Source organism: Rhinolophus ferrumequinum, chromosome 14, assembly GCF_004115265.2.
Source record: "Rhinolophus ferrumequinum isolate MPI-CBG mRhiFer1 chromosome 14, mRhiFer1_v1.p, whole genome shotgun sequence".
In the NCBI taxonomy this organism is placed as follows: domain Eukaryota; kingdom Metazoa; phylum Chordata; class Mammalia; order Chiroptera; family Rhinolophidae; genus Rhinolophus; species Rhinolophus ferrumequinum.
The window spans coordinates 4,540,865-4,829,222 of NC_046297.1; the positions used below are offsets into that span (position 1 = coordinate 4,540,865).

Genomic DNA, 288,358 nt, shown 5'->3' on the forward strand with positions numbered 1-288,358 from the left:
GTAGAAGCTGATTTCCTGTGGTCTCATCTCTGTATTCAAGGAGGACCAGTCCAACTGCCAAAAGCCATTTAGAAGGATTAGAATCCTCATTGTCATCTCCTCCAAGGTTCTCATTAAGAGACCCCTAGCCCCACCGCCTCCCCACCCACAGGTCCTCTCACTGCACAGAGGGTGTGGGGACAGAGCCCCAAAAAGCAGTTTCTAGGCTCTCGGCCTCACATAGAAAGGTGCTGGCTCAGGTAGTAAATGGCCATCCACTGTGATCAAATGGCCAGCAGCTGTGGCTAGTTGGCCGTCAGCTGTAACCAGTGAGCCATTGGGCACTAATATAACTGCCGTGGCTACGCTAGCAGAGAATGGGGGCTAGCAAGAAAATGGGGGCTGGGCTGGCAAGCGGCGCAGTGAGGGTTGAGAATTGTGTGGCTCCTGGTTCCTGTGTCTCCAACCCAGCCGCCAGCGAGAGTATAGTGGTATGACTCCCCTACCTATGGCTCCGTGGGTGTTCCTTTTTGGCCTCACCATGTCCTGCATTCTTATGTGGGGAGCAGGACCGGAGACCCCACAGGCTGCTCTGCATGACAGAGGGTCTCACAGGAAAGTCCACACTTCCCTCCCAGCCCGGTGTTGGGCTCCCCTCCCCCACTGTCTGCCCCGTCCTCACCGTGTGCCTTGTCATTGCCAAGTTCAGCCATGTGCCCAGCCCCCTCCCTTCCTATGTCCCCAGCCGACCCTCCTCCCTCCACCAAAGTTGCCTCATAAACTGTCCAGAAGCCCAGCTGGATTGTCACTTAGTAGGGGAAGGGGAAGAAAGGAAATGGGTGACTGGGTGAGGGCCTGGGAGGCAGGAAACTGGAAACGGACACCCACAAGCAACTGAACCCACCACACTGGCAAGACGGAAGCACAGCTTTCCAAGGCAGCTGGTCCCACACTTTCCCCAGACTCTCCAGCACTTGGCCAGGCCTCCTGAACCCTGGCCTGCTGCAAGTGGGACTTTTATTCCCCTCTTAAGGGATGTCTGCCAGGAAGGCGCCTGGAAATGGGGCACGAAGAGAAATAGCTGTGAGTCAGGAGTGGCTCAGACCTCATTCCCCGCCTTCTCCTGTCTGTCTGTGTGCGACCCTAAGAATCACAGCTGCTTCCCGTATGCGATGCATGTAGGTCACTCCTGGCCTAATGTGCCCTGGACATTGGGGGCTGCAAGAGGGTTGAGGGGCTGTGCAAGTGAGACGCAGACATCTTTCCGTTAAAGGGCCCACAGAGCCCCTTTGGGGTGCAATCCTTTACCCCTAGAGGTGCACTCTCTCAGAAGGTGCTCACAGAGAATACTCTAGAATGTCCTCCATAAGAGGCAGGATCGAACATCACAGTGTTGTCATTGGGCTGCCTGACAAGTGTGTGCAGCCTCACCAAAGTGCCACCGGCTGTTCTTCCTTGTTACACGTGTGTTCAAAAATGAGGCCCTTTGATGTGGACGGTCTCTCAAAGCCTGAAATTCGGTCACTTCAGCAGTAGGGCTTCTGAAGCTCTGCACGTGGCACCGAGTTCACTGACTGTCCTCTCACTCTGTGTCCACAAGCCCAGTGCTTAGAATTATGGGAAAAGGTTGCCATACCTGCCTCCCATTTAAGGTTCACCTGTGTGCACACCTCTCGCACCCACACCACCTTGTCCGAGTCCGCTACACAGTCTCCGCACAACTCCATCTCCTGTGCCCTCACCACCCCGGCTGTCACTTACGTCTTCCCTACCCGCCTTTTCCATCCTGAGTTCTCTGACGCCCTTTCTAGCTTGTCCCGTCTTTTCTCCCTGCCAATACCATCACGGACCTCGGTCATTGGGTGCTTACCAGGTAGCTGAAGACTTAAAACAATCCTGTGAGGTATGTGTCACCATGATCTCTTCTTTTTTATTGTGGCAAAATAAACATAAAATTTTCCGTCTTAATCCTGTTAAATTACATGATTCAGAGGCACTTAGCACACTCAGAGTTTTGTGCATCTATTGCCAATGTCTGTTTTCAGGACGTTTACACACCCCAAGAAGAAACCCTGCACCCCTGAAGCACCTTCACAAAAAGATCAATGGACTCAAAACCTTGCCCCAATACTACAAAACGACAATTTATTTACTTTGAATAGAAAGCCAAATTAGCACACATTGGGAAGGCATTGGCTGTTTAGGTTGCGACTCTGATTGCTGAGGAAAAAAGCTTTAAACTGCTTTGGCAGGGTGTGGGGGGCGGGGAGGATCTAATTTGAAAGAAACAAATGGATTACATTTTCCTCATTGAGCAGTCAGTTAACTGTGACTCATCGTCCTATCCGAGCTCATGTGACCGGGATGGGAAACACAATATTGACAAGAAAATCCAGCGCTCAAGTCGGCAGAGGCCAGCCTGCCTCAGACTGAAGCTTCAGTGCGAATGGGCTTGTTTCCTGTTTTCTTTCCATAACCAAATGGCCGGCCGACCACGCCAGCGTTGACCACAGCACCGTCTAGAATGGAGGGAAAGATACATTTGTCCCCTACAGTTGTTGAAACTAAATGATAATACAGTCATTCCCCCCTTATCCATGGGGGATACGACCCAACACCCCCCAGGAGATGCCTGAAACCATGGAGAGTTAGTGACTCCTAAATATACTATGTTTTTCCCCAAACGTCTGGCCGTAACTGGCAATTTGAGGTGCGTCGGTCAAACTAGCATGAATTTTTTTTTTCCTTCTTCATATTTCACCGATTGAAGTTTCTTTTTTCTGTAGGTCTCTGCAACCTCAGCATACAATTTTGTTTCTTTCTGTATAGAGCTGATAATGTGCACCTTTTCGGTTCCTCTTTGGCAGGTCTGAATTGCCAGCATCCCTGCGCTTGCTCTTCAGGGCCATGACATGTAAAATGAGGCAACTAGAACACCAGCTCTGTCATGTTGAGGCAGCTGACGATCTGTTAGGTAAATACTGAGGAGACAGCAGCTATTACCGGCAAAGACATGGACCCACGCAAAGAAAAACCAGCCCTCTCCATGCAGGGTGACACACAGGGGCGTTTGTTTACTCCAGGGGTAAATGTGGGCCCACTCGCTCACTGTGCTTTGAACCAAAGCACCTGAAGGGAGCTGATGCTGCATTTGGCCAGTCTTCATTTAGTATTCCCCAAGGCTGAGGACTGCTCCATCAGTATTATATTGGGTAGACGCCCACGTGAGATGTAAGGAAGGAGAGCCTGATGTGGGGGAAAGGAATCCCAGTGCAACGAACAGTGTGGAAATGCACAGTGTGCAAAGAGACCGACTGTGTATCTGGGATGCCCCTAAGTGCCTGCTCTTTACCACTGCTTACAAAACATTGTAAAACCTCCAGAGATGTATGTATGGGGGAAAAGAAAAACTGAAATAGTAAAAGAAAGCACCTTAAAAATAGCAAATTACCAAACCCAACTGCTTGCATATTTTCAAGCTTTTAAGTAACGAAAGAGGGAGACATTTAGAATCAGACAATTGAAAGAAGAGGGGGAAAAAAAAAGTTCCAGACGATGGTACAATTACCAAACATATAACAAATTCAAAAGGGAGAACACACAAAAAAACGTGTCATTTAGGAATACTTGAGGGTCTGTTGTCTTGAACATCTTTGAGATCAGCGAAGCAGTGATTCAAAGAGACAGCGGGGCTCAAAATCAACTCATCTCTGCGAGCAGACTGATATTCAAAGAAGGAGCAGAAGTCTGCTAATCACAGTAAAGAATTTGCTGTATTCAAATGAAATAACAGCAACGTGGACGGATGCCAGGGCAATACCAGTTTTCCAAGGAGGAATAAAGAGAAAGCTAGGAAATTATAGCGCCTTCATCTCAATGTCTGTAATTTGCAAAATAATAGAAACAATCGTAGGGTAAGTTTGCCAAAAGCATTTACAAATGAGTATCACTCCCATTCATCAAGCTGGAGAAAACCAGCAAGGCTGGGGAGAGGACTGGGGTTTAGGAATCTTTTTTTTTTTTTTTTGACGGGGGACGGGGCTATGACACACTTAATAATTACATATGACTTATTTTCCTTTAATGTCCAGATTATTTTTACATAGTAGCTCCTCATACTGGGCCCATGATAGAAGAGAGTAAAATAAAAAGTAAAATGAAGAAAACTAAGGACTCTGTGCTGTGTCCATTATTGGGGATGTGCTTCTCCAGATTCTCTCACTTAAGATCAAACGGTGACATGGAGCTAGCAGGGAAAGTCAGAAATCCGAATAAACCATCCTCCGAGGATTGAATCAAAACCGCCTGAGATAGATTTATTCCTGAGGGTCACCAAAGCGGGTTCTTCTGCGTCCTCTGCCAGACCCTCCTCTTTCTTGAAACATCCTGCTTTGTGGACATTTGCTGCAATTTAAGTCCATTTTCTATTGTCTAGTCTTCAGTGCAGACCGAATGGCTGGACACTATTCTCCTAATGTTGAAAATCTGCATTCGGTCACCGATTCAGTGACTTTGATCACCCTCTTTTTGCATTGGTTTTATATTAATTCCTGCTGATCTTCTGTCTAGTTGTTCTAAGCATTATTGAAAGTGGGACATTGAAGTCTCCTACTTACTGTCAAATTGTCTATTTCTTCCTTCAGTTCTGTTTTTGTTTCAGTGTTTTGAGCTCTGTCGTTAGGTGTATGTCTGTTCATAATTGTTAGAGCTCCTTGAGGGATTGACCTCAAGGTCAATCATTATTATAAGATATCTTTTGTCACTAATAACCATTAAAATCTATTTTGTCTGATATGAATACAGCCACCCCAGCTCTCTTTTAGGTACCATTTGCCTGAAATATCTTTTCCCATCCTTTACTTTCAACCTATTCATAATCTTTGAATCTAAAATGCATCTCTTTTATACCACCTCACCCCAGTCAAAATGGCTATCATCAATAAATCAACAAACAACAAGTGCTGGCGCGGATGTGGAGAAAAGGGAACACTTGTGCACTGTTGGTGGGATTGCAGATTGGTGCAGCCACTATGGAAAACAGTATGGAGGTATCTCAAAAATCTGAAAATGGAACTACCCTATGATCCAGTAATTCCACTCCTAGGTATCTATCCGGAGAAATCCAAAACTCCAATTCAAAAATCTCTATGCACTCCTATGTTTATTGCAGCACTATACACAATAGCTAAGACAAGGAAACAACCGAAATGCCCATCGGTAGATGACTGGATTAAGAAACTGTGGTACATTTATACAATGGAGTATTACTCAGCCATAAAGAAGAAAGAAATCTTACCATTTGCAACAACATGGATGGACCTAGAGAACATTATGTTAAGTGAAATAAGTCAGACAGAGAAAGATAAGTACCATATGATCTCACTTATATGCGGAATCTAAAGAAAAGAATAAGTGAATGAACTAATCAGAAACAGTTTTGGAGACAAAGAGGAAAAACTGAGGGTTGCTAGATGGGCAGGGGGGTGGTGGTGAGGGGATTAGAAAACAATCGGTAACCACAAGATGGCCATGGGGTTTTGAAAATTAATCTGGGGAACGTAATTTAGTGGTTACCAGAGGGTAAGGGGGTAGCGGGGTGGGAGATGAGGGTAAGGGGGATCAAATATATGGTGATGGAAGGAGAACTGACTCTGGGTGGTGAACACACAATGTAATTTATACATGATGTGATACAGAATTGTGCACCTGAAATCTATGTAATTTTACTAACAATTGTCACCCCAATAAATTAAAAAATAAATAAATAAATAAATAAATAAAATGCATCTCTTTTAGACAACATACAGTTCGATCATTTTAAATACACGTTTCCAGTTTCTGCTTTTTAATTGGAGAGTTTAATTCTTTTGCATTTTAATGTAACTACTGATAAGGAAGGAGACTGCCTGCTGTTTTGCTCTTTGTTTTCTATATGTCTTATATCTTTCCTACCCTTCAGTTCGTCCATTACTGCCTTCTTTTATGTTAGTTATTTCCTAGGGTCCCATTTTAATTCCTTTGTCATTTCTTTTACTACATATTGAGATCATCCAGTCTGCGGAACAAAAGAAAAAAAGAATGAAGCAAAAAATGAATACAGTGTTGGAAACTTATGGGGCACTATCATATGCATAATGCCAGCCCTAGAAGGAGAAGAAAAGAGGAAGGAACAGAAAAAAATATTTGAAAAAAATAATGGCAGAAAACAAAAATTTGAAGAAAAACATTATCTACACATCCAAAAATCTCTATAAACTCCAAGTAGGATAAGGTCAAAAAGAGCCACACTGAGACACATCATATCTAACCATCAAAAGACAAAGACTCTTGAGTATAAGAGACAAATGACTCATCCCCTGAATAAGATTGACAGCTGATTTTTCATCAGAAAACATGGAGGCCAGAAAGCTATGGGCCGATGACTGCTCAAATCTAGTAAACTCTTCTAGTGAATTTTTTATTTCAGTTACTGTACTTTTCAGCTCTAGAATTTCTATTTTGTTCTTTTAAAAATATAATTTCTCTCTTTTTATTGATATTCTTGATATGGTAACACTTCATTCTGATGTTTTCCTTTAGTTCTTTATATATGGTTTCTTTTAGCTTTTTGAACATATTTTAAATCGTTCATTTAAAGTCTTTTTCTGGTGAATCCAATATCTGGATCTCTTCAGGGACAGCGCCTACTAATTTCTATTTTTCCTGCATGTAGGACATGTAATCTTTTTTTTTTTTCCTTTCATGCTTTATAATTTTGGTTGAATATTGGACATTTTGAATATTGTAATGTGGCAACTCTGGAAATCAGATTCTCTCCTCTCTCCAAGGTTTGTTCTTTGTTGATCATTTTACTTGCTGGTGTTTATTTGTTCAATGACTTTAATGACCTAACTCTGTAAAGTCTGTATTGTTTGTCAAGTGCGGCCACTGAAGTCACTGTTCTGTTAGATTATTAGTCAGCAAATGATTAGACACATATTCCCCTAAATGCCGGGGACCAAAACTATTTCAAACTTTTTGCCAAGGGGCTGTGTGTGTGTGTGTGTGTGTGTGTGTGTGTGTTGAGGCATGCTTTCAACACTCAGCCCAGAAGTGTACAAATGTGTCTTAGCGTTCATTTTCTCACTTTCTCCTTGTGCAGAGGCTCAAGGTCAGCCAGAGGTCAGATCCTAGGACGTTCTCGAGCATACATGGCATTCTAGATTCCTAGGAATAGGTGTGAGCTTTTTAAAGCCTTTATGGACATCTCATTTTCCAGCCTTTCCTCCCAAGCTTTTTAGTTTATGCCAACCGCTACTGGTATCGATAGCCTCAGGTAGCAGCAACTCAACCATTTGCCTGTAAAAAGCTCCAGAAAAATGTCCCCCTCCCTCCTAATAGCTTTTGAACTGGGCCAGTTCCAAATCTGGGCAGATAAAGACAAGTCTTTCCAGTTGGTCTTCCATGGAGCCACCAGATAAAAAGAAAATAATTACGATTCTTTGCAAATGAGGTCCAGTCTGTCCCTCTGGCACTAGGAACGCAGGCTGTTCTTTTCAAGGCGACCTCTGAGCTGGGGTGTGGTGGACGGGCCTGGAGAAAGTTGAAATTCCACAGAGCTCACTGTTCTTCCTGAGATTCATCATTTTCCCCGAAGAAGTACTCCCCGGTGGCTGCAAGCCTGTAGTTCATTTCCAGAGTTCAGAGAAAGTTGATTCTGACCATTTTTGCCAGTTTTTTGGGTTTTTTTTTCCTTTGCTGTGATAGAGGGGCAGAATATTGGAATTCCTCTCTCTACCTTTTTCACTGACATTGCTCCTCTCTGTATACCCTTTTGTTATTTCTTCATAGGACAACAATTGTGTAATATAATTTTCCATTGAAAAAGTTGACAGATAATCCAGTCTTTCCTTTAGCATAGTTAACTAAACTTAAAAAAAAAAAAATGGATGGTGTAGAAAGATTTCTTGCAGCCTGTGAGCCGTGCCACATTTCTAACTTCCTCCAGCTTCCTGCTCAGGCAGGTCTTCTTGCTGGAGCAAGCCTTCAGAGAATGCCAGCTGTCTGATCACAGTTGGAGTGGCTCCTACACCTAATCCCCTGGCAGGGAGATACAGCTTGGTGTGTTCTTGGGCCCTTCCTCTCCCCTCTGCTCCTGTCCACATCGGGCAGGCCCTGGGGTTGAGGGGAAAACCTGGAAGCCTGGACCTTCGTGTACCCTGCACAGGGCGCAGCGCAGCCTGAGTCTCACACCCCTGTCTAGGGATCACAAACAGGGTCCCAATGTTCTCTGACAACCGCCAGAGGCAAGTCGTCACAGGAGGCCAGGTAGATGTGAAGGTTGTGCTGACATTCTCCCGACACCTCTCATACCTTAGGACCACCAGCAGGGCATATACAAAATAAGTACAAAACTAACTATACAGACAACCCAAATACCCGCCATTTGATGGCTGAATAAACAGCGTGTGGTCTAGCCCTACCAGGAACTATTTATTATTCAGCTATAAAAAGAAATGATACAGGCTGCAACATGGGTAGACCGTGAAAACATTGTTAAATGAAAGAAGCCAGTCACACACGAGCACATGTTATATGATTCCACTTATAGGTACCATCCAGAATGGGCAAATCTGTAGAGACAGTGAGTAGCTTAGTGGTTGCCTGGATTTCGAGGGTTGGGGGTGGGAAACAGGAGGGTGTGGTGATGGGTTCAGGGTTTCTTCCTGGGGTGATGAAAATACACTAAACTTAGAGCATGGTGATGGCTGCACGACTCTGTGACTATACTAAAATCCACCGACTTGTACAGTTTAAAGGTATCGTTTGGTGTTTTGTGTGCTATATCGCAATAAAGTTGTTAAGAATTATGAGTACACAGGGGGACCCCACGGCCAGGGCAGCCCGCCTCGGGCACTTGCTAAGCTGCTGCCCCTCTTCCGTCTCCCTGGGGGTGAGCTCTGAGCTGAGGCAGGGGCCCTGCCAGGCAGGAGCCCTGAGGCTGCCGCTGCTCTAGCTCTTGGAAACCTGCCTTTGATATACACCAGACAGTTTTCTCTTTCCTTTCAGTGTTCCGCTCCTTTCCTCTCCTTTTTTTAATTCTCTTTTTCTTTTCTTTCCTTTCCTTCCTTCTTCCCTTCCTTCCTGACTCATTTCTTGGGAACAAGCTCACGGGTTCAGGTGATGGGAGGTGGGATGAAAGGAGGCGGGGACATTTCAAACAATGTATCGATACATGAGCAATAGCTCCTGGAAGTAACAACAATGTTACAACCATGTAACAACAGAAGTAGCAACCCAATCTTTTCTGCCCTTGATCTGTGGGCCCCAGTCCTGACGCTGCACCTGGAGGCAGCAGCCAGAAAATCAGAGTTGGCCTCAGAAGCAGTACTAGGTTTCACAGGCACCTTCAGAATCCTACCTGAGGGACACCTCCGCTCATGGTTCCACCCCACACCCCACTCTGTGGTTCAGAAGTCCCCTGTGAACACACACAGACGTCGGATTCCTTCACAGTCATTTCTAGAACTGTGCCCATGCCGTTCTTTCGACAACTTTGATTTGGTTAGCTTTGCGCTGACTCACGGACATCTACAGAACTAGAACATTCTGACCCCGGGAAACCCATCATGAGTGAATTCCTATCTTGAGTTGGGCGCATAGTCAGGGCGGGTGGGTATGTGAGTCTTCCAACGCTTTTGAAACTTGAAGATCCTTTCTGAAATGGGAACCCTCTCCCGTCCTCTACCGGGCTTATGATTCAGGTTTTCGGGTGTGAGTGCTCTCCGAGCCCGGACCAGCGTGGATCTGCGCGTGTTCTAACTTCGCAGCAACCAAACGAAGCTGTGCCTGTGTGTTTATAACCAGAGCCCACAAATGGCGTGAACCGCCTTAGGAGGTGTAATGCCTAGCGATTCTTCCTGGACTAAATGAATCCTTGAACTTGTTTCAGCCAGAAGGACAGCCTGTGGGTCGCAGAGGGCGAGCAGGACCGCTCTGCCCGAGGAGGCAGAAAGCGCCGCCGGCCACCGCGGGGTTCCCGACAAGGTGTGTTGCCACCTGAGCCCACAAGGTGCGCTCCCACCAGGCTCCTGGTGCCTGAGAGTCACCTCCGCGGCTGCGAGCAGGGTGGGCGCTGGCACAAACGTAACTGGCCACATTGTCTCCCTGTGATTATTTGGAAGCAGAGGGAGCTGTCTCTGATGACGGGCCACATTCACCAGGAGGGCTCCTTGATGCGGGCCTCGCGGGGCTGCGCGCTGGCAGTTTTTGTTGTGGAACAAAAGCCTGACTCCCAGCTGTGGCGCCAAAATCTGGCTCACACTGTACGAGTAACTGACAGCTGGGGAGCCTGGCGCAGGGGCGGCCGGCGGGGCTCCTCCAATAGCGGTCGCCCCTGTCTGCAGCCCCGCGTGTTTACAGCAAGGCAGCGACGGGGAAAACCAGGACCTGGAGTGCTCGGAGTGGGCGAGCGCCCCGGGAGGAAAGGGACAGTGCGCGCGCGGCCCGCGGCCGGGAGGAAGCCGCGCGGGGGCCCGGGGCCTGCCTGCCGCTCCACGCTGTGAGTGTATTTGGGTGACACCTGCAAGAAATTTCCCCGGCGCCGCGTTCCTTCTGACTTCCTGTGTACAGTCCCAGGGCGATAAAGCAACCGAGAATGTGTCCCCATCACTGATAGATAACCGCTGAAGTCCTCAGTCCCCTACCAGGTACTCTGAAGTGACACAGAGGTGAGAGAAGCTGAAGGAGTGATGGCTCATCTGTTAGAGATTTGCAAACCTTCAAGCAAAATGTCACAGCCATGTCCTTAATGAGGACTTCTTAAACACGGACTTGCGCGTGCTGCCTCTTGTGCAGCGAACCATGTAAGGACAGAGAACATGTTCCCCCCCCCTTGAGTAGTGAATATGTTAACATAGCAGAGGCAGGTCTCAGAGTGTGACTTGCAAAATGAATTTGCAAGATCTGGATTTGTTACATGCCCGGCCAAAAAGAAACACATCCACGTGGACACTGGGAGATGGGAAGAGCATCCAGCTCTGGGGGGTGTGGAAGTGAAATGATTTCCAGTTTGTAGTGTCTGGGTTGGAGGCAGTCGAGCTCGGAGGTCGAAGGGCAGCTCAGGAGTCGGCCCACCTAAGGGCCCCACTGCTTCTGCACCTGTTGGTTGTGTGATTTTGGACAAGACTTTTCTGGGTCTCCATTTTCTCATCAATAAAGTGGAGGTAAAACATCCAGATTTGCTGTGAAGATTTAAGGGGATAATTTGTGTAACATGGCTAGCACTTAGAAAGCACACAATTAGCAAATGTGGTTATTTGTTGCCAACACATGATGGAGAACTTTCCAGAACTAATGGTGTGATCATAGCTACATTCTTCCTCATGAAGAGAAAAGCATTTAGGACTATACACCTGGCACATTTGAGCACCCCATTAGTGTCAGTGATACTGCTGCTGAAATCAGACAAATCTTGGCTCTGCCAGTTACCAGTCATGTTTCTTCGTCTCTCTTTGCCTTAGTTTCCACATCTGTAAAATGGGTATAATAAGAGTACCTACCTCATAGGACTAGGGAGAGGATCAAATGAGATGACGCGGGTAGAGAAGCTGGCACCTGGCAACACTCAGTAAGTGCCAGCTATTGTTATCACCTGATAAAGCATGTTATGGATGATCATTCCAGAAACTATGTCCTGGTGATGGACTTTATTTTTTTTATTTTTTTAATTTTTTTGCAGTATAACTTAAGGACATGAGGAGAACGATGTTTTCCTTAGGAACATGCCCTGTCTGTGCTTCTCGTCCCTTGAGAGCTGGGTCCTCTCCCTCTCTCGAGGCTCCTCATGTTCTTCAGCTGCCCTAGCTGCCCAGGGCTCTGCATTCGGACGTCCACCCGACCTGTCCTCTCTGTCGCGCTTTTTGTTACAATTGTTATTTTGAGATCATTGTAGATTTGCATGCTGTTGTAGGAAGGAATACAGACAGACCCTGTGTGCCCTTCACCCCATTTCCCCCAGGGGTAACCTCCAGTCCAAAAGCACAATGTCACAACCAGGAAAACCGACACTTATACAATAATCTACCTCATTCAGATTTCACCAGTTTTACAGGCAGCCCTGTGTGTGGGTATATTTAGTTCTATGCAATTCTATCACCTGTGCAGATTTGTGGGATCACGGCCACATCAAGACACAGAGCAGCCTGTCACACGGGTCCCTTGCCTGTCACTCTTTTTTGCCCCAGACCTTCCCTGATCCCCACCATTTTCCCACAAAGCTTTTCTCTGCTGAGTTCAAAGACCTGCTAAGATTTCTGGCTCGGGTACTAGTGGACAATGACGGTTGAGTGGGTCATACCCACAAGACAGTTGTATTCTCCGAGAACAGTTGAATGATTTCACTCTGGGGACTGAGCAATGGGAGGACATCAGGGAGCAAGCAGAAAGAAAATGTGGCTCAGAATTATCACTCAACTCCAAGGCACATGAGAAAAATTTGGGGGTGACATGGGGAAGAAACGAGGAGGACTCTTATGGGACCGAAACTCCACCAGGCTGAACCATCCAGGTGAAAGTTAAAACACACACACACACACACACACTCACACACACACTCACACACACACAGGCTACACTCACACATACACACTGTCTTAGTCTGTTCATGCGTCTATAACAAAGCACCGTATTGACTGGGTGGCCTGTAAAGGACCGACATTTGGTTTCATGGCCCCGGCACATTCAGCGTCTGTTAGGGCCACACGTCCTCACAGACAGCGGGCTTCTCATTGCGTCCTCACAGGGTGGAAGGGTGAGAGAGCTCTCGTGGTCTCCTGTACGAGGGCCCTAATCCTATTCATGGGGACTCTGCCCTCATGACCCAATCACCTCCCAGAGGGCCCACCTCCTAATGCCATCACCTGGGGGTGAGCTTTCACCATATAAACTTTGGGGAAAGATGCATTCAGACAACACCTACGTGTGGTCTTTAAATCTTTCAGACAAAGCCCCCACCTATGACCCACCGGAATCGGTGTAGATTTCTTTGCCTGCTCTGAGGTTCAAAACCAAGTGTTAGAGTGAGCACCCTTGTCAAAAGAGAGATGCTGTAAGCCCCAAATATAAGCCGTTGGCCTCTTTCTGGGATGATTTCGGGAGATAAGGTATCACATATTTCAGCATCGATGCGTAAAAGCCAAAGCACACTGAGGCAGAATACACCTAGGCGAAACAGAAGAAAACCTTTGATATGTGGATTATTATACGGGGGGGGGGGGGGGGAGAAAAAGCATCCACATTTTAAGGAAGGAAAACACTGTATTAGTTGTACTACTCAATATATACTGATAACCAAAGATGGATACAAGTCATGTCTATGCATTTTTTTGGCACCCCCGGTATATAACGTAGGAAGTTACCAAAGACCCAAGACGCTCATATTTTCTTGCTGCTCACCCTTCTTGTCTCTTTCTCTTTCTTCTCTTTCCTTTTCTGTTCCTCTTCATTTCTCTTCTCTTCCCTCCTCTTAACTTCTGGAAAGGAGCAAGCCACAACAGTATTTACCCCAGGTTTTGACTGGAATTTCTGTTTAAGCCAAGGGCCTGGGAAGGCAGCTTTACCTGCCATGTGGCAAGAGGAAGCAAGACATCGGTGGTGATGGTGGTGGTGATGGTGGTGGTGGTGGTGGTGATGGTGGCAGTGGCTGTGACTGGGTAAACAGAGGGGTCATCATTGGAGGCATGGGGACAGTGGAGTTGGTATGCAGGAGGTGGTGGGACAAGCAGTTCCCCCTTCGCTTTTGCAGAGACGAGAGGAAACAACGGCCAGGAATCGCTGCATCCACAGCGAGAAAAATGGAAGATGGTCAGGCTTGCTGCTCCCTGCTCTGCCCTCCTTCACCCATGCACGCTGTGGGCCGCACAGACAGTGTTTACATCTGCAGTGGTTTAGGGAAAATTCTTGACTCTAGTAAGCATGGTGAGCACTGAGAATTTTTACACTCCTTACAAAATGCAGCTTCTGGTTTCTTTTTCATATTAACAGGCATAACAATAACAACAACAGAAAGAAATTTACAACTAGCTTTTAAGGAACCCTAGGGGCATTTCTATGGGCATGTGCTGAGGTCTCATTATATGGGAGGGCTTCCCAGACTCTTCTAATAGGCTGCTGGGGTTAATTCAGGTACTTCTCCCCTCTGGGATAGCCTGACAATAAAATAAACATGGGAACTAAAATGGGGTAGTTCCTGGAGGTGCAGGGGATGGATGAGAAGCTTCTAAGGTCTTACCACCAGGGCGAGTGGCTACCTCGCTGGACAGAGCAGCGACCTTTCCATCATCACAGAATGAATGCACCAGCAGATGAACCATTCATATGCTCATATTTGTACTCCTGTTAAGTGTGTCAGAGGGCGTCGGTTTAGTGTTGTGAAAACCATTGCTTATTAGAGATATTATCATAATGCTGCTGATGATTTAAACTCAGAAATATTTCTCTTCGCATGAAAGGATTAACCAAGGGTTGTTAACTAAAATACACACAGGAAAGCATGTAATCAGTAACTAAGTAAAGGAGAATCAAATCGGAACACCGAATTTTAAGAATTCATCCCAGCAATCACACATCTCATACTATAAGGAAATTATTATGTTAGATAAACATATAAACAAAATAATGGAGGCTGAAAGGAAGCCTTGATGGAAAAAAACATTTTTTTTTATGGAAAACAAGAACTGAAGGAAAGTGATAAGGGACGAAGTCCAGCAGAAGCTGTCAGTACAAACGTTGTCCAGGGAGAAGGAGTGATAAGAACTTGTAAATAAAATCTGCAAAGAAAGGAAAAGAAAGAGCTACAGGTAAGTCTATAGCTTTGGGAGGAAAACGGGAAAAAATGTGAAAACAACAAAGTACTTACAAAAAATATGACGGTCGGATTTTTACTGTCGAGAACACGTACAAGTGGAAAGGAAAACCCAGACTCACAGGCATGTGGATAAAGGATAAGAAGAAAATTCACACAAAGTGAAATGAAACTTGAACACATGGGGAAAGACTTTTCTTTCTTAATGATCAAAAAAAAAAATTAAAACAAAATGAGATTTTATGGAACATTTATCAAAGTAGCAAAGAGGGAAAGACGGAAAGAGTGAGATATGATGAAAGCAAAGCAGAGAACAGGAAACCGGCCACTTTACCATGGTTGTCAGAATGTAAACTGAGGCAACGCCCCCAGAAGCCTAGTAAAATGTACCCTTTGACCACTGATTCCACTTCTGGCACCGAAACTAAGGAAAGAATCCAAAAAATGTATAATGCTTTCTGTACAAAATAGCAAGGCATAGTGAAATCATGGCACCACGGCTTGACAGAATAGTCTCTAGTAAAAATTGTGCTATGAAAAATTTTTTAAATGCGCTAGGCAGCATTTGAATACATTCTAGTTTAAAAGCCCCAAAATGCAGAAAGTAGGAGACTCTCTCTGCCTCTTGCCTCAATCCCATTATGTCTCCCGAGGTTGGAAGGTATCTTTCAGACACTGCACCATCTCTCTATCCATCTTTCCATCTGAAATCCTACTATGTGCAAGGATAAAGCACATTTGTGGGGTTTCGTTCTAAACACAAATGAGATCACGTTTGAATATTACTTTATCACTTGCCCTTTTCACTTAAAAATTAGAACTCTTTATAGTGACTTCCTCTTTCGAGCGACTGCATAGTAGCTCACACATTGTCAGAGACATGTTTGTTTTTTTAAAACCATTCTCCTTTTGATGAATATTCATGCTGTTTTCAATATTTTGCTGTAAAATCCTGTGCTGCATCAAATACCCTGTCTGTGTGTCTTTGTGCTCATGTACCATATTTTTCTAGGCTAGCGAGCTCGAGGTGGAATTGCTGGGTCAGATGGCAGATGCATTTTGGACTTATAATAGTATTGCCATAGTATACATAAGTACCTATTTCTCCATACTCTCAGTAACACTGAATATTATCAAAGCTTTAAAATGTCTACCAGTCTGATCGGTGAACAGTATACTTAATTGTTTTAATAATACTGAATTGGATGTATTTTGCTGTATATGAATCCTTGGTTTTATGTGGAAAAATGTCTTCTAATTGTCTTTCACCTATTTTAAAACTTCTCAATGGTGTCTTTGTCATAAAGTTTAAAGGTTTTTTGGGGTCCAATTTGTCAACCTTTTGCTATCGCTCTGACTTCATGTGCTGTTGAAAACGGCTGTCATTCCCCAGAGATGATAAAAAATATTCATGTACATTGGCTTGTAATCGTTTCATGATTTATTTTTTTCCTACTAGCTCAAAAATCCATCTACAAGTTATATTGCCACGTGTGAAAGAAAAGCTTACATTATAAAACCAGGTGGAAACATAATACATAACAAAAAAAGAAATGATGCGTAGAAAAGAAATAAAAATAAATATACCAAACAATCACAGTGGTTGTCTTTGGGTAGAGAGATTAGATGTGATTTTTTTTTGCCTTCGAATCGTTTGTATGTTTCAGATTTCAGATAGTATTGGTTATATGTATAACACCTTTTACGTTCTTCTGTCTCTTACAGTACCTGTCCTTTACCCCTTGACCACGTAGTTTGAAAGGTGGCCAATCACAGTATTCCAAAAAGCAAAGCATACCACAGTATTCCAGTGGTGCGGGCTCATGATCCAGACTGGACCAGCCAGGGTCCTTCTCTGAGATTTCTTTAACTGCTACAGGAGGTCAAGGACCCCCTGTCCCTGGTCACAAGGGTGACAGACAGGTGTGTGGCCAGGGCTGTCTCTAGCCCTGGCTCTAACTGACCACATAATGAAACAACTGACACACACACACTCAGAGACAGAAGGCCACACATCACGTGAGCCCTGGATCTAATTTTCCCCGAGCTCAGGCCCATCTGTGTCTGAGTTACCGAAGCTGATAAATCCCTTCCCTTCCTTTTTCTTTAGGGTGAGTAGGATTTCAGGTACTTGTACCAGAGCTATAGGAAAAGGGATATGAGAGAAAAGCTTCAGAGATATGAAACTGCCATTAGAAGGACGTAAATATATACATTTTAGACTAAGGCAATCCTCATTTTAAGGGACATTAACACATACAATAAAAAACAGCAACTATTTGCTTCCTAGCCATGAGAAAATCTTATTACCAAAGAGATAACTAGCAAAATAAGATAGCAGCAAGCATATGCATAATTTCATAATTTTTGCACTCCCAGCAAAGCAGGGAAGGCCAACGAAATTAAAGGTGATGCTATAGGAGCAGAATGGCAGTGCTAAGATATGGCACCTTAGATTGCCTTAGAAGAGATATCTATAAATAAATATATGTACATACATTTGCAGGCATACATATTAGACTCCATCTGTGGATTTTAATAATGGGCATTTGGCTTAATTTTAAAACATACTTTTGGGTAATACCTTATATCATGGAGCTCAAGAGTTGAAAGACCTTAAAGAGTGCAACTCATTCATTTTAGAGTTGTGAACCCTGCAGAGATTTGGGCACTTAACTAGTGTCACATGGCTAGTAATCCCCAGAGCAGGATTTGAACCCAGCTCTCTGGGATCCAGTCCAGTGGTCTTCCTACTGCTTTTCAAGTGCCAAGACGAGATGACTTAAAGTGACCAGGAAACAACAAAGGCAAAATCTCTTTCTCTATACACACACACACACACACACACACACACACACACACACACACCCCAAAACAGCAAATATGTGTTACCTAAAAAAGGAAGTAATTCTATCATTTTTATACTCGTTACCAAAAGCAAAAAAAATCTAAGTCTGGGAGGAATTTTAAAGAACTGTGTTGAAAGTACACTGTCTTGTTAAAGAAGGTTGAAGTTAATTGCTCATGGAAGAAACATTTCTCTGGGTGGAGGTTTATGCTTGACTCACACAGGCTTTCAGCCTAAAGTTTGTTATAGTTGAGTGATTTCTTAACCTTAATCTATTTTTCATGCAGTGGGATGACAGTCTTCAGCTGAAGCCATTTCTAAGTTTCCCAGAAGTGTGGAAAAACTAAGCTAGTCATGCTTGTATAACCTATTTAAAGGGCAGAATTCTACCTTCAGTTTTAAAATAATTTTTAAGAGGACCCGCCCCTCGCAAGGTCATTGAAGAGCTACGACTATTGCTGGTGGGTTGGTTTGTTGTCTTTTCCTGGTGATGGTCATTCACACCTCACGATTTGGGGAGCGTGATTATTATATTTCTGAACTCTTGAATTTAAAAACAATTGAACCAAAGGTCAAATGGAGCCTGGTTTTCTCCGTTCATACAATTTCTCAGTTCATACCAAAAAAAAAAAAAAAAATGCTTGGGGTATCTTTGGGGTTCAGAACTGAAAGGCTTAAGAATCATTTAGAGTCAGAAGAAACCCAGCTGAGGCAGCCCGCTGCTCTGTGGGTGTGGAATGGTACTTACTCCAAAGTCCAGTCTTGGTTCTCAACACTTCCCAAACCAGGCGGCCAAAGCACACAGGATACAAAGAAGAACGGATCCTACAAGGGAGGAAGATGGAGTCCATTACTCTGCCTGAAATTGCCACTGCTGCAAGTTTTCATTCAAATTTCACAGTACACTCCATACTCTTCTCCTGTTTGTTTTAATATATTTACAGTGTTAATTATAAATAGACAGCATAGAACAATAAATGCATGGCATTAGAAATAAGTAAAATTGTAAATAATTGTAAGTAAAATATAATTACAATAATAAATAATTGAATATACTAAATACCAATATTCATTTCTTTACAGTACACCTCCAGCGCTCTCTAACCCCTCTCCTCCACCTCCCGCGTTATTTTCTCTGTAGTGTGTATTGCATCTACGGAATCATAACATTTGCTTATTTTTTCTGGTTATTGTCCCCTTCTCCTCCCTGATGAGAGTTATTTTGTTCCCTGCTGCACACCAGTGCTAAGAACGAGGCCTGGCACATAGCAGGCGTAATAAATGCATGTTGCATGAATGATGGAATGTTTTACATGCCGATGTGTTAAATCGGACTGTCTGGAAGATGCATTGGCTTACAGGCACGCCTCCTTCTCGGTGGCAAGTGTGCCCCGTTTGGAAGTACAAATGTGTTACGTTTCAGCAACGATTGCTACCGACTTGCTTGGCATCATGAGAAATTTCTTGACTTCTGAGCCCATAGCATGAGTGCAACGCGTCACGAGCCTGTAGCTTCCGCCATTTCTTGATTCCTGATGAATTAGGTCATTTGATTTCGCTTCCCAGTAAATGTCTTCTATTTCATGAGGCTGGTCTTCCGTGGCCTGCATGTGCCTGGATAATGCTGCTTTCAGTGCCCATCTCGACCCTTCTCACCCCTCACAGTGCAGCCTGGCCAAACCGCTTCTGGGACCTTAGGCTTCACTTCGTGGTCCCAATACCAAGGCCAGTCTTTCTAGGGCCAGAAAATAGATGTGTGTGGGCTCTGGCCTGAGAGAAAAAACAAGCTGACTTCAAAGTGTAGACAGGAATTCTGAAAGAAAGTACAATGGTGTGAATTAGTGCGGCTTCTGCTAAACCATGAATACCAGCCATGGACTCACTTAAATCCGTCTTTCTTCTCAGTTCTCAGGAAAACATGTACTTTCTTTCATCTGTGGCAACTTCAGACATGAAAAGCTTTATCCTTGGCCTGACCACAGCCCCTTGATGAGATGCAGTCGGGCTTTAAAAGCATGTTTTTGCTAGTTATTGACAGTTCTGAGCTTACTTACAAGTGAGCCAACTTGTTATTCTTAGAGAGTATCCCAAGCTACCTTGTTTGTACCAACACATTTACTATAACAGGCCCTCACCCAGACCTTCCCTTTGCCTTGCCAGGTACCCCTCCAAGCCGATTACACATATTAACTCCTTATTCTACAAAACAACTCTACTATTACATAGATACTACCATGATCTCTATTTAACAGATGGGGAAACTGAGGCACCAAGAGAGGATAAGTAAGGACATGTAGCTGCTCGGTTCCAGAGCCGGGATTGGGACCCAGGCCTGGCTCCTGAGACCCTGGGCTTCACTCCTAACCCCCCTGTCTCACAGCTGTGTCCTCCTCGACCACAGCACCTGTCAGCTGACCCCTGCACCGATCTTTATTCTCCTGGTCAGAGAAAGACCCCACTGCCTCTCTCTCAAATCATCTCCCAGTCCTACCACGGTAAAGGAATTGCAATCGGGCTGAAACCACTTCAGTCAGTGACCCTTCTCCCTTCTTTCATCCAACAAACCCATCTCTTCAAAGGCCCCAGTCGTTTTCACTCTCTGAATTTTTTAAACGAGATATTTACGAATGAAAAATTCAACCGCTACATGCCATGATCTGAAGGGAGTCTGGGGAAGATGGAGCCAGTGCTGCTCTCTGGAGGGGTCGGGGGTAGGAGTGCCATGGAGAAACTGGGTGTGGAGAGGTCACTTTTGTAGCTGTGACCTGCTGTAGGAGCTTTGGGGATGGAAGGCGAGGAGAGGATGCCAGAGACGTTTCAGGCAGAACAGTGGATTTGACTGCTGGGCAACTGCCTCCAGGGATTCGGGAGAGAAGGGAGTTAATAGGGTCCCGCTATTTTTGGGCCTGAGTGATTCTAATGAGTGTGTCATTATCTGAAATAGGTCTATCAGGAAGCTAATCGGATTCAGGGAGAACAAAAAGTTCCTTTTAGAATCTTTGTCATCATCCCCGTGGAAATGTTCAACAGTTGGAAGACACCATAAGTGCGCATTTAATGAGAGCCCTGCAAGTGTCTCCCAGGGCACATGTTAAATCTTCACCAGTAATTACAGTGAAAGGGCGCTGAGCTGCGAGGCCTTCTTCGCCGAGGCGCCTGCCAGAGCGCCTGGTGAGTGAGAACGGCCACCAGAGGAAGACCGGGCCATGTGACCTGAATGTAAAGAGCCTACTAGCTAGCCTCCCCCCAAACAATGGCAAGTGACTTTTCTTTGTCACACCTCAGAACTCTCAGAAAGTGACATCGTCATTAGTGATGCGGCAAACTGGTTAAGTGCTTGGTTTCCAGACTTGTTCTTACCTACTAATATTTTTTAAAAAAATACCAACTCGAGCAGTCTTGAACCCCCAATCCTGTGTGTTTCTCGAAGGCCGCGGCAGAGCGGGCAGCCCGCGCACACACCGAATGGAGAGAGCAGAAAGCTTCCTGGACTGCAGCCGTGGTAAGGAGGCGCTCCAGATGGAAATGCAGAAATGACAGCCGAGAGAGGGGACTTCACACAGGACGCGGGTCCCCCTCGGGCAGGACCCCGAGGGGCGCGCTCAGAGGCGGACAGGTTGGCAGGCCGTGCCATGGAAGTGTCTCCGGAGTCCCGCCGTCCTGGGTGACTCCTGGTGACTCACCCAGCCACTGCCCCCGGTCTGGGATTGGTGCACCTTCCCCGCTTTCTCAGAGGCTCGAGCGCGGGCGCCACGCACGGCACAGACCATTTAAACGACTTGCGGCAAATCGCTGCCTTCGCAGTCCGACCCGGCCCGCCAAAGTCTGCGGTGCCCGGTCCAGACGGAACCACCGGCGCCGGGTGGGGAGCGGCGCCCCGCGGCCCGCCGACCGCTTGGCAAGCCCCGGATTTCGAGGCCGTGGGCCGGGGAGCAGATCCAGTCCGGGTTTTGCCGGCGCGGGGGGTCGGGGCTGCGGGGACCGGCTGGCGGGGAGGGGCGGCGGCGGCGGCGGCGGCGGCGGCAGCGGCTCGCGCGCCCGGGGCGGCCCTGTAGGCCCAAGAGGCGCGGGCCCGGCCGCCGGCCGCATGGGGCGCAGCGCGGCCCGCGGCTCCGGGGCGGCCGAGGCGGCAGCGCGCCGCTCGCTCCCTCGCAGCCCCGCCCGCGCCCGCCGCGCCGCCCCGCCGTAGCCCCGGAGCCCGCGCCCGGCCCCAGCGCGAGCAGCCGCAGCCCCGCAGCCCCGCAGCCCCGCAGCCGGCGCCCGGCCCGGGGGAAGCGGCCGGCGCAGCAGCAGGAGCCGGAGCCCCGGCAGCAGGGACGCGCTCGGCGGCCCCCGCGCCAGGCATGCAGGCGCGGCGCCTGGCCAAGCGCCCCAGCCTGGGCGGCCGCCGCGGGGGCCCCACGCCCGCCGCCCCCGGCCCGGCCCCCGACAACGGGAGGCCGCCGCTGCCGCGCGGCGCGGCCACCGGCCCCGCTCGGGCCGCGGGGGCCGCCGCGTCGCCGGCGCTGCTGCTGCTCGGCGAGGAGGACGAGGACGAAGAGGGCGGGAGCCGGCGGCGGCGGGCGCTCGGGCGGGTGCCGGAGAAGCCCCGAGGGGGCGCGGAGGAGGAGGATGACGACGACGAGGACGACGACGAGGAGGTGGTCGTTGAGGTGGTGGACGGCGACGACGACGACGACGATGGCGAGGAGCGCTTCGTGCCGCTCGGCCCTGGCCGCGCGGTCCCCAGGGGCCCGGCCCGGGGCGCGCTGAAGGTGCGTGCGGGGCGCGGGACCCGCCGGCCCGGGAAGGGACGCGCCCGAGAGACGACGGCCCGGGGAGGGGACCGGCGGCCGGGAGGGGTGTGTCAGGCGCGGGCAGCGCGGGGGGCCGGCTTCGCCCAGCCTCGGGCCCCCGCACCTTCCGCGCGGCCGCTGCCCCTCGCTCCAAGGCCGGCTCAGTTTTGCTATCTCGTGCGGCTGCAGGAAAAGGCCACTTGTCCCTGTGAGGTCGGGAACTTGGAGGTGGGACGAGGTAGGCGCCGGTTTGCGCCAGGTGGGGACGTGCGAGGTAGGAGGGGTGAGATATCATTTTTCCCCAGGAAGCAGGACTGTCCCCTTTTCCTGCTTTTGAGGGCGAGTCAGGCTCATTGCAACTAGCAAGCAGCTTCTCCTGTCAATCTCTCAGCCTGTCTTCATCCAAGAACAATTGTTGATGAGTTTTCCATCGCAGGCACAGAGAGGGAACCGGTAAGCCCAGTGCAGCGAAAGCCAAGCCCCGGTTTCTGCATGCATTTTGCTGGCAGCTTTTCGCGGTGCCTCCTGCCCTCCCTGTTTAAACTCGACATTGTGTAGCGTTTTGGCTTTTTTCCCTCCTCAAAATTGCAATGAGCAAACAGGCGGAAATGGGGGAAGATTGGGAAGGGGGGGTGGATTTAGCATTGAAAATGGATGTGAGTTTCTGCGGAGGATTCTAGCGAAGTCTCTGTGCGCTGAAACACCGAGAGACGGTTGCATTTGTGTATCTTCAGGACATAAGGGGTTTATTATTACACAACTGACTGGCTGGGCTTCCAGGCATTCGATTGGACAAGGCAAACCACTCCGAGGTTCATGCACAGTGTGTGTTGCTAAGAAGTTTTGAGGGCAGCAAGTGGTAAGGATGGAGTGAGTGATTTTTCTTAAGAGTGGTTCTTAAAGTCAACTGTGTAACTGCTTCCCGGAGTTTTCACAAGATATTGGCATATCAGGAAGAAAAAATGCGTAAACAAGTGAGCTTACTAGAGGCTTTTTTCCCCTTAACTTTGTGAGGGCTTGCATAACAGTCAGCTCCCCAAAGCATGAAATTGTACTTCCGAAGAAACATTTAAAGCATCAGCATTTAGAACAGCCCCAGAGTAGGCATGATCACAGATTTCATTCCTGGACCACCCTGGAAGTATCTGCTCTGGGAGTGGGAAATTTTCAGCGAGTAGTCGTTTGGGATGATAGTTTTTGACAGTTGCTTCTTGGAATCCAAACCATGACCACCATCATTACCACGGCCTATTTAAAAGCGTGCGTTGTATGGCTACAGGACATAGCTAGCTGGGTTTGGAATTAAGTCATATGGCATCGATGACATGGAGTCACAAGAGTAAGTGACTCCTTAGCATTTTCGCCCAGAGATATTGGAAATATGTCTTGTGGTTTGAACAGTGGTTGCACAGTTTGTGATAGAAAAATTAATTGTAATTTCTGCTCCGTGATCCAACAACCCCAATGTGGGGCGGGGGGAAATCAACTCTCTAAAAACATAAAACTAGGGCGTGATCATTCACATTGTCAAAAAACTTTTCACATCTCCTCACAAATTTCTGTTGAATTCTCTCAAAATGGGCTTTATTTCATGTTTTGCTTTTCCGGCAACTTTTTAAGAATGTATATATTGAGTAGTTTGAGGCATAATTTGTATAGTTTTTACTGCTTTCACGCCATCTTGACACTGCATCTGAAGAGATTTTCTGATGGGATAGAACAGGATCAGTTTATTCTAATGCATACAAAAATGTCAACATCTTATGCTTATGCATTCATTTATTCAAATATTTATTGAGCACCTACTGTGTGCCAGGTGCTACTCTAGAACACAGCAGTACACACCTTCCAGATGCTTACATCTGGTGTGAGGAGTCCGAGCAACTACCAACTAACCAAACAAATAAGCACGGGGCTTTGAGATTGTACGCTATGAGGGAAATAGTGGTATCTCCGAGTCTCGGAGGAAGAGGAGAAAGCTGTTATGGGGAAGACCGCCCTAGGAGGGGCCATGTGACCTTAGATCTGAGACATGCAGCTTGAGAAGAAGATCTTCCCAGGAAGAGGGAATAATAACTGCAAAAGTCTTGATGTGGGAAGCAGGAAAAGGTGAGTGTGGCTGGAACTTGGTAGGTAGGAGGCAGGTCAGGGAGGCAGCTGGGGGCCAGCAGCATAGAGTCTGGTGGGCCTTGAGAAGGTAGAGTGTGAAGACTCTGGACGTTTTAAGCAGAAAAGGCATACAAGGTAGTTTGTGTTTTTAAGAAGGCCATGCCACATGGAGTATAGAGGGCAGCAGGGAGAAGCAGGGATGTCCAGGAGGTGGCTGTTTCTGTAGTTCAAGTGAGAGGTGAGGGCAGTTTGCCCTAGGCTGACTGGTGCCGGATCAGCGAGGAGCGGACAAATTCAGGATCTGTTGTGAAGAGGGATGGGGGTGAAGGAAAGAGAGAATCCAGAGCCAGGCCCTGATGTAAAGGTTGGTCTGATGTAAAGGTTGGTTAGGTGAGCCATTTGCTAAAATCGGGAACACCAGGAGAACAAAAGACTGGCGTTTCGTTTCGGACATGTTAAGTCTGAGATGACAGTTAGACATCCAAGTGCAAACTGCAATTAGGCAGATGACTGTAGGATGTGGAATGGAGGGGAGAGGTCGGCGCTAGAGAGAAAAATCGGGGCATCACCAGCACGTTGCTGTCATTTAAAGCTGGGACTAGAGAGGGAGTGCAGTAGGCCAGGGCGGGAGAGCCTTGGGCCAGACCCTGGGACACAGCAGTGTCTCGGTAGGAAGTGTGAGTGAAGGAGGAGAAGGCAGAAAGGTGAATGATGGAAAACTAGAAAATGTGAAGTCCGGTCAGCCAAGAGAAGAAATAGTTCTAAAAGTGAGGCCTGCTGAGTGGTGTGGAATCCTACGGAGATACTGAATAAGATGAGGATAGAGAGGTGTTCACTTGGATTCGATGACGTGGAACTACCTGGGGTCCTTGACAAAGGAACGCGAAGTCAGTGATGGGACCAGAGTGCGCTGAGCACTGAATGGGAGGAGAGGCTGCAGCGAGACAGATGGAAAACTCTTTTAACACATGTTGTTGGAAAAGAGAGCGGAGAGCGGGGAACATGTGGAGCACGTATGGTCTAGGTTCTCTTAAGACAGGATACAGTAGACTCTCCGTGCAGTGATTGCAGTGTGATGGGAATTACTTGGTAGAAAGCGAGCATGTTCGTTTTCTATTGCAATATGACAAATTACACAAAGCTTTCAGCTTGCAACAGGTCTCACAGTGGCTGTGGGTTAGGAGTCCAGGCTCAGTTTCCCTGGGTCTGTGCTAAGTGTCACAGGCTGCAGCCGAGGTGTTGGGTGGGCTGTGTTCTCATAAGGAGGTTGGACTGGGGAAGAGCTCACGTCTGAGCTCACGCAGGTCGGTAGCAGAATTCAGTGCCTTGCGTCTGTGGGTCTGAGGGTCCCAGCTTCCTGCTGGCTGCCACCTGGAGGCTACCTTCAGCTCCTAGGGACCCTTTCCCCACCCCACCTCCACTTCACACAGTGCTTTGTCACGTGGGCTTCTTCAGCAGCGTGGCCTCTTACTTCATCAAGCCGGCAAGAAGGATCTTAGCACCTGTCTGCTAGTGAGCTAGAGTCTCACATAATGCCCTGTAATCACAGCAGCAGTAATAGTCTTTGCCACTTTCTGTTGGTTAGAGGTGAGTCCTGGGTTCCACCCATACTTAAGGGGAGGCGATATACAAGGAGTGGAGGATCCCTGGGTGTCACCTTAGGGAGGAACCAAAGGTGCAGCCAGAGTAGAGATGAGTGCAGGCGGACAGCCCTTGGAAAATCCATAGGGGAGGGACCTGGACCCCAAGGACAGGGGTTGGCCTTTGATAGAAGCAAGAGCCCTTCTCCCCATTGAATTACAGAGAAGGTGGAGACAGTGAGCCCAGAGCTGGGTGGTTGTATATAGGCGCTGGTCAGATGACAGCTTCCGTTTTCCCCTTGTGGCAGGAGGGAAGCTCGTCCGCTGAGGGTGAAGGAGGTTTGAAGTAAGAGCTGAAGGCATGACGCAGCGCTGTGGGACAGCAGGAGAGCAGACATTCTAGGGAGATCAGAGCGAATGCCGGGCAGATCAGGGACCCCTCTGGTGTTGGTGGTTCCGGGCATGCGATTCCCCAGCTTTATTCCATTGGCTCATGCACAGAGCAGTCATAATGATGAGAAGAACCCAAGCTAACACTGATCGGGCGCCTAGTGTGGTCAGCACGGGGGTAAGTGTACAGGCTCATTTAAACGTCACTACTGTGCGCCAGTCACTCAGGCCTCATCGTGCTCTCCTCATGCTCCAGAAGTGACGAGCCGACTACTTAACTAAAGACACACAGGTGTTCAGTGGCAGAGGCGGGGCTTACGCCCTGGGCAGGCGAAGTCCAGCGCTAACGCCCGTACGCCTTACCCTACACTGTCCCTTACAGACAAAGGAGGCCGCTGGATGGAGCAGGGCTGCGCTTCAGCCGGGAGGGTGAACAGTGGGAAGAAAGGGAAGAACGTATTACTGAGGGAGGTGGCACGGTTGTGACTGTAACGATGGACAGGGGACCCAGGAAAGGGCGAGTGGTGAAACAGCCGTGGCTCAGTAGATGGGAGAACACAAAGGGTGAACTAGGAAAATCAGCGCAAGAGTGGGAGTGAAATGCAGGACAATTTGGGTTCCCAACTAACGTTATCACGCATGAATGTTTGCTGACCGTTTGCTGAGCCAGGGACTGTACTAAAGGGTTTCTCTGAGGGAGGATCTCATGAGACAGTGTGACTTGGGAATCACTGTGTCCCCTGGTCCAACTGAGGACACTGGTTTAGAAGTGAACCAGCACACACAGCAGTGTGGACACAGGTGGGGGCATGGCTGACACCCACGGCCTGTGCTTTTAATCCCTGGACCAGAATTCTTGGGCTCTCCCTGTATTGATTTGGGATTAGTATGCCCTTCTATTTATTTCCAGGAGGATTTGGGATTGCTCAGGGGGTAAAGGAATACCTGCTACTAAGTATCTGATTCCTTTAACCAATACCCATTTAGGCTTTAAATGAGACAACAAGAGAAACTTTGTATTGTATCATTTTCAATTTCTGATCCAAGGGAGCTGACACATTTACCTTCCGTGGTGAGATTCCACACCCCCTTCCCTCCAAAAATACAAATAAAACAACTAACCTCCTGGCAGAGTAAACAGTCTCCTCAACCAGAGTTTAATCAAGCAAGGTCCAAGGACACTGTGAAACGGAGGAAGGATTCTAGAATCTGTTTGTTCCTCAGCGGAGGGCCCGCAGCGGCGGTGCAGATAATAAGGCCCACGGCTGTGCATTGTGAGGCTGTGGATTTGCTCAGGGCCCAGAGCATCAGGGCATCTGAAGGCGTCGATAATTCCTGGTGTAGTAAGTAGGAGATGGCTGGACACGAGAGCCTGCGAGGAGTTCTAGCCGGATTTCAGCTAGTGGCAAACTGCGGAGAAAGGCTTTTAAATGAGGGACTGTGTGTCCGAGTTCCCACTTGCGGTGCTCACTGGATACTCGTCGGATGGAAGCCGCTTCCCGTGTGCCAGCTCTTCGGGGACGGCTGACACAGCTCTGAGTCTATCTCTTGAATATCTGATGACGGTAAGAAGCCTTTGGCAGAGACTGTGTAGCAAACACTGAATTCCAATTTGCGAACAAGCATGTGTCTTGCAAATGGTCTTGGTGTTGGCTGCAGCGAAAGGCATGTGCTTAAGATACCACACAAAGTTGTCATTCACTGCTGAAGTTGGAAGGGAAACAGAGATTATCTAGTAACCCGACACCCTCATTTGACCAGGGACACCAAGGCTACAAAGGTGAAATGTCTGTCCAGCTGGGGCTGGGGGTGGAGCAGGTGGGCCCAGGATTAGGGCCCTGGTCTGCCAACCCAAGTTCCCGCCCTCCTTTCCGGGTTAGTTCTCTGAGCCTGGAATGATCCCTCAAAGTTGCAGAGAGAAAAATCACAATTTTCTCGAGTGGTCGACCACTCACTGCTTGTCTTCTGTTTGGGGAAAGTTCTTGCTTCGTAAAGTACCTCAGGTAGAAGGGCTCGCTGTGGCTTTGGTAGGATGGGTAGGACCCTCTGTGAATCCTGCTGGGCCGGGTCCCCTTCCCCAAGCACTTCCCACGGGATGTGTGCCCTCACTCAGAGGAGGACCACCACAAGAGATGGGCTCCATCCTGTTGTGAACGGCTGGCCTGGAACCCCTGGTGTGGTGCTTCTGGTGACCAGGGCCTCTCCTCCGTCACCAAGACGTGGCTGCTCGTGGACCATGGATTGTCCCATAACACAAGCATTGGAAAAAAGGGGAGAGAGAGCTTTAGTCTAGCCCTCCCCTGAATCTGTAGCCCCGCCTCTTGGTGAGATGGATCCAGAGACAGCTACATTCATGTGTGTGCACTTGACCTCTTAAAATGCAGGGACCCTATTCTTTGTTAAACCTGTAGCCGTCAGAGTATTGTATCCTCCACCCCGGGAGGATCGGGGACGGGGGGAGGAAAGGGGGTCTTTCTCGCCCCATAGCATTGTGCAGTATCAGAACTTCTGGTCTGCATGGAACGACCGGTATTGTCACAGAGACTTGAAATAATGCCTGCTCAAGTCAGGAAAACTTGACCGTTTACTTGCCCCCTACCATGTCATATTAAGGTCAATGCATGATTTCCTTTAGACATTCTGACACGTCGGTGATGCTTGGAGACCCTCATCACCACCCTTCTGGCCGGCCACGTCTGGGTCATTGAAACAAGGATGAGTTTCTTTGGTTTTGCTGTGTATGTTCCCATCCACTGTTCTGTCACTAGATGTGTAAGGTGGGCCCCTGGTGCCATGACCCTGTGGGAAGTAACAGTGACAGGGCTTCCTTCCACTTTCAGGGAGGCCACCGCCTCACAAATCCCTGCCAAGTTATCTAGATGGAGGTTCGGGGGCCCCTTTCCTCTTAATCCTCTTGGCAAGATTAGCTCTGTTGAGAGATCTTACCTGGCTGCCACACTTTGGGGTGTAATTTTGATACGTACCCTAAAACATTTGCAGCCGGTCTGTATGGAGAAGAGTCTGTGGTTTGGCCAGAAAGTAATTCCGGAGTGGTTAGTCCAGGGTGAGTTTAGGTCCCTGAATTTGGCAAATAACCTTAGTTGCTGTCATTTGCTGGATGGAATGGAACAGAACACAACCTGGGACTCCTGGAGCAGAATCACAGTGACTGAGTCTTTACACTTGGTTGAAGATACTGCTTTAGAGAATCCAGTGTTACGATGAAATGTACGCAGGGCAAACAGGCTGGACGCTAGGGTTTTGAAGGAGAGCCTGTGGTTGTAGGGGAAGGACCTTGCAGAAGACCACGGAGCCTCGAGGTGCCAAGGGCTGAAGGGGCGGGTGTCCCAGCACGCGGTCCCAGCAGTCACCGTGACACACATGCTCTCCTTCCATTCTCGTCGTAATGGAAGTTTCGGTGAATGTGAAACCTCCCCGATTTCAGACTCATCGGGCATGCCTCGTCAGAATTAGTAAGTATCCGAAGTTCTGTGGCATTTTAAATTAAATCTAATTTTCTGAAAGGCTACGTGCCTTGAAACACCACGTGATGAAACCCACAGACAGGATAACTTTATTTCATTAACATGACCTTCATGGTGGGCTTGTTAGTGAGATGGAGAGAACAGGCTTGAGTCAAAGCAGGTGACCCCACTGGCCGCCCCAGCCCACGGTCCCCTCAGTGTAGCTCAAGCAGCAATCAAATAACACAGGCTCTGGGTTCAAATGCTGGCTTCTCCACTTGCTAGTCGCGTGGCCTTATCAAGTTACTTCCTATCTCTGTGCCAATTCAGTGCTATGACATAAAATTGGGATAATCTTGTTCTGGCATCATCTATTGTTACTGAATGTAGCCCAGAGACCTCCTGGAATTAGATATGGATGACTGTTTATTTCCTTTACGGTTTCAGAAAGGGATCTTTTCTCACACTTTGAGGGTCCAAAATGCCACAGTCATTTTAACGGTCACCACCTCCTCCTCCGTGTCCCATGCTACCAAGGCGTTTCCGAGAGCTGCTTCCTGCAGTGGCTCTGCTCATCTGAACGCTGTGGTGTCCCTTCGTGTGTGGTGACCTTGCATCTTCCCTCTGCAGCTCAGGAAGCTGTGAGCCACTTATCTACTGATGCAAAGGGGACAGGGACCTTCTATCTCTGGGGTTCATCAGTCCATTCAGACCTACAGCACTTATATTGGGGAAAAGCTGGCTGCCACCCAAGCGGGCGGGAAAAGGCTTACCACACACGTTGCTGAAAGCTGTAGTGCAAACACAGTGACGTCACCATCCACCCTGGACGCTGCGTGTGGCTGAGACCGTCTGAGCGGGTTGGTCCTTCCCTCATCCTCGGCCTTGGTGCAAGAGCCTGCTGTGCTCTTGTTGGTGAAGAAGGCATTCTTTAGTCTTTGCATAGGTGGGGATAGGTCCGCAAAGTTACCTCTAAACTCTTGTACCTACATGCTTCTACTACTGGGGAGACATCAGAAAGGGCAGGTGAGGACTCTGGTGAAGAACTTGGAGGGATTCCGGTTAAGAACAGAGATACAGACTTTTTTTTTTAAAGTTATAAAATATTTTAAATATAGAGGAAATTGGAAGAGTAGTACAAAAATCCATGTACCTAAAAAGAAGTTATTGATCACGTATGGCCAGAGCCTTTCGAATTTCTAAGGAGGTGAGTATAGATTATAGCATTTACATATTTATTAGACTATAGAGACATTTTTTTTTTCCTAGAGCATCTTTCCCTTGGGATACATTTTGGGAAATACTGATTTATAATTACTTTTCTAAATGAGAAATCCATGGATAAGTGGCTTATCCTTGGGATAAATAATGAAAACTGCATTATTAAAGAACTATATTGTCACACGCTCAGAAAACGGTTAAAGTGTTGTTTGTTAGTGGGTCATGCAAGCTTTGAAATATTTTTCCTCATAAGCTGATAACTTCTTCCGTATCAAATTTCTTTAAAAGAAGAAGTATTTCACGTGGTAAATTTTCACTTGTATATCTGTGAATACCATTCTCATGTGTGAAATTTGAAAACTGGTGGAGGACACAACTTTTCTTGGTAGATCAGGCTCCATGAGGGGTCTGGTGGGGAAAAAGGGAGGTGTGAGAAGTGGATCATAACAGAATTGAACAGTGCTCCAGGGGCAGAACAATCACAGGGGTTTATACCCAGGAAAGTGTATTCAACAGTAGGTTTTCCACATTCTAAAAGGAAAAAGATTGAAACTATCAGAAGAGTCTAAATGAAACGAGCATATAAATGCACTAAGGTATTGGGACTGTCACATTTTCTGTCAACAACCGTGCAGGTATTGCAAATAAAGGGGTTCAGCATTTGTGAACGCTGAATGCCTTGTGTAAGGACTCTTTATTGGCTATTGTTCCGTGTGCATTTCAGTGTTATCCAACATGGAATGCATCAGAATTTTGAGAGTGCCCTCATAGCTAACTTCACTTGTTCCTCTTGGTAATCTTGGGTGGTGGGTATTATTATCTCCATTTTACAGACGGGGAAAATAAGTCCTAGATAAGAATGGGGCAGTTTCTGTCAAAACTGTGCCTACTGTGTACCAGCCACTTAGCTGGATGCTGAGAGTATGCTATCGAACAAGTAGTCCTTATGGGACAATCAATTTCGTGGGAGAAATAGTCAAACAGATAAACAATTACAATATGAAATGACAGTGAAGGATAGTGAAGGTACAGGACTTGTTATAGTTTTCATTCGAGAACCTGGCAGCGGTTGATAATTTGCTAAGTTGCAAAGCCAGTCTAAGCACATATTTGCTGGCTCCTGTTCTGCGCCACCACCCCCCAAATCCTTTTTTTCCCCCTTCCTTCTGTTGTTCTAAGCATAGGGAGTGGCATTTTAAACTGAAGCTTAGTGGCTAGGATCAAGGCGTAAATGATATTCGAGCTTTTAGGTTACTACGAAGAGAGGTGGAAATCCCATTTTAAAGTTGCTGTCTTTATAAAAAGCCTTGTTTGAAAGTCAGTTTTTCAGACTATGCTGTCAACATCAGGTTTAGAGAAACTATAAGCGAGTTTCTCTCATTATATTCTCTTGCCGTGTAGTGCTGAGTGAGTTGGAAAGGAGGGCTCTGCTTACGCAGTCCCTCTAAGCTTTGCTTTGCTGAGTATTTTAGGTGTATCCTTTTTTAAAAAGTTGGCACAATTGACAGGAAGGTGCTTGGGAGTAGAAATAGAGGAAAATATAGGACTTGGAGCATATCAGTGGGGAGAGAAGACTTTTATGTAACGGGTAATGAATGCTTTTGTCCTTCTTTTTTTACCCTTGGATTTGTGACAGCAACACATTGATTGGGTCTTGTGTCCCTGGAGTTACAGACCCATCTCTTGTATTTCTTATAACATCCTTACCAGTCATTATAATTTCAATTTCATTATGAGGGAGCCATGACCAGAGGCTACAGGACTGTTTGAAGATGTCTTGATAAATGACTTTGAATCCTTTCTTTCTGATTCCCCCCACCTGCCGTGTATTTGTAGATTTTCACGTCGATAGCTTCCATTCTGACTCATTCTTGCTTCAGTCTTCGTTTACCCGGGTCAAACTAGTGACACAAGCTCGCTTCACAGTGACTTTCCGGCCATCATCATTGTCTTTCCTTCCTGCCCCTGCAAAAAAACAAACAAAAACAAAAACACCCATTTATTCTCATTTTCTGCAATATTGATGATATTAGTACCCAACAAAAATACTTGGGTAGCAGTGGGTGACCAACAAATGTTTAAATGAATAGAACATGAAAGACTAAGCATGTCATTGTACAAACACTCCCTCGTTTCCTTCTATCACCTTTCTTCTCTGTGTCTCACCTGTTTCCAAGTCTGATTTATTTTTTTCCCCGTCGTGTGTTTTTCTTCCCCAGTAGTTACTCTCCTCATTCCCATAGTATCCTCACCGCTTACTTCTTGCCTCCAGTTTCTCCTCATTTAAGTTTGTTTTTCACAGAGCTGCTAAAATTATCGTAGGTCTTACATCACTTTTTCCTATTAAAGGAGGAATACTTGTAGCATATTTGAAAGTCCTGATAAGAAGAAAGAAGGAACGAATACTCCCGTAGAATGCCACTCACCCTTCATAGATAACCGCCAGCCATTCACCCCCCTACGTCCATCCTTCCAGACCACACAGGTAGCATCCATCACTCATAGGGAGGTCACCTGCCTGGCAAACTCCTTTTCTTGGTGACCCACCTTAAAACATAAAAGTAAGTCAACAGTGCTTCAGTAGCCGGACTGGATGTAAAATGACAGCTCACACTTGCAAATCTGAAAACATTTCCTTAATGTTCCAGTCGGCAAAGCACTAGGCTAGGTACTTTGGGGGCTCAAAGATAGCAGTGGTTGTTTCTTCCTAGGCATTGCCAGCGCTCAAAGGCATTGCCGTATTCACTCTTACTTGACACTCAGTCCCAACAAATGTGGTTATGTGGTTTCTTGACCAAGACATGAAAAGTTAGGAGTGAGCAGGAAGAGAGTACGTCTCTCTACTTAGAGCCAATGTTGTAAGACCAGCAGGCATGAAACTGGTGTTGATGGAGGCGTTGGGATCTGTGTTTAAAATGCTGTACACGTGAGTGTGCAAAATAATATATGTTAATTTAACATGGTGGCAAGGAGCTCCGGAGGGCATATCACTCTATGTTACAGTTTAATAATAGTCCCAGGACCTTATACCATTAAGAGAGGTTTGTTGTGCTTAATAGAGAGGCAAGAATATAATGCATTTTAGAGACATTAGCAACAAAACAGTGATTAAAGTTTACCCGTCAAAGGGGTAGCAACTTCTTTATTAAAAACTGATTTATGTGGCATATGTGCACCAACAGTGATGGGATTACTATTTTTACCGTAAGTACAACCACGTGGAAGTCCATCCCCAAATCATTTCATTCATTCCCAACAGCTGTCTAAGGGTTCTTGTCAGTGAAGCCCCGTATTGCTTTCCGGCCCTTCCTTTCCGGGTGCAGATCTTAATGTGCCAAGAGATATTCAGCCTTACTGTCTAAAATACTTTGGGCATTAACATACCGCGTGTTTTTCAGGGGGTCCCTAGTGACCAAGGGCCCTGGATTCCTTTCTCAGCTATCGCTCTCTCGAAGTGGGATTGCCCTCTAGTGGGATTCACCTGCAGGAAAAGGGAGCCCCACCTGCACGTGGCTATAACACGCAGGATCCTGGACGCACGAGGATTTTCTCTCTTAGCCCTAGTGCTCTAAATGGGAGTCCTAAGAGGGGCTGCCAGGGTCCGCTGGGGAAAACAAAACCCGTCCCAGCCTGTACAGTTGTCTCAAGCGTTCTCCCTACATCGTGGAAATTACCCCGCCCCTGTTTTCCAAAGCCGAAACAATAGCGCACGCAGTCCAGCATGCTGGTGGCTGGGGACCATCAGGAAGCAAGCCTGCTCCTCGCCAGGCCCTTTCCCATGGTCCCCGCCTGAGGTGTTCCTGTCAAGTAAGGGGTGGCAGATATTTACAGCCGCGCCTTCGAGCTCTGTTGGTAATGAGCTCACGAGTGCTGGGAACCTGGGAGAGGGAAAGTTAACGACACAGGGGAGTCCACGAAGGCTTTGGAGTAAATGTTCTGAGCTCTAAGTCTAACGGCTGCGAGAGAGACTGTAAAGTGGAGAATAAAGTGAATGTCTCTCTAGACCATTCGTCTTATTGCCACAAGAGCCCACGGGAGCCAGAGGCCAGGGGAGGCTTGTGGGAGCACGGTGATGGCGGTGGTGGGGGCAGGCCCCGGGCCAGCTTGCTGACAGCCACGGACACGCACGCCACACTACCTCATCACATGCATTTTCGTTGCATAGGGAAGGTTTTCTTGGAGAGAGGGGTTCAAGACTTTTTATCCCATGCATGTGTCATGTATGACTTTTAAGTGGTAGTTGTATAAATACAGAAATAACAAGCTGTGCAAAGATCATGATAGCCTGCCCATTCTGGAAGAAAAGAAAAAGAAAACACAATATGCTAAGAGCTAAATTTCTATGTTAGAGAATGCTAACAGCAAACGGGAGACAAGGGAGTTTACTCCCGTACCACGCAGGTGAGATAAAGCAGGCAGTGGAGCTGTAATGAAAAGCTAGCGCCCACATTTGCCCCAGTTAAGAAGGAAGTTCTACCTAGGACCTGATTAAGAAGCAAATATAAATAAAAGCTACAAAATCAGCAAAATCGCACTAAATTTGAGGAACATCCTAAAAAGTTAGCATTACTTACGAATGCAAAAACGACACGTATTTCAGGAAAAACTGACATGAAACACAACAAAAGCTAAATTGGAGCCCCGGTGTTACACTCATAGGGCAATAAAAGCAACGACGTTTTATTGGGAGCAAGAAAAATTGAAGTCTAAAAAGAAACATGTCAGTGAGCATTTCAGCGATATAGCAAGCTCCAGAATGTACAAAACTATCATGAAAGTTTCCATCTTCATGCTCAGACCTTAACAATCCATCATCTTCAGAGCCAGGCAAACTGCCCGAAAAACCACCGTCCTGGCCAGAACCTCACGACGGTCTCTGTTGCTGGAACTCACTGCTGAGCTCATCCACGTAACCCCGGACGGAGAATACCTGTCCAGTCCTTTACGTGTTTGGTTGCGAAGCTTCTGTTCAGCTGGAACTAAGCATTAGAGCAATGCTCTCGTTACCTTTGAGACACAGATTACAACAGTAGTCAATTGAAATCTAGAGGGGAAAAAACGAATTCCACCCGCAATTTGTTTGTTGTGTGCGGCTTCTTTTTGTGAGAAAAGGACCTGTGTGTCCCCGGGATGTTTTTTGTGGCTGCGCTTGCCCCTGGGGAGGCTGGAGGGAGGGAAGTGGTGTAGGGTCTGGGAAACCATTAGCCACACATTTCCTGTGGCCGCCCCCCTTCCACGTGTAATGTGGTACCCTAAGCGTTGCACTTACTGGGGGTGTCTCTGCATCCGGGTACGAAGCTCCTTTCTTATGGGTTATTCTATATAAATGAGGTTATTTGCCTTGGATTTGTTCAGATTTGCAGTAGAACTGTGGGACAAACATAACTCTGTACCTTTTTTTCCCTAAGTTCATATTATATTTAAGTTAGACTATATAATTCTCAAACTTTGTGCTCACCTAATCCCTTAATGTTTTTCCACACGCATCCTCAACTAGATTTTTAGCTGCTTGAAGGTGTCTTTATCATGTTAATCCCCCAGTGTGGACTGGAACAGTAGTAAGTGACTGCTTATTGTATTATTTGTGTTAAGGATTATGGCATGGTGGAAAATTCAGAGGCCTGAGTCTTATTTTTGATCTAGCGCTTAACTAATAGTGCAATCTTGAGTGAAGTCCTTTACTGCTTCTTCCTTTATTCTCCTATAAAATGCTGGTAGACTATGTCTCTATATCTTTTTTACCTTTTCTTTTCTTAGCTTTGAAAAGCATCTTTAACAGATCATCCTAAGTTCACCTGCAGCTGTAAGAAAAATACACAGAACCATCCCGCGTATCGTTGCCCTTGGTACCTTGTTGCATAACTATAGTCCAATAGCACACCCAGGAAACTGACGCCGACAGCCCGCTGGCCTTATTCAGACTTCACCAGTTCTGGATGCACCTGTGTGCGTGTAGTATTGTCACATGTGACCAATGGCACAGTGAAGATACGGCGATCCCATCGCAAGGATCCCTCATGCTGCCCTTTTACAGCCAAAGCAGCCTCTTTCTCATCCCTGTCTCCCTAAGCCCAGCCACCACTAATCTCTTGATTCCTTTCAAAATGTACTGATAACGGAATCCTCGAAGCAGAATTAAGACTTGAGTGTGTGTGCAGTAAAGTTTCTGTACTGGAAAAGCAGGGTTACTCAAGCCCTTTAGTTCATATCCTCCCAGATACAATATCAGTTACGTTTTAAAGTGTCTGCTTAGGAAATGCATAGTTGCTGCTGGAAACTACCTGCGAGTTTCTCTCAAGGGCAACGAATAAAAAACACCAGTGGAGGGTGTGCAAGTCATTCGTCCATGCCTTGAATGCGGCCGTGACATGGGCATGGCCCGGGGTTAGCTTGGTCGGGATGACAGTCTCAGCGAAACCAAAGGCCGGTTTGTTCCCACGTGATTGATTCATGAGCAGCTTCCCTGATAAGACTGTGGGAGCTTCATGGTCCGTCCTTCAAAATCTTGAACATTCAACACAACACCCAGTAGTAAAGAAGACAAAAATGTAGCTTTGCTGTGTTTATTATTATTATTACTAGAAATGAAGAGTGCCGTATAGCTTTTGGTATAGCAGAGGGCTTACCCATTTGACTTAACAATTTTTACGAAGCACACCTTTCCCTACCTCCTGAGAATAAAAATGACAACTCAGATGTGTCGGATCCTGGGGGTTTTGACATGGAAACTCATGTCATTCAGGGCCATTAACACCCAAGTAAGATGGACCCAGACTGGAATAATTTTGCAGATCTTTTGTGTTCTTCCTGTTTCGGGGTGTTCGCGTGTGCCGCTCCTGTTCGAAATCTGGCTTTATAAGCAAGTCTAAATTCATGGTTCTGAAGGCAGTTCCTTAGCACAGCTGACAGCGAAGCCCACAGTCTTTCAAACATATAATAGCTCCTTCCTCAGGCTGGAGGACCTTCCAAATTCCCAGCAGTGTTTGCAGAAGTTTGTATCTGATATGTGGAGCATCTCTGTCCTTTAAAGAGGAACACAGAGCATGGGAGCATGCCAGCTCTTTTGTGTTCTGGTATCAGCCCGGCAGTTAGTGGGAGAACGGCGAGTAGCACAAGTCAGGCCAACGCCACTTTTAATCAAATGCTTGACCGTCTTCAGTGTGGCCAAGACTCTTCTTATCAGCAGGGTCAGCTTCCGCCGTGAGGAAACTGAAATGCAAATGCAGGAGATGGTCTGCAGTAGGGTTGGCACTGAGCAGCGCCCACTGATGGCTGTGTGTGCGGGGAGCCGCGGTGCCACAGTCGCCCCAAGAGTGAGGATGGGTCTGGCAGAGGTGCCGTAGGGCAGTGTGTTTCTAAATATGTGTTGTTCTCTGCATATTAGGTTTTGGTGGTTGTGAGATGGTAAACATTTATGGAGCAGAGCATAACGGTATAGGAATGGAATGGAATGGAATGGAATGGAATGGAATGGAATGGAATGGAATGGAATGGAATGGAATGGAATGGAATGGAATGGAATGGAATGGAATGGAATGGAATGGAATGGAATGGAATGAATGGAATGGAATGGAATGGAATGGAATGGAATGGAATGGAATGGAATGGAATGGAATGGAATGGAATGGAATGGAATGGAATGGAATGGAATGGAATGGAATGGAATGGAATGGAATGGAATGGAATGGAATGGAATGGAATGGAATGGAATGGAATGGAATGGAATGGAATGGAATGGAATGGAATTCATAACTTCCATTCCACTGTCTTCATGGTAAGCACCTCAAGGTGTCCAGGCCTTTGTGAAATCAAAGTTATGAAATAGTCCACATTCAGAAACATTTTTAAAACCTAGAGTTTTGATTGTCTCCACATAAAATTTTAATAGCAGACTTGGTTTGGAGGTAGATTTTTAAAGTTTAAAAACTCCAAGATGAAGTAAATGAGAAAAACAGCATTTGTTTCCTGCCTGCACGTTTGTGAGCACCTGTCAGCTTGCTGACTCCTGAAGTGGGGTGCTGAAGACCGCCCTGCTGGGTCTGGTGGTTGTGGCCGCGACGGGGAGCACACAGATGCCACTTGCAGGCTCCCTCTCCTTCCCCGCCCGCCGATCGAACCTGGCGTCCATGCCTGGGGTGTTATGTCCCTTCTGGCCTTGTTTCTGCCACCACCACGCAGGCGACGCTCCACGAGTTCTGGCTTGGAGCTGATCACCTGTGTATCAGGTTCCTATTGCCGCTGTCACACGCACTACAAATTCAGTGACTGAAAACAACACAAATTCATTCTCTTACTGGTTTGCAGGTCAGAGTCCAAAACGGTTCCCTCTGGACTAACGTGGAGGTGTTGGTGGGGGGCTCCGTCTGCAGGCTCCAGGGGTGAATCATTTCCTTGCTGCTTCCACCCTCTGGAGGCTACCTGTATGTGCGCTGTGCAGGCCCTTCCCCGTCTTCCAGGCTCGTCATTCTGCTCTGCTCCCATCGTTACATACCCTCCTCCTCCACTGTGCAGATGGCCTCTGCCTCCCTCTTCTAGGGACACTTGTGACTAGACACAGGGCCCACCTGGAGAATTCAGGACACCCTCTGTCTCTCGGGGTCCTTAACTTAATCACGTCCGCCGTTACTTTTGCCATCTAAGGTGACAGTCATAGGTCCCAGGGATTAGGCTGTGGATGTCTTTGGGGGCCATTATTCAGCCCACCACAGGCTGTCTGCAGTTCTGCTTGACATTGCAGCCAGAGCAAGTGGCACGTCTGATCTGTGACCCTCCTCCTCCCCCGGTTGAAACCCCACCGATGGATTCCAGGATCTCAGGACCACGGCCACATTCCCGCTGTGGCGCTACCACAACAGAATACCTTAGCCTCTGTTGTTTAAGCAACAGAAATTTATATTCTCACATGGCTCTGGAGGCTTGAAGTCCACGGTCAAGGTGCTGGCAGGTGTGGTTTCTTCTGAGGTCTCTCTCCTTGGCTTGAAGATGCCCACCTTCTCGCTGTGTCCTGACTCCCGTGGTCATCCCTTGGTCTGGCTGTCACCTGTGTGTGAATCTCCTCTTCTCAGAAGGACACCAGTCGGATTGGATCAGGGCCCACCCTAAGGGCCTCAGTTTACCTTAATCACCTCTTTAAAGGCCCTGTCCCCAAACACAGTTACATTTTGAGGTATGGGGGGCGGTGAGGATTTCAACATGTGAATGTCTAGGAAGATACAAGTCTGCCCGTAACAGGCGGTCCGACCCCCTCGTCGCTTTGGTGTCCTCTCAGGCCTCATACCACCCTTTTCTCTGGTCTCCAGTCTTGGTGACTTTCTTTCAAGTCTTAAATTGTGCCATGACTTCCTGCCACACCACACTTCACCTAGACAGTTCCATCTCTCATCAGACCTCAATCCAACCATCACTTCTTGCTGTGGACTGATTAGGTCCCCCTCGCCCCCAAAATTCATATGTTAAAGCCTAATCCTCTGTGTGGTGGTATTTGGAGGTAACCAGATTTGGATGAGGTCACGGGGGTGGGGCAGCCCCCATGAGGGAACTGCATCCAGAGCTCACTCTCTCTGCCAGGCGAGGACACAGCTGTCTGAGCCAGGAAGCCAGTCCTCACCAGACACCAAATGTGCCGGTGCCGTGGTCTTGGGCTTCTCGGCCTTTAGACCTGTGAGAAACAGATGTCTGTTGTTTCAGCCCCCCTGGTCTGTGGTATTTTTGTTATAGCAGCTCAAACCAGCGAAGATGCGTTCTCAGAGTTGCCTTCCCAGACCTCTCTGATTTTCCCTGTCTCGTGTGCTCCTAGCTCTTCCATGTACCTCTCTCTCCGAGCATTTGTTGTCGTTGCACCATTATTCATCTTGGTGGGTTCGTGGATTTATGCCCCTCTTCCCCACCGAACTGCAAGCTCCATGGGTGTAGAAACCTTTATACCTTTTTAATACACACACATGCACACACACACACACACACACGTATGTAAGTGAATCTCACTATTACCCCTTGTGCCTACAATACCTAGTAAAAATATTTGTTGAATGAATGATTACTTTTCAAGGAAACACTCTTTTCAAAGGTCTACTAAAATATCTGTATTTCTTATTATCATGGAGAGAATGGAGAGGGGTGTATGTGTGGGTTGGAATAACTATTCAAGCTTTAGAATTTTTATCTTCTTTGAAACCTTTCTTACAACCTCTTTTATAAAGTGTTCCATGAAAATGATCTTTAAATAAGAAAATTAAGAGGTGTTATAGTGGGGAATTAAAGTATTGCCATATACTTAAAAATGGTGTGTTATACAGAGGCACAGAAGGTGTTTATATAGTGTCTACCACTCGTCTGCTGTTTTCCTGGAAGAAGGTACACGTTTTTGGCTGTAAACAACTTATTCGCCTTTTGAAACTAGAGAACAAATAGTGGCTTATTCGTATGTTACCCTCTTGTTGTACAGTGTCCTTAATTCCGCGAGCACACGCCCAACAGATTTCAACTATAAAAACACGGGGGGTGTGACTTTTGACATTCATACACACGTATTCATCATTTACTCTGGCAGGGCAAATGTGTGGCCACCAGCCAAGGGTCGTTTCTTACACTGGGGACGTCAGGTCCCTTTGGTTGGGCTCAGGAGGCGTGGGTTAGTATATGAAGCCCATGAAAGTCTTTACAAAGTCTCACCTCCTACAAATTCTGCCTCTGAAAGTACCAAATTAAACGGCACCATTCTAAAATACACAAACTAATGCAAAGTTCCTTCTTTTCTGAAGTGGTAAAGATTATACTAATACAAAGTTCCTGTTTTTTTTTTTTTTGTTTTTTTTTAAAGAAACAACTACACGTTGCATTAGTCCATAGGCCGAATATATAAGAAATACCGGCGGGAAAGAATTTCTTCCATATGATTTGCAATGGTAAGCAGCCACACGTACATAACAGCCAAGGCAGAGGTGTCTTTTGGCTCATTGCTTGAGTTGAAGGTGAAAGCAGGTGTGGGCAGGTGAGAAGCTGAGTGTCAGTCTGGCATGTTCTCTCTCTTGGAGACTTGCCGTCTGCCTCTGTTATGGAGATTTGTGTAGCATCTCATCGATCTGAGAGATTGCCATTGCTGTTGAACAAGCTCCGAGACGTGGCATAAAGCAAGGGCTGATGTGCCATCGCTGGGGACTTCCTCTTCCTGCCACGGCCACCTCTTCCACGGTGGTTCCTATTTCCTGTCCTTTCCTGAGTGAGGTGAGAGCTCAGGACATGGGCTGACGTGGACAGTGGCCAGAGACATGGGTGGCACCCCACTGGGCTCCCTTCAGGCCAGAGCTTTCAAGAGAGTTCCATGTGTTTCATGATTGCTTCCTGTTTTTATTGCTATTTCTATTTTTCTTATGGCCCACTTCCCACTCAAGGCTCCTGGCAGACTTCCCTGCCGCTGGCTCCCCAGGTGGCCCGTGCTGTTCTCTCTGAACACTGTCCCCCACCGGAGCCCCCCGTCCGGTGTCCTTTTTACACACGAGGCCTGTGTCAGATCGCTACAGCATTTGTCTTTCCCTAACCAGCATTCCGATAGTAATCACACACTGGTGGTCAGGAAGGTGTGGCCAGAGAGAAAGGGGCTGGTTACCAGGTACCAGTCACTTTACCGGATATTTCTATGTGACCCTTTCTCCCAACCTGCGTTCCCTGTGTGATAGATGAGGACCAGACCTTGAAGCTCAGAGCTGAGAAAACGTCCCCAGATCAGTCACCTAGCACGTGGCCAAGCTCGGACTTGATTTCAGTTCAACTCGATTTCACAGCAAACAGACTCCTTTTCTTGGGATATTTCTGGTTTGACCAGGAAAGCTGGGTTAATAATATAAGTATGATTTAACCTTATTACACAATTCCTGGCATCCTTCCCAGCTGTTGGAAATACATCTCTACTAGGGCCTTTCTGGCACCTTCCGGTCATGGCACATAGGTAGCTGCCTACTTAAATGCTGTTTTTAAAAGTTGAACGGTTATAACTAAAGACAGTCGTTTATTGCCAATTATCTCTTTACGTGGTATATTGAAGTTACAAAATATTCTTCTTCCTTGAGCCTCTCAATACCATATGGATGCTTGGAGTTACGGGTCAATTAGACCAGAACTTACTGTAGTATTCCAAGTGGAAAACCGTGGTGGCAATAGAAATAGAGAGAGGAACATATAGATTAGACATCTGTGTTGTGGTAGCAGAGAGAGGAGGTTGCAAAGAAGAACCGCATAGGTATCCCGGAAGGTGTGCTGTGCTGCTGTCCAGACACTGTCGATTGGCTCATGCAACACCTCCGCCTTTCCGTGCTACAGCAGTGCCCTACGCTGCTGTGGCCGGGATTTCCCGGCATAACTTGCAGCTGGCTCTCTGTGTGTGACGTCGGCTCTGCCAAGGCATTGCAGCCACATGAGGCGTGTGCCAACAGGCATGAGTAAGGCAGTGAAGGGTAGGTATGTGCTGAAGAGACCTTCTGGCAAACACAGTCCTAGGTTCCTGGTGCTGCCGGGGCATCCGTGGTGGGAGTTTGAGCTCTCCGGACCTGTTTTCATGCATGGGACCTGAGTGCTGAGTGCTTTCCTTGTTCAGACAGGAGGTGGCTGGACTCATCTCCTGGCTCTGTGTCCTGTTGAGCATACCCGCGGACTCTCCAGGCTTCTGGGAGGTTCAGGACTTACCGATACCTTATTTCTGCTTGAACTAGCTAGAGAATTCTGTGGGTTTTCTCCTGCAAAGAAGACTAGAACCAGCCCTGCTTTTAAAGCCAGGAAAAGATGGTGCTTTGGGCAGGCTAATTGTGTTTAGTACTGTCGAGAAGGGAAATTGAAAAGAGTGCGTTTATTAAATTTAGTGATATATACTTCACTGTGAGTATAGCAAAAGCATGATTTTTGTTGTCGTCATTTGGGGGAAAGTAGAAATGAATTATTAATATAATAAGTTGAAGAGTAAATAGGTAGGAAGTGGAGACACCTCTGTGGATAACTGGACGGTCACAGTGATGATAATTGATCAGGATCAGAGATCAAAAGAAGGTGTGTTTTTTAAAAGATAAGTGACATTGGGCCATGTCCGATTGCGGAGAGGAAGGCAGCTGAAAGGGAGACCCAGAGAGCGGGTGAAGGAAAGATCCGTGAGTTGGTTATGTAACTCCTTATAAAGGGTAAGACGATCGTCCTCTTGGATTTGGGGGGGATTGGAGTGAACTAATGTGTATGAAGAAATTTTAACGCAGGATCTTGTGCTTTATAAGGGTTCGATAAATACAGCTATTATTATTGCGACCACTGCTATTACTGTGATTGTTTGTGTATACTTTAGAGTACTGTGAATGTGGACGAACGGTCCCTCCTGGTGTCACAGATCTTCCTTTCAGCTCTTACAGGCTGGCCCCATCACCCTGTTATCATCACTTAATTACATTAACTAAGTAAACCTGTAACAAGCACCCGGTATGTGCCAAGTATGCATATATCAGGGGTCTGGGATACACAACTGAGCAAAACGTGTTCTCTGCTTGCCCGTCGCTTCTGGACCACTAGAGGTGAGAGATGCGTAAAGAATATCTACTTCATACCAGGTTTTATATTGTATCAGTCAGGGTTCGAGCAGGAGCAGAACCACTAGGAGATGTGTGTGGGGAGAGGGGGTTGTGGGGACAGAGCCCCAAAAAGCAGTTTCCAGGCTCTCGGCCTCACATAGAAAGGTGCTGGCTCAGGTAGTAAACGGCCATCGACTGTGATCAAATGGCCATCAGCTGTGGCTAGTTGGCCGTCAGCTGTAACCAGTGAGCCATTGGCCACTAATATAACTGCCGAGGCTAGGCTAGCAGTGAATGGGGGCTAGCAAGAAGACGGTGGCTGGGCTTGCAAGCGGCACAGTTAGGGTTGAGAATTGTGTGGCTCTTGGTTCCTGTGTCTCCAACCCAGCCGCCAGCGAGAGTATAGAGATATGACTCCCCTACCTATGGCTCCGTGGGTGTTCCTTTTTGGCCTAGCCATATCCTGCGTTCTTGTGTGGGGAGCGGGAGCAGAGACCCCGCGTGACACCCTGCATGACAGGGGTATTTATTTATTCATTTATGTATCCATCGAGTGTGTGCACATACACACGTCTATTTATTAAGCCTGAATCCATAGGCAGCAAGGCATGAAGGAAGGGCCGTGAACGGGCTGAAACCCCACGGGCACCTTTCTGTCTTAAGGTCTTCCCACGCTCATCTGTCATGGGTTAGCCCAGTTCTTCTGCTGAGCCGTCTACCTCCTTACAAAAGACTGTGTTGAAGTGGGAGGTATTTCTCCCTCATAGTCCCGTCTACGCGCTGATACACCAATTGGACCTTTATTTTAAAGCATCAAATTTACAATAAGCAGATGTACAAATGTATGCTAGTATGCACTGCTTAATTTCTTGAATACACTGTAGCTGCATTTATTAACAGATTTTATTTAGTCATCTGTGCAGCTAGTAAAAGTAATTGGCTCTCTGTGAGTGAAGAGTGCGACCCAAGCTCATATGCAAATTCATTGGTTTTCAGCTTTAGTTTTTAATTTCACCTACTGTTTACTGCTCAAAGGAATGATAAGTTGTATTTTAAATTAAATGCATACTTGAGGACGAACCCTTAGCAACCAATACTCTTTTTCACTTAAAATCTGCTGCTTAAGCTGCTCTGAACATTAAAGAAGTGTGTTAGACTGTGGCAATCGCTGATGAATCTGAAAAGCTATATTTATAGTTCTTCTTGCCAAAGGAATGCAAGGTATTGAGTTAGTTAGTCCGGTGCTTTGTGTTGCAAGAAGTTGAAACCAGCTCAGGTGTTACAAAAGGGGTGAAGTGGGTGGGGTGGGGGTTGCAATTATAAGGATGGACAAGGGGGGGTTGGCTCAGAAACAGCCGTGCTCTCAGGGCTAGGTGAGGACGGCCGTGTGTGGGTGCGACAGCTGAGGGCCCCAGGTCTGTCTGAGGACCCCCCCATTCCTGTTTCTCTCCAGGGTCTGCTCTACCATCTCTCTCCTTACTCTCTCCTGGTTTCCTCCACCTTCTCAGGGGCACGTGGCCTGGCCTGGTCACCCGTGCTGTCATTTCCAGCCACCATCACCAATTGGCAACAGTTTCTGGGCCTCGGATCAGATTCCTGAAAGAAAGGGTCCCCTGGACCCTGTCTGTGCCCAGAGAATTTGTGCACTATTCTGTTGGACAACCAATTCGCCCTTTCATTTAGACGTATCAAAACTACCTTCTCCAGCTTACCCAAAAGTTCTCTTCTGACCCCTTTGGGGAAATGTGTGGTTTGTCAGAGCCACGATGAGTCGGGGTTGATTCCCAGGCCAGTGGCAAAGAGCTATGTAACTCCTGAAGAAAATGAACTCTAACACAGCCGGCCAGGTGGGGGAGAGGTCAGGGTGGAGAAGGGATGTAGGAGAGGGAGAAAGACGGGGAGAGGGGGCCCTGACCAAATGGGGCCTTGGAAGTCACTGCAAGGACTCTGGCTTTTATTCTGAGTGCAGTGGGGGGCCACGGCGCTCCGGAGCCGAGGCAGGGCATGATTCGAGTCTGCTCTTAAGTGGGAAAGCTGGCTGCTGTTACTGAGAAGGAACTGGAAGGGCGGAGGATGGAAACGGGAGCCAGGGAGGAGACTGCTGTACAAATCCAGGCAAGAGATGATGCAGCTTGGCCAAGGAGGCAGCTGTGGAAGGAGGTGGTGAGAAGTGGCTGGATCCTGGGTATATTCTGGAAAATAAAGTCCACAGGATTTCCCCATGGTTTGGGTGTGATTGGCTGAGTTGAACTCCGATTTATAGCCAACACATGTAATACCTGACTAATGGGACAAGTTCAAAATTCTGTATGCTGAAGGTAAAACCCAATAACACCGGCTCATACTGCTGCTGAGTCCCCCTCTGTCCTTACATGTGGCTGGAAAAAAGATGCAGACACTTTGCTGAGCTTGAATTGGATATTGGACTTCACAGAAACGAATATTCCCATTGAAGGCTTTTCGGAGAGGACTCTTAAAAACACCCAAGTTGTGTGTTCTCACTTGCATAATGTTAATAGAAGGCTTGCAACGCCAGCCAAGTGGCCTTCCACCAAAGCGCTTTGCAGTCACTCTCCATCCTAAACGTGCAGCTGACTAATCAGCCATCAGTCAAAGCCAAGTCCTGCTTTGCGGAGTATGAAACTGTCAAGATACTACGTTAAAACTTGCATTAACACCGCTCCTTGCTAAGCTGGTTTCGTTGTTTGGTTGGCGGGCATGGTGCCAAATCTAACAGGGTTTCGACTCTGCTGCCCCAACGTCACACCACCAAACCAGTCCGAGGGTCATTGGCTGATTTCTCCATCTTTGTGTAGAGAGATAATATACTTCAGAATAAAGCAGGCGAAAACCACTTCACTGGTTTCACAGAGCTGAGGGAATGATCTCATCTAGGGGCTAGCAATTGGAAGCAGTGTTTTTTAAAGTGTTGCTACTACAGCTATTCATCATGACTGGATAGGTTTGCCATCCAACTTATTTTTCTGTGTACCTAGCATGAAATTTGAAGAATTTAATCTGAAGCGAGGAGTGGAGTTCTGTTGACTATTTTTAGACATAGTTTTTATCAATTGACACGAGAATCTGATCTTTCTTTGAGCACGACCCGTAGTGGTGATGTTTTAAATTAATTTAAAAAACAATTGTTCCTATTATTACTATAACCTTTGCTTCTTTTGTAACATGTTTGAAAATCTGTGGGTCTCATTACACGTTCCACACTGTACTTAATACGTCATTGTCAGCAGTCACTTAAACATGTAATGTATGTGTTTTGAAAGCAGGTTTTTAAAATAAATCCTGAGGTAGGGTAACACGATCTGAAACAGGAAAACTTCTCTTGTGAAGTTGGTTGGACGTGACTGTGGTTTCCTGGAGCGTGGAAGAGTCCTGACGAGTAGCTCAGCCAAGGGGACCGACGGTTCACTTGCCTCCCAGGCCTTGCTCTCCAATGGTGGTTTTTGCTATGCATGAAAAGCTGCACTTCATTCTCTTTTCCAGAATTTCTATTCGGCTTTCTTCCTAGACAGAAAGCCTCAAAAGGCCAATGGGTTGGCTTCCGTCAGATTATTCCTGGAAATTCAGTTAATCTCCAGGGCCAACTCCTCAGGTCTCATTGGGGTGAGGTGAGTAAGTGAGGACCGTTTCCAAGAGTGAGCGATGACACGTGCTTTTTGGCATCTTATGACCGTCAATCCATAGGGAGGGTGTTAGGATGCAGGTGACCTGGAATGCACTTGAGTAGAGACGGAAAGGGATTGATCAAATAAGTGGGTGATGTTAGAAGCCGTCCTCGTATCTGGTGTGCCGTTAGGCTCCGCCTATGGAAATCCGATGTTTTTGTATCGAGAAAAGCTGATGAGCCGTCTTAGAAAGTGGCATCCAATTTACGGAGGACACCACTGAGATTTAAATGGATCCTGTTAACTTCTTATTTAAAGAATGGCAAATTTCCCAAGCATATCATATTCCTAGATACGCTGTTTATCTTCTTCTAGGAAAACAAAAGCTGTTCGTTGGAGTAAAAATTTTGAGTTTTATTTGTCAGTTAACTCAGTAATTGGTCGTATTCTCATATAATTGAGCACTGAAGCTTTGTTTCCTTGCAAGAGACGACACTGGATAAGGCGTGTGTGTGTGATGTGCTGGATGAAGGGCGCGGTGCATGGTGGGAAGGAGGGATTTGCTGAGAGTTACTGGCACACCATGTGACTGAGAGGTGCTGATCACCCATGACAGGATGAGTGTAGGGGATCCATCAGCTTAAGTAATTCATCTGCCCCCTCTGTTCTACGCACATATACGAATAACTGAAAGCTGGTAGAGGAAAGACTGTTTGCCAGGTTCTTGAGAAACTTTATTATATAAAAATGATGTGTACTTTTATAATAGAATAACTTCATAGGTTTTAAAACACTAAACTATGTGCAAACATTGTAAAAATTACAAACAAGATAGAAAGCAAAATTGACCTATATATCTGCTCCCAAGGGAAACTATTCTTAACATTTTGGAATGTCCTTTCAGAATCGCTCTCTCTCTTTCTCTGTCTCTCTCTCTCTCTCTCTCTGTATACACACACACACACACACACACACACACACTCACACACACATCCCTCCTCCCTGAGGTTGTATGACATATACTCATTGGGACTTCCTTTTTTTCAACTATGTATTAAATGTCTTTCCATTTCAATAAATATAGAAATATGCCTTTGTTTTTAGCCATCCATTTTACTTCTGCATTTTTAACCCCAAATTTATTGATGGATGTTTAGGGAATGGTCACTTTTTTAATATCATAAGAAGCTAAGTGATAAATATCCTCGTGTGCTTTTCTATATTTTCCCCCTTAGATGTAGAATTGCCAAAAACAAAAGGGGTGCAATTAAATCGGCTCCCTTTTCCCGAAAGTCGGCCTCCTACGACCTGTGGGTGAGAGTGTCAGCTCCCTCAGATGTTGACCAGTACAGAGCATTACTCCTCATAATTTTTGTGAATCTAATTAAAAGATCATCTCTCTATGTTAATATTTTTTAATTTGAAAAGCTTAAAATGTAAAAATCTCCCATAATCTTACCACTTAAAAATTGTGTGTGTATCTGTCCATGTGTCCGTGTGTATTTATTATAAGGAAAGAAATGAAAAGGACCCCATTCCATCTTCTGTTTCTTAAGGCATGTAGCTCTTTGGCAAACTACTTTGTTTTGCAAATGCCTACCATATTAGTCTACAATTTGCCTGTTTCTCTGAATAAATCATTAACAACTGTGCTCCTCTTAATAGAGCATGGCTGTATTTTGATGTCCTTCTTTTAGTGACGTTATGGTGTGTCCGCCATGGGTGTTCCATCCCGTGAAGACAATTCTGGTTGTTTGATTCGGCAATTTCACACTCCAGGAATTTTTCACAAATGTTTGCACGAGTGCATAAAGGGCGAAGCCTGTGTCCACAAGCATGTTCACTGTGGCAATATTTTTAATGATGAAAACTGGAAAAGTACCTCCATGTCTGTCAAGAAGAGATTGGTTTAAAAACATGATCTCGTGAAATGTTATCGTACTCAAAATTTTAAAGGGAGTAGATCTGCTACGAGCGTGAAGATGTCCATGACTTACTAACGCAAGTTGCAAAATAATGCGTGTAGTATAATCGCTTTCACGTTTAAACACTCCAAACAGCATGTATGCACCGACAGACGCTTAATGTCTTGTAAGTAATTTGAACTTTGACAGCAAATTAATAAAGAAGCATTTTGAAAAATGCGAATACATCGAAACTCTACAAAACCTAGAGAAAAATTAACTATTTAAGGGAGACTGGGAAGTCGCGGAAAGTCCACCAGCTGGACAGTTTACGAGTCTGTGAAAACAGTTAGGTAGAAAGTTGTATTTTTTTTTATCAGTACAAAATGTTTCATTCACCATGTGGAGGAAAAGTGAGAAGATAAAAAGAGGAAGAGAGAGTCAGCCATACGGTCAAAAGAGATTAGCCGGAAGCAGAAGAGGACACCCTTGACTCTGATCCTGGAAGAACACAGAAGAACTCAAATGCCTCTTCTTCAGGACAGCGTTGTACATATGTAAGAGCAGCTCTGTGGGCTAAAACCTTCTGTTTTCTAGACAAAGCAGTCCCAGTTCCTCCTAATAAGGTCCTGTGCCTTCCCTCCATTTCCTTGGTTCCAGTTTTTTTGCCGCCCATCTTGAAATGGGACAACCAGCAGCAATACCGTTGCCTTCCAACTTCTCGTCTCATCCCTGTGAGACAGATTAATCCTTCCTTGTGCCGGAGATACTTTCTAGAAAACCCAGACTAAAGTTATTCTTACACATCCACCTTGTGTATTCTCCTGAAAATTACTCGTCAGCAGACTCCCTGTTTTTATTCATTATTTGTCACTCAGGGCTTCTGGCCTGAGACTTTCATCTGGACGTTTTCCTTCTGCCCCCTCGAATTTTAGGGTAAAGCCATTATTTCCAGGTTAGTAAATCTCCTGACAAGGAAATTCGTCTTGATTTCACAAGATTCTCATCGTCTTGCCAGGAGTCCATCCTTCTGGCATAGAGAATCCAATCATTATCTTGGATGATTTGTGTAGCCAGTTATTAGCTTGCAGTATCTTCCTTTGCCTCCTAAAGCTTTGAGGGCTAAAGCAAAAACAAAAGCCCTGCACGTCTAGTATTTTTTTGTTTGTTTTGTTTGTTTGTTTTCTGGACTATTTACCCATTGTTAGCTGACGGTGGTAGTGAACCAGGCGATTTGGACATGACCTCTGCCCCGTGAAGACCAGCACGCTTTTGAAGCCACAGCAGTCCCCCTCTTCCCCCTTGGTGTTGCTCATGGGGACAGTGTCCTTTTCATACCCATGTCCGATTGCCCACAGCTACGGGAAGCCATTTCTTCTTGCGCCGCGCTCCGTTTGCCACTAGAGCTGAGCGTCATTCAGCTCTGTGCATGCCCTCTTTCTTCTTCCTTTTGCACGTACCCACTCTGATGCTGCACTTGAGTTCTGTCCATCCAATCGGACGTTTGCCGTTCTTTCTGGCTGTCTTCTGTTTTTGAACCCTTTGCCTCCTTATAAGCGGCGACTTTCTCAGATTCCCTCAACTTTTCCATTAACAGAAATGTCAGCTCATATTTAGGAGTTGCATCATTCCCCGATATCAGCTTCAAGGAAGAAAGAAGCTACATTGGCCCAGGCCCTCTAGATCACCAGAACACTTTCCCGTGGTTGCCAGGCATTGTGCAAACTGGGGGAGAATAAATAAATAAGAGCGCCCTCTTTGAGCAGATGAAGTACAAAATTTCTCCTTAGGCGGAGGAATTAGAGAAATGTCCCTCTCCCATGGCCAAAGAAGCCTGTAGACCTGGCTTGAGTGGGGACTGGATTTTAGCCCCATCTTACGAGTGAGCAGGACGTCAGCACACACCGGCTTGGAGCAGCCTGGTATGAAACACATACCCACTGTATTTGGAAAAAACAAAACAGAACCCATAGACTATGGAGTTGCCTCTTTGCAGCAGTTTCCCAATTTCTGGTCTCAGGGTTCTTGGGGATACACCTTACACATCAGTTACTCCTGGTTTGGTTCTGTCTTCTTTTTTTAAAAAACAATTAACAGGCATAATTTGTATACCATAATATTCATCCCATTGTAAGAATATAGTTCGATGATTTTTAATTCATGTACAGCATTGCACAGATATCCCTGTGATCTCGTTCTAGAGCGTTTCCATCACCCCAGAAAGTTCTCTGGTGCCCATTTGCAATAATCAGTTCCTACGCCCACCCCCAGCCCCAGCCAATCACTCATCTGCTTTCTGTCTTTATAGTTTTGTGTTTTCTGGAAATCTCCTGTCAGTGGAATCCTATCTTCCTTTAGCTGCTTTCTTCTTCTGCTAATCTAATAGGGGTTCGAATTTAACTGAGGTCCGTATCTTTTGCTGAAATTTGTCTGCTAATCTACCAGCAGTACAAACCCTTCCCTGTTCCTTTCTTTCCGTTCTGCCTCAGCATTCACACATGTTTTGTTCCCTCCCATCCTGGAACATTCTCCCCTGTCCATCATCCTCTTTGGCCACCACCCTATTTATTTCTCTAGCCATTTCTGAGCCCAACTTCTCAAGGCTTCTCTTCTCTCCTATGAACTTTCCTTTAAAAAAAAAAATCTTTCTAGGGGCGGCCAGGTGGCTCAGGTGGTTAGAGCTCCATGCTCCTAACTCCGAAGGCTGCCGGTTCGATTCCCACATGGGCCAGTGGGCTCTCAACCACAAGGTTGCCGGTTCAATTCCTCGAGTCCCGCAAGGGATGGTGGGCAGCGCCCCCTGCAACTAGCAACGGCAACTGGACCTGGAGCGGAGCTGCACCCTCCACAACTAAGACTGAAAGGACAACAACTTGACTTGGAAAAAGGGCCTGGAAGTACACAGTGTACCCCAATAAAGTCCTGTTCCCCTTCCCCAATTAAAAAAAAAATCTTTCTAAATAGAAATGTCTGCTATGAATAAAAGAACATTGCAAAGAACATGTAATATATACGTGTGAACTTTAAAGCATAGTGATGCGATGAACTCCACACCCAGCACCTACTTCTTCCACCAGCCTTACAAGCAGTGGCACCCAGGACTCAGAGTATCTAAAATTGCTTCTTCATCTCTACGTTGTTTTGTCCTCTGCTCACTTCTAACTCGTTTTAATTCCACTTTTAAATAAGGAGTCTGGGCTAAATAGTCTTCGAAATCCATTACATTGCTAAAACTCCATGATGACCCCTGAGATGTGAATTTGGTTGTTTGTTTAGTGTATTATAGAAGATTTATAGCCTACATTGTTGAATAATATTATAATTTATTTTATTATGACGTTTTGGCTAAGAGCAGGACATCCAATTATAGCGTCATTTCTATCAGAAGTTTATTCTACTTTGTATTAATTGGCTTTAGATGCTTGGCTTTTCCCCCTAAACTTTTAAAGATAAAAGCTGGGCTTCCTGTAATGTTCTCCCCCTCCTCTCTTTAGATCGAATTCATTTAACCAGTCCAGTTGGCCCCAAAGGAGGTATGGACATCGATTATGGCTACAACTTCATATTAATTGACTGCTTAAATATTTAATGAATGTAATACTTGACACTTAGGGAGAAACTATTTATAATCACCAAAACCAGGCCTTTGTTTTCATCTTTTATGCCTGGTGTTTACCATATTCCTGTTGTACCATCAGGTGGGAATGAGCTGCCATAGAAGAGAAAAACCACTCCCATCAGACTCCCACCTCCAGACAGAAAAAGTTGCATAGAAAATGACCAGAGATGGATATTTAAAACATTTGCACTTATATTTACCAATCTGCCAAACTACATTTTTATTGACCATTCATTGCATTTTTGGAAGTTTGAAATATTTTCTTATTCCTTCCTATGGTGTATTGATGTCATTAAAACAGCTCTTAAAAGCATTTATTCCCCCCGCCCCTTGGACTCATTTCATTAACATTTCTCTGCATCCTAAGAAATGTGGTCACTTGTTAAGACGTTACAAGTAGACCACACGTGGCTGACTGTGTTTGTACGGAGCTAGGCTCGGTCTGCCAGGAGTAGAAATACATGGGAAGGTCTTCTCCCTGACAAGTTCAGGCCCACGAGACAGGGGAGCCCAGTTCATGTGACAGACACATCCCAGCCAAGTGGGTTCCAGGCACAGGCCGTTCCTGGGCTCTGGCAGCTCTCACGTGTGGGCAGGTGTTATGACTCCAACTCACGTCCACCTCAGCGTTTCCCTTTCTGAAAATAGACTGGTGGCTTTAGCCTCTATAATTCTAAATCTATTTGATCACATTCTTTGTGCTTTTCCTCCTACCTAAAATTAAAAAGGAGCAAATAAACGTATCTTCTATTCAAGATGGCTGAAGATTTACTGACTCCACAAACTCTGCTCTAGAGGGATGGGCTGTCGTGTGGACCTGTGACATTTCTCAGAGGCTTATTGTGAAATACACCCTCCCCGTTAGCAGCCAGTCTAACTCTTCTTTGTACCCTTACAACCTGAACAAGTTTGCCCCAAACCTCATTTACAACACCCCTCACCTTACGAAAAACCTTTCTTAACATCAATCTCCTTTGTCAGTCTTCGCAAATTTTGAAATAACCAGATTCGGTTCCCTGAGACTAAATGTTATATTTGTCTTAAACCTTAAGTATCACTGCATTTTGTCAGCAATGGGAAGACAATTAATATGATTTTTTTAATCGTAATTAAGGTCTTAACTGCTGTAGATAAAGCGTAAAAACCAATTCTTCATGAACTAAAGAGTATGGTTGAGACCAGTATTCATTGTCAAGACAAGGCATGGTTTTCTATTTAGAGTTCTCTTCTATTAAACATAATCAGCATGAAACAGTTAAGAATTTATTTACTTGAGTTTTCTCAGTTGTAGAAAACAATGATGTTTCAAATTTTTGGTTTTTATTTTTTTGGGGTGTTTTTTGGAAGTCTTATGGTTTCAAGCCTTCAAAGTTTTGTTCTCCTGAAAGTCTTCTCTGTATTGCAGTGTAGTTACTTTATTTCTATGTTGCATTTTCCCCCATGTAAACTGTAAAATCTTCAATGTGAACAGGGAGGGCAAGGTGTGCGGCCACCTGCACGCTGTCGTGCAAAGCTGAGGTTTGTGCGAGTGAGAATTTGTGTGTTTCATTTCACAGGTAGGGAGCATTAAGCGGGAAATGACCTTCACATTTCAACCAGAGGACCTAAAACGTGACTCTAGTAAGAAAATGTCTCATCCGCACTTGTTCCCTTTGGCCATGGAGGAAGATGTGAAAACAGCGGACGCCAAAACAGCCACCCGAGCCCTTGATCATGAAAAAGAGAACACCCGCTCCATCTGTCTCCTTGAGCAAAAGCGAAAAGTCGTTTCCTCCAACATCGATGTCCCTCCGGCAAGGTAAGGGACCGTCAGACCTTTCTGTGCCCTGGGTGTCCGTGGAGAGTGTCACAGGCGCCATCACTGCTCTCCCGAGTGTGGGGACGTAGGAAGGGTTCTCTGCCAAGAAGTTCTTTCTGTTGCTTGTGTGAAATGGAGCTTTTCAGAACCGACTCTCAGGCTGTGGTCGTTGGAAATATTGCAGCTGTAGAAAAGCACATGTCATTAGCTTTTGACAAACGGGTAATAAAGCGCAAATGAATAAATGTAAAAAAAAATAATAAACATGAAACGTAGGACTGAGTATAGCCTCTTAGCCGCAAGGTCACTCAGCCTGTGGTCAGGCTAGACTCAGCCCTGGCCTCTTCATGTGTGGCCTGCAAGATTACATGTTAAAAGGGTTAAAAAAAAAATGAAGGTCATAGGTGACCTGTAAAGCCTAAAATATTTGTGACTCATTGCAGGAAGTTTGGTGTTCCCTGGTTTATATCATAGTAATCCTTTTAAGACAGATCTCCCTATGAACTGGGCCAAGAGGGTTTAACTGAAAAATCAAAAGGCTTTTATCATAGTATAATTTTAGTTAAACCACATCCGGTAGCATTGAACCAAAGGACAATAGTATGGCAGAATGACAATGGAACAGTAGTGGAACATACACATTAGATCTTTTACTTAGTTTCTTGCTTATCATTTATCTCACCTAGATTTGGGGGGCATCCAGAAAATTGACAGACGTCTATCATAGTAAGGTATGATAATTCCCATTTTACAGATGAGTAAACAGACTCAGAAACATTAAATGATCACTCAGGAGCACACATTTGACAAATGATAGACCTAACACTACGGTAGGTTTCTGACCCCAAGTGAATTTTTTTCCATATTACCATCATTACTGTTTATGGAATTAGTGTTTATTCAATTTACAACTGTGTTGCCTTAAAATGCATTGATATTTCTAGTATCACTTGCTATCCAGCCTCTGAAAGCAGCTCAACAGTTGGACAAACATTGTTAGGTAACCTGGATCATTAGAGCATGGCATTTGTTATTCTCTTTTTGCCATTGTTTTTTTGTAAGTCCTGATGCTTAAATTGGTTGGATTGCACCCAAACAGCAATTACAATTTGATTATGCAAAGTAGTAACTGTCTTCTAATTATAACTCTAAAGCTAAAGAAATCTATTAGCAAACCAGTTGTAACAGGAATAAAGAAAATTTGGCCAAAAAATATTCCTAGACCTAACAGCAGCTTGTTAGAATACACCAGATTGTTATTTTGCTGTTGGAAAAAAAAAATGAACCGTACGGTACTGTTTGTTTTGCAGGGTATTAAAATATAGTGCTGTCATATTTTTCACTTGCTGGATACGATGGAATCATTTTCTCCTTCTGGGATGCATTCTGGGTATTGTCTGTTTTGAAAGAATGTCAGAAACTTGTTAACATTGAGTTCAAAGTTAAGAAATGACCTGAGCCACAAGCAATATCCTATGCGTACAATGGAAAATTTTGAACTTCATTTGGCTACCACTTCCCATGGCATTTTCTACATTTTCTCCTTTGTCTTTTATGTAGTATATACCCTTTATAGAAAAGTCTCCTATGTGAAATTTGGAATTCAGTGAAAGAGAAGGCAAGATGGGTATGATGGTTTCTGAATCTCCAGAAGCCTAGCAGTGGCTGGAATAAATGTTTAATGTTTAAACGCATTAAAAACTTTTCAGGTCACAAACTCTGTCACCAATATGGAACTACCGGGAAAAAGGGGGGAAAGCAAAAAAGCTCACTTTAGGATGATCTTATTAAACATTTAACATATATATGGAAGGGAATAGAGGCATCCCCACTCATAGTGAAGAAATACTAACACTGTGTCACCTACCTGTGGATTCCCGTTAGGAACTGGAGCAATCCCCATAAGGAGCTGTACAGACCATCTTTTCCAGGAAACCTTTATCCGCTTCCAACCCTTTTCATTGTTTTAGGAATTCAGGTCAGCGAGTAACTGTTGTTCCTGCCTTCTTGCTCCAGTGCGTCTGTTGGTTACACAGCAGCAAAACTTGGAAACGCATTCTTTTGAATTTGACGTATCAATTTTTAAAAAGACTCCTTGGTACTGTCTTCCACTGTTACTGATTCTTCTTTTAAATATTAACTTCCGTTTTCTCACCTCCTGTAAGTTGAGTTCTGGGTGGGGAAGAGTTGAGAGATAAGGCTTAACTTGGAATTCTTTTGGAATTTGCTTTTTATCGGTTTGGTCATGGAGAGCTCTTCAAGTGGTTCCTTAGATTGACATTTCAAATCACTTTGGAAAGAATATAATTTTAAACAATAGGAGAGTTCTTGAAGAGTATGTTTTTATATTGGAGATAAAATGGCTTAGAAAATAGAACTGGTAGCTACGAGGGAGGAGTTGGGGGGTTCTGCTGCCCACGGGTCTCCAGGAAGTCCTGTGGCCTTGCCCCTGTGTCCAGGGGTCAGGCCTCCCCATGTGCCTCTCCTTAGGCTCCTTGCCTCCGGGCTGCACCCCAGCTTCTCTCCGGCCAGTGGAGTTTCTTTGCTCCTAACACTGTTGTCAAAGCCAGAGGAGTAGCCTGTTCCTCCCACAGCTATGATCAGGCTGGATGGAGAAACCAGAAGGTTGGGGTCTTTAGCACCTCCTTCCAAACTGCGAAGACCTAACAACCTGCCGAGGTTAGACAGACGTCAAAGCCCAGTGTTGTGGTTTTGAAATATTCAGCTTTTGTTTTTAAAGTGTTACTTGGCTTATTACAATGTTAAATTAAGTTATCAATATGTTTGGTGACCACAGTAATGGCTATAAAAAGATAGGTTCTCTTATCAGTGTATGAGACAGTGGCTACTATACATATACATTTGTGCTTTTTAGATTTCAACTATTTTTCTATGCAAACCAATGAAAAATACCGTAAGCAGAGCCAATACAGTCATAAGCTATGCTAGCTCACGTATTGCCCACGTTTTCCATTGTAAAATGTTGGTTCATTGTCTGTGGGATAACATTTTGGGGGTTTTCTTAGTCAATTATTGGATAACTCCGTGGAAATTTATTGAATGTCCACTTAGAAGGAACAGTTGTGATCTGCTGCCCCAAGGCCTATTCTACGCGTAGACAGAACTCAGTAAGCTTTCTTTCTCATCATTTAAAACCCACACTTTCTTCTCTGGCTAGGTGTTTTGTCGAATCTGCCGAAGGGACATCTTACCTCTTCCCTGTGGCCATGAGGGCATCCTGCCTCATTTCCTTAAATGGTGGCAGGGTCCCCTTAGCAGCCACTGGACCCACCTACACGTGACACCCAGAGACAGGTTAGCGCCACCCTCCGGACAAGCAGGAGGCCAGGCTGCATGCCTGGTAAGGGGCGGGTTTCCACAGCACTTCATGGATGTATTGATGTTTCCAGGCTCAGGATTTTCTACACTGAGTCACTCCTTCTATTGCCACCCGGGTGGCCGAGAGACTCCATCACGTTGGAATTACGCTGCGTGCATTTCCTTTGGAATCAGGCCCCGCGGAGCTGAGTGTGATGGCGGCTTCCTTTATCTCATGTGAAACCACACTGGTTTGCAAGTTTGCTCCAGCTCTCCTATCAGAGCCGTGGGGCTTCTGCCTCAGTCATTCCTTCTGTGTGTGGTAAACTGTGGGGAGAAGAAGCAAACTGTTTCTTGGTGTCTAGGGGGTAGGATAACAGGGCCTTGCATGGCAGTTGTCACATCAGAAGTGACTCAGGGGCAGAGACTTTTGCCATGAAGGGTGCTCGCTGCTTGGTTTGGTGTCAGTTGTATTCTTAGTCAAAGCCGAGCAGAATTCCCTGCTCTGGCAAGGACATGGGGACAGTGCCCCTCTCCGTTATGGTCTTTTGTCTCCACATGACTGAAATTCCGTGTGTCCATGTGGCGTCAGAGGAACCAGCCTTCAGAGGGAAAAGAACCTGTTTCCAAGAATAAACATGAAAAAGCACTGAGTTTTTCTGAGCCTATCGCTGACGCTTCCAAGTCCAAATATGTTTGTTGCTCCCTCTTTGTTTCCCAGACTCCGAGTAATCTAATTTTATAAATTTTAATTATCCACATAAAGAAAAAAATCACACGCCCTTTCTTCTGCCTACCGGCTAGAAGTGAAATAGAGGGTATTTTGTCCGCATGATACCCATAAACCACAGCAGACGTCTTCATGCTGAGCGTGGTGGCCAGAAGCAGGTTTTGTATCTCACAGAGCCGCAAGAACTATGAGCGTCTTGAAAAATCATCTGGTCCACCCACATTATTTGAGAGATGGGAAAAATCTTTCTGTAAAAAAAAAAAAAAAAAAAAGCTAAGAGTTTAGGTTTGAATAATGGATAGAAACACTTTCGCAAAGCTGCTTTTTCGGATTTTGCCACATTTTCATTTGTGAGGCAGCACTTAAAATTCATCGCGCGTGACTTTATTTGCTGACGTGCTAATAGTCTTCCTTCTTGTTTGAGAGGCAGGCAGGCGACTTTCTGCTTCATCCCATGAAACACACCACCTGCTTCCCCAGGCTGGAGTGTGGCGTCTTTCCACCGAGGGATCTGCGTGTTCTGTGCAGTTAGAACTCGGCAGTGCTGTTTGAAGCCAACACCGAAGGTGGCCAGGGATTAGAGGTAGCAGCTGAGGGCACGATCGGTGTCGCCAGGGTGACGCATTCCTGTGTGCGAATCACAGGCGCCCCGGGAGCGTCCTCCAGTACGGGAGAGACATGAAAAATCGAAGACGGGCGGTGGTTTCATGTAAATCATTCTAGGGGGAGAAAAGGCTACTGTTGACTACAGTCAGAATTATGATCCATCTTTCCGGAAGTCGTATGTTTAATTCAATGGCTAGAACACCTTATCCTTGTTTTCTTATACCTGTGCTTTTGGACGCTAAAAACAAATGAACACATTTTTTAAAAATTTAGTGAGATGAAAAAGAATTATCCCTGCAGTGAGAAAGAGAGTATCTAGTGTTAATGTTTGTGCCTGAGACTCAGGGGCGTTATTTCTCTGAGTTGACTGAAATGACTCCCACGTACCGTTTCCCACGTGACCTCACAGGAGATGTCAGATCAAGGCAGGGTCCCCCGTGAGTTCCCCTAAGACCCTGCGATCGAGGTGGTGTTGCTTCTGACTGTGGGCTCCGGGAGGCAGGGCCGTGTCTTATCAGGGAAGGGGGGCTCCCCACTTCAGTTTGTTCTCCAGAGCCACAGTGTCACAGAGCCAGAAGTGCTGGGGAGAGGCACGGGACCACAGCTGAAAAGGCAGTGATAATTCTGTTAAATGACAAGCTGGGTCCCCAAGCTTGAAACTTCCACAGCTAGCAACTGGCCTGTTGGTGAAGGGTGGGGTTTCATAGTCCCTCGTCTTTGCCCGCTTCAGTGGAAAGATACTTAGTTTGCACAGTTTGATCCTGTTATTTACGGTGACATCTCAATAGCATTTGAAAAGGAAGAATCATAAACCATAGGAGTCACTGGCTGAATGCCTACAACGGTGATGAGAAATAAGGAACGAGTGAAAGAATTAAGTGGGTCTAGGGCAGCCTCCATGCTCTGGTCCCAAGGAAGTTTTCAGCCTAAGGGACAGTCAGTCTTTTGTGGAGTTGGTACATTTTGGGTGTTAGAATGGCTTTTCTTTTATGAAATCCTGGTGACAGATGATAGGTTGTTTTTCATATTTAAATTGTGGGCAACTCAACTTTTTAATATCGTGGGATCTTCAAATCCCAACATTTGTAAAGTAGAGGAAAGGACTGTCCCCTAAAACCAAGAGACTTGAATTCTTCCACTCCACTGATTGCATCCCCTTGGCACACAAAAACCTCCACTCTGTCATCTGTTTTTACAGATGTTTTAGTCACTTGGACCAGTTGAACTCTTAAAAATCCCTTCCAGCGTGGACAGCCAAGACACATTACTATTTATTATTAAATATTGCCTGGTCTCGGAAGACGTCACCGTGTGCCCTAGGGTTCCGGTCTCCACATTAAATAATCAATCCAATTCAACTCTAAAACAGTGTACGATTTAATTTAACACTTCAGTACAATGCATTATCATAATTACTCCTTGCACCTTTTTGTATGTCTTATTAGATGTTAATAGTGTCGCCAGGCTTTATTTGGTGTCTGACTAAGGGTCCGTTCTTCAAAGAAGCAAATGGTTCTGCCATGTCAGGGACACCAAGGGTACAGCAGTCAAACTCAGTTGTTTTCAGTGGGTGATGCATGTCACCACCAGCAAGCCCTGTGTTACTCACAGAGGAAATGTCTCGGGGGCGATTCTCGTTGTGCACAGTCGTCCTGCAGGTGAATACGTCTCCTGCCCCCAATGCTAGTCCACCCTCCCCAAGAGCCACGGGTGGGTTTCGTATCTATGATGAAATGGTGGAATAACAGCTGAACGTAATTTGATTATGACATTAACTGCACAAATATTATTTATCAATATCGTTATGAAATACTGCAGATAAACGGTGGGTTACCTCACACGGGCCTTTCTGTGTATCAGAACCCTGTCCAGATGCACTCTTTTGAGGCTTTTTGTTTCACTTTTTTTCAGCTTAACATAAATTAAACATGTATTTCCCATGTTCCAGTCAGTCCTGGATATATTTGGCTGATAGTTGGAAGAAATAAAATTTCTGCAGCCTTCGGTTATTAAAATAGAACCAACCACCCACTCATTTTATTACATTTTGTGGCATATTTTTGAATGACAGTCTAAGTATTTTAATTGGTCTCCTGCTGATTTATAACCCCTTGTTTTATGTTTCACATTTTATATCTCAAAATTACAAGTTACAGTACCATTTTTATAGCGTGCCATTTAAACAGAGCAAACAGCATTAAAAAAAAAAAGGAAAAAGGCAAGTTCCTTTCAGACACCCAAGGGTCGTTCACTTGCTTTGTCTACATTTTGGGGTGCTGGGTGGTTCTTGTCTGTCTCCGCTGAATATCTCTGCCAGGTTCACGTCACTTCTCGGTGTGATGGGGTCCAGAGAAGACGGTCTCCCCACAGCAGCTTCTCTCTGCATCCCGGACGTATGAGGTCTGACAGTTAAGTTCGCGAATTCATCCTAGAAAAAGTGCTACACACCTCATTGCTGAATATCACTACAGTCATCTTCAAAGTACTCCCTTTGGGAAGCTATGCACTGACACCGGTGCCTAGTCCTCCCTTCAAAGCAATTTGGGAACTCTTTCTGGAATGGCCATCAGAGCTGTCGTCATATTACCCTTGATGTCCTGAATATCACCAAAATGTCTTTCTTTCAATATTTTCTTTATCTTTGGGTAAAGAAAGAAGTCACTGGGGGCCAGATCAGGTGAGTAGGGAGGGTGTTCCAACACAGTTATTTGTTTCCTAGCTAAAAACTCCCTCACAGACAGTGCCGTGTGAGCTGGTACATTGCCATGTAAGCTGATGCAAGAGCCATGAATTGTTGGTGAAAAGTTCAGGTCGTCTAACTTTTTCATGCACTCTTTTCAGCACTTCCAAATAGTAAACTTGGTTAACTGTTTGTCTAGGTGTTGCAAATTCATAATGAATAATCCATCTGGTATCAAAAAAGGTTAGCAACATCGGTGCAACAAATTCGCGAATTTAATTGTCAGACTTCGTAAGATACGTCACTCATGTCACTCGTCCCCTGCTTCAAACGCAGCCTTGCTCTGCACTTCCACCCCTGTTGCAATGCTTCACGTGCCGTACGTACATTTATGCTGCGGCTCTTCACTTCTGTTTGCATAAACATTCATGAAAAGATTCCTTGGAATTCTATTCACAGAGACCAGATGGGGAAAATAATCCTCAAGTTTTCCCTCCAATCCTAAGCTTCCAGTTTCATTGCAGTTTCATCACATTACCTGTTCATCCTCAATGGTTCACTTACCACACCGTGTTCACATGCCCTTGTGGGTTTGTACCCAGACACAGCTTTGTGTGTGTGCAAACAGAAACGGAATCTGTAATTCACTGTACATTTGTTTGCAAAGACCTTAGCGGTTTCACTGTTTGACCTCTTTCATCTATCTAGGAGCTTTAGTTTCACTTGCTTAGCCTTCTTTCTGGGAAAAAGTGAGACATGTTGGGAAATTCAAATAACGTTTTCGTTTTGTTCGGTGTGATATCTTGCTGCCCCAAAGAGCTGATAACATCTTCTGAAGAGTATTTTTATATGGGGTGGTTGTCTGTTACAGGGGCTGTTTCCTGGAAAGATTTTTGATATGTTGAGCTACATAATGAACATCAATTTTCTTTGATAGTCAACCTGATCTAAAATGTGTCTTAGGTAATTATCATAGACTGAGACTCTGAATGATTGCTCTATGGGTGTTTCTTCACAAGACCAGCAGAACTGAAGAAACTCAAGCGTCTGCCCTAAAATTACTTGCATTCTAGAGAAACAAATAAGCCAGGCAAAAAAAGTCAAAACTTACCAGAACAGTATTACGATTTCCTTAGCAACAGTCCATTTCTCTTCTTCTGTGATGTGTCTGTTCTTTCCCTGCCTAGACCCTCTCATTGTGTGACCTCTCAGTTTTGTCCAATCGATGTCAATTTTCTTATTATTTACACCAGTTTCCGATGTTGCCTACATAATGATTCCTCCCCATTTGCTCTGATTATGTCTTTGCAACATTATTTGAAATTCTTTCATTTCTTTGTTTATGTCATTTACTGTCTAAGTAAATGATGCGTAGGTGACACTGCATTGTCTTAGGTAACCAGTGGTTTTTTTCCTGCCGTATCACATCAAATAACTTTTCAGTTTTCATCCTGGCACATAGAAGGCATTGAAAAAACAATGAGTGAAACCTCCTTAATTTATTGTGGTATGCTGTATTGTTGATGATCCCTTTTTTGTTTATTGTTCTCTTCCTCTGACTTGTGCGTATAATTGTGTTTTATTAGAACGCAGTGCACAATCATTTTAAACAATTTGTAAGTACAGGTAAGCAGAAGAAATAAAACAACAAACACCCATAAAGCAGTCATTTGGTGATTAACTACTATAAGACCTTGCTGTGTATTATTCTACTCAGATCTTTATATTTGCATATATATATATATGTACACACACACACATATATGCGTATTGTTTATTCCAAATAATGGTTTGATATGACACAGAATGTTTTAAGCTTTAAAAAAATATATCATAGCTAGTACACTGCAGACATATTTTTATAAATATCTATATTCACCTAGAGCATAATTTTAATGGACGAATTATATCACGTCATATGTGTGTACTAGTTTTACTCAACCAATACCCTACAGGACGTGCTGGTTGTTTCCACTTACTTATTATTACAAATAACTGAGTTAGTTATCTATTCCTGCCTAAGCAAATATCTCCAACCCTACTGGTTTAAAAGAACACACCTCAGCTTCTGTGGCTCAGGAGTCTGGGTATGCCTCTGCTGAGTGCTCTGCGTCAGGATGTCTTACAAACCTGCAGTTAAGGTGTGAGCCCAGGCTGGGTGTCACGTGGACTCTGAGCCAGGAGCAAGTCCACGTCCCAGCTCGTGTGCACGTTGCAGGGTTCACTTCCTCCGTGGCTGTTGGCCAGAGGGCCTTGGTTCCTGCTCGCTGGCTGTTGGCTGGCAGTGGTCGTCAGTTCCTTGCATGGGGGCCGCTTCAGCAAAGCCAATGGCAGCCAGGGGAACCCTTCTTTACCTCTGTGTTAAAAGGGTATCATGCATTTACTGGGCCAGGGAGAGAGTCTGCCAGCAAGACAGAAGTCACTGTCGCCTGGACCTAATCAGAGAAGTGACAGCCCATCCCTTTGCCACATTCCGTGTGTTAGAAGCAAGTCAGCGGACCTGGCCACACGCAAGGGGAGAGGACTACAGCAGGACGTGAATACCAGGAGTCACCTTAGAGTACGCCATCCACGTTAGTGACCTTACAGCTGAGCCTGGTGTACCTTCTTACATGTTTCCAAGTGGTAAACCTGAGAAAAAGTGGTCCTGCTTAGAGGCTATGCAGAGTTTCTGAGGGATTTTCTTTTTATTAAAATATTTTGGGGTGACAATGGTTAGTAAAGTTACCTAGGTTTCAGGTGTACAGTTCTGTAGTATAGCATCTACATATCACATTGTGTGCTCACCACCCAGAGTCAGTTCTCCTTCCATCACCATATATTTGATCCCCTTTACCCTCATCTCCCACCCCCCACCCTCCTTACTCTCTGGTCACCACTAAACTGCTGTCTGTGCCTATGGGTTTTTGTTTCTTCATTTGTTTGTCTTGTGGGGCTTTGATGTCTGTTGCCAAATTGCTTTACGGTTCTTCAAGCTTGTGTTCCCACCAGCAGTGGTACTCCCTGAAACCTGAGCCCGTCTCCGCGTGACACCGTGTCGCGCTTTGATGGGCGTGATCCCCAAACAATGACAACGCTCATTTTAAACAACTCTTAAGGAAAGGTTCGTTACCTCAGCACCACATGCGTCTGCAAACTCAGCCACAGCTGTGTTCCGAGTCCCCGTCCTTCCTTCGAAAGTCTGCTTTAAGGATAGTTAAAAATGGTAGTGGTTGGTATACTAGCTGTTTGTAAGTAGGTATTTTAAAATCACTTAAGGATGCACAACATTATTTTTATCAGTTAAAACCAGTTTGGCAACAAGTAGTAGAAACCTCACTAAGAGTGGCTTAAACAAATCAGTTTGATTTGGTTTGTTTTTTGTTTTCTGTTTTCCCTCTTCATGTAATAAGAAGTCCTAAAGAAGCCACTTGCCAGTTTACACCGTAGGTCGGGATGTCACAGGAGGCCCCTGGTCCATCTTCCTTCACGGGTGGCTGTCACCCTCCTAGACTAATACCCTTTCTGTACTCCCAACATTACACTTTTTCCCACACGTTTTCTCAGGCAGAGATAAGTTGATGGGCCCCGAGCCCAGGGGAAAGGGTGGGGCTTGCCCTTTTACAGAGCATACCCTGAGCTTCCCTTCCCTGAGGACCACCCCATGTCTTCCAGTGACATCTCAATGGACAGAATTGTCACTTGGCCACTTGGACAGCCTGGGAAATGTAATTTTATAGCTGGGAACATTGCCATCTGAAATCAACCAGACATTCTGTAGTAAGAAAGAAGGGGAGACCAGTCATAGAATTGGCAGCTGTAGCGGTTGCCGTTCCATTTCACTGATGATTTTACTTTTTCTTCAGGATTTGTTCTTAAAAGTTGTGAATTGTGTGGTCTTAAAAGAATTATTAGCGCAAGGCTGTCATTTGCTAGATTTTTAATGAACCATAAACGAGTTTGGTACAACTGATTCAAGTTTTACCCTGGTGGTTTTCCTTTTTTGTGTTTATAGAAGTATTCAACTTACTTTAGTTGTTCCGACACTTTTTAAAAACCACGTCACTCCTTTGTACAAAATTCTAATAGTTGTCGTGCATGGAATTTTATTAAGGAAAATCAAATGTGTCATCAATTCATGCTGCCTGGTGTTTTGATTTTGAAATTTGAAAATATACTTGGAATCCTGCTAATATGGGGAAACAGGAACCTGACAGATCAATATGGCTACGAGCTGGCAAAGAAACAGTTTCCCATGCTCATCCAAGTGGGCATTTTTAGATGGAAAATGTATTGTACTTAAGGTCTGATACCAGAGAATTTTTTCTAAAGAAATAAGTTCCTTTATATATATTTTTTTCTTCTCTCTTCACAATGTACTGGTGGTCCTCGTTGGTCATTTTGCTCACTGGCTCCTTTGTGAACTGTAGGCCGCAGAGAACGGTGGGAGGGAGAGGGGGATTTGGCTGTGATTGATGTCCCCAGAAAATATACTGGGGAGGGGTGAACATGAGGCGATGAAAATTTGCCTTGCTGTCAAAAAAGAAAATAAAAGAAAACTAGATGAATCAGCCATTCTCACTGACCCAGTTGGAATACATTTTTTTTCCATTTAAATTTCTGATGATTTCATTCCACATAGTTTATAAGAATATAGATGTATGTTTAAATGCAGTTCCCTGCACAGGCCACGCCTGTGTTCATTGAAAGCTCAGCTTAGGGAGCTTCTTCGTCTGCTAACTGTCGTGGGCTCTGGGTTATTCTTTCTCTGAGGAGGAACCTCTGGGTTGCTGGTGACGGGTTGGTGATGTGATCAAGCCTTTATCAGTTATTTAAGGAGAGTGAGCGGGTATCTGTGCGCCTACACATGTGCAAACGTGCACGGGCTCCTATGTGCGTAATTTTGTAAGGGAAAGGAGAGGTAAAGAGAAAAAGATCTGGCAGTGTTTCTGAAAAAGGTGTTCAGAGTCGCTGATTTCCTTGGATGCTGTCCCAGAAGCTTCTCGTCAGATGAAGGAGCACTCCGTGTACAGAAAGATGTAGGATCGTGCCCGGAATCTTTCCTCTGCCTGAGGTTATCGCGGTGGTTCAAATATTGGCCGTAATCTTAGCGATTCAAGTGTATATTACCCACCTCTGTTCAGTCACACTCATCCAATAAAAGCAAGCCTCTTCTGTTCTTTACTATATTTTACTCCCACATTTAAAAATGAAAGGGGACAATGTGTTTCGTATATGACTTTTCAAGACCAGCCCATTTCTTTTTTAAATGGAAGCTCTGATGTTTACATATTTTTTTCTTCATGTTCTCTTCAAATTGTCTCTCATCTGACTTACATGGTAGGCTCTGGCCGGGCCCAATGGAGCAACAACCTAAATTATCTGTCTTCTATGTGACAGTTCCTCAAACACTTGAATGCAACTCTTCTATCCTTTCTACATCTTTTCTTCCCCAGACTGGAAATCCCCTTGGATGTTGGAAGCAAGGCAGGAATAGCGCATGGAGGGTGGCAGGCCACTTTTCAGGTAAAGGCTGGTAGGCTTCGGGCAGACACAGAAGCCAGATCTTTTCAGAGTTGACTGGACAGCTGAGAGCAGCTCAGCACAGAGGCAGCTCACATGAGAAGGGGTGTACATGATAACACTTCCAGATGTGTGTATGTACGCCAGTTGGTATACACACATGTATTTCCTTCCTCCGTTGGCTGAGATGGCCTAGAAGCTTCAATACTCCAATAACAAGAAGCACACGTAGCACCCAGATCTGCTTTTCAACACTGTTCTCCAGGAAAAGCACCCAAGGCTTGGCAAAATGGCTGTTTCTAAGACCGAGGCAGGAAAGTTTTTAGATGAGCCTGAGAACGTTGTCATGCTAGAAAGGAAGGAAAAAAGGAAGGAAGGAAGAAAGGAAGGAAGGAAAGAAGGAAGGAAGGAAGGAAAACACCCACATTGCTGGGTGCATGTCCAAGAGTACAGGACCAGAAGGGCTTCTGATGTCCAAGCTGAGATGATTTAAACAACACAACAAAATTGTACTGGATGACAATCCAAAGGAGACAGTAAATACCCAGGAGTCCATAAAGCTATAAATAAACAGTTTCATAAATAAATGAGAGGGGAGAAAGTAGGCAAACCTCTTGTGCAGAAGAATTCCAAATAATTTATAAAAATGCTGCCACCTCAAGGAAATAAAGCGGAAGCCCCACTCCTTCAGGGTCAGCCGCTCGGAGTGAGGTCCTTCCAAAGAGGGCAATGTAGAAAGGAGTCACTGCACAGGGCAGAAGCCTAGCAGATACTCCTGGGACGGACCGGTTGTCGGGTTCTCGTCAACAGTGTTCATTCATGGTTCTACGAAGGACCCGTGATATAATGTGATAGCGATGGCATTTGACTTCTGTGGTTTTCATCCCCAAAACCAATGCCCCAGAACGATCATGCTGAAAGCTTCATACAAATCCCAGTTGAGGGATTTCTATAAACTACTTGACCTGCTCTCCTCAAAGCTGCAAGCTCACCAAAACAACAAGGAACGCCTGAGCAACTGTCACAGCCAAGAGGAGCCTCAGGGGACAGAAGGACTAAACCCAGTGTTGGGATCCTGGAGAGGACACCAGAATGGAGAAAGGACAATAGGCAGACGAAGGGAATCTGAATAAAGGATGTACCTTAGTCACTAAAAATGTGTTAATACTACTCTACTAATTGTGAGAAATGCTCCATACTAATATAAGTGATTAGTAATAGGGGCCTTCAGGGAATGCTGCACAGTCTTTTCAATTTTTTTTTGTAAATCTTGAAGTGTTCTAAAAAATAAAGTTTATTTGCAATCTTTTAAAAAGATGTCTATGCGAAAACCTGGGAGACCTTGGGTAGGGTGAAGGCGTTTTAGACACAACACCACAGACACAGTACACAAAAGAAACAATTGATAAGCTAGAGCTCCGTAAAATTAAATACTTCTGCTCTGTGAAAGACAATGTCAAGAGAATGAGAAGACAAGCCACAGACCAGAAGAAAACATTTGCAAAACACACGTCTGATAAAGGACTGTTATCCAAAACATACAAAGAACTCTTAAAACTCAACTCTTAAAACTCAATAAGAAAACAAACAACCCAATTAAGAAATGGACCAACGACCTTAACAGACACCTACTAAAGCAGAAAAACAGATGGCAGAGAAGCACATGAAAAGATGCTCCCTGTCATATATCATCAGGGAAATGCAAATGGAAACATCAGTGAGACACCACCTCACATCCATTACAGTGGCTAGAATCTGGAACACAGACAACACCAAATGCAAATGGTGCAGCCACTTCTGAAGACAGTTCAGCAGTTTCTTACATAACTAAATATACTCTTACCGTGCGATCCAGGTATCACACTTCTTGGTATTTACTCAAATGAGTTGAAAGCTTATGTTTGCACACAAACCTGCACACAGAAGTTAATAGCGGCTTTATTCGTAACTGCCAAATCATGGAAGCAAGCAAGATGTCCTTCAGTGGGTGATGGATACACTGTGGTCTATCTGGACAATGGAATATTAGTCGCTAAAAAGAAATGAGTGACAAGTCGTGAAACAACATGGAGGAACCTCAGAGGCACATGACTAAGTGAGAGAAGGCAATCTGAAAAGGCTACATCCTATATAATTCCAGTTGTATGACATTCTGCAAAAGGCACAACTATGGAGACAGTAAAAAGAGCAGTGGTTCCCAGGGGTTGGGGGGAGAGAGGGGTGAACTGGCAGAGCACAGAGGATGTTTAGGGCAGTGAAACTGCTCTGTGGGACTCTTCAGTGGTGGGCACATGTCATCACACAGCTGTCAAAACCCATGGGAGGTGCAGCACCAAGGGTGACCCCCGATGTCAACTGTGGTCTTCGGGTGATGATTATGTGCCATCGGGTTCACCGATGCCAACAAATGTCCACACTGGTACAGGATGTCGGTAGAGGGGGTTTGTGTGGGGGTGGGGGCAGGGAGTATACTCGACTCTCTACTTTCCACTCAATTTTGCTGTGAACCTAAAACTATTCTAAAGTTTATTAAATTTTTTTTTAAATGTCAATAAGAAATATCTTACATCCTCTCCCTTTAGGCAAGCTGAATGGAAGTCAGATTGTCTAAAGGGGAAGCGGGTTACTAACACCTGGAGTCAGAACCAGAAGAGACTTGAGCTGTATGGTTTCAATGGGTGGTGGCTTCAAACGGCCGTAGTAGGACGCTCTCCTCTTTCTGCGATGGACAGGCCTTCCCTCCCTGCTCAGGGCAGAACAGACGTTTGCTTCTGTGACCCTGACTTCGGTCCCTGCGTCCCGGGGGACACCCACCCCTCTGCTGAAGCACAACTGATGTCCTACCTGGTTGCCTTCAGGTCTGCTCTGCAGGGGTCCAAACGGGCACCCTTTGTACATCCATGGCTCTGGCCCGTCATGCTTTGGTTGTGTCATTCGTTTAGCTTTCAAAATGTGACATTTCGTTCATTTCCAAATATTTTCAAGGACTTCCTCAAAAGCGCTGCGGACAACTCCAGGCCCTGCAAATATTTTCAATACAATAGATGTTTTCGTGTCTCTCTTACCCTGATCCTCCTCCTCTCATTACACTCGATTACTAAAGACTTGTCCTATTATTCTGTTTTAATGTTCCTTTTAAAACCAACTGCCCAGAACTGCCAAGGACGCTCCAGGTCATCTGATTATTTCAGAGGACAGTGGACACTTGCCTTCATCTGGACATTGTAATTGCATGAATGCAACCAAAAATTACATTAAGTACTTTACCAGCCCCACCTCCCCAGCCTTGTAGAGACGAGTTAAAAGCATCCCACAGGCCTTTATCATGGGGACCAGCCACTCATAACGCCTGTCCTCTGCCTTCTGCTTTTATAACCAAATCTCTTTAAAAGTAAATAAAGACAGTTGCGTCTGTCCTCGCTAAATTTCATCTTGCTTTTTGAGCCCAGAGTTCCAGCTTGCTGAGATCTTACTGAATCTTGGTTGTGCTGTGGATTTCTGTGTCGTGCACTTGGCTTGCATGTGTGACCCAGGTCGAAGAAGCTTGTCAACAAATGTTTCTCAGCCGGGCCGACTCAGAGCCAGAGGAACAGACAGGAGACAGTAGTAGCGATTGTCCAGCAGGAGAAGGCAACCTGCCTTCTGTAACACAGTAGCAGTTCTCTGATATTTTGGGGGGTAGGTCACAATGCAACATTGTGAAATACATTGAAAGTCATTTGTTACCCATTGCGTTTAACAAATGGAAGTTTCTGAAGGACTTAGAAGTCAGAGTGAATCTGAGACTACCGCATCGCCCCCGCCCACTCTCTCGCATGCTCTGACGTTGTTCAACAGGAGAAACGGGGACAGAATTCAACCGGTGGAAACCAGGCTTTCTTGTGGAGGCTGCACTGGGGCTGCTCACCACGGCTCCAGCACAGTGGTCCTCGGGCTGTTTTTCAGTCCCTGGCATGACTGACGACAGGTCCCACTCCCATGAGTGGCGTCCTTTCAGAAGTGTCGGTGACCCACTGTGGGCCGCTGCCGTAGCAGTAGCTGCCAGCACGCTCGGATTACCCTGGTACCTCCCATGTGCCCCGACACCTCTCTCTCCCACAGCTTCATGGCGTTCCCCTGGCCTGAACCATCTCAGCTCTAGCATTTAAAGCAGCAATCTGCAAACTGCCGCGTGTGAAAGCTGGGGTTGGCACACAACACGGCCCATGGACCAAATCTGCCTCACCACCTGTTTTCGTGCATTGTTCAATGGTTGAGGGGGGAAAAAAAATTTTTTTTTTAAAGAATAGTATTTCATGACACATGAAAATTATATGAAATTCAAATTTCAGTATGCATAATAAAATTTTACTGGAACACAGCCACTCTCCTTTGTGTATCTGTTGTCAGTGGCTGCTTTTTTGTTCTACCATAGAAGATTCAGTGCTTGCAACAGAGACTTGCGGCCCACACAGCCTAAAATACTTCCTCTTTATAGGAAAAATTTGCAGACCCCTGTGTGAAAGGGGTGACCCAGAGTCTCCGGCATGCGTTTGAAACTGGATTCTCGAGCCCACAGGAACCGGAATCTGGACATGGGGTCCAAGTATGTGTGTTTCACTCATACTTAACAAACACTAAGACAAAACTAATGATAATGAGCTCAGGATATGGGAAAGGAAGAGAGCCTGCCCTGCATTTTCTGACCAACTTACTGTCCTGGTAGCCTAAATGCCGTGATTATTTCTACACGCTGTATGAACAACACCGATCGGTTTCTAAGCACCTCTCCCGTTCAGCTCTCTTCCACACGTTTCTGTCTTATGGTGAGACTATGTTTATTTCCTAGAGCTGCCGTGCTACAGCACAGATCGGGCCTGGCGGGATCTTTGGTCCTCTCCAAAATGTCCCTTGAGACATTTGGTCCAAAATTCATCATGAATGACAATAAAAATAACGTAAATAAAATTTTAAGGAAGTCCAGTGTTCTACTTAATGAATGATGGAGCAAATATCTCCATGGACATTCTGGAGGGAACCAAATACGACCAAATATCAAGAACTTTTTGACATGGAACAAACACCTCTACGGGTGTTTTGGACAGGACCAGACATTTGCTAATCCAAATTAGGTGACTTAAAAAAACAGAAATTCGGAGGCCGTGCGTGCAGAGTGCAGCAGGGCTCCCTCTGAGGTGCAGGGGCGCGAAGCAGGCACTCAGGGGAGCGTCCCTTCTTTGCCTCCCAGTGTCTGGTGGCTGGTGGCATTTCTGGATTTGTGGCTCATCACTCCAGCCTCTGCCTTCCTGGTCACGTTACCTCCTTTGACTTGTCTTCTGTGTGTGTCAGATCTCCCTCTGCCTTTCTCTTATAAGGATACTTGTCATTGCAGTTGGGGCCCAGTCAGATAATCCAAGGTGATCTCATCTCAAGATCCTTAACTGACTTGCATCTGTGAAGACCTTTTTCCAAATAAGGTCACGTTTGTAATTTCCAGGGATTAGGACGTGGACGGATGTTTTGGGAGGCCGCCCTCTAACCCAGCACAGACGCCGTTGTTCTCCTCTTGTCCCAGCATCTGTTCAGTTTCCAGCTCGTGAAGACTTTGTCCCTCCTCCCCAATCCTACCGGTACCGTTCGGATTTCTAAGTAAGGGATTCTGTTCACAGGAATCCCTTACTTAGAAATTTATGAGGGTGCCCTACTCTTTGAAAAATTTAGAAGACATTTCTGAACCTGGAATTCGAGACTTGCTGCCGTACTATGGCCAGTGATATTTCCACTCCCTTCTCTTCTTTCCTGCGTGTCCCTTGCCTTCCAGTCACACTGCACTGTTGGCCCCCTCCCCGACCCCCGCACGGTCCGTTCCTTCTGGAAGACTGGCTCTTCCTCCATCCTCATCACGACTAACCCTGCCCTAGCATCACCTAAGACCCCGACAGCTCGCAAAGCCCACTGGAGGTCCTACCTCCCCATGATCCACTGGAGGGAAATCTGTGAGCCTTCTGCACCATTAGCGGTGTCCCCTTCTCCTACCTCATGTCTGTCTTACTGTCCTGATGTGTCCTAATCACAGCTCTAGAAGTAAACGTCGTCATGTCAGGGACTGGGAGAGACGGGCTCACACGGTGGTTCAGAACCAGGGCTCTGAGGCACCCCGCCCAGACAGCTCCAGTCGTGCACCAGCCGTGTCTCCTTGGGCAGATTCTGATCTCCTCCCCTGTGTTCCCACCAGAAGTGGCTACAATAGTGATAACAATCCTTCTCCTTCCTGGGGTTGTTGGGAGGCTCAGATGAGACATTGCATGTGAAGTACCTGGCTGTTATTATTGTTTTCTCTCTGTTTCCTGACGGCTAATACAAGGACTCCTATAAGTAGGTACTAAATAAACACTTGCAGGGTTTTAAATCATCACATTCAAGCCTGAGACCGGAATCAGGTGGTCTGAGTTTCTCTGTTTGGACCCCCCTGTGTATCAATTCTGGGTATGACGTATCTTTAGTCAGAACCAACATAAATAAACCAACTTTCAGTGTTTTGTGGGATGGGAGTATTGCTAGAAATTCTCATGTAATAAATATCTAACATTTTATTATTGTAAAGAATTCATTAAAATTAATTTTTAAAATTCCCCAAATCCCAGGAGATGAGTGGCAAAGGTCAACCACGGACAATTCGCACAAGAAATAAAACTAGTGAGCAACCACTCAGTAAATCATTGCAAATTAAGCAATTGATATTATAACTCTACAAGCACTTGAGGAAAAAAAGAACAGAGACTTGCTGGAGGAGAGGGTGCAGGCAGGAGCCTGTCTCACACATTGCTGGTGGCATTATAAAGCTGTAGAGTTGTGTTACGGGAGTAAGTTAGCCGTTCCTAGTATGAGTCATAAAAATCATCATACCATCGATTTAGTAATTTCACGGGCTCTGGCTTACGTAAATAATCCAAAATAGTGGGTAGGGTGAAAACTATGTGCAAAAACATATTATTATTTATAAAAGGGAAGCATAGCGAAGTAAGTTAAATGTTTAGCCAATAATAGACTATTCAGTGAATTATGATATCGTGCCCAATGGAATATTGTGCAGTTATTAAAAATAAGGATTATGCAGATTGCATGAAAAACAGTTGTTTTGAAAGGTGAAGTTTAAAAATGTTGAAAAATTACACACATAATACAAATGATATTTTTTTAAGCCAGCTTTATGAGTTCCTCTTGATCATTAAGGTAAACATTCACCCTTTTACCAAAGTTTTTACCCTCTGTATCTTTTTTCCCTTTCGAGGGAGAAAAATAACTCTGTGAAGTCTCCTGTGTAAGTGAGGCAGCATTTATCGATGTGTTAGAGCAAATTTCCATCACTTTCATTTCACTCTAGAATGGTCCAGAAAGATAAATATTCAAACAGCTGTATCTTACTGTGGTTCATGCTGTATAGTTTTCTCATTTTTCCCTCCCTATCATTTTTACCCCACTCCGAGTAAATCAAGAAGCTGACTGAGGGAATACAATGTCAGAGAACAATGTATTTGGATAGTTGAGTAAGTGATGGTTGTTATTCATACATGTTATCTACTGTAGATTTGGCCCCATCTGTGTACAGACTGCAGGTCTACCTATCCCACTGAGTACTGTCTGTCCCCATCTACTCTACAGACACTAAAAATAACTTGTTGAAAATGATTTTATAATTTATTTTACCTTCAAGCAATTAGCTCTCCAGGAAAAAAAAAAAAAAAAAAGGAAGCCCTGATTTGTATGATTTGCTGATTTCGCTGCTGTAAATACTGCTACTTGGCTGATGTCAACCAATGTGACATCTCTGGACATAGAGCTGGATAGATGTCACCAGTCGTTCCAGGGGCCAGTGTGAGCGCACCTGTGCCTGGCTGGGTGGAAACACGTTAGACAGCGTGTGATACTAAGGGCTCTTATTTTCCAATCTCAGCCTTGTCCCATCCAGTTAAAATTACAAAGAAAACTGGACCTGGGGTTATTGCCTCATCCCTTCCACGTGTATTGTAAAAGATGTGATATTGCTCTAAGAGATCTGGTGAGAATCAGTAAGTAGTTGGCTCAAAGCAAACCCATGACTTCCACCTAGAAAAGAAAAAGAAAAAAGAACGTGGCTTATTGTTGGAGAATAGGGACCTTTTTGTGATGGATAAGACATCCATGGGGGAGCTGGAAAAGGTGTGAGGTACAGGGTCTGCTGGTGTCCTGGAGGAAGCAGGCTGATTTTTCCTGCTTAGCCTGTGATTTCCTCCCGGGGGGTGGTTACTTACAGGAGATGTACTTAAAAGGATGTGCCGTAGAAAGCGGGATTTTTGTAAGGCGTCGGAAAGGGGAAATCTCCAGTCGGCTGTGTGATGGGCTTGTTTCTCAGTGTTAGGGCCTCATTCCTCACGGCTGAGTGAATCACACTTCCCTCTACTTGTTTTCAATCCTGTTACATGTTTCTGAAAACTGTCTCCAGGATAATATTTTCTCCTCACTCTATCCTGCAGCTGCTACATAATCTACACTCAAAGCTTGTGTTGCAACACAGTTGCCCTGGGGCCACAACCTCTGCTTGCTTCGGTGCGGTTTATTTATTCCAAGGATATCTGTGCACTGGGGTTGCTATAGAGATTTCAAGTGAGCTAGCTCTCCAAGAAAACCTCAGGAAAGCCAGGTTGGTACCTTCTGAAGCTCAAGGTGATTAGTAGAGCCAGGTATTTTTTTTCCCCATTACAGTTAACATACAATATTATATTAGTTTCAGGTGTACAGCATAGTGATTAGACATTTATATACCTTACGGAGTGATCACCCTGATAAATTTAGAACCCATCTGACACAATACATAGTTATTATAATATTGACTGTATTCCCTATGCTGTACTTAATTCTTAAAATTTGTGCTGTAAGCAAAGGAACCCCTAGGAAAAGTGGTTTGATGCCTCTGCTTGAGAAGTAATTTTGAAAGCAGCAAAAAAGCTGAGTAGAGACGTGGGAGGATTTCTTTGTAAACATGGTTATAAAAGAACACTGTGCAAACAATAAAATGGTAAAGTCCACTAACCTTTTACGAACGTTGTTCAATGAAATTAATATTTACTGTTTTTCGTATACGCGGTAACTGTACTAATGACCTCTTGCTGAGTAAATTGGTCCTATTTCACCTATTCCACTAATACTGTGCTAGCTTTGACCTGGCCCTTAGTGGGTGCTCAGTAAATGGTAGCTGGTTTGTTTTGTTTTGTTTTATGATCTAACCAAGGAGATGAAAATCACCATCGGAATTTTTGGTCTCAACTATGCAAGAACATCGTAAAGGTTCACGACACAAAGCAATGTACCTTTTCACCCATTGTTTTAATTATCTACTTCATAACACATTGCCATACGTTTATATTAGAATAACACACATTTAGTTATCTCCTCGTTTCTGTGGGTCAGGAATCTGGGCTGATGTGAGGGGTCTCTCTCCGGGGGCCTCATTTCAGGGGCCGGCTGGGCTGACATCTCACCTGGACCTCAGTTCAGGAGGGACCCTCTCTCGGGCTCGCTTGTGTGGTGCTTGGCAGGATTTCCTTTGGTCATTGGACTGAGGGCGTCAGTTCCCAGCTGGCTGCTGTCCAGAGGGAGCCATCCACTTTCCTGGCCTGTGAGCCTCCCCACATGGCAACTTGTTTCATCAAAGGCAGCAAGACGGAGAGTCTGCTAGCAAGAGGGAAGTCACGAAGGCGTAGGCTCGTCACAAAGGTGACAGCCCATCCCTTTTGCCACATTGTGTCGTCACAGGTCCTTCCCACACACATGGGGAGGGTGTTACACGGGGGCGTGAAGAGGAGGTGGGGAAGACCACTGAGGCCATCTTGGAGTCTGTCTGTTCACCAAAACGTTGACTTAAATAGTCCTCACTCAGTGTAAGGCTGGTGTGTAGGAGTGAGGTATTTTGCTAGTGGAAAAACAGCTCTGAGTGAGAAACACACAAAATGGCCCTGAAATGAAAGCCCCCCGGCTTAGATCTGGTATCACTCTAGAGTCCGTCAAAAGTGTATGAAGCTGAATATTCTAGTTAACTGCTCAGATCCCCTCAGTCCTTAATTAGTCATATGAAAGTCTGTCACGCTCGTCTTTGTACCCTCACCCAACATTCCTGACTTGGGGGTAACTCATAAGAGGTACTACGTGCTGAATGAATGCTTGTTTTTTAAAAAACAGTATTTCCATGTGGAGGAGGCAGTATAGTTACCAGAGTGTGAAATTTGGCTCCAGAAAACACTGGGATCACATTCTTGCTCTGCCATCTACTTGCTACGTGACCTTGGGCACGTTCCTCAAGTTCTCCAAGCCTCAGTTTCTCCATCTGTGAAATGGGGACGATAATATATTTTATTGCATCCGGGGGCACCCTGGGTTTTAGAATACAGTATTTTATGTGTAACTCATAAAGAAAAATTGCTTCCAATTAAACTATGATGTAACCTGATTGACTCTAGGATGTACCCTGATTTCACATATATTAGACTTGGAACAAAAACGTGTGCTTTAGGATTGAGGTATTGTGCCACTGCCTGCCTGCTTTATATGGTTTTTGTAAAGTTTCAATGCGACAATATGCATACCTTTCATATACTGAGAGCCTAATAAATATTAGCTATTTGGTTATCATTAGCAATTATGGTCATCTTGCAAATCCTAAAACAAGTCGTTGTGTTTTGCTTTCTCTTTTAATATCCGAAATCGACTTGCAGAACAGATCCACAAAGCCTGCATTGATTTTTGCAAATAAGGAGCGGGATGTTAGCGAAACGGTTGTCTCAGACCCGTGACTCTGTGCAAAAAGCTTAAGAAGTGTGACACTGGACAAAGACCTTCTGGGGGGAAGCGTGCTTCCCGCATTTCATCTCTTACACGAAGGGAGATGAAGGGCCCAGATTAAGCTCAGTCACTCCACAGGTGGAGAGCCAGCTTTGAAAGCAGCTCCGCTGTGCTCGCTGCTCCTGTGCTAACTGGTAATTTGGAGGCTCGCTGGGCGGCTGCCCCACCGTGAGTGAAGGGAGGCCTCTGTGTACGAGGCGGCCATTCTGCAGATGACAGCGGAGATCAGGGGAAGCAACGGGTGTCGATGCCAGGTGCTCTACAGGCACACGCAGCTCGGAGCCGGCCTCAGGGAAGGACGGTGTGGACAGAGAGGGTGTCTCTTCAATGGGCTGCAAAGCGCAGTGGACTTCAAGGACGTGGAAGGGCAGCTGGCCATTCTTTGTCTCCTCGGACACCCTGAAAGCCTTCCGAACTCTTGTCCCATCACGCCCCTTGGCCCACGATTCTTGTTTTTAATTGGCTGTGTGCCTCTCTGGGCTCTAAGCTCTGGAGGGGCAGTGACTGTGTCTGTCCCGCTCCCCGTGACGTCTGCAGGGACTAGTACTCAGAAGGTTGTAGGATCTCCACTGGCTGATTGACTGAATACTGTCTCACCTTAGGCAGAGAAGTGAAATGTGTACAACGATACCAAACTTGATGAAAATTTAAATAATATAAAACACATTTGAATTTGAATAGAAATGATTCTTCAGTACGTGTTTGTCAAAATTATGCTTTATGGTCTGCCATTATTAATAACGCATGTTCTTTAGCTTAAGCCAGGTACCTGGTTCATAGGTATTGTGACAAGTAGAGGAGCAGCAGAGAAAATGTCATACACCACGTCTCCCGCAGTTTGACTTCAGACTACGGGGCAGTACGTGAACCTGTTTACTCTTCAGGGCTGTTCATAGCCAGGTGACAGGGGGCGGTCACTACACTTGTGGTCTCAGTGGCCTCATCTGTGAAATGGACAGATAGCCATACCTCCAATGGGCTGATGTGAGGATAAGAGAAAGCTGTGTCTGTAAAATACCTGACAGGGTGTCTGGTGCCCAGTAAGCCGTGCGTGAATGGCAAATGTGTCAGCGTCATCGGGAAAACCTGGGTGCTCATATATCTGGGTGCAAAGAGACTTTGGTTGTTCTCAGGGAGGGAGACTGTAAGGGGCCGTGAGTATTTCTCTCCTGACACCCAAAAGACTTGGGTTTCTGATGCAGAAACACGTTCTTTGAGGGGCCCCAGTTGATAATTCAGCTCCATGTTCTCTGCTGACAGACTCCCTAGGTCTCCGTGTCCGTCAGGCCCAGCTGACTTTCCGCCCTGGCCCTGACCTGAGCTTCCCGGACCTGGGGTGTGCCGTCCTGGGGGGCAGCGAACCGACTCCCCGACTCTGGGCGGGCACGTACTGGTGGCATCAGAGCCGGCACTTCTGGTCCCTCCCACGACGGAATGCTGAGGGTGGGAGTGGTCTATAGACCATGAATTGGGAATGTGTCCTGCTGGACCAGGGGGACGCACCCCCCTCCCCCGCGCCTGAGGACACCCACTTTCTGGCACAAGCACATGCTACTCGGCACTGTTGTTGGTGCATCTCTTCCTTTCCTGTGACACTTAATGTCCAGGACTGAGGAGAGGCCGGTCACGTGAAGCCGTGGTTCCCAGGGCTGGCTGCACACGGAACCACGGAGGGGACAGGGCAGCGGTGCAGATGCCTGGGTCCCCCAGAACCAAGGAGACCTGAATCTTTGCGGTTGGAACGGGATGGGCACTTGGTGCTGAGAACCAACGGGATGGGTTCAGGGGGCTCTGGAATCACTTTGCCTCTGAGCAGCCGTGTCTGTTTTTCTGAGCTGGACCCATCCCGTTTTGTTTTTCCTTAAGCGTTTTATTTGCCTCGGGTTTCAGTATAGCTGTTAGGGGATAGCGTGGAAGTTGACCGGATATGAATCTTGAACTGTGGTGGGATGAGGGCGTCATGTAGGGACGGACCTGGGTGCCCTCTTGGTACCAGGACCTGTGAGGGATTTTTACACAGTCATCTCCTGCTGTTATTAGTAACTGTTTACTGAAATGCTTAGATCAGGCTCAGTTTGCAGTGGTAACAAGCAAACCCTAAATCTCACTGGATTCAAAATTTACAGGACAAAGGTTTATGTCTGCCTTATGCTTTCTGGCCAATTCTAGGACATTGACCTAAAAGAAATGTTGACATTATCTTAGTAAATGTGACTGTAAAGATACAGTACTGGAAGAAACGAGTCAGGAAGGGCCCGTTAGGTGTGGGAGCAGATGGGAGAGACCCCGTCTGTTCCTTGCTGACACACATGGCACCCCAGTGTTTGGAACTAGCGTGAGTGACACTTGCAGCTGCTGGCTCAAGGAGACCACATGAGGGTCCCTGCCCTCGTCACTTCTCTTCCTGGTGAAGAACCTGATATTCCCAAATGCCAGCCGTCCTTGTGGCAGAAGAGCCCAGTGCCAGGGAGTGTGTCTCACTGGGTCCACGTCGGACGATGGAGAGGCCTGGAGACTCGGCATCACATGTGCTTTTCCCATCCACGCTGCAGCGAGCTTCGGGATGTGACTTTTCCCAGGGGCACCCCCTGTGGGGGGGCCCACAGCCCCAGTATACATGGCATCACCTTTAAACTTGCAGAATATTCTGGCCTTCCTGTAGCAATTTGCTTCCCTGCTTCCTTTTCTGCACAGGAGGAAGAAAAGCGTTCTCCAGAGCTGCCTCCGGTGCTGATGCTTTTGAAAAAGGAGTGATGTTTGACACAGAAATGCATCAGCGGAGTAGGACACATTTCATGTTTGTTGTTTGGGTTCAGCACTGGAACCCAACCCATTTTTCTTGTCCCCACCCTCCCTCCGCCTTTTTTTTTTTTTTTTTTTTGGTCTGAGTGGCAGAAATCCCAGAAATAGAAGCTTGCATGCCAAGAGAGGGCTCTGAATATAGTGCCGGGTGGGTAGGAAGGTTGTTTGCTCATGAATGTAACTGGTGTGTGTGAGCGTTCCTTGCCACCCTCCAGTGGGAAGGGCTGGCTTGGTTCTGTCCGTCTCAGCCGCAGGCTCTCCCAGCTGGAAGAGACAGAAACAGGAGGCGGGCAAGTTTGCTTCGCGCTCAGGTCTCCAGCCAAGAGATGTAGATCAAACAGTCACTACCTGGCTGGCTGTTTTCACTCTTCAGGAGGTAGGAATGCAAGGAAACACATAACAATGGCCCGCCTAGAGACTGGGAAGAAAGCCTGTGCTGCTTTGTTTAACCACAGACGGTTTATAAGAGGCAGAAAAAAAAACACTGTTTTGCCTCTTGCTTGGAAATACAGGAGCATTTGCTGGCTACAGTCTACCTGCCGGCTTTGGAAGCTGACTCCTTTTCCCCTGTTCACCAGGGCAGCCTTTCATCTTTCCTACCTGCTTTCTCTTGATACAATTGAAAGGAAAAAAGGTAGCGGGATTAGTAGACCAGCTTGAAAATGCTAACTTTAAAAGATTGTTTTTCTGTTTTCCCCCCAAACACAGAGCAAGCCAGCACCTGAAATGCTGAGCTCAGAAACGCCTACCAATCTCTTGCCCTCAGAGTTAAATAAGATATACTCTGAAACCTCAGCTTACAAACAAATCAGATTGCCCCAGGGAGATGGAGAGAACTGGTTTGGATCCAGTTGTTTGATATATGTTTACTTTGTCTCACTTTGGTGTTCTGTTCTTTTTTCCTTTTCTTTTTTGCTTGGCAGTGGACAGAAAATGACAGCCTTGCAGATAAATGTCGGTTTGGGTTTTTATGGTAAAAGCCTAAGGAAATACTGTAAAGTAGCGTGTGCCTGTTGATAATGAAATCTTCTATGTTAAATGTATTCACATTGGACAATTAATGTCAGCATGCGCTTTGTTGTGAAACGCAGGGCCGCTTCACCAGAGACCATTAATTCAATAACAAAAAGGCAGTGGGAGGATCTCAGGTCAGTGGGTAGCTCAGGTCAGGAGCTAACGACTAGAAGGAGAATAAAGCAGGGGTCTCACCTGTGACCCACTCGGTCACCCGGGATTGTGATGCCAGCGGGACTACACGCTAGCAGCCAGCAACCTCACAAATCCTTGCATGCACTTTCAGATTCCATTGACTGGGAAAACCCAAGGGAGAGAGAACTACGAGTCACTCACTCATGTTTTCGCATGAATGTTTATTTTACTCAGTACAATATCTTCCCTGTGTCTTTGGAAATAGTACAATATGTGGGAGACAGATTGCGGCCCCTGAAATGGCACTTGCCTCGTCATTAGCTGCGAATAGTGTTTCCACTGAAAATCGAACGTTTCATAGATGGGCGATTGTTGGTGTCCATGCAGACTAGCCAAAACCTTCGGGACCCACCGGTAGGAAACCCAGATGCAGCCTATTTCTGGGCGTCTCTGTCGGTCTCTTGTCTTGCGGCGGTACACAGACCAGGATAGAAGCTGCTGGCTGTCCCCGGAGGCATCCTGGGGTCAGAGCAGAATGCCCCAGCCTTGAGACGCATCTGGCTGCCCACTTCACTTTGCAATGACATTATTCATGTCATTGCCAGCTGAAAGTTTAAAAAGCGCACTCCACTTGGCCGCTCGCGAATGGGTCCAGGTGTTAAGGTTTTAGGGGCTAAAAAAGGAGCAACACTTTTCTTGTTAACGTTCTTCTGTTACGACAAAGTTAGTGATCGGTGTTGCAAGAAGAAACATTTTTCCCATGCAGAAGTTACAAGAGCTGTTAGTTCGTCACGGTTTTTTAATTTTTCCTAAGTTGATTTTCAGGCAAAATGATCTGTCTTGGACTGGCCACTCCAAGACGTCCTCAGACACTTACTCACCTGAGAGCCGTGCTGTCCAGTGCAGCCGCCAGCAGCGCGTCTGGCTGCCGGGCATTTCAGATGAGGCTGGTCGGCCCTGGACACTTCTCAAAGTTTAAAGTCCACAGTGGTGTTTGAAGCCTTTGTATGGAGAAAAGGATGGAAAATGTCTCACGGATACTGTTTATGTCATTTACATATTGAAATGATGATCTTTTTCTCCTGTGTGGTAAACAAAATGGATTATTAAAATTAATTTTTTTTCCTTTTTTTTAAAAAAAAATGTGGCTACCAGCATGACGCATTGGCCTGCACTGTACTTCCCTTGGACAGTGCTGCCTTAGAATATGAGGGGATCCCATGCCTCGGAGTCACTGAGAGTGACCGTTAACACCCGGCCCCCAGGCCCACACCAGTTGGCGCCCATTGCCTTTCCTAGGACTAGATTGGACTGACCTGCGTGGCCCTGAGGGGTCACTGCCGGTGCCAACCCTGAGCAACGTTGCAAGTGCCAGAGAGGTTGTACGAAGGGACATGAGGCCGCACCTTGGGCTGAGTGGGAAACAGGGTCCCAAAACCCCAGCCTGGACTCGCTTGCCCACCCAGGAGTTCTTGTTAGGCATATAGGACAGCGGAGTGGATGCTTCCAGGGCACGGGACTAAATTCAAGCCAACGTTCAGGTGGTGGTGTTGTCACAGTGCAGGTGAGAGAGCACTGAAGGCCAAATTCAGCTGCAGAATCGCCCCTGGTACAGAGAGAAGGGGTGAGGGTGGAGGCCCATCCCTGCACCAGTTACTGACGCCACAGGGTAGGGTTATCGGTGCCCCCGTGTGCCACTCTCCCTGGGGACCGCTTTCCTTGGAAGATGCTTACTGAATGCCGAGTACATGTTTATTAAATGCTCACTGTGAGCCAGGCAGCTACAGTTTTTCTGTGCGTTAAAAGGTCAAATAAGAAATTAAGGTACAGTGCCTGACCTCACAGAGATTGTAGGGGGGAAAGCCTGTCGTTTGCAGATAGTTAAAGTCACATACGTCTGAGGACGGATGTGGGGACTTTCCTTTGCAGGCACCAGGGCTGCACACAACGCTCACTCGCTGGGAGGTGGCCCTGGTGGGCAGCGGCTTCCCTCCTTCCCACAGTATCTGAGTTTTGTAAGAGCAGGGATTTTGGTTCTGCTTGTTCACTGCAGAGTCCCCAGAACCAAAAGCAACGACGGGGACAGTTAGGTACTGAGTAAATATTTGTAAAGTGAACCGTGGTTTGGATGAATACCCCCTTCCTCTCCAGAACGTGGGCCAACGTGGCTCCTGGAGGCCTAGACGTTGGAGAAGACGTCTTCAGGCTGGTTCTCTCCCTCCCTTCTTTTCTGTCCATAACTTCCTTCCTCAGGTTCGTGTCTTTTCTGCCTCCAGCCACGTCCCCCCCAGTCAGTCTCTTTCCAAAACTTCCCCCGACTCTTTCCTCGCCCCACCCAAAACCGAGTTGTTTTTTCTCCTGCTATTTCCTGTAGTCATCGCCCATTCATTCTTCTACCATTTCCACTCATCTGAGACGGGGGATTCGTGCCTACATAGTGCTTTCAAAAAGGGAAGGATGTCGCCGAGCCTTGGTTTGGGCCGAAGGCTGTGAGGGGATCTGGTGAGACCCGCAGGGCAGAGTCCAGACTCTAAGGTCAGAGGCCCGGTTGTGGACCAGTATCTGGTACTGAGGGCAGAGCCAGTGGGACTGGACGGGCTTGACCCAGCTGCCCTTGGCACCTTCTGTCGTTGGCCGGCTTGTCCTTTCCAAGGAGTAGAAAGAAATCTCAGTTCCTTCTTATTTCATCATCTGCATTTTCCCTGTTTCACATGAGGGGGCTTTTGCATGCCCCTCCCCCACCTGTCTACCCCGCTCCCCTCCCTCTGTCCTTGGTTGGGGAGAGGACGCCGCTAGACTTTGCATTACGCTCGCTTTGTTGGCTCCACCACTGAGTTCGTTTCTGGGCATAGACTTGCCATTGCTTTTGGAAGGGGCATCTCTGTGTCACAACTTCCCTTCTCTGGCAATCTGGAAAACATCTGTCACATTGACTCTTAACACAGACGTTTCTCAAGGCAGATTGTAACATTCGCATGAATCCTCGCGCTTCGTGGGACTGTCCCTCTGTTTAACAACACAGCCACCTCCCCAGAGGAGAGAATGAAGCACTTGAAACACTGTTTTTCACCATTGACTTACATGGTTCAAGGTTCACGTGTGGGGATGGATTGCCTCACAATTGCGGATGCAATCACAGAGGCCACGTTCCGCCTCCGTGCACCCCATGGGGAGAGGGTGTGCTGAACAGCCCGTGCTTTTCTAGTGCCCTCCTTCATTCACGTCCACTGCAATGCCACGGTATCTGAAAAGACCAATTTCCTAAGCCCTTGTCCCCAGTCCTGCTTCCATTTTGTGCAGAGGTTTGTGTAGCATATAAAACAAAGCAGCAAGTGCAGAAAGTTTTCCAGCAGAGTGAGTGTGTTTTGTACCGCTGTGTAGTTCTGGTCATTTATGGTATAAACCGTATTTAAGTCCCTGTAAACAGAGCCTTTCAATTAAACTGAAAGAATTATTAAGGGCTCACTGGTTTCCAGAACAGCTAGACTCGGGTTGTTCCGAAAGCCTGTCTCATGCGTGGAGGCCAGAGAACACCACCACAGAATGCAAACGGAGCAAATCCCAGAAACTGGACTGGAAGTCCCAATTGGCCCCAGGTGGCTAAGAACAATTTCTTCAGTGACCCAGTTCCTTCAGGCAGAAAGGTAGAAGTGCTGGAGACCTAGGAGAGAGAGGTGGAAAGCCCAGATTAAGCATGTGTGTTTGTCAGGGAGGGTAAACTGGATTCAGGTCTACCCACCAACTTTCCATTTTAATATTGTTACCCTTAAAATGTCAGTAGGACTGCTTTATGTGATAAAGGAGTTAATGGACTGATTAATGCTTTCATGACTATATTCTCATCTCATCTTATTAATATGGGGAATTTGTGAGCACGGTTTGCCTGCTTTACTCTGCAGATTGCATTGAATGCTCTTCCTCCAGGAAGCCTTCCCTGATGCACTCCTGCCACCAGTCTCCTTGCCACCCATCCCTGGGCTCAGAACCCCCACAGCACTGAGTCCCCCACCCGTCTCCAGCATCTACCACTCTCCACTGCATTTGCCTTCACTGGGCATGTGAAGAACTTGAAAGCACGGCTTCTATCTAGTTGGTTCTCGTGTTCCTCAACGCCATACAATACCCCACATGTCAGAGGTGCTGAACTGAATGACTGAGGTGGAAAAGTGAGGTTCAGGAAGCTGAAACGTCTTGCCCAAGTCATGAGATTATCAGCGCCATGAGAGTAAAGGCTTGGACTATCCTATTCCAGCTGATACCCCCAACACCTAGAAGAGTGCCTGGCACAGAGTAGGTGCTTAAAAAGTTTGAATGAATTCGTCTAATAGGTGGGTAGTGGAGCCAGGGCGCAATAAACCCAAGTCTGCTCTGTGCAAACCCTGTACTCTTTATATTACATCCAAAACCTTGAAAGGAGGTCGAAAATATTATTCAGCAGGCTCCTACGATGTGCTGGCTCTCTGTACAAGACACTGTCGCATACACACTCTCATTAATCTCCATGACAGTCCTGGGAACATTCTTGTAGCTTACGTTTCTCTTGGGTAAATACCAAGAAGTGTAGGGTAGATATTTGTTTAATTTTATAAGAAACTGTCAAACAGTTCTCCAAAGAGATTGTACGGTTTTTGCCGTCCTCACCACAGTCCTGAGAAAGTCTGAGTTGTACTCGGAAATTAAATCTCCTTTCCCTTGACAGAAATATATTTAATCAGCTAAGAGTGCTTGAGACGATTTTGATGTTTTCCTTATCTTTGCAAAGGGCCTCCGTTTTCCTGTTGTGTACACTCTGTCTGTCTTTACCAGACTCAGCGTGGCTCTGAGCGCCTTGTTCTACTTCATTTTGAAGTGCAGTGTTTTTCCAGCCGTAACTTGATGTGGGGAATCTGGCCCTGCTTGTGTCCGTGCACGGGTATTCTAGGCTGGGAAGGCACTACCAAAAGTATAGCAAGAGGAATTGCAGAGGAATTTTATACTGAGTAAATTTGGCAAGCAACATCGTATAACCTTAAGGTGTACTTTGATGCAAGTGTGTATCGAAGTTAAGTGTCTCAGGTTTAAGCGTGTTACTTTGATACATTTATATGTCATGATTTGCTTAGGTAGCACTATTTATCACCTGACATCATTATAACACCATATTACTGTCTCTATTCATTGTACTGTGCTTTAGATCTTCATGGCTTATTTGTTATTTGTTCCAAGTTTGTTCCCCGCAAAGTAATTTTTTTAATGGACACACTCATGTATAGGAGTCCTTCCTGCTTGATATACATGCTTTCTAGCAAAAGAGATGGTAAACTTTATACAGTATTCTATTTATTATATGTTTAAGGCACCTCCCTTATTTACCACTTGGGTTGAGGTGGGTGGCTGATGACTTCAGATACTGGACATGGTATCACTTCTGGAAAATATCATTCCCACCCGTTGTTAAATTTTCCTTTGGAGCATTTTTCCTGGAACTTAGCTGCCAACTTGGCACGGCCCAATCAACCAAAATGAAGACATTTTCCTCTCTGGTGACGGGATTCCTTAAACTGAAATCTCCCTTTTTATCATGACTACCTTTAAAGCTTAATGCAGTATTGCAAAAGTAAGGGCTGCCACCAAAAATATACAGAAACACTGCTTTCAAATCCCACGGGGGCTCAAAAAGAAGTGAAATTATTTCGTTCCTCAATCATGAATTTGGGAACTTCGAATATGTTATGTCAGGTATATTGCGATGATACAGATGCTTACTCTACATTATAGCACAATTAAGGAGAAAACAGATGGAATGCTGCGTGCTGTGGTGGGGATGGAAGGGACGGCCCGCCTGTGTCACTGTTTGTCCTCTTGTTTAAATCATGTGATTAGCTATTTGAACATTTCATATTGGTTAGTTCACAAGTGTCTTCCCATTACCTCTGGCCACCCCACCGGTAAAAGGGGCGGTCCATTAGTTCAGCACACGATTTTAAGCAAAGTTCACCCTTCCCCGGGCTCTGTGCATCACGAAGTGTATTTGTGCCAGTTAGTGTATTTGTGGGTTGTGATAAAAACGTCATGCACTAAATTGCAGGCAGATTAGATCATGACAAACGAAGCGGGGCTGACAAGATTTCTGAATGGATGTTTGAAATGTTCCGTGATCCAAAAGTCCCTGAGCTCTTTACTCTCAGAAGTGATTATGCACGGCAGCAGGGGGGTGGGGGTGGGGTGTAGTTAATGATGTGATCAGCAGTTTGTGACACATTTGGCTTGTGTTCCCTTATGACTGCGTTACTTTCACAAAGTTACCTTGGGGAGATGCATGAACTCTTTCATGGCCCCAGAATGTAATTCCATGACGTGCTGCTGCACTGTTCTAAAATAGAGCAGTGCACAAAAATGGATTGCGAGACACATACGCATTTTAAGTTTTCTAGGAGCCACACTTTAAAAAGTGAATGGAAGCAGGTGACGTTTCCCAGAACAATAAGTTTTCTCCAACCCACATCCGAAATGTTATCATCTCAACATGTAATCAGTATTTTATAATCAATGTTATTAGCATGTGGAAGGAAGAGCTCGTCCTTCCTTTGTGCTGCTTCCATTTCTCCATCTACAAAGCAAATAAGACATGGTCAGGAAGGATGGGGAGAAAGGGTTAGAGGTCTTTCTCTGCATAGGTTTGGTGCTTCTGTATCTCAAGGAGGCAGAGCGTTTCAGTTAAACCAGAGTGTAGACATCCACCTGAGCCATCTGGATACCTGCCATATAAGGAAGGGTTGCTTTATGCATTGGGGAACATCTGTTGCAAAAAAAAAAAAAAGAAGAAGATTCAAAAACTAGTCACTGAAATAGTATATGGTTACATAGCCTTCTTTGAGAGGAACGAAGCAATCTTTAACTAAAGGAATTTATCAACTAGGCAGAGAAACCACAGGATAATTCTATTGACCTCATGGCAGCAAAACAGGCTATTTCTGGACTGTATTCCAAAGGACAGTTAATGTTTTCTTTGGTCAATGTACTGAGCTGGATTCTTTCTTTCCTGTTTATATTTTCTTTCTCTGTGTCAAGCAGAAGTATTAAAGCAACATTTGCAGCAGGGGAGTCTAAGAGAATTATCTGCTTAAGGCATCTAGGAAAAAATGAATTACCAATTTGTTTGAATATCCTTTATATTTAACCAAAAACAAAACAAAACAAAACAAAACAAAGGTCTGCATATTTTATACTGAAAATATAGAGCCATGAAACAGAGAACCTATAATTAACGTCGAAGAGTTTGTCATTTCACCCCCTTGCATAACCCAAGAAGGAAATCATTCACCGGGAGCCAGGTCTCTACCAAAATGGATTTTGACCTTTTTTAAATTTTTTAATTAATTTAATTTTTTTTACTGACGTTTCTATTTTGTCATGTGGGCAGCTCTCTGGCAAAAGAGTGAAGCAACTGGCAGATCCTGGGCTGTGCAGGCTCATCATGGTCCAGGGAAACTGTTACTTAGATTTGCACACGAGGTTGGATGTGTTTAAAAGGCATTTGTTGAGCGTCGAGTTTGTGAGTGTCTGTTTAGAAGATTATGAAGATTCTGCCCCTGTTACGACACCACCGGTAAAATGAAAGCTAGTGTGGAATGCACTGCAAACTTGTGCGTTGTAAGCCATGCTCTCCAGGCAGGAGTCTCCCAGCATCTCGAGGTGTTCAGGAACCTGGAAGCTCTCGGAACCCCACACTTGGGGGATTTTTATGGAGGCTTCACACGTGGGTACGATCAACTATCAACTCCATTTTCAACCCCTCTGCCCTCTCTGTAGACTGGGGGTGGGGCTGGAAATCCCAAGCTTCTAATCCCTGATGGGTCTTTCTGGGGACCAGACCCCAGCCAGGAGCCATCCAGAGCCCCCCTCCCCCCCCCAGAGTCATGTCATCAGAGCGAAAGATGCTTCTATCACACAGGAAATCCCAAGGGATCTAGGAGGTCTGTGTGAGTAACCAAGATCAGAGACCAAATATTAGACCAAAAGGTACCCCTAGTGCTTGAGTCACTTGGGAAACGACAGCTGTAGGAGCTCTGTGCCAGGAAGCAGGGGCAGAGACCAGTCTGTATCTTTTCTCGTATTTCACAGTAGGGTCTTCATAAATACTACTCCCCGGCCTTTCCCCTTACAAGAGGGAGGTCTAATGAGGTCCGAGACCCAGGCATGGCAGGTAACCCCGCTTTGGTCATCTGTGCTCTCTTGGCGGAAAGAGTCCTCCCTTCTGGGTCCTACTGCGTAGTCATCGACCTGCACGGTGGCAGAGCTGGGCCACGGCCTGCAGGGTAACACCTTGACAAACGCACAGTGCAGGCTTCGGACCAGAGTCCAGCTGGCTCTGCCACCTGCTGCTACCTGACCCGGCCAAACTACCTTCCTCTCTGGGCCTCAGGTTCTTCATCTGAAAACTGTGTGTGTGTGTGTGTGTGTGTGTGTGTGTGTGTGTGTGGTGTGCGGGGTGGGGAGGGAGGTTATGCCTACTTTGCAAGGTTGAAATAGGGATTAAATTAGAGAATATAGGCAAAGCACTTAGCATAGTTCCTAGCATACAGCAAGAGCTAAATAAATGATAATAAGTATTCCTATGATGTAATATTATTGGCATGGTGGGTTTTTTTTAATATATTCGTGGGCTAAACAACTTTGAAGAAATACAAAGTGTCTCTTGCCATTATAATTGGCCCCTGTATTTGAAGAATGCTGGTTGCCTTCATAGTCTGATAAGGGCCGTAATCAGTGACTTATGCGCGATAAGTTCTGTGTTCCTTTCACGGGAGTGGGAGAGGGAGCTGACAGAATTCAGCAGTGTGCTCTGTTTCCCAGGACACCTTTGAATAAAATGCCATTTCCTCAGGAACAGCTAGAAATACTGATGCTAATTTTTCCTGTGCCCAGGAAAAGCAGGCTGGCTCCCGCTGCAGGCTGGAAGGAGGGACCATGATGTCATCCTGATTTGACTGCCAGGGGATGAGCTCATGGGGCGGGGCTCGGCTGCAGCTGTGCCAGTCCTCATTTGTAGCTGTGTGTCCAAGCTCCCCTCTCTCTGCCACCCCCTATCACCCCGGGCTGCTGCGACAAACAACAGGCGCTGCCTGATGAATGATTTAAAACCGAGGCAACGTCCTGCGAAATGTAACCAGGCGTCGGAAGGCACAAAAAAAGGCAAACTGTGCATTTTAGTTATTTTTGTATTAAGCAATAAATAGGCAGTTGCAGGACTGCTGTTGTGGGTGAGAACAGCCTTCTGCTCATTCTCTCTGCTTCTCGTCCTTTGTCTGAAAGCAGCATCTTTCCTCTTTTCTGCTTCAAACAACAGCATGTTCTGTGCCTGCCCCATGTGGACCTGAGCCCATCACAGGTCTGGCCCTGAGCCACGTGGCTGGGACAGGGGAGAAACGTGAGAGCGGTTTCCCACGTTCTTTTCATTAGAACCTGTATTGTGAGCATATTTGTACTCCTGCTGCTCTACCTGGCAGTGTAGTTAAGGGCTAAACACATGACCTTAGGGTCAGGCAGCCTGAGGCTGGGTCCCAACTCGGGCAGTGTGCTATCTCTATGACGGTGAGAATTGCGGCACCTCTCTGAGCCTCACTTTGTCCATCTGTAAAATGGGGATGATAAGCAAGCCTAGCTCAAACAATGGTGGTCCATGGAGTGTGCTCAGTGAATGTGTGTGGTCCTTAATTCAATACATGGGCTCAAACCAGTCACAGCAGGAAGGTCTACATACTATATAGATGTAAATATGTATTTTTAACATGTGAATTAGAAGGAGGATGTGACTGTATTATATAATATACTTTCAAGGAAATTATTCACTCATGGAAAAGGCCTGTTTTGTGTTTTACCTTTTATTATGGGCATTTTCAAACATACATTAAAATAGAATCCTGCAATGAACCTCCCAGGTACCCCTCACCCCACTTCAATAAGCATCAGTATTTTGGCAGCTTTGTTTCGTCTACTCCCCACCTTTTTTTCTTCAGGTAGAGTATTTTAAGGGCAAATCCCAGACATTGTATTATTGGACCCGTTACACTTGAGTATGTACCTAAAACAGAAAAGGAGTTTATTTTTAATTTAACCATAGTTATTATATAATCCTATGACATTAAAATAATTCTTTATTATCATCTAATATCAAGTCCATATTCAAATTTCCCCAATTGCTCAAAAATGTCTTTTTCCATCTTTTTTCAAAAAAATCACAGGAAATAGTTTCCAATACTTAGTTTTTTTAAAAAAGAGATTTCTAGATACTTCATATGAATTTTTGCCTTTTCAGAGCTAAATTTTAAACATTAAAAGACACAAATATTAATATTTATGCAATAGGGAAAAACAGATTGCTAATTTGTTTTTTTCCGTTGCTATTCTGAATGACTTATTTTTAAAGCAAGAGGTTCTGTACTGGTTAGGGTCACAAATAAGTAACAAATGTGTTCATTTTTTTAATCACTAATTTCATATCTGTGATTCAGATGGCCAATATTTTGATGTGCTCATTATCTAAACATGTGATTTAACAATCTTACTTAACCCAGCACTTAGCCGTACTTGGTTAAATGTAAGCATTTAATTTAACTTTCAGGAAAAACATCTCTTCCCAGTTGAGGGCAAGCTGTGTATGGCTCCCAGTGTGTTTAGAATTCACAAAATCAGCGTTAACAGTAAGTCCCCAGGGATGGCCTGAGTGATGACCATAAAGATGTACGTGGACATTAAGTGCTTTGTGAAAATGCATGTACTTCATACATATGTTTCAGTGCTGAACATACGTTACCGGGATGACGTCATTCTTTGACAAATCAAGGTCATTCCGAGCCTCTATGATGGGGCCCCATTACTTCCCTTGCAGTAGCCCCCCCACTTCCTCTTTCTCCTGTCCCCTCCCCCACCCGCACACACCTGACACTGCAGTGTCACGTGTCTGGCCATTCTCTTCGTGCTTCTCCATCCCTGCTTTTCTTGTTCTCCGGCTCCTCCATGTACCCAAGGCAGACCCGCCAACTTAGTATGTAAAGATGCAGGAGGCCCAGTTAAATTTTAACTTCAGATGAACAATCAATATATTTTTTTAGTGTAAGTATATCCCAAATCTTGCATGGGACATGCTCACCCAAAAATTTTATTCATCGTTCATATGAAATTCAAATTTAACTGGGAGTTCTGGGTTCTGTCTGGCAATGCTAACCTAGGAAAACCCTTCAAGGGTTAGCTTTTCTTCTGGGAAGCCTTCCTGGCTTTCTTCCTTCCCCTCTGCTACCACCACATTTTGCTGGCAGATTTCATTAAATCTGTAAGCACACCACCATTTTTAATTAGTCATATTTAGATGTGTCTCCCTACTGTCTAGTCACACAAGCACCACATGTATTCCTAGACTCCTGGGGTGAAGCTTTCACACTTCTCTCCCCCTTTCCGCTCCAGGGAAGTGGGTTAGTCAATAATACTAACCCATCATCGTATTGTTCCCAATGAATGGTTTTGGGGGTATTTTGTCTGTTTTCTTCACGTAAATCTGTCTGGCCTATACCCACCTTTATTGTTTGCTCACAGAGTACCAGGCACTGTCATATGCTGTGGAGGTAAAGAGGCAAATTAGACAAGTTTCTGACCATCAGGAACTCATGGCTCATGGTCTCCAGGTAGAAACATAACTAGCTTGGTATTTTGGGGGAGGGGGCGCCTGATTTATTTGATATTAAAAGCCCATCATGTGCCAGGCACTGTTCTAGGCACGCAGCATGCCCAGGGAAAGCCCGTGCTTCCTGGGACTAATTTCCTAAAGAAGGAATACCCTGCTGCAGGTGCCAGTGAGAGGTCCAGGTCACCTGCCAAGATTTCTAAGGAACAGGTTGAGTCCTAAAGGACAGTAGGCGTTTGCTAGACAGACGAGGGGTGGGGAGTGGGTGCTCCAGGAAGAAAACTGGACGAGTGCAAAGGGATGGACTGTGCACAGGCCCAGAAGGTACCTCTGTCGGGGCAGGGACGGGCCCCTGGCTGCTGCTGCTGGAAACCCCGTGCACTGATGATTCGTGCCGGGCTCAGAGGGAACAGCTGAGGAACAGCTGAATGAGGGAATGGGAGCAAGGATGGTGCACTCGGAGAAAGGCAGACAGAGGGCAGAGCATGAAGGGCTTTAGAAACCACACTTAGAATCATGAACTTAAGTTATGACCACCGGAGAGCCACTGGAAAAATTTCAGACCTGGGCAGCAGAAGGGGCAGGGAGAGCGATGAGTGGCTATTGTTTTGGGAGGAGGGACTCAGCAGGGAGGAAACGGGGGCCTGTGTTAGGCGGTGGGGGGAAAAATCAGAATGGGAGAAGGAGTTTAGGGTTATTTCTGAAATAAAACCAGTAGAACTTTGGATCAATTGTGTATCGGGTCCAGAAAGGGGATCGAGGCCTGGAGAACGGCCAGGTTTCTAGTTTCTGTGGCTGTTTGGACAAAGGTTCCAACTGACCACAGGAACACAGAAGATCACACAGCAGAGAGATCTGGGGGGGCTCCTCAGTGCGTAGTGAGAGTTAAAGCCGTGATGATGGATGAAGCCCACCAGGGAGTGTGTATAAAATTACATTAGAAGGGGGGCTGGGAAATGCCACTGTGCAGATATGTATCTGTGTGTGTCATTTTGCAGGCATGTGTTTCTCATGTATACATACATGGGTAAAAGTATCGGCATGTAGTTGAATGAACCCAAGCCCAGCATCAGCTTGGAAAAGAAATGGTGAGTCTGATGACTATGGCCTTGCTACTCCACATCCAGGATGCTTTTCTACATAGGAAGGGGCACTGGTTTTACTGGACGTATTATTGACACCATCTTTGACTCCCGAGAGAAATACCACCTAACCCCTTTCTGACTGCCTCCTCCGCGTTTCATCCGGCTTTCTTCAAGACCAGTCGAATACAGTCGATAAAGTACTTTGAATTGCGAGGAAGAGGGGAAAAATGAAAATTCCAAGATGGCCAGATAATTACTGGCAATGATAAAATGTTATAAAAAAGAAGTCATCCCTTCTAAGAACCTGCATAGCAGCCCCCTTTTATGTACATGAATGAATATAACACAGTTCCACCCAAAGGCTCGTAAATGGTTTGGGGAGTGTAAAACCTGGTAAGAATCAGTGTATGAGTCACCACCAAATAGCACGTCCCTCACTGGTGACTAAGCAAGATGACCAAGGTCTTTGGACTTTAAAACAGTGGAAACTATTTTTAAACTTTAAAACTATTAACCGACTCCCTGGGTTAACCAGTGTTTTTCCTCCCGAGGCTTCAGACTCAAGGCTGACAAGCTGCTCCCATCTGAGGGTCCTCAAACCTTTTTGTTCATAAAGTCTACACAAGAATTTTGAAAACTGTGCACCCCCTCACATATTTTAAAGTAGACATCTTATATTTTACATGATAGGTGTAAATAGTAATGTCATTTAAATAACAATATCAATATTTTAATTTTAAAACAACATAGCATCATTTTTAAAAAATCCAATGGAATCTAAATGCCATTGAAATTTGATACCCACCATCATTCATTGTTTTAAAATACAAAAATAATTTATTTTAACTGGCAGAAATTTAACTTTTTCGTTTTCTTTTTAACTCAGTTTTCATTCTTTCGCCACAGAACTTTATCCTAATGTAATATATTTATGCCTTAAAAGTTTTTATTGCTCACCCAATCATACTTTTCTACAACAAAAATATATTTATAAATTTAAATTAAAATATTTTCCGTTTCCTGTGACCATGTAATTCTGAGTGCTTCACATTTTTTTCTGGTCTGAGTTATACTTGAAATTACTAGTAGTGAATGTTTGGCAACACAACATATATCCAGTAAAAATTTGACAAGCAAGTGAATATAAAAATAAAATTACATTAAAGCCATATCTCTTAAAGAGATAGAGGTTTTTTTAAAAAAAATTCACTTGTCTATGGATGAATATTACATATTACTAGAAAGAGACACTATTCAGCATCGGTCTCTTCCTATTTTTCTTTTTTAGTGTGAGCACCAAAAAAGATTTGTATATAGACAGGTAGATGGGAAAGGAAGGCGTTTCGTGATATCAGTGTCACTCAGTTATTTGAACAGCTTGTAAGAGAGACAAATGCCAAATATTACGTAGCACTGTATCATCAAAAACTATCTTTAATGATCTAACCTGATTAGGTTCTCCTTCAGTCTTGTTGAAACCAAAGAATTGGAAACCACTTGAATTGCAAAAGAATGTTTTTGATCCAATCCTCAGGGTCACTTATGTTTTATGATGCCAATATTAGCTGACTCCTCAGTTGTCACCCTGGCAGCCTGACCACACCGGAGCAATTTATAGGAAGACAGATGAAAGGTGGCCTTTTTTCATAAAGTGGGAGAGGGGAGTAGTTTGGGGATGTGGACAGAGAGCACCCTTTCTTCCCAGTACCAGATGAATTCTCAGCTCACTTGTAGGAGACAGGACACTGTAGAAAGTGGACAGAGAAGCTGAAGTGTGTAACAGTGAACTATTTCTATAAAAATGAAGTTGATTGCCTTAAAATAGACAAGTTACTTTAAACTTTGATGACACACTAGGTGCTACAGAATATTATAAAAGACTGGAAACGTCTTTAAAGTATGTACTTCTCTTCCTTGGTAAATGTCTTTAAATTCTAGTTTCACTTTAAATCACACCTGAGTATTTTATACAATACCTGACTTAGGCAACAGTAACGAACACTTACTAAGAGGTTAGTTACCATGTGCCAGGATGGTCCTAATGAACCTGTTTGTATTTGTTACTTAATCCTCCCAGCAGCCCAGCGTACCTTCTCACTCCCATTTTACAGGTGAGGACACTGAGACAGATGGAAAGTCACTGGGTGGAGGTCACACAGCTGCTAAGTGACACCACCAGGCAGTCTTACTCCAGAGTCTGAGTTCTTAATAAGTGAGGCTCTAAGATCTTGATTCCTGTGGATGAAAGAACATCCAAACCTCCAGAAAAATTCTGTAAGAGTTTATTTGGAAAAAAAAAAAAAAAAAAAAAACTTCAGGACATGCCCAGAAACAAGGTCTCAACAGGCCGAGAAAATGCTCCAGAGAATGGCAGTTTTGCAGCTCATTTTTTTGTTTTAATTAAAGTTTTCGGGTGACAGTGGTTAGCAAAGTTACATATGTTTCAGGTGCAGCTCATTTTATACATTTCGAATCAAAGAGAAAACATAAGCAAGGTACGGGAAATCCATTGGTGGTAGATTCAGGAGGCAGGAGAAAGTGGAATGGGGAATCTGTGGGATTGGATAAGGAGTGACGTGGAGACACATAGTTCTTTCACACTGGTGGGTACAGGACAGCTAGCATGTGACATTTACAGCACGTCGAGATGGTACGCAGGGGACGAGATAACAATGAGGAGTTTCGTGCCGGAGGTCGTGACTCCAAAGGGTCTGGAAAAAAAAATGACTCTGCCATTTCAAAGGCATGTTATCCTAGATGTGTAAGAACACTGGGCAGAGCTCGCTTAGGGTAAAGAGTGACCTTCGCGAAGGAAGCTGTAAGCCTGGGACGTGACAACCTGCCATGACCTGTCCGGTTAGGAATTTACCGTCTGACCATCCCGTGTGGTTGCTTTTGGTCACTGAGCTTGTCAGGCCTGCCGTGGGGCCCCCTTTGTGTTCACATGTTGAATTACAAATAAATCATGTAAGACACCTATGTACATACAGCACTTCTATGGTTTTCCTCTTTAACAAACTATTTTGATTAACTGACCAAGCAAATGCATTAAAAAGTCTTCCACTGAACAATAAATGTTAGATAATAATAGTTTTAGAAACTGTAAGTCAGGAATGATGCAGGTGCTTTTAGTATCCAGAAACTGCTTAGTCAGTGTGGTTACAAAAACATAATAAATCATCGTGTGATGGTAAAAATGGATATTAAAAAGTTTCCAACAACTCTGAATGAATGCTAATTTTTAACCAAATATATTATGTATTCCTCTCATTTTAGTAAAATCTCAGAATACCTTCAGACACACAATGTAAAGATGAATATATTTTAATTAGACAATTAAACCCCGGTGCAACTTCTAAACAAACATCTGTGCCCGCTTATATCTCTACCCTCCCTCCCCACGTTTCCCTACGCCCTCTCATTAGTGTGTCTCAGACACTCCGACTGGGACATGTGCACATTGCCTTTTTTTCTGTAAAGGAACCTCCAGCGTCCTCCTCTTTCTATTTTCTTAAAGTGACATCATTCCAAAGTAAATTTAGTTTTATCAAGACTCAACATTTCATTTGTGGCATCTCTGTTCCAGCATTACCTCCAGGCTCTGTTAGGCTCTGGGGATAGAGCAGTGAGCAAAGAAGAAAGAGCTTCCCAGAAGCGGGTGTGCACATTGGGCCACCGTCACGATGTAGCGTGATAAGTAACAGAGCGTGTGGTGGTGCCCCGGGACGGTGCCCTGGGAGGGCCTCAGTGTGAGCCATTGAAAGTCAGCCTTTGTCGTAGCTGTGTGACCTCTGCGTGGCCCGGGAGCAGCTGACCACCTGGCTGGCTGACCAGTGACCTCACGAACTCCCTTGCTGACTGGCTGGGTGACTGAGATGGATGAGACTAACGAAAAGATCGTTGCTCGTTAACCTCCTGAATGGCTAGCACCAGGGCTGTGTTCCCATTTCCCAGTTGTCCCTTATAGATAGAAAGTGGGGCCCCTGGAAACAATCCTTCCCAGTGAACTTTACCCGTCAGGGGAATGAGAACAGCTTTCTGCTGGCTGTCCCCCACCCCATGGCTTTGGCAGCTCTTACTGCGTCTGCTGTGGTTAAAGGAAAAGACCACGGGCAGCGGGAGGAAAAGACTCCTTTCCTTACCCAGATACTTAGCCCTCTCCATGCTGAGTTACTGAAATGGAACATTCCGACTGACCCAGGAAGACGTTCATGAGGGAACTTCCAGTGCCTACAACACAGAGACAGCTCCATAAACCCATCTTGAAAATTCACCTCATCCTTTAGCATTTCCTATGTACAAACACTCATGAAAAGATAGCTCAGAAGTTCCCTCATAACCTGCATGACCGTGACTTGGAAACTTTGAGGACATGCAGGAAAAAGGGAGGACAGCAGAGGTGGCTTTTCTGCTGGGGCTGACTCCCAGCAGAGATGGGACACAGAAATACAGATCTCCTTTATATTTACCTAGAAGTCTACCAGGGACAGGTCAACCTCAGACTCCCCCTGGGCCGAGGATGGTATTCAGATCTGAGTGATGGGGAAAACGGCAGGAATCACCAGTGTGGCATGGTATCCTTCGGAATGCATGGATTTTAGAGGCAGATAGACAGACATGAATGCAAACCCTGGCTTTGCCATTGAATAGCCGTGTGACCGTGGACAAATCAGTATCTTTAAAGCTCCTCACTTTTTCCCGTGTTGTTACTGTGAGGATGAAATGAGAAAATGTGTATAGGATGCTAACCCAACGTGTACTCCATCACTCATCCCTTCCTTGTCAGGTAAGCCAGGTGACTTCTGAGGTCACACATTGGTTATGTGGAAGCCAGCCTGGGGCTGGAAGGCAGACCCGGTTCTCAGCCTGTTCATGTCTCCTGGACTCTGGACCTGCTTCTGCCGGTTGTGGCAGTCAACCACTTCTCCCAGCTCTCAGCTCCTAACACATGTCCTAAAAACAGTGATAAACAAACCTCTCTACGTTAAACCTCCAGGAGCTAGCCCCAATCCTTGGCGAAAAGGAAGAAAATGCCCCAAAAGAAGAGACGTGGAAGTGAAAAGCCCTTCTGAGTGTGTGCCAGAGACCCCCAGATCTGCTGTTTACAAGACAAGTGGTCGCTCCTTTGCCCCAGCTCCTTAAAGCTTTGTGGCAATTGCCCTCTGTCACATTTTGAAAAGGGTAGCCCTGCCCTTATTGGCCTGGCAGCTAATAGTCATTGCTGTCGTAATCAGCGGTTATTGTTACTTTGATCTTTCATGCTTGTCAGATTGCTTTTGTACCAACACACAGTGCACGCGAGATAATCTTTGATGATAATCCAGGTATCACTAATGGCTCCCTCTGTTGGTTGTAAACCTTAGTAAATTGTTTGTTAGCCAATCGAAACCAACAAAAATGTAGAGAGTGCCCACTCTGAAAGAAATGGGCTAAGTCACTAAAGAGGTGAGTGTGGCTCCTGCCTACCAGGAGGAATAGACTTGTGTGCACGGAAAACTGAACTACGAAACTACACAAAAAATGTATCTGGTAGCTATTGGCACAATGATGCTGAGTAGCAAACCAGCCCGACATCAGTGGCTTAAAACAACGGTTATCTATCCCCGCTCATTCGTCTGCAGGTTGGCTGGGGCGGGGGTGGAGGGGTCAGCTGGTCTGGACTAGTAACGGTGGCAGGGCGGGGCTTCACACTGTGGTTGGGTTCAGCTGGTGGCACAGGACTTGCGTCCTCCTTGGAGGGGCAAGCCAGCCGGAGCACGCTGTCCTCATAGCGATGGCAGAAGTGCAGATGGGTCAGCAGAAAGCTACGATGGCCCGCGAAGCCCAGACCCAGAGCTGGCACACCACCACAGCCCCCATCCCACTGGCCAGAGCAAGTCCACGGCACAGCCAGCAACAGTGGGTTGAGGAGAACACGCGTCCTCTACAGGAAGGAACTCCAGTGTCAAGTCGTACAGTGAAGGGTCTGCCTCGGTCTGCATGGGAAGAAAGATGCAAACTACCGGAGTCGTAGAAGAAAAGTTCAAAGAGTTGGGGGGCGTAATATAGAGAGTAACTCGTCCTAACTGGGGAATTGCTATCGCTAGGTGGAATTAAAGAGTGGGTAGAATTTAAGTAAGCCAAGCTGGGGTGTTGGGCCTTCCATGAAGAGCGAACTCCATAAAGAAAATCACAGACATCACTGACTTTAGAGAGGGGACAAAAATCGTCTGGGGTCCCTGAGGCCCTGGAATGGGGGTGATCGGAAGGTAGAGACAGTCAGGCACCGCTGGGCAGTTCTTACACATTTTGGGTTCATTTGAGAACTCACTGAACGCTCTGAAGCTTGATCCTGGAGCACCAACATTCACATGCAAGGTCAGCCCTGGAAATTCACGCAAGAGAGGAGACACTTCTGGACTGGAATTAGCTCATGAATGCCTTGACTGTCGTCACGCTCGGGAGTTGGCCTTCATTCAGCAGGTCACGTGGCGTCTTCAGAGATTTTTGATTCGAAGAAAGGGAAAGTCATGATCAGAGTTCAGCAAGATCACTGAAGAGGCCGTTTGAAGAATGGATTCAAGACAGTGGCCAGAAAGGGAGGAGAGAAAAACTAGAGGTGGACAGGCCGACCAGCTGGCCAGCTGGTCATAATTCCCATAAGAGGACAGGAGCTCAGAAAGAGACTATAAAAAGAAGTGAATGGGTTGGAAAGAACTTGCAGAAATAGAATCAAAGGAAACTGGAGTCCAGGCTGACAGTGAGGAAGAGGGGAAGGCAGAGGTTTTGTGCGCGTTATCTCGCAAATCTCACAGCGCCCTAAGAAGCAGGTCTTAACTCGTTCCATTTATACTGGAGGAGACTGAGTGACAGCGTAAGCAGCAGCACGAACGCTTTCACCCAGTTTTGTGGGCCGTGGAGTCCCTGTCCCATTTCATCCCCCAGCTAATGATGAAGCATCAGGAGTTCAACTCTGCTTTTCCATTGTGTCCTCAGTGCTGGGCACAGACTTGCACATAGTAGGAGGCAATGAGTACTTTCCCCAGAAGTGAGGGAGGGAGGGAGTGAAGTTTTGTGCGCGAATGGTGTTGTGACAGAGCAATGGGTGTCCCCGTGTCTTCTCACAGTGATGAGAAATAGCCCTGCTGTTCCCGCACGGATTAGGGCGTGATGGGCAGACCACAGTTGGACTTAAGACATTGCACACATATTTTTTCTACTTAAACTTTTCCCCGACATGGAGGCTTTTACACTAAAAGCATTGGGAGAGGCTTTACCTACCGGAGTATTTAAAGAGGGTAGAACGCCTTTGCGACTTAGAAATGGAAGTGTGATCAAGTTTTAGCGGTGTTTTAATTGGTCTTTCTTCGTCTTCCCTGAGGCGGATAAACCAAACCAGCAGAGGAAGCTGACAGGGAATAAGAGGGAGTAACAAGTCTCGCTGATCTGGTACCGAGATAGCATTCCTGACAGCACAGGCCATCCATGGAGAATTTAATAGAAAGTTCTTTCAGCAGATATGACTGATGAATTGTGATCCCAGTTTGAATGGACTCCCAGTTCTTATTTTCAGATTTTAGGAATAGACATGCAGTCTTAAGGATACAGAACAGAGACCAGTGCCAAAAATGTAACTCTTTTGCTTGAAACTGAAACTGCTAAATTATGAACAAAAACCATTTAAATGACCCAAAAAGGATTCGTTGAAGTTTTCTGGACGTGCAGTTAGATATCTGTCCAAAAACTCCTGCCAGTCAGGTCCTGATATAATACGTTTCCTGTGAGCAGCCGGGGTCAGTTATGCGAAGAATGGTGTCTTCTGGAATATTCTGGCTCTGGGTGCTGGGAGGCTGGGTGACCCAAGGAGAGAGGGTCATGGGTGAACTACGATTCCATCTGTGAGCTGTTGATTTCTTTTGGGGTGATCTGATTTCCTTTGATATTATCCAGGGAAAGAAGTATTTTAGAAGACAGACAGGACTCAAGGATACAGATCCTGTTAAGTGTTGGAAAGAATCCTACATTCTCTTAACCCCAAGGCCTTTGAAGTCAAATGCCTAGAACGCCAATATGTCACGTGACTGGGCTTAACGCTCCTATCTCTAGTGTTTATAATGAGAGGATGAAATAAATGAAATGCTATCAAGAGAGTCCCTCTGAAGGAGCTGGTAGAAGGCCCCAGTCTCTTGTCATGAGGGACTCCTTACCTGTTACCCTCTGATTGAGACTCACTCGGTCGGAACCCCCCTGGTTCAGTACAGTCTCCTGGGAAGTTTTAAAAATATTGATACCCCACACCACCCCAGAGATTCTGATTTAATCCATCTGGGGTGGAGCTGGGCGTCTGTATTATTTTTCAAAGTCCTCCAAGGGAGTGTCACGTGCTGGAAGGTTTGCGGAATGCAGGGTTAGACCAACCCTTCAAGTCTCTGAAAGGTGGGTGTGGAGCAACCTCCGGCCTCACGCCGTCCCTGAGGCCTTGAGCTCCCCAATAGCCCACATCCTCCAAACAGCACAGAGGACCTGAGAGCAAAATCATGGCCGTAAATGAGCTGTTGTCGGGACATTGTCCCAAAGTGCTGTGCCTTCTGGAACCTGTTCTGAGCGTGTCCTGAGACAAAGAATGAAATGCTCGCTTCGGGGAGAGTAAAAACGTGCATCTCAGATGGTCTTACTGAAAACAAAAGACAAGGACCATTTAATTCACACCTTGTGTGGGCTTACTAAATTACCAGTGACCCTAGAAATGCGTCCTGTGTTTCTCCCCATAAGAACCGGGGAGTAAATTGTCCCATCTGATCGACGTCAGGACCTGAATGCAGAGTGTATTTGGATGGCCTGTATTTTAATGAGTAACTTAATTTGATGAGTCAGATTTTTTATTTTTGCAGCCAAGAAATATGATCAGCATGCATCCATAATTCTTTTTCATCTTAGAAATCACTGTTTCCACGGGATCGGCTGAATTGATGAATATTACACCCGACTTCTTATGCCCATGGAGGCAAAATGGCAGAAAAAGCAAGATCCGCAGCGGAGAGAGATGTTGTGCTAAATACAGTATTTCCACTGAAATATCACAGCCCTGGCCCTGTCGCCTCCTGCCACCACCCCCTCTGTATGACCTATAATGGGAACTGTATGTTACTCACAGTTGTACTTACGAGATGACTTATCAATCAAATGGAAACCAGCGGTTGCTAAGAGAAACTCAACTGGGGAGTCCTTTTCTCTCGAAGAAAACTGCTGATGTAAATATATGAAGGCAGGAAGGAAAAGATCAAAGGTCCACAGAGGAGGCTGGCCAGAGGAAAGTATTAGCATTGCCCAGTTATCTCATGGAGTGAGATTGTCTAGCAGTTCCAAAAGCTTCCAGGTCGTCAGAAATACCTCTTTACACCTTTCGGAATGATCAGTGGTTCATTGACCAAGAAGGAATTAAAAACAACACATTGAACAAAAAAAAGAGGAAAAAAAAAACACACAGAAAATGTGATACTCAGGTGAGTTTTACAAGTCTCAGGGACAAGAGAATCTTCAGAAGAGGCCAAAGTTTTGAATAGTGCAGAATTTCTCCTTGATTCACTCATTCGTTCAACAAATATTGCTTGGACGAGTCAGGCACTATTTTCGGCTCTGGGGATAAGGCTGCTTTCCATCCGTACTGATAGACTTTCATCTCGGAGGTGATAGAGGTTCCGGAAAAGGTGTTCCCCCTGATAGATTGCATTTTCATCACCTGCAGTAGGACTTTCTCCTCTTATTATCCTCCTCTGACCCTACAAACTTCCCGCAAGATGGTATTTCTCACAGAGAAGAAGAACATGCTTATACATTGTGCTGTGGCTGCTGGGGAGAGAGTGTGGACCACACTCCAGACGGCTGTGTGATTTATCCAGGAAAAAGTGTCAGCAGGACGCTCATGCCCTCTCTAACATAACAAGTTGGAGGAGTCATCTTAGGATTGCAGCATGTTCTTCTAGATCCCAAAGCAAGACTGTTGGGTGAGGCTCGTGGCCTCGACATCCCTGTGGTGTGACCCTCCAGGTGGGACCAAAAGGGTGTCTTCCTGAAGGTCAGTACCAGATACGAAGAGGACACTTCTCAAAGTACACCACTCATTGAAATGACTCTTAAGCAGTGACATTTAGACAGGACTAGCTTCTGAGATGATAGTGAGGACATAATTGCTACTGAAAAGCAATTATAGATTAAAGGGATTTCCCCTAAATGATTTCTTCCTGAAGAAGTTCACTCTTTGAAATTATCTTGTTTATTCATTGACTTCTGAATTATCTGTCTTCTCTCTGCCTCCTCCGTAAGGCCAGGTACCGTGTCTACTTCACCAATACCTGGACCAGTTGCCTGATGTGAAGCTTATTAAATGTTCCATGATTGATCTGAGTATCTGATGTCCCCAACCTGGGAGGGACATGGGACTCCACATCCCAAAGCTCGCCACTTAATGGAATGACCAACTGAACTGAAAAGGTGACATTTGAATATAAGAAAGATGAAGTCTATTATCTGGGCCCCAATTTCCATCCTCACAAGGGCAGGATGGAGTGATTTGGCTTAATAACAACACCTACGAAATACTTAGAGTGTTTAGTGGACAATAAACTTAGTATGAGTCAACAGGAGGAAAAGCAAATGTGTACTGTCATTACTAGAAGTGAGTCCCCTGTGGTAGTCGATTGATTTTCAATGAGGGCAGCCAAGACAACTCAAGAGTTATCTTTTTAACAAATAATGTTGAGACCATTGGAATATTGACATGCAAAAGAATAAAGTTAGACCCCTACCTCAGCCATATAAAAAGATAAACTCAAAATGGACCTAAGTTTAAGAAGTAAAACTAAAAAGAAAAAAAAAGAGGTAAAACTAGAAAACTCTTAGAAGAAAACATAGGAGCAAAGTTCATGACCTTGAGGTAGGCAGTGGCTTCTTAGAAGATAGAACATCAAAAGCACAAGTGACAAAAGGAAAAATAACTAAATCGGGCTTCATCAAGATTTAAAACTTCAGTGCTGCAAAAGACACTAACAAAAAGGGAAAAGACAGCCCACAGAATGGGAGAAAGTATTTGCAAATCATGTATCTGCTATTGGTCTAGTATCCAAACTATACACACACTCTTACAACTCAATAAGAAAAAAAGACAAACAAGTCAATTAAAAAGGGCAACGGACTTGAATAGACGTTTTTCCAAAGAAGGTGTACAACTAGAAAACACGTACGGGTAAAGATGTTCAAAATCATTAGTCATCAGGGCAATCAAATCAAAGTGATTTCATACCCAGCACAATGGCTAGGTATTTTTATTTCAAACAAGGAGTTCCTCAGAACACAGTCCCCCTTTGTAGAACACTGGTCATATCCTGCCTGGCGTAGGAATTCAGACCTGGGCATGGGACAGAAGCCAATTTGAGCCTGCCTCACAGTGGACAAACAGCTGGATAATTAGGTCATGGAGACAGTTCGGAGCAAAACATTGAAGACAGGCAGGCTGTTTCATCTGTTAAAGAAAAAATAAGTAAATAAATAAAAGACTTACAGGGAACATTCTAGTCCTTCAAATGTGAGTGTCATTTATATGAAGAAGGATCAGAATTGCCCTGTGTCATCCTGGAACAGTGAACTTGCATGAGGAGAAGGCTGTTATTGCCTCAACACAAAGGAAAACTTTCTAAACACTGAATTGTCTGAAAAGAGACAGGGGGTCCCTCTGGGGATGATGAGTTCCCGCCATGACAGTGAAGGGTCAGCGTGGGAAGGATGCGATGGAAGGGGCGGTGGCTTCAGGTGACAGCATGCACTGGCTGACCCCAAGATAGTTTTCCTAGTAGCGGAGTCTATCATTTAATCCCAGGAAACTCTTCTGGGTTGTAACCGATCACTCAGCTCTCATATGCCTGGAAGTTTGTGATACTTTTCTTCGTAATGCATCTGTTACCTTGTACTTCCTCACATACTATGTAGCAATCTTTTTACCTGTTTAATATACTCTTAACATAGCTTCTGGAATCCAACCTTATCAACCAGAAGTCGGATCATCAGCAAATCCAAACGTGTCTCTGTGCCCTCGTCCGGGTCATTTCTAAAATGGTCCAATGCAGCGGCTTCATGGAACTGGGTTGTTGTCATGTCTCATCCAGAGATGCGCCCTTTCATTTCCACCATGTTTTTTCTTTTTCTTTCTGTCTGTAAACCGGTTCTCTGTTCAGACAAGGCTCCCTCGATCCCATAATAACTCCAGTTTTTAAAAATAGTCCATAAGATGGAACTGTATGAAAGGTGTTTTAAAGACTAAAGGGATGGCCGTGGGTGCACCTTCTGCCACTTTGAGTTGGTTGGGAGCTGTGCATGGTCCAGCCTGCTGGGACCACAGCTCCGTGTCCACAGGGAGGATGGAGCGCTGGATGCAGTTACCTTCACTGTGTCCCCTTTACCCACACACACGTTCACGTCCTCAGCGCATTCTAATGGATGGATCAGGCATAACTTGCTTTTCCAGAAGTCATGTTATTTATTTGTGTAGTGTGCTATGGCCCCACCCTTTCACTTCCACCAGCATAAAAGGGAAGCCATCTGGGCCGCAGCAGTGGGTGGGAACCCTTCTTATCAAACAATCATGCTGGCATTTAAAGACGGGTTATGTAGTTTGAGCTCACAGGTTCTCCCGGACGTTTCTTTAAAATCATGAGTGTTTAAGCTGGAGGCTATGGAGCAGTTTCGAGGAATCCATCCACCCACCGAAATCATATACAAAACCCGTGTGCACGGGTCTATGCATTTCCTTTTCCTGGCTCAGAGTTTCAGCGGAATGCCGTTCACAGTGGGCTTCTCTGTGCGTGTGGTCTGTGACCAAAACTCCATCGTCCCAGGATCTGTGACACTGTTGCAGTTCTGATACCGCTGGATGCTGTTAGCAGAGCTGCGTCAGCCCAGGCCTGGGTTTCTGGGTGCCTGCCTTGCAGGGCCTTGGAACAGCCCCAGCTCACCACGGGGAGCCTGTCCCTCCCTCCTGCCTAGCCAGCCCAGCTTGCACAGGAGGTGTGTCCCTTGGTCTCCAGCTTGCGGAAAACTGCACTAAATGCCTGGCACCCACTTGCCTAACTTTCACCAACCTCTGGGGTATGGCATGCTGGGTAAAACACTGTCTTGTCAGCTCGGGCTGCCATAACAAAGCGCCATAGACTGAGTGGCTCAAACAGCAGACATGTATTTCTCACACTTCTGGAGGCTGGAAGTTCAAGATCAGGACGCCTACTGGTTGGGTTCTCTTCCTGGCTTGCAGATGGCCGCCTTCTCTTCTGGGGTGTCTTCCTCTTCTTATAAGGGTGCTGATCCCGTCATGGGGGCTCTACCCCCATGCCCTCAACACCTCCCAAAGTACTCACCTCCTCACACCATCACATTGGGGGTTAGGCCATCAACATATAGATTTTGGGGGGGACACAAACATTCAATCCAAAACAAACACATCACAGTGTGGCGTCCAACTGCCTGGGGGGGAATCCTGGCTCCATACTTACTTGCTTTTCCTCTCTGTGCCTTGGTTTCCTCATCCCCAGAATAGGTATAACCACAGTATTAACCTCACAGACTTATTATGAGGATTAAGTGAGCTCGTGGAAGTACAGGCTGGAGCAGTGGCTGGCGTATCCTAAATGCTAGCTATTATGATTTCTCTCAGGAGGTAGGCTATCCCCTGGGTTCGACCCTGTAGGACCGTAACCCAAACGAGTTATAATCAAGGTAAATCGTGGACAAACACTGGAGTAGTCCTCAAACAGTTCTGGACATGGCAGCCCTCCCCTCTGAGGACGCAGTTCCGCAGGGCTAGTGGCAGTGGGCCACCCTGCCTGACCTGGGCTCCTCTGATGGGCAGACTGCTCAGGACACCCCATGAACTTGAGCTGAGACTCTCAGGACTGAGCCTTTCTATCCGGTGCTTGCTTTCCTCACTCCTTCCTCACAGGTGTCAGACCTGCCTGGGGTCTGCCTCCAGACGCCCCCTGCCTGCTCATGCCCCCACCCCTCGGTCCTCCACAGATGTCATGTCCCATAAGTCACTTACAGACCTGATCTTTTCCTGATTGGCTGCTTGTTGAAGGACTCACAGTGACAGAGCAGCTATTACTACCTCTCTCAACTTCGAACAGGTTTAGCTGCCTACAAATGAAAGTGGGCGCTTATTTCTGTCTATGCTGGATGAACCTTTGTGGAAATAGCATCCCAAGCAAGCAAAGTAATGCTAATGGAGTTGCTGACGTGTCACACTGAAAAGGTGTTTTTCTCCATGTTTTTATAATCCTTTTAAAGTGGCTCATTTTCTCATCAGATTTAAATCAGATGCTATAGTCTGTATGCTTCTTAATTCCTTCTCATAAGCGCATGGGTTCATTTCAAGTATGTAGAAAGGCAAATTTATCAACCTTCCTAATGAAAACAAAAAAGATAGGTAACCCTTGAGCTGGGCTTGACCAACAGAAGCCTACTTGCTTTGGAAATACTTAGAACTTCATAACAGCACAGGATTGAAACATATATTGAATGGCTAACGGCGCCCTAGTTTAATCAATGTGCTGTTATCGTAAAGGTACCTGTACACTGCTGCCCCACGATGACCAACCCAATTGAGTGAAAACTGACCAGCGGAGGTGGAAATTATTATTTCTACCTGATAGCTATCCAATCCTTTTCAGTGATACTTTTTACATTAAATATTAATTCCAGCACCCAAGGCTTCTCTGCCATTTATATTGTTTCCAGAAGAAATGTGAAACAGTAGCCACAATGCTTTGCTTCCGCTGGACTGGAGACTTCCCTTGGCTCTAGCCTAAGCCCCGTCTGGCATTACTAACCTGTATTCATCCACGCCTTATTACAGGAAACAGGATACGCCCTGGCCGGTAGCCACCCAGCCGTGTCACTCATCTGCTGTCCTGTATGCCCAGGAGTAACCTTTGCCTTGTGTTCCCGTCTGTATCAGTTTCCCGGGCCGATTCCTGTGGGGAAGTCCTGTTGCTTGTGGATAGAGTAGCTCTGTGCGCACTTGTTCCGCCTTTGGGTGTTCAATAAACAGCTTTGATTTCCTCGTGCTCAGATGGTACCACTGTGCACGGACTTAAGAATGATGGCGTGAGATTTTCTACAGATAGGACACCTAATGGATGGTTTCCATGGATCTGTGATAGCTGTAGGAATTGATGGAAACATGTATCAGGACATGGTGAAAATATAAATGGGAGAACACAGGCCACAGAGCCAGTAATGTGTGTCTAAGGCTCCTCCTGAGGGCAGCATAGATTCTTCCACTCATTGCCCAGAATGGGGCTCTCCAGGGCCTCCCGTAGAACAAGCAGTTCTGCCCAAAGCAGGGCTTTGCACGTAGTGGACGCTGAATTGATGCTGGCTTGGGTTGTGTTAACAGGACAGGACCTTCAATAAAAGCCAGCTCCAGAAATAAAATTACCCACGGGACACACCTTAGGAAAGAAAACCATGGTTGGGCTCATTGATCACAAACAATCGATTTAGAATGGGGGTAAACTGGTTCACTTCTAGCCCGTGAAACTGAAGATAAATGTATATCAACAGCAAATATCATCTGAACCATATGAAACTGCCGCTTTCATAGACTAAAAAATAGTGAGTGCCGGCAATTTTATGTGGTCCAACCTAACAGCATTAAAAACAGTGTTGGGGTCGGGGGTAGCATTTGAGTAAGTGAGCTGAACTGAAAGTTAATCATTCACCACAATTAAAGCAGATTATAAGAATTCTACTTAAAGAACATCCATGGAGAATCCTTCTGAAAGCAAAGCACCTTTTTAAGTGTTTTGAGTAATAAGCCTATAATTTAATCTATTTTTGTCAACCTGAACTTTGATATGCTATGTCCCGATTAATGTGGAATCACCCATGTATATAAAAGAAATTGTTTTCATGCTAAGAAAGTGTTGAAAGTAATACATTAAAAAAAGTGTAATCTAAAACAAATAACATTTAGTTCACAAATATGTTTCACTTATAGAGAATGGCAAGTGTGTCTCAAATCTCCAACAAGGTTATAGAGATGACTGGGAAAGCGGCATTCGTGTGTGAAGACCCCACTGGGCCACTGGAGTTAGGCAGGCCTGGCTGGCCAACCGTGCACCCTTAGAAACTCACCCAGGCTTCGGTGTTTGTAAAACGGGGCCAGCACACCAGCCCACAGCGGCAATTTCGATCGTGTATAGAAAGCATCTGGCATCGGGAATGCTCAGTAAATATTAGCTCTTATTGGGAAGAAGATGCAGTTTTTGAGAGATTACATTTTTTAAAGCCAAATCTGGAGCTGACATAGCTTTAAAAGGGATTAATTCAGCCCACACCACATACCAGTGTGTCTGTCCTCTTCCAAGCAGAAGACAGTGCAGGCGTCCATCCTTTTGTGGGGATAGCCAGAGTGGCAGGTCCCAGACAGGTTAAAACAAAATTTACAAGTGTGATAAGAAACCAAAATTTTCAAGTGTGATAAGAGCCCCCAATTCCTCCCCCTCCCCCAGCCTGGACCAGGAGAGTGAATTCCCCACCTGACCACCTGACCGTGTCCGTCCGTCCCTCTGTCCAGCTCAGCTGGCCGCTGACAGCCGGGACGCCAGTGCCTGTACAGTCGGTCGTCTGTGACAGCTCCAAACTGCTTTCTCCACGGGACAGGGAGCCCCCTCTGTCCTGGGCAGCCTGTGCGGGTGGCTGGATTGGGAACAATATGAGTCCTCTCTTTTTGCAAAAACAATGTGGGAAAAGGGCTACAACAGTCACCCCTAGTCCACATGTAGGTTTGTTGCCAGCATAGTAATGGTACCAGTTCAGGAAAAAGAAGCAGCAGAAATGAGTAATCCAGCCTTTTTTTAACCTTGTGTATATATTTTTAATCTCGAGATAAAAATCACCTTATTTTTCTTTAATTGGAAAACCAGAAAACACTAGATTTGTTTTCTCCCGACTGCCCTCGTAAAATAACTATTATCACCATGAAATGTAGCTGGAATTCTTTGCATTATGGAGGCCTAAATGGATTGGAGGCCTCCAAGCAATGAGGTAACTGACCCTACCAGTGGGTCTGCGGTGACCCGACGTGGAAACAAATGCACGAGTGAAAGATGCACTTTTGATTCCTGCGTCTTCCTCAGGACAGCGCTGGCCCTTAGCAGGCAGACTGCTAACCTGCACACGGCCTGACAGCTCGGGCGCCTCCGTCCCCTCCGCCGGGGCCCCTCTCCCTGCACACATGGCATGCCCTGCCCGACGAGGGCCCCAGGACCCCGGGCTCACTGGCTGACAGCCTTGGCCGGTGCTGGGCAGCAGGCATATGCTTCTTCGGATGGAGAGCTCAGCAAGAACTTTGCTGCCTGGCAGGAGGCTGGCTGCCCCGGGCAGGACACCGGGTCTGGGGGCCTAGGCCCCTCCAACTCCCTCATTACCTCCTCTACCCACAGAGCTGACACAGGTCCATATGAAGACACGCACACATAGGCCCAGACACGGAGACACACACACACAGGTACACACAGGACACACACACACAGGACACACACACACACACATATATATACATACACATATATATATACTTTTATTTAATTCTTCCAAAACCCAGTATTATTGTCATTCCCGTTTTATAAATGAGGAATATGAAGCTTTGCAAAGCTACGAGATTTGCGTCAAATCACCCAGCTAGTAAATGGAGTTGCTGGGGATGAAACCTCAGTCCACCTGACTGCTCTGTCTCAAGTTCAGCACTCGGCCGAACGTTGTCGGGGCTAAGGGGACAGAAATGACGAAGTTACTGGATGCTTCCAACGCCCGTCCTAGGGTCATAACTCCAGCTAAGGTAAAAATAGTGGCTCTACTTTATGTGCCAAAATATTGGATGACTGTTACGGGAGACGGGTGCTGGTGGAAAGGCTGGTGACTGCCTGAACTAGGAAGAGGCAGAGGGCAAGGTAACTGTTCCCTTGAAGTGCAAGGGACCAGGGGTTTCTGCACGAAGGAGAAGAGGGGCGGTCTCCTAGGAGGGGCAGGAGAGGGAGCCCGATGGAAATGAGGATGAGCCCAGGGGAGAGCCCAGGCCCAGCAGAAGGGGGAGGTGAGGGTGTGAGGGGCTGTGTACGATGGAATGTGGGATCCAGTGGGCAGAGCGACACACGCTGGGAGAGAAGTCGGTGACGGGAGGACGCAGGAGGAGAGAGCAGCCAGTGAGAGAAGGAGGGACCGGAGTGAATGTCCTCTTCTCAGGCGAAGTGGAAGGGACATCAGAGCACTTGCTGGTTCCATGCCACTCGATGTGGGGTCCACTGGCCAGTGCCTGTCTGCAAACTGACGGCTGTTGATGGTGCCCTAGGAGAGACCCTGAGGGGACAGAGCCGTGACGGGTGCGCATAGCAAGAGGACACCACCAGTCTTCATGGACCAACCTTTCTTGTATTTTACAAAAATATTGACGCACGACATTAGAAATGTCTGTAAAAGGATCCTGCGCCCCGGGTAGCTTCAGCAGCACTGGTCTACACTGCCTTGAATGTTACAGTGTGTTTGCTCTAAGTTCCCCATCTGGTTCCATCAAGGCCATTTTATCCCAACAGTCAGCTTTCCTAATCTTCCCTATAGTCTTAAACAACAGCCAAAATGAAATGGGAGAGCTGACACTGCCCGCTTTTTCAACAAGAGTCCTTTATAGAAAGGAAACCAAGTTTTTCCAGTGAAAAAGATTTTCTTTTCAGACTTTGTTCCTTGTTTTAGGATAACCACAAATTTTAAGAGTCATTGAACTTGGTCTAGACAGATTTCGGTAGTGACTACAGAACTGGATCCCTATTAATCCAAGGAATGTATTCTTCATTTTCATTTCCCTTTGTTACTACAGCTCTTTAATTGCAGATAAATGTCTTTAACAGCTCTCTGGGGTGTAAAGCATTTCTCTCTTTGCTGGTGGGTTAGCCAGGGGAGACAGTGTTTGTACGCACCCTCCAAGCGCACGACATGCAGACACACAGTGGCTCAAAAGAAGGAAAAGGCTTCTTGGGGCCTTAACTGTAGCTGGCCTTGCAAGCACAGGCCTGGCTCAGCTCTCGGGCCAGGCCGGCAGCACCCACCTCCGCACCAGGGCGGGGACACTGCACAAGCTCCTGACTGCCTCTTCCGGTCACAGATGAGCTCCTTCTGCAACTTGCTGCACCGGTCACCAGGCAATCAGTTCCTCAGGTAAAAGATCAGTTGTCAAACCCAAGAAACTCATTTTCCACCTGGCAGCCAGAGCCAGCTGTTTGAAAAGCAAATCTGATGGCGTCGCCACCGTGACCTGACCTCTCCCAAGCCCACTCCGCCTGCGAGGCTTCAATGCCCCGCCCCCAAGGCCTTGAAGATACGGAGAAAATCCCCCGTAGAGACCTTCCGGCCCTGCTGGGGCTGTGGCCTCTCCAAGGCAGGGCACAGCAGGCAGCCTTTCTGTACCTTTGGATGGCAGCCCTGTGGGCCCAGCCGCTCTTCCTCCCTCAGCTGGGGGTACCTACCAGCCCTCCTGGCATTCGTCACATCTGTGGATTTAGCGTTATTTGTGCGTGTTTGATTAAGGTCTGGTTCTCCAGCAGACCAGCGCTCAGGGCAGAGTCCACCGGGTTTCCATGGAGACTCTCCTTCCAGGGTCCCGCAGAGCCCCTCCCTCGTGGCCGGGGTCCTCTGCGAGCGAGGGTTGAAAGCAGACACACTTGAACGTGAAATCCAAACGCACTTCAGGCTGGGGCTGTTGTGGACAGTCCTCGAGGGCCATGATGTCATGCGCTGGATCTCGGCCAAGGCAGTGACAGAGCCCCGTCCGCCCCCCACCCCACGTGCCAGTCGCCACCTCTTGCGGAGTCATTCCTACGAAGTTGTACTAGTTTGGTTCTCTATGAAAAATAACACTACCCACAGCCCCACCCCACCCCCTCAAAAAAAAAAAAAGAAAAAAGCAACAACTGGTCGTGTTGGTGCCAAGTAAGAACAAGGGGAGTCGTGGAATGTATGTTAGCGGCGGATTCATGAATTTGAAGGTTACTAATAGCTGACATCCCAGGACTCCTGATGGGCTGGCGCTCTGTGCTGGTGCTTGGATGTGTTTTCTCACTGAATCTTCTCACCAGATCTATTTTTATCCTTCTGTTACAGATGAAGAAAGGGAGCCTCAGAGATGTGCAGTAATTTACCCAAGGTCACACTAGGGTACCCAAGGTTACCCAGTAATGGCAGGGAGCCTGCACGCTCTCCTCTCTCAGACACATCCTTAGCAGGTATCAACGGAGTTCCAGACTCACAAATAACTACTGTCTGTTCAGAGAGGCACAGTGGTCCCTTAGCCTAGTACTTTGGGTTTGAATTAAGATTTAAGTAAAAATAGCTAACAGCCCACCTTTAGTTCTTTTTCCCCTTTCTATGACATTTTGCATTTTGACCCATTTCTAAAATATGGATTGATCATCTATGTCTCTCCCGGGTTCATGAACATTCAGGGACTCTCTCTGCTTCCAAGAATGCAACAAGCCAGGTAGCCTGGCTCCTGAGGCCCCGTGAGCCGGCCTCCCCTGTCATCTCCCACTGCGACCCTCAACTATGACGCCTACGCCGTTTGCAAGGCAGGGATGCACCTGCTTCCTTGCCGTGATCCTCCCGTGGGGAACTCCTATTCATCCCCAAAGCCAGGTCAAGCTGAGGGACACTCATGGGTAGGACGGCAGTGAATATGACTGTTACGTTTAAATTATTCTAAATATTAAGTTCCATAATCCTCAGCTAAGTCTGGGAGAAAAGATTAATTGGAAGCGGCCTTGTGTAAACATGTGATTGGTAAGGTCTTCAACAGTAGATTGAAATTCAGTTTCAAATTCGGAGAGAACATTTCATGTCACCTTGAGTGGGCCTGTTTCTCAACAACTCTAAATATTCCAGAAGGCCTTTGCAGCAGCTTTCTCGAAGTGTAAGAGACTCTACACTTTTGTGTAGAGTTGTGTGTCATCTCTTGGTGTTTAATTATAAGGACTGGAATTTGCAGCACCAATTAATCAGTAATTAGATAGCACTGTATCAAAAGAAATTAAACAAACAAACAACTAAAAAACTAAAAAAAACCCCACATCTCCGCACAAGGCTCTATGATCTGGTAATGTTTCAGACCGCACAATAAAAATAGTCTGAGAAATACAGGTTAGCTGGATCGTCAGCAGTGTAGTCCTTTGATTTTTACTGTTGTGTTGTCGCTGTCAGTGCCCACCAATGCCCGTGGGAAACCTAAAGGTAACCCAAACACAAATGATACTAATATTTGTCCCTCTCTTCACTCTTCGCCAGAATCTACTCTATGACAATAATTACACTGAAATGTCGGGGCAGACTTCGGCAATGCAAAAAAAAAAAAAATCAAAACGCATATTTTATGATACATTCTCTAGTGATCGTCATATTTTAAAAAGACACACAACTCAGCTTTTGCGTTAATTTTTGATTAGACCTCTAACACAAATGTTAGGTGTGAAAAGTCAAAAAAGATACCAAGCAGACCAAGGAAGAGAAAAGAAGAAAGCAAGGTATAGAAGTGGAGAAAGCCGTGCGTGCGGGCTCAGGGGAGAGGGCAGGAATTTTCTCTCTGCCAACGGTGCCATGTCCCTGCGCCGGGCTCCGGGGCCTCTTAACCTGCTTCTTAAACCTTCTGTTAATTAGAGAAAAAAAGAAGACGAGCAGTTGGGGAGAGCAGTCAGCAGCTGCTGCAGGGCAGTCTTGGGAGAGATGGCAGGGTGGCCTGCTCCCATGTCCCACACTGGCGGGGGACGAGCCTGACAGCAAGGCTGGGGGCGGGGGGGCAACCAGCCAGAGGAGCTCCAGGGTCTATGCAGCAGTCTGCACAGCACACCATTCTCCTTCGAGGCCCCCGAGTTACTCCTTCCGCCTGTGACATGACTGCCTGGGGAGATGGAACCACAGCGCTCAAAATGACCTGGAGGAGTGTTAGTTCTCCGCGGCGCTGTTGTAGGGGCTTCATTTCTGTAGGAAACTGGCACCGCTTTTACTCCCAAGTACAAAGACCTGGCAAATGTTGCATGTTGTAAAGTCTTCAAATGGTATGCCAAATGACTGAGCAGTTGTTTTTCCCCTAGCGTGTGAGATTGTCTTGAACACTTCTGCAGAGTGAATTTCACTGTGTACTCTCAAGCTTGTTTTCTAGAAGTGTTTTTAATAGCCAGTCTCTAAAAAAAAATGTGTCTTTCGATGGCACAGTTTTCCAAGAAAGAGTATAAGGTGCTTTGAGAAGAACTACTACAGAAGGAAACTCCAAGATTCCCATCTTTTGGTACCATGAATTGGAAGAGTAGGGTTTGCTTAGTAGTTTAACGTCACAGTGGACACTGGAGAGCTAAACGGTAAACATTTTGATGACTTCATCCTGAAATTAATTGAGCAACCCCCTCCAATGTGGAACAACTTGATTCTTCTCTAATTCAGGGATCTCTTGCACCGCTGTATCGAGAAGCAGTGCTAAAAACTTTCTCTCCCCACGACTTCACTGCTTTTGCAAATGATGCAGCACACCTGTGTAGGAGAGCCACATTTGTCAACCTGACAATTCATTTGTCACTATGGCTCAGTAATCCTCTGTTGTGCTTCTTCAGCTGTTCCCCAGTTCGAAATGTTCATCTCTCAGGAGGTGGTACAGCTTATCTGACGTCTGTGTACTGCATCTACCTTTGCTTCTCTTGTATTAACTTCGCCAGTGAAATAAGCGTCGACAGTTTTCTCCTACCTGGCCTCCCTGTTCCATTCTCCCTCCCCTACAATCCGTTCTCCAGATAGCAACTCAGGTAATTATTTTTAAAATCCTATTACATCACTAGGCCTGCTGATGTCCTTCCAGTGACCTCCCATTTGCTTACAATAAAATTGGGACACCTCCTAGGGCCACAGGACCCCAGGTGACCACCGCTGCGCCCTTCTCTCCTCTTGTCATTGGGTCCTCCTTCAGATCCCAGGCCTTGCTCCTGCCACCTCGCCCATACCCAGCTGTCCTTTCTGCTTGGACTGGCTCCCCACCTCCTAGGGCTGTCACCTCCTCAGCAAAGCTGGTTCTGACATCTCAGTGCGGCTGCCCGGTCCCTGGCACGTCAGCCCGTGGAGGCCCTTCATAGGCTTGTCACCGTCAGAAATTCCTCCGTTCCTTTGGGTTTGTTTCCTGAGAACTGTGTTTCTCCCCACCAGGCTTGTCTGTTGCTCTCCACGCATCCCCCACTCCCAGAACGGTGTCTGAGACGCTCTCACTAAACACTCGTTAGATGAATGACCAGGGACTGAATCCGTCTCTCCCTGATACTGTAGAGTTTGGACTGGACCCCTTAATCTCTGGACTTTGGCTTCCTTATCTCCACGATGAAGCTAACAAAACCTTGGATTTTCAAGGGGATGAGTTCAAAGAGTAAACGGATAGCGTGTGGTACGTGGTATGGCCCACAGTCTATGCAGAGTGAACACAGCTAACAGTGTCCCTCCCTGTTTCCCAGGAAATCCTCCGAGGAGCTGGACATGGACAAAGTCACAGCGGCAATGGTACTAACCAGCTTGTCCACCAGCCCTTTGGTGCGAAGCCCTCCTGTGCGGCCAAATGGTAAGTGGGGTCCAGGGCTTAGGGAGGGGCCCCTGGACACCTAGAGTACAGCCTCCCTTTGAAGAGTCTCATTGCTCTCAAATGTATGATTAGCCCTCACCATAAACAGGAAGAAGGGGAAATGTGGACGAAATGGAGACCTCACAGCCATCACTTCTTCCTCATCTTCCTAGAGACCCCATTGCCCCTCATCCATCCATCCCTCCATCCATCCCTCCATCCATCATCCATCATCCATCATCCATCCATCCATCCATCCATCCATCTTCCATCCACCCATCCACCCATCCATCCCATGCACCGTGACTGAGCTCCATCACCTTTCCAGAACACGTATTTGCATGCCTGTGTCCCTTTTCCCCTAGGTAAATGAAGATCGGTCTAATAAAGTTACTTTCCCCGGCATTTTCCCTGTTCGATCAGAGAGGTAGTTAGATCAAAGAACTCTAAAGATGAAGCATTTTGAAAAAGCGTTATCCCAGACTCCTTCATCAAATAGAATTATTTAGCCCATTCATTCAGTATATGCTTAGGAGGTGCGATGCTAGGTGGTTTGAATATACCACTGGAAACAATGTCCATACTCCCACAGAGTGTTCAATCTCTTTGATGAAAAAAAAGGGACTCTCGATCACAACCATGCTAATCGATAGCATTTCTTTGTTCAAAGCACTTACTGTGTGCAAAGCTCCGGGCCTGCTTTATCTCATGTAATTCTCACAACTCTATGAAATGTTATTACCACTACTTTACAGATGAGTAAACTGAGGCACGTGGGGATTAGTTGGCATGTAAGTAGCAGAGCTGACGTTCTCTTGCATATCCTTCGGATTCCAGGTCTGCTGTCTTAGTCATGATATAGTATGGACTCATAATTCAGAACGGTAAATCAGGAAGGCAGCAGGAGATGGAGTGGGAGAGCCTGGCAGGAAATCCAGCAAGAAGGGCCCTGTATGCCTGGTAGGAGTCTGGACATTAATCTGAGGCCGCAGGAGAGCTAGTCAGTGATTTTGAAAATCACTGAAAATTTATGATTGGGTTTATAGAAAACAAAAACAAAAAGAAACTACAACAACAAAAAATCCCCAAGCCATGTGGGAGCGATGGCGGTCACAGAGGGGACAAATACGATACTTGAGACATGTGAGAAAGGTAGAGTCCACAGGCCTTGGTGATGGACAGAGAATGAAGGAAAGGAGTGACATGATGACGTCCAGGCAGCGGGTATGCTTCAGCAAAGAGGCCGGTCCCCAAGACAGGGAACAAGGCAGAGGAACGTACCTATTGGTAGATGTTTGGGGCAAGAGGTGAGGTCACTGAAGAAGATGATAGGTCCACTCTGAGACATGGTTCGTGGGCAGTACCTGAGGCTCATTCGAGGGGCGGAGGCTGGTAGAGGTATGGGCGCAGCTGGGGAGCGAGGTGTGGACAGATGACACAGGATTGGGAGGCAACGTTTGGAAGCCATGAGAGCAGATGAGGTCACCCTGAGAGCTGTGTCAAGGGCGAGCGCGAGCAGAAGAGGGGGACACAGGGTGTGGGGTGAGGCTCACCATTCCGTAAGGGAGCAGCTGGGGGTGGGGGGTAGGAAGCCAGGAAGGGCCTGACGGGTGACCGGAGAAGTAGAGGAGAATTAGGAGAGTGGTTTCCTGGAAGCCAAGGGCAAAGCACGTTTCAAGGACAGACAGCTGATGCTTCCAAAGCTCAAGCATGAGACAGACCGAGTTCTGCATCAAGAAGGTCAATGGAGGGAGTTTTGACGAGAGCATCTGTGGCGAACCACCCATGGGTGGGAGCCAGAACGCAGCTCACTGCAGTCTGATGCACTCAGACCACGGGATGAATTTTACCAGCGAGGGAAAACCTTCTCTCCAAAGCCAGCCTAGTCAGTTATAAAACTGAGCTGTGGTTTACACACCATTTGATTGTAAGCCTAACGTGTCAAGCATCCAGTGAGTCTGCACCAAAACGTACTCCACTCCAGCTGTAGGTGGGAAGAACGGCCGGAAGGCCGGGAACGCAGATCAATATGGGTCAAGGCCCACCGCCTTGACCACCACAGGTTCCGAGGTTAACAGCACCTCGGGACACAGAGCGGATAAGGGGCCCTTGAGACGAGCCTGACCGGGCCTGTTGCATGGCCCGACCTCTCTTTCTCGGGGCCTCTTTAACAGGCATCCCGACTTACCTTTCTCGGTGTGGCAACACCGCGAAAGAAAGATAGCAAAACGGGAGGCACCCCGGAACCAGTCCTTGGAAACATGGAATTGCAGAATTTCATGGAATCCTCAGAGGACAAATAACATATGTTAATGCAGTCATTATTCTGACCATGGCATTCTTTTTCAGTTGAGAACGTTTTTTCATGTTCCTTTCTCTTGAAAGGTTACAATCAAAATAAACCTTTTGCTTCTTCAATACAAAGGTTTGCTAGCGTAAGTATAAAGAAAGTAATTCAATGTTCATTATGATTTAAAAAATAACTACCCTACTAGTAATCCCAAGTTGTCTGATATCTCATTTAGTCTGCAACAGGAAGCAAATTCATAAGAAGGGAAAGCAATTTATGATCATGAAGACTTCTTTTTTTTTTTCTTTTAGAAATAAAGACTCTCTCCAGATTATCGTATATCGGGAGATTTTTGGAAAGTGTTGTTGATTAGGATGTAGGTCTGCCTACAGGGGAGAGATTCCAGCAGTGTCTGGCTGCATTTTGGGCAAACACTTACTTGTTTAAGATAAGGAGATAGTGCTCTCTAAAAATATTACAAATTGGTTCTGACCATTTTCTGAAAAATTCATTTCTATATCACATTGTCCTTCTGAGTAAATAGTATTTCTTAAAGGAAACGTCATTCCCAAGAAAGCAGATTGACTTTTGGCATTGACACGAAGCAATGGAACCACACTGAAATGATAGTTGCTTCTCCAAATAAATTCAGTCCCTCACACTTAACACGATTATGCATCTCCTACCACAAACTTCTTTTATTTTGCAAGTGCATGCTGCTGTGTGTTCATAAACCTCCTGAGCCTGCCAAGGCATTTGTCACACAAGGTAATACTACCTAAGCCCTTCCATTAGGCTTGTCTTGAAGTCATAGTGTATTGAATGGGGTTTTCTTGTTTATAATAGACGACTGGGGTCTCTGAGTACATTCCTCTCGTGTAGACACAGGGAGTGAGATGCAAGTTGGTTTTGTTGATGCCCGAAAGGCACGATCCTGCAGAAATGACCGTTTGATTCTGTTAGAGCCTCCCTTTAATGAGGCGGGTAACTTCCTTCTGCTATTTCAACTTCAAACTTCATTCCTCTACCTGAACTTTCTGTTCAACGTAAGTTGAGGAATAGGCGGGAAATCTATGAGTAGGTGAAGGTAGTCGAGACATTTTTCCATGAATGCTAGCCTACCCTGTGTCTTTACTTCATTAGTAATTACACAGATGTTAACAGCATTTTTTTAATGAGGCATTTGGGGATGTATTTCCCCCTTGTACTTGGAATATAGTTTTAATATATTCAAAAGGCACATACATGTGGAGGAGAAATTATCCCAAAAGAAAGTCAAATTGATACAAAAGCTAATTAAGACTGAGCATCTTGCAAGGTACAGCATATCTTCAGTGATTGAAAGAACGTCCCCAAAGTCATTCTAACTGAGCAAAGACCTCTCCGTGTTAGCCATCATTTTGTGATTCCCCCACAAGTGGAAAGGTAGCATTCAACAGTTGTTATCAGTAATTAGTGCCAATAAAGTCTTCTCTGATCTCAGCTTTGCTGGAGAGAGGGAAGGATGCTTACAGGACAGGGCTCGCACACACTGAAGGGGAGAAGCCCCGCTGCTGGCCAGGCTTGGGGGGGTCCCCGGCCCAGTGCCAGTCATTTAGCTTCCTGTCGCCTCAGAGTCCCCATCTGTGACACGGGCCTGACAGTCCTTACGCAGGGACACAGAGGTTGTGAGAAAGCATGAGCTTGTGGGAATGAGCTCCGTGAGATGGAAAACACTTACCAAACGGACTGCACTATTGTTTGGTATAAAAAGCCAGTGGCTTTAGGGAACTGTCCAGAAATTAATGTTTCTCCTAGAGTCTTAAATCTTGGACTAACTTTTTCTGTAAATGTATTCTATTCCGAAGATCACAGACCTATGAGAAATTCCTTTTAAAAAGTTAAAGTGCGGGGGGAGGTTGGAAGGGGGGAGAGAATCCCACAAATGATTCCCCCTTAGAAATACACATAGGCTGCATCACCTCAGAGCTCCCCCAACTCCGTGAGCAAGGTCTTCTGGCTTTTTTGTTTTCATCTAATCTCCACTGTCATCCTAAGGAATGACTGTTGCACAAAACCACACGCGTCAGAAAACTGTTAGAGAAACCTGATGTGATAAAAATAGCTAAATGTTGATAAACGGTAATGCGACGTGGTTTCTTTGAGGTATCCACGGCGCATCCCCAGCTGTTGCACAATACTGAGTGGGCTGCGGGTGACCTCCGCCCCGTCCCCGTCCCCACGCCCCGCCCCCACGCCCCGCCCCCACGCCCCCCCCCCCCCCCCCGGCCCCCCCCCCCCCCCCCCCCCCGCGGCTCCAGGCCACCCTGACGCTGTGTCTTCTGGCTGCACAGAGGGCCTCAGCGGATCCTGGAAGGAGGGCGGCGCCCCTTCCAGCAGCTGCAGCAGCAGCGGCTACTGGAGCTGGAGCGCCCCCAGCGACCAGTCCAACCCGTCCACGCCGTCGCCGCCGCTGTCCGCCGACAGCTCCAAGCCCTTCCGCAGCCCCGCGCCGGACGACGGCATCGATGAGGCCGAGGCCGGCAACCTGCTCTTCGACGAGCCCATCCCCAGGAAGAGAAAGGTCAGCCTGCGCTCCGCGTCACGGTCACTGACGCCCCAAAGCAGATTAAGGGTCCGATTAGAGGTTATAACCCACTGAGACGTTGACGAGTGTGTCTTGCAGGCACGCGTGCCCCCACCCCACCTCCTGCTTGAAAGGGGGGGCCCTGGTGTCAGCGTGAGCATAGGTGGCCCCGCGCTCACGAGTGGTGGAAGTTACACAAGTGGACCCCAGGCTTGGTTTGGTACCTAACACTCTCTTCCTGGGACTCAATTTTTAAAATGAATATCCTTTCCCCTTTTCTGCTTTGGTAAGTGTGTTGAAAGGATACTTTTGCATCTTCGTTGTATGAAACCGATGTGAAACATATGTGAAAGCTGACATATAGACATGTGTACGTACTAACATACCCAAAATTGCATATTTGCTAAATTTAAAATGAAAAAGGAGGGGGCGGCCGGCCGGTTCGCTCAGTCGGTTAGAGCCCCGTGCTCTTAACAACAAGGTCGCCGGTTCGATCCCCGCGTGGGCCACTGTGAGCTGCGCCCTCCACAACTAGATTGAAACAACTGCTTGACTTGGAGCTGATGGGTCCTGGAAAAACGCATTCAAAATAAAAGTGTTTTAAAAAAAAAAAAAAAAGAAAAAGGAGAGCTAATGAATTGATGACACGTGTATTTAGTCCTCACAGGTGTCCTGTGTGGTAAGTATTATTTTCCCATCTTGATAGCGATGGAGCGTCAGGGACATTAGATGTTGAACTTGCCCTTGCAGGTCTGAAAGGGCCAGGGCCCCACTGAAACCCAGGTGGGCCCCGGGCCTAAACGCATACTCTTTCCGTGCTCTTCATGTATATTTAACTTATCATATTCACTCAGCTTTTCAAAGGCATCCCTATTTTGTAGACTAAAGCAAACTACTGCTATATCTAGAAAACATGTTGACTTTGTTTTTAATTGCCATGTCAGTGTAAAACTGTTGCTTTATATATGGGTCTTTTAAGTTGTTACCGGTCGCTTCGTTATTGACAACTATTTGCAAACAAAAATCCAAAGCAAAACCCCGAGGACCTGAATGCACCCTTTTTTCCCCCATTTATTTCAAAAACCAAGAGGTGGCATTGATCCAACACCATCCCTCCCTGCATGCGTCTCTCTTAGCATCACTCAGCGTGCAAAGAAGTGGAGGTTGCACGGGCACTGTCTCTGCCCAGAGAACAGGGGTGAATGGGGTCTCCCGTGTGCCCCAGGGCAGCGAATAAAGATTGCTATCTCACACACCAGTCCGTCAGGTGGGGGGCTGGACTTGTTCTGGTGTCCTGGGGGTCCTCAGGGACACTGGGTCTTCGCTTGACTAGTCAGAAGGAGAGACTGGCACTTGTGGGAACCCTCAGGCAGGATAGCCACGTGGGCCGGAAGTGTCCTCCTGTTGCTTCAGGCTGCAGACTTTGTCTCTGGGGCCATCTGACTGTGGCCTTGGTTGTCATCAGGCGTGGCCCGGAGTTGTGGCAAGGACTCACATCACATGCCTGTGAGGTGCCCTCCTGAAAGCAATTTAATGAGCTGTGACGAGGACAGAATAGGGTGTATATTACACAATCAGGGTATTGTTCTTGATGCTTTTATTTCTGTTGTACGCGCGTGTGTGTGCTGTGCAAAAGGGGTCTCTTACTGTGGCTCATGATCAAAAAGTTTGGAAGCCTCTGTTCTGTGTCATGAAGCGACATCGTGGTACATGGTGAATGAAGGAACCCTGATCAGAATCAAAAATTCTAAACTCCTTTGCTACCCTGAGAACTTAAATCATCTCACCTCTCAGATCAGGAACTTTTTTCATCTGTAACACAGGCAAACAGGTATTGCCAAACCTCTTTGGCACAACCATTAAGATTAAATGTGACCCTCAGTAGAAAGGGTTTCTAAGCCCAGACACCCCATGGACTGGAATGTAGCCACATTGTCATACCACGTTAGGACCCCGAAACAAAGGGGTCCTAACCCTCTCCCCACCTCTTCCCTCAGCCCTGCCCCACTTACTACAGAAGAAGAGTGTGAGATGTACCCCTAGACAGACTTCGTCTCTTACTACCAGGAGTGAGGAGGACACATTTGCTGATAACTACGTTTGTAGTTCCAGTTTACAAAATGCTTCTAAATGCAGCACTTCGTTTAATCATCGCAAAATTCCTTGGCATATTCACACACCCATTTTGCAGAAGAGGCTCGCTGAGGTTATGTGAATTGCCCAAGGTTGAGTAACGTACGATGTGGCGGAGATGAGACCAGCTTAGCCAACATTGCAAAGAGGAAAGTCTTGAGGCACATGAATTCCTAGAATCCTCCTTTCCCTTTGCCCACAGAGGAGAGAAGATAATCAGCAGCAGCTCCAGCCAGCATCACGTGGCGGGTGGAGAGGGGCGCACAGGGCTCGGGAAGCCACAGAGGCAGAGCGGGACCGCGGCTGCCTGCAGGGGCCGACTTCCTGCAGGAAGCACTCATCGCTCTGAAGGAGACCTTCCGCCAAGGTGGGTGGGAAGGCGAGAGGGGGAAATGAAAGGCTTTTTCTCGACTCTGGAGATCAGCCAGCCAACTGTGTCAAGCCCAGTTCTCGCGGAATTCTTCCTCTGGGATTTCAGGCGGACGGATGCTATTCCCTGCGCAGAGAAAAGTTTGGTAGTGTGAGCAGGACGCTGGGACTTCGGGGCAGGTGCAGTTCCCGCCGTGACCACACGGTGACGCAGTGACCCCAGATACAGCCACGCAGGAAGTCTGGGAGGAAAACAAACTACCGCCGGCCAACAGTTAACCATCAATCCTACAAGACCTCTGGAACATCAAGACGTGCTGAAAACTGATGATTAATGTGCTCCTCTCCATGTCGCATTCCGGATTTGCCCATTCCTGAACTGGATAAAACCGTCCAGGCCCTGGAATTAGCACCACAGCCCCAATACGTATGGGACCGTCACCAAGTCACTTGGCCCCTCTGCCTCAGTTTCCTCACCTGTAAAATCTAGGTCATGATGGCACCACACAAATGGGGCTATGTGAGGATTCTCTGAGCAGTTCATCCTGGATGCTTTGTTTTGCTTTCCTTTTTACCCATGTGACAACTGACTGCATGGAAATGTGGGTGTGGAGAAGAGGGGGTGCTTGCCTCCATCCTCCATCCTGACCCCACATTGACCATATCGGGACCCTCAGCCGTCTTGGGCTTATTTCAGGTTAAGGGGGAGACCAGCCCACGATCTGATGAGGGGTGAGAGCAGCAATGACCGCAGGAAAAACCGGGGGCCGTGCGAGGAAACCCGGCTCTGGACTCCGCATTTCAGAACATCAGCAGCAACTCAGAGGCAGTCACAGAGCCCCAGCCGGCATCAACGGGATGTTAACCACGACCCACTTTACCTGTGGTCTAGGGAGGGCCTCAGGTGAGAGGAAAAAGGGCCGCGTTAACAGCAGACGCCTCCGTGACGCTGGGTCCGGAGCAAACAACGGACCAATCGCTTGTCCCGCTGCGTTTCAGTCTGTCAGAACCAGAACGCAGTGACTCACTCTGAACTGAACGCTCGGAAAAGGAAACAAGCCGGTGAAGCCCTCATGCACCAGCGTGCTGCCAGTCTCTGCGCTGACCTCACGCCTAGTGCACTAATTCCCGGTGGGGTGATTCTGCAAGGACGGCTGCTCCAGAAAGAAGCCCATCTGTTAGGATGGCAGGGAGGGCGGAGCGAAGAAAGGCGGCTGGGTCACAGTGGGTGGGTGTCACGGTGACGCCACAGCTTTGCCAGCCACAGCAGGGGGTGGATTGGCCTCGGGGAGGGTCGCGGTAACAAGAGCGAGATCTAAGCAATTCGGTGAGCGCACCTTGAATTATCTGTTGGCCAGGCCATAGCTGGGACAGGGGCCCTGCAGCTGAAGGATTTCAGCAGTCGCTGGCCCAGGCTCTACCTTTCTACATCAGGACCGCCTGGTCACGTCTAGAAACGACCATGTCCCCAAAGATGAGAGGCACTTTTAGAATCCACTGATGGAGAAAACACATCATGACGAGGCATTTTTATTCATTTGGGGATGCTTTTGTTGTTATAGGAGTCATTTAAAATCAACTTTACTTAGGTGTTAATTCCCGCACAATAAAATGAACCCATGTGAGGTGCACAGTGCAGTGAGTTTTGACTGGTTTGTGACCTGGTCACCAGTGCCCTAGTCCAGGCCAGCACCCCGTGCCCTCTGCAGTCAGATTCCCCCACACCCCACAAACGGAGCCACTGAGCTGACGTCCTTCATGGTAGATCGCTTTTGCCTGTCGGAGGACTTCAAGTTCATACCCCACGAACCGTCCTCACTCATCGCTGGTGGGAATGTGAGTGAAATGGGGTGGCCTCTTCGGAAGACAGTTTGGCGGTTTCTTATAAAGTTAAATACACACTCACTATGTGGCCCAGCACTGCCACTCCTAGATGTTTACCTAAGAGATAAGAAAACCTGTGTCCACAGAAAGGCTTGTAGACAAAAGTTCATAGCAGTTTCATTCACTGTTGCCCCAAACTGGAAACAACCCAGATGTCTACAAACAGGCAAATGGATAAACAAACTGGCATATCCTTCAATGGACTACTGCAGCACCACTAAGGGAACAATCCCGCTGGCACAAGAAGCGGTGGGTGAAGCTCAAACTCATACGCTGAGGTAAAGAAGCCAGACGCAAGAGAACACGTTCTGTGTTATTCCGCTTACAAAACCCTTATGTTATTTATCACCACAGCCTCTAGAAACACAGCACAGAGATGGGAGATGTTTAATCCGTGTATGGTATACCCTTGAATTCACCCATCACTTTGCATTAACCTCACACGTATCACACACCCAGACTTTCATGTTGTTCGGTCTTTTGTTTCACAAATAAAGAAATAAAGCCCCAAAGTGGTGAGAAGACGTGGATAAAGCTGCTGTCCCAAAAAAGCGAAGCACTGGAACCCTGCCAGCTTTTAGGCAGTTACTGAGTTTTTAAATACATCTGTTCACTTCTCAGTCTTTTGGAACCTGCTGAGGGTCTGAGTGGACCTCTTGATCCTGAAAGGGTCATTGGAGCCTCTGCCGAGCAGTGTGGGTTCCTCCCACATGAGGCGGGCTGAGGAAGCATATGCAATGCAGCAGACTCACCTGCACAGGATAACTGGACTGTCCCCTCCCCTCAAGGCCCCGGTCTTCTCTGGAGGGGGGCAGGCTTAGACATCTGAGCATCTGTCCCTCACAACACAGATGCACACGTTCACCCACGCCGATCGCCATATAAAACATACCCGAGGATCTTCTCAGAAAAGGCACCTTGGTATTAATTAACCCCAGGCTGCTGTGTGGTCAACTGGACAGTCAAGTGGGTTCCTGGACCTTCTGGAATACGGCTTTATTGGGACTCACCCTCAGCCGACAGCCTTAAAGCCGCTGGTGTCAGACAGTCCAGAAGCTATAGCCAAGGCGAAGACTGTCCCGGCAGCTGTCTCCAACCCTCCCAGCCCACGGCACCAAAGCTGGGTGATCACACAGAGCTTGCCGGAAGCTGCTGCGAACTCACCTTGGGCATGAGTCTGAGCGTAACCACCAGAGCAGCTTCAGCTCCCCCGGGGCTGGCGGTGAGTGTTAAATATGGCAGATGTGTGGAAACCCTCAGCACTGTCGTGTTTCCAAGGACATAGTCCCCCACCCCCTCCTTCAGCTTGTGAACTTCCAGTAGAGCAGCCGGGAGAAGCCAGGGCTGAGTCCCGGCTGGTCACCTCCAGGCCTGCTGGCTGTCACTGTGCCAGCAGCTGTGCTTGGTTGGGCTTCCTGGGGCCAGCAGGGACCTAGGGGGCAGTCTGATCATCGTTCATTTATCTGTTCCTTCCTGTTCTCCTCCCATGGCTGGCTTTCCTACAGTGTAACAGCAAGTAGCCTGTAGAAAAAGGATTCGTTTCTGCTGGATGTAGTTAGGGGACTTTGAAAAGCACGTCACCCCCATTTAAGGGGCCTTATGGTTTGTCACAGGGGCATCAGCTATCCACGGAGAAGAACTGGATTTCATTAAAGTTGAGATAATCCGGCTAGTGTACTTCTATTCTCCAAATGAGTCATGCGGGTATTATAGGGCAACTTCTGCTTTTTATTAAATTTATTGTGGTAACAATGGTTAGTAAAATTGTATAGGTTTCAAGTGTACAATTCTGTACTACCTCATCCATCTATTGCATTATGGGCTCACCACCCAGAGTCAAATCTCCTTCCATCACCATGCATTTGACCCCCTTTACCCTCGCCTACCATCCCCCTCCCCTCTAAAGAAATGACTTTTTAAAATGAAAAATAGGGTAATTTTTACATTTGGAAATCAATGCAAAAATAAGAGACCCCTACCCCCACCCAGTATTTCCTCTGTGCAATAATGCATTTTTATTTGCATTACATACTCCCCTACAAAAACATCATGTTGTTCATAGTCTTTTATAACCTGCTTTCCTCCTGTATCAGTCAGGTCCTAGCAGGAAGTGAGTGGTGTCCTCAGGTGGGGTGACCGAGAAGTGGTTAACGAAGAGGCTCTTTACAAAGGTGCAGACGTGATTGAAGGGAGCAGAAGCGGTGGTGTGGTTTCCAGGGGCTCACAACAGGGCATGGCCGTCACCACCCCAAAGCCTGAGACACAAGTAAGGGGCGAGGAGTCCAGAACCCAGGGGATTACCCAAACTCTGGAAATACCAGCAGAACTGGTACTTTCAGGAAGAGAACTGCAGCTACTGCCCACCTGTGGCCAGGCAGAGAGGAAGCTGAGGGAATCCATTGATTCCTGTCCGTGTCTCCAGTGGTCAAACCCAACCTGAAACCAACGGGCAAGGGGTCCCATGGAAACGGGAATATCAAACCCAGGGCACTAAGTAAATGGAAGGTATTTCTTAGGAGTAGAGCTTCATCGTTTGAAAAATGGACAGAAAGCACTCCTCCTGAGGATCTCTTCATTAACCCTGTGAAGTCTTTATAGGCTTTGAATACAAATAAGGAGAAAATGGGACCACAGAAAGAAGATATTGCTAGGTTGCTTTTCATTTTTATGGCCCCTTTCCTCCCCTTTCTAGAACTCCATGAAAGTGATGTTCAAATGCCTCTGGAAAAACTGTGGGAAGGTGCTGAGTACTGCGGCAGGCATCCAGAAGCACATCCGGACAGCTCACCTTGGGTAAGGCACCCTCCCTCAGTGTGATGTGGGCTCCCCCAGTGTGGTGTGGACTCCCCCAGTACAGTGTGGGCTCCCCCAGTGCAGTGTGGGCTCCCCCAGTGTGATGTGGGCTCCCCCAGTGTGGTGTGGACTCCCCCAGTGTGATGTGGGCTCCCCCAGTGCAGTGTGGGCTCCCCCAGTGTGATGTGGGCTCCCCCAGTGTGGTGTGGACTCCCCCAGTGTGATGTGGGCTCCCCCAGTGCGGTGTGGGCTCCCCCAGTGTGATGTGGGCTCCCCCAGTGCAGTGTGGGCTCCCCCAGTGTGATGTGGGCTCCCCCAGAGCCTGGTGTGGGCTCCCCCAGTGTGGTGTGGGCTCCCCCAGTGTGGTGTGGACTCCCCCAGTGTGATGTGGGCTCCCCCAGTGCAGTGTGGGCTCCCCCAGTGTGATGTGGGCTCCCCCAGAGCCTGGTGTGGGCTCCCCCAGTGCAGTGTGGGCTCCCCCAGAGCCTGGTGTGGATTCCCCCAGTACAGTGTGGGCTCCCCCAGTGCAGTGTGGGCTCCCCCAGTGTGATGTGGGCTCCCCCAGAGCCTGGTGTGGGCTCCCCCAGTGCAGTGTGGGCTCCCCCAGTGCAGTGTGGGCTCCCCCAGTACAGTGTGGGCTCCCCCAGTGCAGTGTGGACTCCCCCAGTACAGTGTGGGCTCCCCCAGTACAGTGTGGGCTCCCCCAGTGCAGTGTGGGCTCCCCCAGAGCCTGGTGTGGATTCCCCCAGTACAGTGTGGGCTCCCCCAGTGCAGTGTGGGCTCCCCCAGTGTGATGTGGGCTCCCCCAGAGCCTGGTGTGGGCTCCCCCAGTGCAGTGTGGGCTCCCCCAGTGCAGTGTGGGCTCCCCCAGTGTGGTGTGGGCTCCCCCAGAGCCTGGTGTGGGCTCCCCCAGTGCAGTGTGGGCTCCCCAGTGCAGTGTGGGCTCCCCCAGTGTGGTGTGGGCTCCCCCAGAGCCTGGTGTGGATTCCCCCAGTGTGGTGTGGGCTCCCCCAGAGCCTGGTGTGGATTCCCCCAGTACAGTGTGGGCTCCCCCAGTGCAGTGTGGGCTCCCCCAGAGCCTGGTGTGGGCTCCCCCAGAGCCTGGTGTGGGCTCCCCCAGTGCAGTGTGGGCTCCCCCAGAGCCTGGTGTGGGCTCCCCCAGTACAGTATGGGCTCCCCCAGTGCAGTGTGGGCTCCCCCAGTGTGGTGTGGGCTCCCCCAGAGCCTGGTGTGGATTCCCCCAGTGTGGTGTGGGCTCCCCCAGTGTGGTGTGGGCTCCCCCAGTGCAGTGTGGGCTCCAGGGGATCTGTGGTGGGAGCCTCTCAAGGCCTGGGAGAGAGAAGTCGCCTTTGCTTCATCCAGGAGCTCGATTACATGACTACGAGACGATAGCACATTTCTAACGAGTGTTGCTTGGTGTGAGGCCGGGGAGGGAGAGCACCAAAGCCCAAAGAAAATACGCTTTCATCTGATGTCGTGCAGTGCACACCCTGCCAGTATAGAAAGGACCGTTTTTCCCTGAAATCTCACTGCGCCCTTGTGCACCAGGGGCTGATTCCGGGGGGGACACATGGTCTCCCCCAGGCCTTATGTGTCTGTGAGTAGGACTTGGCGGCCAGTCACAACTCGGCCAGTCCTTTACTGGAAAGGACGTGGGGACAGGAATAGAACAGACGTCCGTTCTTGGTCCCAGTCTGGGGTCTTGCATGGAATGCTGTCAGAAAGCCAAGCCGGCCAGACCTGAGACAGCACAGGCACCTCCCCACACGCTCAGCCTGAGCTCAGGGCGCATGGAACGAGGCTGGCAGAAGCCATGGATTTGGCCAAACAGAAAGGCCAAGGAAAAGGGGGGGGAGGGGCTTTTATTTTAGGTTCTATGTAGGGATCGTAAGTGGGAAAGATGCTTACTGCGAGTCAGTGGTCTGCGGCCACTGGCCGTGTCCATGAAATATGGGACACCCATGGAAGGGAGGTACACAGGGGCCTCGGCTCAGCCATCCCAGAAAAACAGGTTGCTGGGTACGCATCGCCTCTTTATAGAGAAGGGGAATAAGTGTTTTCTGAGGATACGGACAGTTCCTTTAATGTGCTAAAATCCTTTCTGTGAAAAAGGACGGTTTTCTGTGATGCAGGGAGAAGAAGTTTGAAAGCCCCAGAGACACTTTTCCTGGTGACTGTAAACACGAGGACCCCCACCGTGGACCTTGTTTTTATTGACGAGGCACTCAGTGCTCGCTGTGTGTCAGGAACACTTCTAAGCACTGTTTCCTTGCTTGGTCCTCACAACCAGCAGGCACTGCGTTATCCCCAATTTTTCCGTGAAGAACTGGGGTTCTAGAGAGAGTCTTAGGGAAGCAATAGTGGCTTAAGAAACTACACAGATCTACCAAGTCATTAAACAAAGTGAATTAAATACAATGAGCCCCCTTCGGAAGGAGCATGGCGGCTCTCCCAGGTAGGAGTAGTCCGAACTCCTAACCTTGGGGACAGGTCCAGCCTGTGACCTCTCTTCACCTCCTCCACCCCTCATTCCCCGCCCCCGCCCCGGCCGTCAGCGCTGCCCTGGGTCCTTGAGGCCAGCCTGCTGCTGGTCTGCTTGCTGCCCTTGCTCTTGCCTCCGCTGCTGCTTCTCCAGACCACAGCCAGAGTGATCCTTTTTAAAACCTGCTGAGATTCCTCAAAGCCCCAGTGGCGTCTGTCACCTTCAGAATAAAATGCAGAGACTTCCCCTGAGCTGCAGGGCCCTCTGGGACCTTGTCTCTGCCTTGGTCCCCGCTCCTCCCCCACCACTGTCCCCTGGTGCCCTGAGCCCCAGCCCCCGCACTCTGCCCTTCTCAGAAGACACCAGGCCACCCACCCCGGGGGCCGGGTTCGGGTCCAGCAGGGGTGTGCCCCTCCCCTCATTCAGGTCTCTGCCCAGACCACCTCCTCAGAGGCTTCTCTGACCACTGTTTCAAATACCCACCCCGCCCCCATCACTTACTCTGTGAAGGACACTTATGCTGCCTCATTTTTCTTTCTGGGACTTATCACTCACTGCCAGATAGACTGAATCCCTATTTCTTTATGGGTGTCTCATCTGCCTCATCCGCAAGACTGTAAGTTCCATCGAGGCAGAGTCTATCTAGGACTCGGTCACTGCGACATCAGGAGACCCGAAAAAAGGGCTTGAGCCTAGGAGAGGCTCAGGGAATTGTTGACTAAGTGCTTGGTTGGTTGGCTGGTTGAATCCATTGCTTTGTGAAGCCAAGGCCGGCTTCCCTGGCGTGGACCGGACAGGTGAGTGAGTGCTGCCGGGCAAGGAAGGGTTTTCTGGGCAGATGAGAGAGAGAAAGGGCATTGCAGACAGAGGGAACAGCATGTGCGAGGTGGTGTCGGCTGACGTCTGCTGTCCTCGGCCTCAGGCGTGTTGGGGATTCGGACTACAGTGACGGCGAGGAGGATTTCTACTACACAGAGATGAAGCTGCACACGGACTCGGTGGTGGACGGCCTGAGCAGCCTGGCCCCGGGCTCGCCCTCCCAGACCCTGGCTTCACCTCCCACGTTCCCCATCCCGGAGTCAAGCCGGACAGACACCCCTTGTGCCAAAAGCGAGACGAAGCTGATGACGCCCCTGAGCCGCTCGGCCCCCACCACCCTCTACCTCGTGCACACCGACCACGCTTACCAGGTGACGTGCAGGGACCCTGAGGGGTCCACTTTGCCCCTGACCCAAAGCAGCCGTGTTCTGACCTGTGAGTAGAGGAGAACTTAGTGGGAACACAACATCACACACGGTAGTGCAGTAGCTGAGCTCGTTTTCTTCTTTTTCTCCTCGTAAAGCCACGATCTCACAGATGGGACCCTCTAGGTTCTTGGACTCCCCAGGACTGACTGGATATCCCTCAGAGGCTGTCACAAGGATTACAATCCTTAGTATTGTAAAGGTTTCAGCAGGGTGCCTGACACGTGCTGTGTCTGTTAAATAAAGAAAAAAAGGTGAGCACTGAAAAGCTTTGGCACGAGGATGGAACCATCCTGAATCCCCAGGCCGGGGCTTCTTGCTCTGCCTTCTGCATCGGTAACTAACCCTCTGCGATTATAGCAGTGGGTGTCGCTGGTCCCCAAATCAGCAGTGTCAGCATCATGTAAACCTGGGGCTGCCCAGACCCACTGGCCCAGAATCCGCTGGGAGCCCAGTCTGTGCTGTGACAGGCCCTCCACGTGAGCGCTTCACTCTGAAGTCTGATGAGACCTTACAGACAAATCCTGCAAACCCAGGACCCAGCCAGAGCTCCCTGACCCCAGCAGTTATTAATTCTTTAAAATGTTGATTTGGATTTGGATTAATAACATGTCAATGCATTCCAATTTTAAGAAAACTGTTCACCTGTAATTCTCAACTTACCATACGGTTGTTTCAACTTTCAAAACCATCTCCTTGACGTACTTGAACTTGCGTTCTCCCTCCTTTGTTTTAGGAACACTTTCCACGGTGTTCCTACTCTTTTAACTCAAATTGCTTCACCATTCTCTCATTGTTAGGTGTCTACTTTGCAGTCTATCCCATTTTTTCACTATCGTTAATAACTCTACTATGAGCATTTCTGTGCAGGTAGCTTACTTTATCTGTGAATTCACGGAAGAATAATTACTGAGTCAGTGGATATGACATGAACAGCTTACGGCTCTTGCTAAATATAGTCGCCAAAATATTTTCCAGTGGTGCCAGTGACAAAACCACTGTCACTAGCCACTGTATGTGTAATTAGAAAAACTAACCCTGTAGGAGAAAAATTCAGTCGCTTATTTCGTAAACAAAGTCAGGAGCGATGGAATAGAGCTGATTCTTAAATTTGTGGGTGCGATGAATTTCATCCTGACTCTTGTCAATGTTGGTCAAAAAGAATAATTCATTCCTCTTTTCCTAGTTTGTCAGTGTTTCGTTTCAGTGTGAAATCATGCGCTTGAGCCAACATAACTGATTTTGCTCATCTCTTAAAATGAGAGTTGGGACACACACTTGGTGATCTAGAAGGTCCACATATGCCTAATATTGGGATGTCTCTGTTTATAGATATTATAAATGTTCAGCATAGACAATATTGAAAATGTAAGCAAAGAAATAAAGTTCATCCCTAATCCCAATAACAAGAAAGTCCCTTGGTAAACATGTTTTGTACGTCCTTCAAGACTTTGTTCTACGTGGGTATGTTTGCTCATTTAAAAAAAAAAGGCATGTATTGTAGTACTGCTTTTACTATGCTTTGTTTTTCCATTGAATACATCATAAGCGTTTTCCGCATGCCAGTGAGCGTTCAGCCTCGTTTGTGATGGGTATACCATAATGTATTTACCCATTTTCCTATTACTGGACATTTGTGTTTCCAGTTTTTGTACATCACACATAGTTCCGCAACGAACCTCCTTGTATTCATTTCCTCAGAACGAATCCTAGAAGTGGAATCGCTAATACACAGAATGCTAAGAATTTTTAAATGTATCGCCAAACTACCCGCCCCAAAGGTACCAATTTACACACTCCCCCATCACGGCATAAAAGTCTGTATTTCCCGATTTGATAGTGAAGAATTACATCTCACAGGTGTTCTAAAATACAGAAGAATAGTCAAAAACCGTCTTTTGTACCTTCGATAGATATACTTAGATAGGTAAAATTTATTTCTCGCTACTCTCTTTGACCATGCTTCATCTCCTCCTATTAGATAATTAGTCTAAGTTATTAATACAGCTGAGATCGTATCAGAGGCGCTACCTTGGTAATGACAGCTTCAGGCTCTGAGGAAAGCGGTTCCTTCATGACGACTTCCTTTCCTGTTTCGCAGGCCACGCCTCCCGTGACCATTCCAGGATCAGCCAAGTTCACCAACCCCAATGGCAGCAGTTTCAGCATTTCCTGGCAGTCTCCTCCAGTTACCTTCACAGGCATTCCGGTAAGTGGAAAAGCAACACGCTAGCGATCTGGTCACAACCAACTGTAAACGTGGAGAATCAGTTGGAGACATATGCAAGAAAAAGACAAAAAAATCAGAATGTGCAAAGTACCCTGCTTTTTATGCTGTGTTTGTAAACGGGGCAAAGCATCACGGGATTCAGACAGGCCCACCGACTGCAACTTGAGAAGGTGTTTGGACTGGAATTTTAGAAAACTACAAGAGTTTCAGCTGTTGACAAACAGCTTCTTGGAACTCGATGAAGGTGTTCTTGTGTGGGTGGTTTATTTGTCTGTTTCAAAAGGCTTTATAAAATTAACCGCTGAACTCAGACCCTGAACATAAAAGGAAAAGAGCCTGTATGTAAGTGGTGTTGACGAGTAACTTCATACAATTTATGACTTTGACGTGATTGTTTGTGGGTATGTCATTTTGAAGATTCAAAAAAATAAATAAACTGCAATAATGTTTTTTTCCCAAAACCCGAATAATCCAAACTGATGGCTAATTTGAAAATAAATGAGTGCTAAAATATGCAATCAGGTGTCAGTAGTGCACGAGAATTGATTTGGCATATTAAATGAGTACTGTCTGATAAATCACCGTGAATTAACCTGGTTCCTAAACACTCATTTAAAAATCTACTGGGTCTTTTATATCTTATCGCAGAACACCCAGAGATCCACACACTGTGATGCTTGAAGTGGTTTATAACTCCTGATAAGGCTCAGAAAGTGGCTTATGATAACGGATATTAATGGTATTTTCTCCTCTCCCCACGGACCTCACAAAAGCTTCTTATTATCAACCCAGGGCAACTCCCCGAGGTTTCCAGCAAATACTAAGGCCTCCTGCGGAGCTGATAATAATGAAAGTGACTCAATCAATGAGCCAGACTGTCCTCTGTCAATGAATATTTATCCAGTTCCCTAGAGGAGTAGCCAACAATCAAATGCATCCTGCTGGCAGCAATTTGAGAATGTGTGGCTTCCAGAAAATACTCCTCAATTCAATTTTTAAACAATATCTCGGATCTGGAGTGATTATGAAAGTCGCCTGCTTTGTGGGATAGTGGTAACCGCCAGTCGCTCTGAAAGAGCAAGGATGCAGGAAGGGGCCTCGGAAGCAGACGGTGGGAGGGTGGGGGGCGGGGACGACTTAGCCATCACTTGTGCATTTGGTTTCTGGCAGAAACGGTGATCTGCTGAAGTGGGTGTCAGAGGTTAACCATCAGTCCTTTGGGGACTTCTTTTTGTCGTTAGATATAAAAAGACCCAGAGTGGCCCTGGATGTGACATTTAAGACAACCCTTCTAACCTGAAAGGCAGCAGCCATTACAGAATTACGGAGACCTGCTATTCCAAATTCTGTTCATTCGGACCTTTGATTTGAGGAGACTTTTCGAGAGCATGCAGCATACTGCTCGTGGAGTGTAGAGACAAGTGTAGCGTGTAGATGGAACAGCCCAGTTCAGACTTCTTTTCAAATGGCGCTTTTTCCCCTGTCATTTCCTTCTGAAGTACAGAGAAATCACTCTGAGTGGTTTGTTACCAGCTGCAAGTTCTCCAGAGTTCCTAACTATCTTACACAGCCGGATACCAGCCAGGTACCTTCTCCTGTGTGTTTTCCGACGGTGAAATTTTAAAACTCTGCTGTGGACACTGTATGTCTCTGTACCCTCATCTCAATGCCCTGGATTTTTCAGAGTCCCTAATTTCACTGTCTATTGGCTCAGGGACGTTCCGGACTAGAGTTTGGACAGAAAATACATGGAGCAGCTGGGTTAACTGGTATCCCACTAAAATCCTACGTGAGCTCATTTATTCTTTCACCAGCCAAATCCCCAAATCTACTATCTGGTGTGTGGTCCGCTTCAGCCAACTCTGTGGACTCTTAGCAGTCAAGCTTGGCATTCCTATTTGAAAATGAGGAGAGGGCAGGGTGTGCTATGTGGCACGCCTTTTGTTTTACTCTAGAAAGAAGACAAGAAGCCTTACTACTAAAAATATTCATTTGCTGTGCTATCAATGCTTAAAAAAAAAAAAAAAACAGTGGGTGTTTGCTATCCACCTCCTTCAACGGGAGCTGGCTGTCACAAGGGCACAGTGCACAGCACAGGATGTGACATGTCCTCTGAGGCCATCAGCAGCTGTCCCTGAGTTCTGCCCGAATGCCAGGCCCACCGGTAGGAGACAGGGACCCAGGCTGGTTACATATAAGAGCATGTGAATCCGTACCTTCTACCTTAGTGTGAAACGGTTTTCAGACAGGGGCGCTCAACGTTTTAAATTATAGTGAGCTAGTGTTCGTGATGGCCTCTGCTGTCTCCACGCGGAAGTACAGAGCCGTTGCCATTTTAGAAAATGCTGTTTAAGAACACATTTGTGCTCCAAAACAAACATCCTGAGGCTGCCGACTCCATTTAAGGTTTGCTTTCCTCTTTGAGAACCTTGGAGACCTTCTGGAAGAGGGCAGCTTTTGTATGCCTCCTAGAGACTGGAGTAATCTCCTTCTGAGAAAAGCCAAGGTCTGCAGGATTTTATGTATTCATTTACCGAGGCTAGACTTCCTGAGCTCTGGGCTTTAATAAGTTCCCTGGGTAAGGCCCCTTCCTGGAGGTGTGCAGCCAGCAGGCCAGGATGCATATTTACAAACGCCACTGGGGGCTCTGGCTTTTCTAGCCCAAGGCTGTGGACTCGGGGGTGGGAAGAGGACCTTCATTAGTTGGAGCTTTTTTGACCTGTTTTTCCCCCGAATGGCCATCTTTTCTTCTAATTATCTCCATTCCTTTCTCTGTCTTTTCCTGACCCAAAGCAGAGAGCTCTGGCCCCTGCGGTAGTCTGCTCAGACTGCATTAATGGATTACCACAGACGGGGGCCTTCAACCACTGAATGTATGTTCTCAGCTCTGGAAGCTCTGGAAGCTCCAGGCCTGGAGCTGGCCCCTCAGGCCCTGGTGAGGCCCTTTTCCTGACTGTACAGGGCCAGCTCCTCGTGTGTCCTCACACAGCCTGTTCTCTCGGGGGGATGCCCTTTGGTGTCGCTTCTTATAAGGACACTAATCCTAGGGGGTCAGGATCCCATCCTTTTGGCCTCACTTATCCTTAATTACTTCCTGTGCAGGCCCCTTCTCCAAATACAACCACACTGGGAATTAGGGCTTCAACGTGAACGTGGGGACGACAGACATTCAGTCCATAACAGGCCCCAGCAAGCAATAGGGGCTAATCAGCCTGCCATCCCAGAGCCCACCAGCCGGGAGGGTCTCCCAACCGCAAATGGCCCTGCTTCACTGTGAGTGGTTCAGCTGGGGTGGTTTTCTTTAACCCCTTGAGGGAGGGTTCAGAACAGTATCCTATAAGAGGTTAAAACCAAGACCAAGGTCTCTTGTTTGTTTTATTCCATTTGAGAGAAAATCACAAAGAAAATGAGTTTCTCCAACTTACAGGCAGCAGGACACAGCATCCATATTACTGCTCTGGGGTGAGTTCAGAGGCAGGTCCCCACCTGGCCAGTCAGATGGCTTCTCGGAGCAGTGCCCTCATTGCACCACCTAGGAGAGTGGCGTCGTTGGGCACAGCCTGGAGCTGGCTGACACCGTGGACCATTGCTATTACTGTACCTGTGACGTGTCATGTTACCATACAACGGAGGTCAGAGAAAGTGATTCTCCCTGTTTGCACCTGGTTCATGTGACACTATTATCCTCAACATGCAGGAGAAGTTAGCCATGATTTTTGCAGACTATAATTTAGAGTTCTTTAAACGCTTCTGAGGCCACACCTAATTAGTGGACAAATTACAGGCATATAGCCCGATAGTCCTATTTATTGAGAAATAATACCATGTAGTACTCTCCAAGTATATTGCATACGATATAAAACATGCCCCAAAATAGAAATTAGAAATGGTTAAGATATAAAGCAAAAGAAATTGAAATGTGGAGACCACTGAGACAAAATAATGGAATTTTCAGACACCTGGTCCTTACATTTCAGTAAATGGCGCCAGTGTCCCCCTAGCCGTTCAGTCCAGGACCGAGGACTCAGGCTTGACCCCACTTAATTCATCCCAGACTCATCTAAAGATTTGTCTGTTGCTTTTGTCCTGTGTCCCATCTGCCGGCACCTCCCAGACTCTGCCTCGAAAGCACACGCGTCCGGCCCCTTCTCACCACCACGGCCACACTTGGCTAGGTCACCGGTACATTTCCCCCCAAATATTGCAAAAAGCCTCTTAACCAGTCTTCGGGGCTCCTCTCCAGCTGTCTCTAATTCATCCTCCAAGAAGCCAAAGCGATTTTTTTTCAAAGCATTAATCAAATGTCTCCCTTTCTTAACACGCTCCAAAGCCTTGCTGTGCCCTTAGAGTAACATTCAAACTCCTTCTCAGAGCTACAAGACATGACGTGAATCTCCCACCTCCCGTCACCCCCCCTTGGCCCCCCACACAGCGTCTTCTGGCCCCGATGCCACTCTGCACCTGGGGGCCTTTGTCACTGCTGTCCCTTTCTGTGAGGTACCTGGGAGATAAAAGGTATCCTCCTCCAGGGGCCTTCTCTCAGCCCCCTGAATAAACAAGTGTCCTGTCCTAGCTCAAGCTCTGCCTGTTCCCCTATTTTATTGTCTTCAGGCACGTGTCACTTGTCACTAGAATGACCTTATTTGTCTGGTGTTGCTGTCCGTCTCCACACTAGAATGTCTGCTCGATGAGGGCAGAGCCTTTGTTCTGTGCAGGGCTGTGTCCCCACAATCCAGAACGGTGCCTGTGCACAGCATGTGCTTAGTTAGCACTTGTTGAATGAAGAACATCCTACAATCTCATATGACCACACACAAAAGGGGGATGGCAATTCTGCAAAATTGGGAGCCTTCCATGGCTGACGGAAATAGTGTCATTGTCATGTCATCTAAATTTTTCCAATTCTCTGACTAAATAAGGAAGTATTCTTGAGACACAAGGACTACAATAATTAAAAAAAAATTTTATGTGGCAGCCGGGTGGCTCAGTTGGTTAGAGCGCAGCGCTCGTAACACCAACGTCGCCGGTTTGATTTCCACATGGGCCAGTGAGCTGTGCCCTCCACAACTAGAGTGCAAACAACGGCTTGATGTGGAGCTGATGGGTCCTGGAAAAACACACTGTTCCCCAATAAAATTTAAAAGACAAAACAAAAATGACTTGACTTGGAGCTGATGGGTCCTGGAAAAACACACTGTTCCCCAATAAAATTTTAAAAACAACAAAACAAAACAAAATGACGTGGAGCTGATGGGTCCTGGAAAAACACACTGTTCCCCAATACTCCCCAATAAAAAAAAAATTTCTTTTTAAATTTTTTATTGTCCTGATCACTTAAAACAATTCATATGAGCACATTTTAGATCATTCTAGGTCACTCTATGTCATGTGGTTGGGCATAGCTGCAGTATTCACTCCCTCTCATTTGCTGTTATGAATCCTGGTCAGGGATTGGGGCGGCGGGGGGTCGGGGGTGGGAGGGTGGGGGGATTCTGCTCCTAGAAGAACCTACATATTTGCCCACTGACCTCCAAAGCTTTCATTTCTAAAACATCACGGATGTCACTCACCTCTGCTGCCCTCCCTCCACCCAACTCTAACAAAAATTAAGACCAATGTTACAGAATAATTCAGACTCACAGCAATAATGGTTTAAAGGTTCAGGGTTTTTTAACCTCTTTAATTTTTTTTTTTTTTAAGATTTTATTGGGGAAGGGGAACAGGACTTTATTGGGGAACAGTGTGTACTTTCAGGAATTTTTTTTTTTTATTGGGGAACAGTGGTGTGTCTTTCCCAGGACTCTCATCAGCTCCATCCAAGTCAAGTTGTCCTTTCAGTCTTAGTTGTGGAGGACACAGCTGAGCTCCAGGTCCAGTTGCCATTGTTAGTTGCAGGGGGTGCAGCCCACCATCCCTTGCAGGAGTCGAACCGGCAACCCTGCGACCGAGAGCATGTGCTCCCACCAACTGAACCATCTGGGAGCTCAGCGACAGCTTAGCTCAAGGTGCCGTGTTCAATCTTAGTTGCAGGGGTTGCTGCCCACCATCCCTTGCGGGAGTCGAGAAGTTGAACCGGCAACCTTGTGGTTGAGAGCCCGCGCTCCAACCAGCTGAGCCATCTGGCACTGGCCCATGTGGGAATCGAACCAGCAGCCTTTGGTGTTAGGAGCACAGAGCTCCACCGGGCTGGCCCCCTCCCTTGCGGGAGTCGAACCGGAAGCCTTATGGTTGAGAGCAGGCGCCCCAACCAACTGAGCCACCCCACCCGTCCGTCCCTGTTTAATTTTTTTTTTTTTTTTAATTACTGTCTGGGAAAATAACCCGGATGTCCATTCCTTTATGTTGAAGTTGACTGGAACACACTAGTCCCTGCACTGGAGAATATCAGTTCTGTAAGGCTGCCTTAAGAATGTTCCCGGAACAGTTAACTGGTAGTGGTATTTCTATGGCCATGTTCACTTCTAAATGATCATGTTTTTAACTGTATTGTCTGCCCTCCTGTAACAACAATATATATTTACTTGAAATATCATTGGTTATGAAAATTAGTTTCTTACAGCTTTTGAGAATCTGAGGAGCTGGGAAGATACTTAGTGTTGTGAGAGCAGACGAAGCAGGGAAACTGAGAAGCCCAAGAGGAATGGAGAACAAAGGGCCGTCCTGTTGTTACTGGGGGTCTCTGGGGGGTAAGAGGGCAGAGCTCAGAGCAGCCCTGGCCCTGCCATTTATTAGGTCCCGTGACCTTGGGCAAGTTATGTAACCTCCCTATGCCTTGTTTTCCTCCTCTACAAAATGGGAACGATAACAGTACTTATCCCATGGGGTAGTTGTGAAAATTAAAGCAGCTGTCAGAGAACCTGGTACCCAGTGATGCTCGGTAAGGATTATGGGGATGACATTCGTTCTGGATTTGCTCAGGCTTCTCGCCTTTATTCCTCTGGGACCCCAGCGTCTGCTGTGCGGATGTCCTGTGCAAAAAGCCTTTTATTTAATGGCTGTGAATGATCTAATAGAGCGAACAAAGGACCGAGGGCCACACAGTGTTGGGGCCACAGATGAGCTGCATTGCGTCTCTAGAGATAATTCTCTTCACCTCTCTAGCTTTTCCTAAAGGAGAGCATGAGGCTTGCAATGGGGATATACTTTAAGGTATAAACTATTGTGCAAGTGAAAATATGTCACTGTGGGCAAGCTGGAATGCACAGAGGTGGAGTCATGAAGATTTTACAGCATTCGTCGTTGCTGGGTGTCTTCGGTTTGGGGATGCATGTGCATTCTGCCACGAGCATTCCCCAACCACTGTAAGACGTGGTCTCTGTGAAGGATGCACTTCACCTCCATGTCCGATGGTCAAGTTCACTGGCCACATCGCAAAGGCTAAATAAATGTACGGTGAGTAGAACCTGTCCAGTCACCTTTGTTTCCGTGTACTTACCAGGTGTCACCAACACATCATCATCCACTGGGCACAGGAGAGCAGAGACAGCACACGCATACGGTCCTGTCGTCCCCGCCCAGAGGGACGGTCAGCCTGAGGTATGACGGCCTGCAACGCCACACCCTCCTCTCCAGGGAATTAGCTGAAAAATAGGAGAGCGGCCAGAAAAAGAAAGCTGAGATACAACCTTCCGTAACATTTCCCCATCACGGACGAGGTGCCCTTTCTTGTTTCCTCATCCATTAACTACGAACAGAGATTTGTTGTTTTTGTTGTTGTTGTGACAGTTCCCAGTGAGTGTCCTTACAGAACAGGCCGTGGCGTCACTGGGTTTGCTTAAAGCCATGGTACACTAACCTCTGTATTGAATGACCTGCAAGGTAGAGTTTTTACTCCTGATCCAGGGGCTCCCTTAACCAGGACACTAAAACTCTGAGAAGGAAGAGAGATTTGAAAGTGCGTATTTAAAACCTTGAAAGAGTCATGCTCTCTCCTGGCATTTCTCATATGTATTGGTGTAATTCACTGTTGCAGAGATGGCAAGTGGACATGTCCACAAATGGATAGAGAGTTTACAAGTATACAAGTAAATCGTCAGAGCCCGTGCGGTGGCCGTGCAGACATCCCGCATGTGCTGAAGCCTGACCTGGAGAGAACCCCGTGGTGTGGCCTAACTTTATTTTTTCCTAGACCTTTCAAGGGATTTTGAGCCCGCCCCGTAACACCCCCCGAGTTTGTCCCGCTGAGTACGCTGTCCTCATCTGTGTTGCAGGAAGCCTCGGGGAGAGGGCAGAAAGTGCCGGAAGGTGTACGGCATGGAGCACCGGGACCTCTGGTGCACGGCCTGTCGCTGGAAGAAGGCCTGCCAGCGCTTCACCGACTGAGCCACGCGGCCTGCGGCCCAGCCGCCAGCCCACGGCCACCCTCACGTCCCACTGCAGGCTTTGGACAACGCTCTTCCTTCCGAGCAAAACACACCGGAAGCCCAGGAAAAGCACTTCCAGGAGCCTTGGTGGAATTACAGCAAAAAAGAAAACCAGGTCACCACCCTCCCTGGTCTTGCTAAGAGTAGAGTCTAGAGCATCTGTAACTTGTTCTGAGTGTGTGTGTGAAAAGAAAAATCATCCTTCCTTGCTGTGTGTCTAGGTCTGAAAACTGTGGACTTCTGTAGCATCTGAACCCACAAAGCCCATGCTTCCTAGAAAGGAGGCATATTTTGATAAGCTTTCTGAATAATGCCGTTTCTGAAGTGTTTTTTCAACACACACAAAAAGCTACATGTTATGCCGTAGCGTTTGTACAAAGAACAATACCTGCTTTCGTGTGAATAGTCTTTCCCTGGTTTTCCATGTGACTTCTTGGAGCAGCACACATCATGATGTGTTGCCAGAAAGGGCAGCACTCTGGGGATTTTTTCTATGTCTGTCTTGTTTGTTGGTTTGTTTTGTTTTGAAGAATGGCCCAAAACCACCACGGCAGAGCGGTGAGCTTGAAGGGCCCCCGATGGCAGAAGCTCGAAGAGACTGATGATGGAATCACCAGCAGACTTCAGCTCCAAGCTGAGCGAGCTCAGGACGTCCAGCCGTCACTGTTGGGAGACACCTAGGAGGCTTTCTGGGATCCGTACGGGGCCCTTCCCCAGGAGGCCCAGCTCCTTCTCTACCTGCCACAACTCAGTCCAGAACCAGCACCTGGAGCCCTCCGGTAAGCCTGATACTTCCTTCAGGAATGTGATGCAAACTGCAGCTGGGATCTGTGTGTCACCGCTTGTCTGACGGTCATTGCCAGGTCGATGGGTCATCGGGCCTTCCTTCCGAACTCCACACTGTCTGGTTTGAGAAAAGGTCGAGAACTCAAGCTGGCCCTGCAGGCTTGCTGTCGACAGCAGAGCACAGCCTTTGCACCCCCATCTGTTCAGAAAGCCACGCAAGGTCAGCAAACAGGGTCCGTTCTGAGTGCACTTTGCTCGGTTTTGTGCTTTAGCATGTCTGGGAGATGGCTTCTTGAACAATCGAGATGTTGTATGGGTAAAGGCAAGATCTAAACCTTTATTTTTCTTATAAAACTAGTGGAGCTAGTCATGAAGTGTTTGCTGGAAAGGGAACGTAGAGAACACCAAAAGGAAGACGCGTGTCGGTATAGGACTCTCAGATTAGCACGACCAGGGTTTGCAGTGTATTCCATTTGTCAGGCTTTCTCAGCTGGCTGGCTGGCTGGTTGGTTGGTTGGTTGGTTGGTTGGTTGGTTGGTTGGTTGATTTGGCGGTAATGGTGCAGGGAGAGGGGAGTAGTTGTCAAGCCCTATAAACTTCCACCCTCCTCTCGACTGCCCTGCTGAAGTTATTCCTCCTACACCTATGCAAAGAGGTACAAGCGCCCTCTAGGAGGCCACGTGTGGGACGGGTAGCCTGTGAGCAGCCATAGGAATGTTAAATCAAGTTGCACAAAGGAAAGTTTAATATATGTCTAGAGATTGTACATACACTTCTTTTTAGAGAGTACTGAGAAGTCATCTAGTGATAACAGGGACCCTTTTTCTATATAAAGGAGGCTCTGCAGTGTAACATCTCCATTCACATATTTTGGCAATTTTGTTTTTTAAACTCTCATGTGACTTTTCAAACATTATTCCTGGGAAGAGATCCTGTGTGTCTCCTGCATTTATTTTTTTCTGTAAAAACACTTATTTCAAGAGCGCGGAAGAAGAGCTCCAGTTAGTTTCACATCCGCAGGTTCCCTCAGCCCTCATCCCAGCACCTGCTCTGTCTGACGTCTGCTTGGTACTTCCGAGATCAGCCAGGAGAGGCCCTTTTATAAGTGCAGGAATGTCCTGTACCCTGAACCCCCAGCATGTCTTTCCTGCTCCCTGCTGACCTGTCGCTTCACCTGCAGGCCCCTCTGCTGTGGGTGGCATGCCCAGGCGCCATGGGAAGGCCAGGGCTGGTCGGCCACTTCAGCGGGCTCACCATGTCCTCCTTAAACACAGGAGAGGGTTTGTCTTCAGTAAGGCTCTCTGGCTCTTGATCCTTGCACTAAGTTGCTAATCAAAAGTGATTAACGTGACGAGGGGCCAAATCCACCCCCCATACCACAGAACTCTGGGGTACAGGAGTGGGAGACCTTTGCTGTGGGCAGTCCTGGGACCTCTCTGTGCCTCTCCCCGAGAGATACAGCACACGGGTTCTGAGGTCGGGCCTGGCTGAGCCCAGCCCAGCCCTTACCTGGATTTTAGCCGAGGCACAGGTACAAGCAGAAGGGAGAGCTGAGTGCAACTGCCCTGAGACTCCCTTTCTAAAGCCTTCTTTACACACACTGGTCCACGTCCCCCACCCACGTGGGCGCCCCTTTCTGCCGGCCAGCCCAGGGCCTGGTGTACCCTCTTCTCTGGCTTCCCGATGTGCACAGACACTCCGTCCCTCCATGCACTCGCAGGCACCCACTCCCTGTACCAAGGTGGCTGATAACTAGGGGACCACCAAGCTTCGCCTGGCTGGCCTCGAAGAAAAGGGGTTAAATTTCTAGCAGGCCTCCAGAAAGCTATCAATTGCAATATACAACACTGATTGTAGAAGCTAAAATTAAAAAAAAAAAAAAGAAAACTGTACAGCTATTTTGTTATACTTTGGAACTAAACGAAGTGCCAAATGAAGCCCGACTTCCATTTACACCATCTCTGTGGTACCACGTTCTTTTCTGTCTTCACTCGGCAGAGGGAGGAGGGAGATGGTTGTTGGCAAGCGACATCCCCTGGCATGGCACGTGCAGGCTGCTGAACTGCGGCCCCTTCCATCGCGGGGACCTCGGAGACCTGTCTGTGCAAACAGTGGCACTGCCACGGATTCTGGTCCCAAAGTATTTCTAAATAAGCACGTCGTAGCCTTGACTTTTCCCTCCCTGATGCCCCCTCCTTCAGAAAAGAGTTCTCCTCTCTCTCCAAGAATTTCAGTGATGCACAGATAGCTGCACAGCAAAGAGCCGTCATCGGGCTGTAGCCTCAGGCCCCCCGACCCCCCAATCTGTGGGAAGCAGTGTGACAACGTGGAGAAAGTAGCAAGAGAGTGAGGGACCCCGAGGAAATACAAGAGCTGGGGGGCACCTGGCTCCCACTCGTCCTAGAACTGGTCACCCTGGTGGCTGTTCCGGCACCTCCAGGGAGCTGCCATTGTCCCTGGGGGCGGCTGCCTGCAGCAAGAAGGCAGTGTGCTGAAGGGGCCAGGTGTCCACACCTTTGAAAGCTGCCCTGGGTTCTGAATCAGCCAGCGGTCTGAATCCACTTCCTTCACCATGAGGCACCACTGGGAAATGAAAGCACAGTGTGCACTTGAGAATGTTTAGAGAAACGAGGCGAGACTCGTACACACAGGAGAGAATACCTTGAAAATAGTAGCAAAATCCTATAAATAATATCCATTTCCTCAGGGAAAATTATGTGGCAAATGGAACTGGAGGCTCTTAAGACAAGGAAAACTTTTATTATCTCTAAAGTCGTAAGTTTTTTTTAATGCACATGGTATCTATCATTCACGTGAAGTGGACCGTGCGGACGTGTCGAGGTGTGGGCGGCCGCTCTGCACAGAAGAGCCGTCCCTGGGGGGCCCACAGCTGGACCAGAGGCTGAGTCCCTGGCGAGTGGCCACAGACTCGCGTGAGGGTCCTTCTGAATGTACCTGTGACTACGAAGCCTTGGCATTCCCTTTTCTAATCACCGGTGGGATGACTCGTCATTAGCTACACGGCAAAAGCCACTAGGGCTGTGTGTTCCGGTCACAGCACTGAGGGAGCAAACTCCTATGGACCTTTGTAGAGAAGGTGCTGCTCTGTCTCTGGGCCCTGCAGAACTCTCTCGACCACACCCACTGTAGCACTGCCTGTAGGAACGCAGGAAAGGATCTGTGCACACACATGGGTGGGAGCAGAGCAGGCTGCGTGAAGACGGAAGGGAATGTGGATCACTGGCGAATGTGCAGGGCGCAGGGTCAGCGGGGCATTTCGTGTCTCTAAGAAAACCACCCGACCAGCCAGCGGCACATACACTGCCCTTCTCCTCCTACCTGTGGGGTTCTGGGACTTGTTTCCTTGTGGTTTTTTTTTGCATTGTAACTAATCAAACCAGAAGTCAGTAAAATGAGATTAGCACTTTTAGGTACCAGTTGTATCAGTAAATAGCGCACACCAATCCGGCAAGAAGGGATAAAATTTATTTAAGACCGACTGGTTTGCTTAGTGTGACTGGCTTTGAAAAAGCCCATGCCCGATGGTCAACATGCTTTAAAAGGTGTATCTATCACAGGACCAACAATCAAAACGGGAATTTTACTTCTGGTCCTGTTTTGTAAATAGTTCCTGTTCTTTTTTTGTTTTGTTTTTTTGAAGACAATCTCTCATGTTTTATAACTTTTCTTGTGGGTCTGAGAATCACCATGGTAATGTGTTGTGTCAAAATGTAACCTGAAATACAGTAACAGTTATAACTTAATTTTCCAAATAAGACAAGAAATATACTGCTTAGGCTTCTACAATTCTAAGAGACATGACACTTTTATAATAAGCATTAGTACTGAACTTCTCAAGTTAACAGAACTGGAAATATTTTACAAGATGCCGTGTTTTTGTAATCACAACGAACATGAACATTTTGTGGGAAATGACTTTGGTTTTATACATTGTAGCTTATTTTTTAAAATACAGTATTTTACCAGACAGGAAGTGTTAATATTGTAAGCAATTCCTGCTCTCCAAACAAAGGGCTATGCCTCTTTTAAGCAAGTGTTTTGATGCATATCTTTTCAATTAACCCTCTGCAGGGTAGAAATGCAGGTTAGATGAAAAGATTATTACAAGAGAATCAAGATGGCAACAGCTACTCCTTTTATCACTACCAGTGTGTTTTCAAAGTCTTTTGTGGGAAAAAGACCTTTTAAGAATCATCCTATGTATCTGAAATATTTAAAATGTTAATAGACATGCATATAAACAATGGGAGAAATATTCTTGTAAATTTCTTTAGTGTAAAAAGATAGATTCCTTCACAGAGACAAGCTTACCGCTCAACCTACCAGAACCACAAACCTGCATTTAACTAGCAAGTATCATTTGGTGGAAATTTCTCAAATCATGGAATGTAAGCCCAAAGATAGGATTCTTAGATAATCAGTGGTGTTTCAAATAATTTTGTCCTCAGCATTAATTAAATAATTTAAATTTTCTTACCAGAACAAATGCTTGATTCTTCACGTGAAGAATTCACAGACACGCCAGGTTGAGATCAGAAAGTCACTGTATTCCCAAGAGCTGGGAACGAGGAAGGAACCATGGAGAGCTTATTAACTGCACCAATAATTCTGAGCTTTGCCAAACTGGTCCCAATGCTATACAGTTTTTTTCTAGCCCACTCACTGTTAAAGCAGGCAAGCATCTTTTCTTTCTAAGATTTTAGTCATTCAAAAGCTAGACGAATTAGCCAAGTCTGCAGGGAACATCAAAAGGAAAACTGGGATAGAATGGCCGGACACCCCCTGGGCAAGTCCTAGGAGGGGGTCAGAGGGTCCCTGAGACCTCGCTTTTACGTGGGCTTTAGGAGCTGCGCACGTGGGGAGTGGAAGCGTGCGCAGTTAGGGAACAGTGTGGACGGCCTCTCCTGGTGGCTGAGATGAGGCCGTCTGCAAGTCTCTATATGTCCACTGCTAGCATCAAAGGTCCCAAGAAGCGTTTACTGCTGGCTGGCGTTGGACCAAGTGAGCCTCGCCTCCTCTCTAAGGAGAAGCTTCCTAACGGAGTGTATGTAGCAGATGCCTTGGAAAGGCCGGGCAGCTTCTGTCCATGAGTGATTCGGGATCAGGCAACAAATGGACCCTAGAGAATGGTGGAGATTATGGCGGACCAGAGAACACACGTCCCCCACCTTTTAGACAATCAGAACCAGCAAGGCAGGCGCAGGGCAGCGAGGTTTCTGACTTGGTGTTATTAAATGTGATGTCACCTGACATTTAAGTTTGGCAACGGACTCAAATTCTTGGCCATCACTGCGTTGACCAAAGGAAACCTGTATGTAGGCAGATGCAGCCTTTGGCCGCCAGCTCCAGCTGTCAGGGAGAGCAGATGTCACATTCAGTAGCCATCAGGTCAAGTTCCGCCATCAACCCCACAAACTCACACCTTGGCACGGTCTGGGCGACTAAACATCAAGGAAGGAAAAGAGGTGAGTTCACCCCAGAACTTATTCTCGTGGAAGACTTGAATGCAGAAATAGGCTATCCTCTGCCTTGCATCTGATCCAAATACACGGAAGGACTCCGCGCTCTCACTCTGCCTCCCTGTGGCGTGCCCAAGCCGTAGCATTGGATAACTGTAAGCTCACCTTTCTGTTGTCACTGCCGTGACCACTGTGACGAGGGGCTGGCAAAGGGCCGCCCTGTGCCCTGCAGCGAAGACCGCACACGCTGTCTCCTCGTGCCCAGGCCCTGGGCCAGCCCCTCCACACTTCCTGGCCATCCTGTCTCGTGACTTTATGCTCCAGGGAAGACTTCTGTCCCTTTACCTCCTCTATGGCAAAATCCCTGCTTCAGAACTGGTAGGGACTTAGGTGTTTTAGAGTGTCCACTGACCTCTGAAGGGAGTTTCTCCACCCAGAAAACCTTAGCCTCTCTGTCAGAGGACAGAGACAAGATGGGGATAAGTGTGTCATGGAAAGAGTGAGCCGTGGCTTCCTTCATGTTCATGGATTGAGGGGTATCTTACACCAGCGTCCTGAGGGTGTGGGGATCGTTGCCCACCTCACCTGTGTAATAAATGGGTCTCTTCTGGATCCATGGTGACATTTGACCTTCCTAAGAACAGAGTGTAGCACAGGAATATTTAGGGTCACCATCACCCCCCTCCAAGGCCAACCTGGAGTGGTCTTGGACTTGGGAGTCATGACTTCCCGCAAGGAGGAGGAAGGAAAGGGGCTTTTTACAGCTCGGACCTTAGTCTTGTCAACAATGCCAGACCCGAGATGACCCAGCCACCCGTCATCTTTTCGGTCTGTTTTTCAGCACAGAAGTAAAAAGCCCGTTCATTCACCTTGTCCGATGCAAACGTGACCACCCCCAAGTGTAACCTTTAGGGCGGCGTCACCACACTCCCTAAGTTCCAAGCATCTCAGTGGTTATTGTAGGAGTTTCGTAGTTAATGCGAGGAACAGTTTCGACTCCTTGGGGAAAGTTATTTTGCTGCTGGCATTCAACATTTGTTACCCATGCAAACTTAAATTGAGGCCAGAAAATGTTAACAGCTCAAATTTACAAATTGTAATGACCAGATCGGAAAGAGCTGTCAACTTCAAGTAGGACACACCTGGGAATCCAGTGCAGTCGTGTTTAAATACGAATGCACTTCCAGCCACACTGGCAATGCCTGCGATTTCTATCACTGTGAGCGACGCACAGGTGGTCTCCCACGTGGAGGGGTTTCATCTCACCCTTCCCCACAGTGTACCAGGTTTCACACCCTGAGTTCCCAGCGAAGCCACTCACAGAGCTGGCAGGGACGTAAACCAGTGTGGCCCGCCACCTCCTTCATTAGGAGGGTGTTTCATAAATGACATTTATGTAGATTCTAAAGTAACAGCCCAGTGCTGGAGGAGAAAACGGGAGCCCTTTTCTCCTCTGCTGGTAAAGAAGCCCGGGTGGCAGTGGTTGGCCCCAATGCCATGACAGTGGCAGAACTCAGAAGTGCCCGGGCTGTAGGGAACAAGAAGAACGGCTCTGTTCCCTAAGGGGAGAAGCTGGATGTGGAAAGCAGGTGGGGATTGTGAACTCAGTGCTTCAACGGTGGTCCTTGTTTTGTAAAAAAAGAAAAGGAAAGAAAAGAAAGAAAAGAAAACTGTTCTTTCCTATTGGGCACCATCCATGTAATGAACTGCGACCTTCCAAACAAAAGATTCCCTTTATGTTATGAAATGTTAAAAATTAATTCTCAAGTCTAATGAATGACGGGTTTGCCCCGCTACTCAAAAGTAGAGGATTCTGATGAAACCCTTTGCAGAAATGGTAAAGTGAAGACCTACATCCGTAGGTAATGGTTTTTTCTAAACGCGACAATCGTCTTCGGATTTTTCACTTAGCGAAAACAGGTTGCGGACATTGGGCTTTCGTAAAAGCCCAGTGACCTAATGCAAACTTTTGACAGCGGGGGACCCATGTATTACATTCACTGAGGGGACAGTTCCCTAAATTTTTAATTCAGAAAATTAACCAGAGTAGAAAGCAGCAACTCCCGGAAAAGGCAAGAGAGCCATCTTTAAAGAATGACATTTTCTTTAAAAAAAAAAAAAAAAAAAAAAGTTGCTCATCTATTTCCTTCTGAATTCTCTCCGCACCGTTGGCTGAAAAGGAAAACCAGCACGCTGGAGAAGCTGAGCTTTGAGAGGGAGAGGACAGTCCCCGTCTGGCAGCCACCTCGCATTTGCTGGTGACACATCCCTCTCCCGTCTGCTCTCACCTGCCCGCACCAGCGGCCACGCTGTCATTATGTATGTTCCCTGCCCAAAGCCCCAGGTGAAATATTTTGCTTCTGGGCTCCTCGTTTCTCACTCTTAAATAAAGTCCAAAGGGATAAATGGCACTGTGCTTGGTGAGTTGGGCTCCGTCAGTGAGGCCATCCCTTCTGCTGAGGAAGAATTCCCATCTGTCTGAGCAGTTCTGGGTGACCACTCAGAGCAGGGCCGGTCACACTCAGCACGAGACTGGGTCAGACTCACTGAGGAAGAACGACAGGCAGATCTCCTGTCCTGGCAGCCTGACTCCGAGCGCCCTTTCCCCCAGCCCCTAACCTGTGGACCAGACCTGACAGGGAGAGGCAGAGGGAGGGTGAGTCACCTTTCCTTACTCGGCTTGGCTTCTGCCCACATTGTACAGCCTGAAAACTGAACTGGCCTTTTTATGAGAAAGGAAGTGGCTCCCATGGGGTGCCGTTGCTTTAATTTCATAACTATGGGACGAAAAAGCCACAGCTCCCGTCTGCTCACCTCGTGACACCCCTGTTCCTCACCCCGGTGGAGCTTCCCATGCGTGTTTCGGGCACAGATGGTGGGACAGAGAGGAAAGAGGTGGAACGCAGGCCAGCAGCTGCTGCCAGGGGTGGGATTACCCTCCCCCGCCGTGATCAACAGTGTAGCTTAATCATAAAGTGCCCTGATGCCACCCCAAAATAAGGATGCATCACTTGCAGATTGCAAAGCCTTGACCAAGCCCTGTGATGACAGCAAAGCCCCTTCTTCCAAAGTCTCCTGACTGGGGAACCTCTGTGACCACTGGTAGGAAGCTTAGAATGGAGTTGGATTTTTAGGGAAAAGCTCAATACCCCCAAATATACTTGTTCTGTGACTTCAGTAACTGAAAATGCCCTCGGTATAAAATAACCCAGGAATGTGGATCATATATGTAAAAATAATAATGATAATTATGCCATTTATCAATATTTTCCTACAACACACCCTAAAATTCCTATTTTTGTAATTAATGGTTGGACGATGGTCAGCCATTTCAACATGTGCTCTCTGGAATAACCAGACACTAGTGTAGTTCCCAAAGCGTTTCGTGTATCAAAATCTATATACTTAGAAGAACTCAGGATAAGAAAAAACCGCTAGGTCCCAAAGGGTTTGTGTCTACGGTCTTCTTCGAAAGAGGGGGCTGGGGAGTGAGAGAAGCAGCAGTTGTCAGAAAACCCTGTTGCCCTTAGGCCGTGAGAAGGCCTAAAAAAAATAAATTAAAAAAAAAAGTCTACTTTGAAAAATTAAGCCATCTTTCAAACTGTTTTCTACACCAAATCTAAAATAATTAAGATGAAATTATAAAACATGTAAAACGGGGTAGTTGGTGGCAATGCTGTCCGTAGAAAGCATTGCTTTTTAGTGCCTGCTAAACAAAGGAGACAGACAGACTGAAGAGAATAGTGGTTGATCCTTCCGGTTGCTTGCCAGAGGTCGAATGACAGGCGTTAACCTATAATTGGGCACGAATTCAAAAGCGATGCAGCAGTGCTATCCAATTTTTAGAGATCTTTTGAAATACAATCTTACCACCATTTGGAGGTGAAGTGCGGGTTACAGAAGTCGTTAGTTAATATTAGTGAATGAATGTATAAAGTTACAAACTATGCATTTGCAAAGAGTAATGTTTATTTTGTGTCGAATCCAAGTCAATTCTTCTCATAGAGACTTATCACAACCACAAATTATTCAAAGTAAACTTGAACACATATCATTATGGGGAAGTGGGGTTCCCGTCTGTATTCTTCTAGCTGATATTTTTAAAGACAAGGCATTGAAACTCCAGGCTCTAAACAAATTCAGCCATTATGGTGAATAAATGGGAGATGGTTTCTATTTTACTTCTTCAACAGAAGAGGGACATGTTGGCTGTAACAAGATGTGCCCCGTTCTTCTGAGGTCTGTGTTCTGATAACATTGGATTAAGAAGCAAACAAAACTGCATAGTTAAGGAGTATTGCATTGGATAAATGCAGCATAGGTTGTATCTGGTGTGTTTAATTCTCCACTTAAGGAAAAAAATAATTTCTTCAGAGGTCATATAGTTTCAAAGAACAGAATATAAAAACATTGTCCAGCAAAGCAAATCATTGCTCTTTTTTTTTCAGAATTACCTGGAGATGGTCACTTATATTCCGGGGAAGTCCATCTAGAATATGCACACATTTCTTCTTCCCTCTTGTCGATTTTGTATTTTCATGAAACCTTTTCCATTGACAATTTGTCTTTGCTCCTTAATCAGGGTTTTGCTACGTTACTCAGTATGAAAAATAAAAAAAAGTTCTTTCCTTCATCTGACAATGTGGAAATAAAGAACATTTGTCTACCATTCCAGTTCTCTTCTGTGTCTCCTGAGAAAGCTTCTCAACTGTTTGTATGTAAAATAAGGGAGAACGCACTTCTCAAGCTGGTACTCGTGGTTATCCTGGATATGTCTGCTACCTAGTTAGAAGTTACCGAGGTCGGGGAGGGGATGTGTCTTTTTATATGATTTTTAGCCAAATTCAGATGTTCTGATACTGCATTTCTACATGCCTAGCCAACTGTAAATACAGCCTGTGGAGGTTCAGGGTCATAAACCTTTTTGTGACTGTCCCTCAGCCATCCTCTTGTCAGCTCTGGCACATTGTACATAGATTTGTCGAATGTTTCAATGATGTTGTTTTTCTAAATGCTATTCTCTAAAACAACTTTTTGAATGTTTTCTGCTTTCCATTGTTTGGGACTTCGTGTGCTGGTTGAAAACATCCATGTTTCCTAAATACGTAACACCAGGAAAAAAAAATGTTTAAAATAAACTGGTGCTAATTGAAATTGAAGAAAAATTTCAGATTGAAGATTTACAACATAAAACGTTCACACCAGTTAAACGAAACTGCGCTTTCCCAAGGGGACAGCGGCATCTCCCTACGGTCCACCAGGAAGACCGCTGAGTGTTCACAGGTTCTGCGGCCCATTTCTGTGGAAAATACCGGAAGGGGACTGTCCCCAGTGGCAAGGATCTGCCACACTGGTCCTGTGGACGTATTTATAGAAGTCGAGGTGTATGGTAAGAATCATGTTAGTTATAGTCTTCTGGTCTTTGGACTTCCATGTTCTGTAATGCTTAGCTGTGACAATGAACCTGGGGTGGCCTGTCTACATCCTCGTCGGCCTGTACGGACTGCGTGTGTGGCTCTCGCTCGGGCCACACCTGAGCCAGCACACGGGACTGTCGGGAAGACCATTCTGACCGCTACAGTGTCCACACACGAGCTGAAATGCACTTGTAACTGGTTAATTACCATGAGGTCTAACTTCCACTTAATAAAAGTTTTTGTGTATCTGCTTCTATTTGGGGGCTGTTTATTTAAGTAAAGGAGAACTAACTTATACCCAAGAGAGGCTCGCTAGGGTTAGAGGCTTGGAGGTATTACCTAGTACAGCTATGAAAAACCATTTACAACCAAAAGGACCTCTTTGCCGTGTCAACTGTTCAAGGCTATTTTTCAAAACGTGGAAGGCGCACCTCTCTTCTAGAGTCCAGCCCTGATGGTGACAACTCAAACCCATCCCCTGGTAAAGACTGCTCGCGCCTGGGCTGCTGGTCCTGTTGTCCCAGACACGTAGTCACAACCCACAGAGCAAAGGCAATGTCCGCTCTGGAGCCACACCAGCCCAGAGAGCCTCCCCCAGGCCAAAGCTGTGCCTGCTAGAACTTGGCACATTCACCTACAGAAGTCAAGCATATGTTTTTGTGCAGCAAGTTAGCGGCTTTGCACTAGAATGGACTTGGCACAAACCCGAGTCTGTCTCTTGCAAGGTAGGTGACTGGACAAGGGATTTCACCTTTGTAAGTCTCGTCCTGATCACTGGCATGATAATGACAGAGAGAAAAATGAATTAGCCTGGCTTAGACAGTCCTTTATCTAGCCCTAGTCCAATCAGCCCGGACGTGGCCTGTTGCCTGGTTTAGAGATGTTCCCACGTTGTAGTGCTCTTTTGAGAATTACCCGAAATACCATGTCACCATGCACAGAGAAGTACTCCACAAGGGGAGCCAAAATACTCATATCCTGGAATCCTCAGATGTCCAGGGTGAATGCCTTCAAATAACAGAACTTTCTCTCTTCAATGTCTTAAGAAGATTCCTTCTAAAAGGAATGACCTGGGCGGACGGCTGGCTCAGTTGGTTAGAGCGTGAGCTCTGGGCAACAGGGCTGCCGGTTCGATTCCCACATGGGCCAGCGAGCTGCGCCCTCTGCAACTAGAATGAAGACAACAAGCTGCCTCTGAGCTCCCTGGCGGCCGGATGGCTCAGTCGGTTAGAACGCGAGCTCCTAACCACAAGGTTACCAGTTCGATTCCCGCAAGGGATGGTGGGCTGCGCCCCCCTGCAATTAACAATGGTAACTGGACTTGGAGCTGAGCTGCGCCCTCCACAACTAAGATTGTAAAGGACAACAACTTGACTTGGAGCTGATGGGTCCTGGGAAGAACACACTGTTCCCCAATAAAAAAAGCCCTGGAAATACACACTGTTCCCCAATAAAGTTCTGTTCTGCTTCTCCAATAAAATCTTTAAAAATAAATAAATAATAATAAAAGGAAAGTCCTTCCTGCCTAGTAAATAGCTTCCACAGCACATCTGGTCGCACATCTGGCTGTTCCCTTGGTCACTCCTGACCATCCTCATTTCATCAGTGACGTAGTACACTGAGCAGCGGAGACAGTTTGTAGTTCAGCCTATTTGAGAACTAGCGACTTACGCCACTGACACCCCAGCTTTCTTCCTTGCCATCCTGTGCCAGCCCACAGCCCACCACTGATCCTCTGTGATCGCCTTGTACTCAGCACAGGGGACACTGAGCCCTTCGACCTTCCCCGAGATGCAGGGGGACAAAGGTAGGACACGCTCTGCTCCTCTGTGCTCAGCAGTGTGCTGGATGCGTTCAGGGGTGCATGCATCTCATTGCCACAACAGCTCCGTGTGTAGGGCCTGTCATCCGTGCTGGGAACCAGCTGCACGCATATGTCTCAGGTGGTTGGTAGCAGGTCATACTCCCACTCAAACTAGGTAAAGCAAACACGTGGGGGGTTACTGAAAGGACACAGGGTATCTGGTGGGATCGAGGTCAGATAATGTGACCAGGCCTTGGGGAGTCCGAGAACCAAGATCGAGAAAGCCACTGGGAAACAAGACAACCACACACCCCACCTGTCCAGGGCATCCCCTCACTGATCTCCGTGGGGCTACAGGATCAGAACCCTTCTTCTCTGGGAGCCTTTTTTCTTCTCACTCTGCAAAGCTGCCATCTTTGCTTCTCTAACACATGGTGGAAATGGCCACCAGAGGCACACACTGAACTCACAGCACATGTGGACAAGGGTGGGCCAGAATCTTAGCACACTGATTCCGGACTCAGGAATAACTGGCCTGGCCTGGGCCAGATAACCTCTCCTGCTCCATCAACTGGGCTGCGGAAGCGGTTGTGTCAGGGGTCACGCGGGAGGGTCTCTAATAAAAAGGTGTGAGGTTAGGAAGGAAGTGATGGGTGGAGTAAATCATTGGCATTCTTTGTACAGTATACAAAAGTCCGTTTTTCTTGCTCATAAATATAATCATAGAATTTACATCCAGGGAGATAGTCAAGATTATCTAATTTGTCTCTTATTTCATAAATAAGAGGCAGGACCCACGAATGTCCTTTTACATCTATTACTGTTGTTTGATGCTCGTTTGCTTTCATAAGGTTTTATTTATTATTTGCTTGTTTTCCGAAATACAAGGTTGTTTATTCTCTTAAATCTAATCACATAATAGGACCACTGTAGCAATACTACCTGCGTTCAAATCCACCATTCACTGCTCTGTGACCTCAGGTGATTACTTGACCTCTCTGTGCCTCAATTTCCTGCTCCGTAAAATGTGGATACTAAGATGACCACCTTATGTGAGTATTGTGAATTCTAAAAGATATGTGTAAAGTGCTTAGTATGGCCCCTGACATATGTGGGCCATAAAAGTGTTACCTGAGTCATCAGCCGGGTCATTTAAATAGCTTAACACAAATGCATTAGCCCCGCTGAACCATAAGAGCAGGAGCCACTAGTTAAGTTGCAGTAAAGCTAAAAGTATATATTTATTTCTGACAGATTAATTTTTGAATTTTTCCAACTTAGAATTCTTCTGCACTGTACAGAAGTACAGAAAAGTAGAAAGAAAAATGAAATCACAGATAATTACAACACTCCAAAATAAGCATGGGTCCATTATGCGTTTTTTTCATTCCCTTTCCGTGCATATTTATTTGCATAGCTGCGATCACACTGTATATGTAATTCAGCCTGTTGCTTTTCACCACTTAGCATTATGTAGCATATGCATTTTTGCATATCATTAAATGTTTTCAAATGCCTTCATTTTCGTGGCCGTGTAATAGTACAGCACGTAGGTATACACTGATCTCCTAAAATAGCCCCTGTCTGGAAAACATTGGTTGTTCCTCTTTTAATCCCTTTGAAATTCTGTCTACAGATTCCCAAATTCCCTTTCAAATGATTGGTGTCAACTTACTCTCTCAACTGCAAAGTGAAGGAGTGTCTCACTCAAAGTTAGTGTTACTTTTTTAATCTTCCCTAAACTGAGAGATATTAAAAGGCGTTCTTGTTTCCGTTTCTATTTCCTGAACACTAGCTAATGATATGAAGCATTTTTCTATGTCGACCATTTATAACTTCGAGTCACAATATGTCAATTCACATCCTTTGCCTATTTATCTTTTGGATATTAACCTGTCCTCATGTATTAGCCAGAGTTCTTTGTATTATTAGAATGTAAACTTCTGCCTCATTTGCTATAATTTCCCAATTCATGTGCATTTTAGATTCAGTCATGAGACGTTTTTTTCTGAATGCAGATTTTTAAAAATCTTTATGTCCTTAAATCTGTCAAAGTTTTCCTTTAAAATTTCACATCTTAGATTCAGTCAGAAAACATTCCCTTGTATTTTCTTTCAGCTTTTATTTACACCATGTTTTACGATATAGAATATTTGGGTATAGGAAAAGCTCAATGTATTTTCCTTCCCAAGTATCTGGCGAATGGGCCCAGACTCATTCAGTCGAAGTTATGATTGGTCCAGCCAACTTCCAGCTCTGCATCTCCATTAGCTATTAGTTGTTACACTTAGGATCTTCTCAAGGCTCTTTTGTTCCTGATTAAGCTTAGTCCACCCGTTATGTCCCCACTCTTTCTTTGGGGACATGGCCATGGCCAGTCATGGGACGGTGAGGACAGTATCTGTTCCTGGAAGGTCATGTGCTTTCCTCTGCTGAGGACAGCTTCATTCCAGCTGGTCTTTGGACTTCCCACGCTAGCATCCAGTATTTTGTTTTCTTTTTTAATTTTTCAATGACCGTTGATGTACAATATTATATTAGTTTCGGGTGTACAGCAGAGTGGTTAGACATTCATATAACTTACGAAGTGATCCCCCCTGATAAGTCTAGTACCCACCTGGCACCATACCTAATTATTACCGTACTATTGACGATATTCCCTATGCTTTGCATCCCCGTGACTATTTTGTAACAGTCGATTGGTACTTCCTAACCCCTTCCCCTTTTTCACCCTACCCCCCAACCCCCCTGCTATCTGGCAACCATCATCCTCTCTTGATGACCAGGTGACTGCTCTGGCCCCTGGCTGGCATAGTCATGCCACGGCTGCTGAGAGCGCCCCACCTTACGCCCCCCTGGGGTACAAAAGAAAAAACATGGCGAGCAGCATCTCCCCTTTCAGTTTTTCTGAGGTAGTAGCGATGGAAGGAAGATGATATTCTGAGAAAAGTCCAGCGATAAACGTCTCAGAGCAGCAGCTTCAGCCCTAGAACTTTCACAACCGGATGATCTTTTGGAAAAACTGGATTATACGCAAACACCCTTGGTGTCGCCGAGACAAAATGAATAACCTCTTCTCTCACCATTTTCTGCAATATGACTATTATCTAGCATATCTCACTCCAAAACTGTTATTTATGTAAGTCGTTGCACCTCAACATGCAATTGTTACTTTTAATAATAGAAAAGTTATTTTCAACGGTACTGAAACCATAAATCTGGCCTGTTTTGCTTCAGTTCATTTGTCTGCACAGCCATCTGGCGAGATTATTCAACACAGAGCAGGCGGACTCTAATCTTTCCTATTCAAAAGTTGATGTTGTGCCTAAGGCTGAACTGTAATTCTTTTTTCATTTTCTTCCCTTGGCTTTTTATAGCCAAATAAACAAAGGATTTGACATAGAACTTCTTGTACTTCTTTATTCACCATATGATGAAAAAGTAATAAAAGTGCCTCCAAATGCCACATTTGAAAATCGGCGTCATAACTTTGGAGATACCGAACTGACTAGACACTTCTGCCTCCAAGGAGAGAGGGTCGTCCATCATTTGGAGGAAAACAGCTCAGCGAGCTTTGACACTTCTTTTTAGTGGAAAGAGAAGAGACCCTTTGAGCAAACCTGAATGGCTAATTCTTCCATGTAATAAACAAATGGAATTTGGACAGTTAGGCAGTGCGTGTGTGTCTGTGTGGCTGTGTGTGTTTGTGTGTGTGTGTCTCTGTATGTGTTGCATGTGCGTGTGTGTTGCGTGTGTGTGTGTGTGTGTGTGTGCCGGGCAGGGAGGATAAAGAACGTGGCCTGGGAAGGAGCGAGGAGATGTGAGGAGAGGACAGTGCTGTCCAGTAGCCCCTCGGAGGTGATGAAAACAGTCTACATCATGGCATCCAGTACGGCAGCCAGTAGCCGCCTGTGGCTACTGAGCACGGGAAATGTGGCTGATGTGACCGGGAAACTGAAGTTTTTTATTTAATTGAAATTTAATGGCCACGGGCGGCTGACGGGTGCCCTCTCAGACAGCGCAGAGGTCAGTCCCTCCTTCCCAAACCTGAGCCCCAAGCAGCAGGAGAGGCCTGAGGGGACCAGACAACGTCCAGGGCAGGGACGCAGGGGACTTGCAAGCAGGCATGAGAGAGGAGTGGCCAACGGTAAGCTGCTGCTTGCTCTGCGTTTCCCTCCTGCTGGTCCATAAACCTCCAGTCAGTGAGTCCCATGCTGCGGTCACCCTTCACATCAGCTCGCCTGGGACCCCGTGTTTGCCTGATGTCTGGGGTGGTTACCCTTAGTCCCTGCCTCACTCTCAGAGTCTCCCACCTGGACGATATAGCATACCCACTCCTTACCGACGCACACGGCCTTGTGTGCCTGGTATCTTAGAGGTTTAGGGACAGGAATGTAAGGAGAAGCTCAGATGTCCCTGTCACCTCCTCCAGCAGCCCTGTCCAAGAGTTTGGGGGACAGGGAGGAAGAGCCAGGAGCAGAAGAGCCACATGGCAGCCCAGCTCACAGGGGCTGGCCGGAGTGGGACCAGCCCTCTTTCCCCACGAAAACTACAGGTTGGGGTAGAAAACAATAGAGAAATAAAGATTTTCTGGCATTTTCAAAGGCTGCTAAGAAACACGAGACAGATTAAATGTTTTTGCACTTCCCTGTGCTTGATAAAATGCAATATTCATATGCAGAATACTCTACTGTAGTGACACCCATAGCAACATTTGTAAAATTCTTCAAGGCATAATTAAAGTTTGAAATAAATTATCTGAGATTTCCACAAGGGTAGAATAAGACTACACTATCATATGTAAGGTAAAGTTAAACTAAAAATTCCTATAGCCTGAGCTTTAGCTGAAACATAGTGGGCATTTCATTCTGAAGTTTAGTTTGTGTGTTTTCACCTTTTTTTTTCTTTTCATAGTAAGAATGTTTAAGATTTATTCTCTTACCAAATTTCAAGTATACAATACAGTATTACCTCCCCATTTCCCCTACCTACCGGCCCCTGTTAACCACCATTCTGCTCTCTCTCCTCTATTTCTATGAGTTTGCCTTTTTTCAACATTGCATATATAAGTGAGATCACACAGTATTTGTCTTTCTCAGTCTGAATTATCTCACTTAGCATAATGCCCTGCAGATGTGCCATGTTATCACAAGAGGCAGAATTTCTTTCTCGTGGCTGGCCAATATCCCACTGTTTATACCACGTCTTCTCTATCCATTCATCCATCAGCAGACACGGAGGTTGTTTCCATGTCTTGGCTATTGTGAATCCTGCTGCACGAACATGGGGTTGCAGATGTCTCTTCATGATACTGATTTTATATCCTTTGGATATATATTCAAAAGTGGGATTGTTGGATCATAAGGTAGATCTATTTTAAATTTTTTGAAAAACCTCCATACTGTTTTCCATAGTGGCTGCACCAATTTGCAATCCCACCAACAGTGCACGAGGGTTCCCATTTCTCTATGTCCTCACCAACACCTGTTGTCTCTTGTCTTTTGGATGACAGCCATGCTGACAGGTGTGAGGTGATAGCTCATTGTGGTTTTGATTTGCATTTCTCTGATGATTAGTGATGTCCAACACCTTTTCATGGACCTGTTGGCCATTTGTATGTCTTCTTAGGAAAAATGTCCACCTGGGTCCTGATTTTTATATCAGATTATTTCGTTTGTTTGTTTGCTTCACGTGTTTTTTTTCCCCAAGTCTTACAAGGGACTCTAAGTGATTTCTCACTTAGCAGATTTGTAAATGAGAACTAGACATTTTTACTACGTCAGTCCTAAACCCACTGCATATATGAAACATTCGAAGAATAATTTACATTAATTTACGTACAGACATATACAAGATGTTCTTTTGTCCTTCTTGTGGCCCGTTCGATAAATGCCTAGACTATATTCTCCCCTACATGTCAGAGTGGTTACTAAGAAGGTCGGCTCAGGAGTCAGACTTCGGGTTGTGAATCCAGGTTCCACCCACTTAGTTTTATCATCTGTAAACTGGGCGTAGTTTTAGTAATGACCTCTAGAACTGCTATGAGGATTCAATGAGATCATCCACACGAAGCACTCAGCACAGTTCCTGGCGAATACCATGTCTCAGTAAGAGCAGTTGCTAATGACGATCTGTGATTGGTTGGTAGAGAGAGAGAAAAGTCTCAGACTTTCAATATAAACTGGAAGTCAAATATAAACTTGAAAATATCCAGTATTTACTTCCTGCAGTGGCCACTCTTTGTCATCTTAGGCTCAGCTAGGGGAACTTCCAGAACCCAGACACCTCCCTGGCTTCACGGGGGTACACAGCAGAAAACAGCACGTCAGCCGGGACGCGCCCAGCAGACTGGGGGTCCGAGGCACAGTCGGAGACGAGCGCCTGAGGAGACACAGATGGGTGCAGAAGCCTCTGTGCCTTACAAGCCCCACTCATCAAGAACCATTTCTGCCGTCCCACAGCCACAGCTTCGGGGGAAGCGGGGAGCGCCCAGGTATGTCACTCCACACGGGAAGCCCAAAGCAGTGCCTTCTCACCGGGCAGTGACACTCACTCATGGTCTTCCCAGGGCACGCACAGCCCACCAATCACCGGTCAGTCTTAACCATAAGCGGTGTTGCCTGGTAACACAGCTAGCATTCACTTCTGTCAGGTTTCCAGGCGGACAGAACTAGCAAGTTAACCCAAGGGCATTTTTTTTCTCAAAGAAGGAGAAAATGCTTTGTTAACATTTCACTCACACGTCCCCATTCCTGACCCCTCTGAACTCCCAAAATCTTATCAGAAATCACCAATGAGGGGTCTCCAATGCACTCTAAACTGGGAAGGTACAAGGCCCCGTGATTCTCACCTCTCTTCCTCCCTGGGTATGTCATGTTCCCTGGTTTGATTAACACAACTGACATCCGTCCAATCACCCCGTCAGTGCTCTATAGCAGGGACCACTGGACCTCTGTGAATGTCCTCTGTGGCCTCTGCAGTTCACTTCATGCCCTGTCGTCACAGAGCATCCAGTCGTGATAATCAGATTACGAGCACCTGCCAATTCAAAGGCACAGTGCACTGTTGAATGACAAATGAAAGGAGCTGGGACAACCCACAAACCAAAATAATGCAAGGCGTTTGCGGTCATTTTCAAGGACCAGGGACTAAGGAAAGCACTAGACAAGATGACCCAATGTCCCCTTTCCAGTTCGTGTTTTTTGAAATGAATGAAACAATTTCCTCAGTGTGATTATAATTCTTCCTTCTTCTTTCTCCCATCTCTCCAGGAGCATACTGACATTCCGGCCGTTGAATACAAATACAACCGAAAACCAGCAAGAGACAGATTAGCATCTGTGTGGTATGTACCTATTTGGATGGTATTAATATATACACTTCCCTGGATAGACACATTTCTGCATGGAAATTTTCTGAATGATACGAATAAAATCCTTGCCGGTGGTTAATTACCTCTGAAGAGTGAGCCTGGTATGAAAGGTCAGAAAGATGTTTTTAATCATGCATCATCTTATACTGTTTGTGTGCCATGTGCATGAATTTCTTTAAGTCTTCTCAAATTGGAAATACAACAAATAGAAGTTAAGCAACACCACAAGTCAGAAAATAACTACACAGCAGTAAATAGAAGAGAAACCAACATTTATTGACTAACGTCCGTGAGCCAGGCGTACCTCCCGACACTACCACCCCGCGGGTGTGGCTGGGCCCTGGATACCAGCCTGCAACCTCTCCTCATGCTGTTCTTACCACCTCCGGCAAAGCCACACTTGGCCCCGACTCAGAGCTTTTTCTAGCATATGGAATGCAGCCAAATTTGGACGGTTTCCCAGGGAGGGTAAATAGTGTGCTGGAGATTGAGTTAAAACAACCAAACTCCTTTTTAGCAAGCCAATAGGATTGATCTGGGCCTTGTCAAGTATTGCCTAGACTGTTCCTAGGGTTTTTTTTATTGCTTTTTTCATCTTGAAAACGATAAAACAAACATGCTTTCCAGCTTAGAATGTGCTGTTTTAAGAACTATGTACCCTATGTAGAAACAAAGCATGCAGCTTCCTTCAGTTGTCCTGATGGAAGCAAGATAAGTGCTTTCTACTACTATCGTTGTTAATAAAACAAATTAAACTTCTGTGATATCTATAAATTATGCTGGTAAAATAGATTCCTACCAAACTCTTATCAAATGCTGCCCTCTAGTGGACTATTCAGTAAATCCTGCTAAAAATAGATTCTGAATCAAATATTCATAATCCAACAATAATTTCAATTACGTCTGTCTCTCATAAAATGCTGACATTGTCATCATTTCCTTAACGTTTTTCAAAATTTACCTTGCCGGGAAATTTTTCCCTTAATACACAAATACCCTCTATTTTCCAAGGCAGATGTGAGTTGACGTCACAAACAGCCCAACGAAATGTGTAAACGTATACTATTTCATAAAAGTTACTTCTAAAACTGTGCAGATACGCACAATCGTTTAAAAATCATCTCTGAGCAGCCCTGTTCTGAGCTGTAGTATCATTGAAAAAGCGCTCACAAGTGGAGGAACTTTTACAATGTAAGGGGCACTGTGGCAAGAAAGCAGTCGGGCCGTGGGACTGGTGTCCTTGCTCTGGACAGGCTGGCGACCTCTCGGAGATATCTGCCTCATCGCCTGGAAGTCATTCATCACTTGGTTTAACAGAACTTGGGACACACACACACACACACACACACATACACACACTGCCAACTTTTCTAAGCTTTAAAAATGATTCTTTTCCTGTTGACAGTATACTTTTTCCCCTAACAGAGTCCAAAGTGCTTTGCCCAGACCGCCACCGAGAGATTCTTAATCCCATTACCTCAGGCTCTGGGAGAGAAACAAGACGTGGTACAAGAGTACCATTTGTGCACCTGGGGCAGAATCCCTGCGTCTGGTCCCAGGTGCATTCTCGGGTCCATCCGTCCCACGGTTTTGTCATCTACTCATCCAAAGTCAAGAAGAGAAATACATTTAAAATCTCAAAGAGCCTGTGGTTTTCACAGCAGGCCCAACTCTACCTACCTTTCTAAGCTCCTGCCCGGTGCCCTGCTGCCAGGAAAGCTCCGTGTAACCCCGGGTGGTGATGAAGGTCACTCGGTGGCCTCCCTCAGGTAAGGTGGGGGTGGAGGTGGGGTAATGAGGTCACCCCCCTGGAGCCATCCTCAGGAGGGGCGGCCCAGGAGAGAACACAGCTGAGCTCAGCCAGTTCCCCCAGGTCACCTTTACAGCCTGACACCAGCTCAGCACCCTGGCTTCACGCTCCAAATTCAGTGTTACTCACCCTTTCCAGCTAACCATCCCCTATCTTCCTTGCAGTCCATATTGAAAATGACAAAGGCATAAGTACGTGTCCTAGTAAAACAGCCTTCTGTTTGAAAAGTTTGATTCTAACATCCAAGAGGGAAAGTAGAAATGATTTGGAGGGAATTCAAATTACCGTGGGAGAGATCAGTCAATGGACCGTCCTCCAGCTGCCACCCACCCTCCCCCATCTGAATTTCTGTTTCACCAACTGCCATTATTTCCATCACCTCCATTATAAAACTCTCCCGCTCTCAGCTCACAGTTTTCACCCTTGCATCTTCCCTGAGGCTTTTCCCTTTGAGCCAGTGATGCCAGATTCTCTCCGAACTGATATCTCCACCACACTTTCTTCAACTTTTCTAAATATGTTATCTGTCCCTTCCCCTGCTCACTTTTCTTTGCTAGGGGAAACATACCCAGGGTGCAAATGCTGCATCTAAACCCACTTTAATTTTGTATACACTAATATTTGTGATAAGACAAGTATGGCCTTTTAAAACATTAATAGACAAGGAAATACCTCACACAGAGGTATTAACCAGAGAGAGGAGAGGCAGCAGAGTGGCAGAGAGGGAGAGAGAGAAGGGAAGAGAGGCAGGGGGAGAAGGAGAGACAGCCTGTCTTCATCTCTTCACCAGAAGACATGGAAATAAAAACAGAAACCCCAGCTCCCTTTCTACATATTTGCAGACTGGCTATGTAACTTGCAGGACCTAGAACAAAATGAAAACGAGGAGCCCTTTCTTCAGAAGTTATTACGACTGTTAAGTGCTGGCAGCAAAGCTTTACACCATGTCAGGGTACGTGGGGCTGCACTGCTCTCATCACACACCCACGACCAGCCCCGTTTCGGACCATAAATCACAACAGCCTTCTTGTTGTGCTCGCCGCTATTTGGGGGTTTGCCCCGCAATGGGCAGCCCCTGCTAGGGTGATCCACTTGTCCTTCTTTGCCCTAAACTATCAGTGGGTTAGCACTGAAAATCCCATGTCCCAGGCACTGCCTTAGTCCCAAGCAAACTGGAACTCTCGGTCACCACGCTCTCCTCTGTGTGCCCATTCCAGTGACAGAACTGTCCTCTGATTTTCTACCAGCCTTCATTTCTTCCTCTCAGAGCTGGCAGCTCTCGTCAGCCAGTCCCTAGCTCTGTGCTGGGGTGTGAAGCCACTCCAAACGTCCCCAGACTTACTGTCCTAGTTTTCATGTCCCCAGAGAGAAGGCTGCTGAACCATGATTCTGGCTGCTCTGTGTGTCAGAAGTAAGCTGAAATGTGCCCCTGTGTGGAACACCTGTTGGGACTTCTTGTCCCCCTACTTTAGAAAGAAAACTGCATCAGAACTTGGTGGATGTACACTTATACCGTGTTCCCCAAAGATAAGACCGGGTGTTATATTAATTCTTGCTCCAAAAGATGCAGTAGGGTGTATACGCAGCGGGTGTCCTGAAAAATCACACTAGGGCTTATTTTCCGGTTAGGTCTTATTTTCAGAGAAACACGGTAGCTGTGTTTTGTTTTGTTTTCAGGTGTGATACTCCAACAATATATGAAGTATTATCTCTCTTAAGAAAGTCACACATTATGTAATGTCTGCCCGTGAAACAAATTTTTTTTTAATTCATTAAAAGTAACAAAACATGTACCCATGTAAAAATGAACCATCACTTTGTTCCAGGGAGATGGGCTAAACTACAAATTGAACTTCACATGCTGTTAAATGTGAACTTCACATTCACCAGGCTCTTTGCTGGGCCTGGAGACTTCGCGAATAACATTGTGCCATCCCCTCCCTGGAGTCACTTAAAGTTTAGTATTTAGACGTGACTAGTAAGCTACTAATACAAAGGTGTGCAACCCTGCTTGGGTCCTCCCGTCACACCCAGCATGCAGTGCAGTCCCCAGGGATACTGGATGTGCTGCAACTCTTCCATAACTTCTTGTCACCCCACTAACACCCCTTGCTTCAGTCGATGCTCTTGCATATTCTTCACTGAGAAAGCAAAAGCCATTAGACAGGAGCTACCACGGCCTCCTCAAAGCAAACGAGTCAATCGACCTTTACCTGCAGGCCACCTGGCTGGCCTCCTTCCTCTAAGCCACAGGCAGTGCCCTAGTCCTGTCAGAGTCCATCCCGTCTGGTCTCCTCGAGGACCTTCTTTCCATAGCCAAACTACTTGTAAATATTCTTTCTCTGTTGTAGTTCACCTGCCAACTAAAACTTGTGGCCTACTTCTCAAAGTGTGGTCGCTGGGCCATCCATATCAGTGTCACCTGGGATTTGTTAGAAACACGAACACGTGGGTCTCACCCGAGACGTGCTGAAGCAGAGACTCTGGGGATGAGGCCCAGCTCTCTGTGTTTCAACAGCCCTCTGGCTGGTTCTGACACGCACTCAAGTTCTAGACCCACTGAGCTATGGTGGGTGCTCCTGAGCTTCCACTCTCACCGTCCCATTGCCAAGTCCAAAGGCAAGGTGGCCAGATCACCAGGACCCTAGTAAGAGAGCGCTCCGGCGCAGGCTGTCTTTGGCCCTCTCCTGGTCCTATTTTTATTAATGACTAGGTTGCAGGCACAGATGGCACGCTGATCTCATTAACAGATGAGAGAGAACTAGATGGGGTCGAGATGGTGAATGATGACATTAGTGACAGTCCAAATCTATTAAGAGGAGACTTCACAGGGTATGTTAGTTAGGATTTGATTCAGCTTTGAGTGGCAGAAAACCCAAAATAGCCTTGGCTTAATAAGAGCGAATGCATTTTTCATTCACGTAAATGAGCTCTGGAAGCATCAGGCCAGAGTCAGCGGGGTGGCGGTGCGCCCCCGAATGTACTGGACTCCAGCTCCCCATCCATCCCATCCCCCAAGGCCTGCCTCATCCTCACGTCAACCTGATGACATGACACCCATGTTTCAGATAGGAAATCAAGGCGGGGGCGAGGAAGGGCCAGTTCTTGCTGTGGTTTAAGGATTCTGGATGCGACCACATTATCTTCCTATTTGCATCCAAAACTTAGTCCTATGGCCATAGTTACAATGGAAGTTAAGAACTGTAGCCTTTATTTTCCTAGGCAGTTCAGCTACAAATGTTACGCTATGGAAGAAAGGGAGAACAAATTTTGGGCCGCAACGAGCAGTCTCTGCCAACCAAAGCAAAAAACAGTCTTTTATATAAGACCCAAGGTTTTGGCAGAGAAGAGGGAAGTAGGAAGAAGTACCAGCCGTGCAAGTACCCCTGTGCTCAGTCCCTTTGTGAAGGCAGAGAGCCCGCACCATGCTGGCTTAAGGAAAGAGAGACAGTGTGGGATACACAAAGGAAGTTTCCAGACACAGTGCTAGCTTCAGGACTGTCTCAAGTGATGTCATCAAGACTGGACTCTTCGTATCTCAGCTCCGCAGCTTCCATGTCGGGTTTATTCCTACGCTCCATGGCCAGATGTCTGCCCCCAGGCCCAGGCCCCCATTCCCTGAACCTGCTGGTAGACCAGAGAAACATCCAAGTTCATGGCTCCCCATCCTCACCGTCACGTGTTTCTCACATCAGCTTCCTCTAGCAAAGTGGTTCTCAGCCCTGGCTACTCATTGGAATCCCCTCAGGAGATTTTAAAATTCCTGATACCTGGGCCTCTCTTCCTAAATCTGATTTCATTCATCAGGGTGGGACTCTGGCATTTAGAAAGTCTCCCCAGCTGATTCTCCAGCGCATCGAGAGTGAAGAGCCATGGTCTAGCAAAGTGGGTGAGTAGAAGCTTCGCCTCTCGAGTTCTTCTCGAGTCATCGCCCCAGGTGCTGTGTGTGGGTGTCACGGGTCTCCTCTACCAGGTGTCACTGCACTGTGGCCCCCTCACTGACTGTCTGTCACCACCTAGACCTCCACACCTGTGTCCCCTTCACAGGATCCAGCTTCTCCAGGGAGCCTGAGAGAGAAGACCCTTTGAGCAAACTGCCTGTCTGTCTCCCCAAGATCTCTGTGTCTGTCAAAACTGACTTTATTTTGCTGAAGGACTGAGGGTGACTTTAAAAGGAAAACATCAATAAGAAAAAAAAAATTAAAGGTTTGGAGAATCATCTGTTCGTAGACTATAATTGAAATCTAAGAAATCTAAGACCAAGGCTTGAAGAACGTCAGCAGTTAAAAGCTCCAGAGAGGGGGCCAACCGGGTGGAGCTCTGTGCTCCTAACGCCGAAGGCTGCTGGTTCGATTCCCACATGGGCCAGTGCCAGATGGCTCAGCTGGTTGGAGCGCGGGCTCTCAACCACAACGTTGCCGGTTCAACTTCTCTGGACTCCCGCCAGGGATGGTGGGCTCCGCCCCCTGCAACTAAGATTGAACACGGCACCTTGAGCTGAGCTGCCGCTGAGCTCCCGGATGGCTCAGTTGGTTGGAGCGCGTCCTCTCAACCACAAGGTTGCCGGTTCAACTCTCACAAGGGATGGTGGGCTGCGCCCCCTGCAACTAGCAATGGCAACTGGACCTGGAGCTGAACTGCGCCCTCCACAACTAAGACTGAAAGGACAACAACTTGACTTGGAAAAAAGTCCTGGAAGTACACACTGTTCCCCAATAAAGTCCTGTTCCCCTTCCCCAATAAAATCTTTAAAAAAAACCCAAACAAACAAAAACTCCAGAGAAAGGAATCGCTGATCAAAGAAGCTGTGAAGGACTAGCCACAGAGGTCACAGGAAACCCACAACCCACAAGAACATGGATTCCTAGAACCAGGAGGACAGAGGTGGGAGTTCCAGGGACTAGTTCCCACTTCACTCTGTTATCCAGCGACCCTTGCCTCCTGTCATCTACTCTGGTGACATCTTCTTTCAGTGAAATGTGACATATACAGAACAATGGCTGCAACACTATAAATTTCACATGAAACTCAAATCACTACCTTTTGATTCTTGTCAGTAGGTATTCAGGTGTCTCTACAAGAAAGCAGAGGCTCGTGAAAGGCTATGAACTTCTCAAAAAATCTTCCCAAAAGATAAGGCTCCTCAAATCCTTACAAATATTAAATCAAAGACCTATATAGTCCCCAAACTATGTGTTCTGAGGTGCCCTGGGTCACTGCAGCGAACCTGATGGACCCTGCAGGTTTTTAATTTTTGAGGGAAATATGACAATATCTGTCTGCCACCACACAAATTACCGTGAACCAAGAAAGTGCGGGAACCTGTGAAATGGGTCAATGATTGATTCGAGCAAACCAACGCTAGTGGAGAATGATAAACCGTCAACAAGCTAGCAAATAATGAACAAGAAGATCATCTCAGGCTGTGGTGTGAACTCTTCATTAATTCATTCAGTAAACACAGGCTGAGGGCTGGCTTTGTGTCAGACGGAGTTCTAGTGCCAAGGCTATAACGATAAACAAAACAAAATCTCTGCTCTCACAAAGCTTATATTCTGGTAGGGAAGATGGACAACCCACCAACAACACAGAAAAGTAGTCAAGTGGAGATCAGCGCTATAAAAAAAAAATAAGGCAAGGGGCTAAGAGACAGGGTGGCTTGTCCATGACCGTGATTTGTCTGTTTTGGGGTTCCACGTGGACGCCAATGACGAAGAGTATGACCATTTGCTATAAACCGTGTCTTCACTCCCTTCCACGATTGGATCTGTGTTGGGATTCCAGCAGATTTTATGACTCAACATACAAAGCGTTTTAAAACATGTTAAATTAAACTTTTGATTGGGTTTTAAAAAATGGCACGTCCACAATATCCCACCCCCAAAACTGGACTGTATTAGACAATACAGAAATCCACACATTACTACGCTAATAGAACAAGTCCTGGATGTTGAAATCATATATAATTTTATTTTATGTTTTTCACATATTTTGTCTAATTCATCTGCCATAAACATTGGTTATAATAATGAAAAATAAAATGTATAAAGGCTCTATAGGGATTCAAAGGCTAAATAATTCACAGGTGATATAAATTTTCCTGAGAGAACAAAGGTATCATTTTTTGAATTTGCTCTTGGGAGAGTTGAGAAGGCAGCCAAATTTGGAACGTGGGGGTGTTCTCAGAGTTAGGATTTGTTTTTCTCTTGTGGGGTGGGAATGTCGGGCTTTCTGGGAAGACGGAGGAAAAGAGGTAAGAGTGCTATGATCTATGAAGAGGAAATATGAACCTCACTTCTGGGATACATCTGAGAGGCTTTCTAGCTGTCCATGCATGCTGTACAAAACCGTCAGTCCCGGGGGTTGGAGGGGGGTGGTTGCCAGTCACCTGCGTGAGGGTGCAAGCCAGAGCAAGACCTAGACACGCTGGACATCGGCCTGCTCCGTGAGGTTCCAAGAGCCTGGGGGAGCCCCACTGGCTCTGGCCCCAGCCACAAGCATCAGAAAGCACACAGGAGCCCAGAGTCGCTAGTGAGGGAAATGCACACAGGACAATAATAAGGCTGCCTGGTGAACTGCATATGTTCACCGTCATCACGCATGGTTGTGGAGTCTTAACAGAACGCCAGGAGATGTGTCACATGTTATTTCATGATCTCCTTCGCTACAGTGTGTCCCAATTCACTATGTGCGTTATATAATAGATCCTACGATTTCCATATCTTGACACGGTTGTGCCTGGGTACTCACAAGGAAAGTCGTGTAAGGAAGAACACTGCAAGGCTCAGGCAGGTAGGCATCCCCGGTGCAAAGAAGAAGAGTCCTGGAAAGAACGGGCAGGGAGCGCGTGTGACACGCAACACAGACGTCGCATTAATAATAGATATAGAAAATGATTGCCTATTTCTGGATGGGAAAAATGTCTGGATGGGAAAGAATTCTTCTTCTCACTTGGGAGTTTTCCGCTGAACTCTAAATGATGACTTAAAAAATAGAATCATAAAAGAAGGGAAGTGGGGAAAAGATCAGAAATGTGGCTAGTGATCCTTGCTCAGTTTTGGTCATTCCATGAAGCACTCACTACGTTCCCATCCCATCTCGGGGCACAATTCTGGGATATCAGAAACGTCTGCTTTATGTCAGGTTGGAGGGCTTTCCTGGAAGGAGCAGACGTGAAGTATGTTGAATGGCTGCTTCTTAAGGCATGAGCAGTAGAATACATCCGTCAGGAGAGCCAAGAAGTTGCTCTTAATCGAACATGAATATTTCTGCAGCAGAAAAAATAACCATATGAGATGAGGAAAACAGAAATGTCCATTCAGGCCCGGTGTTTTGAGTACGCTGACGAGTGCCAATCTGCACCGAGAATCGCGAATTCTTCATAGTTCTGGCTCTGCGGCCTGCTTGGCTGCACTACCGTACGAGTCTAGGATGCGCCATCAGCAGTCCCCAACCATCTGCATGGCTCACCCACACGTGAGAGTTTTCTTCTGTAAGAAGACTTAAATATTTTTAACTTCCGCTTTCAGAGTTTGAGAACTTTCATTTTCAGAGTTTAACTGCCACTAAGGGACTGTCATAGGGACCTGCACTGTAATTAAAATTTTTACTCTGCACTTTTTTACAGTAAAAATATTAATACTTTTTAAACAAAGTTTGTAAGACTCAAGAACAGGAAAAACTCTAGGATTGAGTAGAACCCTTAGCCAGGGCCCTCCTTTTGCCAGATTCTGTCCTCACTTCTAGTAAGATCCGCGCTGACAGTTACCCCCGATTCTTTTTTGTGTGAACTGCAATGAAGTGTTTTATGGGTTTCCTTGTGTGTGTGTGTGTGTGTGTGTGTGTGACAACTCTATATATCCAAAAGATGAGCTTTCGCTTAGGACGTTGACCTTGGTCTTGGGCTTATGACATATCAACCTTCCTAAGGACAAAAGAGCTTCATCTCTGGCCTGCAACATTTCACCTTGTGTCCCACTCATTGTTTGCCCTTAGTGCCCATCAACAGCCGTATTCTAAATCTAAGACTGTCCTTGAACTGTTTCCGTTCCAGTCTTGCCCCATCAATAACATTCTGTCCCGTCGATACCATTTTTCCCTCTGGATGTTTGACTGAAGTATTTCTTTTACTTCTCACATGGGTTCTCAGATTCACTAAACACTCCTTCATGGACTACCTTCAGTCTTGAAGTTGTAATGACTGCTTGTAGTCGTCGGGAATTTCCAGAGGAAGAGAATCTATAATTGTTTAAATTTATTATAAGATATTGGCTCCGGTGATAACGGAGCCTGAGAGAACCCACAGTCTATCACACGCCAGCTGGAGAACTAGGAAAGCTGATGGTATACCAGATCAATGAATGTTCCGCTCAACGGTCAGGCAGAGAGCGAATTCAGCCTTCCCCTGCCTTTCTGTTCCACTCAGACCTTCAACAGAGGAGGTGGTGCCCAGCCACATCTGCTTAGTCAGTCCACCAATCCAAATGTTTCTTCCAGAAATACCCCAAATAATATTTAACCAGCTGTCTGAACAACCCACGGCCCGTTTAGCTGACACATAAAACTAACCATCACAACTGGATATGCTGAAGTAAGAGCACTGGCCTTGGAAATCGGAAACCGGGCTGCTGGCCTTACCTTTGCCTCCTACCACCTCTGTGAGCGTGGGAAAGTCACAGAGGCTGTCTAGGATCTGCCATGGGAGGGGTGTCCCTGGGTATCCTCTCAGTGCCTCCCCCTGCTCCGCTAAATAACCGTCTCTGAGTTTGTCTACCCAACACATGGGCATTAACCGAGGGAGGGTCTCACCAGCAATTTTCATTAGGATTCAAGGGCCAGAAAGGCTCAACTTGCCACCGGAAACAATTTTAGGGATAAAACATAGGCAGAGCAGGAAGTCACAGAACACTTCGCTGGGAGAGGTGTGTGCCCTGATGGACAAAATCAGAGACGTGTCGTATGTGCTCCTGCTTAGGCCTTGGTTCCCTCAAGGACAAAACAGTCTCCAGAAGTCCATGTATAGCGAAAATTGCGCAGTGTTTAAGAGTTCTAGCTCCTGTTCGGTCTTGGTGCTGCAACGTCCGCTCGCGTGCTCCCAACAGTCCTCAGAGACTGTCGTGGTGTGCCCACGCTTTATGGTGATTTCTCTCAAGACAAAACGCCCAGAAAGCAGTTCTTTCTAAAACCGCTTCTCATGTTTGGTCCCTTAGAAGAAAGCTTCTGTCCATGCAAAAGGGCGTCCCAGCAAGTGAGGTCAGAGCCTAGGAAAGGTGAAAAGGGCACTATGCGTGGGGGTGGTGAGCGCAGCTGTCAGAGGGGTTTTGGAGCTCAAGCAGGGTGGGGCGGGGATTCACCCAGGGGGTGGAGGCAGCAGAGGTTGACAGGAGGCTGGTCACACAGAGGGAGACTGATCAGACAAGTAGCTATATTAGGCATAACGGGAGCCAGCTTGAACCCCGTGCTGTGAATATCCGTGTGACTTTATAGGTTTTGATAGATGAAAGATGATAGAGAGATGATAGATAGATAGATAGCTTTCTATAGAAGGGCAAGAGACTTTTCTGTAGAAAAAGGGGGCTGCCAACAGAGCTATTGAAATCCATGAACAAATAATCCATGAGCAAATAAACTCTTGGTTAGATTCTCCGTAGCTTTTGTTTTTATCAGCCGGGCCCACTTTCCCCCCACTTTCACTAGAAACAAGCCGTTCCCGGTTCGTAAGAATGTACATGTGACCCCTGCTTGAGTGGTCACAGGTGGCATGTGACTCAACTGGGGCCAAGTAAAGACCCCTGCTGAGCTGTTTTGTTTTGTTTTGCTGAGGCTAGGCGGAAAGCCTTTGATCTGAGCCTCCGCTCAGTCAGCAGTCTGGCCCCACCTTATGGAGGAGCCTGAGAGAAGGATGGGGGATAGGCCAGTCCTGGAACTCAGGACGCAGCCCCCGGTGCCTGGAACTACCCTGAGGCTTGTCATCAGTCTTCAACTCTGTAGTATCGTCCAACAAAGCCTCCTTAACTTGTAAGGAACACATAAGGCAGATCAAGTTCCTAAAACCATCATTCACTCCAACAAACGGTGACCGAGTGCAGCTCTGGAATCACTGTCATTGCCAGTGTTTTGTGTGACTTTGGGTAGCCAGTATTTACACATTTTGAACATTCATGAGTGATTCTAACACATCAGAAAGCGGTGAATTTTTCAAAATACTCCCAGTAGATTCTAAGGTCCAGTGCAGGTTGAGAACTCTGAATTGTAGTTCCAGCCTCAGATCAGCTTCAGCGCAAATTTAGAAGTGCAAAAGCCACTTCTCCTTCTCCCCTAGACCCTGGAGCAGGGTGCGCAAGCTGCCCACTGCCCGGTCCCTTCCCGTCACACACGGGACATGCCTGGTCCCTCAAGCGGAGGACTCTTCCCCAGCAAGAGGCACCTGGACCCTGTCTGACCCCAGCGTTCTGAAAGCGAGTGAAAAACCTGGCCTCCTCCGTTCTCCCATCACGTCTAATCTCATTCATCTAATCATTCATTCAAAGTATTTCTAAAGTTCTTATTGTGAGCCAAGCACTAAACTAGAAGTTGCGACTATAACTGAACAAATCACGTCACTGCTTTTAAGGAGCTTATGATCCAGTAAAAGATTCAAGCAAATCAATGCGACTTTGACTCCCGTCAACGTTCCTGTCCCTGGGGTGTAGGTGACTGAGGAGGGGGCAGCCAGCATCCCTTAGAATTAGAGACGACAGACCAGATGTGAGACCTGCACTGCCTTCCTCCAGGCACAGCCCCAGCCGCCACCCTGGGAAGGGGCTGTCCATGAGGGGCCTCGCCACCCAGGTGTGTCCACTGAGTGCTCTCCCAGGATAACATAGCAGCAGAATGGGAAGCTTGTTTTTGTTTGACATGGATAGTTCTGTTTTCTGCCGTTTTCCATACACTGAAGTACCCACTGTTGCTACTCTGGTGATTGGTCTAGAAAAGGCCGTTCACCAAGGGGTTGGCGCCCTCTGAGCAAATGCCCCTCCTTGCTGCCACTCTAAGCCATCTGTGGGGCCAGGAGTGCAGTTTCCAGGCTCTCGGCCTCACGTGGAAAGGTGCTGGCTCAGGTAGTAAACGGCCATCAACTGTGATTGGATGGCCATCAGCTGTGGCTAGTTGGCCGTCGGCTGTAACCAGTGAGCCATTGGCCACTAATGCAACTGCCGTGGCTACGCTAGCAGCGGATGGGGGCTAGCAAGAAGATGGGGGCTGAGCCTGCAAGTGCGGATTGCAGTTAGCACGGCAGATGGCAGGTAGAAAGTGGGGTTGGTTGTCAGAGAAGCGGACGGCAGGTTGCGGATCGTGTGGCTCCTGCTTCCTGTGTCTCCAACCCAGCCGCCAGCGAGAATGTAGTGGTATGACTCCCCTACCTATGGCTCCATGGGGGTTCCTTTTTGGCCTCACCGTCTCCTGCGTTCTCATGTGGGGAGCGGGAGCAGAGACCCTGCATGACACCCTGCATGACACCATCTCCCGACCGCGCACCCAGGTCAGGAATGAAGAGCATTCCCTTGGAGCAGGAACAACTACATCTGACCTGGTGAGCAATGGCTGCTGCAGTGAGAGCACCCTCTTGTCTCCTTGTGGGTTCCTGATACAAGATGTCATTGATCGGTGAGCCATTTTTGTGTTTTGGGTTAAAAGTAAACACAATCTTTCCCAGTGCTTCTTGCCATCCCTCCTGTTAGAAACGTTTCCACTGATCACCCACGGCCACGTTGTCAAACAGGGAGCAGTCGATCTTTAACATCTGGAGGGGAGGATATTGGCGAGGAGAGTTTTCATTTAGTTAAGAGTTTTCTTTAATGAATCTCATTTTGGCAGGAGGAAGTCATGACAGGCCCCTGAACGGCGTCTAAGCTGCCACAACCTCTTTAGAGTTGCTGTTTCTCCCTTTCCTCAATCAATCCTAGCATTCCTTTCAGCATCCCCAAAGGGTCAAGACCCTGTGGCTAGAAAAAATAATATATTAAACAGCTAGCTTTTCTTTAAATGAAAACGGTTTCACAATGCTTGATCTTAATTTACTGTTTGTTCCCTCTAAATTGTACAATTTGTGCCTGGCTAACGGTAGACTGGGTCTAGCTTAGTTTGATGTTTAATATACACAGTCTTAAGGCTTTGCTGCAAAGCAAATTAATTTTCCAGGAAAACGGACAAAACTAACAAGCCAATTAAACATTGAAGCCAGGATCCAATAAGCAGGGCTTAAATCTGTTGCAGGGGTCTCTTAGCTCTTTCAGCTCTTTTCTGTGTGGGTTGAATTTTTTTTCTTTGTGGAATTTTTTTTTTTTTAAATTTTTTGAAATGAGCTTTCCTTAGGTAGAAGAGTAAAATCAATGGTGTGCTTGTGAACAGCATTCAGCTGCTTGCCTGCTGTAAAAAACCTGGGCAAGTTACATAAGCTCTGCAAGCCTCAGTTCCTCCCCAGTAAAATGGGCTAAAATAGTAGTGACATCATGGGTTATCATGAGCATTGAATGACGCAGGTACACATCAGGCTAAATGCCATGCTTGGCTCAGAACTCATTAAATGAGGTTGCTGCTGATAGTTTATTATTATTATTGTTCTCTTTAGAACTAAGAAGGAAGGGTTTGGATTAGGTAATATACAGGAAGTATTTAATTTGCTTTTAGTATGTTTATCCTAAGATGTCAGACACCAGATATCTGTCTGTATAGAGGTTCTTTCCAGCAACTAGATTTTTGGGTGGTACATGGAGACACAAGTTTGCTTTGCCAATGTAAGAAAGAGAGCTGTAATTCAAGGCAATGTAGCAATCCATGTATTAGGTAGGAACGTGCGCTTGTACTTTACGTCAAAGCAGAAAACATGTTTCTGTAATCCTTTCTATAGAAGCAAAATAATGGTGCTAAAGCTTAAACATAGAAAACGTCATCCTCAATTTCATTTTAAGAATGCCCCCCCCCCCCAAATGAAGGGAAGCAGGGGTGATCAAGGAGACTGAAAGCCTGAGTTTGAGTTCCACCTGATACTAACTGGTGACCTTGAGCGAGATTTAGGACTTCACCATTTCGGGCTGAGACATTGTATTAATTTGTTTGAAAGACCTTTATATATTTTACGTTAGAACGTTTGAAAGACATGTGACATTATTAACAAATATAACAATTTTCCACTGACTATAAAGACAGTAAATGCTATTTTCCATGTTGACGCGGTCCCAGATTTTTACACTATGTTACAAGAGGAAGATGGGTCCACTGTGCAGAAAACTGGGGTGCCCTGGGCTGCCTCACCTGTGGACCCAAGCCGATGGAGAAGAATTTATGGATTCTCAAGGCTGGGTCACAACTGTAGGTGTCCCCAGAAAATTCCACACAGCTGCCTAAAGACAGGGACAAAGATAATAAGAGAGAGAGAGAGAGAAAGAAAGTGCAGTCAATCATCTCAGGTCGCCTTCTGGGGTCAGATGACCTGAGATGAATGTAAGCTGTTAATAACATTTCCTGGGGAGCATGGCTGAATTTGTGGGTTAGTCAAAGGTATTAAAGTGGAATTCCCCCCAACTCAATTTAAATTTAATTATAACAAAATAGCCTCTCTTTCTATTTTTTGCATCACTTAGACTCACACAGCTATCTGTGCTCCTATGGCAGTTTCTCTATTATTTCTTCCTTTGAAACACTCTTCACTCACAGTACATTCTACCTTGGGAGTGTGTGTGTATATATATAATATATATATATGTTGGCTTCTTAAAGTCATTTCATAGACAAAGTCAGTGTGGTTTGGCAAACTGACACCCTAACTCTCTACCCCAAAGAGCATTATTTCATAAAAAAGAAAAACAAAGGGAAATGGGTCCTGTAATGAAGTCTAGAAAAATGCAGTAGTTTTTTAAAATATTAAATGTTTTGGTTTTCTTCCTCATACATTTAGTTTGACTGCTAGAAAAAATATACAGTGCTCCATACTGCCAGGTAAAAGTAGTGTACGTGAAAAAACGATGGAACGTAAAGCTGATGCTCAGAAGGAAAGAGCAGTGGGTGCAGAGTGGAGCCAGTTTGCAGCTGAGCCTCCGGCCCAGCTGACTAATTTTGTGACTCACTGTCCCTTCACCTCCCAAGCCAGTCTTTGCAGGCACATGAGGTGCCATTAATATTAATTCCCAGTGACAGCGGCTCTTAGCACCACCCGTATATAATGCCAGGACCTCAGCCACCCCGAGCACGTCTTCCCAGTTATTTCTGGGAGTCTCCAGAGTGACGTCTCGGGCCTGTGCAGTCCCAAATCTACCCGTGTTTTCCTGTTCCTGCTGTCACTTTGGGACAGCAGACCTGCCTTTGCTGCTCCCTTGTGCAGAAATACTGATGTCTGAAGAAGACCCTGCCAAACCACCAGTCCGTGAGATGCCATCGCTTTGGGGTCCTGGGAGAAAGGTGGAGCGTAGGGTCCACTCCTGATTCCAGGGCCCCTCTGTCACTTAGGCCCGAACACATTAGGCAAGACTCTGAAAATCACCCACGCAAAGAGTTCCTTCAGCTTCTAGATCACTTCTTTCTCCACTGGGGCTTCCAAGCAGACCTGGGGCCCCGATGGAGTACAGGTACCTGGCATCTCCTTCCACTGTCCTGTCCCTTCCATCCTTGCCTCTTCCCTGCACACACACACACACAAAGCCTCTAGAATATCCACTCTATCAGTCAAGTATAGGCCAAGTTATGCAGTAGTAACAACAAAACTGGCAGTGGCATGGCACGCGAAGGTTTCTCCCTCGTGCCTCCTGTGTGTTCAGAGCCGGCTGTCAGGGGTCACTGCCCGTCCTTGTCAGCTAGGAAAACAAGCCTGATGTGTCAAGGCAACTTGACATGCTTTCATGGCTTCTGTGGCAGGGCAGCTGCCTCATGGGACTCAAATCACCTCTAACCGCATGTCACCAGCCAAAGAAAGTCCAATGGGTGTGTGTGAACGCAAGGCAACTGGAAGGTACAGTCTTACCATGTGCTTGGAAGGAGGAGAACCAGAATCATGGTAAACAGCCCGGTCACATCAAATAAACCCATGCAAACAGAAGCTCACCCCGCTGCTAGGTGTGCACACAGCCAAACGCTGAACCCACATGGAGCTCAGCCAGAGTACTCGAAACAGTCACTTTGGAAATTCAAACTGTCACCCTCACTGCGGACGTGCCCTTTCTGTGGGACCAGGAGGCCTGCATGTCACTGGGAAGAGAAATGCTGCCATATTCACAATCTCGTTTTCAATACCCAAAGAGTCATGTTTCATAGAAAAATAGAATTATACCCAGAAAAGTAATGATACACTTTGTGCTTCCCAGAGCATGTAGTGAAGCAGCCACACCTACGTGTAGGAGGGGTCACACCATCCTCCATCATCAGCCGAAGGCCAGGTAGGATGGTACAGCTTTCCATCGCACTGCATCTTCTCCTCACAACTGCTCTCTATTCCCCATTTTGCAGATGAAAATCAGCGAGGTCAATAATTTGCCCATCTTCTCCATTTCATGTATTTCTTCCCACTGTGCATTTGTCTTTTCAATAAGCCCTATTGTTTTTCTTCTTTTCTTTCTCCTTTGGTCTCTTTCTCCCTGTTTTATTTGTTGTTGTTTGTTTGTTTGTTGTCCAGAGAACAAATAACCCAACCAATCCCAAGCCTCTCTCCTGCCTGGCATTTTCTTCTCAGGCCTCAAGCATCTCCTGTTTGACTCCACCCATCTTCATCCTAACACTGCAGGTGAAATTTGCCTTCTGGACACCAGCAGCCTAGGAGCTGCTCTGCCCCGGGTCCACCAGGCTCCCTTCTGCGTCAGTGAAGCAGCTAGCATGTAAATACTTAAGATGAGCAGGTGTAAATGCAAATATCTACAGGGGCCAACGGAAAGTCATTTCACGCAGAGGAATAAGAGACTGGAAGCTCAGGAGGCAGAAGCGTGAGTGCTGACCCCGCCAGGACACGCAGGGACCACAGAGAAGTGGCGAGAGCTTAATTCCTCAACATCTTCATCTTGAAACAGATAGTTTTAAAAATGAGCAACCTGTCACAAGGGGTTCTGCGACACTGCTTTCACATCAAGCTTCCTCAGATTGACTAAAGAAGCAAAGGCTCTTGGAATTATAGACCGGGAGAGGCGCAAGATCTTAGAAATCACCCTGGATGATTTCCTCATTTTACACTTGAAGGATCGAAGGCCTGGGAAGACCTGGGAAGGCCACACAGCTGGAAATCACCCCAGCCTGGGTCAAAAGAGGGAGCAGTGATAAGAGAAGGATGCAAACAAGCCCTGCAGGAGAGACCCGAGTGTGAATGCAGATTCCACCCCTGACAAAGCGTGCTTGACTTTGAGTTGTACAGTGTTCAGCCATCTTCTCCTCTGGGTGTCACAGGAATACTAGCCTGCCTGAGCCTGCAAGGAGGGAAACTGCCAGGAAGAGAGGAGACAAGGAATGCACCCAGACCTCTGCAAACCGGAAGGCGCTGCACCATTGCCAGTGTGTTTGCTTTCTCCACCTCGTCTCTGCTGCCCAGAGAGGCACCACCACTCTGACCTCCCACCGCACTGGCTCCCAACCACAGCCTTTATCCCCTGTGCTGAAAACGCCTGCCTGTACATCTTCCCCCAACACTGAGCTCCCAAGGGCCAAGGGCTTTGTCTAAGTGCATTTGCTGCGCCTGGTAGACCCTGCATGAATATTTGCTGAATAAAAGAACCTCTAAACCTCCACACGCCCAACCCAGAGGATGGAAGTTAAACTAAATTGATTAGGATCTCACTAATAATGAAGCAAACATGTTCGTATAAATTTATAAATGAAGGCTTTCTGAGAAATGTTTGCAACATTTTAAATTTATAACTTGCAGTAGTCATTGTGTTGGGAACCTGACATGGTGAGAAGAGAGAAGAGAAGGGAAGAGAAGGGAAGAGAAGGGAAGAGAAGGGAAGAGAAAGACAGATGACTATAATTCAGAATGTCTCTAGGCCCCTAACTTTCCAGATTCCTCTCTTATCCAAAAATAATATATCCAGCTATCCACCAGGAATCAAGCTTTCAGGTCTAAAAGCTGCCCATCTTAGTCACTTGGCAGAAGGAAACTTCAGCTACTCACTCCACTGTTCAAGACCTGCTTGCTCATGGGAGCCCCAAATTAGCCTGCTTCTAAGTATGGACTCACTCAAAGCTCCCCTTTATGTAACTAAGATTACGCCTACTTTATTTCCTATCTCATCATCTGTCACAGTCAAAAACTGGCAGCACAAATTCAAATTGCAAGGGAATAAAATATATATATATATATATATTGCACAGGAATTCCCCTTTAAAGCATGACCCCAATAAAATTCCGTTGCTCTTTGTCTTCTGCATTAAGTGGGGTGGATAGGGGGGAGAAAAATGATTGAATTTCTGTGGACCCAAAAGCCAACAGTGGTAATTTGGATAGGTACCACCCTGTATCCCACACCTCTCGGAACAGTTCAAATCCCAAGGTCTTGAGAATTCTTCAGATTCAAATTCTGGAACTTTGAGATTATATTCTTATTACTCCCGTAGAAGAAGAAGCAATATATTCTCTGCCAAAATATTTGTAAAAACCCCCTCTCCCTACCACTGATTTTCTGCCCTTCTCATAATCTACTTTTATATACTATCTGTTGATATGTTCTAGAGACATGTTAAATTACTTTGAAATCTAGCAATTTTTTTAAAGTTTAAGAAATAACGTTCATTCTAAACAGCCAGCAATTCGTATGGTCGGCAAATGTGAACAATGACCTTTAAATCAGAAGATGAAGATTAACAAAATCACATTCTATCTCGGGGAATCTGGGCTTTAAACATAAGCCAAATAATTAATGGAATCCACCTAACTGACTTAGCCAATATTTATTAAATATTGATAACGTGTCACTGTCTGGTCTTGAGGACATGGCGATAAACGAAGCTGACAAAAGTCCTGCCCATGTGGAGCTCACATTCTATCAGGACAAGAACCAAACGTCCAAATAAGGAGAAAACACATCACATGTTGACCAGCGCTGTGTTTGACTGTGGTGATGGCCCCATTTCTTTCCCCTCCTCCTATCCATTCCCTTTGTCATGCGTTTCTGCAGTGAGCTAGGTTTCATCCCTTCTCCTTGGGTTTGAGCTCAGCCATGGGACCTGCTTGGGCCAACAGAATGACGGGGAAGTGACAGTGTGCCACCTCCTGTTGAAAATACACACCTCAAGAGGCCTTCGTGATTCTGATGGCCTTTTTGCGCCTGCACTGTTGCCATGAGAAGAAGACGGCCGAGCGAGCCCGCTGGCCCCAGGGGAAGTGTAAGTGATGTCCAGCCCTGCCCCAGCTGAGCTTCTCGTCCAACTCAGTCCGAAGTACAGCCCCGGAGATGCCTGTATAAGCTGGGGCAACATCCACGGGGCCACCCAATGGGCCCAGCCTAGGTCAGCGGACCTCCTGCTGACCCCCCAGATGCATGCACTAAAATAATAAATAATGTTTGTTTTGGTCTTGTTCGGGGTTGTTTGTTACACCTCAATAGCTAATCAATACAAGAGCTAAAGAGTCGTCAAAGTAAGTCAGTAAAAGGGAACAAGGCAGTATACAAGCCAGTGCGTGTGGTAACGGTGGGGGAATCCATTTCAAATAATTTCCTTGTATACAGTCATTTTAAAAATACACCACATTATTAGTGATTCTCAAAACACTCTCTTTCCAAGAATCGAGAAGTTCTTACATTCGTTATCTAACACTGTCAACACTCTCACCTAGTACCGTGGGCCCAAGCAAATGGGAAGCAGAGAAACACTTGCTAATGGGATCTGGTATGAGAGGCAGAGCAGAAATCGAGCCCCGTTTCCAGGTCCAATCCAGCTGCACATTCTTGCTGTTACTTGTGTCTGAAGGACAGTGTGTGAATTCATAGTCTCTTTCAATGTAGCATCCCGTGCTACTAAACAGCTCTACTAAAACCTTCCCAGAAGCACTCCTTCCTAATTTATCACAAGCTCACTTAGGGTTTAAGGGCAGAGGGCTTAGCCTATTGAATTCTTCCAACACACTCTCTGAAGTAAGAGACCCCATTTCAAGGGTTGTTTTCAATAACGATAAAGGGTTGCTGTTCTATGGAGATCAAAGCCTTTCATAATCAGCCACCCTACCTTCTACCCAGGTGAATGCAGGTTCCATTATAGCCATTTGTCCTCCCACCTGAAAAAACGAGACCTGAGGGTGACAGCTCAGCTTTGATTTCCCATTTGATACAAACCCTAACCATGTACTTTCCATCTTGTCCGAAAACCATTGCTCTGATGGAAACAAAGTCACGAGTTCCAGTTCAGGATTCTAGAAGATTCTAGTGGCCAGACCGGGCTCCAATACAGCTGAAGTTAATGAATGCATTCAAGTGTGATGGAAAAAACTCCCTTCAATCCCTGTCTTCTAGGGAGTTACCTGCTGGTGGCTCCAGCAGACTGGGAAAGGTTTGAGACTTTCCTGATTAAGGTGTTTTCAAGGGCTCCTAAATCTGGTGTCGTAAAGGTTTTCACTCCTCTATCTTTTATGGAGTCGAACATTGTGATCATAAATTCCAGAGCGGTATGATCTTGGGCAAATCACTTAACCTCTCTGAGACTCAAATTCCTCACTGGTAAAACAAGAATGGAAGACGTTCCTCCCTGTTCTAACTGGTCCCAAATGATCACTTTCAGCCTGCACCAAAGGAGACCAGCAGAGTCAGGGTAGTTTCATCACATAAATTAGATCAAATCTTTGAGCAATAATTTTTTTAAGTCCTAGAAGTCCTCCTTATGCTTTTTGATGTCCAGACCTTTTTTATAAGCAGACCAAAGACCAAAGTGTAAATAGTCAAGATTTCAAAATCCTCCTCAGATCCAAATTACTTGGCTTTTAGATTTCTGGCTAACATGGGAAGCCGTAAGTTCCGTAAGAGAGCGTCAGAAGTCTTCTGGAAGACTTTTCCATTCTATACGATCTTAGGTTGTGGCTAGGCTGGTAATATTTCCGCTGTGAACGCTGAGTTTCTCCAAGCCGGACCCAAGAACTACCGGTTCCCAATCGATTACACATCTGCATACATAAAGCCACTTTAAACATCACGCTGTGGGGTCCTGACATGGTGACAGAGCCACCAGCTGTCGGGGCACTGCACTGAATTGGGGACACAAACCCCATTTTCCTATGTAAATTTGCCTAGACGTCCCCCAACAAAAGGGGACAGTGCTGTTAAATGGGGCCATCTGGCTGTACCCCGTCCCCAGTGACACCTCCGGGATGGGGGTGGGGATGGGAAGCAGCGGGAGTGATCTTGAGGGGGGCGGGAAGGTAGCTCAGCACCGCGCGGCTGTCACCCGGACCCCAGGGGTCCGGTCCACAGAGGTTGGGGACCAGCAGTTCGCAGTGCTTTAAGCCTCCCGGCCTGACCCGCCTGAGGTGCCTGAAGGGCTCAGAGCGCACTCCCGAGGCGGGGGAGGGCGCGCTTTGTTCCAGGGCCCCGAGGGGGCGAGGCGCCACAGCCTTGGGCAGAGTCACCGCTCTGTCCCCGGGGCCCCAGGGCAGCTCCCTCCAGCCAGCGAGCAGACGCGGGCGCCTCCATAGCAACCGCGTGGGGGCTGCGCGAGCCGGGCGGAGGAGCAGGGGAGGAGGAAGGAGGGAAGCAGGGCCGAGGAGTGGGGGAGACGAGGGAGGCGGGGTCCAGGGGAGGAGCAGAGGAGAAGGGGGGAGGGGAGCAGGGGAGAGGGACGGGGCAGCGGAGGGGCCTGGAGGACCTAGGGAGGAAGGAAGGAGGGGAACAGGCGCAAGGAGGAGGGGGCGCGGGGAGAAGGCGCACCGGGGAGAAAAGAAGGGAGCAGGAGCGTGGGTGCGGGGCAGAGAGGAGTGCAGGGGGAGGGAAGCAGTAAGGGGGAGAGCAGGGAGGGGAGGAAGGGAGGAGAGGAGCAGAAGCCTGGGAAGAGGGCGCGGCCCTGGCCGCCCCGCCCCGCCCTCCGGGGCGCAGTGCCCCGGCCCGGTCGTCCGCCGAATTCCTGCCCCCGCTCCCAGGGGAGGGGAGCGGCGCGGGAGCCCGCGGCCGGGCGGGGACGCAGTGGCCAGCGGGTGACCGCGCGCAGGGAGGAGCCGCGCGAGCGCGGGGAAGTGGGTGGCCGCCGCCGCCCACCCCTGCTCAGCAGCTGCTTTTACCCTCCCCGCCCCCAAACGGGCTGCCGGGACCCCGAGCTGCCGGCAGTCCCCAGGGAGGCGGAGCCATCGTCCCCAGGGCCGCAGGCCAGGCTCCGCGGAGTTCGCGCTGCGGCCGCCGAGGGGAGAATTCCCAGCTAACGCGCTGTCGCCCAGACTGTTTCACCAGAGAATAGACTTTATTTACGAAACTATTAGAAAGGTGATGTGGATTTTGAGGCCCCCCGCTCCCCCAAAAAAGAAGAAGGGCCTCGTGGGAAGAACATATTACCAATATTAAGCTCGGAAACTGAAACAGCATTTTCTGATACCAGCTGAAAATTTGGGGGAAAAGCCAAGTCACAAAGCCATCATGGTTCTGAAGTCTTATTTGCTGAACACCAGCTTCCACAAAGGGACAGTCTTACATTTGGGCGAAAGGGGTGTGATCCCTGCCCTCGCAGAGGTGACCACAAACATGGGCTAGCCTACACTCCGAGAAGCGTTTTAGAATAGCTCTTATTGACGTGGCGTTAAATGTGTGCGGGGAGGGGAGGGACAATTTCCTACCTAGTATTTCAGAGGAGAGCCAGTAGATGTAAGTGCTGTATATTTTACTTAAAAATCATTTTTAAAAAAAGGAAAGGGAAGAAAAATAAACTTTTGGCCGTTCTCAGCTACCATGGCCTATGGGAAAATTAAAATAAACCTAATTGAAAAAACAGGGCTCACCATAAATAGGTTTAGCTTTCAGGCAGGGAACATGGTTAAAAAAAAAAAAAAAAAAACCAGAAAATAGACCAATCAAATGTAAGACTGTCAGTTTTTCATAAAGCAAAGGTCAAAGACTCCTCTAAGCCTTAAAGAACAGCATTTCTGTGTGTAGAGCTGGGGCTTTTGTGTGGTTTTTGGTTCTGAAAATCCTAATCGCTAACTCCCATTTTTCAGGTATTATTCAAAGGAACATTTTTTGGTTTCTTCTACCCACGTACTCCCAAATTAGGTACCAATCTAAAAGAAACAGGAAAACATGTAGGTTTGTAGTTGTGCGATGTTCCATCTGGTTTCAACTCTATCTTTGACCAAAAAGAAAAGATGGGAAATGTAGGCAAGCATCCAACTATATCTCTAAAACTCTAAATGTTCGCTCCTTTTGACGTAAAATGAATGACTTCGAGTCTTTGCTTCCCAACTAGTTGATATGTAACCTTTTTTGAGGGCTCACTGCATTCCAGGCATTATTCTCAGCAGTTTATAGATATTAGCATTTTAATCTTAAACTTAGAAGGCAGATAATAATACAGTATTATCCCATTTTACAGATGAAGAAACTGAGGCTTAGAGAGGGCCTAAAGCCTGCCCAGATTCGCACAGTGGTGGAGACCCCAAACCAGCCATCACTGAGCCCTTTGGTTGCTCTCTGACCTCACACTCCACAGGGGTGGGCCTTCCCTTTCATCTTATCTAGAAAAATACTGAATATAACTGTGGAGCAAATATACTTATGGAATAACTGATTTTCTCAATTTCATCCAGTTTTTCTGGCAGTGGGTAGGCATGTACATTTACGAGTCCATTATTTTCTTAGTTTTAAAGCATTCCTCTGATAAATCTCTGTACACTATTGTCAAGTTTAGAAATACAGAGAGCAGCAACCTGCCAGGCCCAAATCTATAAGCACATTTTGTTTATGTAGGTTCACGGGAGTATTCAGAATTGTGGCAATATTTCAAAATATATATTCTGAATTCGATGATAAACCATTTTATTTTTTAACTTGCTTATATCCTGTTACTTATACTCTGTTTTTAAGTAAGAAGTCTGAGGTTCCTTGTTCAAGGGAGTGCAGAGCTTCAGAAGCAGTGGGACAAGCGGGACACTGGCCCAGAGGGATCTGGGGCAAGAGTGCGTTTTACAGAATATTAGAAGGGGCAGTTGGGGACAGGGCGGGCTGACCAGGAGGCGGGGGTTTCCTGGTAAGGCCAGCAGGTGTTGTTTTCTAGGGTAAGGTGAGCTGGCCAGAGCTGCTGGGTTGTGATTGGTGGATGTGAGGTTACCTTGACAGGTGTTTCCCTCAAGTGCAAGCTGACTTAGGTTGAGATTTGTGACCTGGGCTGGGGCCCCTGGGGCAGCCTCCACTTTGTGGGACTCAATATAAGAATTCACTTTATCAATTCCCCCCTTAACCAATACTCTCAGTTGTGCTGAGAGAAGTGATCAAATTTAAGGTGTGAGCGCCACTCTGACCTACCCCTTCTCGTGGATGTTGGAGTCGGTGGGATCACCCACTGCAATACATAGGTTGGGATACTGAGGTCCCTTAGTAGGCTGTTTTCTTCATCCCATTTTCGGCATTCTAGGCAAAGGGAGATCATTTGTCTGGTCACCAGTGGCTACACACATGCATGTAAAGCTTCTGAGAGAACACAAAACCAGGAGACTATTAGAATGAGTGTTAAAGAGAATAATACCCAACATTTGGAGGGTCCTCGGAAGCCACAGGCCCCACGACCCAAACCAACTTCGATCAAATAGATCAAACAGAGACCCTGTGGATGGAGTCCCTTTCTGAAGCCAAGTGGCTTGCTCAGTGGGCTTACGTAGCTGAGTCACAACTTCCCCGGAAATGTTCATGCAAGTGTAGCAGTGGTGTTGGCCACGGCACAGACGCCTCCTTGCCCAGATGAAGATAGCCAAGGGCTGCCCGTCACCCAGAACAAGAGAGTCTAGGCCAGAGAGTCTAGGCATTTTTGTGGGGCGGCTATTGCTTTGGCAGCAGATTCTGCAGTTTCTCTGAGAGATAAGCAGAGGCTCCCGATCACGCCTGATTTACACGCACTCCTGCTCAGGCGGGTAGGGCTCTGCTAAAGGAAGCAAGTTTTGACTCATGAACGCCACCTGGTAACTCCGGCTTCAGTCTGTGGCTCAGAACTGGAAAGGCTACGGAGGCCAGAACAACTTAAGGGGCTGTAGACCACACAGGAGGTTTTATTTTGTCCCTCGTGCCCCTTTCTTTGTACAGAGCCAGGACACACGAATCCGATGTTTGGTGTTATCCTGTCGCTTATACTTTGACTTGTGTTTTTTTTTTTTTTTTCATTTTCTAGCTAAGTTCTGACCACAACCTTAAATTCTGAGGCACCTGCAAATTAGGAGGCATAGTCTAAGCATCGGGTGATGTTTGTTTGCACAAAGTCAAGTGGGAGTTGAGTTTCTTGCTGAATTTGGCCGCTATAAATAGGTAATGAGAATATACCCAGTCCTAAAATCTTTTGCCTGCCTGCATCTTTTCTTGTGAGTCCTTCACCTGACTCAGCTTGGGAAAGACTGCAGCAGCGGGTGGTGGAGGAAAGGAGTGTAGTGAGGAAGAAACAAAAGTGGAACATTGGGGACAAAGGTGAGCAAAGAACTAACATTTGCCTGTGCAGAATCAGCAGTGCTGGGAGCTGAACATGGGCAGGCCCAGGGGGAGGAGAGATGGGGAGACAGGTAAGAACCGCTAAGGAGGCCAAGGCCCATTTCGTCGGCTGAAAACTAGAGGGAACAGCTTCTTTTTCAGGCTTGGCTTAGGGGTCAAGCTTGAATTTCAGCTGACTTGCTGGGGATGGTGAGACCCTGCCCAGGAGGCCAGACCCCCAGGAAGTTTCAGAGAATAGGGACTTACTCTTCCTTCCTCCTCCCACTGAAAAACCAAAGGGGAAAAAAAGGGTGTTTGCTCACAGCCAGAGCCACTTTCCCTGAGGCCTATTCAAAGGCCTCCAGAGCAAGGGAAGAAAGGGGGGTCGTGTGCTCTGCCTGAGCAGATGTCACTGGCCAACCTCATCCTCCTGCCATGACTGATTACAATTTCCCATCTTTTTGTTGCTTTTAATTTTCTAAAAAAGATTTTCCTCTTGGGAAAACACTCCCTCATTAGCTTTAACTTTAGTCCATAGGTGATTTTCTTTCTTTCTTTTTTTTTTTTCTGCTTTTTACAGAATTTAGGGGGAAAAATACCCTGTGACTATTTTTAACACGTGTGACAGAGAAGAGATTATTTTCTCTTTACTTAAATATTCTGGTATTCCCACCACGGGTAACTGACATTTCCCAAAACTAAAAGTGAAATTTCCCAGTAGGGTCTCAACTCTGAATAAGATTTACTAGAAAATAAGAATGAAGGAATGGGGGAGGGAGGAAAAGAGGGAGGGAAGCTCTAAGAATTTTTCATAGGATTCTAGTTTTTGTCTCAACAAAAGTTCATTTTAATTGAATTCATAAGCAGTCGTAATATTGTTACATGCCTTGTTTTGTCTTTTTATAGCCACAGACTGATCTTTAGGTCTGAAATTTAAAAGACTACAACTGACTGATTTTTTTTCCCCCTTACTAAGGGGGTCAAACAAAAAGAAGATAATTTAATCAATAGAGTATGCGTCAACTAATTCAAAGTGACTAGATGAAAGTCTGGAATGAAAGCATTAAACATCCACTGAACAGAATACATAATTAGTATTGATCACCGAATAATTCTAAGCACATGGACTATTTACACAGAAAGGAAGCAATATATTTTCTTAGGAAAATAAAAGCAGCAACACTGTATCTGGACCTCATTAGCATGAGGGAAAGAAAAAGAGGCCTTATAAAGTGTGACTCGTGACACTGCCACATTAGAAAACAACTCTATTGGGCAAGACACACTGTTTGGTGGAAGCTGGGACAAGACTTGGGGTGAGGGCTACGAAGGGGGACGAGAGTGGCAGGCTGAGGTGTCCAACCGGGATTTGCTGTGTGGATAAAGAGAAGAAGAGTTGACGTTGTTTTGCGTGTGTGCAAGATGCTGGGTAAAAGGTTAGACACGTTCTCTGCGGTCCTCACTGACCCCGTGCGGCCCCCCTGCCCACTGTATTATTGTTGTGCTGATTGTCCAGGTGAGGAGTTTGGGGATTGGAGAGGCCAAATGGCTGGCCTGAGGTCACCCAGATCATAAATGGCACAGGTGGACTCCATCCTTTCTCCCGCTTCATCCCTCCATCACAGCGATCAGTGAGTGGGGTTAGAAGGGAATGCCTCCCAGACTCCCAGGGCAAGCACATTTCAGCCTGTGGAGCTGCCTGTCTACTGCGTTGTGATACTCGTGTCCCCGAAAGAAGGCTTGGAGCTGGGGGTGTTGCTAGTTTTCCTTGGGAGCCAGGGCTCAAGCACGGCATCTCTCTTTCCTAGAATCAGGCAGAAAGCAGAGGCTGTCTCTCAGGCAGCCAGATGGATGTGCTTGAAACATCCAGAGCACTGACTATATTTTCGGTTTTGAAACGCAAGTGTGGCCCTAATAGAACTGAGGGGACGACCACGGCTTAGCAGGTGAACTGGAGAACAAGAGGGAAAATATCTTAGCTAGCTGATTAGTTGAAACTTGAAGTCAGGATGGAGGACGGTGTTACCACTGTTACTGTGAAATCTAATTGAGACTCCTTGCTTTGTGGAATTCGCTAATTTGGAAATCATCCATCTGTTTCCTGTGGCCTGAGGGAAGAGTCAGAGATGGAGGGAGGGAAGGCCTCCCTGAGGTGGTGACCTTCCAGGGGCTGTCGGTTAAGGAGCCAACCTGGAGGAACACCTGGGGGAGGAGAGGCTGGGGGTGGCCCGACAGCTTGGACAAAGCCCCTGGGAGGCTGACACGGTCCATTTTATGGGGATGCACCCTGCCCTCTGCTGTGGAAGCACCAAACTTCCAGACCAAAGACAGGTTTCATCTTTACCCACCTTCCCCATTACCCTAAACTAGACAAGAATGTTCAGGCCCCTTTCTAGATGGTGCCTTCACATGTTCACCACGGAGCTGACTGTATTTACTGAAGGCATTCAGGGACATGGGCACACTGCATGTACCCTGGGCCCAGAAGGGACTTGGACCCAGACCCGAAAGCTGTCAGGAATAAAGTAGAATGCCCTCCCTGTTTCTGCCTCTTGTCTCTTTTCTCTCCACGAAGCCGGTGACTTTTCACCCCTGCAGACCAGCTCTGCTGCCTCCCTGAACGTGTGATTAGTGAGGTCACAGTAAAGCTTCGGTCATATCACCTCAGTTCCAGGAACACTCCTCACTGGCTGTCTCTGAATCTCATTTCCAAGTACAGGGGCAAAACTCTGACTGCTCCAACTCAGCCCAGTGTCCACCTCTGAGCCACTCCTCTGTAGCTGAGATTTTAGAGAGGGAGAAAGGTGCCTGTCAGAGAAAGGGGTGTGATAGGAGCCTGGCAAGCAGGGTCTCCCAGATCCTTGCCGTGGCTCCCCGTAGCGCATCGTAACTCCTCAGACCCTGACTTTCAGATTCTCTAAAATATACTTCTTTCCCTGTCCCGTGTTAACTGATACTCTCACTCCCATTACTTCCAAAATAATAATAAATGTGTTCTCTGTTTTCCCAGCCCCAACCTCACAAGTCTTTCATCCTGCCCTGGCATAGAATTTCGCTCTTCCAGGAATCTGCCTCCTAGTCTTCTTGCTTCTGGGTGAAGAAGCAGAAAGCAAGCCTGAAATATTGCTGTGCAATCAAATACAGTATACTCTTTTAAAAACAGAAGTGAGAAAAAAAATATTCGTCTTCTTGTTAGGATTCGGTCGTGCATCTTGTTTTTTTTCTCGTTTAATCTTAGAGATCATCGAATCCGGTCCATTAAGAACTGAAGATGCTAAGTGCCGTGCCTGAGGTCACCCATCTCATTTGTGCAGAACTCTCTGTACAGGGGTTTTTCAGTTGTCACATGCTGCCTCCCGCCTGAGTGTGGGGACCCAGGCACAGAGTAAGGAAGGGAGCAGCAGGAATCTCACCAGTCTGCCTCAGCCCCGAGCGGGTGACGCGGGTGACCTGTCGTGAGGGGGTCACCCTGGCATGCCATTGTCCAGATGCTTTCAGGGCCAGGTGTTACTTAGCCCGAGTCTTCCTGCACTCTGGAGAGGTTTTGCTCGGGGGAACAAGGCACATGCCAGTGTTCAGGCTGCTGCCCACATACAGACACAATAAACTCTCCTCTGCAGAAAGAGCTACCACATCACAGAAAAAGGATCTTTTTGACAAATCATGTGTAAGAATGACTCTCTCTGGGCTACCACGGCCAAATTAAATGGATGGATAAAAACCAAGTGACTTCCATAGTACTCACAGCTCTAAAATCCCACAATTCCATGACAAAAGTAGAGAAAGAACAGGAGACATTCATCATACAGTAAAATGCAAAAGGAAGTAAAACGCAATATAGGAAGTCCTCAGACTAAATGGAATTTTTAAAAATCCAGGCATTTTAAAAAACAGCCCAAATAATGAACTGCTTAAGAATTAAGAAAATGCTCTTGTAATCCCTGTGTGAGGGAAGAAACAGTTGCAACAATAGTTTTTTTTAACTATCAAATGAAACTCTATATTTTAAATCTTTAAGGCACAGCCAAGCTATTCCCCTTTGTAGCTTATGAAGCTCTCAGTCATGGATTATGTCATAGCAATGACCCTGCTCTAAAGCAGGTGAATAACCATTTATAAATGAAGACCTGGGGACTCAAAGAGATGGGTCTTGGGCAAAATACATGCTCGCGAGTCCATAACCCGAGGTATCAAGAGGTGGACAAAACTGGAAAATTTTGAAAGCAAGAGAAGCTTTATTTTTTTACCCAATGAGGATGTGTTCATTTTGATTTTTTTTTAAAGACTAATGATGAAATCTCCATTCAATAGTGAAATGCTAAGGTAATTATGCAAAGCAAAGATTGCGTGTAACTTTTAAATTTTGCAGTTTTGCGTATTTGACAATATGGATACAATTTTTTTCCCTCTAAATACCAAAACTGATATCAAGTAAACTCATCTAATTTTAGTAACTTTGTAAGAATTAACTTGAAATTTTTTCTTCCTGTTTGCCAGTTTGAACTATGAATGTGTGTCTGTGAATATATGTGTATGTGCTGTGTTTCTCTGTGTGTGACTGTGTCTAGTATGTAGTCGTGTTTATGGGGTTATGTGACTGCCACAGGGAGTGATGAAGAAAGATCTGGGTTTCATGCAAGAAAACATGGCTCCGTTTTTTAAACATGAGAAAATCCGTATGTACTTACTTTCTCATCTAGGACTTCTTCAGAAGGCGCCACGATGTACAAAAGGGATGTTATTTCTAGGTAGCATTTCTGAAAGTGTAGTAGGGCAGGTCGTTTTACGTGGCACATGAAAAAACATTTTTATTTGAATAATCATGCATTTATTTTTACCTTTCCTCCCCGTCCCTCTCTCCAACACTCTGCCTTGGGATCACTGGTTTTATTCACAGCATTTATTTGGTTCCTTATGTCTGTGACCAGTATCCCAGGCCCACAGGTCATTCCGTGACCCCTACTCCTCACTGGACACTCTGTTGTGTCTTTTCTGATCCCATCTCCCCACCCTCCCTAACTATAGGAACCCATGCCTAAGCCCTCTGGCCACTCAGAATAAATCATCAGCCAAAACTCAATCTAGAGAAGCAAGTTGAACTGTCTTCCCAATAAAGCAAAGCCATTCCCTGTTGACCAAGAGTTGTAGTGGCAGTGAATGGCTTGCTTTCTATTTCAGTTATTTCTTGCTATGGAACAAATTACCCCAAACTTAGTGGCTTAAAATGACAACCACTTTGTTTGCTTTCTAGCTTCTGTGGGCTGACAGCTCAACTGGCGGGTTGGGTTGATCTCCCTTGGTGTCTTTCAAAGGATGGCTGGAGCTGGAGGCATCTGGACCCGCCACCCCCCACCCCAGCAGGCCAACCTCCTCCCTCTCCATTCAGGGCCCCTGGTCTCTGTGTGTGGTGGTTTGGGGCTCCCCGAAGTGACAAAAAATGGAAACCTCCAGGGCTTCTTAAGGCTCAGGCCCTGAGCAGGCACACCACCCCTTCTGAGGCCTTCTATTAATTAAGCAGTCCCAGGCCAGTGCATATTCAAGGGGCTGGGATATAAATCCCACCTTGCGAAAGTCATGGGAGGCAGGGGGAGGTGGTTACAAAGAATTTGCAGTCATCTTTAATCCACCACACTTTCTCAATCAAGGGAGTTCCTTTTAGTTTCTAAGCAGAACAACCACTTTGAGGGTTTCAAAACCTGTTTACTAGTCTTTGGAGTAAACTTATGTTCCTTGGGTATAAAAAAGGGGAGGTTTCCCCCAAAGCAGTGCAACATTGAGGTTAAGAGCTGGTTCAGACAGACTACAAGTGATTATCAAATGATGGACACGAGTACATATAAATATCACTTGCTTTTCAAACAACACTCTGAAATCCAAGTTTTACAATGGTGAACTGCACGTTCTCTAGTTTTCCAGAAAATAAAATTCGTCTTCTAAACAGTAAACGTGTTTCTGTCCACACTTCTAAAGGTTGAAAAAGACAGGTTATAATTCACAATACGTATTAATAAATTGATTTTAAATAAGGGGGGGGAGTTTTTTTCCATCCCAAATGAATTAAAGCCCATAAAGAACAAAGTTTAAGTTAGCCTAGCCTGGGAACCTTTCGTGCTTTAATTTAATTTCATCTTCCTCTGGAAAATTTCCCAGAGTATTCAGACACTTTCAGGATAGGTGCCTCTATTTCAGTTCATTTTTACAACCTATCTCTTCTCTCTGCATTATTGAATCTAAATGCATATATTTAAGGTAATTAAAGTCAATCTACTGGAGGGAGCAGTGGTATGGACAATTCAAAAATCACTTACATTCAATCTGGTAAATATACTTGCACTAATATTTTGAATGGCTGTGTGAAGCCGTTTTTCAAGTCAAATCTGGCTGCGTGGGGCAAACTGCCAGTTTTTCCCAACTGCTCCTGCATAGTTACTTCCCTGAATGTCTGCTTATGCTAGAAGTAGACGCTGAGAGCTTTGCCTTCCCTCTGGCCTCTTCTGTGACTGGGGTCAGTAAATGTTTGGGTTCAAAGAGCTTTTCTCTTTGCACAGTAAATAGAAGGAATGGAGATGTGAAGAGTGCAAGTAATTAAGTAGAGATAGATTGTCAGCTTACTGGCACTTACTTTACAGGTTTGCTGGTCATTTTCTACCTATGTCATCATTCACTGACTGCTTTTGTTATTGCATGTGCAAGATGCAGCACTGAGGTTAACAGGCTGAAAACCAGCCGAGTGGTTACTCACAGTGATGTGGGAGTTTCAGCAGCCCACACATCTATCTATAACAACCCTGTAGGAGTTCTTTGCATTAGAGCTTTATAAACAAAAGAAGCAACTGATGTGGTAATGACTGAACCGACACTGCAGAATAACAACTGCGTGCATTTTACAATACGTGGTTTATAAATGCGAACACATTAATTTGCAATCCCCCTTCACTCCGATAGAAATCTTAGCCCGGTGTGCACCAGGGGAATCGCATCACTGGGCGGCTGCTTCTTCCCCTATAGTCCAAATTCTCCTGGCCCTACCTGGGAGGTCGCTCCAGGGAGGGAGCGTTCTGAGTGTTCACTTAGGGCAGCTTACTTCGGGGAGGAAAATCTCCCAGACTTTGATACTCCTGGAAAAGATGCGCGTCCCTGGCCCTCTTTTCTAGTTCCACGAAAATGGCTTCCTGCTTGCACCAGGCTCTGACCAGCCTCCCGCCCCCATCCATCCCGAGACTGTCCGGAGGAGGACATGGGAGGGGAGTCCTAGTTCGTCCTTTACAGAATTGGGGGCCAGGCTAACGTGGGGTCCCCCCGGGGCTGGAAGGTGGGTGCCCGACGTCGCTGTGAAAGCCAAACTTTCTCCATCCCGGCCCCACCCACCCTCGCGGGGCCTGGAGCGCCGCCCAGGCGGGGGCGGGGCCGTGACGTCATCAACCTCCGCCCACCGCGCGCGCAGGGGCCGAGGTCACGGAGGGCAGAGCGGTAACTGTTTAACTTGGTGCGGCTCTCGCCCCGCGTCTCTCCTCGGACGGCAGGGCTCTGTAGGTAAGCGTGACAGCCCCTAGGAGAGAAACATGAGAGCACACACACGCGTACACGCACACACACACACACAGACACGCGCACACACACACGCAGGGGCCAAAGAGAAAACCGCTCAAGACGGCATCCGTGCACGGCCTTCTTAGGGGGAAGCGGTCTGGAAGTTTCCAGCGACCCGGGAGGGAAAAGGAAACCTTAGAATGCAGAGCAAATAACATCAGGCGCGGTTCCAGGTAGCCAAGGGTAGATGACTATGCAAGTCCATTTGCTTAAATTAACTCGGTACTAAAATGCACTTGCGGAATAGATGTGGGATTTCAGCTAAGACAAGCACTCAAGTTATTTAGAAAGTATAGTGAGACTGGAAGTGAGCAAAGGCTAGGAAGCCTCAAAACGAGAGGGAACGCGAACACTGGACCAGGGGGGTTGCTTTACAGTCTCATTCCTGTCCTAAATACGGCTGAAGTTTTACACGAAAATATAGTTCCTACGGTACATTCTGCCTGGCGTCATAGAATAATAGTCAAAAGAAAAATACCGTGGCGATCTGTTTGGAAACTAATGTATGCAATCACTTCCTACCTTATATCCATATAAAATGAGATAGTGCCATCTAAAATATTCAGAAAACAGTATTACGCTTTAAAGAACAACGCAAACTCCTTAGCAGAGGCCTGGTTAGAAAAATCAAACTGTCGGTTAGGGAATTGAGCGGACTTCCGCCTGCGTTGTAGAACATCTAATATGCTTGGCTTACACTGTCATTTTCGGTGGGTTTCTAGAACCTCAGGCTTTTACTGGGGTCGCCTGCCAGTCGGTCATTCACAATTAACAGGCTCTGCACGCAGAGCGCTGACAAAGCGATTTTGGTCTGCTGTTCTCGATTTATGATGACACCTTCTCCCCGTCAAGGTATTCTTTTTTTACCCACCCTCTCATCAATGATCTTTATCTATATCTTCTGCAGAGAAATACAAAGTGATAAAGAGGCACTCATTTTAATTTCACATTTTACTTTTATACTAAGTTCTTTTGTTTATTGTTGTAATATAATGCTAAAGTGAGAGTATTGTCATTTTAACAGTCATTTAAGCAATAACGCAAAATTTTGCACTGTATTTGTTTAAGAACGTTAAGACAAAAATCTTTTAAAAAGGAAAAATATATATCTCCGACATGTATGTATGTATGTATGTGTGTGTGTGTATGTGTCTGCATGTATATGATAAAGTATGCAACTAGGTTTTCTTTAACACCGTACTACTGATATTTACGTCAGTTGTCATGATCAAGCGAGATGCATTGCCCTAAAAATGTAAAAATACAATTGTGAAATTCTCCATACTTCCAAAGTGTCATCTACTAGTATACCGTAAGAAAACTCCCCTTTATTTCGATGTATTTGTGGACCTAATTTGACAACATATTTTCGACAGCTTTTACATACATTTCTGCACAGTGTGATGCCTTACTATACTTATAAGCATATTACTGGAAATTATGTCTTTGGATTTGGGGTTTTTTGTTTGTTTGTTTTTTTGCAGTTTCAAAAAAAAATACTCAGCCTCTGAAAACTAGCAATAAAGTTTATTGCAAGCAAAAGTTAGAGCCCCGAGCACCTTAGAGAAGCATTCTCTGAAGTGTGTTTTGTGAACAGCAATGAGAAACCTAAGTGAAAGTCTATGTTTTTAAAAGGCGGTGTGTGGGGGGGAGTAGAATTCCTTGTGAAAAACATTTTGGGAAACATTCTATATCCTCCCTGTTGGAGATTCACAACATCATTTACATATTAAAAGCTCTTACGTTTATGCTCAGTTGAATTTCAACGAAGGTGTCAAAGCAGTTCAGTAGGGAAAGGATAGTCCTTTCAACAAACGGTGCTGGAACAATTGGATATCCATATGCAAAAAGATGTATTTAAATCGTTATCTCCCATCATACTCAAAATTTAACTCCAAATGAATCATCATCTAAATGTAAAAGCTAAAATTATAAACTCTTAGGAAACATAGGAGTAAATCTTCGTGACCTTCATAGATACAATGAAAAAGCACAAGCAATAAAAGAAGAAATTTCATAAATTGACCTTGACTAGAATTAAACATTTTTATGCTTAAAAAGACACCATTAAAAAAGTGAAAAGAAAAACCACAGAGAGAGAAAATATTTGCAAATCGTATTTGATTAAGGTCTTGGATCCAGAATACAAGGAATTCTGGCAGGACAGTAAGAAGAAAATAACCCAATTTAAAAGTGGACAAAAAAATTTGACTAGATATTTGAGCAAAGAAGCTACATGAATGGCCAATAAACACATGAGAAGATGCCATCAGGGAACGCAAATCAAAACCACAACCCAGATACTACGACACACCCACTAGTAGCTGAAGAGGACTAGTTAGTGAGGATGTGGAGAAATTGGAACTCTCGTACACTGCTGGTGGGAATGCAAAATAGTACAGCCACTTTGGAAAACAGTTTGGACATTTCTTAAAAAAATTAAATATAATCTGACCATGTGATTCCCAACTTCAATCCTAAGTGTATACCCAAGAGAAGTAACAATGTGTATCCACACAAAGACCCGTACATGAATGTTCACAATCAGTAGCCAAAAAGTGGAAATAACCGAAATGCCACAAACTCATGAATGGATTTTTTAAAATGTGGTATATCTGTATGAAGTACTATTTGTCCTGAAAAGGAATGAAATTCTGAGAACATGCTGCAAAATGGAACCACAAACACATTATGCTTAGTGAAAGAAGCCAGACACATAAACAGATATTGTATGAGTCCATTTATATACAATTTCCAGAAGAGACAAATCTGTACACAGAAATGAGATTACCTCGGGCTACCTTGGGACTACAGATGGAAATTCAGAGTTCTGGCAACTGGGAGCAAGCGATGTTTTTGAGGTGATGGAATGTTCTAAACTTGGATATTAGTGATGGTTGCCCAACTCTGTAAATTCAGTAAAAATCATTTATACCTTTAAACAAGTAAATTTCATAGCATGTACATTATACCTCAATAAAGCTGCTGCTGTTGTTTTTTGAAGGAGAGAGTGTTCTCTGTTCAAACAGTTTGGGAAACATTTTATATCCCAACTCTTGGAGATTCACAACGTATATTAACATATTAAAGACCAAGAAACCTTACAGTAAAGAAACCTACTTAATCTTTTAATTCAGCATAAACCAAATATATGTGACCACAGGAACTTTTTTAAAAAGTACACCAATTAAACCCTTTCAAAATGAGAGTTAAGGGAAACATAATTAGGAATTGCTAAGAGTAGTTCCCTTCACCGGCTATCCCTTAACTTCTCCAACCCCTCAGGTCCAAGTAAATGGTATAAATTTAATCCCTGAGATTTTTTTTTTTGTAGCAAAAATAAATACAATTTATATAATTAATGAGTCCATAGGAACCAGCAAGCTGGAAAGGCCACCCCACCCACCCATGACTGCCATTGTGGGTCCTGGATTTCTGCTGGCTGGGGTGTCAGGAGGAGAGGCTGTGATTAAACAGTAATTATAATTGAAGCTGAGTGTAATTAATTACATAATTTTATGTAGTTACAGGTTAATTCCACTACTAAAATTACATCATAAAATTAAAGCATTAAGAAGGATTACTGTCAAAAGAAAAGTAGATGTGAATCAAGCATCTGACTCATGTGTGAATCATGTCCAAAGCACTTGGCTCATATCTGAATCATGTATAATAGTTGAATGACAAACAAGTACTTGCTAGGTTCTTCATAATCATTAGTTAAATAATCAATGTAGACTGTACACGTGGAGTCCTGATCATGAGAACTACCACTGGAAAAAACTGGAAGCCCCCGACCCCATGTCTGTTTCTTTTTTTTTTTTTTAACAGGGGTAGAGTGTTGTACAGAAGGTATGAGGAATTTGATTAGAATTATTTACATAAGGAAGGAAAGAGGGATTTTTAAAGAAGTATTAACAAGTAAGATGTATTCTGTAAACTATCCTATACTTTTTTGTCAAAGAGAGGAATGATTGTGGGGATGAGAAATGGATAAACAATTTATTATACCCAAGTGGTTACCTTGCAGAAAATTTCTTATAACCATATTTAAAAAGAACTATTACAGCCGCATATCGGGACTATGAAATGGATTTGCTAAGAGAACAACACTTGGAGGGCACCGCTCACAGTGGCCCATGCAGGAATCGAACCGGCAACCTTGGTGTCATCAGTATGATGCTCTAACCAACTGAGCTAACCGGCCACCCCCCAAAAAACAATAGTTTTTAATGGTACTCTTCAGAAAAAAATGGTTTTCAAGCAAAGCACAGATAATGTTACTTGCCCTTTGTCTTTATTCCAAATATATGCAGATAATAATATTGATGAGCCCAAAAGACTTCAGCTAGAATTTCAGCTGGGCAGTGAACATAAACTTTTGATGGAATTATTTTGGGTGCATGCAGGGTAGAAGGCAAAATGAACATTTTTTTAAACACCATTTAATATAAATTTTGCATTAACCTGTTGCTTATAACTAGAGTAATCTCTTAAACAAACCTGTATGTTGGACAGGAAAACCTAAATCATCCAAGATTAAACATGTTTAGGCAAGAGGAGAAAACTCCCCTTGTTAAAGCAAGAGCTTTTGGATAATCTCTAAAATCGGAATTTGTGTTCCAAGTACATACGTAAACTATAGCTTAATAACATGCTTGTGACAGAAGAGCAAGCCAAAAAGCCTGCAAGTATGCACCCCCAGACCCCTTTGGAAACCCAAAACACCCCTTCCTCCCAACCACCCCATCCAACTTAATGTGATTTTTGTTCATAATCTAACTTTTATTTCTACCAACACTTGTCTGTAAAGTTTGTGGACCAACTACGTCTATTTTGCAAACTCCACCTCCACTTCTGACTGGCTTTCCCACACGAGTTTTAAGGTATTTCTCTCAAAACCTGGAGTATCTCTGACTATCACTTCTTCATCTGTTCTTCATACCTCTCCATGTAGATTGAATCTTGTTTTCTCATAAACAGCTTTGCAATTCCTGATGTGCATGTGCTGTTTTCTAAATTCAAACTGAAGTCTTCTTCACTCCTACTTATAAACAGAATGCCTTCTGTTAACTGCAGGTTGTGTGAAGGGTCGAGGATATGAAGGAGTTAGATGGCGAAGTCAAGCAAAGACTCTTTTGAGGAAAATTAGGGATGGGAGTAGAGTTTATTTGTAAGGGAACCGTGTCTACTGAGGGAATCTGAGCAGTATGACAAAGGGAGGACCGCTGTCAAGACTTTCTCCGTATTTGTGTGTCACTTCATTTTAGCCTGTAGTTCAAAATGATCTCTAATCTCTCCTGCTGAAATCAAGTTTTGTTAAGTACTTAACAATTGTTTTAAATAATTTTCTATGACAATATCATAATCACCTTTACAGAATATAGAGGTAAAAAAATGAGAAAAAAAATGATCACCATTTATTCTAATACACTAATGCAACCTTTGTTAGGATTTGAATATGTTTCCTTCCTTTTTCTCTCAACTCTTTTTTGCGTAGTTGTAATCACAGTCTACTTACAGTTTGGGGTGCGGTTCCCTGTAAGAAGATCTCCCCAGTTGCTAAATGTTCTTCATAATTATAACATGTAAGCTCTGCATACTGCAATATACTTGACAATCTTCCATTCTTTTGACATTTTAAACATCACAACAATACTGTGATGGACATCTTTCTGCATAGACTATCAATATTTTGAGTTTAATGATTATCGTTAATGAATCTTAGTCCTTGAGACTCAGGCGATAGGAGAGGGTGACTGACGCTCCAGGCGGGCGTCCACATGACAATGGATGCTAACCACCTCCTTTTAGAAATTTGCACTGATTTTAAAACTTACCAAAAAATGTGGTTAGGATTCAGATTTGCAGTTTGCTTAAATCAGCAACCACTCATAGATTTAAAAAAAAAAAAAAAAAAAAAAGAGGAAGAAAATAGCAAAGGGAGGAGCAGAGGGTCTTGATGCACTTTCCTCCAGCTTTATCCACGAGGGTATTGTCTGCCGGAAAGCAAGTGGAAATGCTTGTACTTGTTCTGTTGGGTGTCTGAAGGAAAGCACCCTTGTTAGCTAGCCAAAGTCAGACTCCTCTGGACTTGCCGGATGCCATCTTCAGACAAAAGTAGGTAATTTGACTTAAAAGGGAATAAAAAGAAAATTAGAATCTAATACTCTTTTGTTCTTAATAAAAGATAGTTTACATTTTGTCTTCATTAAGGAACCAAGGCAGTGCTACTCAAGATTACCTGCTGCAGTGTTTTCATAGATTGAAGTGGTTGATTAGCCCCAAGTTGCTTTCTCCAATCTCATTCTTCATTGCTTCTTCTCAAATAATGTATTTCATTGCTAATATAAAAGTGCACCATTGTACTCTCAAAAGAACTTGGCAGTTCATAAATATTGGGGGGAAAGTATGCAAATCTTTGCAAAACTCTAGGTCCCTTAAGGTTAATTTAACTGTCACACGTAATCTCCCAGGAAAGAAAGCAGCCTGTGTCCGTGAACCAGCCGGTTAACTCAGCTAGTTCTCACATTTCACTCCAGTGTTATCTTTTCATCATGATATGATTCACTGTGTCAGAAGCATTGATGAGGTCGGTAACCACATTCTGTTCACACTGATTATTCAGTAACTTTAGGCAAAGCTTGAAGCATCCTGCAGCAAGTAACGGGTCCTTCATGACAAGATCGCAAAACACCAGCATTAGATAATTAAACTTTTCATACCCGTAATGTGATTTTTTAACACATCTGTAAAAATTAGAAGAATTTGCCACAATCATTCTGTAATGGCTTAAAATACTTTTCTCTTTCTTCTAAAACAAAACAAAACAAAACCCAGGCATCACAAATGCATTTTTAGTGTTTCTGTTTGAAAGTTAATGGGCTCTAATTAATTTTTCAGGGACTTTTTGTCCTAGCTTAGGGTCATCCTGCTGCTGCTAATCCTACTTCCATTTGAAGAGTTGCTTCTGGATTAAGAACAGGAAGTAGAAGGCCTTGGGGCCCCAGCCCTCCCTTCCAGTTCCACTGGCATGTGAACTGCTGATGGCTGTCCTGGTTACCTGCTGCTGCATGACAAACTACCTATATTTAGTGGCCTAAAACAACAATCATAGTTCATTTTGCTCATGAATCTGCAAACTGGACAGAGCTCAGCAGGGACAGCCTTTTCCTTCTCCCTGCAGCATCAGCTGGTGACCACAGTGAGAGGCCGAAACCGTCATCGGAATTCTCGCTCACATGTCTAGTGGTTGCTGCGGGCTGAAAGCTGGGCTTCCCCAGGGACTGTTGACCGGAACACCTGCATGTGGTCTGTCCGTGAGGCCTGCTTGGCCTCCTGGAATTGTGGCTGCGTTCCATGAGCAAGTGTCCCAAGAGGACAGCAGAAGTCCATGGCATTTTTATAACCTACCTTTGGAAGTCATATGGCATCATTGCAACTGTGTTGATCGAGGTGGTCACTGAGGTCTGCGCAGGTTCAAGAGGAGGGGACATAAGCCGCACTACTCGATTAGAGAAGGTCACCTCATCGGATGGGATATATTGCGGTGGCCATCTTTGGGAAATAAGATCTCCCACAGTTGCTAAATAAATTATTCAGATAGAGGTGTTCTTTTTAAAAAAGATGTGCTTTTGAAATACTTAGATGCTACCCCATTATGTAAACATGGTAGTGCCTCAAGGACAGTCGTGGGATGTGCTGGGCTCTATGCCAGGGGTTAGGGTTCTAAAGAGGAATGAGGCATTGTCCTTGCCTTTCAATGGTGTGTCGTCCATTGGGAGAGACCCTGAAGTAATTCATTACAGTTATATTTGAAAAATGAAATCATGCAGAGAAGTATTGCCATCTATGTGAACAGAAAACTGCGTCTCCTTCTACTTGAGTGAAACGTAGGTGTCTTCGCAGAGGCAGACCCTTCATGCCGGCTCTTAAAACGTGTAGTAAGAAAAGGGGCAGGAGGCGATCACTTACAGTGGTGGGGACAGGGCACCTCAGCAGCTACATGTCTTGTGAGGATGCCAAGAAGAAACGTTGCAAAGAAACGATCCTGAGCTTGGATTATTCTGGTTGTGTCTTGACTTTAGCTTCTCCTATCATGTATCTGAATAAATCTTTCTTAGTGATGCTTTAATAGCTCATGAAAGAGAATGATATGATAAAAATGAATTGGCACATAATAGGAAATGTTATAAATGTCATAACTTTAAATACCTGACATTTCCACAAGGTTCTTGAGTACTGGTTTCTAGACCATTATTTACCAATAAATACGCATTGACCAAATGAATAAATAGTCATAAGGCATCATCGCAAGTGTATTGACCGAAGTGGTTCCATTATTCTCAAATAATACTGTCTCTCAAGTATAAAGTGTTCTGTAATGACTCCTAAAACAAGCTTAAGTCATGTCCATGGGAGACCAAAGAAGATGTTTTTGGATAGAAAAACACATCTAAATCCTTTTTCATCTATGAATTTGTAACATAAATGAGATAACTTGATGCATATAGCTCTGAGACTTTTTCACTTACAGATAGATGGTGGATATTTCCCATGTCAGGTCATGTAGCTTTATGTTATTCTTTCTAAGACGTACATTTAGGGTATCTCAGTGTGTATGTACCATAATCTAACCATTCCCTACTTATGGATATTTAAATGTTTCCCATGTTTCACTATTACAGAAAGTGGTATCTCTGGGTGATGGACCGTGGATTGTTTTGACTTTTCTGTACTTTCCAGAATTTCATTTAGTAAGCAAAACGAAAATATATTTTGGTTTTGAAAGAGATACCAATGCATCAGATGCATAAGACAGCCAGAGACAGGTTCCTCACTATATCAATAGGTGGTTCACATTTTGTTTTAATTCTCCCCATTTCATTTCAAAGTATTTGTTTTCTAAGGGGAGTCTTCAGAAAAAAGCCTCTGATTGGCCTATTCTCCATTCCACTTTTATTCCAACTAGGCAAACAATATAACAGTGAGGGAAACATTTTGGGTAAACAGTTGAGAACAGGTTGGAAATAGTGTCCTTATTTGGTTAACTTCTAAAGAAATACCTTCTTGCATGTGGATTTATCTGTTGGAGATCTTAGATTATTTTCTTGTTGAAAAGTGTACCCCTTGTTAGAAGTCAGGATTATGGTTACTCTTGGATGGAGAGAGAGTGATTGGTAGGAATCCTTGGGGATGGCGGACTTCTGGGGCGCTGGCAATGTCGTTTCTTAAAAGTGGTGTAAGTTACACACAGCTGTGCTCACTTGATGAAAATTCACTAAGCCCTACACTTGTTGTTTCCTGTGCTTTACTATTTGTATGTTATTCTTCAAGTACGAGATGAAAAATAAAGAGCCATGGAGTGAAAGATGAGGTCATTTTGACAGGCCCAAAGCAATCAATGAAATAAAGGGAGGAGGCGAGAGGACTTGTAACTTAAGGACTAATTTCAGAACAAAACACCATCTGTATATCACTTAAGAAAATGAGAAAAGGTAACTAATGACAAAATTCCCACCACATCAAACAGTATTTTCCGTCTTCATCATAATTTTCATACTATTGCAGGCTTTGACTCCTATTCCTCCGTGTTATCCATACAGTGGTCACCATGCTAGTTACTTCATCCCAGGTGAAGCCCTCCACCTCTGTACGTTCCCACCCCCAAAGCCACCAACACCTTACTGCAGCAGTTAATCGTGCCCTGTCTTTGCCTCTCCATGAGTTCCTCAACCTGTACAAACTATTCCAAACTCTTCCTGTCCTAGAAAATATCTCCCCACAACCAAGCTCCTTCTCCAGTGTTTGCTCTCATCTGTCATTTCGTCTCCTACTTGCAGTCTCCATTTCCTCTCTTTTTAACTATCCCGTAACTCCGTGCAACTCAAAAAAATGGTTATGTTGGTCCGTTGCATTATTGTGTTGCATCGTAATCATTTATGTGCTGCCCACCCCACACTGTCAGACTGGCAGCAGTGCCGAGATGCTGTTTATTCGTCTTCGTATTGGCAGAACCAAGTATAATGTCCGCCTTTCAGAAAACCGCACTCATTGTTACCGCCAGGGAACTCGAGTAAATGATGCCCCCAGTGCCATAAGAGCACAGTCCACCTCCTTCTCCACTCCTCCACTGCCCCCCATGGGGCTTAGATCTCTTCTGACTCCAGTTGCCATAGCGTTGGTCAGTCCCTTACGCTCTGGAACCTGTCCTGCCCACCACTGCACTCCCAATAACCAGCCAAGTGCCCAACTCACGGCAGGGGCTTCCCAGATACTCTTCTAATAAGTGGAGGAATGTGTGAATGAATGAAAAGAAGTGTGGAAGGTGAATCTCACGTAGACGGGCAGAATTCTTGGGGCTGGGAAGGAGAGAAGTCATATCTAGTTTTCATCCTTTCTGTGCCCTAGACGAGAGCAACGTTTTTCAAACAACTTGTTAAGATCAGTTAGTAAATTGTGAAATCAACTTTGTGAGCCACTGCTGACATTTTAAAATGAAATAGAATAGAATAGAACAGAACAGATACAGGAATAGAATAGGATGGAATGGAATGGAAAAGAAAATATCAGTTGCAGGTGGTAAAGAAAAACAACATTTCATAAAATTTTCAGTTATATGTATAATTGTGTGTGTGTGTATATATATATATATATATATATATATATACACACACACACATACACATACATACCTGTTTTGTATTTCCATTTAAATATTAATATTTATTATGTGTGTCAGGGTAAAAAATTGAAAGCTCCTGCCATAGTATCCTGTGCATGATAGTTTTTGGAGTTTTAAAAGGCAGATAACCACTAGAGAAATGAGGTTACTGCAACAATCAGCAAAGTTTGAGCTGCTTATTTCTTTATTATTTTTGTAGTCTTTTATTTTTGGCAGCACAGTCTTCTAAGCAAGTTAATCTTCAACTCAAAGTCACAGTTCACTAAGAAATCTGTGGAAATACGTTTTGAAATAGGAGATGGATAAATCAATTATCTGTATAGAATATATTAATGTATCAATGTTGCAAAAACATACTATACAGGGCTCAGTGTGGAAACAGCATGCATTACTTATTAATATTTGTCAAAAAATAAAGTTTCGATATCTTGCAGATATATATGACATTTAATATAGTTTAGGAATATTTGTACTTGATTCTCAATTCTCCAAACTGTTCTCAGGGTTGGGTCTGCCTTTACATTTCTGAATTCGTTAGCAGTTTCTTAATGAATTCTCACTTTATTTTCATAGTCTTTAATATATCTAATTTCCTAGCTATCCTTCCAGTCGGATTGAGCTGAAGGCCTCCATTGTGATCTGCTTACTTTAATTCTCTTTGACCATGTAACTCTGTAGTTGAAAGTTACATCAGAGCACCCACCATTGGATCTTGCTCTGGACACCCACGCCCAGCAGGAGACCATTCCCAGAGTCCTAGCCAGAGATGAGGGAGGTGATGTGGTGGCTTCTGTCATCGCCATGGTCGGGGTGACATGCTTGCCCATAAAGGCAGGTGGGTTAGCTGTACCTGAACCTTGTGGACTAAGGTGGGAAGCAGGGTAACATCAAAGACTTTGAGCAGACAAAAGACCAAACCAAACAAGTGAAGGTAGCTCCCAGTCGGTCCCCAGCCCCCAGGCTGCATCCCACATCCAGCTGTTCTCTGGACTGCTGACTGGGGAATGCGTGGATGAAGTGGGCTGATGTGGAAGGCTCAGCTGCCACGTACCAACACTCTGTTTATTAAAAACATCTTCTTTTCATATTTCCCAAATCCAGATTGCGTTTAGAAGGAAAGAAAGAAAGCCTGAAGCAGTCAAGAAATAGGACCAGACCAGATGAGCTAACTGCAAATACTTTCAGGTATGTAAGACATAAGTTTTGTGACGTTTTCTCAAAACCTATAGTAATTAGTCGTAAAGGGAAGAGGAGGGCTGAACGGTGACCTCAGGTGTGGCGAGATGCCTGTCACGGGAGCTATTTAAGTGCAGGCCACGTGATTATTGTCTGCGATGTGAAGGAGAGAATGCCAACTGTGCAGGGTAGGACCTGAGCCCACAGCCCTGACACCCTTTTATCTCCTAGAACACGTTTCTAGAAGTTCTTCCAAAGCACACAAACAAGCCGAAGGTGTTTCAACTCCCTGGCACCACTTGGGGTCACAGTGTCTGTTGAAGGCCCAGAGCTGCTCAGGGAACTCTCTGATGGCCACTGAATTGTACAGATGGATAGCATGACTCAGAGGGAAACACAGACAGCAATTTGGGGGGCGTTTTGCAATTTTCTTCTTGTGCTTTAGGAGGACCAGTGCAAGAAAAGGGATTGAATTCAATGAGCTTTGTATACGAAATCCCCATAAAAGTATTTCAGGGAGGGAGAAAAGCAGAGGTGTTGTTTAATGGGTACAGGGTTTCACACTGGCAAGACGAGAAAGTTCTGGAGATTTGTTCCACAGTAATGTGAATATGTTTAACACGGGTGAACTGAAGAGTTAAACATGGTTAAGATGGTGAAGTTCATGTTGTCTTTTTTACCACATTAAAACAGTACTTCATTGTATATGTTTTTTAAAATTCTGTATAAGTAGAAAAATTAGATCAGCTCTCTCTTCATTACTCCTCACTAGTCCTGAGATTCCATGAGGGATTACACATCAAATCAAGTGTTTCAGCGCTCTGTGCCACGTCTTTGTCACCCTAATAATAATGACAGTTGCAAGAGCCCAGGCACACAGGGGCTGTGATGGTCTTACCCAAGCTGCTGCCTGTGTGGCTGCATTCGGGCATCTCACCCAGTAAACAGGTGGAGCTGGGTGTCCCCCTGGGGCCAGAATGCAGTGTTCATGAGTGCTTACTCAGTGCTCCATAAGGAAGAGCTGTGAGCCAGAAAAGGTATACTTGGTAAATGTTACATAGAGGGTTTTGGCATACATAGTGATAATTTGATGGTCTCTTTTGACACTCAAAATAGAGTAAAAGAGATTAATGCAAATTAGAAATGTTCCCCAGTTCTGTAGGTTGAAAGACGCCACAACAATTGGAAAATTAATCTTCACAACATGTGATTTAATGAGATGATATATGTAGAAAACATCCAATGCAGAGCGAAACACAGAGCAGAGTTTTGTAGAGAGTAGAGACTCAATACATATCTGTGAATCAATGAATAGTGAGGGCTCAGTAAATGTTAGCTAACAATGTATTAGGTTTCCAACATGTAACAAAAAATGCTCTCCTTGGAAGATGTGACAAAGCTGACAAAACTGGAGCAAGTTGCCACTTAAGATATTGTACGTAAGGAAACTTGCTAAAAATTCGGATGCAGTAAGGAAGACAGTGACACCTCTGAAAGACAGTACAAAAGAGGCAGCTGTGGGCAACCTGAGCACGTGACAAAAGCCGGTCATATACTGTGATGATGGCTGGCATTCTCCTATGAAGGCATGCAGCGTTCAGACTTGCCCTTTTAGTGACTCAATTTATTCAGTATTCATTTAACACAAATTGCCTAAGCGCCAGGTGCTGGGCTTGCCCTGAAGAGGCGAACACGTATAAATCCGCGGCCCTGGCATTTCAGGAGCTCACACTGAGTGGGGATGCTGACACGCAATTAACATCACAGTGCAAAAACACAGACAGCATCACACAACGCAGCGTAACGCACACTGCGTAACGTAACGCAAGTGGCCACCTCGCGGAGAGGCGTGACTCATGTCGTCTAGTTGGTGTGAGGGATGGAAGGGGTGGAAGGGGCTTCCCAGAGGAAGCAGTCATATTTTGAATGGTGTCCAGAGTGGGAGTTTGCCAGGCAGATAACCAAACAGCGGGGGGAGGGGGGCAGATAGAGGTGAAAGGGAAAGAAAAAGTATTACTTTCAATCTAAGTTAATAGTAATAATAAGGACCTATCACGCACCAAGCACTGAAGCAGGCGCTTGAAATGCATTATTTATTACATTGTGTAATATTTCGCCAACGCGTGCGTGCGTGTGCGTGCTCACATCTTGGGGGGCTCCATTGTAAACAGAAGGAGGGCCTGATAGAAAAAAGACGGGAGGAACGCTGGAAGCGCGTTCCCAGGCCCAGTCCCCATCCCTCTGCCTGGAGCCTCGCCACAGCCCGTCCTCCTCCAGGACCAGATTTCCTCTGCCCCCTTCCTTTCTCTGGAGCCTGTTGGCCCCCTCCTTACTCATTCCGTCTGGAGAGATTCAGGTGTGAAAGGCAGGGCACCTCCCAGCAGGAAGAGCAGCATGGCAGGACAGCGGATGGAATACAACGACGTGACTCGCACTTATTTCAATATCGTGAGAAAAACAGTGTCAAGGCAGCAGCAGCGCCGTTGGCTCCAGGGCTGGAGGCACTCCGCCCACAGACACATGTCCTATACAAACACGGTGACGCGCGCTGACGAGTCAGCAGTCCACAGACATCAGTCACTTGCCTACGTAACAAGCTGGGGGAGAAGACGTGCGGACGCCCCAGTAACCGTCTCCAGCTTTCTGGGCTGGGTCCCAGCAAGCCTGAGGCTGGGCAGAGGAGCCTACGCTGGGGTCTGACCCCAGAGGTGCTGTTCCTCTTCCTCCACGTCGTTCCCCTGGTAGGTAGATAATCATGAGCCCTGGTTAACTGTAGGCTTGTCATACTCTATCTACTAACTAAATGTCGCGCCGTTACTCTTACCATCACCTGAGAGTGAGAAGAACCTTCCTGAGCTGCTGTGTGCCTTCCTCCACCGAGAATTCTGCATGACACTGGTTGGGGCTCAGTAAAAATGTAACTTAAAAAGAAAGACTTTCTGGGGGGCAGGAGGGGCGGCCGGTTAGCGCAGTTGGTTAGAGCGCGGTGCTCTTAACAAGGTGGTAGGTTCAGTCCCCACACGGGCCACTGTGAGCTGCGCCCTCCACAACTAGACTGAAGCAACTGTTTGACTTGGAGCTGATGGGTCCCGGAAAAACACAGTGAAAAAAGATAAAAAGCTTTTTTTAAGAAATGAAAATTTGATTTAAAAAAGAGTTTCTCAACAGGTCAGTTCACGGTAGACATTCCGTGTGCTATGGTGACATGAAAGGAGGCACAGTCCTGCCGCGGTACCCGAGGGGGATGGGTCCCAGCATCCCCGACGCTCCAGTCCCTTAGGTAAAATGGGGTAGTATTTGCATATCACCTGCGCACATCCTCCGGTGTCCTTCACGTCATCTCTAGATTACTTGTAATACCTAATACCACGTAAATGCTATGTGAATATTAACAGTTGTTATACTGTATCGTTCGGGGAACAGTGACAAGAAAGAGAAAGCCTGTGCCTGTTCAGTCCAGACGCCGCCGTGTTGGCTGACGACATACGCGTGTCAGCAGCCACGTGTCTTTCCCCTGACCGTTGTCTGGCCGTGGTTAGCTGAATCTGCGGTGTGGGACCCTTGGGCACCCCGGCTGCCTACCTCAGGCTCAGGTGTGCCCTGCGTGCCTCAGGGCGTGGTACGGACTTGAGCCCGTCGGAAGCCTGCAGGGCCCGATCCAGTGCAGACTGAGGGCCACCCCTCCTGCACCCCGCCCCACAACATGTTTCTAACCGCTTTCGGGTGACGCTGTGTTCTTTGAAAATCACTGGCTTGGAGTAATTACATTAAGTTGGCCTTTGAAGCGGGTGGGGGAGAAAGACGGCGGCTGTGTTTGCTGCAGCAACCCACTCAGATGTCAGGGACCCACTCAGACATGCCGGTGGTGCGTGTGCTCAAGCCGTGACAGAAGCACCTCCGCGTCGTCCTTCCCATCAGAAGGGCTGGCAAAGGAACTGCAGGAGAGCAGGGAAAAAATACTGCTTGTTGCGGCTGAAACAGAAACGAGGGGCGCGGGGCGGGGACGCACGCACTGTGTCCTGGAGGGGAAGGTGCCCGTCGGAACCTGAGGGCAGTGCGTGTTCCTGAGGAACACCGTCTGGGTGACACAGCACCGGGTCAAGGTTGGGTCCTGCCAGTCTGCCCACCCTGGGACTCTGCTGAGCGGTCCAGGGAAGGCAGAGGCTGCTCACACTGGTGCAGAGGGCGCCGAATCCAACATGATGGAGGGCGCCCAAGGTTCTGTCCTTTAGCGGTGGCACCCCACTCCGCGTGCCCCGCCGCCACTCCAAGAGATCTTACTTGGAGCACAGAGCACTGAGGCCGGAGCACCGGGAGGACTGAAAGCCACTGCCTAACAATACTGAGCTCAGAAGAAAACAGAAACAAACTAGTAATTCCAGAATCTGAGAGGCACGTTAAGAAAGTACCAGGAAAGACCAGGGAAAAATCACTGGCTCAAGGGGCATAGAGAGGGGCGCTGGAGGCACAGGCCTGGGATTGAATTCGGTCCTGCACTTTGTTTGCTGTGAGTTTGGAAAATTTGCTTAACTACCCAGCCTTGGTTTTCTTTAGCTGTGATTAGTGGACATTGAGGTTTTAATTTTTTACAGTTGTGTACAATGCTGTGATCAGTATCTGTACATACATCCTTGAATTAATCTCATTGTACAGAAGAGATTCCTGGATGCCGTATTCCTTGGCCAAAGGTATGCATTTGAGGAGTGTGGTCAATTGCCTTCCCGACAGTTTCCAGCGTTTTACATATAATGACAGCATAGGAGAGTGCTCGTTTCCCAGCATCCTTCATACCATAGGTTAGTAAAAACAAAATCTTGATTTTGTTGACTTTATGTGAAAATAGGCATCCCTTTGTTGTTATGTGGCAATGCTGTAATCACTGATTTAGTTGGATCTTTTTCACGCATTTATCGGCCGTTTGTGTTCCTTCTTTTGTGAATTGTCAGTTTACGGCCCATACCCATTTTTCTATTCGTCTATTTGGATTTTCTTGACTGTTTTATAAGATTTCTTTATACACGAAGAAGGGTAAATTTTTATCTGACCTAATTTGCAATTTTTGTTTGTCTTTTTATTTTTTATGATGGCTTTTTATTTTTAGAAGCTTTAAGGTTTATGTGGACTGAATAATTTCTGATGCCCTTTGAAATTATTCATGGCATTCATTCCTAATGATTTGGGGGGAAATGCATTTACACGTACACAGAATTATTTGGACCCCATCCATGGAGTGTTAGATGTGCAGATATTAGAAAGATATACAGAGTATAGAAAAGCCAGAAATGAAGTCACTCATATTTTAGTTATAGAATTAAATGTTTAATGCTTGGAGACATATATATGAATCAACACAATTCTTAATTTTTAAGTAATTTCAAATTTTGAGTATGCTTTTACATATATGTATCAGGTATTTTGGTGTTTAAATATTTACATAAAACATTTATTAATAGACATGATGTAAAGTACTTTTCCCTGGAACTAGCAAATGCACAATATATCAACAAAACATTCCGCACTTTTATTTATTCAAGCTACCACAACAGGATAAATCTGAATAAAGCCTAAGACATTTATGAATACTTTTTCCAAGATCAGATAGGATGCTTATGTATAGGAAAAAATAATATTAAATACAATTGAGATAAATAAAATTAGACACACATAGCACTGTATCTATTATCTTTTTTCCTGACTCCTTTTTTTCTTCCCTCTGGCTAGGGAATCAGAACTGAGTCAGTAATGTGCTGTTTGATATATTTTTTAAATTCAGAAAAGCACAAAAGAATGACATACCCACTGTAGGTGGATTAGTCTGTTTCCAGCCCCACAGGTAGAGCGACGGACAGCCCAACAGTCCTGCCCAGTGGGCCCCTTTCATAACCATTCCCAGGTTCAGGATCAGTAGTACATTAAGGAGAGGATTAAAAGGTTAGAAAGGAGAGCTTCAGAAAAGGTTAAAGGCTGGGTTGGAGGGACCACGGCTTCAGAATTGGCTCAGACCTGTTACTTAATTCCATTCTGCCTAAAGTCTACAAACACAGATGACATACAGATAATAGTATTTTGTTTGAGTGCTTGACATTGGAGCGGTAGGAACTACTTTTTTTCTTTTTTTTTTTAATCTTGCTCTTTTTTCTTTGTAAGACTCATTCTCTCACATGGGTCCCATAAAACAAGAGGGGTTATGGAGAACATTTATTTTCGTTATCCTCAGGTGAAAGGACCTGGCATTTTAACCAAGAAAATAAGCATGGTAACTTGAGGATATGAAAGGCTGTCAGCTTTCCTTCCTACCCCACAGAGTGCTCAGAGAAGGGATCGAGATAGGGAGGAATAACTTCCTGACTCTCTGGTTAAATGTGTAACTAGCCGAATACAAAAAAAGGAGGTGGAGAAGAATCCAGGGAAATATTAAAATACACCAGTCCTGTCTCCATACTTTAAAATCATCTAGTTTTGCTCCACCTTAGAGGCAGGTAGACTCTCATGGAGGCAGCCAGATCAGATGTCCTGATCATACCCACAATCCACACACACTGTAGCAGACTGTATTTCTAAATTATATGCCGGGATTAACACACCAACACCAACTCCACCATGAATGACCACCCGGAGTCCTTCCCCATAACTTGCAGAGGGTCCCAAGGAAGGGCACTGATTGGCTCTGCTTGAGAAGCATACCCGCCAATCACTGAGCCCAGGAGAGCCACTACTATGATTGGCCAGATCCCGAGTTGGGGGATATAGGGGAAATGTTCTGGGGAACCAAACACAGCAGTTGTCTTAATGCATTGCAGAAAGAAACAGAGATGGGGTGAGTTTTTTTTCCAAGTGAAACAGTTTAAATTTAAGTGAAATACATACAGAAAAATACACAAATTTCAAGTATAGAGTTTGATGAATGCTTACAAAGTGAAAATACCCATACAACCATCACCAAGACTACAAAATGAAACATAATGTTGATTTTTTTTTTTTTTAAAGTTTACTTAAGTCTTTACTGGCTTCATTTGAGACTCTTTCAGGGCACTTTTTTCCATGCTAACTCAATAAATAAGTTTCCTCGAAATGGTAAAATTATAACAAGTGCTTGTAATCAAAGAGTTAATTCAATCTTCTAAATAATAAATACAGAAATCTTTTGGTTTTCAAGAATTTTCTCTCATGCTAAGAAATATTCCCATTAAAAAAATGAAGAAAAAGGATGTGAAACAGTCCTCAGAACCTCGTCCTACCATCTGTCAATCACCTTTCTGTTCCTGTGTTCTGGGGTTTTCTTCATCTCCTGTTCTCTACAATACTATAGAATAAGTCAATGGCTTGATAATCAGTTTTTATATTTTTCTGTGTTTTTATTTTTGTCTTTTTACTCAGAAATAAAGTTATTGTAATTATATCAAATAATATCTATTAATCTATCAAATAATGTTTTAGTAAACGGGAATAGGTCTGTATTTTCTTTTCCAAATAATTGTTTTCTAATGTAAAAGTAATGTATATTCACTTCAAAATTTTGAAAATAACAAAAAGCATAAAGAAATTGAAAATCACCCTTAATCCCACTATTCAGGAATAACCACTGCAAACATTTTTCCAGGGTTTTTGTTTTTCTGTGACTGTGTATTTTTTTCTTTTGAACAAAGTTCATAACCTCTGTCAGTTTTGTATACTGCTTTTTTCTCACTTACCTTTGCAATCTGATGGCTTTGTGTTTCTAATCAGAAAAACACATAATGAGAATTTTAACATTTTAATACGTGAAATTAAATTCACATGCTACTCAGTAGTATTTCAGAAGAGGAAGGCTGTAGAATTAGAGTACCTCTGTGGAATCAAAAAATGTAGAAAGAAAGAAAAAGATGCTGTGAAGTGCTAATGGCCAACTCCCAGCTACAAACCGTAGAAGTCATTTGGTGGTGCATGAATCTCAATTATAAAGATCTCAATGGATCTTTTGGAGAGATTGAAATTTTAGCCACTTCCTCTACAAAGCAACCTAGGGATCATCCCTTTGTATGTCACAAGTGCACAGAAAGCTATACAACAGGCAAGGTCTGAATTAAATTTTCTCTCTCATAACTCATAGACACAGAGAACAAATTAGATGGGAGGGGGTTGGGGATTGGGTGAGAAAGGTGAAGGGGATAAGAAGTACAAATTGGTAGTTACAAAATAGTCACGGGGATGTAAAGTACAGTGTGGGGAATATAGTCAATAATATTGTAAAAACTATATAGTGTCAGATGGATACGAGACTTATTGAGGGGATCACTTCATAAACTATATAAATGTCTAACTATACTGTACACCTGAAACTAACATAAATGAATGTCAACAATGATTTAAAAATAGTCACAGGGATATATAGTGGAGCATAGGGAATATAGTCAATATTGTAATAACTATGTACAGTGTCAGACAGGTAATAGATTTATTGGGGTTATCACTTTGTGAGGTATATAAATATCTAATCACTACGTTGGTTCGTACACCTGAAACTAATAAAAAAAATTAGCTCCATCAAAAAACATTTTTTCCTGTCTCATGGGAAATTAACGAGACCATTTAAAAAATCATTTAAGATGTGAGCTAATTATTTAGACAGTAATCCGAGATTCATCTCTAGGAAAGGGAATGCGCTTCCACACTTCACGGCTTCTCTACAGTTAGAAGCATGAAGCATTTTCAAAGGGAACTGCGTCTGTTGCACAGTGAAGTTCAATTTGAACATTAACTTCAGATATCCAGACTTGTCATGGAGAAGAGAATGTGACAGTAAAATTGTTACCTAACTTGTTGGGACTGAAATCAAGGCCAAAGCATACTGAACTTGGGTTCTCTGGCATGGATTTCTCCCCAATAAAGGGCCAGGCAATCTTACAGTTGGCCTGGAGATTAGTTTGCTTTTCAGAGAAATAAGAAAGGAAAACAGATGACTTTCAAAATAATTTTGGATTGGGAAAGATCTTTCTCTACAAGGCACCAAAGGCAGAAGCCATAAAAAAAATAAAAATGATTCATTTGACCATGTTAAAAAAATGGCCTATTTATTGACATATAAAAATCTATAGAGCAAAAAGATTAGATAATAGATAAATAAAACAGTGTTAAAAAGGTTTTGCATGTGGGATTGTATCACAGAAAAACATACCTTTATCCATTGTGGGGCTTTTTGAATGTAATTGTTGGGCTGAGTTCATTCTGAGCCTCAGACCATGCTGCCAGCCAATTTGTGATTTGTTTTTGGGTGGGATATGGACCTGTAGAGACAGGCCTTTGAAATTACATCAAAATAATCTAACAAGGTTTTTCTTGAATAACAAAAATTACACTTCTTCGGGTGGCAAATAAATTACAGGATGCAGGCTAGCACTGCTCAGGAGCGTTTGTGGTCTTTGGAGGCTCACAAATCTAGGTTTAAATTCTGATCCTGCACTTCGGGGCTAGCAGGTTACTTACCTTTCTGACCCATAGATTTTTTTAATCTGTGAAATTGACCTAAATGCCTACCACACAGGGTTTCTATGATGATTAAATGAGATAATGTGTATTAGGCCCTTGGGAGAGTGATGGCAAACAAAACATTTCTAAATAAATGGTCACTGGTAACACTCAGTGTTCCTTGGTGGTAGTCAATTAAGAAAAAACAGCAATTCGTAAACACTACAAACTACAAAAAAGAAGTGTATATAATGAGGCTTGGGAATATGGCTTCCAGAAGACAAGGTCTCCTTCTGCAATATCAAGTCAGTTTTGTCTCAGTACAAAAGCAATGGGAAGATTTTACAAGGAAAGAAAGAAAAGGAATTTATAAAATATACCAGTGCATTCAGTGAACGTGTTCAGTTTCTGGAAAAGTGAAATAGTTGTGATTCTAAAATAGAACCAAAGATGTTCACATTCTACCTCTGAACTTGACAGTTTTAGGACTTAAGATTGAAAATGTGTGATGGAAACAGCAAAGCTAGGTCAGAAGTATGATTTTCTTTTATTCCTTTGGGATTCTTGTAACATCAAAAGAACATTTTCCAAGAAAGTTAGTGTCTAACTGAAGGAAACTTAGGTGAGACAGTGATACACTTCACAACAGGAGAGGAAAGCTTCGAAGGGAAGCGTTCAGCTAGAGAAGTCAGCCGGCTGTGGCCCAAATCGGACTCGCCACCTGTTTTCGTGTGACTGGCAAGCTAAGAGGGAGAATGGTTTTACACTTTTTAATGGTGGAAAAAATTTTTTCATGACACGTGAACATTTTATGAAGTCAAATTTCAGTGTGCATAAATAAAATTTTAGTGGAACATAGCCACACCCATGGCTGCTTTCCCATTGCCAGGGCAGAGTTGAGTAGTTGTCATAGAGACTGGATGGCCCAGAAAGCCAAAAATATTTACTATCTGACCCTTTACAGAAAAAGTTTGTTGACTGCTGAGCTCGAGGTAAACCTAACTGGAAAGCAAAATAGATGGCTATTTTAATAATTTTGAAGTAGAGAAGGTCAAAACACATAAATACAACGCCGTTGTTAAAGTGATGTAGACCCACATTATTAACATAAAAAGATGTTACTATATTGTTAAATGAAAAAAAGGGCAGATTATAAAACAACACATCATATGATCACATTTTTAAAAATATAAAAATAGACCAACCAATTGATCAATCAATTGATAGATCGGAAAAGAGTGATAGTCAATATATTTTGCCACTAGTGGGCATGGACACCAAACCATCCACACAGTTGCCCCTTGTAAGTAACAGATAGATAGGGTTATTCATCAGTGTATACCCTGAAAACCAGCCCTACACATCTATGTAGGAACATTATTTGGAATATGCAATAAATGTTAATGACTGTCTCTGGCTGGTGGAATTGTGGGTAATTTTTCATGTCTCTTATCTACTCATAGTTTCATATATTTTCAAATATTTTTCAAATTAACAGCATTATTACTCTTAAAATCAGGAAAAAAATAAAGCTATATCTATTTAGAAAATGAAATAGAGCAAAGGAGAAGAAACCAACCAACTAATCACCCAAATAGCACCATTTCCATAAATCATGAAATGGATATATGTTTTCTAAATGTTTTGGTTCTCAATTTTTATCATATAATCTTCTGATTAAAAAAACTGCTTAGTGGAGAAAATTTGGAAAATACAGTAAAGGACAAAAAGTAATCAATTATCCTAAAAGTTAATATTTTGGTGTATTTACCTTTTATACAAAATTGGGAGCATATTATAGTTTGTGTTTTTTTCTTAATATTTAGACAAGAAATACATTATCTTTCAAAATATTATTAACGGGTACCTAATATAATGAGATCTACCATAATTAGTTTCCCCACATTATTGGCAATTAAGTGATTTCTTATTTTTCTCTTATAAATAACACTTTGAAACACATTCTCGTATAAAAATCATCTCTGCTGTGGGGCAGTTTCCTAGGAGTGCATTTGGAGGCCATGAACATTTTTAATGACTCTTGAAACATATTACCAAATTGCTTTCCAGACAGCCTCTTCCAAATAGTCCCTTAGTCTCAGTTCATCTCATGCTGGCCAATTTAGAGTATTCCAATTAAAAAAAAAAAAAAAAAAACATCCTCCAGTTTTTAGAATGTTTTAATTTATATTTGAAAACTGGTTTCATTGAATTATTTCTGTATGTTTGTTTGCCATATAAATGGCATTTTGATGGCAAGTGCTATTATCATAGCTCTATACCGATGACAATTATCCAGTAAGTAATGGGCCAGAAATTTTATTAAAAGGTTTTAAAAAAAATTTTTTAACACTAGGTTATTAAGGAAGAACTTCATCTGTGACTCTTATTTATGTAGAAATTTTTGTTTCCAAAAATGTGATGGCCTTTTATTAATCCACAAGATGGGGGTATTTTGATTTTATAGTATTTTAATCTCAGGTGTTAAAGTGGCATCATTTTCAGTATTCATATTAAGCCTGGATCAGAACCATTCCACTAAATCATGAAGGGGAAAAAAGAATTACATTTAATTTCTAGCTCATGATACTTGTCATGATATATATGTTTGTAAGGTAACATTGAGAAGACCTTTTTATTTCTGTGGAGTATTTTTCATGCAGTTAGTATGTTGTAGCATCAGGTAACGGCAGTGGCGTGTTTGTTTTTTTCAAATAACCAAAACTTTAAGTTTTAATGTTTCGGCTTAGATGCTTTAATAAAGTGACTTAGAAATGTTGAGAGGAACAAGCTTTTGGAATAAACACATATAACAAAATCTTTTCTACCAAAACTTAACTGCTACCCATCACTATTATGTAACCCTGGTATCATCGCCAGTCATAGTTATAATGTTCCTTTCTACAGTTCTGGGAATTTTACCTTAGAATCACAAAGTTCTTCAGTTGGCTTTTCTATCTCACTTCACGTGTGCTACTGAACCTAATTAAAACTTTCATGTAATTGAATCAATAGCTTCGATTGTCTTTTTTGGCAAACGCTGATCAGCTTTTGCCAGGAAGAGGACAACTCAACATTGGCTATTCTATTCTCTCATCTGACAAAAGCAAAACCAGGAGAAAAGAGGCAACTTTCCAACACCCTCATCAGCGAGAGGTGCTTCTTTAGACTCTCTTCACAGAACTCCCTCCTCAGTAGCACTGCCCAGATGTCATTGGACACAGTCGCCATGATGCATCCCCCTTGGTGATGCCCAGCAATTTCTAATTTTACAAATAATTGGAAAGAATGCATCAGAAATAGCTTTTAGGAAGAAACTTTTTATTCATGTAGAGAACATTTTAAGGCATAGTCAAACATTTTTATGAACAAGAATTTAATGGGTTCCATGATAATGGTCATACGAAGATCATTTCAATACTGTGCACTAATGTGTTTGCTCAACGTTAAATAATTTCACAAAAGGATGTCCATCCATTTAAGGAAACCGAGATTTCAATAGCATTTGCAACAACAAGAAGATAGGATTTTTTTCATGTATTGAAAATGATAAATTACTTGCTACTAAACCTCCACATATACTGTACTGGAAACTGACGGGAACTGACAGAGAGTTTCATGGCAAGTTCCTAAATACAGCTTTGGGCCCCTTTGCTGTGGCTTAAGCAGGAACTACTGTGAGTCATGTAAAAAGTCATGCACCTAACTGGAAAAACTCACTGCACCCAGCTTTCCCAGGTAAGAATGAGCAGAGCCCAGGAACGACTGGTCACCTCCTGGCAAAAGCAGTTGAAAAATCAGCTGCGGTTTGGGTATGTGTGTTCCCTTTTCAGATGTGGCTTTGACATTCCTGGGCAGGGCATGCTGGTGGTGGAAACAGTGAGGGTTATTCAAACCACTAGTTTATCTGCTCTACAATGTGGAGACTGGCAAACTTACCCCAGACACAGGTCCTCCCCGTCCTTCTCCACCTGCACCCCACGTCTAAACTGTTAGGTCTCAGTGCATAAACGACTAGTAGGCACGCAGAGGAAGCTTAACAATCCTAACTGTCCTAATTATGAGGACTGTAGGGTTTATAATAGTCCACTTACAAATGCACACAAATTAACAAATATGTAAATACAGAAACAAAAACCCTCCATTAGAAGTTGGTGAGAATGAGGGATTTTTGTTCATAGAACAGCTTCATCATGAAACAGTACATCTAGGGTCTATGATAATTTGGTGTTTTTCTACTACCAGTATCCAAGCAAGCAAGTGGCAACACTTTTAGATGTGGGGAGACTTCCTGATGAGAAGTGTGAGGTCACAGATATCTCATCAGGGGCAGTGAATGGGTCTCATCCTGAATGCCAACACCACTGGGTTAGGGGTGACGCCCACAGCACCTCATGGGGCTGGCAGTCAGTGAGCAGTGGTGGTGTTAGCCTTGCCCTCCGTCAGCCTCCTGGATGGGAGAACCAGATGGCGGTTCACTCCTGACTTAAACTGAGACAGGAATGGAGTCCCAGATGTGAGTCTAAAGTCTGTCACTTATAGCTGTGGCCCCTTGGGCAAGTGACTTAATCTCCTTAAATCTCGGTTTCCGATTTGTAAAATAGGGGTGATAAAAATGCTTGATCTTATAGGGTTGTTTTCTTTTTGAGGATTAATGGATTAATGTTAGAAAATATTTAAAGCGGGGTCTGGCGCATGATAAGCACTCTATACACAAAAGCAACTGCTATTATTATTATCATCCATGAATGTTTTTAAATCAAGTCAGTGGTTAAAGCTCTGGCCCTAAAAGCAGAACAAGATAAAAGGGAAGCTGCAGAGCCTTGGCCAGAGCCCCAGGGCCCCACCTACTCTGCCCAGCAAACCCCAAACCCAGGGAGGCATCTTCAAAGAACCCCTAGGATCCCAGAGCCCAAATTGAAAATCCCTGAAGAAGGTTATTTACAAGTGAAAACAATGCTCCTCTTTTGAGGTTTGCTCTGCATTTGTTAGCCAGTTAGGCTTAAATAAGAAAGGTCATAGTCAGGGCAAAATGGCCAAACTTAAGGCAGAGAGAAGTACACTATGAAGAAAGTGTTCCTGGAAGTAAGGTATTCACAATCAAGCAGTAACTTTACATGGTGACCATTAAAACAAAAAATTTTATACTGAGATTCTTTTTGGCAAATAAAGTAGGATTAAAATTCACTTTAGGTTAGCTTGAGGATAAAGTGAATCCTTAGCTTTGTATTTATATCTAAACCATGGCTAGATTTGGTTAAAAGAATTCAGCCAAGAAAAAAGTAACTCCCAATTGGTCTGGACACATTAAAGGAAAACATTCTTCAATTATTCAACAAATTTACCTGCTCAAATAAGTCAAGTTCATATGAAATTCCGTAGTTTAGTCTCAAACCTTTCTAACTCACATCTGCAAATCATGAAAACTTCTGCTTGAGGAATCCCTTGTCAATATATGTTGCCTCCCGAGACTTCTGTGAGTCCCTTTTCCAGTGTCCATGAGAGAGCCACATAAATGAGTTATAACTTTACTTTTTAGAAGCACTGGAAAGCTTTCAGCTCTGAAACTAAAATGGTAAAGGCTTCAAATATATACCATATTCTAATGATTAATCCCACAATAAAAATACTTTAAAGATACTTCAATTATTATGATGGGGCTCCATTACATAGTATCTGAATCTTTAGTGTCAATGGCGTTTTCTTTATTGGCCTGATTAAGTTTTGCTTTCGGTGTGTACGTGTGGCTAAAAACATAACACTGACAGTCTCTTTTTTATAGGATACACAAAATGCCAGGTTTTGCCTTTGCAATTGCCTCATTAATCATCTCCAACAATGAACTATGTTAATAAAGGTGGGAATATGAAGAAAAAAAGGTTCTTAATATTTAAAAGCAGGACATTAATGACTGCGTGATATATTGGAAAAATTCTCAAATCTGATTTTTCAAATCACTTCCTTTATACTTGCCAAAAATGGACTTTTATGGTGGCAAACCAACTAATGCAAATTTATTCATTTTTTTGCTTGCAAAAAAAATTGCGTCTGCATCGTTTTTGCTTAGTTTACCAAAAACGGCCGTTCTGAGGTCTGGATTAGCGTCACAATGATACGATAAAGAAATGGCTTACGTTAAACATAAAAGTTACAACAAATTGGCGTGATGTCAATGAGTGATAAATGCCTCAAGAGTAAAAACATCTCCTTTTTCTGTCATGTCCATAAATGGCTGAAAATGGCAATGAAATTCATCCCCTACCCAGGCAAAATGTGCTAGGATTCTCAGCTCTTTTATATCCTTGGATTTTGTGGAAACAACCATGAAGGATGTGGTAACTCTCAAACAGCATGCAGTGAACTTTACAAAATGTGTCTTGGTAACTCTTTTTATGGAATTTCTTGACTCATATTTTTAAAGTTCAAACGTCGAGAAAAAAATGCTAACGAGCATCCAGTAATGTTTAGGACCTGGATTTGCTACCTAATGAGGACAATATTCCCACACTTCAGTCGTAATGACATACGTGTGCTAGAGCTGTCTTCATCATCTTTTTCAAAGCAAGTATAAAAAACTAACAAAGCAGCCGTAATTATAAATCTGCCTTGCTGCTGAGAGGAGGGGAATGGTTTAGGCCTGAGGGATCTGAAGTTCTGTAAGAACTGAATAAAACAGAAATACTTCTCACATCTTTTAGAATATCATCGAAAATGCAATTAAAGGAAAAAAATAACTCTCATCTTTCTTGTAATACATTTCCTAAAGGGAGTCGAATCATTAAATTTATATGTTAAAATTATACTGCATTAAGAAATCAATTATGAAATTCTTGGAAGTCTAGGATTAAGCAACATTTAAATTTTTATATCAAGCTGCAAACTTAATCTTATCTTGGAGAAGCAAGTTTAATCTTACATTAAGTGTTATGTACCAGTGCCAGCAAATTAATATTCTACTTTACAAGAAATATTTCTGGATGCTTTACTTTAACATCTCTCTTTGGGCATTAACTTTCCATATTAAATATTTGATTCTTAGCCTTAAAATGAAGAGTGAAACATTAAACCGGAAAAGGGTGAACAGTATGGTTTCTGATATTATTCTTACAGAAATGAAAACGCAGGATACTGTTTACTAGGAATGAACACATTTTAAGGCCCTAAGCACTCCTCAAATACAGTGAGCCCACCCTTCCAATTTCCCCTGCTACACAGATCATTAAGTGGAAGGTCGTGAATCTCTGTGGCATCAAGAGTCGGAATAAGCAGATTTCAACTTGACTCAGTTTAGAGAATAGAAAGGTCTGAGGCTCATACAACCTGCTATTCGAGGTAATGGACTTTTTATGGAATGAGTTCAAGCAGAGGCTGGATAAACGTGTACAGTAGTTGCTTCTCATGTTCCTTCAGTTCGAAGATTCTATTAGTCTGTATAATTAACAGATATCTAATGTTGATATGACACGATAGACTCGGCAGACACCAGCTCATCAAATAGTGTTAGCATGGCTGGCGTGCATGAAGTAGCTTCAGAAAAGTCAAGGCTGTAATTCTTCTAAGGGTGACTTGGCTACACAACCCTGGCTCATGGTGGCACTCCACAGTGGAATGTACATCGAAAGACCCTGCTGGTCGTCCAAGAGGAAGGAAAAAACGGTGACCCAAACTGTGACTGAAAACCCTTTGTGCATCAAACAATAATGCGTGTTGTCCTTGAAACAAATATTTGTTAACTCTGAAGAGAGTGATGCAAGTCACCAAGCTTTCAGTCACTTGATCATTTGCGACTGAGTACGAAGACGAGAGAAAGAACACTGGGAAAGGTCCCAGCAAAGCACTGAGGGTACCAGCGCTTGCGGGGTGGAGAGGAGGGCTGCATACCACGTGACAAGTGTTGCAGAGTGACGATTTGGCCACTAGGAGGGTGGTTTCGTTCAAATAGGGGCGCTGCCATCTAGCCTGCAGCAGGCGGAGGACGACGGGATGCCCACATAGCAACCCCGGGGTGGGCGAAAGCGGCCGCCTTCTTCTCAGAGGGCCGCCTGTCCTGTCAGTATCTTTACCTCCTGATGGGACAGCATCTCAGGAGACAGGAAGAGCACCAAACGCGTTATAAATCCTTTAGAGTCAGACCATCTGTGCTGATTCATTTTAGTCTTAATAATAAGGAAAAACTCTTGGAACTATTTTAGATCAATGTTGAACTTGTGTTTTAAATAGAAATTTTGACTGTGAAGAATTGTGCTCGGTCCTCAGCTCACTTGACATGTACGAATGAGAGCCGACTATTGCAAGGGACTGAGCAACCCAAAGGCCACCATTGTCCTCAGTGGGGCTTGAGGTGGGGAAGCAGCGTGTTTGCGACGACCAGACTCCCAGTTCAGTTTGATGGTCTTGTAGTCTTGGGAATTGATTTCATCAGAGGCTTGATGGGAACTGTCGTTCAGGTCAGTGACGTTGGCTCATGACTCACAAGCTTAGCGTTTTCGAGCTGTGTCCAAGGGGACTGACAGGCGTCGTTTACTGACACCTTAATGAATGTAGATATTAATGAAAGGCGCCCAAATAGTTTACTTCTAAAGGCTCTGGAAAGTCAGTGTCAGTGCTCAGTGAAGGAGGAAGCCTGATGTCAAACAGGAGGACCTTTTAACATAGGATAAAGCGGCAATGAAAGGGGGCAATTAGAAAGACATGTATTTTTATCAAGTGAAAGTCTCTTACTCGGCTCGGAACGTATTTCTGAATTAGAGGTGTTCTCTAACTCCCTTATTTAGGAACCAGGGTGGGGGGCACGTTGGATACTGGGATGTGATATTTACCGGAATTCTTATGAAGGTCTTATTGTTTAATCAGAGCCAAGGTGGCAAGGTTTTTATCCTTCTCCGTTAAAATGGTGCCACCGAAGTACTGACTCTTGTTGTTACTCCAGTCTTAATTCTGGAAAGTACACAATTCACTGATGTTAAGAAGACACATCATTCTACAGTGTATGTACTACAAGGACAAGAAGGGAGGAGATGGATGGCGTGAACGTAGACATCAGGGGTCGGCCAGCTGCGCCCACCACCTAATCTTGTAAGGCTTTTCAGAACCCAGCCAGGTGATCCATTTGCATGTTGTCTATGGCTCTTTCTGGTACAACAGTTGAGTCGTTGTGATGGAGACCTCATGGCCCACATGTTTACTATCTTCCACTCCACAGAAAGTTTGCTGACTCCCACTATGGACCATTAGGATCCTGACCGAAAAGTGCGCACGCGCACACACACGCACACACAGCATGAGATCACTGGCATTTTAAACACTGATTAGGTATTTGCTATGAAGAGATTTTAGTGAGGTGTAAATATGCTGTGCTTAAAAAGTCACATAAAAATGGAGTGAAGCTACTTCAGCTATCACGTTCCTTAAGAAGAACATGGGAGGGGGGACTCGGAAGCTTGCGATCTCATCCTTTGAGGAGGTGATGATGCTCTTCCCTCCACCCAGGACATACGTGGCACCTCATCCAGCTGCCTGTGATGTTTCTGACCATTTTAATGGCCAGGAAAACCCCACTAGGTCTCAGTCCCTTCACCTAGGCCCTCACGTCCACAGTAGGCACGCTATGAAGGTGTCCTTCTTCTGAGTACATAAACAGGTTTTCTGGAAAAAAAGCTCATCTAATCCTACAGAGGGATCCAACAGAGCTAGGAGGCACCTAGAAATAATATATTCCTACCCCAGAAAAAGATACAATTGGTTAATATAAACATTTTTGTTTGCCAGTTAAGGCAAAAACATTAAGGTCCGTGCAAAAATTCTATGGGTAACAAATCTTTCTCCCCAAAGACTTTATTAAGATATATTTTCAAGGTGGAAGTATTCATTATGTTGAAGGGAGACAATGCAAAGTGCTGTGTATACATTAGCGTAACAACCTGCACCGTTTTTGGTCGTCCCACCTGTCCACTCCTCCCAGTTACTCCTGCTTTTCGGAATTGCTGAAATGAAGTGTTTTTTTTATAAAGCTCCCTGCTTATTTAATGTATCTTTTCCATCCCACGTGGCTTGTAGTAGAATAACTGAGAACACGGTGGACAGTGTGACCTCACTACCCATCACAGGTAACCATCTCCTCACAAACAGACATGTAATACGTCTCGGCGGACCCCACGTCCGACCACAGGCAGAGGGTCTGTAGCTGGAAATGGGAGGTCCCATTGAGCGTGGTGAGTCACGGTGAACCAAGGGCCAGCTGTGGGAGGGTTTCTAGGCGAACATCCCGCCTGTTCTCAGCAATTTTTTTCGCTTTCCCATTCCCGAATCCCGAGATACAAACTATTTTCTGTTCTCCACGATGTATCATTTCCACAGTGACGGCCGATACTACCAACCACCTGGGTTCAAGGAGCTGATTTTTTTGATTTCCCAACCAACTTTTCTCAGGATTTGGGAATGGGAAAGCGAAAAAAATTCCTGAGAACCCTGGTCTGTGGTGCCTGAGCTGCCTTCAGAGGCGGCCTCCTGAAGACCAACGTAAGGATTCTCATCCACATCTCGCACTATGAAATAAAATCCTAAAAGGAGGCACATTTCAGACTGCCCATGAAAGGAAAACAGTACCTACATATATAAAACTCCAGTTGTTTACGTGGTCTGTAAAGAATTTCTTCAGATTTCCTTTGCCATAGATGAGGCTAAGACCCTGGACACATCCTCTTCTTGGAGGCTGATCCAATTCTGTCATTCTTTGGAATGAGCTAATTGTTTAATGATTTAGGTGACAATTACTTGAAAAATTAGTGCGGTAAAACCTGCTCTGGAGAATCACCCATGTCTTTATGTAAATACCACCCTCCCAGCTTAGGATTCGTGCCACCAAAATCCAGTGGATGAGTCAAGGACAGGGGACAGGGGGACACGCACGTGTAACATAAACCCTGTTGTCCTTCACGTGGTGAAACCTAAATGCCAACACCTAACATGCCTCTTCACAAACACAAAAATCTTATCGGCAACTAAGACATCAGCTCCAAGTGGACTTACTGATGCACTACCACGCTCTCCCCTCCATCAAGCAATAAACTCCCACAGGATTTTCTTCTAGGTTTTCCCCTCTTCTCAGATACACTAAGTATTAGACATGTGCATGTTAGTGGTGGCCACAGCAGTCGTTCTACAACCAGGATTTTGCAGCAAACGGCTAATCCTTAATCTTGCCACTAAGTATACTGAGTTATGGAGATGGTGTGGTTAAACAAAAACTGTATCACACGAGTCTTGCACAGAGATCTCTCTAGTGATGCCTGCTGTAGGTTGGGTTTGATCTTTCTGTCTGTGGGGATGGTCACCTGGGTACTGGAGGAAAGGGCCCCAAGGGCCCAGGATGGACGATCCCACATGTCCTATACCTGGCCATACAACCTACTTCTAACCAAAATCAGCCTGATAGTTACATGCCATTAGATAGAGCAGGCAAAACCCTTAAGAAAGTTACCGAGGTCTGTAAATCATTGGCTTAGTAAATAATTTTGAGTTCCGACTGTGTGCCTGCCAGGCATTGTATTTGACTATACTCTGCAGTCTCTAATTTCAAAGTTTTCCCAAATCTAAAATGTTTATTACATGAGTTTGACATAGGGAAAAGAATATTAAGATGGAAGTTCAGGATCCCTGGATCCTAAAATCCATGGCAAAGTGTAGCAACCTCTCTGGGAATCAATTCTTTATTAGAAACTCTCTGCAAGTTTCTTTCAACCTAAATTCCGTAATTCTCTTGAAACCATTTTATATACTGTTGTCTCACCAACTGTTGGGACATGTGCCAAGATGATTGTTTTTTGCATGTTTCACTAAGATTCTAAAATTTCCCTAATTATGCTTGGAAGATAAGTATTTTATTTGCAAACTGTGCTTTTGTTGGATAAAAGGAAAAAGTGTATGGCTGATGGTGAGAAGGTAGTCCTCATTGCACGTAAGGCACCGTGGGTCTAGTGAGCCTGCTTTATTCTCTTTAATTAACTGAAGCTATGCTGGAGTCCATTCTTTTATTTCCTTCTTTAGTATAAAATGCGAAAAGATAGTCATGACAGAGACTAAGACCTGAAGGCCCTTTAATTTCCTTGTCTAACCATAGATCCAATAATTAAATGTCCTATACCAGCTTCCACACATTGGACTATGATGATTGGTACTGAGAAAGAAAAAAAAAGCTCAAGTAGCATTTTCCATAAAGTGAAAAATGATTTCTAAATTTTAACTGTGCCCTTTCTGTTGTCAAAATACCACGAAATATTTATGCATACATAATCTTTTCAATGTTTTTAGTGAAGCAGAACAAAAAACTGGTTAACTATAATGCCCTGATCATTTTAAAACAAAAGAAACCTTTATATAGAAACGTTTGCTCAATACTGCTTTAGCCAAAATGCTTGTCAGGTAATCCTTCACTTTATCTAGAATATCTCCAGTGGAAGATTTGGTATTGTTCTGAAGCTATCCCATGTCATCTTTGGACAATTAAAAAATGCCTTTTAACCGTGAGCCAAGTGGTCCCAACTTAACCTCTTGGAACCATATGAAATATATCCAATTGTGCTGCATGACAGTGCTCTTGCAAGGTTGAACATCGTATGCTGTGTGGGCACCACACCCCCTCCTTTAATTCACCCTTCTCCAAACTAAATCAAAACTCTCATTTCTTTAGTAAAGCCTAAAAATCTGGTCATTCTGTAATTTCCTTTGTTCTAACACCACAAAAACCTAAAAATACTAGTTAAGGATGTTTTCTCCATATTATTAAAGTTTCAAAGAGTTGAAATTTCCAAAATTATGCACAAGTGTAAATTACAGGGGAAATACTTTAATGTTTTCTAAAACCTGTAGAGAATCCCAAAAAGAATCATGATGAAACAGATGACAGGCTGATTATACAAATCGCTGCTGGTAACTCAAACAACTATCCAAGCGGTACGAGGAGGTAGTTTGCGTCACTTACGCACTTCATTTAAAAACATACAAACTTGTAAACCTCAAGTACAACGATATCTGAATTATACATGAGTCAGAGTTTACAACAGTATTCCCCTACCCCAGTTAGTCTAATTTTGTACACCTGAAATGCAAAAAGATCTGAATTAAATGTCAGAGTCAACAAAATTCACAAAGCCAGAAGCAGTTTAGTGCTCACGAGTTTATATTTTTAGGTTTGATAAAGACTCTTGTGTATTTTCTAAATACACAGACAAAACAGTTTTGGAAGTTTACATACATGTCTTAGGACACTTATACTAGGTAGGTAAATTACATTAAAAATTGGTCTTCGTAAAAGATCTTCCCAAAGAGCTTTTACAAACAGCAGGCAGAAGTGTTCTTTTTGTTTACAGTGTTTAAATGCTGATTCTCCCATTTCATCATGGCCTCAAGCATCCCTCTCAACCCAAAATTTTGTTCTCAATAGCCAGTGTACTCCAAGTCTACGTACCCCACGTCAAGAGAACCCAGGGCTAACGTGTGCTCCTCCCTAACATGTTAAGTGATCACGTGAAGGCAGGGGTACAGCAGGAACAAAACTTCGCATCTCAAACCCTAAAGTGACTAAGGAAAACCACCTGTTCTAAGCACGTATAGTATGTACCATCTTTAAGTTTAAGGATCTGGGTGACTGAGCGGCACAAGGACGGGGTTCACATCTAGTTCTTCGTTTAAAAATCATCCTTTCAAAAATGAGAATGCCACAGCCAATTCGTACATGTGCCACGCTGAGGCTGGGTGCCTTACTTATAGTCGGGCGACAGACAACTGCTGTATTAGGAGGAACGAGTAGTAAGGATATTTGGGGCAGGAGGGATTTGACACTCAGATTCCTAACATAGCTGTTTTCTAGGGAAAATAAGTCTCCACAGATAGACTCCTTTGAAGAGCTGAAATTCGACAAAAGTTCCGGGGCTTCAGGGTCAGACCCGGCCCGACCCAGCTCTGCCCCTTAGTAGGTGTATTACATTAGGCAGGTCACAATAGGCGGGTTGCTTGGGAGTCTTTCCTCTTCTGTAAAATGGAGACGATAGCACCTACTTTACAGGGGACTAGATAAAACAATGTAAAGCGCAATGGCACATGTAGGCACTAAAAAAAAAAAAAAAATGTTTGGAGTCCTTATTCAGAAAAATAAACTCTTCATTCTATGTTGACAAAGTCCTAAAAATATAAATAAAGCTTATCAAGTTTTAAAATTTATGACTTTTAAAACCCATCTTCCATCACGCTTTCCCCCATATTATTCTACTCCAGTCATCAGGCCTTAGACTACATGAAGTTTCCAGGCCCTGATCCTTTCATTTCCTAGTTTTCTCCGTCTTCCCCCCTTTTCTCATTTCTTCTTGTCTTCCTGGTTTCACATCTATTACTAAGCAATGGCCAGACAGTGTTCGAGCGCTTTACACAAACTGACTCATTCATCTCACTGTTCTCCGTCAGGGTGGCTCTACTAAAACACTAGGGAAGCCAGTGTTTCCCCCCAAATCTCAAAGCTGCTCACTACTGGTCAGTTCCCCTTCTTGTAATGTTTCTTCTTTTTTCAGCTCTTCATTGCTAGGGTGCTAAAACTTAGCAAAACATCCGGTGAACGTGAAAACTGAGGGCCAATAACAATGACCAAGTCGGGACCACATGGAAGTAACTGTCTGAGAACCCCAAGAAATAATACACGATCTTCACTTAGATGAGAGGGTCTGTTACCACAGAGACTAGGAAAGAAACAGTTTATACTCTTCCCCTTCATTAAAATTAAAAGCTCTAAAATATTTTTCATTTAAAATATTAAGTTATAAGAGAAAAATTCAGCAAATGTGTAATACGTAATTCTGCCAGCACCCCCCTGACAAAATTATGAGTATTGTTACCTCTGAGACCAATGATAAGTTCTTAGTATCTAGCAACTTCCTGAAATTGTACTGTAAGTCAGAAAAAGAATATACTTAAAAAAATAGAAACGTCCAGTAGTATACCTTAGTACTAAAACTATTGTTTAAAAAAAGATCTAGAAGGAAAAGGCAGTCCCTCGAGATCATGGAACAAAATAAGTTAGGCAGTCAGCAAGTAGAAAAACCTGTCAATTCTGTTTCTGGTAAAATGTTTACTTTAAAGAAGAAATTTTTATATAGGCTGAGGCTAATATAGTCAAGAGTTATAAACATTTTTCCTTTGGATTATCTTTCTAAAAACAAAATTTTAAAGTATCATATTTCAGTTGACTAAAAATATAGCCAAATCTGTCACAACACAACACAACAGGTAATGGACAATTATAGAATATTTTAAATTAACAGTAAGAAGCCATCTACATCCAACCTTATTTCCAACTAAAACCAAAACAAAAGCACAACAATCCTGTAGTGTACCAAGTGTATTTCAATTTACTGTATGCAATCTAACAAAAATTTGGTCATAATTTACCAGATATACATAAATGATTTAAGTAGTAAAAGAAAATTCAGCTTAGAGTAAGTTCATATCTTGAAGAAAAGTAAAAGTACATTAAGAATGTAAAGCCAAGTCCAGTTTCTATGCAATAAGTGAACTGTAGTCTAATAAAGCAGATTTACGTGATTTTCAGATATATATCTTTTCTCTTTAATATATATTTATATATAGACAGATCTACCAATTGTAAACTATGGTTTATTTTAAAGGAAGGGGATAAATGGGATGAAAGAAATCTTTATACTATACTTACATATATTCACAATGCAGAACATTTTACGTTTAAAATACTTTTTCATTCATAGTATCTTTGCCCAACTAACGTCTACTTTGGACCCCACCAGAACTACATTTTACTCATTTATCTAGAACATTGAGAATAAGATGTACTCTTCAGTCTTAAACAAAATCAAACCAAAACTATTCATGTCAGTTTTACAGTTATGTAGAAACTACAGTAAAGTTTAGGTGACAAAAGATGCATCTAACCATGTAACTGTACTTTATATCTGATTTATCCAAGCAGAAACATCAATATCTAACATTATTCTACTGAAATCAGAGACAATGAGAAAGTCTCTCAAAAACGATCAACATTTCAACTTTGATCAGATGGAGCACCAAAATTGTGTCTGTCAAAGTGTACTTTAAATTTTTTCCACATGACTAGCATAATTTAGTTACCTGATATAAAATAGGAAAATATACTCAATTTCTATTTAAAAGAAAGCTGAAAATATGATATCCCTCAATCTTATATAATATACAATATGTTTCTGATAAATGTTGTGCATGTTGATATTCTGTGAAATGCTGTGAGTTTAACAATGAGCTAATTCATCTGTCATCAGGCTGCATAAATCTGACAATTTCTACTTAATACATCACCCCTTGTACCCTGAAGAATTTAGTATAATAAACTGTAAAGTCTCTCAGTATTTTATTTGTAAGATTTTTGCAGATTGTTGAATCATGGTGACTACTAGAAAGACTATATATATCAAGGTGTAGTGACTTTAAGAAATTGAAAAAAAATAAATTAACTTAATAATTATCTATCATAATTTCAAAACACTCAATATCCCAGTAAGTATGAAACAAAAGAGAATGCGATTTTTGTGTTAATTTTAATGATAAAAGGGCACAAGAGTAAAAACCTGATATTTCACTTATATTGCATAACAAGCTAACCAAACTGGACATGGAGGATAAATTATAAAACAAATCATTTTACTTATTGTTTCAATGAGTCTCCTTTCGATTAGATTTGTCTTTTCAAATAGGACTGAGGTATAGTACACTGGCAAAAATAAAGAGGCAAACAAGAATAGTGCCAAAGTAACAGATACCTAAAACCGAATACCATGTCAGAAAACGTCTTATAGTAACCATTTATCAGATTAGAGCAGCAGGAGAAAGTTACTTCTAAATCATAATCATTTAGTGGTATTTGTCAACTTCGCCACGGTAACTTTGCAACATCATTCTTCATTTGTGAAGGAGTCAAATTCATGTCAAAAAGGAAGGGGGAATGGAGGAAGTCAGTTAGTTCATTCCAATAAATTACCTCTCCAGTTCTTATAAAACATGCCCACCAGCACAAAACTGAGAAATAATACCTAAGACTAGAAGAGACTTGGTTTAACTTAGGAAGCAAATTAAAATGGAACATACAGAAAAGTACAACCAATGGGGTTGAAAAGGCCCCTCACTGAAAATCTGTATTAAAAAAAATAAAATTAATAAAAATAAAAATAGAAACAAAACTCTACTAGTACAAACTAGCCTGAGTGGTTTGATGGACAGAGTAATTGGGCCAGCTGTCACTGTGTTCTCATAAATGGATTTCTTCATTCATGTTCAAGTGGTACATGAATGTCAGCACTGTAAGGACAGGTACTCTACTTTTATAGGACCCAAAGAGTTACTGTATATCTGATAAATAAAAAATATTTTTACTTTGATAACTGACTGAAGATGTGGGGACTCCATGTAATCCAACCACAAGGTGGCTTGCTGTACAGTCCTGTGCAAATATAAAAAAAATGTTTTTTGCTATAAGGCTTTGACCCTACAGTTTTCACAGCAACATAACTACCATCCAGCATGTACCATTATTTTGCAAGCCTTCGAGTTCAACAATTCAAATTGTCGATTCATATTACGTCCAAATGCAGCATCCATGAGGAGTATAGTAGGTCAGTTAGTCGTCTAGAGACATACACACATCTCCTGCTTCATCCCACCGAGACGGGTCATTCTGATCGTCTCCATCGTCAGGCAGCTCTTCATCAGCTTCTCCGACTTCGTTCTCCTCATACTCTTCGTCCCGAGGGAAAGCTGTATCCTGTCCCTGATCTACACCTTCTTGCCCTCCTGGCTGTGACTTATCTGCACAGTCTACACAGACACCATAGCGTCGAGATCCATGTCTTATTCCAACACTGGCTGCTAACATGAAGATCTTCTTACACACCATACATTTGTATTTTTTATCCTTTTTATGCACCTAATTGAAGGGGGGAAAATCCAATATAAGGATGGTATAGACAATACAATGCATTTGAACCACTCAAATGAAACCAGCCATTTAACAATGAGTGACTGTACCACTGGTTTTCTATATGAAGTTCAGTGTCAGTTCACCAATCACATTCTTTATTTAAGGCAATATATTTAATAATCAAGGTTCCTTAAAACTGCAGGTAACGGTGTTAAAATACCTTAAACAACTTCACTGACATACGTACTTTATCTCAAAGATCGGTTACATGTCACGTTACTTACCAGGGAATGTCTTTTTACATGCTCTCTGCGAGTAAACAGTTTTCCACAAATATCACAGCTAAAGGATCTGACTCCCGTATGGATGAGCAAATGTCTTTTTAGTGTTCGTCTGTATTTGGCTACATAGGTACAGTGAGGGCATTTTAACTTGTTCGTGTTTAGAGATGATTCACCTTTGAAAATTAAAAAAAAAAAAGCAATTATATATAAGCAGAAAACTTGCTATTAAAAGCTCATCTACTATCCCTGAGAACAGAGACTGTTATAGGGCCGTGACTCTGGTGTTTTCTAAATCTCAGAATACGGAAGCTTTTAATTGTTAAAAATTATTTACAAATTCTGTAGATGTTTAGTTGACTAATACTTGCCATTTTCCCAAGTCTCTTGTTTTGGCCAAGATTCAGGCAATAATCCATACTTGAAATCGTTTGAAGCACCTGGTAGCAATCCATACTTGAAATCATTCGAAGTACCTGGTAGCAAGCCATACTTGAAATCACTTGAAGGGCCAGGCATCAGGCCATACTTGAAATCATGTGAAGTACCTAATAGAATTGAAAAGTGATTTTGATATAATAATGGTAATAAAGATCTGTTTCTTAATAGAATCAAAAAAAAATTTGTATCATGAGCATTATGATAGAACAGTTTAATAAAAAATAGCTAAATAAAACAACTCTACATTTTAGTCTCAAACTGAGATGTCTTCAGACTTTATTATCCCCAATTATAATACCCTAATTGGCAGGCATCTTAAACAGAAAACTAAAATACAATTCAACCATAGTAAAAAAAAAATTCAGTAAAGTAAATCTGAATACTATTTAATGGTGCGTGGAGGGCACATGAAACTACCTCTTTAAATATTATATTTCAAACATATCCAAACAGACCTGTGTCTTTTTTTTTTTTTTATTGGGGCAGGGGAACAGGACTTTTTTTTATTGGGGAACAGTGTGTATTTCCAGGACTTTTTCCAAGGCAAGTTGTTGTCCTTTCAATCTTAGCTGTGGAGGGCGAAGCTCAGCCCCAGGTCCAGTTGCCGTTGTGAGTTGCAGGAGGCGCAGCCCGGCAACCTTGTGGTTGAGAGCCCACTGGCCCATGTGGGAATTGAACGGGCAGCCTTTGGCGTTAGGAGCATGGAGCTCCAACAGCCTTAGCCACCAGGTTGGCCCCCAAAACTCTGTCTTAATAGTTGCTATTCCTATTCTGTCACTTGAGACTGTCACCCTGAAGCCCAGCTATGGAATAAGACAGTCTCCTTTTGTCCCCAAAACAATCATATAATCTTGTTTTAAGAATAATTGGTATAGAAAAATGGACTAAGGATGAAAAATAAAAATACACGGAAATTACAAATGAAGTTCTTGCATTATTAGACTCTTGTTTGTTGTTTCAGACACACTTGGGGCAAGGTAACTGAACACCCTGTTGGGGGTTCACCAAAATCTTTTTGTAAGTCCATCCTTAAGTAAATGAAAACCCAGAAGGTAGAACAGTCGATGCGTGAGGATCTTCAGACTAGCTGAAATAGGAACTATCTTCTCTGGATTTAATTCCATCTTGAATATTCCTTGTATGCAGGAATCCTTTAGCAGTGTGACTATATCCAGAACCCTCCATGGCTATTGCTACCCTGAGCCAATCGACCATCAACTCCTGCCTCTGGGTTATTTTCTATAACTATCGTGTGTCTCCCAACTCACACTGAGTTTTGCCTCCTCAACACAGCAATGCGAGATTCTTTGAAAACTTGAAGCCAGAGTCTGGTACTGCCCTGCTCAAAAGCCTGCAAGGACTACCCATCTCACGCCCAGTAAACACCCAAGACCCCCAAGGCCGTGTGCAAGCCAAAGCCCCCCTGCTCTAGCCCGGGCTCCCACCGCCCCCTCGGGCGTTCCACCCCCACTGCCCTGGCCTCTGTGCTGTTCCTCCACGTGAGATGGCTCCTGCTGCAAGGCCCTGCACCCCTTTTCCTCTGCCTGGAACACTCCCTTCTCCATGCTGTATACATAGCTCACCCGTGCAGCAATTTATTAACTTTCCTGGACACCATGGGTTTTAGAAAAGAATACCTGCCAAAAATGGGTTTTCTAAGAATTCCATTTCCCTATATCTATTTGCCAGATACATTGCCAATCTCTCTTAAAAATTAAAGAACTTCAGATTTCTTCTTGGGTCAAAGTATCAATACCCAACAATGCAAAAAGGTCTCTCCGGTATTTAAAAACTGCACTTCATTACTATTAATGTAAATTGTTTTATACTTGGAATACAGTCACCCACTTGTTTAATGTTAGGAAAGCCCTCTGAATCCATAATTTGACTACAGTGTATCACCATTTGGGGGAAAGTTCTCAGAACCCTAAAGTGAAGCACCGTATCGATGTCTGGGGGAGGGCGGGGGGGGGCTGTGAGGTGATTATATCAGTTTTAAGCTTCACGTTTCCAAATTAAGTTTGAGCTCTGTGACTCACAGTTCTTGTCTAAATTGGTGCAAAACAGAGAGCACGGGCTGTGCCTGTCTTACTTTGTACTTCTAATGTCCCAAACAGACACCCCTCAATTATTTGCTGAATAAATGTATCTGGCAAATGCTAACACGTACACAGTATTTTTGACTTGCTCAAAATACTTGAAAAACTTCAGAAATCATGTTAGATATGCTATCCTCAACTAAGTACTATTCACTACATAAAATAAGAGAAGAATGGCCCTAAAACAATTTATGAATTGATAACCTAAGATTCAGAATTAAAGATTTTTAATACTTGAAATTCCACGTTTTTCCAAATAACCTTCAGTAAAGATACAACAAAAAGCATTCCTGATAACAGGCAAGAGACACCATTCTGGAATACAAAATGGTAATTCAAATTAAGAAAGCCTCGTCCCAAACTTGTTTCACTTCTCCAAATCCTTACAACCACTAGAGATACCTTACAGGAAATATAAGAGCAGCTTGAACACAGGTATTCCTTTGTAATTCAATACACTGAAGGATCATTAAAGTCATTAAAGATCTACTTCAAAATTGTGCTTACTGTTCAATAATACCCTTCTGGGCACATTAGTCCGTAATGGCAAACGAAGAAGAAAGCAATGTTCTTCAAGTCAAAATCCTAAGGCAAAGGCTGAGCTCAGTTGCACAAATACTAATGGATCAAGATATCCCCTAAAGAGAAATGACTCTATATCAAGCATTTACTTTCTGGAGAATGAGATGAATTTAAAATTTTACATATGAATTCACAGAGCCCTACTAAACCCATTCTTGAACCAGATTTCTAAACCGAAAAAGCAAGTGTAATAAAATACTCTTGCACTATTAGTGACTTTCTGTACAAGGAAAAAGTCTTCGAAATCCAGCCTGTCTGATCTGTCAACTGCTAGTTTGAAAACTTTTTTTGTCAATTCTTTTCAACAGTTAGGAGAAACCACCTTAAAGCAGTTTCTTTAGAATTCTGGCTTGCTTTTGGTCGGTGCATACTGTATTCAGAAGCCTTACAGCTTGCTCTAAGGGGACCCCTAATTGTCCCCTTCCCCATCAATGCTGAAAGAAATGTCAAAGCTGCACAAGTTGAATCAATGAATATCCATATCCCTTTATGTATCTTCAACAAATGTTAGTTTTGCCATATGTGCTCGCTATGTATACACACACACACCTTTTGGGTCTATTTGAAAACAACCTGCATACTCATCACCCTACCCCTAACCTAAATACAGTATGTATCTTCTAGAACTTTCTCCTACGTAACCACAGCATCTTTATCACATCCAAGAATTTAAAATTGTTCAAAGAGTATCATTTAACACATACGAAGAACATTCAGTTTTCCAACTGTTCCCCAAATGCCCCTTTAGTCCTTGTTTGGACCCACGATGTAATCAAGATTACGATGCATTTAGTTGGCCTCCTTCAATCTAGCCGTTCCTATGCTTATCTTTCATGGTGTTAACATTTTAGAATCTGGACTAGCTGGATTTGTGTACGTTTGGATGAAGATTTTGGCAAGAATACCACATAGGTGAGTGACACTGTGTCAGGAGGCATGTTATTTCAGGTTCGTTTACTACTCTTACTAAGCTTAATCATTTGGTTATGGTAATGTCCATCGACCTCTTTATGGTTCTTTCCCTCTGTAATCAGAAATAACCTATGAATAGACCAATACAACACCCTTTCGCTCGGTCATCATGGAACAAGCTCATGCACAGTGGCTTAACCATCCACGGATGATCTTGACTTATTTGCTGTGGAGGTTGCAAAATCTATATTTGTCCAATTCTATCATTCTTCTATACTTTTTAGCTTGGCATTCTTCTGTAAAGAAAGCTTTTCCCTTTCTAATTTACTCATAATGTACTCGTGGAATTCTTTCGAATATTCACGGATTCTGCCTTTATGTGCAGGATGCTTCCTCCAAAGTATAGCTGATATAAATATTACTATTTACAATTAATGTTCTCTATAGCCATCAACAGCCATACTGTTATTTGACATCAAAGCTAATTCAAATATCCTGCTGATTACCATTGTCGTTCCATCTATATACTAGCAGCAGGAAGCCACAACTATTAACTTAATTCCTTTTGATATTTAAGAGTTTTAAAAACTCCCCCAAACAAGAAACACCTATCCATTTGTATTTACCAGGCTTCGTAAGCCTATCATAATCATAGCTACCACAGATTGAAAGTATTTACGTGGAAGACTCTCTTTTAAGGGAAGGAAAACTGCAGTAGGTCTGTAACAGACATGCCCAGGGACACTTACTTCCCGTTCGCAAATCCTCTTACCCTACCGTACCTACCAGCATCACCTCCATCTTGACCCGAGCTGGCTTCAGCCAATAAACTTGCGCTTACATTCCTATCACAGTCTGGGCCTGAGAGTAGAGCACCGTCCAGATCTGAAAAGGAGATGTAGTCAGTCAACTGTGAGTTACAACCCCGCACAGCCATCACCCAAACCACCACCCCCTTTCTGCAACCGTTTCTGATGCAGACGGCACAGAAAGGCCAGCCGCAGGGACTGAGTGTCTGCTCAGCATTGGGAGGCTCCGAAGCAGAAGACAGGAGTTTCAACCACAAGAATAAGCGCGCCTCAAACAGTAAGGACAGCGTACTGGATGGGCATGAGCTGGAGAGCCAGGTGAGCTAGAGCTCCAGCTCCATCTGTTACTGGCTACGTGCGCATGTGTCTCAGTTTCTTCGTATACCCCACCTATATCCCAGATTTGATACGGAAGTGTAATTAGGGAATGCAAGCCAAGTGTTACAATCATGCTGCGTGGCACCCAAAGCCGGGGGTTACTGCTAGTACTAGGGACACTAGATGTGTAAAATATTGCTGTTTCTGTATGAGTTCACAAGTGGGCAAGATCAACTCAAGTCACACTAGAAAAGGAAGATAGCAAAGAGGTTTATTCCTGAGTTCACCTTGGACCATGGAAGAGTGTGGGGAGGCAGCTTCAAACAAACGGGCACACTAAGGAGACGAGTGCTGCTGGTACCAGTGTGTGGGCTGCCGTTTCATCCGTTCCAGCCTTACATTCTGTGTAAGGCACTGCCCTCATGCAGGCTCTCAGTCACGCTCCGGGATTACTCAGTAAATCACTGAAACAGTTTCTTGGTCTCCTTGCTTCTAAAATATGGTGCTCCCACTTCTACTCATTTCCCAACAACACTGCCAGACAGAGCTTCCTAAAACATAAATCTTAAGTTGCTCCTTTACTTAAAATCTTCAACGGTTAACCACAGCCATTAGGAGAACCTTCAAACTCCTTACCTTAGAATACAAAGTCGGTCCTAATAATCAGGTTGCTGCTTATGAATCTAGCATCACTTCCCTGTACGATGTACTCTCTCAAATGAATTCAACGTCTCTGAAGACGGTTTTAAAATGCCCCTTTCACTAAAAAGACAATCTCTCCTCTGCCTCCCCTTCAAGACTCACCTTTGGTATCACCGTCCTGTACTGCTCTGGGTTCCCAACTCCCAAGGTGAAAACAGAAAACAAAACAAAACAAAACCCTGTTTATGGAAGTACGTATTTACTCAAAAAAAAAAAAAAAAAAAAGTACAGTGGGCAGATACCTGCAGTACGTCATACAATGGACTGCTCCCCAGTGCATGGTTCTACACCCCAGTCACCGACAGGTCTGGTCCTCACATCCTACCTAACAAGTCAGCAGGACTGCGGCGCTGCATAATGACTGAGAGAAAGAGTAGTTCCTCTAAAATGATCTCAAGGAGGCACAAACAGATCAGCTAGAGCCCTGCAGGCTCTACGGAATTGGGCCTTTTTTCCCTAAGGGCAGTAAAAGGATTTTGAACAGGGCATTAATCTCATTTGCATTTTAAAAAACTATTCCTGGTGGTGTATGAATTAAAGGAGGGCAGGAGGAGATGTAAGGAGACCAGTGAGAAAGCTATTTCAGGTGAGAACTGATGTGGCCTTGACTTGGCTGAAAGGCAGTGGCAACCGGGGCAAAGCAGATGCATTTAAGAGAGTGTGTGAAGGAAGCAAGTTTGCTGGGGCTTGGGGACAGGCTGGGTATTGGGGTGTGTGAGGGCACTGAGGGCAGTCTCGGCCTATTATTAACAGCAGCCAGGAAAGCCTAGCGGAGGACCAGCTGTGGTGGGAACAGGTTTAGGAAGTTCAGTTAGGCACATACTGAGTCCCACAGCCCTAAGAAAGGTTCACTGACAGGTCTGGGGTGGGGACGATGGTGGAAGCCGTACACTCCGGGGACTTCTGCTACATGAGGCCCTAGCCAGCAACATCGGAACTTGCTAGAAATGGATGTAAAGTATCAGGCCCCATCCCAGACCTACTCAATCAGATACTTTGGAGGTGGCGCCCAGTGATCTGTTTTTCAATAAGCCCTTTAGGTGATTCTGACGCTTACTAAAGATTGAGAGCTGTTTTATTATAAAAATGGGGGAAACACCAGGCAAAGAGCTATTAATAAGTGAAAAGCGCTTAGTTCTTTGCCTGGTATATAGCAAACATTCAAAATTTTAACTAATTTTTTTTTTCATTTGAGTTTCCAAGTGGAGAAATTTAGTACCAAAAGCTTAGATCTGGTGCTTGAGCAGGTAGTAAAAATGAGTTGTTAGAATATACATGGTAAATAAAGCCTCGGGAGTAAACAGATGAGACCCTGAGGAAAAGACTTTGACCAATATAGTGAGATTCCTACTAGCTAATAAGCTACAGAAGGATAGAAACAGACGGAAGGAAAAGAGTATTTTAAGAAGTCATGCGCTGGGACAATGTTGTCAAGAATTCAGGATGCGGACCAAACGCACTGCTATCGCCCACTCGCTACGCACCTAGGAGGGCCCCGGTGACCTCAGTGACCCTCATGAGGAGAGAGCAGGAGTGGTCTGTGTTGTGAATGGGAGATGATGAATTAGAAGATACAGTACCAACAATGTGAGAAATTTGCTGTAAAAGGGAAGAATGAGAAATAGGGTAAGGGTTATTTTTGTTTTTTAAACGGTTAAAGTGGGGCGGCCGGTTAGCGCAGTTGGTTAGAGCGCGGTGCTCTTGACAAGGTTGCTGGTTCGATCCCCACATGGGACACTGTGAGCTGCGCCCTCCACAACTAGATTGAAACAACTACCTGACTTGGAGCTGATGGGTCCTGGAAAAACACACTTAAATAAATAAAAGTTTTTAAAAAAATCCTTTAAAAAAAAGGTTAAAGTAATAAACATGTAAATGCTGAAAGGAAGAAGTCACTAAGAAAGGGAGAAGTGAGAGATATTGAAGAAATGCCGCACAGAAGAAATGACAGGTTTGTAACATTCCTAGGCAGTCTGTCTGGATAACTTGAAAGAGAGCACAGTCCAGAGGGAAGTCTGCAGTGAAGGACACTGCAGTCCCCTGCTTTTGTTTTTTCTGGAATATAGGATATGAGCTGCCTCAAGGAATGGGACAAGTCAGGGGGATGAAGGACAAGGTCCTGGAGAGGACAGCAGACAGACTCCTACCTGTTCCTGGAGAGCAGACGGACGGCTTAGGTTTTAGTTTCCCAGTATTTATCACAGTGCATGACAAGGAAAAGGCTTTTCAACAAATGATAAACGCTGGCTTAAATATTTTGCCCTTTGCAACCTGTATCGTTAGCTTAGTTTAAATGAATGGTTTTTGAAGAATAATTTCTCAGTTTTGTGGTGTGCAATGACATTAAAACACATCCATAAACTGAAAATAATTAACTGAAATTCAGTGGCTTTGTTTTCCTGCAAAAAGTTACATGTATTTCGATAATCGAAAGTAAAATTCAAATCATTATACAAACAATTTTACTAGGTTTCTCAATATCTTTTTTAAAAAGTCATTCTAAAGTGTAGTCTGTTCAGAGGGCAATTCTTAAGATTCTGCCAAGTGGGTTTGTAAATACAGGGTGTTTCTATTTATGTAACATTCTATAGTGATTTGTTGAAGGCTTTCCTCTGCTAGTTCTTAAAACAGACATTTCCTGTCTCCTAGCCTATCTCTAAAGTATTAGAATTTAATTTGTGATCTTTAATCCTTCCTGGACACTAAGTACAGAACACCTCACTCTAAAAACTTAATAAATGGCAAGTGTATTCTCCCAGTGCACAATATTTCCTCTCAAACCAAAATCATACCCATGTTACAGATATTAGATCTCTTTTGAGAGGTACTAACTACTTGGTTCTTGACATTGTAAAGAAACCTCAAAATAGGTGAGCTCTTCCAGGTTGACAATAAGCTTTCATAAACAGCATGCTTAACTCAGAAATCAACACATCATATCACGGCTGTCTGTTATTTGAAACCAGCAAAACTACCTAGTAACTGTTTTTTATCAGTTTTATTGACGTGAGTGGGACAGAAGCCAGGGAACCAACCATTCACTTGATACAAGAATGAATTTTGCTTCACTCGGAAGCAAAAGCAGTAACTCCTAGTCACCATCTTTTCTCTAAAATTATAGGATTAAAAAATAAACTCTACCATACTTGCTTTTTTGACATTCGTTATGAAAATCTTTCACTTTATTTAGCAAAAAGAGCTAAGATATTTCTACAAACAGACCTTTTTGAAGAGCTATTAAAACATTAGTTTCATAAGATAACAGCTCTTTCTGAACGTAGCAGGTATTGTGTGCTATGTAATATCATTCAAATGATCAGAGCTAAATGATAAGTCATGTATAATTTCTTCTATTTTCAAATGTCTTTCTCCCATAAACAGGTAATAGCAGACCCCCTCCCCAAAAGACACAACCAGACATGGATTTTATGCATCACACAGTAAATCCTTTTGTAAATGCTATCTCATTCAAACTTTACTATATGGGAGTATTTATGTAAGTGTAAGAATAGTCTGATCCTCAACTTCATGAGGAAGCTATGGTAACCTAGAGGCAGTGTGTTGCAGTGTTTTATGAACTGTATCACACTGCCTCCTGATCTCAGCACCAAACCTGGGGCCTGGCCCACAGCAGGCAATCACAAAAAGGGGAGTCTGCAGTGCTGGAAGTGAACGTGCAGAAGTATACCCATCTTCAACTTAATTTCCCAGTGATAAACTTTCGATATACTTGATATACTTTTCTGCCACATGAACAAAAATAAACCTTACCTATACTCTGTGCTAAACCAGCACTCACTTTATTAACCTTCTCTTTATTTAATAAACCATCTCTAAAATTTTAAGGGAACCTAGATTTCAGCTATCATTGTTCTTCACAGTAATACACTTTGATCTATCTTTAAAGCAACCTCCTCCTTAGAATTCTTTTTTTTTTTTTTTTACAATTCTGATTAAACCATGTACCACTGCACTTTTAAAACATGACATTTTGTTCAGGGGTTGTAAAAACTTTAATTAACAAGCAATGGAAAAAGAATGTTTTAATAAACAGGTATAGATTATTTTCTCTTTATTCATTGCGGTCAAGATTTTTCCGCTTTCAGTGGACAGTAAACTCAGTTGCCAATTATATAAGACCCCTTGACAGTTCCTGTAGCAGCCTTGAGGCTCAACAGTTTCCCTTCAACCCCACACTTGTGGACTCACAGTGACTACCCCATCCTAGATAGGCGGTACTGTTCTGCTATTTCCGCCATGACTGGGCCCTAAAGGTCTCCCCAGGTCCCTCACCGCTCTGATCCATGGACACCCTCCTCCAGTTTGTGTGCCAAAGGCAAACAGAAACAGATCAAAACTCTAGTGAAAAACTCTCATGTCCTCAGAATCTGTACAATGAAATTCACAATACATCACCCTGTCAAAGAGAACCACACCCTGGCCCTAACCTAGTCACCCAACCTCATCTCCCCCTCTATTCTGTGACCCACTTATTCCATCTTCCTGTCACCTTGCAGTCAGTGAATGCCCTCCTCCTTTCCCTGGCAAACTCCTACACCACACAAGAGCCAGCTCTCTGACTGCCTGCCCTATGAAGCTTTCCCCACCGCACCCCCACCACATTCTTACTTGAACATGTGTCACACACACTGCACTGGGTGCCACAGCCATCCTACTGTGAACAAGTCCCAGGTGAGGGACTCTTCTCAATCTAGACGTCAACATCAGCTGACATGTGGCTTTGTTTCTTGGGGTTTAACAACTTTTATCATCAAATTTCCTCTTCTATCATGATGTAGAAAGCTATTTGAGTCCCAGAAAAGTAGTACTTGGTTATAACATGACTTTCTGGAGAGTAAAGCTTTGAATGAAAACTTAAGACGCTCTGGTCACCCCAGAATATTAAAGCTGTGTCAGAAGTCAAAAATTCCGTTTTACAAAAACTCTCAGTGTTTGACACTTGGAGTTTAACAATAACTGAATGCCCTCAGCAGGTAGAAATCACAGAAATGCTTTCCTTTCTGATCCACACCAGGCTTCTGCAGCAGCCAGCGTTAGCCTGGCCACGCAGACCTGTTTCCTTAGGGGTTCTAACTTACAGGTAGGGAATCAGTCATTAGTACAGCCAGCTCTTGGGTCAAATAAGGCAGACGGAAGGAAAGGAACATAGGCAGAGCAAAAGTGAAGGACATGCAAAAAACAGAGGCCAATATTCTAACTACCATATAGTTGCCCACGATCCTCATCTTAAGATTAAATATTGAAGATTCTTAGGTATTAGTATATTTTACAGCCCATAATATAAACTACTGATGGCCATTTATATTTTTAAATGAGCATCAGGCCTTTAAATTACCATTTAATATCTGATTGTGAAAAAAAGTTGAAAAATGACTTAATATTATCATTTGTAGCTCATCCTTTATAACATAACCAACAGGATGCCTGCAAGGTAGAACGGAACACCTGGAATCTTCTAACATAAAAAAACTAACCCAGGATCCAGGCCCATAATCTGTTTTCTGAAACACTTGGGTTAGTAAGACGCAGAATGCAGGAATCTTCAAATTTACAAAAGTAATAACTACAACTCTCCTGTGGGGTCTAGAGCAGGATCCTGTAATCAAAACAGTATTTCTGCAACAAACCATATATATATATTCACATTTAAAGAAGTTAAGAATATAAAGAGCTGATTTTGCTGTGAGTATCAGGCTTTGTTACTAAAATGATTAAGAAAAAGCTTTGAGTTAGTTTTTACAGCTTTACCACTTTCAAGGTTCCATCTCATTAGAGACATCATGCAGGATACACTCAGGCAGTTAAGTGACAGTACTGAGTCCAAAGCCCAAGCTCCATGGTTTTTAAACATTATTTTAAATAGTTCATACCATAAACATATATGGCATGGTCAAAATAATAGAAGTTTCAAATCAGATGGCCAATTTTCATAATTAAAAAATGTTTCATAATTTTAAAAATTTAGAAAGCATTTCAAGATTCTGCAACATACAAAAGTCACGCCAAATATCAAGTACCACTCAAAAACACAGTAGATAACTAAAGAGTTTACTGTAATTAGAAGTAATAATTCATTATTTCAAATATGTGCCTCATTAGGATATCATAAAGATATTTAGTTTGAGCATTCTTTTCTCAGATTTGTTTACTAAATACTCCAGTTATATGCTTTTTCGCCAAAAGGAAATTATAAAAATTGAAAATGTAAAGCTTAAACCTCGTTTCAACTCTACTTGAAAGGATTAATAAAAATTTCCAAATGCTATAAAGCTGTTTTCCCATCAGAAGTATAGATAAAAAAAGGAACTTATAGATTAACTCTATATTCTTTGATCAGGTAAAACCACCTTGCATCTGAATATTTGTACGGCACTAAGAAAAAATTCAATCATCAGTACAGAATTATATCAGCTCTTATTAAAGATAAAAATCAATTACATAATCTACTGCTGCATTTACTAGAGAATGCTTTTGAGGAAATTGTCCATTATACTATTTGGTGTCAATGATACAAAACCACACAGGAATTTCTCCATTTAGAACTCAGTACCAGAAAAGTTTGTCATCTTGCAGAACTGGTATATTTCCTCCTTTTGAAAGAAGCTGCTTAGACTACATGACATTTTAGAAAAGACAGAACTATAGAGACATAAAAATACCAGTAGCTGTCAGGAGACTGAGGACCGGGAGGGAGGGAAGGAAGACTAGGTGGAACGGGACTCTGAGCACAGTGAAATTATTCTTTGATACTGTAACAGCAGATACATGACGTTATGCGTTTGTCAAAACCCAGACCTGTACAACACAAAGAGCTTAAGTAAACTGAAGTGGGCAACATATTATAATAACTTATCAATACTGGTACATTAAATGTACTACACTAATAAAAGATATTCATAAGGAAAACTGAGGTGGGGGAGGGATGATGTTGAAACAAACAACAAAACTATTTTTTTTAGTTTGTTTAAAAAAAAATAGGGAAAACTGGGTGCAGGGGAGGGAGGCACACAGGAAATCTATTATCTGCCCGATTTTTCTGTAAACCTAAAACTATTCTAAAAAATAAAATAGTAATAAAGAAAAAAGCTGCTGCTTAGTACAGGCATACCTCCTTTTATTGCACTTTGATTTTTTTAATTGCATGATATGTATTGAATTTTTTTGTTTGTTTGTTTTTTTGTTTTTTTACAAAAGGAAGGCAAGACCCTCCATCACCAAAAAGATTAGGACTTGCTTTTTTGAGGTGCTCTGGAACCTAACCCACAGTATCTCCAAAGTATGCCTGCATCTTAGAGCCAATTAGAAGCTTAATTAGGGCACCCACGTTAACACCCTTGACTAGCATAATGAACTTACGTTTTATTTGCTTTGCTAATTTGTTTCTTGTTGGTCATTTCAAAATCTTAGTTCAAAATGAGGTATGTACGCATACACAAAATGTACATATACGTGTAGATTACAGTTGTTTACAATGCGTGTAACTTGCTAGTGTGATGAGTATAAATATAAAATCTAGATTCAGAAAAACATGTTCCATGAGCCCAGAGCATCAAAAGACCAAAAATGGGATTCACATCTGATTTGTGCTGATTAAAAGTGACAACTTATGAATACACTTGAAAAAAATTAGGCATAAATTATTCCTATAATTTAATTTCTAGCCTTACATTTATCTACTTTGTTTGCCTGAAATTTGTTTTCTGGTTGTGAATCAATAAGACAGGATTTGAAATTTTTACATTATCAGAGCAACTGATACCTTTTTTCCTATATTACCCAGAATTTAGTTTTTCCTGGTTTTAATTATCCTATAAACTCCAATAAAACAGTAAAAAGCACAGAAGTTTCTAAGCTTTCTTGAGTTTTACTTTCAAGTATCCTTATCCATCAAAAATGATTCAAAGCAAATCCCAGTAGTGAGTCAAATAACAGATGATAGTTTAAGATTAAATAGCATCTGAATAAAATCCCTGCTATTTATGAGTAATCTTATCTCAATATCTTACATTTCTTTGAGGCATCCAAACACCAGCTTCAACATTATGTAGCAAAAAGACAACATTATTCAGAACTGTAGTTTACAAACTGTAGGCTTAAGACCCAGGGAAGTCAGTTTCTACAAGAGAGCCACAAATCCAAGCACTGCTTGGAGACTAAGTGCAACTCAAGTCGACTATACAGACGTGTAGGTATAGAACTTTGAGTTCATTTAAAAGCATTTATTTCACTGACAGTTTTCACTATTTCCTCAATAAACGAAAATTAAAATGATGTGGGGTTTATTAAAATGTTTGAAGTTTTAAAAGGGACTAGTTTTTTAAAAGGCTGGGTCTACTAGTTTATTAATTCCAAGGTCTTAATGTGAGACAGTCTTAATAAAACATGAAACCTGCCTCTATTATTTACTAGCTGAATGACCTTGAGAAAGGCCTTAACCTTGGTGAACACTGACCCACTGTATTCTATATTGGTCACAACTTGCTTGGAGAGCTGTAGTCTATTCTGTCTACCAAAATTTCAAGGTGAAACAAGCCATGTCTATGACTGGAAAAATTCACAAGGTAGGAGGAATAGCACGTAGCCTAGGAGACTTGAGGGAAATATTTTAAATGTCTAATACCTGAAGGGTTACCAGGCAGATTCGAGCGATTAGAATTAATGGCAGAATTAGGAAGTTAAAGAGAAGTAAATTTTGGCTCGATGTAAAATAACTTCCTGTAATCACAGTCATCCTATACTAGAACAGGCTGCCTTAAAAAGTATTCTTTCTAAGTATTTAAACAAAAGGTCAAGATGAACCTATAAAAGCATTTATGTAGAATTTGGTAGAAAGTACACTGCACTGGAAAACCGATTTTAAGTAACCTCAGTAGTCTTCCAACTTTAAGGGGAATTAAGATGACAGTGATAGTTGCTGTGCTTGCTTTTATGGTTGTCATTTAATTTTCATAATAATGCTATTATACCATATTTTAAAGAGGCAGAAACTGAGGGCAAGAGTTAATTTAATTTGATCGTAGTCGCATAGTGGGTACGTGGAAGACCTCATTTCCAAATCCTGACTCTTTTTGGGCTCTTTCCTTGATATCTAAGTGGATCTCAACCTTGGGTCACAGTATAATTACCTGCAGGCTTATAAAAATCCCACCAAACTAGCCACATCCCAGACCAATTAAATGGAAATCCCTAATGGAGAGACCCAAGCATCAGGGTCCGTGAAGGTCCCACGTGCGGCCAACACCCACCGCTGCACACCGAGGGTTAGGTTTATTGGCACACGTCCCCATTCACTTGTTTACATACTGTCAATGACTGCTTTCAGGCTACAACGGCAGAGTTAAGTAACTGACCTTATGACCAGCAAAGCCAAAAATACTTACTACTGTTTGGCCCTTTATAGTAAAAATTTGCCAACCCCTGGCTTTATATCACATTATGTCCTAACCATAAAAGACCATTTTCTGCCACTAAATGAAGTTTTATTTAGAGGCACTAAAAACTTCTAAAAAACGGCTGGAATGTAGCACACATTACTGACAACCAAACTGGTGAGATAAGCAATGTCCATCAGGTACCAAAGCGATACCAATGACGTGATAATGACCTTTTATAGATGTGAGAGAGAAACTGAACGCGTATCAAAACCAATTTATGATAGACCTATTCCATTGATACAACCTTAGCTAGGGGTGCTTGCTAAAATAATCACGAGTGATGGTATTTTTTAAAAGTATGCATTGTGGGTCAATATTAGTGCTTGCCTTTTCTCTGAATCCCTCAGTTATACGTGGGGTTACTTTTAAGAAGGGGCTAGCTCTAAATAGTTTGCCAATCAGCTACTATCTGAAAAATCTGCTTATTCCTTAAATTGTGTGTGTACATACATATATTTTTAAAAACACTATAGGGTTCCCACCGTGCTATTAACAATTAATCCATGCAGCAGAAAAAAACAATGTCATTCCAAATTTTGAGAATTGCTTCAAAGTCTTCTATGTTAAAAATTAAGCCAAAGTAAGTGTGGACAACAATGTGGAAGCTAAAATTGACATTTTTATGTAAACGTTTTCTAGTCTTTGATTTTTAATAAACTTTAGAAACCAAAGGGGAAAAAAAAAGCCCAAATAAGGCACTGCTAAGAAAATCTACCCCTAATACTTTAAAGAAACTGCCTCTAGGGTTTTATTGCTCAAGACTTATCTTGATAAGTATGAGGGAAAAGAGCAGTAAACAGTGTATATTATACATGCATGTTGATTTTCAAGTAAGTAAAATTTCTACCAATGAAAACTAAACCAAAACCTAAAGAGCTAAAGGAACCATCTCACAGGATTACTATGGCATTTTGCCCTTTTCCCAGGGGCAAAGGAAATAAAAACAGTATTTCTTTTTAACAGAAAGTACTCCATCCCCAGATGATCACCATCATGGAAATCAGACACTGAACGGTACAGAGCTTTGAGGCAAAACAAGCGTTAAATCATAAATGCAAGTGGTGGACAAGTCTGGGGTCTGCATCGGAAAACCTCAGACCCACTGGACTGCTGCTTCAAAAGAAGTTCAGCCAGACACAGGCAATTCAAGGTACAGTTTCAGTCTATTTACACTCTTCTCCAAAACCCCCTCATCTCATGTTTTAAAAACCCACACTACAAATGAGGTATGCTAAGATTCTTGTATATATTCCTTTGGGGATGTACTGAAGAGTAAGGTCTCAGAGGCCTCTCTCTAAACTAATGCAAATGAGAATGAAAATGAGGTGATAGTAAGACAAACTTAAAATATTTCAGCTTCCGTAACATTTATGGTGAGAACAGTAGCCCTAAACATTAGAATAATCCCATTACCATTTGCAAAATTCTATGAAACACTTGCAAATGTTTAATTCACCAAAAACATCGAGTAAAGGATATTAACTAGGTCTCAAAAATGTTCTGAAATGACAAACTACGTATTACAACTCAAGATTTTTATCTTTTCCAGCACTGGGTGCAAAAAAGGTGAGCAGAGTCCAAAGATCAGGCAAGTCAAAGAACTATACATGCAGTGGAGTCCACGTGACACAACAATATAGGCAAATGCCTGATTATTAACCCAACCTTTGAGAAACCCACATATTCACGCCTAAAGAAAACAACTTAAGATACAAAAATTACGAGCTTCAGTAATTTTCCCGCATCTCCTATTGTAAGCATTCAAATTTAGTATTACTTATGTGTATTACTTTTATAATGAAAAAAACTTTGAAAGTAGACTGCAAAATTAAATCCAACCAGAATTAGAATGAAAATGGAAATACCTTTGTATATACAATATTTACCTGGTTCTTCCTTAATGAATGACAGATCTTCTTCTGGATAGGCAGCAGGTGGTTGCATCACTGAGCAATCTTCTAAATTTGTTTCATTATTAGGTGGTATATTATAAATAAATCTTTTTGTAGTTTGGTTTTTCCTCCTTGTTTTGCCAGTTTCTTGAATTCCCTGGGAGCCCATATTATTCCAGATAAACACTTTTGTTTGACCTTGAGATTCATTTTCAGCCAATTCAGGTGAACCATCCTGGACCCAACTACTGTCATTCATTTGGTAGTTTTCTATTTGGCCCTCGTCGACGTTACAACCATCATTTTCAATTTTTACATTACTTGCCAAATTGGTAAGATTCCGTGTTGCCCAAAAACTGGCAATTTTTTGATCCCGTGCTGAAGACAGCCCGTCTCTATTGACTGGTTTTCTATTATTGTAGTCCACGACTACAGACTCTGGAGCTTCGGATTTAATGCTTATATTTAAGGCATCTTTAATGAAATTTCGGCAAGTTTGAACAACTTCACTCATCTGAAGATAGCTGGCCACTGTCATCACTTCAATGGCATTTTGGCTTGTGAGCACCAGGTTACCAGAATACAGGAAGTCCAAGATGACTGAAAAACCTTGAACTGCAGCAATATCTAAATGGGTAGTATTGTTTTGGTTAGGGCTTTCTTTGTTTGAAAAGCAATATAAAGTCTTAAAGAAACGGCTGCCTGCAACCAGGATGTTCTTATGAGCTTTAAAGATTTTTCCGCTCACCACAATGCTGACATCACAAAGAATACCTTTCTTTCTCTGTTCATTTAGTTGTCGAAGAAGTTGATAGCAATAAGAGTTCTCATTTGGCCTACTATTAAAGTCACAGTACCCCTCTTCTGATGGTATTTCTGATTCCTGTAATTGGATGGAAAACATTAATATTAAATTTTATTTTTTAAAGCCCTCAAACCAAGAAAAACAAATATTACCGTCATCAATTAACTTTCTAAAAAGCACTAATCATATACAGTTGTCCTTTGGGACAGTTGTCATATACAGTATCCTCGGGACTGGGTTCCAGGGCCCCTGTGGATACCAACATCCCCGGATGCTCAAGTCCCTTCCGTAAAATGGGGGAAGAGTATCTGCCTGTCACCTACGCACATCCTTCCATATACTTTAAATCATCTCTAGATTACTCATAATATCTCACACCGCGTAAAGGCTCGGTACGTAATTGTGATACTCTATGGTTTAGGGAACGATGGCAAGAGTCTGTACATGTTCAGTACAGACCCAACCACAGGAGGCCTAACCACACACTGCATGTCGGCAACAATGTAACTTTTTTCAAAAAACTTTTTCCCCCAAATATTTTCAGTCTGCAGTTGGTTGAATCCATGGATGCAGAACCTGCGGATACAGAGGGCCAGCTATATACTAATGTCAGTAATCATTACGGAGTGTTCAGTCTCAAATACTGAAAAGGAGTGAACAGCTTAGTGCAAATCATTGCTGTTACTATAAGGAAAATCAACCCCATCTGAAGGAGGATCAGTGGGATTCATTTACAGAGCAATATGTATCATGCTATTCTTTTGAAGTATAAACTGGGCCGGCCAAATGGTTGGAGCGCTGTACTCCTAACGCCGAGGTCCCCGGTTCGATTCCCACATGGGCCAGCGAGCTGCGCCCTCTACAACTAAGATTTGAACAACACCTCTTCCTGGAGCTGGGCTGCCGGAGCAGCTGGAGGTCAGCGTGAGCTGACGTGGGCTACCATGTGCTGCCGTGGGCTACCGTGTCCGGCAGCGGGTGAGAGCCTACGACTGGGGAGCACAAGGCTCATCATACAGCACGGGCCAGGGAGCTGTGTCCTACACAACTAGACTGAGAAACAGCGGCTTGAACTGGAGCGGGGTTGGAGGGAGGCCGAAGAAGGGAGGAAAAAAAGGAAATATAAACTAAGGACCTGAATTAAGATTAAAGTTTTAAAAATCTGGCAACACATCATGAAGTGTTTATAGAAGCACAGAATTAGCATTTCCACTTCAAGAACTTCAAGAACTACTTAAAGTTTATACATCCAGCCGGCCAACACCTGAAGGAGGAGGTGGTTATGTCTAACTGTAGCAGTCATTTTAGGCTATGGTCACTGTGTTCTGAATTTTCTGGGCCAGTCCCAATTTCTGAAAGTCTCTGCCATTATCAGACCAAATGTCCTAATTTTTAAAAATAACTCAGACAAAAGCCTATCCACCAAAATATTTGCCCCTTCTGTTTTAACACAAACTATACAAATCAAGCACAACTACGCAACCACTGTTTTTTCTCATTATCATTGTACAAGAACAGTAATGTCCCCTGCTTTTACAAGCGACACTAGCAATTTCTTTTTCACCACTGATTAGAGCACTGAGCTGGTAGCACCTATTAAACATGCCCTTCATAATGAAGGGTTTGCAAGTCAAGAGACTGTACTCTCCAAGGGGAGTATTTCTGGAGGATTTGGGTGAGACAGAGCTAAGTAAGCACACAGCACTAAAATAATGGCCAAATATTATTTGATGAACCAAGTAAATTAAGAAATTCTTAGTACTAAAGACAAACTCAAAAGTGGGTCCGTAAGAACTCAAGTATGGGTCTATTTGGTTCCTTTAACATTCCATGATAACATGAGATATCACTGATAAGTAAAAATATACTGTTGAAAAAGTTTAAATATTTCCAGAACTGGTGTTTTCAAATGTTGGAGAACTTTTTCTATTCCCCTTCCCAAAAATGAAAACACATCTTAGCCCAGACATTAGTTGAAACTGGCTAAGCAAGGACATTTTAAGGAAATGGACAGATTTCAAAAATAAGACAATTTGTTACACCGGAGAGTCTATAAAAATGAAAAGCCTTCAAGTGTTCCATTTGTGAAGATGCCCATAAGTAAAATTATAATTTTAGATCTGGAAAAGAATCTTAGAATTCTTTTCCATTTAGTTAAAATCCTCATAACATATTCAAATTTATTTCCAGAGAGGCTAAAAAATAGTAAATATTTCACTTATAGAGGAAAAGCTGCTAAAAGCTTGAAAAATCCTGTCTTTACTCATTTATTTAATAAGCATTAAGTGAATGTCTAGTTTCGACAGGTTCTACACTGGACCCAAAATGAGTACGTATAGTTTCCATTTGACGTTATCACTAGTGGGCAAGACTCCTGAGGTACTGAAGAATATGCCAAGGGTGTTACGAGAGCAGACAAGAAATGCATCAAATCCGTGTGTGTGTGTTTTGTTTTTTCCGGAGCGGGGGAATGATTTTGAGAGGAAAGATCTGATCAGGGCCTTAAAGGATGCAAGAGGGGCAATGGAAGGAGGCCCCTCATTCTAAGAGAATGAGAGAGCACGAGAGAAAGAACCCAGATGGTCTGCAGTATCCTCACAACTGCAGATTTATGAAAGAACTTCAAGGTGATCCAAAAAGAAGCCCAGGATATGCAAATATGCACTTATGAACATTCTGAGGTAGTGTCTGTAGCTTTCATCAGATGATCAAAGGGGACTGGAATCCCCGACGAGATAAGTACTGCTATAGGTGCCTCACGGGCTCCAGAAGCAGTGATCTGATTGGACTGGCAGATAGAAGAGATGACTGTGGCAGCCAAGTGGAGGATTACTACTGGGGGATGAAGACCGGAGATACTGTGAGGAGGGGAGCTACTGTTAATAATGCAACATACTTGTGAGAGACAAGGACCTTAAGGAGTGAAGACATAATGTTAATAGGGGGAGAAGTGGTGAGGCAGAGTCTGGAAAAACATTTGCAAGGAAAATCAGAACCTGAGTGATTAACTAGATTGCGGAGGCAGCAGAAAAGAATCACAGGGTCTTCGGCATTCAAGCTTGGAGAGCTAGATAATGCCACCGACTTAGAGGGAAATCTAGACCACCACCCAGCCTCACCGCCTCCTGAGGGAGAGTGGGAGAGAGAACCAGTCGCAAACTGAGCTCATCTGTAATCAAGCCATAAATAAGAAAATGCTATTTCACTACAAATCAAGTATTTAGTATTACTCCCTACCCAGAATTATAGTCCTCTTTCGAGAAATGACTGCAGACCAAACACAATGAATGTCAGAACCTATATAAGTACCATTCTACAAAATGGTTATTTAATGGGCCATAGGTTTAACTTTAATATTTCTCCTTCTTAGCGAAAGGTTTTCAGACTTCCTAAATTGTTAAAACCAATAAACCTTTGAGCCTTATTTTTGCCAAATGCAAAGAAAGCTGGTAGACCTGCTTCACCTTTGCTTTGGTTGCTGACCTCACATATTCCAATTAGTAATTTCAATCAGATCATCGATCTGAATTCAGTATTTATCTTCTGGAAAGGTTAACTAAATTGATAACAATAATACATCTAAGTGCATGTTTTAGGGTTAGTAAACTGGCACAAGTTGACAGAATGTGTGATTTAAGCTATGAATAGTTCACACGTGTATAGAAAGTGATCTGAACCAAGATACAGTGGTAATCACTGTTAGTAAAGCAATTTTAAAGTACTCTAGGCCAAATGGTCAAATCCTGTATGAGCTAATTATTAAACTTGATTCTATGAAGATATAATCAGCTGTTACTCTAAACAACTGCATGCTGTCCCTTACATCTTATACTCACACATCCTTACAAATACAGGGATCTCTGAAATAGAAGGTTCAGAACAGATTCTAACAGCTTATTTACAGTCTCACATGAGCAGTCCTTAACCAACAACATCTAATTCACAAGAATATCAAACTTTTTAAGAGGGTGCTATAATGTTTTGGTCATCACCGTAGAATTTATGAAAAAGGACTTTTCTTACTTACAGAAAGCATAAGAAAAGTAACCCTTAGCGACATACTAAGATTTGGCCAAACTCCTCTCTCAAACTGAATTCTTGCCTGCAGAACTCCAGAACTCTCAACTTCAGTATATTTAAGACAGGAGAAAGCTAATACGATACTTTTTGTGAAGCTGAGAAAAACTGCATGTATAATGAGAAAGTCTCAGACTGTTCAAAGAACTAGATGGCTAAAGTCTCTGAAGGTATGAGAAGAAGAACTGGTTTGCTCTCTAGAATCAAGAGTGATTCCGTGAAATACAGTGGCTTCAAAAGTGACAAAATTGGTAACAATGAGACATGAGGTTACCAGGCCACAAGAAAACATCGTTATACTTATCTGTGAAGAAAATAAGAACGATGATAAAAATCATAGTTACCATTTACTAAGTGATTATGTGCTGGCATACATGCTTTGCATACCTGAGGAAACGAGGAGTTTTAACCCATTTGCCTGCCAAGAAAGTAGAGGATTAGAAGTCAGGTCCCCCTCACCTTAAGCCCAAGAATGCTCTTACCGGCTGTGCTATACTGCCTCCTACAGGTCGTCAAAGACTGCAGGACAATGGGGAAAAAGGATTGAACTCGGCCCACAGCAATCAGCCAGTTCTTGAACCTGTCACTCACATTAACAAAGAAATGTAGGTGGTACCTGCGGTCAAGGTACACACAAGAGCAAAACAACACCCCAAACTAAAGTTAGCTAGAATTAAAATAGAAATGATTAGCAGCAATTCATACTGGAAACATCCAAAAACCCAATCAAGGAACCCAATACAGATAGCCTTACAAACTAAATTGTATTATCCTCAGTCTAATGAGAGAACATCCTAAGAGAAAGATGGGCTGCAGATTATATCTATAAAAATGGAGTTTCAAGGGGGCAAAAGGAAGGGGAGGGATAATTTGGAGTTCAAGTTTATTAAAGGTTTTACCAGATACATGCCTAAGGGGAAGTTTACACTGTACTAAGTCTATCATAAGGTTATCCAACTAATTCCCCTTCCTCTGATTTCAGGTTCACTAAGCAGCTAATTATAATTTGCATTCTCATTCAGATTCGCCTACAGGGAGAGACTATGCCGATAAGAGGAGTAACTGGTCCATTGTATATTAAGAAAATTCATTCTAATTGTCTTTTACAATTTTTCTAAATAACCAACCTACCATTATTTCCCAAAGTACACTTTCATTTTCACAAGTCCCTGACCTCCATCATCTGACTAAATAACTTCAGAGATACGTTACTTAACCCTTTCTAGCCTCAGACTCCTCTTCTGTAACAGGAGAACAAAATCATTACTTTGCAGAGCAAGGTAAATGTGTGTTTGCCACACAGAAGACAAGGAAATGTTAGTACTATTCACTCCATTGCCCAAGCTCACAAAACTAGTAATTGCAGAGAGCCAAGATCTGAACCCAGATTTACTCCAAACCCCATTCTTTTTCCATGACAGCATTCCATGTAGGCTCTCTTCTGGGTTGTCACCAAGGACTCTAAGAGTCAGGACAATTTACTTAACCTTTCTAGGCCTTCTATCTTTTAAGTGACCTTCCTACTAGGGTTTAGGCAACTAAAATTTGTGCAGGAACTGTTGCCATTGTCCACAGGGAAAAAGAAACCTATGCTTTAAAGTTCAAACCTTAACTTCTGAGAAACTTCTGAGCGATGGGGTGATTGGATAGCGCCTAATTAACTCCAGCGTAAGTATTCTGAACAGCGAGATCACGCCAATAAACACAGGGGGACCAATCTCTGAAAGTTGACTTTCTAAACCAATGACTGGCCAGAATACAAAAGAATGAATTCCATCCACCACCACAGGTTGTTTTAAAGGAGAACTGATCAACATCTGTTTGACTTGAAAAGGGATTATCAAAATGGTAGACTACTATCTCTAGAGTGGAAATATTAAAACAAGAACTAAGTACAGCTTACTTGTTTTGTAACTAAGGACTTATGATTTCAAGGAGTTTGGTAAATATGTTCTCTACCAGTCCAAATCAACTTACTGAAAAGGGGGGGTTATATAAAAATCTCAGCACAGAAATCTGGGTAGAAGGAAAACAAGTTAAGTAAAGCTACAATAATGTACCCAAAGCATGCCTTTGGTAAGAAGATTCAAGTTTAAATGGAGATGAAGTTAGTAAAATTCTTCCCAAGAGGACTGTTAAGCAAATAGCTTCCACCACATTTACATACTGCTCTCATATTTCACATTATCCTGACCTGATATAAAGAATTTTCTCTGCTGGATGTTTTCCCGAAAGGAGTAGCGTCAAAGGTTAAGGAAATTGTTTAATTCATTCTTCAAAGAGTTGCCAGATTTGACTTCTACCAGCATGCTAAAAGACTATGAACATAAGGCAGCTTTTCAAAAATCACAGCTACTAAAATTTCTGACCGCAAAGTTAACCTTTTCGAGTTAAAACCTTCAACCTTTATTAAACTTTGTTTTTGATTCAATCTGATGGGCAAAGAAATCTGAATCACGAAAAAAAAATCAGATTAGTAAACTGTCATTCCCTCCCGCTACCCTCTACACACAGAACTTTTGAAAAGTTGTTCCCGAGCTTCCTAACCTCCCACGCACAAATCGCCCGCACCTCCCAACTGGAACGAAGCGTCCCCCCAGGACAGAGGCTTTTTTAGCTGACAAACCTTCCCCTAAAGGATCTGAAAAAGCGGGCGCAGGGTCTACGGTACCTGGGCGTTGGCTTCATGGAGTTTGTGCTCCGTAGAGACGTGGTGCCTCAGGAGCAAGGTTTTCTTGTAGTTGCGCGTCCCTCGCGAAAGCTCGTCGTGCCCCACTGGAGGAAGGTCCCCGCTTCCCCCGTCCTCCGGGGTCTTCTGGCACCAGCCGCACGACATGAGCCCCGTGTCCTGGGAATACCGCAGCCAGGGGAAATCCTTGAGCCAGGCGGTCTGGAAGGAGCACTGGAGCTTCTGCATCAGGGACTTGGGCCGCGCGAGCGGGAAGTGCTGGACAGTCTCGCCCTCGCCGGCTCCCGCGCCGCTGCCCTCCGCTTCGTCCCCGCCATCGCCGCCCGACCGCCTGCTGCTGCTGCAGCTGCCGCCTTCCGCCCCGCTGCCGTCGCCCGGGCTCGCCCCCTCCTCCTCGTCCTCGGTGCTGTCGCTCAGGGACGCGCCGTCCGGCAGCAACTCCTTCCCCTCCAGCGCGTCCAGCTCCAGCTCCACCGCCGCCGGCGCTCGCCCATTGAAATGCCTCAGGGGCCACGCCGGGGTGTCGGGCCGGCCGCGGCTGCTGCCATTGTTGCCGAGACCCCCGCCGCCGCCGCCGCCGCGGAAGGCCAGAGTCCGACGGTTCCTCTCGGCGAGCAGGGGGCCCCCCACGCCGCCGCCGCCCAGCGAGGTGGGGCCGCCCGCGTCCTGGGGGAGCAGCGATTCCTTGGCTTCCTCGGCGGCGGCCGCCCCAGCGGAGGCCTCCGGGTCCTGGGGCTCCAGGCCCTCCAATTCCACTTCCTCGTCGGCCCCCCGCCCATTGAGCTGCTGGGGCGCCGGCGGCGGGGGCTGTCGCGGCGGGGGCTGCTGAGGCCAAGCCGAGGCCTCCCCGCCGGCGTTATTGTTCGCGGAGCCGCCGCCGGCCGTGACCAGCCCGCCTCCTCGGAACGCCAGCGTCCTGCGGTTCATCTCACTGAACGACATGGCGCGCGCCGCCGCCCGCTGCCCCGGCTCGCGCCCGCCTCGGGCCGCGTCCCGCGCGCTCCCCGCGTTCCGGTCTCGCGGGGCTCGGCCTCGCCCTCCCGCCCGGCCGCCCGGCTCGCGCTCGCTCCCGGGGCCGCCTCTCGCGTCCGCCGCCGCCGCCCGCCGGGCCGCCGCCTCCGGCCGCCTCCGCGTCCTCCACCCCCGCCCCGCAGCGCCCCGGGCAGCGTCCCGCGCGGAGAAGGGGGCGGGCGGCGGGGAGGCGAGGAACGAGCCGGGCGCGTGCGGCCTTCGAAGTTGAGGCGGAGTGCGGGAGCCCCTCGGCTGCCCCTCTCGAACGCCGCGCGCACACACCGACCCTCCGCGCCGAGATCCTCCCTCCGGCGCGCCGCCGAGTCCCGCCGCCGCCGCCGGCTCCCGAGGCGCTGAGGGCGTGCGGCACGTTAAACTGCCGGGCTCCGCCACATAACGCCCGACAATAAAGCCGGCGGAGCGTTTCCGTCCGACCAGGCCCTGGCGGAGGTCGAATGGCAAATGAACAACGGACCGTGCGCCCACAATGCACCGGGGTAGCAGTAACCGCTGGAGGGGGAAAGGGTGGGGGCCGGGCGGGGAGGGGGCTGGGCTTGGGGCTGGGCCGGCTGGGGTGGGGGCGCCCGGGGACCGGGAAGGGGGCCGGGCCGCGCCTCGGGCCGGGGGGCGGGGGGGCGGCCGCGGGGAAGGAAGTGGGCCGGGAGGCGGGGGACAAAAGGCCGGGCGGCGGGCTGGGGGTCTCGGGAGGGGCGGGCGTGCGCGGCCGGGGCCGGGCTCCGGCGCGGACAAACAGCTGGCCAGTGTCAGGGTCTGGCCGCCTCCCCGCTGCCCACGCGCACCTACCCGCGCCCGGGACGCTCATTTTCCTTCTCTCGCCACGAGTTCACCTGGGACTTTGGAAATAACTGTGCGGTGGGAGCTGCGCTCCAGCCGTGTCATTTGGTGGGGGGAGGTGGCGGTGCCTAAGGAAGTGAACTTATTTTATTCTGTTCCTTCACAAAGGCTGGCCCGGGCGCTGCCTTCCACGCGAGGAGGTTACAACCACGGACACCTCCGCGTCGGATGCATTGTGTGTGCCAGGCAGCACCTCAGACCCAAGGCAATCATCGGTTCACAGAAAACGCACCGCCCCGAGTGTCTTATTGCTGTGATGAAATGGAAATTTAAATAAAAGGTCGAACACGTGCGTTCACTGGGAAGTATTGACATGGGTGTTACATCACCGGCAGCCAATCAGACAACTCCAGTGGTGTTTATACTTCTACAACCACCTTGTGAGTATTACAGTATGTCATAACGTTATAAATATTAGGCAGGGTTTTCCCCAGGAGCGGGGAGGAGTCTGCTTCTGCCGACGTTGTGTGGGACTCTGATCACTGTGTATTCAAAGACAAGAGTTAATTCTGAAGACTCCTTTTTTTAACTGTTTACATTGCGTATGGAGTCTAGAAGGAGTAGAAGAACAAATTGAGCTGGAAATGAAACTCGTGACCCTGGTCAACTTCTCCAGAGAAAGATTTTCCAATTTAGAGCCCTTATACTTATTTTAAAATTTTTAATATGCTGAATTTAGCAAATTCTAGTGTTTAGACTCATTTTACTATTTTTAAATGTGAGATAAATCTGAAATTTCTTTCATTCAAACCTATTTCAGGTTTAAAAAAGTTCTCGAACTACGGAGGGATGTTTTAGTCTTTTAAGCAATATATTAAAAGTTTAATCACAAACGAAATATAAAATATGTTCAAGATAATTATTGAATGGAAAAGGATATTTATATGGCAAGGTACATTTTTTTATATTAACATACCGTGTTCCCCCCAAAATAAGACCTAGCCGGACAGTCAACTCTAATGCGTCTTTTGGAGCAAAAATTAATATAAGACCCGGTATTATATTATGTTATATTATATTATACCCGGTCTTATATAAGACCCGGTCTTGTTTTCCTATATATAGAAAAATAAGACCCGGTCTTATATTAATTTTTGCTCCAAAAGACACATTAGACCTGATTGTCCGGCAAGGTCTTATTTTCCGGGAAACACCATATTAGAATGTGCATAGGAAAAATGAGAAGTACCCTTGGAATCTTTGCAATTACAGACTGCCTAGCGTTAGGGGCTTAAATGGTCTACATTATATATTAATAGAAAGTTACATGTTTTATACAGAGCATGTGTTAACACTTTTAGGCCCTCTAGTTTTATGATTCTGTTCTCTTAAGAAATTTCTATTTTAAAATTACACTATTTAAAGCTTTGAATATATAATGTGGAATATGGAATATGGTGTGTTTTTTTGATTAACTTTGAAAACCAGATGTTCATAGACCTGGTAGTATAAAATACTATATGTCTTAATATTTCTAAATGGACTACACACATGCATGCATGGCCGGACTCTACTATTGATTGTATAGATTTGTTCAAAGTAACTGTCACCTAACTCACTATAATTTTAGTGTTTATGTAAATGAGCAGTGTTTATATCAACCAAAAACATGAGTTCGGCCTTATTAAATGGAATGTGATTTTAATGTAAAGAATGGTGGTACTAACCTGCCACAAAAACATTGTGGCTTTGGGTTATTTTTCCAGTAATGATCATATTCATATTGAATGAGTCACCTCTTCATATTGTCGCCTGGCCGCCACTGAGCAACAGCTTGAAATTCTAATATAGGTCCTTACATTGCTACACTTTGTGTCTTTTAAAAAAATGTTTGTTCTGCTTTGTTTTACTTGGGAAGTCTAGGGCAGCAGAATCTCTGACGTTGACCTAGTTTGTGCCTTAGAGAAATGAGAGGATTCTGCCTGCGTTACTGTATATAATATGTGCTTCCGTGTAATATATGGAGGAATGGCATAATACTGTGCTTTGTCTTTAAGACATTTTTAAAATTCCGGCACTTTGCAAATAAATGCATTATTTATTATATTTTAACTACCACTGCCTCCCCCATAAAAAGAGGGAGGAGTTACTGAAGTTAATTGCTTATCTGGGGTTGAGTTGATGGGAAGTGAAAGTGGACTTGAGAATTTTTGTTTCAACTTTAAAGGTTGTTCTCATTCCAGAACTGTGAAGTTCATATCTTTGATTCTTTTCATCTTATATGCCTAGTACATAATAGGCACTATATAAGTTTATGCTAATGTTATTATTTTTGCTTTCTGGTTGTGCCAGAATCATCAAAAATGTTGGGATCAATAATGCCATTAGTTGTGTCAGGACTGAATTTTTCTCAGACACACGTTTTACCTTATATTTTGTCTTCTGTCTGGAATTATGTTTAAATAGGAACTAATTAGGAATAAACAGCACTAGATTCCAGTGGTACAAATAGGTGACTTGAATTCTGGGACCACTGGACTCCCAACAGCCAAACAGTGTGAGCGTGTGTTGTATATGTGTGCCTGTGTATGTATTTATACTTTTATTGTTCTATGTATATAAATATATATTCAGCTACCTTTCTCTAAGCCTGAAGGAAGATGAAATCAGAAGCAAAGTTCAAGAGGATAGTAACCACTAATGTATCAGAACACCCGGTACAAGGGAACTTTGAGTAGCAGAAGGGGATCTCCTATTCTGTAAATGGAGTTTTTAAGAATTCCCCCACCCGCTCCAGTCTTCTACTAGCAAACAGGGATCTGTTCTCCCCTCTAGCCCCTACATTTACTGTTGGGGTTCTACCATATTCAAGGGGATTCCCCCTTATGCTTACGAGGGGAACCCCTCAAGAGTGGGGCATCCCCAATCCATTTGTCCCCTACCTAATTTCACTTTACGCTGTGTAAAATTGCTGTGGACTGCCTTGGTGCTGTCCCACTGTAACTCACTGAGGAGGCTGAGCTCCTGTGTCTGGTTTGGATGAACTTGGATGGTCAAACTTGACTTTCCTTTGCTGCCTTGGTCAAGGCACTTTGCCTTGTCAGGGCCTTTAATTCTGTCTGTGGATGGATGTGTGTCATCCTCCAGAATGAAGTACCTGAGAGTAGAGACTGTGTATTCTTCACTCTCATACTCCCCTCCCCCAACCACAGCCTGACACATAGTAAGCAACTAGTAAATGCGCGTTGACTACTTTCTCTTCTCTTACAATCTATTTTGGTAGGCAGCTTTTCTTCTGGTTCTTTTTTTTCTTTGCTAAGTAAAATGTAGTCTTTTTAAAGGTATTGAGCTAATGTTTCCATTGCATTTACATTAAAAACATCTATATATCATTTTATATATGTACATATATATGTAAGTTATAATGAAATATTTTTCAGCCCTGAAAAAGGAGGAAATCCTGCCATTTATAACAACAAGAATGAACATGGAGGACATTATCCTAGGTGAAATAAGCCAGACACAGAAGAAAAAAATGCCTCATGATACCACTTAGATGAGGAATCTGGTTAGCCCCATAGACGCAGTAAGTGGAATGGTGGTTGACGAGGACGGGGGACGGGGAGGTGAGCGGTGTTAGTCACGGGCCTCCAAGTTTCCGTTATGCACGATGAACAGTCCTAGAGATCTGCTGTGCAGCACATGCTGATGCTTAGAATACAAGATTGTGGACTGCAATTTTGCTGAAAGGGTAGGTCTTCAGTGTCCTCGTCACAAAAATTAATGACGTGATCAGGAGAAGATGTTTGGAGGTGATGGATATGTTTATGGATAGACAGTGGTGATGGCTTCACCAGTATATACTCATCTCCAAACTCGTCAACTAAGTACAGCTTTGTGTATGTCGGTCATACCTCAATAAAGAGGTTTAAGAATAAAAGAAAAAAGAAAAGGCAACGATAACTATATAGTTGAATATAACTAATATGTTATTAGCACCATTTTCTAGGTAGCTTACAGTGAATTATAAACAGTTTACACAACCTTCTTGTCAGTTACATCAGGGTAGGTAGGTAGTAGTATCTTCATTTAACAGGTGAGGAAACCCAGGTAGAAACAGGTTAATAATCTTCACATTATTTATTATACTACAATTAAATATTTCAAAACACTTTTATAACTTGGTTTTTGGATGAGGCTGAAGTTATATGTGTAAGGTTGAAGACAAGGTTATACTCTCTAGTCTAAGGCTTCCTTAGCTACTAAAACACAAATCATACACTTAACAATGCTCTATCTACATAATTAATTATTGGCTTCACTAAATTTCAAACTTATTTTTTTATTCAAACGTGCTCATAGGAGAAAAGAAAAAAAAAGAAAGCTCATCCATTATTTCTAGTACCCAGAACTAACCACTGTGGTGTAAATACAGTTTTCTTTTTCTGTGCCTAACTAAAATTGTTTTTTGGTGTTTATAAATTGGATTTTAGTGTATTTGTGCTCTAAGTAATTAATATGTTTCAAAATGATTAAATCTTTTTAATATTTTAATGGTATGGATATACCATAATTGATTTAATCAGTCTTCCATTCTGGGGTTTTTTTTGTTTTTTTTGTTTTTTTGTTTTGTTTTTGTTTGTTTTTTTTTGCCATTATAAACAACTCTTTAGTGAATGTTCCTGAAACTAAAGTTTTCTATCTATTATTTCCTTAGGATACATTCTAAAAGGGGAATTTCTGGCAAAGGGAATGAACATTTTAATAAGTCTTATTAGTATCCCCTGATTGCCCTCCAGAAATGCTCTCAAAAGTGTAAAAAGAAAATTCTATTAGGGAGGTATTTCTAATATACTGGGAAGCGAAATACCTAGTTCTAAGGACAACACAAAAGCCAGAAACCTTAAAGAAAAAGGTTGACAGAATTGACTATATAAGTTATAAAACTTTTGTTTTTCAAAAACACAATCAACAAAGGTTTTTTTAAAGTGAACTCGGAAAAAGAAATTTGGGATATATGTGACAGACAAGGCTTAATATCATTAATATACAAAGGGATCTTATAAATTGATAAGACAAACACCTATCGAGTAGTAGAAAAGTGTACAAAGGATGTATATTAGAAAATCACATAAGAAGAAATATAAGTGAGTAGTAAACATATGAAAAGATGTGCAGACTTCACCAGTAATCACAGAAGTATGCATAAAAAACACCAATAGATAAGTAATTTTAACCCATCAGAGGTATAGGAAAATGAATATAGTTGGGAAAGTAGGTAGGAATAAGTTTTCTGGTAGACTGGTTATATGCATCAAAATATGCAATGTTTATGTATCGCTTTACCCAGCAATTTCAGTTCTGGGAATTTATCCTAGACAGCTATGTTAAAATGTCTGTGCAAGGATGCTCGTTGTAGCATTGTTTATAAGCCTAAAAAACTTGAGCTTCTATCAGTGTGGGGTTATTTACATACGTTATGGCACATGCTTGTAGTGAATTATTGACCAGCCATTAGTAAGATTGATGTGGCGTTATATAAGTCCAAGGCTTATTGTTGAGTTAAAAAAAAAGGCAATATATTAACATATAATCGGAATAATTAATTCAAACAATATTGGGCACCTATTTTGTTGAGCTCTAGGGATATATGTACAAAGGGTGCCAAAAAAATGTATACACATTTTCAGAAAGGAAAGCTGTATTAAAATTGTAATACTCAATATATACCGATAACAAAAGATGAATACAAGTCATCTTTGACTTCTGCAGTTGCAAGACGTGCTCAAAGTGGTTCCCATCAGCGTCCAGACACTTTTGATCACGACAAACTACTGCTTGAACAGTGTTGAGCAAAGTGTCCACCTGTATACATCTTTTTGGCACCCCCAGTATATGTTGTTGCCAAACAACACAGCTGTGGTCCCAAGAGCATCTCCATGAGTTTGTACGTGAATGCAAGCATGGAAGGTAGTTTAAAAGCATGTTCACCAGAATGGAGACAATAATTGTCTCAGCAGAATTTCAGTGTCTAAGAATCTTTCTTAATACCCTTCCTGTACTATCTTATATTGAGAATATAACTTATATTGACTATATAATCCCCCAAAAAAACACCCCAATAAAACTATTTTAATTTGGGGGTAGAGAAATTAACTCTGATACTCAATGAGAGGCTTTTGCCCAGGACTTCTGGGAAGGGGTGCTGTGCATTCTTCCTTTTCTCCAGGTACTGTGAGCCAGTTTTGCCCTGCCCCCCAAAAATAAACACAAAAGGTTTAAAAGATGAAAACCAGTTGTTTCTTTTCTTAGAAAATTGCAATCCCTTTAAACTATTATTTATTTTTCAAAAGCTTAAGTTCACATGCAGATGTTCCAGGAATCTATCTCAATAAACCCTCCATTGTGGCCCTGCCCTCTAATCCATCCCTATAGTGTAGCCCGTAATCTTTTCAAAATGCAAATCTGATCCTATCACCCCACCCACACTTGAAACTCTACAAAGGTTTCAATTATTTTCTGTTGGTCTACAGATCAAAACACCTTTTTGCCTGCAGAGCCTGGCAGTCTTCCTCCACTCCTGCCGCCTCTCCTGCCTGGTTCCCTCCTCCCTCCACGTTTGCTTTGATCCCCGTCTGGCCTTTGCACAAGCTGTTCCCTGTACGTAAGCTCTTCCCTCCCTTCTCCTGACTAATCCTTTGGTCACTTCCTCAGAACAGTTTTCCCTGACCACCCACACCCCCCAACATTCCAACATCCTGTCGCAGGTTCGCCCAGCATTTTTCAGTTCTCCTTCACAACACTTGTCACAACTGCAGTTTTTAAACATATGTAATTCTTTGATTGTTGCATACTCACCCAATAAATTGATAGCTTCACGAGGGCAGGGACCATTTCTGGTTTTGCTCAACATTGTATTTATTGCCAACATCTAGAAGCAGTGACTCTGACATAGCAGACAATCAGTAAGGATTTGCTGGATGAATCAATATATGAATGCGCAAGTTTACAAGCACTAGGAACACACAACCTTGAGCTTTCAACAAAAGAGTAAAATAAAACATAGTTCAGAATTTTACTGAATAAACTAGTAGAGCAGAAATATGTTGTGGAAGGTTTCAAGTGTTGATAATTACATGTTATTCAATGTAAGGTATTGCCATCGAGTATGCAGTCATGGGAAGGTTGTTTTGAAATTTATTTTAAATTAAAGCTGGTGAATAAAATTAAAATTATTAGCTTATTAAAAAGATAGACAAACATTACTTAATCTGTGAAGTTATGCTTTTAATTAAAAGTTTTTAATTCCAAATTTAATAATAGCTAACCATTTTGTGATTTCAGTTTCTCTATATTCTGATAAATTGCAAATAGGAGTTAGCTTACTGTATCCTCAGAGAGATGAAGTACAAAGTCCACTGCCTTCTTTGTATGTATGTTACATACAAATCTATTCTTTTTACAGTATGAATTCTTATTTAGGCTGCAAAGAATGAGAACAATGGAATTTCCAAGGGCTATGTGAGCTCATAGACAGTTTTTAAGAGAATTAGTTGTCAGACTTCCAACTGCCTTCTATACTCTTTTCCCCAAAACGGAACTGCTGCTCTTCTCAAGCTGGTTTTCCTTTCCCACCTCCCCTTTCACAATCCCTCTTCTCCCACCTCCCCAGAAAAGGCAAATCTTTCACCCATCCCTAATCTAACTGTTCCATTGCCCAGATGGAAAAGGGGGCCAGAGACAGATAGACAAAGTGAATGCCACCAATCACTTGGTAGCTACATTCTGCAACTCGAATGGTTTCCAGCTTTTGCCTTCAACAAAACTGAAGAAGGACCTAATGGAAGTGTCACTTGGTCATTAAAAATAACTTTCAACGATAGATCACTAAGGGTTGTTTGCACATAACTTGGAAGGAGTTTAAAGAATTTTGTGACATAGCTAAAACAAAACCCCCTCTGTTCTCATCATATTTTTTTATGACCAAGTGTTCTCAGCACATATTCTAAAGAAGAAAAGGGGGAATACAATGATGACAAACCCTTTCTCACTGTAGCCAACAAATTCTTGGCATGTTAATTAGTTGAAAAAACTCAGCTAACTAAGGAATGTATTTCCAATAAATGTTTGTCCTGTTTAACATCAGTATATTTATGTTGCTTTGACCAAATGTGCACTAATAATTATCATGGTAACTTATTTCAGGGTATTTATAACATATAGGGTCATTGGAATTTTTTAAATTAAATTTAAATTGATAATAGATTTCTGAGTATAAATATATTCTAAAGCTGTGGGAAAGTGCAATAGAAATAAAGGAATAATGTACATTTTCCAACTCAAGGTGTTTTTAAATGAATGATGGTGGATATCAAGTAATTATGGTCTATAGATTCCATTGAATGGATTTTCTAAGAAGATACGATTTTATTTTGCTGTGTCAATATTTACAACATGCCAGAAATGACATTCATTACAACAGTTTCAACTTACAATGAAAATATGTCAGATGCTACCTTAAGAATGCATGAAAGAGTACATAGTATTTCACAGTTATTTGGGGGAGGACACTGGCCTAGTTCAGTGTTTCCCAAATGCTGTTTTTCACCAGTTGGTGGTGAAATGAAAAATAAAGACAATCGAGAGAATTTTTCATAAAGGTAAATTTGTTCAACTTAAAAGACTGCCTAATATTCTGAAATTATATCCGTTTTGATATTTTAGACTGAAGATACATGGTTTGAAATTATGATGTGAATGGATGGGAGCATTTTAAAAAATGTTCTTCATTGCTCCCCAAATTGTTTAATTTTTTTTTTTTTTTTTACTAATTCACAAAACTCAAAACCCTGAGTGAATCACAGGTCTCATGGAATATGAAGGGGAATATTTTATACAACAGAATATTTTGGAATTATTGAGGAATGGAGACAGCCATTTACCACCTTGTTTAATGGACATAGCCAGCAACCAGTTTAATGGTAGTTTTTGAGTTTGTACTGTGTGCCAAACACTAGAATTTAATAGATAAATAAGATTGTTCTAACCCCCAAGACAGTGAGGAAGAGGAACATGTAAATGAATAATTCTAATGATTAAGTGTTGATAGAGATATGTACAAATTGCTATGGAAACATGGAGGCTAGAATGTTGCTGGTTTGAAAAATTGAATTGCTAGGGAATATAGATCTTTGAGCAGGGTTTTGATACAGATAATGAAATTTGTCAAAATAAAAGCGAGGAAATTTTAAGTAGTGTGTTTGGATTATAGAAATACTGGAGATGAAATTTGAAAAGAAAGAAGGAGATATCAATAAAGAGTTTGGGTTTTATCCTGAAAGTAGTGGGGAGACTGAAAGATTTTTAAGGGAACAACGAAGTCAGCTATTTCTTAATAACATCTAATTCCTAATTATATGTATGCTCACTCAACAATCTGATCTTTAATTTGGCCTCCTATGTAGATTCACCCACTAGGAAAAATCCTCTTTGTAGATAAGATAGGTTATCCTGCTAGATAAATGTTGTATTGAAAATTAATGAATTCTCAGTTTCTTCTGAATTTGATTGGTTTGAGGTAGTATCCAAAATCTATTATAATATATTTTAAATACAGTGGTATCAAGCCAGTTTGGGAATGCCCACACCTGATTTGCAGGTCTGAGATAATATTATTGATATCAAAAAGCTATTTCCCCCTCTGTGCGACAGGTCCTGAGTGAGAAGCTAATAGGACTTCTGATGACTTTCTCTATGGTACCCTGAAGACTACATACCCACCGTGTTTCCCTGAAAATAAGACCTAGCTGGACAATCAGCTCTAATGCGTCTTTGGACCAAAAATTAATGTAAGGCCCGGTCTTATATAAGACCTGGTATTATATGATATTATATGATATGGTATGATATGGTCTTATAGTAAAATAAGACCAGGTCTTACCTTAATTTTTGCTCCAAAAGACGCATTAGAGCCGATTGTCCAGCTAGGTCTCATTTTTGGGAAATGCAGCATCAGCCTCCCACCTCTCAGGTGTACTGAGAATTCCATAGTCAAGGTGGCAATAATTCCATAAAAGATGGTAATGACACTTTAAAGTTCCTTAACACAACTTCCAGAAATGAAGATGAAGCTCTTCCAAACGTTTGTGATCAACCAACCTAAAATCTGCCTCACACTTTTAGGTATATTACTCTTAAAACAAGAACCATAAAGGTGGCTGTGCCATTATGCCTCTGTTCTCAAAAGGAGAGGACCAGACAGTGTGGGTGGAGAAGGAAAACTCCCTAAATGTCCCTTTGGATAAACTGCTCAAAGCGGTCGCATTGCTTAAACCGCGGCTCAGCAGAGTCTGCGTGTGTAAGGACAGTCAGTGTAAGGGAGGTAAGTTGTTTTCCTGTTGGTGAGAAGAGAATGAAGCCATTAATTTTGCCTTGATACGTTTTGTTACAGCGCTGAGGTGTATTTCCCCAGGCCAGTCACGGCCAGTGTTGTACTGTACAAAGTCATTATGCCTCACTGGTCAGTGGAACAGTCAGGCTCGTTGAACAAGTACAATTCAGGTACAGCCTACTTTTTTCTTCTAACCTAACCTAACACTGTGGGATTCTGTTGTTGACTCTTAAATATTTCAGGATTTTCAGGTTTGCTCTGGAGACGTAAGTGATCAATTTGTGATTCAGAGATTTCCCCTTTCTCACATGCTCCATGTTGCTTCAGTTAATACGTCTACATCTACAACAATAGTCACAAAGGATGGGCATCGGTCACACCGTTGTAACGTGGACTTCAGTTTTCACATTGTGAGGCTTGGGGAAATTACCTAATGTCTCTAGACCCTGTTTTTCTCATTTGTAAAATGGAGCTGCTAATAGAGTGGTAGTAACCTCATAAATGTGTTGTGAAAGTGTGAGTGATCTGTGTAAAGCAGAGCCTAGCAAATATAAAGCAACAAGTTAATTTCTTCACCTTTTCAACTACTTACTGCATGCCTATTGCTGTGCTAAGTGCTGGAGATAAAATGATAAACCAGAATAGACACAGTTCCTGCTCTCAGGAAGCAGGCCTTTGGATGCAGGAGGTTGACAACCACAAAAAGTAAAAAGAAGAAGGGGAGGAAAGGAGGAGAGGAAACTGGTGCTTTTGGAGCTTGAAATAGGAAGATTAGACTTGATTCTTTGGGTGATCAGAGACGACTTTCTGGGGAAATGACTCCTCAGCTGGCCTCTGAAGGGTGCTTGAGAGTTAATTCAGTCTAGTGGAGGAGAAAGACGGTTTTCAGGCCTGCGCAGAGGTGCAGAGGCCGGCAGAGAAGGAGTCATCACTGGTTAGAAGGATGTTTCCATCCTTCTCCAAGCCCGAGAGGCTGGAGCCGCTGATGGGAGCAGGATGTGAGGAAAGGTGGGTGTGAGATGAAGCGAGTCGGGGCCACTGCACAGGGCCCGGGAGCAGTTTTAAGTTCGTCTTTTCGCAGAGACCGCTGGGAAGCTGCTGAAGGGCTTTTGAATGAGGTAGGAGGAAGGGGCAGCAGGAAGTATGATCAGTTAGATTTTGAGATTGTCTTGGCTGCAGAATGGAGAAGAAGAGGACCAGAGGAAATGGAGGCTGCTGTCAGAGATGATGAAAGCTTGGAGTAGGTTGGTAAAGGCACAGGTGGAAAGAACGGGACATGTTTGAGAGATATTTGGGGGGGGACATTTACAGAAGTTGGTGATGGATGGGATATGGGGATTAAAAAAGAAAGTATTGACGATGACTCTGAGAAGAGAATGAAGCCATTAATTTTGCCTTGATACGTTTTGTCACAGCGCTGAGGTGTATTTCCCCAGGCCAGTCACGGCCAGTGTTGTACTGTATGAAGTCAGCACCATTCACTGCATTCTGGCACCATTCACTGCACAGGTAACATCAGAAGAGCAAAGTTTTGGGGGTAAGATTACGTATATTTGGAAATCTGTTTGAAGTTCTTTTGAGATGTTTAAGAGGATACGTTAAGTATGCTAGAGCTCAGAATACATATATCATAAATACATATATGTATGTACACACATGCACATACAAAGATGCCATCTGCATATAGGTGGTGGCTTTTCACCTGTGAAATGGCATATTACTCCTGTGTCACAGAGTGTTGTAAGAATTGAGTTGGAGATGATGCACGAAAAGTGACTTGGTATATTTAAATAACTATGCTAGGCTAAGAGAGAGCAAGGAAAAGGTACTGGGTCCAGTAGTGGCAGAGTAATGTGGAAATGCCTGAGAAAATGCTGCAGGGAGTGTCTGGCAAGCAGCAGCCTGAATCTCGTGTGGTGGACAGAATAATCTGGTGTACCCCACTTCCGAACACTACTAGAGTCTGTTAGTAAGCTACTTAGGTGTTTTCTGAACGAAGTTATTGCATCTGAGGACTGGAAAGGCTCTTATTAATACTAATTACAACAGAAAAAGTATTCCAGGACGTTCTCATGAAAATTCGTGAACATTTCCTGAGGGTGACTAGTCCAACATGGTACAGTTAGAGAAAGATTCCTGGGACTAAAGAGTAGACGGTGTGATTTATGGATGATGTGATACAGAACTGCACACCTGAAATCTATGTAATTTTACTAACAATTGTCACCCCAATAAATTAAAAAAATAAAATAAAAATAATAATAATAATAATTAATAAAAAAAAAAAAGAGTAGACGTTGGCCACAGAAAAAAGTGCAAAGGTGCATTTGAGGAGTGAAGAGTACAGAGACTAACTTTAAAAAAAAGCAACCACCACAAACAAACAAAACCAGAGACATAAGAGCACAGTGGGATGAAAGAGCTGACATTATCTTGGAATTAATATCATCTGGGGAGTGATAGGAGCTGATATTGGGTAAGTCAGGGGCCAAATGATGGAAAGCAAGTAAGTGATGGGGACGCAGGGGAAGATTTTAAGCAAGGAAGTGACGTGATTAGACTTGCTTTTGGATAGAATGGTTTCAGACCATCAAATAGACCCGAGTGGAATCGAAGACTGGAGAGACGCGTATAGTCATGATGCCATTGCAATAGGACAAGTCAAAGACAAAAGGCTGACGTCCAGGAGGCATGGGAAAGTAGTCTGGATTGGAAATATTTAGATTCATATTTGGGAATTATCAGTCCACCATAGGTAATTAAAATCAGAGTAAATGCAGTCAACTCAGGAGAACATGTCAAGTGAGACGAGGTACAGAATTTAAAAAGAACCCCGTGAAACAGCATCATTCGATGAACAGGTACAAGAAGAGGATCCTGAGAAGGTTTCTCGTGTGATAATCCTCATTCTCAAAAGTTCTTTTTTACGTCTAACTTAGATCTCTCGTGCTGTAATCTAAGTCAGTTTCTTCTGGTCACTCCCCAGTTGAGATAGAAAGTAGCTGTTCATCATCTCGTGTAGAACCACCCTTCCCATGCTTGAATACTGTTATTAAGCAACCTGGTAGTCTTCTCTAACTGAGGCTAAATAATTTCTAGCTCCTATTTTTTCCAACCCTTTAATCATCTCTGTGGCTCCCTGTTGAATCCCTTCCACTTTCTCCACATCCCTCTTTGAGTTGAGTCTGTTGCTGGACCTTGTACTTTCGAGATTCACTCTGAGGATCATGGAAGAGTTTTCTTCGATATCTCATATGGTAACTTTACGTGCCCCAGTGCTGTGCTTGGATTCGCTTGTGTTAAATACAGGATTTCTAGTATAGCGGCTTACTGTGGCTCCTTACGTCTAACCAGCTAAGTTGTGTTTCTTGTTAGCATTCAATCCTGTTGATTGTGACGTTTCAAAGAGGTAACTCTCAATACCCCTATGTGACGGAGTGAAATGAGATGATCTGCCCTGGTCTCATGGGTATCCGTCTGGGTAGGAGGCACCAGCTTTGGCCTCCATGTACTTCCAAAGCATGACATGGACCAGGAGTGTGTGTTTTACCTCCCTTTTCTTGTTTCAACTGTAAATTCAAATTAAACTATGAATATGACAGACCCTCCCTTGTTTCACTTATCTCACATGTCTGACTACCTTACTCCACTGTGAACTCTTTGAAGGAGGAGCACGACTCTGGCTATTTTCATATACTCAGTTCACTTTTTTAACTGAAGGAAAACACACTGGATGCCTGCCTTAAATCAGCTGGGTAAAAGGAAGGTCTCGTACAGCGAGGGCACTCCAGCTCGTTGGTAGTAATTTAGTTATTGCTGAGCAGTGCAGACAGGACGACTCTGAAGCAGTGTCCCAAAGCATCAGAAAACGCCGTGGCAAGTGGAATTGCTGGGAGTTAGAACTGTGATTGCTGTCACACATTGTTTGCCGTGGAGCTGGGATGTGGGAGAGGAGGACAGGTAGTCCATCCTGGACATGAACAGCGAGAGGCATGCCCTCATCCTGTGTGATGTCTTGGGCCCAGACTCACAGACTAGTCCTGCAAGAAAGAAAACAGCGTTTTGTTCAGTTTATAGATCATAGCGAAGACAGCAGAAAACCTCAGAGGTCATGGCCCTACTTAAAACAAACAAAAAAAATCTGTCCACCCACTCATTTTGCACAATTGCACGAGGTCTGTTTTTAGTAGCTTTTGGAAATTGTGTTAGTGCTAATCTGCATGGTTGCCAAACATGGTTCTGAAATGTTATTACAAGAGTTCATGGTTTTTCCCTTGAAGCTGCTCAGAAAATCGTTTTGATTTCATGTAAAAGTTGAAACATCAACAACAGAGGTGTTATTTTTTAATTAATCGAATTCAGCTGCCATTTTCAAAGTTCCACAAGAAATCTTATGGTGCAATTGCTAAATGTTACTTTGACAGCATATTGTCAAATGATTTATTAATAGATGAAGAGCTGGATCACTGAAAATTTAGTGACATCTTTGCTAGACAGGTAGAGTTTGGTATAAAAGCTGAACTAAGGGAGTTAGTATGTTGGGGGTATTGTCGAGCCCCTGGAATGTAAAAAATAGGCCCGAAGAACTGTCGGGACGTTCAGTTTTAGACACTTTTGTTGTTGTTGTTCTGTGCTGCTTCACTTAACATGAGCCTCCGGGTGGGGCTTTGGAGAACGGCCTCAAGGATACATAAATCAATGACAAGTCAGGTAGGTTGACCCACTGGTGACAGGTTCTGCGTCTAACGCTCGCAGTGAATGGTGGACGTAAGCTTGAGTGAGCTGAGAGGAGTTCTCACTCCACCTTCTTTCTGCGTGACTAGACCACCGACACAGTTTTAACTATCACTTGGTCTGTAGCTACACCTCAGACTTTCTCCAGAGCTGCTGGTTGTCTGCTACCTGTTTGCTGCACATATCCAGGAACACCTCGGACTCAACAGGTGGGAAATTACTGAAGCCATCACGTCCCGGCAAACCTACTCCTCCTCCTCTTGCACTTGGCGTTGATGCTACGCTTCACAGCTGTCTTTCACTCTTGCATTTCCTACATTGGACACATGCAGTCAACCACTGAGTCCTGAAGAGTTGCTGAATCCTTTTCCTCCTCTCCACCTCGCTCTGGCTGCCCCTGTGCAGGTTCTCCTCCCTCCGTCCCTCCTGGCAATGTCCTCCTAACCAGTCTCCGTCCACATCTTACCACTTTGTCTCCCTGTTTAAAAAGTTCAGTGACTCTTCACTGTTAGATAAGGTTCTAACTCCTTAATGTGGAATTCACGAATTCTATGATCTTGCCCCATCTAACTATGTATTTTAATCTCCCTCCACTTCTTGTCTTGCAAACAGCTCTCTAGCAAGGGTGCTGTTTCTCTTCTGTCTCTGTCTCTGGAGCACCCTCCCCCTTTTTATCTTCTTCCTCATCACTTGGTTAATTCCTAATTTTTCTTGAATAAAACCTACCTCAGCTACCATCTCTTCCTAGAAAGGCCTTTCTACCTACCTGCGTGCATGCACGCGCATACACACACACATATGCACACACACCTGTGTGCCTCTAGAATCCCCAGGACCCATGGCTGTCTTGCCTGTACCCCACTGTATCAGCATGCTTGTCTGCACCCTCATGCTATGACCTCTCTAAGGGGCCATCATGTCCTATTTACCTGTGTATCCATAACACTCTAGCATAGTGCCTTACTCTGGTAATCCTTCTGTAGGTGTTGACTGAAAAGAATGACGGAATGTATCATTATTGGTGCCTGCAGCAGAACAATTAGCTGATAGCTGAGGTTCTAAAATAAAACGAACAGGACACCACTTTCTCATTTGCAGTCTTGGAATCTAGGCCTCCCTTTGCCTGGTAACTTTCCCTGTCCATTCCCCCAGGTTAATTACTTGTGTCCTCTGCTAACATGCTTTATGATTCTGCGTGTTTGTTAAATCGTCTACACGTGTACTTGTGCAAGGATTTTATTGAAAAACCTTAGCTATTACGAGAGAACCAGGATTTTAACCATCAGGTTTGAAACCTTTATGGATAGTGCTGTTTTTAAAAAGAAAATCATGGAAACACTTCTTTGCTTATTTTGGAGTACCTGATGAATTTTAACAATTCACTCTTTGTACATCTTGTATTCTATTTTTACTAGGAAACAGGTTCTTCCTATTTTATTCATTGAAAATTATGCAAGCATGTGACTGTGACTAAAATACTGATCTGCGCCATCTTTGGTTGATTCACAGAGATGTTGGATCACTTAGTGCCCTCAGAGACTTCAGTGAGAGGAACCAGTTAGAGCTCTTTATTCTTCCATTTCATTTTTACATTAGATGAATTTAAAACGGAATTGTTTAGTGTAAACCGTACTTTTTACGGCGAAGGGACAGCCCTAGGCAAAGGTGCCTCTTTCTTGAACTCACGTGAAACGAGAAGTTGCGCTGTCTTCTTAAATATATACTACGTGCAATTATGCCTTCTGTGTTATTTTCTAAAGGATTTCGATGTTTTTAATATTCTCTTTCAGTTTGATAAAGTCTTTAGGGAGTCAAGCATTTCACATAGGTTTATGTTTCCTTTAACTAATTTTTACAGATTAATAGTGTCATGAATATCATCCATTTTTAATAGATATGTATTAGTGAATAAACAAAGCAATGAATCAATAACGTAAGGGGATGATGTGCTTTAAATTTGTCTGTGTAACATTCTAAATATGTTATGGTGGAGATCTGTTGTTTTGCTACCAAGCAATCCTTCTTGTGGGACGGCCCCTCCCTTGATTCCTAACAGAACTACCAGGTTCATGTGGTCAATGAATCGCAGACTTTTTGAACTTTTGATCTAGAAAATAAGGTCAAGTGCTTTCTAACGGTTGAGATTATAAAATGTAACGTCTGGATGGTGTTAGTGGTAATGTAGTGGTCTAAAGTTTGGGCTCTGACCTTGAAGAGGTTTCCGCTGGCCAAAGAGGGGACGATTTGAGCATCAATAAAAATAAGTGCAATGGATTGAAACAATCAAATATGCTAGAATCTTATCAGTTCACGATGATACAAAAAATATTAATTGGTTATTTTCACTAGGGAACCAACTCATTATTTTGAACGATAGTCAATAAAGGATTTACCTTGCCTCCCTTGAATTTACTGTACATTAGGGTAGCTAAACAGTTAATGAAGAAATTTTTTTTCTCTACAGAACTATTGCAGCTAATAAATGAAGAAGGAATGATAGACTAGATTACACTCATTTGCAAACCCCTAATGGGCTACGCGATAGAACATCCACCACCCACACATGGTTACCGAGCACTTGAAATGCGGCTGGTCAAATGAGATGTGGTATAAGCAGTGGTGTGCTGGTAAATGTTTACTCACTGGCTCTCGGACATGGGAAAAAAAGGTAGACAACAGCTATAAATGTTAATGCTGACTAGATATTTGATGATATTAAGGAATTATTGTCAGTTGTTAGGTCTAACGATGGTGTCGCCATTATGGTAAAAATTCTCCTTTAGAGATATGTGCTGAAAAATTTATGGCTGAATTGAAATTATGTATGAAATCTGCTTCAAAATTATCCAGTGCCAATGGGGAGTGATTGGTGGTGGTGGTGGTGGTGGTGGTGGTGGTGGTGGTGGGGTATACCGTGTTTCCCGGAAAATAAGACCTAGCCAGACTATCAGCTCTAATGCGTCTTTTGCAGCAAAAATTAATATAAGACCCGGTATTATATTATACTACCCCGTATGATATGATATGATGTGATATATTAGACCCAGTCTTATATTAAAATAAGATTGGGTTTTATATTAATTTTTGCTCCAAATGACGCATTAGAGCTGATGGTCTGGCTAGGTCTTATTTTCGGAGAAACATGGTAGGTTATGAAAATTAAATTATTAATGTAAGAGAAAGAAGGGGAAGTAGACATGTAAAGGAACGGAGACGAGACTGGAGAGTTACGCGATTCCGGTCCCTGGGTCCAGGTCCCCAGGATCCACATCAATCTCTTTAGGTTCCCTAACACACTCCGGAACCCTCCCAATCAAGTCCCCTCTTCGGTTGAGCATGTTAGATTGTGTCTGTGTCTCTTGCAACTAAAACTGTTCTAACTAATAGATAAACACGGACTTTTTATCTATGATCCTATGAGATTTGAAATTTATTGTGTGTGTGCTGGGAGCAGCCCGTCTTGGGTTCCTTTTCTGGAATTACTACGTCACCGCTCAGTTTGGGCAAGGCGTTCAGCTTAGAGCTCAGAAGCCTTTCTTCTCATTGGTTGATTGTTAATCTTAAAATTAAGAGGGTTAACTTGACTGCTCTATGATTTCATTTCAATGGCCAGATGTAAGGTGGCTTTATCTATTATTTGTGTCTTTCATGCTCCATGACTATTTCAGCTTTCCTCCTCTTATTCATTTTCTCTACCAAGGTGTGTGGCAGGAGGAGACAGCTCCTCTGAGCAGGATTGAACCCTAAACTATTAACTACAGGGCTTGACTTCCACTTGGTTCACCACCAAACTGGTACGTGATCGTCAGTAAAGAATGTTGTCCTCTTTGAAAAGCCCATGGACAGGGGACTTCACAGGGATCCTGTTCATTGCTTCGTTTATGAATTCTCATGTAATGAGTTTTTATTGTGTACGTGCTACTCACCGGGCTCTGTGTTAGATACTGGGCGCTCATCAGAACAAGACGGACATCGTCTCCGTGGTCATGGAGCTGGCAGGGGAAAGACAGAAACACGAAGGAAATTAAAAATAAGCAAAGCAGTTACAAACTGGGACAAATGGTATGAAGAACACAAGAGAGCAAGAAAAAGTAACTTTACAAAAGAGTATGATAATATTTTAGCCAAAAATTGAGAAGGGACTAGCGTAGGTAATGGCAGGCAATGAGTTGTTTGAGTAGAATAGGGTGTGTAGAAGCTGTGAGAGGCGAAAGGATTAATAATATTGGAGAATTAAAAGAAGAGTCTTGCCAGGAGTGAAGTGGGTGAGCAAGGAGAATGGGGTGAGGTTATGTGGAGGTAAACGGGCCAGATCCCTAGGGCCCTGTAGGGCTGTTCTGCGAAGGCTTATGGGATAGCCCAGGCCTTTAAACCAGGGCGTGACATAATCTGATTTCAGCTGTTCTACCAGTGGTGTGGATGAAGGAGTAAAATAAAAGCCGTCAAAGGTAACCAAGAGAGTGAATGGTAGTGTAGGGGGGGTAGAGAGAAGTAGACATACTTAGGTCATATTCTGGAGGTAGACATGGTGAAGACCTATGAAATAATGCATTGGACAAACTTGGTGAACTACAAACTGCTGCGTACGCTCTGAGTCTTACATCACCCCTCCAGCCTGGTTGAAGTAAGAGGACTGCACTGAGTTTCTCTGCTACCAGTGGGACTTCATTGCATCTGCTCCTTGGATCTGTTCTGTCTCCTGTCGTATCCCACCAAATGGGCCTCTGAAAACATTTTACCTTCTTCTTAAATTCTCAATATAAAATTCATGTATTCGAGAAATAGTCATTAAGCAAAAAATATTGAGCTCTTAGCATACATTTATGTAGGTAGCAGATTTGAATATAAATTGCTCCAAAACTTCATTATTATTTTCATTCAAAGATATACTTGCTCTGTAAATGGCTTTTTAAATACAGAAGGAGCTCCTTTATCAAACTATGAGAATTATGTGCTGACATAAGCAAAGTACGTTGATGGAAAATAACAGAACAGAATCATAATTTACACTGGAATTGAAGGTTACAGAGACTCAGAGTATTTTTATGTCTAAATAAATAATGACAAACTAACTGAGTAAAGAAAATTAAGGATAACAATTGCATAGAAATGCCTTTGATTTTATAATCTTTCTTTTACTAATAAAATGTAGTACAGGAAATTAATCTTAGTGAATTTTCTATACCTTAGTGATCCCAAATATGCTTCTGTACAAACAGGCTCTCCTATCTGCCAAAACAAAACTGAAAAAAAAAAAAGAAAGAAAGAAAGAAAATGCTGCTTTTGCTCTCATTTAACCCTTGCGCTAATTCTTTGAGGAGTTTCAGAATTTCAGATAAATCCAATCACTCCCAAATAATGACAGACTCTAGCCTATCTCCTGGTTCAAGCCCCAGCCTTTGTTCAAAGTAAATGGATTAACTTTTCATTGTTGAGATTTTCTCCAATCTAGATATGTTTGCTAGATTATCAGCAATTAAAAAAAAAACCACCACTAGAGCCCTCCTTAGCTCTTTCTGCTCACTTTCCTCCACCCTCTCCGTGCCCCCAAACCCCTTTCTTTGCCACAAGAAAATCCTGTGACTCACTTTTTTGAATGCAGGCAATAGTCTAGTTGGTACCTTCCTTTAATCTCACAGTTGCAACGTTCTGTTCCTGGGTGAGAAGCTTTTCACAAATGTTTGCCTAATATTATTTTTACATCCAGGTGTCTCTTTAAACTTTTTCATATGGAAGGAATTAATTATTTGATCGTGCTCTTTCCATATTGCCTTTTCAGAGCGCTTGCTTCTAGGACAGGGCAGACCAAAGCGTGTTTCCAAGGCTTATGGTTCTGAGCACTGAATAGTTGCTTGGAATTCCTGCTCAAAGCTGAGGCTGACTTCTGAGCATCTGTGTTTTCCCAGGCAATCTTTCTCACCGCTGATTAGTTGGATTGGCCCCCAAGAGAAAGTGACCTGTCTTCTAACAGGTCCGTGCGCATCATTCAGGAACAGAAAGAGTTTCCATGCCATGGTCACAGCTTGCCATCAAGGCACTTTCTTTCTTCCAAAGACTCTTTCTATTTTATTTTGACAGGCCTCATTTTAATTCTTATTACAACTCTGAAGAGTATGGCCTCCTGCATTGTACCTCCTCCCCCGCCCCCAACTTCTTGAGTGTTTGGTCTAGT

The 288,358-nt window shown here is 44.5% G+C and overlaps 2 protein-coding genes and 2 long non-coding RNA genes across 10 annotated transcripts; 2 read left to right on the forward strand and 2 right to left on the reverse strand.

Annotated features, from left to right (window-relative positions):
• Positions 1 to 16,625: 16,625 nt before the first annotated feature.
• On the reverse strand, positions 16,626 to 21,639 carry LOC117033625 (uncharacterized). The gene is made up of 4 exons (XR_004424934.1): positions 21,030 to 21,639; positions 19,029 to 19,482; positions 18,418 to 18,494; positions 16,626 to 16,963 (listed from the first exon to the last, which is right to left on the reverse strand). It is a non-coding gene; the product is annotated as an uncharacterized LOC117033625 (long non-coding RNA).
• A 373-nt stretch (positions 21,640 to 22,012) lies between these two features.
• Positions 22,013 to 157,817, forward strand: ZNF704 (zinc finger protein 704). Of its 4 annotated transcripts, none has more exons than XR_004424917.1 (10): positions 22,013 to 22,423; positions 55,452 to 55,693; positions 119,628 to 119,731; positions 124,355 to 124,584; positions 131,666 to 131,766; positions 135,171 to 135,438; positions 137,594 to 137,701; positions 145,161 to 145,258; positions 145,933 to 147,091; positions 156,800 to 157,817. XR_004424917.1 is itself a non-coding variant. In XM_033125666.1 (9 exons), exons 1-9 carry the CDS (start codon positions 22,013 to 22,015, stop codon positions 146,042 to 146,044), a joined length of 1,674 nt encoding a protein of 557 aa, XP_032981557.1. In that variant the 3' UTR covers positions 146,045 to 148,739. The 4 variants fall into 4 exon arrangements, 1 of the variants encoding a protein (XP_032981557.1); XR_004424919.1 differs by having other exon boundaries at positions 145,933 to 146,864; XR_004424918.1 differs by lacking the exon at positions 156,800 to 157,817 and having other exon boundaries at positions 145,933 to 146,864; positions 146,949 to 148,739.
• A 42,949-nt stretch (positions 157,818 to 200,766) lies between these two features.
• On the forward strand, positions 200,767 to 275,283 carry LOC117033792 (uncharacterized). 4 transcript variants are annotated; one of them, XR_004424947.1, is made up of 6 exons: positions 200,767 to 200,868; positions 212,711 to 212,794; positions 256,757 to 256,943; positions 267,231 to 267,502; positions 270,503 to 270,648; positions 273,596 to 275,283. It is a non-coding gene; the product is annotated as an uncharacterized LOC117033792 (long non-coding RNA). The 4 variants fall into 4 exon arrangements; XR_004424946.1 differs by lacking the exon at positions 273,596 to 275,283 and having other exon boundaries at positions 270,503 to 271,319; XR_004424949.1 differs by lacking the exon at positions 273,596 to 275,283 and having other exon boundaries at positions 256,775 to 256,943; positions 270,503 to 271,319.
• On the reverse strand, positions 239,057 to 266,246 carry ZBTB10 (zinc finger and BTB domain containing 10). Its single transcript, XM_033126111.1, has 6 exons — positions 265,239 to 266,246; positions 257,680 to 258,568; positions 245,296 to 245,394; positions 240,847 to 241,023; positions 240,479 to 240,651; positions 239,057 to 240,200 (listed from the first exon to the last, which is right to left on the reverse strand). Exons 1-6 carry the CDS (start codon positions 266,196 to 266,198, stop codon positions 239,895 to 239,897), a joined length of 2,604 nt encoding a protein of 867 aa, XP_032982002.1. The 5' UTR covers positions 266,199 to 266,246; the 3' UTR covers positions 239,057 to 239,894.
• Positions 275,284 to 288,358: the final 13,075 nt, after the last annotated feature.

What these genes read in the sequence shown, in the direction of transcription:
- ZNF704 (XM_033125666.1), top strand. Translation starts at nt 22,013, where the DNA reads ATGCAGGCGCGGCGCCTGGCCAAGCGCCCCAGCCTGGGCGGCCGCCGC. An exon ending in CGGCCCGGGGCGCGCTGAAG is followed by an intron (nt 22,424 to 55,451) that starts GTGCGTGCGGGG and finishes TTCATTTCACAG; the next exon opens with GTAGGGAGCATTAAGCGGGA. An exon ending in ACACCGACCACGCTTACCAG is followed by an intron (nt 135,439 to 137,593) that starts GTGACGTGCAGG and finishes CCTGTTTCGCAG; the next exon opens with GCCACGCCTCCCGTGACCAT.
- ZBTB10 (XM_033126111.1), bottom strand. Translation starts at nt 266,198, where the DNA reads ATGTCGTTCAGTGAGATGAACCGCAGGACGCTGGCGTTCCGAGGAGGC. An exon ending in ATTCATTAAGGAAGAACCAG is followed by an intron (nt 245,395 to 257,679) that starts GTAAATATTGTA and finishes TCTCCTTTTCAG; the next exon opens with ATCTGGACGGTGCTCTACTC. An exon ending in TCAAGATGGAGGTGATGCTG is followed by an intron (nt 241,024 to 245,295) that starts GTAGGTACGGTA and finishes CAATTCTATTAG; the next exon opens with GTACTTCACATGATTTCAAG.